General features: G+C 38.9%; 10 protein-coding genes and 1 non-coding gene across 21 annotated transcripts; 6 read left to right on the top strand and 5 right to left on the bottom strand.

Moving 5' to 3' along the window:
- The first annotated feature begins 43596 nt into the window (after positions 1–43596).
- On the top strand, positions 43597–56162 carry THUMPD3 (THUMP domain containing 3). The gene is made up of 10 exons (XM_032210632.1): positions 43597–43778; positions 46666–46945; positions 47692–47769; positions 49357–49854; positions 50626–50756; positions 51406–51475; positions 52402–52517; positions 52680–52787; positions 54028–54151; positions 55132–56162. The coding sequence occupies exons 2-10, from the start codon at positions 46694–46696 to the stop codon at positions 55180–55182; spliced, it is 1428 nt and encodes a 475-aa protein (XP_032066523.1). The 5' UTR covers positions 43597–43778; positions 46666–46693; the 3' UTR covers positions 55183–56162.
- A 2641-nt stretch (positions 56163–58803) lies between these two features.
- Positions 58804–65834, top strand: VHL (von Hippel-Lindau tumor suppressor). Its single transcript, XM_032210504.1, has 3 exons — positions 58804–59420; positions 60708–60830; positions 61805–65834. Exons 1-3 carry the CDS (start codon positions 59204–59206, stop codon positions 62002–62004), a joined length of 540 nt encoding a protein of 179 aa, XP_032066395.1. The 5' UTR covers positions 58804–59203; the 3' UTR covers positions 62005–65834.
- A 3978-nt stretch (positions 65835–69812) lies between these two features.
- Positions 69813–91452, top strand: IRAK2 (interleukin 1 receptor associated kinase 2). 4 transcript variants are annotated; one of them, XM_032211250.1, is made up of 14 exons: positions 69815–70502; positions 70671–70889; positions 73560–73739; positions 74778–74942; positions 76047–76156; positions 80480–80650; positions 81780–81826; positions 84885–84999; positions 86192–86301; positions 87337–87532; positions 88084–88146; positions 88946–89146; positions 89315–89768; positions 90880–91452. In XM_032211250.1, exons 2-14 carry the CDS (start codon positions 70697–70699, stop codon positions 90990–90992), a joined length of 2118 nt encoding a protein of 705 aa, XP_032067141.1. In that variant the 5' UTR covers positions 69815–70502; positions 70671–70696; the 3' UTR covers positions 90993–91452. The 4 variants fall into 4 exon arrangements, with proteins under 4 accessions (XP_032067142.1, XP_032067141.1, XP_032067139.1 ...); XM_032211248.1 differs by having other exon boundaries at positions 69815–70546; XM_032211251.1 differs by lacking the exon at positions 88084–88146 and having other exon boundaries at positions 69813–70546.
- Positions 91453–96794: 5342 nt separating this feature from the next.
- Positions 96795–109824, top strand: LOC116503246. Of its 4 annotated transcripts, none has more exons than XM_032209516.1 (7): positions 96796–97351; positions 97601–97974; positions 98748–100310; positions 101703–102572; positions 103237–103364; positions 104178–104361; positions 107732–109824. In XM_032209516.1, the coding sequence occupies exons 1-7, from the start codon at positions 97306–97308 to the stop codon at positions 107870–107872; spliced, it is 3306 nt and encodes a 1101-aa protein (XP_032065407.1). In that variant the 5' UTR covers positions 96796–97305; the 3' UTR covers positions 107873–109824. The 4 variants fall into 4 exon arrangements, with proteins under 4 accessions (XP_032065409.1, XP_032065407.1, XP_032065410.1 ...); XM_032209517.1 differs by having other exon boundaries at positions 96797–97064; XM_032209518.1 differs by lacking the exons at positions 104178–104361; positions 107732–109824 and having other exon boundaries at positions 96795–97351; positions 103212–103320.
- A 2617-nt stretch (positions 109825–112441) lies between these two features.
- SEC13 (SEC13 homolog, nuclear pore and COPII coat complex component) lies at positions 112442–123213 on the bottom strand. The gene is made up of 9 exons (XM_032210188.1): positions 123136–123213; positions 121467–121511; positions 119909–120024; positions 119160–119311; positions 118561–118694; positions 118083–118216; positions 116618–116738; positions 115538–115684; positions 112442–113346 (listed from the first exon to the last, which is right to left on the bottom strand). The coding sequence occupies exons 1-9, from the start codon at positions 123136–123138 to the stop codon at positions 113236–113238; spliced, it is 963 nt and encodes a 320-aa protein (XP_032066079.1). The 5' UTR covers positions 123139–123213; the 3' UTR covers positions 112442–113235.
- Positions 123214–123271: 58 nt separating this feature from the next.
- On the top strand, positions 123272–160594 carry LOC116503635 (cullin-associated NEDD8-dissociated protein 1-like). Of its 3 annotated transcripts, XM_032210186.1 has the most exons (17): positions 123283–123355; positions 125182–125263; positions 125517–125703; positions 132524–132667; positions 136417–136571; positions 141520–141643; positions 144737–144993; positions 145900–146005; positions 147004–147152; positions 148866–149158; positions 150313–150454; positions 152267–153772; positions 154359–154454; positions 155189–155358; positions 155871–156035; positions 156961–157068; positions 159040–160594. In XM_032210186.1, exons 3-17 carry the CDS (start codon positions 125636–125638, stop codon positions 159265–159267), a joined length of 3711 nt encoding a protein of 1236 aa, XP_032066077.1. In that variant the 5' UTR covers positions 123283–123355; positions 125182–125263; positions 125517–125635; the 3' UTR covers positions 159268–160594. The 3 variants fall into 3 exon arrangements, with proteins under 3 accessions (XP_032066078.1, XP_032066076.1, XP_032066077.1); XM_032210185.1 differs by lacking the exon at positions 125182–125263 and having other exon boundaries at positions 123275–123355; XM_032210187.1 differs by lacking the exons at positions 125182–125263; positions 154359–154454; positions 155189–155358; ... (1 more) ...; positions 156961–157068; positions 159040–160594 and adding an exon at positions 153969–154183 and having other exon boundaries at positions 123272–123355.
- Positions 160595–161531: 937 nt separating this feature from the next.
- Positions 161532–166075, bottom strand: RPL32 (ribosomal protein L32). The gene is made up of 4 exons (XM_032212054.1): positions 165971–166075; positions 163933–164033; positions 163614–163795; positions 161532–161706 (listed from the first exon to the last, which is right to left on the bottom strand). The coding sequence occupies exons 2-4, from the start codon at positions 164026–164028 to the stop codon at positions 161577–161579; spliced, it is 408 nt and encodes a 135-aa protein (XP_032067945.1). The 5' UTR covers positions 164029–164033; positions 165971–166075; the 3' UTR covers positions 161532–161576.
- Positions 164090–164226, bottom strand: LOC116505129. The gene has a single exon (XR_004254911.1). It is a non-coding gene; the product is annotated as a small nucleolar RNA SNORA7 (small nucleolar RNA).
- Positions 166076–169875: 3800 nt separating the features above from the next.
- Positions 169876–192163, bottom strand: EFCAB12 (EF-hand calcium binding domain 12). The gene is made up of 10 exons (XM_032238882.1): positions 191752–192163; positions 189794–190301; positions 187191–187376; positions 186444–186597; positions 184365–184579; positions 181048–181261; positions 178196–178331; positions 175378–175461; positions 172969–173076; positions 169876–170630 (listed from the first exon to the last, which is right to left on the bottom strand). Exons 1-10 carry the CDS (start codon positions 191850–191852, stop codon positions 170372–170374), a joined length of 1965 nt encoding a protein of 654 aa, XP_032094773.1. The 5' UTR covers positions 191853–192163; the 3' UTR covers positions 169876–170371.
- Positions 192164–193296: 1133 nt separating this feature from the next.
- On the bottom strand, positions 193297–202294 carry MBD4 (methyl-CpG binding domain 4, DNA glycosylase). Of its 3 annotated transcripts, none has more exons than XM_032209460.1 (7): positions 201996–202294; positions 198878–199705; positions 196796–196870; positions 195854–195988; positions 194747–194896; positions 194016–194119; positions 193297–193481 (listed from the first exon to the last, which is right to left on the bottom strand). In XM_032209460.1, the coding sequence occupies exons 2-7, from the start codon at positions 199614–199616 to the stop codon at positions 193401–193403; spliced, it is 1284 nt and encodes a 427-aa protein (XP_032065351.1). In that variant the 5' UTR covers positions 199617–199705; positions 201996–202294; the 3' UTR covers positions 193297–193400. The 3 variants fall into 3 exon arrangements, with proteins under 3 accessions (XP_032065351.1, XP_032065352.1, XP_032065353.1); XM_032209461.1 differs by lacking the exon at positions 201996–202294 and adding an exon at positions 201613–201988; XM_032209462.1 differs by lacking the exon at positions 194747–194896.
- A 90-nt stretch (positions 202295–202384) lies between these two features.
- IFT122 (intraflagellar transport 122) lies at positions 202385–280503 on the top strand. The gene is made up of 29 exons (XM_032209459.1): positions 202385–202581; positions 204247–204313; positions 206137–206221; positions 207103–207181; positions 209582–209658; positions 210406–210472; positions 210769–210915; positions 213992–214067; positions 214713–214904; positions 217894–218032; positions 219422–219624; positions 220494–220631; positions 223560–223724; positions 227550–227747; positions 231192–231332; positions 232679–232732; positions 237667–237828; positions 241609–241775; positions 245876–246047; positions 247895–247997; positions 250397–250537; positions 251482–251579; positions 251829–251929; positions 269322–269487; positions 274624–274735; positions 275030–275158; positions 276343–276422; positions 278225–278389; positions 280133–280503. Exons 1-29 carry the CDS (start codon positions 202541–202543, stop codon positions 280217–280219), a joined length of 3552 nt encoding a protein of 1183 aa, XP_032065350.1. The 5' UTR covers positions 202385–202540; the 3' UTR covers positions 280220–280503.
- Positions 280504–288358: the final 7855 nt, after the last annotated feature.

The raw sequence follows: 288358 nt of genomic DNA, 5'->3' as shown, positions 1-288358 counted from the left end.
ATAAGAAGAGACTTTGGGAGGAGGGTGTTTGCAGGACACAACTATTATACTAAAGCTGGAGAAGATCTCGTGTGTATTTCTTATCTGTGGAAGTCTGGGCTGCTGCCAAAGTCTTGCCGGTGTGTTAATTTACTGTGAATAAATTGTCTAGCAGTAATCTTGTGTCAGTGTGACTCACCGTACGGAGGGGGATCAGAACAGGTTACTATGTGAATTATTGCTGTTGTTAAGTGAATCATGTGGTTGTTAAAGAAATCTGGCTTCCTCCATTGACTTTGTTTGTTGGAAGCTGGCTGGGAAGGTTGGTGATCACGGGACACTGCAGCTGCTGTGCCAGTTGTCAAGTGCCTGAATTTTGATGCTGTGACAGGTGTAAGTGTGAGGTCATAAGTCACTTTTTTCAGTGTTGTTGTAACTAAGTATTTATTAAATAAATCAGAGTAAATTGAAGACTATCTGTACATACGTATGTGAATGCTACCATGCATCTTACAAATTTATTTCTGTCTTTATTGTGATACAAGATCTCAAAAATTCTGATTTTCTTTCCTGGATAAACTGCATCATTTCTTGAAAGTGCCAGTCTTCCACTCCCTGAAGTCCAACACTTCACCATCTTTCTGTGATTCATCTAAATGTGCTACTCTCTGAACTTGCCTTTCTATCAAGGAATTAGGCAATGTGCAAAATCCTCACTGCTTCTTATTTGATTACCTCAAATATTATTTTTTTGCTCGGTTCTCACATATACTGTATTACCAACTGCTTATTATTGGATTTCCTCAAATATAATTAGTCTTAAAGATAGATAGATAGATAGATAGATAGATAGATAGATAGATAATAGACTGATTAGTCTCATTACTATACCAAAGAAAATACAATAACAGTTAAAATATAAGGTCTATCTCCAGGATAAAATAGATAATACAATGTAAAATGCATAATAAAATAATGCTAAATGCGAAGAATCTACTGTCAGGTTCCAAATAGCATCCAAAAGTAAATCAGAGTCTGAGGCAAACGCTTCCTCAAGGTTCCAATTTATTAAGAGAGCCATGTTGGCACATCTGGGAAAACCCGAATCTGAAGGCTTCCCGGTTTTTCTACCCCATTCAAGATCTTTTCCCCACACCCACAAGTCCATCACATAGTCCAATCTTCCACTGCCATGCTGGCAGTTTCCATCCATCCAGTCCCAGTCAGATGCAGAGGTGCAAAGACAAAGGATGACCTTGGCTTTCTAGAAAGAATTTTGTTATGGCTACAAATCATCTAACTCCATACAATCCCCACTCCCATTTTCCCACAATAGAAAATGCATAGTAGAATAATAGAAAGTGTGGCATGTCAAAGATCCAAAAGAAAAGATGGCTACAGGCCTGACATTGACATTCAGATAAATACATTGCCTTTATATGTATTGATCCTGATCTGTTCAATATAATGAATTCCTACTGAACTGCCTTGTCTATGAACTTAGCAGTTCTTATACTAACAATGTATATGTTAGAACCCATTTGGTAATAAAACAATCAGGGTCTTATTGAGGATCCAGTAAGCTGTTCTTCAGTAGGATTTTAAATAACTAAGCCTAAAGGGCAGACAGTTGACAGACAAACCTTCAGAGCTGAAGAAGCTTCTTGGATAAGAAGTGAAACATCTTCAAAGAAAAACCAGAAAGTCCAGTTGCCTCTTGAAAAAGCTCCTTTGGGACTACCAGATTGAAAAAAGTCAATATTCTTTCTATCTTGCTTCTTCAAAGTCCAACATTCACCTCCACTGATGTCACACAGAAAACCATTGCCTGCATGATACTGATACCAATAGATATATAGTCTAGATACATCATGAAAATTGAATATCTTTTCTAAAGCCTTCATTACTACATTACCAAGTGCTAGTCTGCCTTATATTTCTTGATTGTATTTTCTTTACTTGTGAATTTAAACTTTTGAGGATTAGAAATTGTGGGGATTTTGAGATATATTCCTGAGATTGATTAAATTTTGTTAATAAATTGGCTTTATTAGTAGTCCTAGACATTTGGGATATTGAAATTATGGTGGAACTAAACTTTTCTAAAATATTAAATATTAATAATTTAGTAGGGGACAACAAATACAAGGCACAAAGAAATGTTATTTATGTTTAAATGAATTAATATTAAAAATGATAAAGAATTATAAAGAAAGAATGGTATTGTAGGAGTTGGAAAACTACGATTATGCATACTTATTTGTATTATTACTGTTAGCATTGTTTAAAAAAGATTTGACCCAGTCAATACACTGTCCACAAAATATGTATGGTGTGAAAAGAAAATTGCAAATAAAACATGAATTAAAGAAAAAGCACCTTTGGAACAACTATGACTTGGATGACTGAGTATCTCCATAGACACTTTTAATAATCTACACTGCTACAATCCTGGCAGAATTAGTGCTAGAGCCGTGATGGCGAACCTATGGCACGCGTGCCACAGGTGGCACGCGGAGCCATTTGTCAGGGCACGTGAGACATTGCCCTGTCAGCTGACCAATGCGCATGTGCACGCTGGCCAGCTGACTTCAGTCTTCTTTTCAGGCCATTTTTCGCCCTCTGTAGGCTTTCTTGAAGCCTCTGGAGCACAAAGTTCCCAAGTTCGGGAACTTACTTCCGGTTTGCTCGTAGGGTTGGTTTTAGCCCACCGGAGCTTTCAGGGGCCTTCAGGAAGCTTCCCTAAAGCCTCCGGAGGGCAAAAAACGATCCTACGAGCAAACTGGAAGCCACTTCGAGTTTGTCCATTCCCAAACTTCTGGTTTTCCCATAGGGCCGGTTTTTCATGTTCCGGAGGCTTCAGGGAAGCTCCTCAAGCCTCCAGAGAACCTTGGGTGGGGGGAGGTTGTTTTCACTCTCCCCAGGCTCCTATAAAGCCTCTGGAGCCTGGGGAGGGAGAAAAAAGCACATGAAAAATGGGGGGAGCTGGTCATGTGTGCATGCACGCTGGGATTGTGCGCATAGCATTATGGGTATGGCACACCCGCACACGACCCCCCTTTGCTCCCCCCACTTTTGGCATGTGAGCCAAAAAAGGTTCACCATCACTGTGCTAGAGGTATTGTCGCAGGATGTAAGCTGCCTTTTGCAATTGACTAATGGTGAATTTGTCAATGCCAATGATGTTCACAAATAGTTGCTTTGGGTTTGCCTCCAAGGCGCCTATTACTATTGGTACTATATTTTGCCATAGTCCACCTATTTTTATTTATAGGTCTTTTTGTGATCTTCTCCAAATCTTTCTCTTCTCTTCTGCTGTCTCCAGGTATATCCATGTCCACTATCCAGACTTTTTTTCTTTTTCTTATCAACCACTTTATTCCATATTTATTTTTTGCTGAAGTCAAGACAAGTCATACTTATCTAATGCTCTGATCCTTATTTTACACACAATAACTCTGTGAACTGGGTTGGGCTAAGGCAGGCATGTCCAAGTCTGGCCCAGGGGCCAATTGCGGCCCATTTTCAAATTTTGAGTGGCCTGCAGCTCTTCTCCCCACCGGCTCGGCCTGTCACTCATCCCTGCCAGCCGGCGTTTTTTCCTTCACCACACATTGATGTTAATGGTTCAAAGAATGTCAGGCTGAATGGTCAGCCCCACACCTCACCAAATCTGGCCCTCCTTCCAAAAAGTTTGGACACCCCTGGGCTAAGGAGACAGTCATCCAATGTAAAAGGCTGTGAGAATAACATGATAGACAAGAGGAAGAACTGCAAACTGAACAATGGTCTGATAAAATCAGAGTTTGAAACAGAAAAGTATTTGAGTAAGTATCTCAAAACTGACTCACCCTAGTTTTCTGAAACATAAAGGCAGGATTTTGTTATTATAATTTTACAATAGAGATAATATTACTATTCTTGGAGTGCCCTGAAGTGCTGATTTCCAGGACCTAGGAATGGAGTAGAACCCACCAGTATATTAGCCGCTACACTAAACCAGATCTCTAGGTTAGGAAGAACAACAAGATTCCGGAATAAAATGTGATAACAGACTGAATTAGGTTGCCTAGGACTTTCCTTACTGATTGCAAACCTTGGATGCCAAGGCATATAAGTAATTTTAAAAAGAAAACATTTGGAAAACTGCAATATATTGAGTTATTGTTGTTAGCAATTTAAATTTGTTATAGCTTCTCACTCCAGTAGACTCTGGTGGCCTACAAATACAAAAGCAAACATTTAAAGATATAAAGCAACATGGGCAATCCAGCATAAAATAATCATAACAATAACAAACCACAATACCGACACCTTAACCCCAGGCTTAAGATCAAAACGAGGTCTCAAGAGCCTTTACCAAGGAGAAAAGGCACCATCATATTTTAAGGAGAGGAGGAGGAATGCTTTTCAGAGGCTGGGGGCATAATAGAGAAGACCCACTCCACAGTCCTTGCAGAATGACCTCAGACATTACTACTCTACCAGAAACTACTTGGTGGCATGAGCTGTAGTGTGTTGTTTTATCTAGGTCAAGAATTATCTTTTACAAGCTAGTAGCAGTTTTCTTATGGTTCAGATGGATGACCTTGACATTACTGGGAATTTTCAAGGTAACTTTATTTTTAAAAGGTCTGTTGTTGACAAACTCAATTATGTGAAATTGCAATAAGTTGTTGTGGTCCACCGGTTGCCAGTGGAGCTGGTGGTAGATGAGAAGATGGCAGATGATGAGAAGGTTGGGGAGGAACTTGGACCAGTTCTGGAGTCTGGGGAAGGTTCTGATGGATGCTCTGAATTGGACACAGAGATAAAGCCAGGGCCATCTGACATTTCCCAACCACTGGAGAGGCAGCTGCCTTTGGAGGCTGATATGAGTGAGGAGGAAGAACAGCTGGGGCCTGTTCCAGATGCACATATGTGCAGAGCAATTAGGAGAGATGACAAGAAGGACAAGAAGTCGACTCGGGAAGCAAAGCACACGTGGATGCTGAATGGCCCCTCCTTGGTTGGGGAATAAATAGAAGGAAAGGGGAGTAGTTGTCGTAGGAGACAACAGTTTATATTTCTGAAGATTTTGCCCATTGTGTTTCTTGCCACAAAGACTGCTTGTCAGAACTTAGTTTGCAGCCTTTTGGCTTGGAGCTCAAGGCCTTGCAATTACCGCAAGGAACTGGTAGGGTCTGTTACTGCATTTAACTCCTTAAAGGACTATTGCTGGACTTTTTCGGTGGGTGAATGCAATTAATTCACAAGAGATAAATAAAGAGGGTTTTTTCATGACAAGGAGTCTGTTCTTGCTTCTGCTAAGGCTGGATCAGAACATAAGTTAACATCTGCTAGTGTACAGTTGATATGGTTGGTGACATATTTAACCTAAATATGGGAAATCTGTAGTTTACCCGATGCAGCTGATCTAAAATTCTCACCATCTATTTCCATGATCCGTGTTGCCTGAGGCTGCTGAGAGTTGCAATACAGCAACATCTAGAAGATCAGACTTTTCTCCCATTCATCTAAAGCCAATAAAACCTCATTTCGTATTCTGTTTTCTTCAGAGATCCTTCTGGTTTTCCAAAGGCAGAACATTCTCAGCTAACATCCAAGGGCTTGAAGGATCTCTGCACAGGATGTTCTTTTAACATCTACTTAGACAATACTTTAGAAAAACTAAAATATTCAGGTTAGAATATATTCTAGGTTTTTGTTACACAACGACTATTCTGTCTGTTATTTCTTTCGTTAATTTAGATCCTTCTCAACTGTAGTTAAGTATTTTTTTTAAAAAAATCTCCTTCATATCGGTGTGTGAAAAGCAGTAGATTGATAAGCCGGCAAATCATTTATTTTAAATTAAAGCTGCTGGGTTTTTGTTTTTTTTCATCCCTCACAGCTCCCTCACAAAAGAAGGTTCCAAAGGGCACATAACTGTGTTTGGGACCATCTGGCTTCTGTGAGGTTACTTTGTACATCTGCTTGAGTACAAAACCTGCAGTAAATTATCCAGATGTTACACACACTTATATGTCTTCTTGGCCATTATCTCAATGAAAAATTGCAAGGGCTTTGTAAGAGAATTGCTGCAATTAGGAAATTAAAATTATGGTATAAATACTAGTGTTGTCATAATCAGAATCGTATGTGCTATATAAAAAAAAAAACCAATAGTACGCTTTAAAGTATACAATTCTGAAAAATGAAGACAAATATTTTTCTCAGGAAAATTTCTCAGGCTCAGAAAAATAGCCAAACAAAAGGGAGATCTTGTATTCAAAGGGAAAGCTTTAGTAGTCATACAATCTTACTAGCAATTATACAAAGAAGAGCTTTTGACCTGATGAAAGAAATGTCCTTCTGGGTTCGGCTCCAAGTGGGGAAAAAGACCCTGGAGACATGGAGGCTGCTTGGAAAGATGGTTTATTGGTGGACAGGACCACATGGCTTGAGTCCTGAACAGAAAAGGGGATCACATGCTTCAATGTTGGTGGAGAAGAAGAGAAGGGCTGAGGAAGGGGCTTGCTAGGCTTTTTATAACCTGTTCAGTCCCACCTCTCTGTTTCCTGTTCCTGTGTAAGAAAGTTTCTGGAAAACCAAATAAACAGAGACCTTCTTTCCTTGCAGCTAGACTCCATTTTATTTCCAGAGTCTTCCTCCTGGCTTCGAATCGGACAGGATTTTTTTCTTCCAACAAAAATAAGAAAATGGAAGCAAATATATTGCAAAGAACTTCCTTAACAGTTCAGAAAGCTTTCCAACAATGCATTTCAGGCATCTTCCATTTGCTCCAAAAAATTTGGTGATAAATTTGGTGAAAGATAAGGAGAAGGGATAACTTTGTTATAAGGGGAGAGAGAGGTGTGTTCTCAGCTACAGGGTTTGACTCCAAATCTTATTTCTCATCCCAGATGCCTCTATAAAGCAGGCTATAGGAATGTTGCACCTATTTTTGAAATGTTGAGGGAGCCACATTTCCATCTGTCAATTACAAAAGGCCATATTGCTTGGATCTACACATATACTATGCCAATACATTACATCATCCTAGATTCCTGGGAAGAACTCAATGATTATGATGGCCAATGCCAGTCAAAGAACTGGCACTGTGACTTCACATTGTTGCGAACAGATAATTATAATAAATATATTGTTTACCAACTGTGTGTGTGTGTGTGTAGATGATAGATAGGTATGTATGTATGTATGTATGTATGTATGTATGTATGTAGGTAGGTAGGTAGGTAGGTAGGTAGAGGTAGAGTAGAGGTAGAGGTAGAGGTAGAGGGAGAGGGAGAGGGAGAGGGAGAGAGAGAGAGAGAGAGAGAGAGAGAGAGAGAGAGATTGATGTTTAAATGGGCAACAGGCTACAGCAGGGGTGTCAAACTGGCGGCCCACAGGCCGGACATGTCACACACAGACCAGGCCCACCCCAGCTCCGCAAAGGGGGAAAATGTCACGATACGTCACGTGACGGCAATATGATGCCACGAGTTTGACACCTGTGGGCTGGATGATATGTTATGCCTTAGAAATGTATATAATGGAAATATATTACCTTGATTTAAAAACTAAAGACAATTTTTGGCTGGGAGATAAAAGATGCAACTCCTGTAATTAAGCTATCACATTCCATTTTAAATATTCATGCAAGTGCTTGTCTCCTCATCCTAATGATAGGAGGTGAGTTTAGGACTTAAGGATTTAGCTTTCAAGAGGATTTGATCCCCACTAAAGTTTGTAAAACTGCATAAAATGTATAAATACTATTCATGCAAACTATTTTAAGTATTGTTTGGTTGTTTCAAAGGTGCTTTTTCAAAAGGCAACTGAACTTTCTGGTTTTTCTTTGAAGAAGTTTCGCTTCTCATCCAAGCAGCTTCTTCAGCTCTTGGATGAGCTTCTTGGATGAGAAGCAAAACATCCAGTTGCCTCTTGAAAAAGCACGGAGACAACCGTGACCTGGATGGCTGAGAATCTCCATAGATATTGTTTGGCTGCTTATTATTAAAATCTTGATAAAGATATACCTCTCAGATTAGAAAAAAAAAGTATAATCACATTGACTTTTCTGAGATACAAATATTTTCTATTTTGTATATTTATTTATTTATTTATTTATTTATTTATTTAAGTTTAAATGATTTGTTAACAAATGATGTATCAGCTTTACTAATTTCTGAAATGCATAAGCCTCTTGCCAACATTTAAGTTGCTCAAGATCAAATCTGAAAAGAAATTTGTGATATGGTCTTCCTTTTATTGTCTGTACAAAACCACTTCAATGTGCATCTTTCATGCTGATCACTCAGTTTATATTCAATGCACATTCATTCAATAGCCATTCGTTCTCAACTTTATCTCTTCTTAGTTTACCACACATGCTTAATTACTTCATTTCCACTGCATTAAACTTGCTGTTATAGTTCTCCTGACACATAAACCTCTCGCCTCTGTATAACAAAGTGGAGAGAAGCATATCCTCACACACAGCTATTTTTTGTTCCTTTCCACAAACACTCATACCTCACAACAGACCACATAACAGCCACTATCTTTCTATTAGTATTTACATTTTGTCTATTCAACTTTAGTAAATATCAACATGCATTCTTTTACTTGGATTTCTTTTCATTTGTTATGTTATGTTAAATGTGCAATTATGCTCTTTGAGCATAATTACTTGGGTATTTAATACATATATTTTTATATCTACAGTTCCAGGGCCCCCTACCCTCCCCCCTCACAATCAGGTGTTGCAATCAGGAAGGTTTAAAGCTGTCAGAAATCTGACTGCCCGCATGGAACACCAACTCATCTTCTCCCCAAAATGGTACCTATCTACTTGCATAGAACCTACTTTTGAGCTGCAAGGTGGATGGAAGCTGAGGCAAGTGACGGGAGCTCACCCCAACATACAGTGGTAGGACTCGAACCACTGGAGCAAAAACCATCTCAGGTATCATTAAGCCATTAAGCCACCATGCCTTTTCAGGCACAGATGCAGTCTTCAGAAAACATAAGAGAGGTTTCACAGCCGCTCCGTTTCTCTATCTAAATCTGCATTCTAATTTTTTTTTTAATAACTTCACACAATTTTGTCTGTCTTTTCAGCTATATTCTTTTTCTTGGAAATCAATATTTAAAGCATTAGTTTCAATTCCTCTCTTCGGCATCCCCTGTCAGAATTGCCTCTGAAACCCACAATAATTCTCTGCCAGGAGCTCGCTTACAGGAAGTTGACATAATTGTGAGAGTGAATTTGCACACTGATAAGGAAGATGGCAACCATATGGTAAACTTGGCAAGTTGTCACCCCTTCCCAGAAGCGAAACGCTGTATCTTACCTCCACAATACACATACACGTGCGTACATCCCGTATGTACATATCTCCCAAGGTTCAAATCCTGATCTTCTTTTATAATAAATTCTTTGTAGCCTGTTTCTCATGCTGGTTGATTGTTAGCATCTGTGTTGACATGGTAGTTGGCAGGCACCAATCTCCAGGAGAATATTACTCCTGTGAGACTTGTATTTTTGTGCTGGTATGTTTCTGGATGCAATTAAACATGTTGATTTTTAACTAAAAGGGTCTATGTGGACTGGTACCTAGTATATCTATATTTAGCCAGAGTCAACTTGTCCAGTGTGTTCATCTTAGGAAAAGCTGGTGCTTGTTCCTCATTTTTATGAAATGTGTGAAGTGTGAGGAGGGGCTGATTCCAGACATATGAAATGGCTAATTTCCCCATCCTTATCAGAGATTAAATCCAGCAGGTTCTGACAGGTTCTGGAGAACCGGTAGAAGAAATTTTGAGTAGTTCGGAGAACTGGTAGTGGAAATTTTGAGTAGTTCGGAGAACCGCCAAATGCCACCTCTGGCTGACCCCAGAGTGGGGTGGGAATGGAGATTTTGCAATATCCTTCCCCCAGGAGTGGGGAAGGAATGGAGATTTTACAGTATCCTTCTCCTGCCACTCCCACCAAGCCACACCATGCTCACCAAGCCATGCCCACAGAACTGATAGTAAAAAAAAAAAGAATTTCACCACTGATCCTTATATGTTCCAAAAGATATTAAATACAGAACTTGTAAAGTTTTTAAGTGACCATGTGAGCATTAGCTATTATTTATTATAGAGATTGTTAATTTCCAATGTATTTTTATTTAGAATTATGATTGTTTCATTACATCAATATTTATATTATGTTAATGGCTATAGACATTTTAATTTTGATTGACTTATATAATCTATTGTGCTAAATGGCCAAGAGTCCTTGCTAGATTCCACAGTTTACAAATTGAACAAATGAATAGATAAAGGAGTTCTTTCCATTCCCAGTGTTTTGTGATCTATCTTGCCACTTCCAATACTCATAACTGTTAAGGTGCTGAAGTAGAAATTAGGTAACTACGAGTTTAAGAGCCTTCTTTAGGCATGAAAAATCGCTGCACAATTTTGGACCAGTCACTCTCTCTCTCCGCTCAATCCACCTCATAGAGTTGTTAGTTATAGAGAAAATAGTTATGCTTCCTTGAGTCAACCAAAATAAATGCAGGAAATAAATATAATAATAAAATTAATTGCTAACATTGCATGCAAGTTCTAAACCAACTTCTTTCAGCATTCATTCACTTCGGTTACATCTCAAATCATTTCATCGCTTTTATTTTAAATCTCTTTTTTTCTACTGAAGAATCCTTAGCTAGTCCTCTTTACCCACTTCCAAAACAAATGTTTATTTCTATCAAAATCACTGTGCATTTGTCTGCCTCTCTTAATTTCAACTTTTCCCTGCTTTACTTTATAGTCAATAAATATATTGCAATTTTTTTCTTAATATACACTGCAATATGCAATTCTCATTTGCTACATTAATCATTTCCTTGTATTTTTTCCTCAGTCCCTGCCTGTTAATTACTCTACCAATCATCATTTTTCATTTTTCCCATTAGTGATGTTCTATGAACCTCCATGTTATTCTATAATTATTTTCAGTATTCCAAGCAGTGTTGATGTTCTTGTAAAAGTGCACATGCACACACATCAGCACACACAAAGAATGCTATTCTTTCCCTTTCCTCCTCCTCCTCCTCCTCCTCCTCCTCCTCCTCCTCCTCCTCCTCCTCCTCCTCCTCCTCCTCCTCCTCCTCCTCCTTTTTCTTCTTTGTCCATTTTTTCCCAAGTATCTCTTTGAAACCATCAAAAATGGTCTGTTCAACATTCAGAACTTAACATCACCCTTAATTATCTAAACCTTAATTACAATCAAATGAATCATAATTATATTCATTCCTTTGACATATACTGAATGTATATAAATAAACATGAACCAATGCAGACATTTTTCTCCTGATAATTGCCTGGACAAGTCCCTGCAGGTTTGTTTGTTTTTTAAGATTTCAGATTTGGATGTCATTCCCTGCTTCCTAGGACTGAAAATGAATGACTGGCCCACAATGGCTTAGCTACTTAGTTACATGCAGTTATACAGCAAGAACTATATTGGTCAGTTTAGTGACATTTTAGATAGTATGGTGTGTTATAAGTATAAACAAAACCCCACAGGAGAGCAAAGAAGCAGAGGCTGTAACTTACAGTTTAGCAAGCCAACTTAGGGTTGTCTACACCTCACCAAGCAGAAAAAACACTGTATAACAATGAAGATATCATGCTAGCTTCTTTATCTGACTCTACTCTTGTGGAATATTACCTCAGCACTAGTGCAATTGTTCCCATATACAGTGTGTAGTTCTTCTGATTAGTCCACTGTGTCTAAATTCAGACACGTATCCTTAGTCTAAGCTCCAAGACTTACATATTACATGCCAATGGGTAACAGCATTAACTGGGTTCTCCAGTATCTGCTTCCCAAAAGTTTGAAAGAACAGACAAATTAGGCATTTTGGGGTTTGGAATGCTGACAGAGCTGATCTGATTTACTCTGGGCCTTCTACATGGAAGTAGATGCCATTGCTCTACCGCTCTGCAGAGGGGTGGCTCTTTCATATGAGTAACTAAGTATTGCCCAAGGCACCAAGTTAACTATGGGGATAAATTCTGAGGAAGAGAAAAAAACCAAACTGAAAATATTTTCATGGGCATGAAAATGTGGATTACACAGTTTTTCTTGGAGTCCAATTGTTGCCAACTGGTTTAGGTCGATCACTGGCTTATTATAGGATCTCTTAATGCAAAACTTGCTAAGATGAAAGAGAAGAGAAGCAGGCTAAAAGTTTACTTCTATGTCAAAATTGGTAACAAGACCACCACACCAGAGGGCAGTAGCTTACCTTAAGCTCCAACAGCTGTTGGGACTCAGAAGGATCAACCAGGAGATCTCCTCCCTAAATGTCACATTTTTCTCTGGTGACTTCAGTTATTCTGCTAAAATGATTACTAATCTTACCAGTCAGAACAGTGCATTTGACCATCACTAAATTTGCTGGACAGATTTGCTGGAATACTAGTTCTCTGTGATTAAATACAACAATCATCTTTTTATATATCCAACTGAAAGGCAGCTTTCCCTCTGTATAAAGTCACTTTATTTTTGTCTGAAAAAGTGCTTTCTTCCAGACATGACTGAAAATGGTTGTACAGTTATAATATCCCTGTTTTATTATGTGTATGCAGGATTATCAAATATGATTCTGGCACTTAAATTAAGAGTCAGAACTTTTTCTGGAGTGTTTTAATAGGCTTTGAGAGCTGCTCTTGTGGTCTGCTGATCTCATTTTGTCTTCAATCAGCATTCATAATGCACTTACCCCACAGTCATTTTTCTGCACTATGTGTAGGCAATTTTCACCAAAGGTGTATATGTTTGATTACTTAGCAAAGCTTACAGCCACATGAATAATAATAGAACTGTTTATTAGCAGACAGTGAACTCAGAATCTTCCTCAACACAGAAGTGTTAATTCAGCCAGTCTGTTATCACATTGAAGGTATCACTTTGTAAATTGAAAATAATTTCATCCAGAAAAAAATATTTGTACTAGGACCATGTGCATGCTAGGCTGAATTATAAGCCTGGTTTAATAATGATTGTTCCATGTGTACCTCCTGGCTCCAGACATGATTGGGTATAACTAGTTAATCAACCTATGGAATAATCAGACTTAATATCCATATCTGGAGCTGTGTTTTCATCTGTTTGGGAGATGTCAGAAAATAAAGCTACCCTTATATCTGCATCAAATAATGGCTTTGTTCACTTGTTTTTCCCAAGCAAATAAAGCCAGAACAGCTTATTTTGATATGTCACAGACTTCGTTGGTTAGCTGGCTAATTTCTTGCACACATTCACATATATCAGTGGGGTGACACGGTGGCATTCACTGCTAAAGAAGATTAAGCCTTAGGTGGGACATATGAATGTTATTGATGAATCATACAAATGCATTATTCATAACGTAATTTCCTCCTATTTGCATGGGAGGCCATCTTCCTTTATTGAAAAACCATCACGGTGGATTTTAACAGCTGCTGTGCTCTTTGGTTTTCTGCAAGCCTAGATTTAAAAACTGTGGAAATAAGATCCAGACTTCGTTACGTGAACAGCCTTTGAGTATATTTTTACTATTCCTCTACTGGAAGATATGCCTCTGAAAAAATAACATGATTCAAATGAGGTCTGCAAATAATAATCCATAGGCTGGACAACCCACTCAATTGCTGGGGATTGCAATAGCAGCTGGGAAGGGCTGCCATTTTGAATTACCACTTTCTTCCAAACATCCTCAGCCTAATGTATTGAGTGATATTAAAACTGGGTGGCTTCTCAGATTAAAAGAAGCCCATCACTTAGAGCAGGGGTGTCAAACATGGGACGTCGCGTTGTCATCACATGATGTATCACAACTTTTCCCCCCTTCGCTAAAACTGGGGTGGGCGTGGCCAGTATTGTATCTTAAGAATGAAGACAGAGGCTCTGGTTCGGTAACACTGTAACCAATTTAATATAACAGTAACTATTAACAAAGTATCTAAGGAAGACCGGCTGTGAGCACGGTAGAAACAATTGTAACAAAGATTAGACCGGTAGTCTGTGGAGAAGAAGCAGCGAAGCAGTTCCAGGTAGACTGGTATGTTCGGCTGCCAGTTGAAGAATCAGTTGACAGTTGGAAGAGCCTGCCTTTTATAAACCAGCAGCTCGGCAACTGACAGGCGCGTCTGATTGGCTAAGACGCGCCTGGCTGCTACCGAGCTGTCATTTGTAACTGCGAGGACTTTCTTTCAGTATACAACAGCCAGTGCATGATGCATCTGGCCCGCGGGTTGCAAGTTTGACACCCCTGATTTAGAGAGTGAGCAAGGCCAACGCACAAATCTGACACTGAGCCTGCAAGTGTATTTAACATATTTGTAAATTATATCTTTTGTTTATGAAATGAACCTGCACCAATGTAATTTCAAATGATATGACATTCTACTTTTTCCCTTTTCACAATCAGGCATCTTTGTAACAGTCTAGTAGTTGATACAGCACTCTTGCCAAGTTTGCTTTGTTGGCATGATCACTTACCCTCCAACATGCAATCCTGAGCCTCAGCAAAATCATCATCCTTGATGGTGAATGCTCCCAAGCTTAGCAACTTTAAAGGTTAAGAGAAAGTAAAGTCATAATTATTTACGTAAGTACTGCTTTATAGAAAAAGAACTATCTTTCTCTCACCATCTAAAAATCTTTCCCTAGACAGTTTTAATTAGCAATAGGCTTTTGTAATGTTACAATTCATGACTAATCAGCTATAATGGTTTCAACAAGTACTTTAAAAGTAAAGATCTGAGCCATCTGAGAGCACAGGCAACAGGTGTTTATTTCCGAGGTGGCGCAGCGGTTAGAGTGCAGCACTGCAGGCTACTTCAGCTGATTGCTAGCTGTAATTCAGCAGTTCAAATCTCACCGGCTCAAGGTTGACTCAGCCTTCCATCCTTCCGAGGTGGGTAAAATGAGGACCCAAGTTGATGGGAGCAATATGCAGATTCTGCAAACTGCTTAGAGAGGGCTGTAAAAGCACTATGAAGCAGTATATAAATCTAAATGCTATTGCTATTTCCCAGGAACCATAAAAAATATCTTAGGAAGAGGTAGAAAGATGAAAAGTTAAGAGTTTTCTATTAATAAAGGGGGGAGGGGTAGAAATAGCACTTAGCACTTAGATGTATATATCACGTTATGGTGTTTCACAGCCCTAAGCTGTTTGCAGTCAGCATATTTTCCCCCAACAATCAGGATCCTCATTTTACCAACCTCAGAAGGATGGAAGGCTGAGTCAACCTTGAACCAGTGAGGCATATAATATGAACATATGCATCATTCATTAAGTGTTTAATGTGTTGAAAACAGATTATTTATCATCCACAAATATAAATTATAAATTATATAATTTATGTTTGTGAGAAAAGGTTCATGTGGTAAGTTCAAGTAATGATTAGCATATGAGTCCCCTCAGGGAAAAGGGCGGCATATAAATCCTCAATAAAATCCTAAAAATCCTAAATAACACTCACACATTCCTATACAGAAATATATGTCACAGACGAATTGTCACAGTCAGAGGAAACCTGCCTTGCAGAGGGCATTATGGCAATAGCACTCAGACTTATATACCGCTTCACAGTGTTTTACAACCCTCTGTAAGTGGTTTATAGAGTCAAAATATTGCCCTCAGCCAGTGGTGGGACTTGAATAACTTAATAACTGGTTCTCTGGCTGGGTAGGCATGGCCGATTGGTCATGTGACTGGGTGGGTGATGTCACTCATCACACCCAACCCCCACCTCCTGGCCACTCGCCTCAAAGACAGGTAGGATTCAGACAGTTTGGGCTAATCCCACCACTGGCTGGCCCTGCCCCCGTTCATTTTTCAGTCTAGTTTTTGGCCAGGTTTTTTGGAGGGGAGCTGTTTTCAGGCTGGGTTTTTTGAGCCATTTTTGACCATTTTTCGGGTCTGGAAAACAGTCTGGAAAATAGGCCGAAAACTGAGTGGGGACGGGGCCAGCCAGTGGTGTCTCACCACTATATGCTTTAATTACAAGCTGTCTCATTTTTAAAAAATCTGTCTGCTGATTTCTTGAAATAAAAAATATGGCCATTCCAACAGTATTGAAAACTATTTCCTTAAGCTTAATTTAAACGTTCCTTACCATCTTGTTCCAAAAACTACTCACGTTTCATATATATATATATATATGAACACATACACATTCATACATATTTGTTCTTCCATCACTTGGAAAGGCAAGCCTGAAAAATGTTTCCATCCCCCCATCACTGAAGTAACATATATTTCAAAATTATATCAATGTACTATTGTGGCCAAAATTTAGTGGCTAAAGCCACAAATCACATTGAAGATACAACATAATTTTATTATGTATTTTATTAGTATGCAAACAATAAAACAGTATATATTGTTGTCTTTGCAAAACATTAGCAGTTTGCTGCTGAGCAAAGACACAACCATAACTTATACAGTACCATTACTATACCGATATATTTATTGTATGCAGCAGCACTTATGGTGTAATCAGGGGTAGTGTTGCGTCCTCCCGACGCGGCCGACAGCCGACGCCAGAGCAGGAAGAAGAGCTGATTGGCTCTGGAGCGGCTGCCGGCCGGCGGGAGAATTGTTCTTCCCTGATTGGTTCCCCGCCTGACAGCTGTCAAGTATAAATAGCTGTCAGGCAGGCATTGCGTTGTTCTTGTTCTTGTTGAAGAGTTTTCTGTTACAATAAAGCCTGTTGAAAGAACCCTCTCCTCAGTGCCTGAGTATTTTAAAGGTAGAATTGCCAAAAAAGGAGTGAAAAGCTAACTTCTACTATTTAAAAGGACAATAGCAAGGAAACTTACATTTTAGACCTTGTGTATTTCTACATACACGTGGATATGGAATAGGCGCCAGTGGTGCATTTATTTAAATGTTAGTAAATTGCTCTCATTAATACAGCTGTCTATGCAGAACTCCTATTTCTAAGGTTGTACAGGAGGATTAATGGATGTTAAAGATCCTGCTAAAATTGTATAGAAGGATTAATGGATGTACTGATGCAATTATGTTGTTCCAGAAATAATACTTTTTAATATAACAGTAGCTCATAATGAGGATGAAAGGCAGCTCACACCAGGGGTAAAATCTACTTACCTTCGCTACCGGTTCGCAAATGTGAGCGCATGCTCTACCTATGCACATGCACAGGACCTTCCGTGCATGCGCAGAGCATCAAAAACGGGACATGATGATGTCTGCGTGGGTGGGTGGAGTCTCCTGCTGCCACTGCTACTGCTTAACTTGAAACCGATAGAATAGCTGAATAGCACCCCTGGCTCAGATGTTAAAAAACAGTTACTGTATTGAGTACTTTTGGCCACACCCTCTCAATTTAAATCGGAAGGGCTTAATCAGAAATGACCACCCAAAAGGTAAATGCTAGAACCATGCTGGCGAATCTATGGCACACGTGCCACAGGTGGCACGCGGGGCCATTTGTTAGGGCACGCGAGACTTTGCCTTGTTAGCTAGCCGGCCAGCTGACTTTGGCCTTCTTTTGAGGCCATTTTTTGCCCTCCGGAGGCTTCAGGGAAGGTTCCATGAAGCCTCTGGAGCACAAAAAACGGCCCTACAGGCAAACCGGAAGTTCGCAAATGGATTTCCAGTTTGCTCATAGGACCGTTTTTCACCCTCCAAGAGCCTTCAGGGAAGCCTCCTGAAGGCCCCTGAAGGCTCCAGAGAGCAAAAAAATGGACCTATGGACAAACCGGAAGTCACTTCCGGTTTGCTTGTAGGTCCATTTTTCGCCTTCCGGAGGCTTCCTGAAAGCTTCGGAAGTCAAAAATTAGCCCTATGGGGAATCCAAAAGTCACCATTCCCAAACCTCCGGGTTCCCCATAGGTCCATTTTTCACCCTCCGGAGGCTGCAGGGAAGCTCCTGAAGCATCTGGAGTGCCCCTGGAGGGGTTGGGGGCAGCTGTTTTCGCCCTCCCCAAGCTCCTAGAAAGCCTCTAGAGCCTGGGGAAGGCAAAAAAAACCATGCCAAAAGTGTCAGGGGGGTTTCTGGTCGCGCGTGCATGCGCGTGCGGTTGTGTGTGTGTTGCGAGCATTGCATTATGGGTATGGCACACCTGCGCACGACCCCCCTGCGCTCCCCCCGCTTTTGGCACAGGAGCCAAAAAAGGTTAGCCACACTGTGCTAGAACATCATGTGAGCCCAGTCATCTTTTCATATTTTTACCCCCCGGTCTCTTTCTATTCAGCCAGAATGCAAAAATGCATTGAGTGATGCCACTGCTCTAGATGGTTTAGGGCTCAGCAGAATATAGGCAGTCCTCACCAAAATGGAGCCCAGAATTTCTGTTTCTTCATCTCGCCATGTTTCTTCATCTTTTCAGCCTTGCGCAAATACAACCCTCACTGCTGTCAAGACATGCAATATTAAACACATACTTTTCTTATCAAGTTTACCTGATATTATACCTAGTAAAAATAGTTCAGGTTTAAAATCTACATGCTTTCCAATCATCTTTTCTAGCCATTTATGTATTTTTTCCCGAACATTTTTTTTGCTCAACCAAAAGCAAAAACCAGTTTGCTGTTTTGTGGTGGGGGACTTAACCCCAACTGTGTCTGTTCAGACTGGTCACAGTACTGTAGCACCAACAACCATCCTTCCTCCAACTCTTTTTTCAAATCCAGTGTTGGTCACTGTCCACTGTCTATCAGTGGAAACATTCAGCACCATTTTTTCTCTCACACACACAGAAGCATGGACGTGCAATCAGGGGAGGCAGGGGAGGCGGGGCCTCACCAGTGTCATGAGGAAAAGACAAGAATTTTTAAAATAATTAAAAAGGCTAAGGTAGTTGCTGCCAGACTCCAGAGTCACAGTGACTCTGAATCTGCTTAGTGCTAACTGTAGGGGGACTACTGTAACGCGCTCTACATTCGGCTGCCCTTGAAGAGTATTTGGAGACTTCAGCTTGTCCAGAATGCAGTCGCGCGAGCGATAGTGGGTGCACCTAGGTACACCCACGTTACACCTATCCTCCGCGAGCTGCACTGGCTGCCCATTGGCCTCTGGACACGCTTCAAGGTGCTAATCGTTACTTTTAAAGCCCTAAATGGTATTGGACCTGGGTACTTGAGAGACCACCTCCTGCCAATTACCTCCCTATGACCTATTAGATCCCACAGACTAGGCCTCCTCCGAATTCCATCTGCCAGCCAGTGTTGGCTGGTAACTCCCTGGGGGAGGGCCTTCTCTGTGGCTGCTCCGGCCCTCTGGAACGATCTCCCCATTGAGATCCAGACCCTCACCACCCTCCCAGCTTTCCGCAAAGCCACGAAGACCTGGTTGTTCCGGCAGGCCTGGGGCTGATGAATTTCCGGCCCTCTTGAATGTTGTGACTGTTGTGTATTTTAATTTGTTTGTCGTTTAATTTGTTTGTTTTTATTTTCCTATTTGTATCCCCTTCCCCCATTGGTTGTTAGCCGCCCTGAGTCCCTCGGGAATTTATTCAATACAAATTGAATAAACTACAACTACAACTAGGGGGAGGCGAGAGAACCATGGGCCTCCTTTGCATAAGGAATTTTTCACTTTTTAACACTTGCTCAGAGTTAAGCAAGGGTTAAAAGGTGAAAAATTCCTTATACAAAGGAGGCAGGTGATTCTCCCGCCTCCTGATCTAGGAGCAGCAAATCATGCCTTGGCAGCCTTGCCTAAGTAAGTTGATTTTTTATTTAATTTTTTACATTTTCATCATGGCGGGCGGACAAGAGGAAATCCACAGCTGGAAAAGGTATGTGGATCGGACGGAGGGAGGGGGTATTCAAAATGATAATTTAATTTGTAATTTTTTGTGAGGAATTTGTGTGGGGGGGCATGTGTTTCTTTCGGGGGACGTTCTCGCCGCTGTGTCCAACAGGCCAGGCATCTCATGTTTATGTCCACCATAAACGTGAGACACCTGGCCTGTTGGACACAGTGGTGGCAGGGGGAGGAATTGGCTGGGTGGGCTGGCTGGCTGGGGAGGGGGGAATCATGGCCACTCAGGCCCCAGCAGCAAGGCTTTAAAGTGGCAGCAGGCACCAGCGGCAGGACTTTAAAGTCCCGGCACCGTGTCCGCTATAAAGCGGGACCTGGTCCCGCTCTATGGCGGATGGCGCCAGGACTTTAAAGCCCTACCGCCGGGGCTCTGCCTTGGCAGCAGGGCTTTAAAGTGGCAGCAGGCACCGGTGGCAGGACTTTAAAGTCCCGGCGCCGCGTCCACCATAGTGCGTGTTCCGGTCCTGCTCTATCGCAGATGTGGCACTGGGGCTTCGGCGGGGCTTTTGCGCTTGCTTCATTGGCCATGAACCTCACCGCACATCACTGCACAGAAGAGTCTAGCTTCTGAAAAGATAGTGGACTCTCTACTACCAAGTTATGCCAACACATCTCCATTTTGTCAAAGTAAAAGCTGGACGCTTCTTTAGGCCTTGAGGGAGAGGAAATCAAAGAGGAAGAGGAAAGCAGTGAAAAGCTGCAGTGCTTTTAAAAGCACTTTTGTGAGGCAGATCAGAGCACAGTGGTTGCTCAAGTGGTCGCAGTGATGGATATGAAGCAGTGATTTTCAAGCACGAGATGGCGTGAGGGGTGGGTGAAGTAACCACTTTGTGGTAAAAACAAAACAAAAGATTTTTTTTCTCCCATCTCAACCCATTTTCCTTCGCTTTGAAATTAGTGGGAGTTTTACCACTTGCTTTCCATGTGCAGCTTGGTTCCCCCATGCAGCTCCAAAATGGATGTTGAGTGAACATTACAAAAAGCTATTTGACAGGGCCAAAAAAACAGAGGAGAGAAAGAGGGTAGAAGAGAGGCAGCCTGCCTTTATCACATTCAAAGCCAAACAAGCTCCTTCCTTCAGGCTGTCTGGCCATGTCACCATCCTTCCAACTCCTCGGTGCTCATTCATTTTTCCTATCTAGTGAGTGTGAACAATTCCACACTGCAGCCAGTCTGCATTTTATTCCTTAAATCCATCGGCAGCTTCTTCACAAAGGGAAAGCTCCGTAAATGGATTTTTAGAATGAGCTTTCTTGCCAAACATTGCAAAGATGTTTTATTCCTATGTGGAGCCTATAAAGGCTTTAAAGTTGTCATAGAAAGAAACAGAAGGAGGGAGAGAGGGGGGGGGTATATAATTGTTCTCCATTACCACCAATCTTATAACCATTTTCTCTCTGTTGTAATTGACAGTGAATGGTTGTATATGTTGCATTGTAATGGTAAAGTTGGTTTGCTTTGGGGTTATTATGTGATTTGAACCCAGCCAAGTGTGATTTCGACAACAAATCACAGTTAAAATAAACCAGAATTCAGCAGAGATTGCAGATTGGCCATTATCTTGGTATTACATAACTGAGATGGACAGTTATATAAATTGAAATAAAGAAAATTATTTCTGCTCCTTGATATACAATACAATAGCAGAGTTGGAAGGGACCTTGGAAGTCTTCTAGGCCAACCCCCTGCCTAGGCAGGAAACCCTATACCATTTCAGACAAATGGCTATCCAACATCATCTTTTTTAAAAAAAGAATTCTTTTTATTTTAATTAAACAAAAACACAAAAAAAGAATCATCCTTCATTACATCTTGTAGAAAGCGTGTCGATTGGTTACAGATAACTTTCGTGCATTTCTTCCACAGCCATTACTTATAGTTCATATTAGATTATACACTTTAAGTCAAAAATCTTTGTATATCTTACTATCAATGTACCACAATTCTAATTTGACTACAATTATTTTAACATGCTTTTACCTCAAATCATTCATAGTTAAAGACGCAACCACATAATGGCATTCATTAGCTATTTCAAAAAAATCCTCCAATAACATTACACCTTTATAGCATCTTTTAAGTAAAAGTCAATAGATAACATTTTAAACCTCCCCCCCCTTTTTTTCCAACTCACTGACTAACATTTATATCTAAGTTACTTTAGCCAATACCTTAGCATGTATATATTGTTAAACAATTACCATTAACATTTCCTTGTTGTTATTATAATTGGCTAAAAATCATTTACTATTTATGCCCCATCTCCTCTCATCAGGGCTCCCACCCACCCACCCCCAAAAAACTTACACCTTTACATTGTAACACCTTTATAACAAGATCTAAATGAAAATTTGTTAATAAAATATATAGGTCTTTTTCCCAAGTCACAATTTACAATTTATATCCAAATTTCTTTTACTAAATTGTCAATACATGTATATATCATTACGCTGTATCTATTATCATTTCATTATTATTATTTATGGTTAATTAATTGTTAGTGAGTAAACATTTAATATCAATCTAAAACAATCTAAAAGTTACAAAGTTCCTACTTATTAATCACCAATAATAAAAAACTACTTTTTTATTACCAACTTTCATTGTCAACCTGTAGCTTTCCAGTAACAAAACTTATCTCTCTTGCCAATTGTGGAGTCAGTCTTCTTTTTATCTCCTTAATAAGGTTTTTATAGGCTTCTCTCCACACTTTGTTGCTTGAAGGGTCTCTCAGATAATCTCCTTGCCCACCAGTTGCTACTAAAGTTAACTTATCTTTGTTCATCAATCTTGCTTCTGAAAAAAATTCTCTTCTTATGTCTATCATCATTAGTACTTTTTTCTCTTCTGTGTCCTGGAATCTGGGGTAGAGCTCCAATTCATCGAATTCCCTTTTCCACATTCCCTTTCCATTTTCACCCACATTTGCTCCATTATTAAATTCATCTATTTTCTTATCTTTATCTTCTATATTTTCAATCTCCCCTTTAATTTTGGGGACTCCAACCCCATCATCTTTTGCTGTGAGGAAGACTAGTCTTTCCAGCTTCTTCTCAATTCTCCCATATCCTTCCAATAGATTTTGAATTCCAGCCAAGATATTTTGGAATGTTAAAGTTTCCTCATCTAAGTAAGTTTCCAAAACAGAAGAGAGAAAGAAAAAGAAAAAAAACCAATAATGACTGCCAGTCTAGTCTTCCAGGCTTCTCTTAGCTTTTATTTTATTTAAGTTGACTTAAACACAAGTTCTTTTATGCTCTTCAAAAGGGAAGGATTCTGTTCCCTCCTCTTTTGTTCTTTCTTTCTTTCTTTCTTTCTTTCTCTGCCAAAATAGTTCTCAGAGGCACCTGTGAAAACAGTTGGTGCCCTTCGTTTTTTATCAGTTTCTGTAAACAAGTTGCAAACCCTTCAGCTGCAGAGTTAGTGAAGTCAAATAAAGAAAGAGATACATTGTTTCAAAAAAACTCCAACTGGCAGTTAATTTTCACCTTCTGTAGGAAACAAAGTTCTTTGGATTTCTTTTAGTGTGATTTAATAACAAGTAGCAGGAAGAACTGTTAAAATCAAAAGGAAGGTTTTAATCCAGAAGTCAAAAAATAAAGCAACAAGAAGCAGAAGAAAAAAAATCAATCCGTTCACTTTAAGAGGAGAAATGGAGAACGTGATGAACATTTCAATCCACAAAAAATAGTTACAATAACCAAGGGGAAAAAAACTTTCTACAGCGATCCCATTAGGATTATTTTTGCAGCTTAGTTCTTTTGTTTAAGGATCAATTTGGCTTTAAGGAAACATTTCTTTGGGCAGCCTTTAGCAAAATAGAAAAAATACCTCACCAGATGGACTCACTTTCTCTTTTCACTTCCTTCCTTCCAGAGTGTCCCGACTTCACCAGCTTAGGGGCTGCCTGTTCACTGCGGGCTTGAAGCACTTCCCTTGGGTCTAACAGGGATTTTCTGATATCCCTGAGACCAGCAAGGCTTTGTCTTCCTGATCACTGTCTCTACGGGACGGTTTAGGTCTCAAGGGATCCCCCAGTGGCAAAAGTGTCAACGGCAGTCTCAGAGTGTTGAGACCGCACGTTGTAACATCACAACGTGGCTCCTTCTATCCCAACATCTTCTTAAAGACCTCCAGTGTTGGTGCATTCACATCTTCTGGAGGCAAGCTGTTCCACAGATTAATTGTTGTAACTGTCAAGAAATTTCTCCTCGGTTCTAAGTTGCTTCTCTCCTTGATTAGTTTCCACCCATTGCTTCTTGTTCTGCCATCAGGGGGCCTATCTTTGTTGCAGGTGCTCTGGCTCTTGATATTTGGACTGACTTTAGGTTTTCTCTTGGCATCGGACTCCATCTACTCTTCCCTGATCTGTCTGAAATTCATGCTGAAGTCCAGGATTGCCAGTCGGTGCTGCTATACAGTAAATTATTCAGTACTCCAGATAGCCAGCCTGGCAATCCACACGTTGAAATGCTGATCACTTTTTCTTTTTTTTCCCCTTTCTTGGCCTAATGAACAGCAATGGTCCCCAACCTTTTCAGCTCGGCGGATTGGCAGCAGTGGCAGCAATGATGGGGGGGGGGAGGAGATGGTTTCAGGCATATGCCCACCTTATGCAGAAATGGAGCTTTGTATGCTCGCCTGCAGCTTGCGCAGCCTGGTTCCCAAAGGGCCGCGGACAGGTGCGGGTCTGTGGACTGAGAATTTGGGACCCCTGCTGTATAGGAAGCATATTGATCCTCTATCCAGGAAAGGAGGAGAAGGGAGAAATTTAAATCTTAAATCTCTCCGCCTATGTGTACCTACAAATATTTTTCTTTCCCAAAAAGCAATTTGACAATAAATGGAAGAGGGAAGATTTTCATTGGTGCTGATCTTTTTTTCCTTTTTTCAAAGAAAGTGCCTTGGGGGATTGGAAGTAAGTGGAAGCATTAATGTTTCCCCTATTTCATGCTGTCATGTGACAGTATATGAAACTTGTATGTCTACTTTTAGGGAAAAGAGGGAGGGAGGGAGGGAGGGAGGGAGGGAGGGAGGGAGGGAGGGAGGAAGGAAGGAAGGAAGGAAGGAAGGAAGGAAGGGACCTCCTGTATGCTATATATTTAACACAGTAAGTAGTTTCAATCGCATTTATTGGTTTTAGAATTCATTCTCAGGGCATCTTATGCAAAAAGCACCTTGGGATAACCATGACCTGGATGACTGAGAATCTACAGATTTTTAACTATACAATTTGGGATGAACGCCCTTTGAATGGTGTATGTGGGAGTAGAAATGGATTTCCAGAGAAGAAGAAAAAATCATTCATTCATTCTTAGGGTTTTTTTTTTACATCTGTTCACTTTATCATTGTTTTACAATACTTGTTTCTCTTTGTATTGCTATATTACACTACTAATTTCTTTTTATTGTAATGACTGGCTGCCTAAGGCTCCTGGTGGGTGGATTCCCCAGCTCTTGTTTCCCTCTACGGTATTAGCAAGAAGGGTGCAAATAGAAAAGAAACCTGTTCTCTCTTCACTCCCCACCTCCCTTCTCTGCCATTATGAGTTGATAGGAGACATGAGAGAGGTGACATCTCTTACAGTGGAAGAGCCCTGACATTCCTTCTGTCAAAGGTCCAGTTGCTCATAAAATGAGTGACTTGGGACTGTGCCCCCAGCAGCCATAAGTGCCAGTGCCACCCATATACTGCATGCCATCAGTTATTCCCCAATAGCTTCTGGGGAGGAAGATCATCTCCTAGTATCACATCCATAGTATCTAAGACATGAATATCCATTTGGAGATTTTACCAAAATACTAGAGTACATTACTATTTTATCTTCTATTGAATAGTGTTAATTCTGGTTCTTTTTTATGATCTGACAATCGAGTGTGATCTGGGAGTGTTCCAGCAGTGGGATTCACAATACCACCTCTGGAATATTCCACTTCATCCCTGGTGGTATAGCTGATAGCAGTATCGAATTGCATAAGTTTCTTTACCACTGCAAACTAACAATCTAGGAATGGAACGTAAGATTAGATCAGTGGTAGTCAACCTGGTCCCTACTGCCCACTTGTGGGCGTTCCAGCTTTAATGTTGGGCGGTAGGGGTTTTGTCCGATACTGAAGCACTTTCCTTTTTTTAATTTAATTGACTTTCCTACTTTATAAATCACCATTACTGTGGAACCGTGGGCGGTTAGAAAATTTTACTACTAACAGAGATACAAAAGTGGGCAGTAGGTATAAAAAGGTTGACTACCCCTGGATTAGATGATTATAAGCCATCCCTTTTTCTGCTTTGCCTGAATCACTGGCTTTCATGTTGACTCTCTATCAGCTTTTTGGTGTTTTGATTGATTATGCACCATCAAGTTGATAGTGATTACATAGATAATTCCATTTCCAAATTAATCTGTCTCCACTTTTGGTCTTTCAGGTCTCCCAACAATGGGCCCATCACTGCTGTAATCAAGTTAATTTTACTGTATTTCCTTTTCTGCTGATCATTCTCTTCTCTTTCCATCCATCCTCTCCAGTTTTACAGACTTCTCAGGGGAGCTGGGTCTTTGCATGATCTGACCAAAATGCAATAATTTGAACCCAGATATATATGTCTTCAGTGATAACTCCAGTGAGAATTGATTGGTTCTATGATCTCCTTGTTTTCTTGGTTGTCCATAGTATTATCAGAAGTCTATTCAAATACCAAGTTGCAAGTCTATAGATATTCTCAGTTATCCTGGTCATGGTTGTCCCAAAGGTGCTTTTTCAAGAGGCAACTGGACTTTCTGGTTTTTTTTTTTTTAAGACTGAAGCTTCTTGGATGAGAAGCAAAATCCCTTCAAAGAAAAGCCAGAAAGTCCAGTTGCCTCTTTAAAAAGCTCCTTTGGGACTACCAGGTTGAAAAAAGTCAATATTCTTTCTATCTTGCTTCTTCAAAGTCCAACTTTCGCCTCCACTGATGTCACAGAGAAAACCACTGCCTGCATGATACTGATACCAATAGATATATAGTCTAGATTCATCATGAAAATTGAATATCTTTTCTAAGGCCTTCATTACTACATTACCAAGTGCTAGTCTGCTTTATATTTCTTGATTGTATTTTCTTTACTGTAGACAGACAATCCAAACAGCAAAAATGATCTACAACTTCAATATCTTCTCAGTTCTAACACTAAGACTGTATCTATTGTCATTAATTTGGTCTTCTTTCTTTTTTTTTCATTGTGCTTCTTGATTTTTTTAGAGCTTCCATATAATCTGCATTTTCAGCTATCAGTGTCTTCAGCATAGTTCAAATTAATGTTTCTTCCTTGATTTTAAAACTATACCCATCTTCTTCCAATTCAATTTCCCCGCATATATGTTCCACACATATATTTTTCTTCCTTGGAAATATGTCAGTCTTTAAAATGAAATTAGGAAAACTCACATGGAATACTGTAATGTACAGACTGCATAACTTCCCCGACTCTTTTTTGAAAAATAGAAATTGCATGAAAATCATAAAACTGGGAACTGTACCCCTGTTTCCAATCTTTAGGGAGTTACTAAAGATAACAAAATATTTGTACTGTTATACATAATTGCCAAATTTTAAAAAAAGTTAAATAAACCTGTCTTGCTCACAGAAAGTATCTACTTTTTCAAGTTGCATATTGGAAAAGCAGTGCAAATTTTATCACTAAATTATATTTATTTCGTACAATTTATAAACAAGCCTTATTTGTTTATAGCTGTTTTTATGAATGCCTAAAGTTGTTCATACAGGGGCACCATTCACATATAAAAATTGAGTTTTCCACATACTGTTGCATGAAAGTATCAATAGAAAACGTTTAAGGAACATTTGCCATAATTGGATAATTGCCATTTTTTCCTAATTGCTTCATTTGAAGCATGTGTTGTTCTTCTCCCCAAATTTCAGGGTATACATGTCTTTAGAAATCTAAATACATAGTCTTAAAATATACAGAGTATGAATAGGAACTCAAAGCGATGGGCTGAATATTCCAAAAAAAGAATTAACTGGACATATGTTTATGATTACTATTCTAGTAAGAAATCTGCACCCACAAGCTTTCTTTCATAAACGGGTATCTTTTGTCACATAGTTGTTAGATTTTTTTTAAAATACAACTTTCAAATTAAAAAATATATACATATTTTCACCCACATATTGTTGGCTGTTCTGCCTTTATTAGAACATGTAAATAAACAGAAGAACATTCATACATGATTTCTTCCCTATAACTTTTCAGATAATAGTCCCAACTATGGTAAATAAAGGCAATCAGAGTCTCAGATAAATGCATAATAGCTGAAATGGAAAAGACAAATGTTCCAGAACATTTGAAAAGAGAAAAATATTTACTTTTACTTTAAGCTGACTGCTGCTTTTTCTATCTGGCATTAATACAAAAAGTGTCCATTTGAAAACATTTCTCCCTTGGGACATTCAAGAAGAAATATAAAGCTGAAAGAACATATACTGTAGGTTCAATATAGTTTTATCTTACATCTTGTGTTACATGAAATATAATCTCATTTGTGTTGGAAAATTGTGGGTAATTTTCAGTTTGGTTTGTATTCTCATATCAATCCTTGTATCCAGAGTAAGCACATCGGCACCACACAGTGCAGTTAGTAAAAAATAAAACTTGATGTTTTCTATCAAATGTCAACAAACAACAAAGATAATTGGGATGAAATGCAGGAAGAGAGAGAAACATGAATAGTCCACTACCATTTGCATTACCTATATATCTGCATCTATATCAATATCAAAATGGACACAATTTTCCTGAGCCACTAGAAACAATAAATAATTAGTATGGACCATTGTTTCTCAACCTATGTGGACCTTAATTCCCAGAATTCCCCAGTCAGCAGTCCACACATCTTGAAGTTGCCGAGATTGAGAAACACTCAAGCTAGACCAGGCCTGTCAAACTGGTGGGCCATGGGGCAGATGCATCACATGTAGGTCACACCCATCCTGTCTCCGCAAAGGCAAAAAACGTTATGATACATCATATGTGACGCGATCAAGTTTGACACCCATAGCATAGACAATCCCAACTGCAGCAGAATTGAGATGGAAATTAGGACACCAGGTGACCCCTCTTCCATTCTGCCCAAGGAAGGAAACAATTTGATGAATGTGTATGATGTATCCAACAACGTATTAATAAAATTAAACCAGGAATGCTGCTGAATCCTCACCACAAATAAACAAAAAAACTGCCTATTTCAGAGGCATCTACATATAGCATCCTGGTTTTGTTCTGATTCAAGCTACTATCTGCACATCAGCAACAAACATGGATGTAGAAGGAAGCTGACTACTCCTCGGATGATTCCAAGATTGACGATTTGGGAGAGACAATGAATGAGGAATGTAACGAGGAAAACAACATTCTCCAAGACAGATGAAATATGAGTTTGTGGCTCCCTCCTCTACTATTTGCTTCTGCCTCCCAGTATCAAAAAGCAATCATAATAATGCTCCAAACTGTAGAGTGGGAGGGGGGAGGGTTTTATTCCTTAAATGCAGTAGTTCTCATCTTCAAAGCAAGAAACAATCTCAGTGTGTTGCCTCTATTTCTGCTTCAGAGGTCAGAAAATATTCTCAAGCTGTGATTAGCCTAATTGTGATGCAGCCTGGAGGTTCTTAGGGAAAGTGGATGTCTTATTAGGCCCTGATTGGACTTCCTTCCCCTGTGTTCAATTGCACAGCAGAGCTCAGCACTATAAATCTGTGATTCATGCCAGGGCTCAAACACTGAGCTAGGAAATCAATGCACAGCCAGGGGGTGGGGGGATAGAGATGGAAACCTGACAAGAAAGAGGAGAAAGCAATGAGATCAATTCTCTGCTTTTAGATATTGTGCAATCAATATGACTATGCGAATCAATTAGAACAGCTTATATACTAGTCTGGCAGCTCCAAGCTATCTTGAGCCATTAAAGTCCTCCTTACTTCCGAACTGGTACTTCAAAAGGGTCTTGGTGCACTTCCCCACATTACAACCAAGGAGTAGTACCCAGACAACTTTGGCTGATCCAACCTAGTACGTGGAAGAAAGTGAACAAGGAAACCCTAAGACAGCGAATGAGTTTGGGACATTGCAAAACACTTCCAGAAAGTAGAAGTGAAGCAAACCACCATTGTTGCCAAGAAAACAACCTGGACATGTCCAGGGTTGTTGTCATCAGAAGCAGAGATGGGTTACTACCGGTTCGGGCCAGTTTGGCCGAACCGGTAGTAACTTGGCGGCCTGGATCGCTGGAACTGGCAGCAACCCAGGCCTGCCACACACCCGAACCACTTCTCTCGGTGGTGCCATAGATGGCGCCATCTTGTTTTTTGCTTCTGCGCATGCACAGAACAATTTTTTTGTACTGCACATGTGCGCACAGCGCACTTTAAGCGCACACATGTGGTGCATCCCTGAGTGAAGCAGCAGTAGCAGCAACATGAACCCATCCCTGATCAGAAGTATAAGGTTAATTGAAGGCTATTGTAAATTGAAGGGGTCATATTAATCCATGACACAAGCTGCTTTGGAAACTTGGGAAGAGGACTTGGCAATTAAATGCTCTCCTATAAAGTTTCCTGTTCAGAGTTCCAGGGCAGGTTGCCTTTTTTCTGGCTATACTATCCCAAGCCTCTTCCTCCTTGGTCATGTACAACCAGAGCCCCTCAAAACATTGTTTATCCTTAACATTGTGGAAGCTGTGCTGTTTCTTTGTTCTAGGTTGCTAGCTCTTCTCCCATCTATCCAGTTCCAAATACATGTTTACTTCTGTCTTCACAAGGGCTTAAGGGTGTTTGCAGGAAAAGTAAAAAACAAAAAAAACTTCTCAAGATGGAGACTGTTCTGACCCCCCCCCCTCCATCCAGTAACGAATGCAGAGACAAGCTTAGCTGGAATGCCACAACACTTTATTAGCAGGACTATAAAGTTGAATCCTGCAAACAGCCGCCTCCCAAAGTCTCTCCTTATATACTATTTTGAGAGGAGTCTAATTACAACCACCTGAGTCCAATTATCTTTTGTATCTGTGTAGTTGTTCTCTGTGTCTCTCTTCCCGCCATTGCCAGGCGTCCAGAACCAACTCCCTTGTCTCCTCCCCACTGCTCCAAGGCCTGATGTCAGGAGCACACTCCCTTTGGCTTTCACCGCTGCTCCATGCCTCAGGTGCCTCCTGGTAGCCAACCAGCCTCTCTGGTCGCTGCTCGGAGTTGGAACCCTGTCCAGGGTCCTCCACATCTTCCAGAGCCATCTCATAGGGCCCCTCACTGTCGGAGTCTGTTTGCAGCTCCAACAGCTCCTGCTGGGCCACAACAGATAGTCTGATTGAAGTTTTGGTTGTTTTGATGTGCAACAGCATAGCTTCACTTGCACTATCAGGATGTCACCCTGCCTTGTATTTACCATGTCTATGGACACTCTTGCATGGGGTCTATGACAATTCACCACAGCCATCTTGCCATGGCCAACTTGCCACACGACCAGAGGTGGATTGCTGCCAGTTCGGTCCGGATCGGCCGAACAGGTAATGGAGGCGGCAGGAGGCTTCACCAGTGGTGGGTTGCTCCTAATTCAGCCTGGATTGGTGAACCAGTAGTGGTCCGCCCATCTGCCTGATTGCTTCTACGCATCTGTGTGCACGTGCATGAGCAAACCGGTAATAAACAAAATTGAAACCCACCACTTGCCCACTCCGCCCACCTTCCCAGATGCTTCTGGACATGCGCAGAAGCTTCTGCATATGCACAGAAGCATCACGTGTGCGGGGCAGTGCACCCGAACCGGTAGTAACAAAATTGGCAACCGACCACTGCACAGCACAACTTCCTATGGGACAAGAGTTACACTAATATCAAAGAAATGGTTGAATAGAATCATTAAATAAAGGAGGGAAAAGGAGGGAAAGGAGAATGAAATGTAAATGGCAAAAAGTAAAATATATTTTATTTATTTTAAATAATTAAATAGAATTGTTACATTGTCTCGCAGAGAGTTGGCTATGGCGTGTTGGCTGTGTTAAGTTGGCCATGGTGAGTGGGCCACAGCCAGTTGGCTGTGGCAAGTTGTCCCATTCCCCTTGCATGGGTCTGTCCACCATCAGACATATACAGATAGTCCTTGACTTACAATAGTTCATTTAGTAACTGTTAGGGGTATCTCCGTTGGGAGACAGAAAGTAGTGCAGCGGAATGTACAGCTAGAGAGAAAGAATGATGCTAGTAGAAACACACGAATAGAGTTTCAGACACTGCTAGTAAAAACAAGTAGCTTTACTACTGATAATTGCTTCATAAGCAGTGATAGTAGATAGTAGATGTTAGTCCAAACATAATTCAAAGAACAAACAATAGCTTACAGTCGCAGTTCACATTCCAGTCATCAAGTCATCAAGCATAGGACAAGCAGAGAGAGAGTGAGTCTCTTGACTCCTTCTTATAGTAAAGTTCATTACAGTTGTTAAGTACATCCTCTCATTTAAAGCAACAACAACCATTTGTTGTATGTATGTGTGTGTGTGTGTGTGTGTGTGTGTGTGTGTGTGTGTGTGTGTGTGTGTATATATATATATATATATATATATATATATATATATATATATATATATATATATATATATATATATATTTTCTGAGGTTTTCGCGGGTGTTAGTATGTAGGTCTCTAGTTGTTCGGGTTTTCTCCCGCGTAGAATTGGAGATGTCTTGGCGACATTTCAACGAAGTCACATTCGTCATCTTCAGGCTGCTGCTGACTACTTCAGGTTTGGTGTTTCCAGGAGTAGTGTACTACAGGCTCTTATCCGTTTATCAGCGAAGCCAGGGTGAAAGGTATCTATTAGATTTTTTTACAACCCCTGGTAAGCCCCAATTATGGGAGGAAGCTAACTGCTTCCATCATCTGTCCTTCGGCTCGTCACAAGAGTCCATCACGACAGAAACCCAATATTTTTACTGTTGCCTTTGTTATATTTGTGTTTTTTTATTTGTGCTGATAAATAAATAAAGGGAGACCAGGGTGGCTTCGCTGATAAACGGATAAGAGCCTGTGGCCTAATGGCTAAGATCTCTGCCTAGTATGCCTAGTGTGCAATATAGCCCAGGTTCAAATCCCAGTAAGGGTATGGCTAGCTGATGAGAGCTAAATAGCTTGAAATAGATCTATACTAGTCTCCCTTTATTTATTTATCAGCACAAATAAAAAAACACAAATATAACAAAGGCAACAGTAAAAATATTGGGTTTCTGTCGTGATGGACTCTTGTGACGAGCCGAAGGACAGATGATGGAAGCAGTTAGCTTCCTCCCATAATTGGGGCTTACCAGGGGTTGTAAAAAAAAAATCTAATAGATACCTTTCACCCTGGCTTCGCTGATAAACGGATAAGAGCCTGTGGCCTAATGGCTAAGATCTCTGCCTAGTATGCCTAGTGTGCAATATAGCCCAGGTTCAAATCCCAGTAAGGGTATGGCTAGCTGATGAGAGCTAAATAGCTTGAAATAGATCTATACTAGTCTCCCTTTATTTATTTATCAGCACAAATAAAACACACACACACACACACACACACACACACACACACACACACACACACACACACACACACACACACACATATATATATATATATATATATATATATATATATATATATATATATATATATATATCCTATAGCCTACCCAACACTAGGAGTATACTCCCAACAGTAACCATTCAAAATTACAACAGCACTGAAAATAATGACTTATGACCATTTTTCACACTTATAACCATTGCAACATCCCCAGGGTCATGTGATTTACATCCAGATGTTTGACAACGGATTCATATTTATGACGGTTACAGTGTCCCGGAGTCATTTGATCCTATTTTGAGACCTTCTAACAAGCAAAGTCAATGTGGAAGCCAGATTCACTTAACAGCCATGTTACTAATTTAACTACAGTGATTCACTTAACGAATCTGCCAAGAAAAGTCATAAAAATGAGGCGAAACTCATTTTAAAAAGTTGTCAATTAGCAACATAAATTCTGGGCTGAATTGTGATCGTAAGTTGAGGACTGCCTGTAGTTACAGGAGAAAGATGTACTGTTATAAAAAGCAACATAATAATAATGCCATATCGCTTACAGAATGAATCAAACATCCATGTTCTTAGATCGGAGGCTGAGACTATTCTTACTTTGGGGTTATCAAAATGAACAAGCCAGAGATGTGATGTTGGACGATCAAATCCTTCTGAAAAAGAGACCCTATGGCACTTCACAGTTGCTAGTGTTTTATGATCCAAACTGAAAAATGGGTTAGTTCGAGCAGTTCTGTTCTTACTAACACAATAGATGTATGGATAAATGTGCCCCCCCACCCCAACCAAGTTCCCACAAGTACAGATGAAAAGAACAGAAGAACTATTCATATTATAACATCAATGTTTGAATTCATTTTGTGCAAAATTTGTAATCGGATAGCTAACCTTTCATATGGCATGGCTTTTTGACCGCTGTACCATTTCTTTGGTTCTACATCAATTATTTTCAGCCTAAACTATGCACTGGCTTATTTATCTACAGATTTCCCAACCAATTTTCTAAACAGTAGACACTCAAAGGTTTGTGAAACAGTTCTAGAGAGAGAGACAAAATTACCCAGATAAAAGCAGTTCTTCATATAATCTGATTCCATGTCTAGATAAGAAAACTATTTTATTTCTCAGTGAATATAAATACAGATGGATGAGACATTTGTGATGAAGTTCATGGGCAAGGAGTGAAGATAATCATACCATGTTGTATCCTCTTACTCTTCCATGAAAATTCTTTCTAACAATTAATTTTCAGATACCTATTAAACTCATGGATTAATCCAGGGATGTCAAACTCAAGTCCTATGGGCCGGATCCGGCTCACATGGTGCTTAGATCTGGCCCATGCGGCCACCCTGGAAACAGTGAAGGACTGGTCCGCAGTGCCTCTGCCAGCGAAAACAGAGTTCCCATGGCCTTCCCGAGCTCTATTTTTGCTGGTAGAGGGTTGCAGGAGGCAGTCCCAGCTAAAAACAGAGCTTGGGAGCCTGGTTTTGCTAGCACAGTACTCAGGCCACCGCAGGCGCCCCAATACGAGTGATGTCAAGCTGGCTACACCCACCATGGCCACGCCCACCCACCCACCCCGCGTTCAAACACAACCCTGATGCAGCCCTCAATTAAATCGAGTTTGACATCTCTAGATTAATCAAATAAATATTGGGGATAATGGAAAACTGGCAGTGAATTAAGGGTTACATTCAGCTCTCTTATTCATCATCAACATGGCCCAAACACACCCTTCATCCTTAGATGCAATCTCAGAAGGTCCTCCTCATATCATGGCAGCCCTCCTTTCTATTTTTGCTTCATCTCAACTGCTTTGGAGGCCATTTCTCAAAGGCAGAGCCGGCCTTTTGGCTCTGTTTTGGAATCTGGGAGAGAAACAATGCAGTGGTGCTAGAGAAGATCTGCAGCTGCTGAGAGAGAAGGAGGAAGAGTGGAATTAGCTGAGGAGGCTACTCACCAATAAGCTTCAAGGATAAGAAATATTGACCATGTCAGCATGGGCATTAAGGGGGTGGGAGAATTTGATGAACATACCTGAGGAATATAAACTAAGTCTAACTTGCAGAACATAATTTTGTTTAATTAGATAAGACTAAGTGCTAGGTAGCCAAAAGTACATAAAGACAACAGATTGGTTGCAGATAAATTAAGAAATTTAATTGGGTCAAATAAACATATAACCTCTTTGGATAACAGGTTAGTAGTATAGAGAACTAAAATGTCATTTGAAATAGAAAACCTAGCAGGATTTCCCCAGAAATGAAGTGAAAACCCTGGAACAATATTAGCCAAGATCACTTACCATTGTGCATATCTAAAGCCAATAAACTACTTTATGTTTTATCATAATGCCTGAATTCAATATGACAATATTCATAAACACATAATTCTACTTCACTTAAAATAATTTGAAGTGATTGTGCTAATTAATAATTATGGTCCACTAGTATTAGACAAGGTCTGGCAAGATCAGAAGCTACCTGAGATCAGACTATGGCATTATAATAACAAGAGACATAACAGTAAGTCTCGATTCCAAGCTATGGAATAAGAAACAGTAAGCCTTGATTCCAAGCTTTGACACTAAAATGTACATCATGGCACAAGTTCCATCTTTTTCTACTTAGAGTAGAATGTTGCTGTTCTGACCTAGGCTTCACAAAATCACAAAGCAGAATCCTTGTCCCGACAAAACCCCTTTTTATTAAGCTAATGTAAATTCCTCTCATTCACATCCAGCATCCAGTCCCGGCAAACGGTCTATCACTGGTGAATTTACATCACAGACTTTATCGGAGAACTACCAGGCCGACATCTCCTAAATGCAATGCCGTACAAGAAAATACTCTGATAGCAAGGAGTCTCTGAGAGTCACAAACAAATCTTCACACTAATTAAATGAACAAATTGTGTCCTGCAAACTCCACTCCCCTTTTGCTCCTCTTTATTCCTTATGGGAGGGGCCATTCACCATCTACCTGTGCCTGTACTCCGGAGTTGGCCCTTTTTCCTTAACTGATCTCCAACTCAGAAGGGAGCTGATAACTGTTGGACGGCCCTAGCCCCATCTCTGCCTCCAACACAGAGCACTCATCAGAGCCTTCCCCAGACTCTAGGACTGGCCCATGTTCCTCCCCAACTTCCTCACTGTCCAAGTCTGCCATCAGCTCCGCTAGCCGCTGATGGGCCACAACAGTTGCACCCCTACAAGAGCATAAGGAGCAATTTTTGCATTATGATATCTCAGGGCACAGTTCATTATTTGCTACCCTGTATAGCTTCCATAGACGCCCATGGTGCCAACTGCACTTCCTGTCCAAAACCAAGGAACTCTCAGCTTGGAACATAACATGGGTTCAGAGAAGGAGGCACAAAAATTGACTCTTTCTTCTATTATAAAATATGGCTTAGCCTGCATTTCATTCTTGGCACTTGCCAGCTTCTTCTTAATGGATTTTTGTTAGTTCCTGCAATGAACAGTGCTTATCAATGTGTTTGTCCTTGAATTACTGCCAATGAGATTTCGAGTTCCAATATAAGCTGAGGGAAGCCTGACAACCAGATGAGGAAGGATGGTCCAGATCAATCAAGAGATACACAGAGGCTATTATGGGAAAGCTTTCAAAGCGCTTCTCTACCTTCATAGCAATTGATCATGTTTCCAGAATTTGAGCCATTTCACACTTCACTGTTTTGTATGGGTTTTTTTTTAATGGAAGTGGAAATAAAAAGAAAGTTCATTCTCTAATTATATGGGGCAAAAAGTAACTGGTGAAAACCTTTAAATGGTCCCATTTGTCACTGTCAAAAGACAGAAGACACAACCTGATCAATGTCAACAAACTCAGAAATGGACCCATTTTAAAATTGGAACTTTTGACACCAGATTGTTCTGTGTGTAGATGTTTTATAAATCCTCAGACTCAGGATGAAATCCTCCCAGTTCAGCTCAGTTTGGCCAAACCAGTAGGGACTATTGTTGCTGGTTCTGCAAACAGGTAGTAAAAAAAAAGCTTCTGATCATCGGAAGCTTTTTTTCTGCTTTTTGAAGCATTTTTCCTACCAATTTGGGTGAATAGACAGGATAAAAATGCTTTAAAAAGTGGGGGGGGGGAGCTTCCGACAATTGAGCGGATCAGCTGTGAGCCACACAATTGTCAGAAGCTCTTTTTTCACTTTTTAAAGCATTTTTTTCCTGCCTATTCACCCGAACGGGCAGGAAAAAATGCTTTAAAAAGTGAAAAAGTTGGCCACGCCCACCCAGTCACACAACACCCCCCACCACCAAGCCACACCCACAGAACCGGTGGCAAAAAAAATAGATTTCACCACTGTTCAGACTCCATAGGATCTTGGACACATGCTATGTTAGAAATGTTGATTTCTTGACCCATCAAGTTTGCCAGACAGGAATCATATCAGGGAATTCAAGTGTTGAAACATGAAACATTTGGTGTGGGGGGAAGTCTTTACAATTATGAAATGTTATTCATGGAAGTTGCATACATATTTCTAACTATTCAAGGCAGGATTTAGAAAACACATAGATTTTTCTAAGAAATAGCTCTAGCCACAACCTGTCGTCATGGAAACAATCCTTCACCTTAAAGTGCTTGATATTTGTCTTTCTGTTTAATGACACAGCTTCACAATTTTCATTCCCGTTTGTTCTTTAACTCCAACAGAGATTCCTTAAGCTGGTTGCCAATTGCCAAATTTTATTTCTTAATGATGGCCTTCCTTTTTGTCAACCATCAAACACTTCATTCTTTATACTGTTTCACAACAGTAAAAATTTTTATTCTGCCCTGATAATAATTCAAAAGTGTCAAATGCCCAATTTCCAAAATAAGGCAAGACTCACTTAAAAGTTTACGGAAAGATGCCCCATCATAAAAAAAAATGGGCAGATTGAAGCAGAATAGCATTATATTATAGCAGCCTTCCTGAACTTGATGTTATCCCCACCCCCTCCCAGGTGTGTCCATTCAATTTCCATAATCCTGTGGGCTATTCTGGCTGAGAATTGTGAAGTATAAGTCCTTTGTAGGCCTGATGGAATGTTGTGCTGTGTGAAGTCAAATTGCAGCAATCTATATCATTACTGATATAACATCTGTTACTGATCTCCTTCTAGCAAAATTGGTATTTTGTTGTAAATGTCAAGCCCCTCATCCATGGCTCACAGAGAAAGCCGTCACACAAACTGTTTGATTAACAATGCTCCCAAACCATCTGAAAACCACTGCATTAGAGAATAATTTTCATTAATATTTGGCTTTAGGCAGTTCCTCCTGACCCAGCATAGATATTTGCATTATTTCAAAGTCAGAACATGCAGCACTTTCTCTATATCAGTATTTCTCAAACTTTAAGATGTACATAGCTGGGGAATTCTAGGAGCTGAAGTCCACCTATCTGGAAGTTGCCATATTTGAGAAATATATTCTATACTGCCTTAACATTAGCAGTAAGACATTTAAAGGCTCAAAAACCTTTGCATTTACAGCCGGGGTGTCAAATTTGCGGCCCGTGAGCCAAAGGCATCACATGTCCGCCTCTGTTTTAGGGAAGCGGGGCAAAGTCATGATATGTCATGTGATGACAAAGTGACGTCACAAGTTTGACACCCCTGATTTAAAGGTTTTAACAAGCCAGTGAGAATAATGCTTGAGAAGATCATGGAAGGAGAAATATTAAACAGATTGAAATTAAACATTGTCCAGCCTTGGAGTTCAATTCCTGGCGACTGCATGGTCATAACTATAGAGTTTTCTTAGCCACAATACAGTATTTGTCACTGCCTTTTTCCAAGTCTTTCCAGTATAACGTCCATCCCTGGAATTACAGATAGTCCTCATTTAGTGACCGTTCAAAGTTACAATGACACTGAAAAAGTGACATGACCAGTTTTCACACTTAACGACTGTTGCAGCATCCCCATGGTCATGCCATCCAAATTCAGATGCTTAGCAACTGGCATATAGTTATGATGTTTGCAGTGTTGCAAGATCATGGAATCACCTTTTCTTACCTTCTGTCAAGCAGTCAATGGGGAAGCCAGATTCACTCAACAACTGTGTTACTAATTTAACAACTGCAGTGATTCACTTAACAACTGTGGCAAGCAAGGTCATAAAGTGGGGCAAAACTCACCTAACAACTGTCTCGCTTAGCAACTGACATTTTGGGTTCAGTTGTGGTTGTAAATCGAGGACTATATATATATCTGATGATCTCCCAGTTAAGTGCTAATCTAGACCAACCTTGCTTAGTTCCAGGCCCAGAGAAGTACTGCTCTCTGTTAAGACATTACATAGGTAAGATTTCCAATGTGACTCTTTTGGCAATAATGAGAAATGACTCTAATCTCAAGCTTTGTTTTTCATTTTAAAATTAAGGTAAGATTAGTGGAAGTAGAATACAAAAATCTGCATTCAATATGAAACGCAAACTGATGTTAAAAGACCAAATGCTATTAAATTTGAAAATCATACTAGGCTGCTTGCACTAAAGTGTAATTAGAAACAGATTATCTACTTGTGCTGGAGGTTTTCTTTTTCAGCTTTTGTTATTTAATTTATGATATTGATCTGAAGGAAAGGACACAACAGGAGATGGAGATATCTTGCAGAGGTGAAGGAAATTCATATTCTGCTTCAGGCAGCAAAATATTGTAGGACTAATATAGATAATCATGCAAAGTTAACTTCTAGAAAAATAATTTGAAACAAGATATTTTGGTGGAAAATCTCACGCATGATCTAAATATATTTATTGCTGGAATCTTCATGGAGGACACATAAATTATTGTCATCTATCTCAACAAAATGCCATCGAATCATATTTTCATAATATGGAAGGCTATATAGGCTATTAACTCCAAGGTTGATTTGTCCTGCTTATTTTATAGGCAATGTACGTACATTTCCAGTAGTATCCCTTAGATGAAATTGCATATATCTCAACTTTGAGACACACTGCTTGGCAAAACTGCACAATCCCTGCATTTTCTTAACAAGGTTTCTCAGAAGTGGTTTGTCCTTGCTTCCTTCCTAGGGAGAAAAAGTGACTGACTCAAGGCCACACAGCTGGATTTGTGCTTAAGGCAGGACTAGAATTTATGGTCTCCTTGTGTGATGACTCCCCTGAACGCTTCCCCAGATACTTCTCCAGATGTCAGCTCAGAGGAGGATGAAGCAGTTCCAGGCACATCTGGAGGAGAGTTGGTCAATGGCTCGGAGCAGCCACCTGAAAGGGATTTGGCTCCAAGCAGCCATCTGAAAGGGATTCCTGCTGCAGCAGGATACCCCTGAGTCTTCAGGTGGGGAAAAGCAATAGCAATAGCAGTTAAACTTATATACCGCTTCATAGGGCTTTCAGTCCTCTCTAAGCGGTTTACAGAGTCAGCATATTGCCCCCACAGTCTGGGTCCTCATTTCACCCACCTCGGAAGGATGGAAGGCTGAGTCAACCTTGAGCCGGTGAGATTAGAACCGCTGAACTGCAGATAACAGCATGCAGCTGTGGCCAATTATTAATGAGGAAGGGGAACTGTCTTCTGCACTTGATCCAAAAATACATAGGGCAGAGAAAAGGCAGCATCAGAGAAGGTCAGCCAGGTTACTTGTGAGGAGGCAGCCTCACCCTTCTTGATAGGCTGCAAGCTAAAATTTCTTCAATTGCAACTGCTGTTTTCATGGAGTTTATCACTGTTATACAATATGTCTATGCAAGACTGCCCTCTAGTGAACCGTTCAAAGTTTTCCATAAAATAAACACCATCAATAAGAGTATCAAATTGAAATAGTTGTTAGTCCTTATTAAGGGGTTCAAGGCTATTTCAGATTTAGAACTAAATTGCAAATGATTAATTCTATAGGAATTTCAAATTCTATTTTTAACAGAAGCTAGTAAAAGCATGAAAGCCAGTATGATGTGGTGATTAGAGCACCAGGCTAAAAACTAGGAGACACTGTGTTCTATTTTTATCTTAAAAATGGAAGGCAGATGGGAGACTTTGGGCCAGTCACTTTCTTTCAGCCCTAGGCAATAGCAAACAACTTCTCAAAATGCTGCCAAGATTCAAGACTAACTTAAACGCACCAAAAAAAAAAACACAATAGAAATATATATTTTCTATGGATCCGAACACACTGAACCTACATTGAGCTGTGGTTAGAAGGCAGTAATGCAAGCTAACTCTGCCCACAGCTAGGAGTTCAGTCCTGACCGGCACAGGGTTGGTTCATCCTTTCATCCTTCCAAGGTTGGTAAAATGAGGAGCCAGATTATATGATGACATTACAAAAACCTCAGAGTATTATAAAGCACTATGGAGTAGTATATAAGTAAAAGTGCTATTGATATTCTTCTAATTGTTTATTCAGATTGTAATTCCCCTCACATCTATTTCATCAAAAGTACAAAAAAATGTAATATGTGGCAACTCTACTTAACTCTACATTTTTTATCAGATACATAGACATCCAAAATTAATAACCCAAATCTGGAGGTATCATTATTGAAGAGTAGTGGAATTCACCACTACTCAAACTGCCAAACTTTCCCCAGAAATAAGTTATTTTCTAAATACTCTGTAGCGCAAATCTGAACATTTTATGGCTCATGGGCCACATCCAACCTTTTGGCTGTCTCTGTTTAGTCTGCAGTATTGGTGGTGGTGGCAGGAGGGGGGAGTGTCAGTGGGGGAGGGGGGAGATGACGGCCCTCCACAACAGTTTCTCATATGATTGTTGCAAGAAATGTCCATCTGGGTTCAATTTCAGGTGGGAAGAAAGACATTGGAGTCATGGAGACTGCTTGGAAAGCTGTTTTAATGGTGGACAGGACCACATGGTTTGAGATCATGGGCAAAAAACAGCACATGGGTGAGAGAGCGAGAGAGATTTATACCCTTTCTTGGGCCCTGCCTTGGAGCTTCCTATTCCTGTGTAAGAAATGTACTCTGGCTGGTTGTCAGACTCCCATGACGCCATGCAGGGTACCTTTGTAGGTTGTCTTGAGTCCCAGGCCTGGTTGAATCTTGCTGGGTGATGTTGTAATGAAGGGGCTTTGGGCAATTCCTATTATGGTTCAATGGCTTTGTCCTGGTTTGGATCTTGAGTGAGGGCTAATCCTATCATGTCCTGAGGGTGAAGGTCTTTTGTGTTGTAGATAAGCCGGCCCAGCCTTTGTCTTGTAGATAGTTGGCACCAAAATATCTGCTGGGGGGGGGGGCAGGGAGCTGAGGCTCTGAGTTTATGTCTTTAGAAACATGTTTCTCCTTTAGGAAAAATATAATACTCTGTCTTTTTTAATATTTCCTAGAATATTTCATTTTTCTAGAAGTGTGGGTGCTAACTTCGTAATGGTCCCTTGGGAAAATTAATTGTCCACTCCTGTAGATAAAAAAACTACTTTAGTAAAATGCTATATTTTTTAAAACCTGGTGTTACAATGTAAAAATCTGCTTGTATATTTAACTAGAATACATTGTTTGTCTGAAGGTTGCAAAAGCTAATCGCATGACCCCAAGACACTGTAGCGGGACATTGTAGCCGTCATAAATAGGAACCCGTTTGGGCCAAGCACCTGAATTTTCATCATGTGACCACAGGGATGGTGCAACATTCGTAAGTGTGAAAAATGGTCAGAAATAACTTTTTTCAGAACCGCTGTAATTTTGAATGGTCAATAAATGGACTGTTGTAAATCGAGGACTACCTGTATTTGCTGCCACCTACTGTCATCCCGATTCTTTCAACCCAGAAACTCTAAGCCTGGACCATTTCACCTAACCATGCTTCCATTTAAGAAAACGTTCTCATTTTCTTTTAAAACCGCCACTAGGTTTCCTTGCAAAGGGGCCAACGCCCTAACAAAAATAGCGCGGATGCTGATGCAGCTGCAACCTAAGGAAACAGCCCAGTCCTCCTTTAGGTCCGCAGCAAGGAACCAAGCCCAGCTGCAAAAGGCGCCCTACCCCTCCCCTTGTGAAATCCTCGCGCGGCGATGCTATGGCAACTCGGGCGGGGAGTCACGGAGTCCAATCATGGAGTAGAACCTCCCGCTAAGCGGCGCTCGCGCTCCCTCCGCTAGTCAACGTCCGCTCGTCTCGGGGACTCTTTCTCCCGGAAGCCTCCGTGCACCGCTCGTCACCTTTTTCCGGAAGAGAGTTTGGGGATTCCTCGTGCCAGAGGCGCGGGGGGAGAAGGAGGATATTGAAAGCTGAGGAGGGCGCCGCGCACAGGCCTCGGTGTCGCCCGGTGTGTCTGCGATTCATTCTTCCCGCTCCGTCGCAGCTCCTCACTTTATACAGGGGACGAGGGCAGCGGGCAGACTGGGTGAGGAAGGAGAGCTTCCTTTTCTTTTCAAAAGCAACCCACGTGTAGTATTTGGGAGGGGTGTGTGTGTGTGTATTTATATTTGGCTGAAGAACCCAAAGCAGGCCGATCAGCTTACCGAGGTACATGCCAATCACGGAATTGCCGGTTGGGGTAAACACTTGATTCCAAGTCCAGAACAGGGATATGAAATGGCGAATCAAAGAAATAAGGATAGCTAAGAAAATGAATATGACAGATCAATGTCTTTCATCCTTGTATCTCCCTGCCCTTGCAGACTGATGAATAGGAATAGAATAGGAATAGAGTAAAATAGAATAAGCGAGTAAGAGAATAGATAGCAGGAAGGGAACCTTGTAGGTCTTTTGTCCAACCCACTGTTTAGGTAGGAAACTCTACACTATTTCTGACAGATGGCAGTCCAGTCTATTCTTGAAAGCTTCCAGTGATGAAGCTCCCACAACTTCTGAAGGCAAAGCTGTTCCATTGGTTGGTTGCTCTCTCACTGTCAGAAAATTTCTCCTTATTTCCAGGTTGAATCTCTTGTTCAGTTTCCATCCATTATTCCTTGTCTGGCCTTCAGGTGCTTTGGAAAATAGCTTGACCTCTTCCTCTCTGTGACAGCCCCTCAAATATTGGAACACTGCTATCATGTCTCCCCTGGTCCTTCTGTTCACTAGACTAGCCATGCCCAGTTCCTGCAGTCTTTCTTCATATGTTTTAGCCTCTAGTCCCTAATAATCTTTGTTTCACCTTTTTAAAACAATGGCTCTCTGAGGAATTTGTCAGTTTCCTCCATCTGGACTGTCTTGATCTTTCATCTGTACCCACCCAATTTTTTCATATACCTGCTTTGCAGTTGGATGTCTATGAAGATTCTCAGTCATCCAAGTCATGGTTATCCCAAAGGTGCTTTTTCAAGAGACAACTGGACTTTGTTTTTTCTTTGAAGATTTTTCACGCTCAGAACTGAAGAAGCTTCTTGGATGAGAAGTGAAACATTTTCAAAAAACCAGAAAGTCCAGTTGTCTCTTGAAAAAGCAATTTGGGATTTGCAGTTGGATCTTCAATGTTTTTTTTAAATAGTATGACAGAAGCACCACTGGATGCTCCTTTTGTATAGTCGTGCTTTTATACTTAGTCCATATTTGAATTCCACTCCTAGCCCTAATTTTTTTTTAGAACATAACTAACCCACTCCCGTTGCATCCAGATTTTATCTTTCTTCTGAGATACCAGATTCTCATTTTTTAAAATAACAATGTGGGCAAAGGCACACTTTTATATGTAGGTACAAGAATTTATTCCTTACAACAGACTACCGGATACCTAATACCCTGTTTTTTTAATACATTAATTTTCAGATCCATGGTCCCCATTGTATTGTACAATTTAACATTTACCGGAAATCAATTCTTTTCTGCAACAGCCATCACTTTGGGCATGGGTCACAAGTCCATTTTTTCACCATCTTCCTAAATTCGGAAGTCACTCAATGAATGGTCATAAGTTGAGAACTCCCTATACTTAATAGCATCAGTTCCATAAAATCAGTCCATCTTCATTTAGGTTTATTAGCACCTTCTCTTTTTCTCTTCACAGATATGTATCTGTTTTTCACTTCATTTGTTTTCTCCCCCTTCTGAAAGTTCATCTCACCATCTAGATATGCTATGTATTAATAAGCACATTATTTTTATATTCTTCTTATATAGAAATATAAGCACTTTTTTTAAAAAACCTTTATTGAAAATTTGAAACATTAAAATACAAATACCTTTAAAAATAATTTTATATAATTTACAATCCTTGTTGACAGTACTAGCATAACCATTTGTTATTCAAATACATTTTATACATTCCTAATTATTCCTATATCTACATGTTTCTAAGCTATACATTTCATGTTCCTATTCTTTATCCATTGATACCAGTTTTCCCAAACTCTATGATATTCTGAGCCTTCCTTTTCCCTTAACTCCAATGTGAGTTTATCCATCTCTGCACAATCAAAGATCTTTTGGATTATCAAATAGTCTGTCGGCATGATATCACTTTTCCAACATTGTGTGAGTGCTATTCTTGCTGCAGTAATTATGTGCAAAATTAAATATTTTATCTCTTTCGTATACTGTCCCTTAATAATCCCCAGAAACAACAATTCTGCTTTGAGCTCTGGGTGTTTGTAATTTCCTGTTACCATTTTTGTATTTTAGTCCAATATTTTTTAGCCATTGGGCATAACTACCATGCATAAAAGAAGATACTCTGCACCTGCTTACATTTCCAACAGTTTGGTTTTAAGTTTGGACCCATTTTTGCCAATCTCATGTGGGCTAAATACCAGCGATAAAACATTTTGTATTGGTTTTCTTTATACATGAGAGATTTTGTTATTGGTAATTTTTATTTTTATTCCAAATTCTTTCCCAATCTTCCAGATGAATATTGTGACTAATATTTTTAACCCAGGCTATCATTGGTCCTTTTATTATTTCCTCTGCCATGTCAAAATTTAGTAAATAATTGTATGTCCTCGTTATTAATTTCTCTTCCGTACCTAACAGCAGTTTGTCTAATTGCTTTGGTTCTATATCAATTCCAAATTCCTCTGGACCTTTTTTATCTCTTGATTGTAGTTGGAGATATGGCCACCAGTCTATAATCACTCCCTGATCTCTTAATTCCTGATTAGTTTTTAGTGTTCTTTGGGTGTCTAAAATTTCGTAGTATTTGGCCATTCTACTTATGCCTAGTGCCTTTAAGTGGAGAAATATAAGCACTTTTATTGCTTTGTATTTTACTCTATTCTGTTTTCAAAATCTGTAGCAATTATTTTAATTGTTATTTTATGTTTCTTTATTTATTTGTATTTTCTTTCTGGAAGGTCTTTAAAAGCTACCAGAACTGACAGAATGTCTGAAGTTGCAAATGCTGCCGATGTGTTATCTGAAGTGGACCTCAGTGACGCAAGTACACCAATAGATGAGAATAAAGAAGACCTAAAGAATCCTGAAGATATTGTGATTACTATTGGAGCTACTATACCAACTGGATTTGAGCTGACTGCAGCAGATGAAGTACAAGAAAAATTAGGATCAACATCTAGGATTAGCAAGGGCCGTGGGAAGATCTACTTTGAAATTCCAGCTATAAGTCTTCCAAAGGTTTGAAAATTTTATTTCTGCAATTTGCTATTTGAATATTGGTCTGAGGCTGCAGTATTCCTTGAGGTTACCCACAGGTACTTATTTCTGATGGCTATAAATTTCAGATTTATAGCCTAGCAGGCAAGATATTCTATAATATTTCATTGATTATATTGGATGATCTTGAATCCACATGCTGGGACTTGATTCATACTCTTTACTAAACCATATGTTTTATCATAATTTGAGGTAAAAGCTATTTGTTGGATAGCTGCAAATCTCAGGGAGTGGATTAAGAACATAGACTATAAACACAAGGTGGATCAGACCACCAATCCATGTAGTCCAGCAGTCTGTCCTCATAGCAGCCAACCAACTGCACGAGGAAGCCCATTAATTTCTCAGCCGATGGCCTTCACAGGCAATCACACTGCTATCAAAGGTAATCTGCACCAGTCCCCATGACTTCCCTGAACTGATCCAAAGATTTTTGAAACTAGGCAAGCTGGTATTGATATAGTACAACACATTGTATTAAACACATTGTACCAAATTTTATAAGGTTGCAATACATCTATTCTACCTAGTATTTTTCAATATATTTGGTAGATTCATGTTCTACTTTTTAAATAGAACCTTTCATTTTTTAAAAAGTACTATGGAATGCAGCAGTTTTAGTTTGTATACTTCTGAAACTAAAAACTAAAATTGTACAGTGTACTATACATATCTGTCATGTAAGATAAAAATCTAATTTCATCCAGGTTCACCAGTTAAGATCAGTTGATAATTTATTTGTCGTTGTTCAAGAATTCAAAGATTATCAGTTCAAAGAAACTAAGGTAAGTTATTTTTTTATTCCACAATTCTAAGCAAATTCAAATTTTAAATTACAGAAGTACTTCAATAATTATTAGGATTTGAGAATATTTATTTATTCTCTTATTTAGGGGTGGTGTTGATACTTTACCATTCTCCAAAGCTTCTGAAATTTACCAAATCTCATTTCTATTTTTCAGCTTTTAGTTTAATAAATACTGTGCAAGTAGAGGGGGAAGAGAAAAATAAACAACTTAGGCAGTTTTTCAAAACTCTTGATTTTATAAAAATGAAGACTTAAAGGGCATTGATCTGAACTGCAAAATAGAGCCTCTTCTTTAAAATATAGCTCATCCCCTAAAAGCTGAAAAATCAATGGTACTTAGTGCACAATATCAAAACAATATATAAAGAAAAAACATAAAAATGAGAAGAATAACCATACGAAACTGAAAAAAGACAAACACAAAGCTAAAGTTAAAGAAAGACTCCAAACAATGCAATTTAACTCATATTTTAAGAATTACTTGAAACAACATGGTCATTCCTCAAGAGAGGCAGTCTTCTTTGCATCCAATTACAAAGACTCTGCCCCTAATACAGATAGTCCTTGAGGTGCAAACCTAATGGAGCCTGCCCATTAGGTGCATGTCAAAAAATTCATCAAATGAATCAGACTCAATTTTATAAATTTTTACAATCAAATTCATTAATTGAATCAAATGGCTCATTAAATGAATGAAGATCTGACTTACTTTCCGCTCAGCCTGGAACTTGAGGTCATCTAGTCTAACCCACTGCTCTCACAAGAGTATTATGATAAATGCCTATCCAGTCTTTTCTTAAAGTCTCCAGTGATGGGGCACCCACAACTTCTGAAGGCAATTTAGATTTAAAACCGCTTTTAAAAAACTGCCCTGATCAACACAAGCATTTCTACAAGCAGTTCCAAAACAAATGCAAACAAACTTTATCTTTCCAAAGAACTGTACTTACAAACAAAATACTGTAATTTGCAAAGTATAGTACTTAAAAAGAAGCACAGCAGTTCCCAAAGTGCTTACAAACAGTACCATACCGTAGAGTAACAAAAAAGAATATTTTAAAATATTTACAAAGCAGTTCCAGCACCCCAGTTCTCAAGCCCAGGCAGCACAGGGAGATCCTACACACAGCATAAAAAAACCAAAAACTCGTTGCCGGGCTGGCTGCAGAAATCACCAGATCTAGTTTGGCCACATGACCAGGGACAAACAAGTTCAGGAAATTGCATCGTAATCCCGAAAGGCCCAGGCAAGACACAGAATTAAAAATGGCAGCCGCTGCAGCAGTGCCTAAATCTAAGTCATATGGCTACAGAGGCCTGTTTTTGATTGCAGTTTTGAATTTCTAATATAAGTACCCTTTCTGAATAAATTTGTCTGGTGAAAATTCGCTAAAGGAACCCTCGTATCCAGGGGATTACCTATAGGTAACAGCTAAACGTTATTTAGAGAACGTTCCAGAAGATATTAGCAGGCCATCCATTGCTTTCCAAAAATGAATTTATTTTCTGAAATATGGAAAATATGCAATGTGTTTGTCTTCAAAATTTTATTGAATTGTTACAGGAAGAAGCTTTAAAGGATTTAGAAGATTTGGTTAAGGATCTCCCTTGGACCAACTCTTTGGAAGTATGGAAGTTAAACACAAGTCTTAAGAAAAGAAAAACTAGAAAAAATAAGGGCAACCATCAGAGTCATGCAAAGAAGGAGAAGCTAGATAAGAACAAGAATCAAGAAGGAAATGAAGAATTGCAAAAACCTGTTGAAAATGATTTGAAATCTGCTGAAGTCCCAGATCCAGAAAATACTGATGAAATAGTACCATCAGATGACGACAAGAAGTCTGAACCCAGAGAAGAGACAACATCTAATGGTGACAACAGAGAGGAATCAGGTGATGGTAAGAAACAAGAAATGGAAGCTGAAATACTCAAGTTCCGGGTAACTTGCAATAGAGCTGGTGATAACCACAACTTTAAATCAGATGAAGCAGCAAGAGATTTTGGAGGAGCTGTACAAGACTACTTTCAATGGAAAGCAGATATGACCAATTTCGATGTAGAGGTAACATTCATTCTTTGAAAGTCTCCTCTTATATGTTCAGTGGGAAGAATGGTTTAAAACACAATGTATATAGTCTTCACCTTACGACTGATCGCTTAGTGACCGTTCAAAGTTACAATGGACTTCAACCCAGATTTGAGTTTCTGACTGCCGGTCCTGTTCATTCCCCGTCACATAATTGCATTTTGTTTTCCCAGCAATTGGCCCACATGTTCAGCCATTTGCAGCATCCTGCAGTCACATGACCATGATTTATAATGGTTTTTTCATGGAAACTGGCATTTACTTTTCCCAGACACCCCCCCCCCAAAAAAAAACACTTTATTGGCAATAGATTCACTTAACCATGATGTTTATGTAACAATCTCTACAGAAAAGGTCATGCAATTGAGCACAGTCACGTGACCTTCTTAACTAGTGGCTTGAATTACAACTAATTCCAGGCTCAATTGGGGTCCTTAATATTATGATTATTATATGGTTAATCTTTGGTGAGATTCATAGCCTTTGGGGCTGGTTGGTAGCTCAATAGCTCGGGTCCTAACCAAGGACCTAGGAACTGTTAAGGTAACGTCGGAGGATATAAGTTGTTCCAAGTAGGGTGGTTTTTTGTAGAGTCAGAATGGTCAAGTCAGGTAAATTTAGAATTTTAAAATAGCGAGGTAGCCCTTTAGGTATTGCTCAAAGGCACAAAATACAATTAGGACAACACATTTATTATTATTGTTGTTATTGTTATTAACTACCAAATATTAATCTACTTTATTCAAGGTTCTTCTCAATATCCACAATAATGAAGTGATCGTAGGGATTGCATTAACAGAAGAGAGTCTTCATAGAAGAAATATTACACATTTTGGGCCCACAACTCTTCGTTCCACTCTTGCGTATGGAATGCTGAGGTATGTGTGAACATTTATTTCTAATTTCGACCAAAATCATATAGTCAATCAATCAGTCAATTAAAAATCATATGTGTATTACCCTAAACTGCAGTATGCCATACCTTCTAACCTGATGTGTATATGTTTTACTATACTATTCATCATGATATTTAAAACTATTCTACCAGATGTTTACTGTAGTTCTCTTTTGTTATTGCTTTTGTTTTGTTTTGCTTCATTTAAAAAATAAACTTCATACAAAAAAAGCTTATTTCTTTTTTATATGACTTGGAAGGCTTCTGAATGATCATGAGAAAGATTGCATTCCCTAAGTTAAAAGGCCAGAAAGCTATTGAATGCAATTATTCTTAGGGTCATTTGGAAGGCCCTTTCTCCAAATTGCCCACTTGCAGGATGGTATTGTACGTAAATGTTCTTGATGGTATCAACTATTGATATGGGGGAAGAGAGGAATGAAAGAACTAATATTAATTTTTAAAATATTTGTTAGCTTTTTGTTAGCTAAATGTTTGTTTGATATCATTTTTTGTTCGCTGCTTTGTTGTTTTATTTTTTTGTTCGTCACACACTACAGGATGTGGTCAGTTAGTGTTTCCTTTGTGTCTTAATAATGTACTCCGTTTCTTTTTATCCTGGTTTTGTTTAGATTGTGTGATCCTCAGCCAGCCGATGTAATTATTGATCCCATGTGTGGGACAGGTGCTATACCAATAGAGGTACTGCTCTCTCCCTGCTTCCCTGTCCTCAAGCATATTGGGTCTTTGTTATTTCTGAGTAGATATGTATATCCATTGGCAACTTCAGTTTCTGGTATTGAAGTCGAGATTACGACACCATATTAATTGTATCAGCATGCAGAGGTACTCTGGTATTTTGGCAAAGCAGTGACTGTTCTGAAATATGCTTATTATGAAATCGGGAGGGGCATATAGCCATTTAAAACCTACTGATAGGGGTAATTTGCATATCTTGGATTTTGTCTGAGCTTTGGATATACTTATAACTTAAAAGGGTGAGTGCAGTCTCGGGAAGAAAGAATGGTGCAGCCAGTAGCAGCCTCACAAAAGATGGCAAAGATTCAGCTAGGGATGGCAAGACTGGGAAGGCTACCAAGCACAAGACAACAGGGGCCACCAGGAACAGCAGGCCGAAATAAGGCGCCAGCATACAAGACAGTCAATAGGGAAAAGATGGAGAGACAAGTCCAGTGTGGGGAGTTGAAGACTCTGTTATATTACCAAGGCTCAAGGATGGGCGGGACCAAGCCAAGAGTGGTTTGGAGTGGAGTGAGTGCTTGATTAACACCAGTGGGATTTAATTAACAATGGCAACTAGGGTTTCCAGAATTGCCATTGCTAAGAAATGCTGTCACATGACATCCCACTTTAAAATGCTTTACTTAGCAATAGACCCAAATTGCCATTCTTACTTAAGGATGATACTGTGTAACCAAAAGGTCTGGAACATACAGAAGAAACTCTTAATCTTGATCTCAAAAACTCAAGAAATCTAACCAGGTCGGTTTATATTGAAAGTGAGTGTGAGTGAGTGAGTGAGTATGTGTGTCTATATATCAGTTATGGGCAGATTCTTAGGTACGCAGCAAAGAAATTACCAAGTTCACTATATTTCTCATTAACAGGGGGTTACTGTCTGGCCAAATTGTTTTCATATTGCTGGGGATAACCATTCACAGGCGGTGAAGAAAACAGCAAGTAATATCTCCTCTTTACTGAAGCAAACTGAAAGTAAAGAAAGGTAAGAATTAAGAATTTAAAAATAGCATAATCTCATATTTGTTTTTTTAAACATCCAAATAATAGAAAGTGTTTATCAGTTCATAACTGTGAATATGTGGTCTAAACAATTCTTTCTCTTTGAAATAATTTACTGCTGATGGGAATTTTTAATTTATAACAGCACTTCTACAGGACTACCCATAGATAGCATCCAATGGGATAGCTGCAATCTCCCCCTGAAAACTGGCTCTGTGGATATCATTGTAACAGATCTTCCATTTGGAAAAAGGTAAAGATCCATATGTTGGGATGGTTCTGTTCCTTCTTCATGAGTGGGGAGATTACTGATCAGTGAATTACTATCCAAATATATTTTATCTTTCTTTAGTTTCTTCCTCTGCCCTATTGATAAGAAATATGTTGATCCTCATCATTATTGTGAGATTCAAAAATGGCTTTTCGAGCAAAAAAATTACTGTCCATTGTATGGACTTGTGTATCAGAAATACTTCTGAATGTCATAAACTAATCAGTAGTTTAGTAATTAGGCAAAGTATGTGCAATTTATAGAAATTATTCTCTTTATGTAGTTATACCTTGTTCCCCTTTGAGCTAAGAAGTGACTATCATTATTAATAATTGGGGATTAAAAAGTCTGAATAGTGGACTTCGAGTATGTGGAGACAGCACAACAGAAGAGAAAAAACTGGAGAAAATAACATGCAAGTACCTGCCAATAGAAACAGAACAACTCTGGCAAAAGAAAGCAAAGGTAGTACCAATAGTAATAGGCATCATTGGTCCAATCCCTAAACAACTGCACCAATACTCAAACATGATTGCCATCAACAAATTCAACAAAGTCAATTGCAACAGCTGTTGACAGGATTACACCCTGCGAAGATCCCTTGACACTATTAAACCTCAGCATCTGCCTATTTCCAGATCCTTGGAAAGGACACAATAGATGGATAAAAATTGGTAAGATGCAGGGAAATTATTTTTTTAACAATTTGTGTGACTGAGCAATGAGAAGGATTAAAAAACACAGTTTAACAACAATCATAATATCCAAGGTCATAAATCCAGCTCACAAAAAACTGTATTAACTCTTCTACTCAAGATATGTAGAACTTTGTATGGGTCCAAATGCAAAAAGCTTCTAATATGAAAAATAGATAATTTATTATACACAATCTTAAACTCAGATTTATCATTTTCAAAACATCAAGGTAGTTCTTGATTTGGTAGTTCTGGTTGTACATGATTAAAAATCATTGGAAGTGTAGCCCATTACTGTACAAATATGTAATAGCATGAAAGTGGCTATTTATATCATAATTAGCTTAAGTGAATAAAAACTGGAGAAATAGTACAGCTTTCTGGCTTCTTAGAGTTTCTCAGTCTAATTTAAATTGTTATAATATTCATGACTTATCATTGCTGGATAGCTATTAATAGAGACACAAAATTAAAATCGAATACTTCTAAAGTTACTCACTTTCTACTGATAATCAATTTCACTGTAGGATGGGGTCCAAGAAGAAGAATTGGAATCTCTATCCCTCTAGCCTTATGGAGATGGCCCGAATTTGTAGACCGAAGACTGGGAGAGCTGTGCTGTTGACTGAAGATAGGAAATGCTTTGCCAAGGTAGGCATGGATTGCTAGCCTATCGTAGCAGTATGTTATCTTCAAAGCAATCCTTACACAGAACATGGTAGAGCATACAAAGGGCGTAGGTTAGTCCTGGTGGACAGTGGTTAAGTGCAGTATTGCAGGCAAATTCTCCCATAGTCTGGAGTTAGATCCTGATAGGATTCAGGGTTGACTCAAGCCTTCCATCCTTCCAAGATTGATAAAGTGAAGACCCAAATTGTTGCAGGCAATATGCAAATAATGTTTACATTGTAAAGTGACCAGTAAGTGCTGTAAAGCACTATGGGAAGTATATAAACTTAAATGTTATTGCTGTATTGCAGTAATTTTTGGTGTCTGTCTATCCCACATTCTGGGAACAAGCCCAATTCTACATTAGTAAAGGTAAATAAGAGGTCACATTTATTTGCCCAATTGCAGCTTGTATGTGAGGAACTGTAAACTGGATAAATTTTTCAAGGGGAACTTAAAAGACACCTCCAATTATATTTGTTTAATTAGAATTCTTCTCATTTCTTTCTTCAGTATGCATTAGCCAAGTTAAGATATAAGTTAATAACTGTAAATCTGATATTACTAACTTGGTTAACAAAAGAGTACTAATAGGTTGTATAGATGAAAAGAATAACATAATTTTATGCAGGTTACCCTCTAATGAGTATCTTTGCTTCTATACTAAATGGCACCTTCAAAGAATGCTTATTCCATTATTTCTCCATTCCCACTCCCTTTTTTCCTTAGAAAATTGTAATCTGTATAATTCTAGATTTTGAAAATGTTCCTCAAAATTAGGAAACAAGCAGGGTTTTTAACCTTTAACTGCTTTCCTGTTATATATCTATTTGGTGATTGAAAATAATGGAAATTTCAGCTCAGAATTGCAATAAGTCTTTGCCTTTAGGTATTTATTTACCAAGTGAAGATAATTTGCTAATCTTTTTTTTTAAACAACCTTTGAATTGTTTGTATTTCAGGCATTGTCAAAATGGGGCACCTGTGGCAAAAGTCTCACACAATCTGGGTGAATGTTGGAGGCCTCTGTGCTGCTGTATATCTCCTGAAACGCACCTCAGAAATAATTGAGCAGAGAAAATCATATTGGTAACGTTTTAAACAGACTTAACACTCTTCCATAATCCAATAGTTTTACTTGAGATTTCAAATTGGCCAGTGTTTCAAAATTAAATTGGTTCAGCAAAATGAACTACCGAGTAAACATACTGTGCCAAATCCAACTTGAAGCTCTTGGAGGCAATTATGTAGGAAAATGTAGTAAGTTGATAAAGCTTGCAGTTTTACTATCAGCCTGAAAATGACAGTTACTGTGCAAAGTGCAAATGCTTTCATATTCATAAGGCAAGCTACCCAGTTTGGTGAAAAGGTTAATAATAGGAGTTTCAGAAGAGATACTTCAAATATAGTGTTAACAGGATTGTTTTCTTTAATATTGTTCAGTTTAGAGTTTCTTAGGTAAGAGAGTATATAATATTTTGCCACTGGAGAATTGCCTTCATTTATTTTGTTTGACATCCAAAATAAGGGCAACAAAGTTAGGACAGTTTTACAAACTTTATTGTCCAAAATATGGACAATAATGTTAGTACAGTTTTACTAACTTTTATAAGCTCTGAATTACACTCTGGATCTCACTAATGTTGTTTCCTTATCTACTGTCTAAATGTAAGAGTTAAATCTTTTGTTTATGTCATATGCTTGTTATAGTTTTAACTGAGAAGGTGTTGTATGAGTCTTTATATTCTCCTTGTCATTGTTTTAATTCAGATTTCAGGCTAAAAATGCCAGTAATAAATTTTATATGTATTGTTGATTGGAACTTGTAGGATACATGAGAATATTTATAATAAGTTAACTTTAACCTGAAAATAATAGTTAAAGAATGTGCTTAGTAGCTGAATTGACAAAACTTGTAATAATTCTCAAACATGATCCAAACTAACAAGATCTATACAATAAATATACATCCTACAATCAGTTTGTTATTCCATACTCTTGCAAAGCTTTCTTTTCTTCTCATATTAGTTGTGATATTCACTAGCTTCTAACATTTTTTTTCCTTTATATAATAAAGTTTTTACCAGGATCATCTCTCCTCATTTTCCTGGTGTTTATTTTCATTACATATCAAACAACCCAAGCATTTTTTTTGTAAGGCAGGTTATTAGGTATACTTGTTCATATTTAACACATAATTCAGAGAAAATCAGAAACTGTTATTCATATTTACAATTATATTCTTCCTTTTAATGTATAACTAAGAGTTTAAAGCAGGTATATTCAGTTAAAAATTAAATAAATACTTGAATAATAAATATGTCTAATGAAGCATTTTTGAGAAAAGCAAACGTTAGAATCAGTTTTGATTCTTGCTCTGCCCCGTTGTAAACCAACCTTTTATAAATGAAGAACATGTAATTAAACATCTGTTTTGTAAGTGAAGGGTTTGAAACTAGATGTGATTGGGCCCTTTTTAATTAGTGATACCTCAATTGCTTGATACATATAACTTTAAACCTAATCCTCCAACCAGATTCATTAAGGGATATTCTTAGTTTTGAATACAATAAAGACATCTGCAATTCCTATAGAAAGAAGAGACGAAACGTGTCTCATTTTATTAGAGGCAGGTAGCAAAGAAAGTATTTTTAGGATCTAACTGCACATGTAAGAGCTAAGTCCCAAGAGCTAATATGTGCTATATCTTGAGTTTTGCTGGATATTTATATATTTATTAGATTTATATCCCTTTATTTTGCCCCCTCAAGAACAACCTTAAAGTAGTCTGGGCTGGCAGTCAGTGGCATCTGGAGCTGCTCTATTGCACTCAGGAAGCTTCCATAGCTAAAAGTAACTTGAATCTGGGACTCAATGTCACAAGCACATACTAAAAAGTTGTCTTGAATGCATTTTCGTATGAAGTATTATGCTTCATACTCAACAAAGAAAGGTGGCTGTTAATATTATATAACCTTGGTGTTGTAAAACAGGCTTCTGTCTGCATAAGCAAGGTAGAATTTCCTTGTAATGGTATTTCAAATTGTAAAAGAAATGAGATTTTTCTTTTGATGTGGCTTTAGTTAAACTTTTCTAAAAGTAAACTGATCCAACTCACTTTCTTGATGTTAAATTTTCAGAACATTTAAGAATGTTCTTGAATAATAAAAATGTTTCAAGAACTCACAGCTTGGGAGAAAAAGACATTGAAAACTCCCCTATTTTGTTCAGCTCTCCTCAGCCCCATGATCATTTTTCTTTGGAAAGAAATGAGTTATTTTTTATTTTTTTAAAAAGAAATAAACGGACTTATATCCTACCTTTCTTCCAGGAGTTCAAGGGAGGAGAAATAGCTCTCCCTCCTCCATCAAAATTTAAAGCTGCATATTCCTGTTGCAATCAACTATTAACCAATTTTAAAACACTATATCATTATTTGGCCAATTCACAATCATAATTTTATATCACACAATCCATGTAGTATTAAGAAATGCATATGTTTTAACTATTAGCAAGGACAGTGACTGTGTGTGGTATAAAAGAAGGGAAAGATGGCTGAAGAGAAAGGTTGAATTTACTTCTGGCCTAGAACCCCAACAGATTTTTCATGTGGGAATGGGATTCTCAAAGTTGCAACAGTGACAGCACAGAAGTTGTCACTGGTTTTCTTCTGCAATTAGCTCTTTACATGGAAAAACCTATTCTGTACTGAAGGCTACTTTTGAAGCCCCTCACTTCAGTTGCTTATATTATGGCTTTGACTTTATTTGAAGAAGGGAAGGGGAGGGGAATACAGTACCATTTTTACTCTGCCATACAACCTAAAATACCATGTGGTCGTTGGAGGATATTTTGATCCCAGAGTGGAAAGAGTACTTTTCCCCCCAAAAAAATATATGTGGTTAACTAGACAACTGTGATATAATAGGTGCAAACAATTCTGGTGTTGGGATATACCAGTAGATGAAGATTCCATTGTCTTTCATGACCTCTGTGCTCACATTCTCATTTTTGTATATTGGAATTACACGTAATTTGACACAATCAAATGTATCTCTGTATCTGGCATCAAGATTAATCTATTATGAATTGTCAAAAATGTTTTATGCACTTTTGTAACTCACCTGGAAAACACTACTTGTGAGATGGATTTTAAAAATTTGAAGATGCGAACAAGGTAATGAATTTATTTTCATCAAAGGAGAATATAGTAATAGCCACCAGTAAATTTTCAGAGCAGTTTAAAATATGTGATTTAAAATACTTTTTAGGGTGGCTAAGATGCTTAGCTTGTCGATCAGAAGGTTGGTAGTTTGAATCCCTAGTACTACGTAATGGAGTGAGCTCCCGTTACTTGTCCCAATTTCTGCTGCCAACTTAACAGTTCAAAAGCATGCAAAAATGCAAGTAGAAAAAATAGGAACCACCTTTGGTGGAAAGGTAACAGCATTCCATGTGTTTAGTCATGACCACAGAGGTCTTCCCACAGTGCTTGGCTGTTTGGCTTTGAAACAGAGATGAGCACCGCCCCCTAGAGTCAGGAACGATTAACACATATGTGCGAGGGGAACCTTTACCTTTACCTAAAATACTTTTTGGAACTAACCAGATGGTCAATAACACGTGCTGGGATTTTTTTTAAAAAACCGTTTCTGATAGTTGCTTCCCAGTTTATTAATTCAAATCTCAGCCAAAATGATATTCCCTTACTAGAAACCATTTTACTATAGGATTATAATGTATCTTTCAAGCAATTGTTGCAAAGCAGCCATACGCTGTTTCCGCCACCCCCTAAAGCGAACATGAGCCTACCACACGTCCCTCCAAAACATCCGAACTGCGCAAGCGCTTACGGGCCCTCGCGTCTAAGGCACGCGATTTCCGCAAAACAATGGCTGCCGGGGGTGCGCATGCGTGGAACGGCGGGGGGTTGTTTCTCCGCAAAATAATGGCTGCTTGCGTGCGCTGCCGTCCGCGCGCGTAAGTCTTCCCCGGTTTGGATCGCGGGAGGTACCGGGACCGGAGGCGCTCAGAATGCCGCAGAAACCTGGGGAGGAAGAGGAGGAGGAGCGAGAACGGGAAGACGCTGCTCGGCGTCTGTGCTCGGTAAACAGCCGGGAGCCTAGCCAAGTTATTTTCTGCAACCGCACCCCCCGCTTGGTGAGACCCGTCTGGCTGGACTTCGACGGGAAGCCGCGCCCCTATCCCACCCTGAAGCCAGGCACCGGCCGCCGGATGTACAGCTACCTGGGTGGGTAGTTTGCGGAGGGGGCGCTTCGGGCGTTTAGCACTTTTCGGTCGTCTTAACAGACGCGGCGCGACGTGCGGATCGCCGCCTTTCCGCCGTCGGGTTGTTAATCCCTTTGCAAAAAGGGGACTAATGTTGCAAAATGTTTATTAAGGAAATCCTTCCACTTCCCGGAGCCCCCGAGAGGCAACTAAAAAGACGGAGATGCCCGATTCTCTGCACAGGAGGCGACGGGTTTTGCAAGAAGCCGTGGGGTGCCGCTGAAGTCATGAGGTCTGCAGGGTTAGCCTTTGAACAAGCTGGCCTTTCGGTGACTTCAACTGCACATAAATGTGCGGGGTGGGGACGGGGAACAATGCGTTGTCTCTGCTGAAAAGCTTAGAAAAAGTGGCTTTTGTAATGGTACTGGATGTGCCTTGACAGTGATTGCAACAGCCCTGATTTGTGTGGATTCCCCCCCCCCTTTTTTTTAAAAAAATTCTTTCCCGTCTGCGTGGTGAAGAAAATGCCACTTTTTCCCTCCTTAGCTTTGCTTTTGAGTAGATTATGTTTCTCCAATTAAGAGGAAGCTGGCAGAACTCCCCTCAATTGTACCTTTAAAAAAGTCAGGAAAACTATACAAATGCAGACTTCATTTGTAGTTGCCAGGGCAAATTGAGAATGCCAGTGTACATTTTCTGAGCCCCAGAAAGGGGTGGTGGTTCCTGCACTGGGTAAGCAGGAAAACCCTATGAATGCATATTCAAGGGACTGATTCTGTAAAATATCTTCATTATAAAGGTGTGTGGGTGGGTGTCTTCTTATATTTCAGTGTAAATATAAACATTGCTAATTGCAGCATCAAAACCTGTAGAAATAATAACTGAATGGAGTAAAAAACAGAAATAGCATGTAGTATTTTTTTAAAATGGAAAGATCTAGGAAATTAAAGAAACAAACCAGGATACTAATAGATAATGGCCAGATTAGCTGCCAAATGAATCACAGCCTGTGAAGAAGGCAAGCACAAACCATTCTGAAAATGCTGCCAAGAAATTTGGGATTTGTCTAGTCAGAGTGACTCAAAACACACTCACAAATACTAACTGTATCTGCATAGTTACTTGTGTGTCATTCTAGTTCTTATAATCCTCATTATACTGGTAATGTCTTCCATTCCGTATAAGTCTTAATCTTTGCTTAACCCTATAAATTACATCCCCTTCCAGCAATCTTTATAGCTACAAGAATATGTGACTTTTCAGTATATGTATATGACTTGCTAGCAGATACTTTATTTTTCTTTTCTAGAACATCTTTGGTTGTTCAGAGATGCCAGGTCAGATGATAGTCTCCTTGTCAACCAGACAGAGTTGTTCGTAGCTACTCGCAACATAAATGAACAACCCATATTCGCAAATATTACATTGCCAGGTAAAGTTAGCACTGAATATCTGAAATAAGATTACATATAGTTTTTTTCTATTGTATGATGAAAAACAATGCAATTACTAAATAGCAGTTTGGTTCTCTTCTTTTTGTCTGAAAAAAGCAACAACTGAAATTCTCTGAATTTCTGATGTCTCTCATTTTGAGGATAATATCAACTGCACCAAATCTTTTTAGTTTTCCTTTCCCTCTCATCTTTCTTTCTTCCTTCATATATTTCTTATTCAGTCTTTATTTATTCTCGCTGTATGACAAAACCACCCCAGTGTGCTACTTTAGATTCAGTAAACCCAGCATTATTTTTACTCCATCTTTCTTGTTTTATTAGATAAAGTTCTTAAGCATCTCATTCCCACTTCATACTACATTTATATTTTCTCCTGACATACTCAGCTTTCACTTCCATATAACAAAGTGGCCATAACTACCCTTTTAAAAATAGCCTTTTCATTTCTTTCAACAAACATCCATTCTTTCAATATATCACCCATTACCTATCAGCACATGCATATCTTAAAATTTGTTGATCTGTGTTTCCAACTTTAATAAGAAATTCTACTGACACAAATGCATCAAGTTGCACATATATATATATATATATATATATATATATATATATATATATATACATACATACATACATACATACATACATACATACCATACATATACATATGTCATATATAACTAGCAATTATTTGGTCTGTTTTCTCAATCACAACTGCCTTGATTTGTAATACATTATCTCCAGAACTAATCCTCTGTTGAAAATTCACTGCAAATCTAGTAGATAAATACTGTTTTCTCAAGCAGTTTCTATAATTGTTGCTGTTTCTCTTTTTAAAAGACTAATTAGCTAGTTTTAAAAGCTAATAAGAATATTTGATCTTTAAACTTGTTTCACATTAGTTTTTGAGTATCTTAAGCCAAACATTAAAAGTCCATTCTTCTCTCGATAGTATTCACTCTGAAGGAAAGATGTCTACAAGTTATCCGCACATTAGTGAAACCAGGAAACTACAGGGAATTAGACATTGTTCGTTCATTATATGAAGATCTAGAAGATTATCCAGACATTAGGAAAGATCTTCAGCGGCTTTCTGTGGAAAGGCATAACGGGCTGAGGAATAGAATCTCTGATCGACGTGAGGAGTCTTAAATGAAAAAGCTACTTGGACTAATAAACTACTGTGTACAAGATGTAATAACTATATTTTATGAATGGAAAAGATGGCATCGACTTTCCATTGTGTATTACTTCGCTTTTGTTTGGTTTAGCCTATGTAGGTTATATGTTGATAGGCAAAGGACAACGAGTCAAAATGCCACCAGGCCATAGCTAAAAACACTTCAGTAAAACAAAACATTAGGGAAGGTATGGAACTTTATTTAGATATACAGGAAAAGGTGAAGTGTTTCCAAAACTGCTTCCTGGTGGTTCTCCACATATTCCAACTACTGTCTTATTATTTTATTGTAAAAACTGAACTGTGAACAAAATAATCCTCATATTTAAGAGTAAATTACTATTAAATGTTTCGCCCCTCTATATTTATCTTACAAATTGATTTTGAGGGACAAGAACATTAGGTTGCCTTTTATTATTATTATGTTTCCTGTAGATTATTGTTATTGCTGCAGATATCTGACATAAATAGAAAAAGATGGAAATTCTGTGAATGAATGTCATGAAGTAATGAATGTTACTTCCGTTAAAGCAAGGAGTAAGCGTTTTCTTAGCTAGCATTTTTTCCATTGCCACTAAACCGAAAATCTAACAACTATATGGCAGACATAGTTTTATGATAAACAACAATTTAACTTTGGTTTAAGTCTCACTATAGAAGTAAAAGTGGATGAAATAAATATGAAAATAATAACTTCCACTTCTTTGATGTTCCAGCCAGAAGATCATGACCAGATCTAAACAATACGAAGAAAACTTCCTGAATTTCCTATGCTTCCTCAGTTCATTGCACTACAGGTTGCCCTTGATTTATAACTTCATTTAATAACAGTCCGGAATTACAATGTCTTTGGAAAAATGCTTTGCAGCCCATAAAGCAATTCTGACCATTAAAAAACATTGCCTCACCACCCTGCAGTAATGTAATCCTGATCTGGATGCTTGGCAACCTGTTTGCATTTATGACCAGGTTATCGCCAAGTGCCTTGCGATCATATGATTGGCATTTGCAATCTTCTGTGCCAGCTTTTCTAGAAAATCTGTGGGAAAGCCAGCAGGAAAGGTTTGCAAGCTGCTGCCATTCTCATCTCCAAGGGCTGTCTGAAAGAGCCGCCTCCCAAGGGAAGCTGAACCCCTTTAGCAGGATGCAGAAATGGAGCTAAAAATCCTCAGTGGAGTTCAGCTCCATTCCTACACCCTGTTGAAAGAATTCCCTTTCATGTACAGAGGGGAGCTGAACTCCTTTCAGCCAGCCTCCAGAGACGGTAAGGAACCGAAATCCAAGCAGGGAATAAAGCGTCAAAGTAGCAAGGAAAGAAGTGGGGGATGACATATGGGGGAAACCCACTGCAGGCTGTGCATGAGTGTCTCTACTCAGTCTGCAAATTTTGCTTGGATTTTGCAAGGGTGATTTTCAGCTCCTGACTGGAGCCTGCCTGGGTTTCTTCTGTCCTCCTGAGGCACCCTGCACTCCTTATCTGTGACTCCGCTTAACAACCCACACATTTATTTAACAACTATAATCAGTTGTGGCAGGATTGAGCAAAACATCTTGTTTAACAACCACTGCTCAATTACTCCTATCCAAATTGTGGTCATAAGTCAAGACTACTATATACCACACATCCCCAAAACTCTCCATTTTAATAACTTTCTAGAGCATGCTAATGTTCAGCTGCTTTATAAAATATTTTTGTTTTGAGGTTTAGCAGGTGATACATGGAATCACTGTTGTTCAATTTTCCAGTCTCTTTTCTATGTAGCTACTGAAAACTAATTTTACAAATATTTTTACGTTACTTGGTGTCAGCAAAGAGTGCTTTCACTATTTAATCTTAAACTTTCAAGATGGAATAATTGAGGTGAGGGACCAATGTTTGGATATCATTTTTTCAAGTAAGGCATGTTTGTTAAATAATTTCATGTCCAAAATAGTTTTTAAAGTGCATAATTTGTGTACACATGAACGTTGGGGGCTAGAACTTGTTGTAAATAAGATACTCCTGTTTTAAATCAGACAGCAAAAATAGCAACATAAAACAGGAAGGAGGTCTTTATAAAAATGAAGTACATAGCAGCTCAGTTTTAGTACCTTAAATATTTAGTTCTGTATCTGAGTTCTTACAATAAAACATGTTGTTAATGTGAAATTGGGCACATCATTACTTTTGTGTAATTCTATGTTTGATATAGAGTGATAATAGTTGTCCAGGCTGGCCTATTTGACTTCTATTTCTGAGTTGTTAAGAATTGCTTTTAATGTATATCTGATTATTTCTCAGCATTCCATATAATGCAGTTTATCTTTTTTTTAAAATCCTTGAAGATATTAAAGCAGCTTGTTAGTTGGATCTGTTTTTTCTTTTCTCTCCTGCCCCTTCAGTTTGTATAAATATGTAAAATATAGACTATGTTAATGCACACTAAGCCATTGTTTATAAAATTCATTATCTGGATACGTATCAAATGGTAAGCCACAAACAGACAAGTCATGTTTTGTCTTTCCAGATTATATGAAGTCAAGCATATTGTTACTTTTGCTAGTTTCCTGCTAGATTCTTAAGCAATGCAAGAAAGCACTTGTAAGAAACAATGCCCCCACACTAGGAAGCACAATGAGCTAATTGGCATTCTTCCTTTTAATGCCTACAGGTGTCTCAGGGCAATGCTTACTTTTCTTGACAAAGTACATTTCTTAGCAGTGTTTGGCTAGAGATTTGCATTTCTCTATTTTTAAAATGGGATTAACTTCTGCTTTTTAAACTACTCTTTTAAAGCAATGCAGATGAATAGATCCAGATATCACAATGGTTACTCTTAAGTAGCACTACTTACATGAAACAAATAACTTTTTAGATATATATTTAATTGGTAATGCTTTACAATAAGGATGGGCAATATGTGATGAAGCTGAAGTGATCACATTTTGCTTTGATGTCCGGTTCCTGTCTTCTTTTAAAAGAGTGGCTCCAAAAGCTCTCTCAGAGTTCACTGTTATCATCTTAAAAGATCCGTTAAATGTGGAGCTATTTATCAAAAACACTTGGTTTTAGGTGGCAACTTTAAGACTTGTGGACTTCAACTCTCAGAATTCCTCAGCCGGCCATGAAGTCCTCAGGTCTTGGCCAAGGTTGGACACCCCTGCATTTAGGCCCTGCATCTACCAAAGTTACACTGTTATGTCAGAGGTATACAGGATTTTTGGGGAGTTGGGGGGCAGTGCACAACTTTGGAACTTGGAGAGCATGTTATGGGCATCTTAAAATGCTCATGACCAACATGGCCACCAGTAAACTAAACCACCCAATTAATAGAAGCCCAAGGAAAATCTATTCCTTCTCATGCTCCCTAATCGCTTTCTCTCCACTTTGTCATTAAAGGAGTGCTAAAAAGAAAAACCAAGGAGAGCAAGGGAGCCTTATGTACTGACAGGCATGGGGGTACATTGGCACCCATCCTTTGTAATGACATTATATCCAGAGGCGTGCATCTAAAATAATATCACACTGACTTTTCACCTAGGACATACATGGATTGGAACTAATTTTATTGATTAGTATGAAAATGAAAGGCAGAAGCAATGTGTAGAGTTTTATCAATTGTTTTAAAGTTTTAAAATGTTTAATTGTTATAAATAATTTGTAATCTTATGAGTTACACAAATGAGAACAAGCTTATATTATATTCCAATGGACATATTTTTTGTTTTTTATGTATGTGCTTGTTTTACCATTGCTCCTGGAAATCAGCTTTGGACATTGCACTTGAGAAATTGTTACACTAATAAAAAATTTCCTAGAGTTTGTTACACATTCTTGCTGCGTGTGTGGGATGGGGAGGACAGATGTTCTGCTATATTAGTGAATGACATCAAAAAAGGAACAACTCAGCTAGCAGATACATTTCCTAAGGCTGTGTTCTGACTCAACTCCCCAAACACAACAAATCCTCTGCAGTCAAAGCAATGATTCCTTTATTAGGAGCACCAGCAGCCCCTGCAAAAAGTTTCTCTTTCACCTCGGGTTAACAAGTCCGTCCTTCAGGGGAGATGAATAGTTGTCTGCCACATCTATTCATCTCCGTCCCCTGCCTTTTATCCCCAGAGCTAGGGTGGGGCTTCATTAACAGCGGTGGCTCTTCCTTCCCAAGGATCGACCCACGGATTTCCACTGCTCTCCTCTCCTCTGCCTTCTGTGCATCCACGCATCAGGCACTGGACCCGCCTGTTCCTCTTCTTCATCAGCCACATCCAGACCTGGGGGCTGTTGACTCCCAGTTGAGGGCTGACGGATGGCCCAGATTCCGCCTCTGTCTCTATCTCTCTGCTAACTCCATTCCCTCTGAGCCCTCAGGTTGCCTTGATGCTGACCCTGATTCCCATGTCTCCTCATCTATTTGGCCCCACAGGCTGTTCCCTCCCCTGGATGGGTCTCTGCAGCTGGTATAAAAGGTATGATGGATTCTTTATTTTCCACAGAAGTGTTGTTGGAACCGAATACTATTTTACATGTTCTATGTCCCAGGGTGCATGCAGAAATTTTGGCATTCTCTAAAGATTTCAGGATCCTAGGAATCCCAGGATTTCCACCCAAACTTCTTGTTGGGTTTCAAAACATTTTGGATTACCAGTTCAGGCTCTCCTATCTCCTTGTGACTTAATAATTGAGAACAATTGTGGGTTGTGTAGTCTAATACTTCTTGCAAATGTTGCTCAAGCATGAACACTTAACTGATTCCTGTTGGCCCTACCTCCTCTATTGCCAAGCATTTAAAATAAAATATGTGCAGTAGAAGTTCTAAGCTATAAAGTGGTGGCCATTAGTCACCATTGGCTTTCAAAAAGAACTTGATTTTCAAGAATTTCTGGAAAGCCAGCACATTTTTTGCAGTGCAGTATGGCAAATGCAAGATGGATGCTATTCTGTGAAAATTCCTTGGAGGGACTGTCCAAAAGGAACTTTTGGAATTCGTCAATAGACCATTGCTTGTATTTTTAGGGTGTAGTGGAAATGGAGATGTATTTTGTGTCCTTCTACGAGGCAAAAATACCACCAGATGTTCTGATTACCATTGACTGCAATGAAACAAATACCATTGGTTCCTGTAATACCAGCCAAGAAGCAAAGGCAATTCCTGGGGCTGAGAAATATATTTTTTAAATGTACAGCTGGAAGAATTTGCAATCTAGGGGATTGGCTGCTAATATCGTACCTACTGAGTTCTCCTTCTCTTTAAGAGTGCTGGTACTTCACGTGTCACTATCAACCATCCATAACCTTTAGGGCAGTGTTTCTCAACCTTGGCAACTTGAAGATGTCTGGACTTCAACTCCCAGAATTCCCCAGCCAGCATTCGCATGGCTGGGGAATTCTGGGAGTTGAAGTCCAGACATCTTCAAGTTGCCAAGGTTGAGAAACACTGCTTTAGGGTAAACAACTGGTGGCTTCTCATTGTGCTCCTCCAACAGCTTGCAGAACACTGAACTTGTCCTGGTCCTGGTTATGCATCCCAGGAAAGTTCTACTCTGTAGCTTCCATGCTACCTCAGGTAGCTGAGGTAAGGCAGGTGCTATTGTTCAACATCTCTACCATCTTAAAACGCTTAGACCAGGCTTAGCATGACTTCCACCTTATCTTGATTCACTTGAACAAGGGCAGCCATGCTTGCTTGGATGTGAGCATAATGAGAGACTATGGGCATAAAGTCATTCCATGTCAGAGATCAAGGCTCACTATAGCTCATTTACCAGAGAACAGGGCATCCCTGCAACCAGAGGCACAGCAACACCCAACAGAAAGAAAATATATTTAGACTATCCAGGAAGATTTTTTTCTATGCCCCCCAAAAACCACTGTCCCCACTCCTGCACACTGCAATTTCACCTGACTCTGCTGAACTTTGTAGCTGGATTTCTTACTGCTATCACAGGGGAGATCGTTGTCAGTAATCCCGCCATTTTAAAAAAACATGGCAGAATACCAAGTCACCAAGCAACGACCTACTGAGCAATGATACATCTAGAGTTACTTGTTGAAATGGGCAGTTATAGAAATCAAATAAAATTTTGAATAGTAATTGGTGAGTGTTTTTATGGGCAGGAGAAAAATTTTTATGGGCAGGAGCCATGAAGGTCACCAGTTGCTGCCTAGAGAATGCTAAAAGAGGCAGTAGTCATGAATGGGAGAACAACAGTCCTAGTCCAATTCCAGATCAAAATAAGGACACTGCATGAGGGCAGCAGAATTAAGATGAAGGTAAAAGTTCCCCTCACACATATGTGCTAGTTTCTACCAACTCTACGCGGCAGCTCTCATCTCTGTTTCAAAACCGAAAAGCCAGTGCTGTCCAAAGACATCTCCATGGTCATGTGGCTGGCATGACTAAGTGCCAAAGGCGCACGGAACACTTATCTTCCCACCAAGGTGGTCCCTATTTTTCTACTTGCATTTTTACATGCTTTCAAACTGCTAGATTGGCAGAGGCTGGGACAAGTAACAGGAGCTCACTCTAATACGCAGTGCTAGGGATTTGAACAGCTGAACCGCTGACCTTTCTGATAAACAAGCTCAGCGTCTTAGCCACTGAGCCACTGCGTCCTTCGCAGCAGAATTTAGGTTGACACAATTTCCTCTTGGAGGAAGGAACAGCTCGTTCCCTTTTTTTTGTCCACCACTAGCGTTAAGATCTTACATCTGAAAAGTTTTTGCCTGCCATAGACAGAATCGAGTGGTGCAATATCCTTGTTGTGAACATAGCAGGGCTACAAAAATTTGCATAGGTAGTTGTCAACCATCAATGTTTAAACTTAACCCTAATCCATGGAGGGGAAAGGAAGCATGACACACAATAAGCAGATGTGGTTGATCAATGTGCAAAACTAACTGATATAAGAGCCAAAGCCTCATTAAAATACACGTAGGTGAGCTCTAAATCTGTCTTGTGATATTTCTCCATCTGAAAATTCTTGGTCTGTTCTGAGCTGGGTCAATGAGTACAGGACGCCTTCTTGAAGTGGAGGTAGAATTTATTCCACAGCTATGCAAACGCTCAGCAGTTGAAGGTGGCCACATTTTGAAAAGCAAGGTTTGGAAATATTGATAGACAAATTCAGGGTTTGTTAGTACAGAATGCAAATATAATTTGCTTGGATGAAGGGCTGAGCTGAGTCTGGTGAGAAGGAAGTGCCATTTCCTCAACCTTTGGAGTGAGATAATCTTCATGCTTGTTGTGTGAGTTGGCTATGGGCCCAGATCTCTTTTAGTGTTTACGTAAAGGATTTTGGTATCTTAAGGGGCTTTTGCGTTTTGTTTTGTCTCAGCTTATTTCCTTGTGTAAGAGGCTCTTAATAAATTTCAGCCTAAGTATCAATATGGTCTGAAAAACGTTTAAGGATCTTTTTGTCTTTTTAAAAAATTGTTTATTTTGTCAAACGTGTACAAGATAAATGGTATAAGTATAAATATGGACATGAACAAAGGAAATGAATATAAATAAATGTGGACAGTAGGACAGGGGCAGTAGGCACGCTGGTGCGTTTATGCACAGCCCCTTTATGGACCTCTTAGGAATGGGGTAAGGTCCATGGTAGACAGTTTAAGGTTGAAGCTGTGGGGGTTTGAGGATGTAACAATAGAGTCAGGTAGAGCATTCCAGGCATTGACCACTGTTACTGAAGTTGTATTTGCTGCAAAGAAGTTTGGAGCGGTTTACTTTGAGTTTGTATCTGTTGTTTCCCGTGTATTATTGAGGTTGAAGCTGAAGTAGTCATTGGCAGGTAGGATGTTGTAGCAGTCTTACTGGTTTAAGTTTCACTGTTAGCTCCAGGGATAGCTCAGATCAATCTGTGGCCTAGCTAGCAACAATGTCCTAGAGGCTGTCACCTTCTCACACCTCTATTTGTATAATTCAAAGAATTAGCTCCTTGGACGTCTATTAAAAAGAAACCTGGAGTGACTCATCCTTACTGCCCTTGTTTCTCTATTATCCAAGTGGCATGTAAGTGATGTTCAAGGCAGGGAGAATTTTATTTAGAAATGTTAGGCGCCGGCCTTTTTCCTGGGGCCAAAAATAGCCCTTTGCTCGGATCTACTAAAAACAAATATTGTACGGTCCTTTCCTGTAAGCGAAGCGTCCGTCTCCCGTCCCCACAAAATTCTGGCCGCCCGAAAGTGTTTACCCCTGCCCGCTGCGCTGCCTCCTTTCCTTTCAGGGCCTCGTTCCTTTCCCCCCAGAAGTGACCTAGAAACGGGGCGATCGAGGCTTCCCTTGACGTTTTGAAATGCCCCACTTTGTTAAAAGTCAAAGGCTCTCACGATCCGCGGCGATCAGGTACAGCCCCGGAGAGACAGAGCGCGAAAAAACCCCGCGTTGCGTCATGTGTAGAAATTGACGTCAGGAAGGGTGGAACCCGGGGAGCTCGGGGTGGAGCCGAGTCCCTTCAGACAACAGGTCTGAAAGCCGAGCTCCGCGCGGTGAGCAGAGAAGCAGCACCTCGTCCTAGGACGCCGCTCTCGGGGTGCGGCAAGTTAGGGAAAGCGGGCTCGACTTTTTTAACCTGCCGCCCTGAAAGGAAGGCGAGCCCGGCGCTGTTGCGGGGCCTCGCTCTCCAGGAAGAAAATTCACCTTCTCTTTCTCATTAGGACATCTGGACGGGCAGCTCCTGCGAATGGCTAAAGGTAAAGAGACGGGAATTCCCAAGCCTGTGACGCAAGTGGAGAGCGAAATGGCTCAGCCGCCGTCCTGTTCCTTGGAAGGGTCCAGCCCCCCGTCTCCTTACCTCCACAATTTGCCCTCCTGGGTGCTGGAGGACTTTTGCCAGAAGATGGATTGCCTCAACGAGTACGACTGGATGCGCTTTGGTGAGAAAACCGAGTGGGTGGGAGAGAAGGGAGAGGATGTTGCTGTTTGGGTCTTCTGCTTCGGCAGCTGAATGAAGGTGAATGAATAGAATTAGAATTCTTTATTGGCTAAGTGTACTTGGAGAAACAAGGAATTTGGCTTCGGTGCTGAAGCTCACAATGTACATAAAAGCTATAAGTGATAAATCATGATCATAGTCATCATAAAAATACATTCAACCCTAAATCATAAGACACAACACTTAGCGGTAGTCTTAGGATACTAAATAAGCAATCAACATAAATAATACTAGTAAACTAAATAAAACAATATAAATCATAAAGATACAAGTAACAAAGTCATAGTCATAAATAGAAAAGGAGATAGGTACCATAATAGGAAATATGATAATAATAATAGTAATACAATAATACACTTAGTAAATAATTTGACAGTGTTGTGGGAATTAGTTGTTTAACAAAGTGATGGCATGGGGGGAAACTGTTCTTGTGTCTAGTTGTTCTGATGAATACACAAAACACACACACATACACACACACACACTTTAAAACCTCACAAAAGTATATTATACTATATTGTATATATTTGCTCTAATGAACTGAAATGTTAGAACTTGCAAATTCTGGCAGTGTGCCTACCCACCCACCCCCACTGCCAGAAAGAATTTAAACTGTATTGGTAAAATAATGATATAATCTCTTAAAGTTTTAGAAATCTACTAAAATAAATGTCCCTGGGCATTTCTCAAGAACATATGGCATCTATGTGAAAGATTGGAATCATTTTGGAGCTGCATTTCTTATTTCTGCTTCTGTTCTGTTTTGTAATAAAAGAACTATCTCTTTTTTAAAATGGAGATGATGAAATGATGATGATGAAAATTAATCTCATCTGTCAATGGAAGTGCCTTAACAGTAAAATGATTTTGATTCCTTTAAGAGGCTTTGGTAGTTTTAACAAAAGACATTTCCTGTAAAAGTTATTCACTTATTGTGATCTGTCCTTATTGCTTAACCTGTCTGATAAAATGCTTTTTGTTAGAGCTGTGCCTCTTCTTCATTATCTTGAAATAAAAAAGAGCTTAGTGAAAATGTGATCTTTATGTCTCCATCTGTATGTTCTGGCTATGAGGGTCCTCTTGGAATCTTTGGGTGTAAATTGTTCTTTTGATTTTCCCACTTTTTTAAAAATTAACAGAGGTATTTCAAGAAATACGTCATACATAAGAAAGCCTGTGTAATCATTGGCTTTTTAGTTCACAAACAATTATGAATCAAGATGTATGAATTGCTGGATTGCATTCTTGAAGAATGAGGGATTAATAGTCTGCTGTGGAGTGATTTCCCATCAATGAGGAGAGGGGCAGCTCTTCTGTGTATGGTATTGCTTGTACAGGGGAAAAATACCTCTTAAAGATATTTCTACCCCCACACTTATGCATGTTGAATTCCAATGTGTAAGCAGTTACTTTCCTGATCACTTATGGGAAGAATTACCTCTAGATAAACAGCAGAATTTGATAGTTACTTGCATAATAGGAATAAAATTTACCTATTTCTTTCAATACTCACTGGTGGGGCAAGACATATGACTGGATAGCTGGTCATTTGATGCACCACTGATGTTCATAAATGATAGCAGAAAAAAATGAGGAAATGTAGAAAATACTTCCCAACCTTTTGACAAAGCTGTTGTGATCACAAAATGCCATTAAAAAAAATGAATGCAGTGCTGCACTTGAGGTCCACCCATGAAAAAGCTTTTCTCTCTTCCAAGTTCTAGGGCATGCACAATTTATATCTTTTTCATAGAACAATAAAATAGGCTGTTATATGGGCAATCAAGCGACTTGCAGAGAACTTTGGCCAAACGCTGTTTCCTTATAGTTGCCAGTCATCTGCTAAAAACACAAGGAACTGTGGTGAGACCTCCCTAGCCACTACTACCTATAACCATTCTGTTACACAATATTTAGAATAATGTTAGTCAGAAGTAGGATAATTTATACATTCCCAAATTATATAATCCTCCAGTTCCCACCAATTTTAGCCAGCATTACCAGAATTCAGGGAAGATGGATATTCAAGTCCTACAAAATCTGAATAGCTGCATGATTCTTTTCTAGATACCCATAGCATTAGCTGGCAACTGTCCTCTTGCATAGCTTAAAGCACTATTATTCTGTTTTGTGTTGTATCTTCTGAATTGTTAAGGTGCAGATCTGTGTCATCATGCAGACAACATTGGTAATTGAATAAGGTAAAAATAAATTCAGATACGTAAGCTATGCTATATGAAACTTTTCAATCTAAGGAGCATCACTAAATCCAAAGTAGATCTTAGGGCTTGAGAATGTAGAACATTATCACAGTCAAAACTATTCTCTGTGATCATAGTATTGAGGAACTTGATCCATGTCAGATGCTGTTAAGCTACACATCTCAGATTTCCTCATGATCTGCCATCCTGGTTTGAATTGAGATTTGTAGTACAGCAACATCTGAAGAGGTTCCCCACGCACCATTCAATAATATAAAGCTCTGGATTAAATTCTGAGGTAAAACCATGAGAATTTTCATGCCTTTCAGATTCAACAAGTTCAATTGGATGGTAAATACGTGTGAAAGGAAAGTGGCCTGTTAATCAAAATTGTCTGGTTTTGCTTTCAGCATCTCATGTGATAACTGACCAGACTGAGCTGAGAAAAATCAAATGCATGGAAAAAGCAGGAATTAGTATAACAAGAGAACTGATGTGGTGGTGGGGAGTGCGGCTTGCGACGGTCCAACAATTGTTGGAACTTCTGCAGGAATTGGAGTTTTACAGAGCAGCACAAGTGATTTCAGATTGTAAGTACCATCTGTCTTTTCTTGAGCTCGGTAAGTGAAAATATGCAAAGAGCAGAAAAAATCATAAGTACAAAGCTTAAATAAGGACATCAGATGAGGTTTATACTAGTTTATACTAACATATTTCTGGTTGTTTCTGCGTCATCCATATACCTTTGATACCTTGCCTTTTGTTCTTTAACCTTCGCATTTCTCCACTGCATTACAGACTGGCAGATTCCAGTAGTATGAAATTTTATTCTACTGCATTGTTTTCAATAAAAGGCTGAACAGGAACGTTGAAGAAAAGATGGGAATTTCTGAAATATAATAGCATCATATAATAGCATGAGGTCACTGAATTCCTGTTATTTGCTTCAGAGAATTCAGATATTTATCTCAATGCAGCTTATACTCATTGTAGAAGATGGGTGTTCATTTGCACCCAATGCCCCACCCAGAAACAAATGAAATACAGGTAGTCCTCAACTTATGACCACAATTGATTTTGTTAAGTGAGTTTTGCCCCCCTTTACTACAACTTTTTTGCTACATTTGTTAAATGAATCACAGCACTTGTTAAGTTAGTAACATGGTTGTTAAATGAATCTGGTTTCCCCACTGACTTTGCTTGTCAGAAAGTTTCAAAAGGGGATCACATGACTTCAGGATATTGCAACCATCATAAATGTGAGTCAGTTGTCAAGCATCTGAATGTAAATCACATGACCATGCTGCAATGGTCATAAGTGTAAAAATGGTCATAAGTCGTTTTTTTCAGTGCCGTTGTATCTTGAACAAACTGTTGTAAGTCAAGGACTACCTGTATAACTGAAAAATTTAAAAGTTTATTATAGAGAAGGAATAGATTTTGAAATCTACATATTGTTATAGATTGTTCTTCGTCAAGAACAATCACTTGTATCTGTACAAGTGTAAATTCAAGTATTTTGAGCAGAAAACCCCTCTGAATTGAATTTACAGGTCTCGATATCCTACTGTTCTGGCTCTACATGTGTACAATTAGGAATTCTCTACCAATGTATTTTATATTTACAGGGAAGTCACAAAATCATGATTCTGCCAGGACTCTTTTGAAGTCCCCTGAACAGGAGAAGGACTTGGCACATGAAAATGGGAAGGAAAATAAAGAGAAAATAGGAAATGGGATGGAAGTATCATCATCATTGCCATACTTGACACAGATGCATAAAAGACAGAATGGTATGGGTCAAAAAGCATTTAGATTTTTTTAAATCCTTAAGTTTTGTTTAGTTAACGAAGGGAAGAAGCTGCCAGCCACTGCTGATTGTGCACATGCAACATCTTATTTCTTAAATGTGCTATCAAATGCAATACTTTGTTTTCTTGATTCATTCAAAGCAAATTAAACTCTTTTCCACACTAGAGGTTGATAGATGTCGGGCTCATCTTGCATAACCATCATCACACAAATTCATCTGTTTCCTAGGGTGCAGAAGAGTGATTAGACTCATGCATCACATCACCCTATGACTAATTCCACATAATTTGTTGAACTATTCATAATGGCCTGGCTTATGCATCATACTAAGCAGTGAGTCACACTTAGGGAAATTTTCCTCATATTGGTATATGATAAATATATTGAATTTCAATTCCCATAAATTCTAGCCTGACATGCTGTCTTTGGATTTATTTATTGATTTATTTTATTTGTTTGCTGCCGATCTTGCCATAAGATAAGGTGGCTTACAACATTAAATGGATAATTGAAATTTGAACTCCATACATCTGAAAAGCTCCAGGATGAGTGGATCTGCTTTCTGGCACAAAGAAGTAAAGTCACCATTGAGTTGAATTCAATCTCTAAGGTCTATGTAAAGAGATCCACATAGTTTTCTTTACAATAGTCTAAACATGATTTTGCTATTTCTCTCTTCCAGGATGTTTCATCAAATTCACAGTATAGTATACGGGCCAGAATTACTTAGTAGCCTCCTGTCTAAAAAGTAACTAGATGTAGTCTTGCATAGCTTTGTCAAGATCAGCCACAATTGACTAGCGTCTGCAACTCAATTTTAAAATGCTAGAACATGGATGTCAAACTCACGCCGTCATGTTGTCGTCACATGATGTAGCGTGACTTTCCCTCTCTTCACTAAACCCAGGTGGGCATGGCAGCGCGTGATGCATCAACTGCCCGTGGTTGACACCCCTGTGCTAGAGGATTTTTGACTGTTTTAATTTTTACTGAGTACAGATATTTGAAATGAAACAAATCTTCCTCACCTCTGACTCCAAAACTGCAGAAGTAGCCTCTAATGTATTTCATTTTATTACTTTCAGATCCTCTTTTAAAAGTAGATTCAGACGTGCCTCCTTTATCTCTACCGCCAACTTCCATGGACCTTCCACATTCTTTACATTCAAATTTCTCAGATTTCTCAAATGGAAAGGTAAAGACCAGGAAAACTTACTCTATTTTAAACTTTTTTCTATGGGTCATATTTATTGCATTTAACTAAAATACTCCGCAGTCAGTAAAATATATTACTTAAGCATATTGATAGTAAAACATATTAAACTAATAAGATATTAATTGTTTAAACAATTTTTATTTGTTTTTGAATAAGGACAAACAAACATAAATAATAAAAAAAACCCATCTTCCATTACAAATTGTAGAAAGTGTGTCAGTTGGTTACAGTATTTCCATGCATCTCTTCTATAGTCACCACCTGCTTTTCATATCAAATCACATATTTTAAATTCACCTATATTCATGTATATCACAATTATTATATCTCGACCTTAATTTGACTATAATTGTTTTTACGTCCTTTTATATATAATATTCAAAATCTAGAATAAGATTATATAACATTCCATTAAATCAACCTAAGTTCATCCAATCACAATACATCTTTATCATATTCTAGATAAGCTTTTAAACCTCCTCTCATAATCTCCATGTGTTGTTTATATAAAATTTTATATTATCAAACTAATATATCTATATGAATTGTTATCATTATTAATCATTATTTAACTATAGCTATTGTCGCTTCATTTTATACATACTAGTAGTAAACTAAATTTAGCTTAATTTTTATTATAAATTTTCATTGCATCAACCTGTATCCCTCCAGCAATAGTATGGTCTTATATCTCTTGCCATTTGTAACATTAATGTTCTAGTTACTTTCTTAATAAATCTTGTATAAACCTCCCTTGGCAACATGCTGTTCCTTTCGTATCTCACAAAAGCTTGAAACCCAACATCTGCTCCCTCCATTAGCTTATCTTTGGTTATCGCTAGTGCTTCTATCAAGATTTCTCTCCTTATATCCATCAATTTTTGTCTCTTTTCTTCTTCTATGCTTTGAAGTCTGGGGTAGTTCCAATCCATCTATCTCCCCTTTCCATATTCTGCCCTTGTCATTACCAACCACGCTCACTTTGTTGTCAGTATCCAGTTTTCTTATCTCTTTGCTGATTTTTTTCTTCCAACTTTTGAACTCTGTCTCCACTTTCTTCATTTGATTGATTTATTGATTGATTGATTACATTTATATGCCGCCCTTTTCCCCGAAGGCTCGCGGAGGATAGGTGTTACGTGGGTGAACCGAGGTGCACCCACAATCGCTCACGCGGCTGCATTCTGGACAAGCTGAAGTCTCCGAATGCTCTTCAAGGGCTGCCCCATGTAGAGCACGTTGCAGTAGTCCAGTCTAGAGGTTACAAGGGCACGAGTGACTGTTGTGAGGGCCTCCCGGTTCAGGTAGGGACGCAACTGGTGCACCTGGCGAACCTGGGCAAATGCCCCCCTGGTCACAGCCGACAAGTGGTGTTCGAAAGTCAGCTGTGGGTCCAGGAGGACTCCCAAATTGCGAACCCTGTCTGAGGGGCGTACTGTTTGACCCCCCAGCCTGAGAGATGGAAAACTCCCCAATTAGTGGGAGGGAAACACACCAGCCACTCGGTCTTATCCGGATTGAGTGCAAGCTTGTTATCCCCCATCCAGACCCTAACAGCCTCAAGGCACTGGCACATCATGTCAACCGCTTCACTGAGTTGGCACGGGGCGGACAGATACAACTGTGTATCGTCCGCATACTGATAAACATCCTCAGTAAACATCCTCAGTTTCTCCATCAGATGGTTCTGTTTTATATTCCATATTCTCCAATCTCTTCTCAATTCGCTCTGTCACAACTAATAGATTTTGAATTTCAAACATAATCATTTGCAATGTTACAATTTCTTTTTCCTGCTCAGCCATTCTTTCAATTTTGCAGACATTGCCACTATAGATTTCAAGGCTATTTTAATCAACTTCAAACAGGTTCCTTTATTATCTTTCAAGTCAAAATGTTGTCTTCCCTTCAATAGCTAGTGATAGAACTTCCAAAAGCCACCTGTATAAACAACTTGTGCTCTTCCTACTATCACTGTCAATAAACAAACTGAAAGAACTTGAATCTCAAGTGATCAAAGAGAAAGAAGAAAAAACAATGTATCCAGCCTCCAACCTCTAAGTGGCAGTGTAACTGCTTTTCCTCCTGTTGTTACAACCCTCTTTATAATGCTTCTTATTTTCTTCTTTATATTCCAAGCTTAAGAAAGAAAAAACTCTTAAATGGAGATCAAAAACAATCCAATCAATCAAATCAAGCATTATAAAAAAAAGGAGAATTTTAATCCATAGGTATAAGCGAATGTGAAAAAAGAAGAAAGAATTAATCCATTCAGTTTAAAAAATAGGGAGCCCCTGCAAAAGTTCCATCCGTGAAAAAAAATTAGAAACTGGATAACACACTAAGTTCAATGCAGATCAATCTCACCGCCTACAGTCTTCTGTCTTCAATCTTAACTTAACTTAATTTTTTTCCTTGGGTAGTCTCTTCCTCTAATAATAAATTTTCCTCACCAATTCGACACACTTTTTCTTTCCGCTTTCTTCTCGTTCCGGAGCTGTCCCAACTTCAGCAGCTTCATTAGCTGCGTTTCTGTTGCCGGAAAAAAAAGGCTATTTCCTGGATCTTTCAGGGACTTTGCGGTGTCCCTGAGATCAGCAGGAGGTGCCCTTCTCAATCACCGTCTCTGCGGGACGGTTTAGGTCCAAATGGACCGTCCAGCAGCAGAAATTCGACTGCGATGTCAGAACACCAAGATCGTATGTCATGCTGTCGTGACGTCAGCTCTCTTCCAATAAGATATTAATTTGAAATATACAGTAAGGGTTTTAAAAACTCTATTATCGGTATTATCAGCTATATTTTTATCAGTAAAAATAATTCTATGCATAGTTAGCAACTATCTCTGTAAACTCTTTTGTTCAAATAAGAGAAATGTTTCATTAGAGATGACTTGTTTGAAAAGGTTATTATGCAAGAGGCAAAGTAAAGCATAACAGTTAAGATGTTGTCGTTTAAGGCAGCTGTCAAAACAAAATCCTGGATCCCAGCTTTTTTCAAAAGAAGCTAAGCAACAATATAACACCCCTTCCAAAAACTTGCAGTTCAGCTAAATTATCCTTTATTTGAGGCAGTAAATCCTACAAACATCTTGGATTCGAATCTGGTATTAAAATGCAATTAATAAATTAAATACTTATAAATTTGACACTTGTACACTAAACTAAGCCAATTATTGCCCAGTCTAATGTTATGAAAAACTATCCATATATTCAAGGTTGAATATATTTATCCCATTCCAGGAAGTAGCATCCAAATATGCTGCATTCATATGATATATGAAACAATGCATATTAGTACCTGGCAGTTAAAATAGAAAAAAGACCAAAGAAGGTATAAGAAAATATAAATAAGAAAGTATTATATTAGTTTTTAGTAACATTCCATGTCATATCTTCAAACTTCTAAGATTTTATATCACAAAAAAAACACCACCCAACTTTCAAAATAAGGTGGCAACAAAACTGAGTATACCCAGTCAAAATAAAAATTAAGCTTCTACAGTGGTTAAAATGGCCATGAAACCTGCTCCCCTAAACCACCTGGAAGACATTGCAAATGTAGAGAATTATAACGAAGAACCTATTCTATTGATTCCCTAACATAATTGATACCACTAATCAAATCAAATTGAAATGTACACTTTTAGATAGGCAATTCTAGTGGTAACCAGAATTACCGTATTTTTGGAGTATAAGACGCACCAGAGTATAAGACTCACCAAGGATTTGAAAAGGCAAATAAAAAAAGTTATTGCACTTCCCAAAAACAGCCCGTTTTTTTCCCCAAAAGAAGGCATGAATAGCCTCTAGGAAGCTTGCAGAGTGCTCCTGCAGGGGAGGGGGCAAAAATGAGCAAAAAACAGCCCATTTTTTGCAAAAACGGGCCCGTTTTTCATTAAAAAACGGGCATGGATAGCCTTTAGGAAGCTTATAGAGTGTTTCTGGGGGCTGGGGGTAAAATTGAGCAAAAAACGGGCCGTTGTTTGCTCATTTCTGCCCTCCCCAGCCCCAGGAGCTCTCCAAAAGCTTCCCAGAGGCAATACATGGCCATTTTAGTGAAGGGGCGTGGTTTCAGGAGGCAAAATATGCTGTATTCAGTGTATAAGATGCACCCAGATTTTCAGCCTCTTTTTTGAGGGGGAAAAAGGTACGTCTTATACTCCAAAAAATATGGTAGGTGTAGTTATTTTGGAATGACACCCTGTGATGTGGCTTGAAAGTAATTTTTCTGATGTTTACCAAAATATCAGTCATATCTTTTCTCTTAAATGTATAACTCTATAGTTCTTCCATTCCTCAGGAGAAAGCTTCTCCTAATCGTGACACTGCAAGCCTTTTGTGGATGCCAAGGGAAGTAGAAATTGTCACCAGCGGCTTCAATGAAAAAAACCGAATTAGTGAAGGCCTCTTTGCTACTACTTACAGAGGTCAGAGAGATAATGCTCACTATGTTGTTAAAAAACTAAAAGAGGTAGGTGTCTGTCTTCATTTATTTCATGAATTGAACAAAATTAGAAAGGCATGTGCAAAGCTGGTTAACTTTAGAGGGAGGTCTCTATATAGCTATATTGGATTCCTGGCACTGCCATTCCCATCCCTAGCACTGTGTTTTTGAAAGAAGACTCTTGGCGGTTATCTCCACCACTTTAGTGGAGAAGAGCCGAGGTGTTGCAGTGGTTAGAGTGCAGTACTGCAGGCTACTTCAACTAACTGCTAGCTGCAATTCTGCAGTTCAAATCTCACCGGCTCAAGGTTGACTCAGCCTTCCATCCTCCCGAGGTGGGAAAATGAGGACCCAGATTGTAAGGGGAAACAGGCTGACTCTGTAAACTGCTTAGAGAGGGCTGTAAAAGCACTATGAAGCAGTATATAAGTGCTATTGCTATATAGAAATGGTCTGCAATAATTTCAAAGGGCATCTTTTGTTTATAAGTATTAAACCCAGACTGGCTTATCAGAGCCAAATCGAGCAAGAGAGAACAAATTCAAAAATCCAGATCCTCTGTTATTGTTAGGAGTTGAGATACATAATTTTGGATTATTATAATGGGGTTAATTTTATTGAGTTAGAACCAAATAGCATTAAATGTTGAACCTATTTATGTTGATGAGAGAAAGATGTGAAAGTCTTGTCACTTTTGAGTCATCTTTTCTACAAAGCTGTATACATTACTTATACAAATGTAATACAATATAAATACAGATTTCAATTAACCTCCCAGTTAAATCAGTAAATCAGCCTGGTTTAAAATAGTAGAATTTAAAAAACAAGCAAAAAATGACTTCCCTTTTAAAATTGTAGTGTTGAAAATACAGATATAATAATACAATGTGATTTCATTCTATACCGATATATATATAGTGTTAGTGAAATGCAATGTATGAGCATGTTGGCAGAGAACTCTTGGATCTTGAATTACTGATGAAATTGGTTGCAGCAGAATAAACATACTAGCCTCTCCTTCTCCAATTCCGATTGTCACTTCGAGTTTAATAGATTCAAACAAGTTATAGAAAATGGCTAGTATATACTGTATATAATAATATATGTAAGTATGAACTTACTGTTCCGAAAAATAATAGAATTCTCTTTATTCCAGAATGAGGCCCAAGTATTTTTTCGTACAGAAGTGCAAATCTGCTTTCGGTAAGTAGCTAGACAACATTTTAGTGGGGAAAAGCAGCAGATGACAATGTTAGTTTACCTTGTGAACCAGACTTATTCAGGATAGCGACATGGATGGTATAAAAATTTAATAAATAAATGAAATAAACAGACGTACATTTCAAAGGTCAGTTATAAGTCCATGTCTTCAGCACCATGACAACTTTGAACAGTTGCTGAATAAATGGGTGTTATGTGAGGATTGTATGTGTGTGTCTTTTAGTCTGTCAATGTTTTTACATTTTATTTTTGCTATTTTAGCTTTAATAAGAAAATTGTTCTCTTTGAGAAACGTTTGAGCTCGGGTGGGCATTGTAACAATCTCATTCATTTTTTCTTTTCTAGTTCAGTCTAGTAAAATAAACCTTTTATCTTCAAAAAGTATTAATTTAGGATTTGCATCAGAGAGGCCCAGAATATGGGTGGCTTGCATTACAAATGACCTCAAAAAAATGATTTTAGACACAGAAAAATAAACACATAATTTCCTTAGTTACATTTTACCTTTTTCCAGAGTCAAGCTCACCCACCGGGAATTTCTTGAGCCTAAATTCAAGCTCTTGAAATTTTCTGGTTCCTGTGACTAAGCCTGTTAAATATGTATATTGCATAATAATAATTATTCTTCAAATTTACCAGGGAGAATTGCCTGGAATCCTTGTGAAATGCAGCTCCGTTACTGGAAAAGGAAAATAGATCTCCCTTTAATTAACTGGCTATGTAGGAGTAGAAAATTGCTAGAAACAATACAATTTCTTTTTTGTATAACGTGCAGTAAATAAGTTAATATAAGTAGCAAAGCAATGAAAGGAGAACAAATGAAATAAGAAATGAGTTTTCTTTCTTAAAGCTACAGTAACAAAATATAGTCAATAAAAGATATAAATAACTTCCACAACAGAAGCACTTCCTGATGAAAATTACTTCACCCTGAAGAATTAGGAAGTGAATGTTTAATCCAGGGAAGATTTCTTAATTTAGTTGTGGATTTATAATGGAATGTCTAACAGACTCTGATAACATGTAGGAGGGAACAAAGACTGTTACAGAGGAAAGGAGAGCTATTACAGAAGAGAATTTGAGTCTAGGAAGTGAGGGAACACAAGAGACTCAGGCTAATTCTGCTTTAAACCATCTTAAGGTTTAAGTTGATCTGGAGAAGTACTGTGGCAGGCTGGCTAGATTCTGTTACAACACTCAACTTTTTATTTCTATTGTTTAAATCAGAGGTATGGGCAAAGCTGAGTAAAAAAAATCAAGATGGCAGCCTTCACTGCAATTGAAGCCATGCTTTTTGTTTATATGTATAACATGTACAATACATGAGAGAAGGGACAGGATCAGCTATCATCTTGACTCTCTTAACCATTCCCCTCCACCTGCAGAATCCCTGGGTTAAAATAAAATTTAAAAAGTTCTCATTAAATAGTGTTAACAGTGAAAAAAGCTAAATATGTTTAGCCTAACCAAAAAAGCAACAATAAAAATCTCTATGAGAACCATGAACATCTATAGAATGAATTCAGTTATTGGATTTATCAATAAAGGGGACCACATAGGAACATAATGCATCATCTAATGTTTTAGAGCACAAAGTCTTTTAAAAACCAATAAACTCATAGCAGGAATCCATTCCTTAAAATTACAATACTTTTTTCCCAGTATCATAGGCTTATCCTCTTTATGGTGCCCCAAGACCGATAGCCAAAGTTCTCCATAAGGAGACCGTTCCATACTTTAGGGATATAATTCAATATTGTATTTGTCATGGTATGAAATACAAATATATTACATTAATAAAAACATATAACTATTAGAAATGAAGAGCTACTTTAATTTCCTTTTACATCTTTCTTCAGTGGCTGGGGGAGAATTTACAAAGGAAAGCTTATTCCCCCCCCAAATTATAAATATTAAATGCCTTCAACTATTTCAGAAACTAGTATCTTATTACTAAAACTACAGTATATGCTATTTTAATTATTATTATGCCACGCCTACCAAGCCATGCCCACAGAACCGGTAGTAAAAAAAATGAATTTCACTGCTGCTTTACACTATATTGTTTAAAGTTCAATATCATGTCTTAGTTTTATATCTGTAATATATTTATTGCTGACCTCTATATTTCTTTTGTCTTAAAGCCTATGTATATATATGCATTGCTACTCTTTATAGACCTATACTCCTTTTGTAAGCACAACAGACCCTCTGTAGTTGAAGTAATGATGCCTGTATTAGGAGTGCCAGCAGCCCTGGCAAAAAGTTTCTCTCTCACTGTAGGCTAACAAGTCCGTCCTACAGGGGAGATGAATAGTTGTCTGCTGCATCTATTCATCTCCGTCCCCTGCCTTTTATCTCCAGAGCTAGGATGAGGCTTCGCTAACAGCTATGGCTCTTCCTTCCCAAGGATCAGCCGACGGATTTCCACTGCTTTCCTCTCCTCTGCCTTCTGCACATCAGGCACTGGACCCAGCTGTTCCTCCTCTTCCTCACCAGCCACCTCCAGACCTGGGAGTTGTTGACTCTCCATTTGAGGGCTTACAGCTGGCCCAAACTCCGCCTCTGTCTCTCTCTTTCTCTGCCAGCTCCATTCCCTATTCCCCCTCGGTACCCTCAAGTTGCCTTGATGCTGACCCTGACTCCCATGCCTCCTCCTCATGTGATTCGCTTGTTGGAGGGGCTGGCGGCCAATAATAGGGTTTGATCTCCGTGTTATCTTTTTTTGTTTCAATTTTCTATTCTTGTTCTATCAAAATCATTGCTTATTTTTTGCCTTTTATGCCTGTTTGCTTCTAGATAGGCTTTGTAGCTCTTCTCCTCTTTTGACCCTCAGCTCCATCTGAAGGAAAGGGTCGGAGGAACCTTTCCCTCAAACAAGGTCTTGTGAGATTTTGGATTTGTGTGTCTTATGTTTCTTAGATCTTGTTGTATTGGGTATGTTATAATGTTTGAATTCTTGGGAAATGTCCTATGGGATTGTGATGGGATATATAATTGCAATAAGTGGATAAATACAATTTCTTCAAATGCCTTTTAGATGTTGCCATCCTAATATTCTACAGTTGTTGGGTTTCTGTGTAGAAAGTGGGCTTCACTCCTTGATTTATCCCTACATGGAAAATGGATCATTACTGGACAGGCTACAATGTCAGGTAAGCAACAGCATGCATTTTTGCGAACATTTTTGCGTACAGTGATAACCCAGTGGATACTGTAGGATTGAAAATCTGGTTGTGTTTAGGCAGTAGGCTGTGCTTGATCATTTATTTTATTTTATTTATTTATGATGAAATTTATTTGCTAGTCATCTTGTTTCAAAGCAACTCTGGGTAGCATTCAAAATTTTAAAAAAATTAAAATAATCAAATATAAATAGAGCCAATAAAATCACAATACAAGCAGAATACAATTATTGACATACAATGGAGAAGGAGGCAGCCCAATTCACAGGGAATGGGGAGGTGGGTTTAGCTCTTACTTAATCAACCAGCTGCAGTTTGAAACAGTTGACCATATGATCCTGTTACGTATTGCTCTTTGGCTTACTTAGTTATCGGAATTCAGAATGACTGTTAATAACAGGTGGTCCTTGCTTAACAACCACTCTTTCAGTGACTGAACTTAAAATGGTACCTATGACTGGTCCCCAAATGTTTGGCTGTTGCAATGACCCCACAGCCATGTGATTACTTTTTCTGACCTTCAATACCAGCTTCTGTTGCAGTATGTTTAGCTGTTGCTATGCAGCAGGGGTGTCAAACTCAAGGCCTGTGGGCCAAATCCAGCCCACGGGGTGCTTAGATCTGGCCTGTGGGATCTCCCTGGAAACAGCAAAGGACAGTGACGTGCAGCCCTCCTCCGCTCTGTTTTTGGGTGTGATGGCCTCCTGCAGCTCTCTGCCAGTGAAAATGGAGCTCAATTTTCGCTGGCAGAAGACTGCAGGACATCGAACTGGCCATGCCCCCTGCCCCCGCCAAGGTAAAACACAACCCTGATGTGGTCCTTAATGAATTCAAGTTTGACACTCCTACTATACAGTTAGGGTTTTTTGGGGAGGGTGCTCCTAGGAGCACAACATATTCCATATTCTGTAATTCTATTTTGGAAGGAAGTATAGGTGCTTTTCCAGAGCTTGGTGTCCCCCAAATAGACTGAACTACAATTTCCATCTCCAATCCTCATGGAAATGATGGTATTGCAATCCAATACAGTATCAGGTTCAAGAGGCTGAAATATGTGGCAGTAGAGCAGTACGTGAAAACTATTCCCAATGTGTTATTCATTTTGTGTCATTCATTGCAAAACACTCATGTTTTTAAAGATCCATTGTTCTTTCTGTTGTAGGATAGTTCTGAAGCATTATCATGGGAGAAACGCACCAGCATATCTTTGGGATTAATTAAAGCCATTCAACATTTACATCAGTTTGGAATTATTCATGGAAATATAAAAAGGTGGGAATGTGCATTTAAAATAGCATTTACTTCTTTATGCATCCTATTATATATTACTTAATGAACTACTTAAACTTCTATCTGATTAAAAATGTTGTGTTTTCATAAGAAAGGAGTATAGCTAAACAACATCAGCTCAGTGCTGGATCCTCCCTAGCAACTTTGTCTTCAATAAATTTTAAGTAACACAGGATGTAACTGACTCATAAAGTACTTCCTCCTACATAGATGTACCCTCACACATGCATACACATAGACACAGACACACACACAGCTGGCTTGGCTTTCATGACTAAAAAAGGGGAAATAAAAACACCCCTTCAGTACTTCAAGGCAAACTTAAATTTAGAAGTAATACAATGTGTCAGACAAATCCTTAAGAGTCACAAAATTAGTTAATTAAAAATGTACTGTAATCATTTCTTACCTGCTGAATCTACAGTGCACATCTGCAGCTGCCCCCTCAGCTGATTTTGGCTTTCTTTCCCTTGTCATAAGTAGGGCAGAACAACTAGAAGAGAGTACTTGAAGGGAAAAATTAGAATGCACCCTCTGTTCTTTTATTCATTTATTCTGCCTAATACATTGCCTAATTATTTTATCGCCAGATGTATAGAGTTGCCTTCAGGGAGAGGGGAAACATACAAGTTTCATAATTTTTTTTAAAAAATATGAATACTTATTATCTTAAGAAAGTCATTTGTTTTCCTAATTAAGAAATTGTCATGTAAATAAAATATTGTTGGCTGATAATGGCATAATTTATATTTTACAGTACCTTCTTCACGTTACACTTTATTAGAATTCAAATGCATGTAGTATTAATGACATGAATTAACTGCCATTTCTTATAGTTTTAAAACCAGGTTTTGGTCTCACGTTTGTTTAACTGATGTTTATCAGATAATAATGGTGTTTTGATAATAATGCTGTTTATCAGTTAATAATGCTGTTTAGGGTTAATTTCTAATTCACATTCAAAGATCAATGTTGTAACTAATCTTTTATTTGTATTTTTATCTCCTATACAAACAGTTCCAATGTTTTGCTGGATGCAAACTTTGTACCACAACTTGGACATTCTGGTCTTAGACTGCATCCTGTGGAAAAGAAATCGGAATATACTGTGATAAAAACCAAGGTCTTGAAAGCTTCACTAGCTTACTTCCCAGAAGATTTTGTCAGGCATGGGCAGCTAACTGAAAAAGTGGATATATTTGCTTGTGGAATTGTAAGTTTTTGTTCTTCATGAATAATCTTACATACTTCTCATGCCAAGAATTGGACATGTTTTCCTTTATTTAAGCATGATAACTTACTTTCAGTGCATAAATTAGTAAAATGTCAAGATGTTATTTCATAAAATTATGCTTGGAGATTGAAAATTTATAAATAAGCTCATTTTTCCATTCCAAGGACATTGGTAAGCACCATTTGTGCTATGTTGTGTCTTGGTGTCTTAAGGGAAAAAAGGGTTTTGGATTGTAAGACTAGGGAAGACTTCTGCCTAAGACTGAAGAGAGAAGCTGCCCATTAGCATAGGCAATAGTGATCTCTATAGGCTTGGTTTGTTTTATTTATATATATATATATATATATATATATATATATATATATATTTGTGTGTGTGTGTGTGTGTGTGTGTGTGTATGTATGTATGTATGTATGTATGTATATATATATATATATATATACATATATATATATATATATATATATATATATATATATATATATATATATATATATATATGTAAAGTCTAATTGTAATCATTTTTCTAGGTTTTAGCAGAAATACTGACTGGCATGAAAGCAGTAGATGAAAGAAGAAATCCTATTTTTCTGGTATGTAAAAAATTTATTTTGGAAGATTTAATCATTTGAAGAAAGACCCTGAGAGTGAGCAGTTAGAGCCAAGGTGGCGCAGTGGTTAAATGCAGCACTGCAGGCTACTGCTAGATCAGCAGGTCAGCGGTTCAAATCTCACCGGCTCAGGGTTGACTCAGCCTTCCATCCTTCCGAGGTGGGTAAAATGAGGACCCAGATTGTTGGGGGCAATATGCTGACTCTCTGTAAACCGCTTAGAGAGGCCTGAAAGGCCTATGAAGCGGTATATAAGTCTACTGCTATTGCTATAATAAAAAGTTCTCAAACTGGAGAATGTAGTTTTTGAATCATTGTTATTTTATGCAGTTCACTTGTTCCACGTCTATATGAGAAGGTGCATGGGGTTCCTTCCTGTTCCCTTCCCTCCCCGCCCCCAAATAAGCAGATGTTGCTGGGGGAATGAGAAAAAAACAGGATTGCAAGAGTAGCTGAGCATCTGTCATAGAATGTTTAAAAATTACCATAGCAGCAGCCTGGCAATATTGAAGCAGCCACAACTTCCCAAAATTCCATTCCTCAGAGTCATGGATTTGGGCCACATTCTATAATTTAGCTCCTTTGAGGTACCTTTGCTCAAAAATTGTTGCCCTATAATACACCATTTTGCCCTGTTAAAATTTGAGGAACTATTTAGTAATATGTAGAAAACAGAATTATTACTTTCAATTTCATTATGTAAGTGAACAAAAAACAGAAGAATTCTTTAAAGGACAGAGAAATAATATCATCCGCATTCTTCCAACTCTTTCTTTAACAGAAAGATGCTTTGCTTGAAGAACTCAGAATGGCAAAAGAATTGTCTTGTATTAAGGAGAAAAACTTTGAAAATCTTGCTGCCATACAAATATGTTACAAATATCAAGATAAGCAAACTGTTTGTTTGCCAGAAACAGTTTCTTTATGCTTGGCCACTTCTGTCTGCATTTGCCTGCGGAAAAAGAATGCAAACACAAAAGAGGTAAATATAATCAGCTTGTTAGTGGAGATGCTCTTACTATGTAGTGCCTTTATTTTCTTTATTTTATTGGATTTAAGAGTAAGTAAACTCTTAAGTAAAAATAGGGAAATTGTTTTATTTCAATGAGGAAAATAGAAACAATCTATTTAACATTCTTGTCAAAAACAGGTGAATGAAATGATAGAAATTGCAGATCATCAAACAAGATCTCAGGACATGTCAGAAAGCAGAAATCTTGGACTCCTCACCAATATTCCAGAAGAAACCAACGATGAACCAGCTAGTCCCTTCAATGTTGATTTCTATGGTCATAACCACCAGGCCTCTGCCAATTCTGGATCTCTAAACTGTGTCACTACATTACCACCTTGCATAAAAGTTTTGCCTCCTGAAACATATTCTGAGCAGATTTTGCGGGAACCTTGTGAGTCAGATGAATCCTGTAACTTTTCATGGGATACTGGAGAACATGCTTCCTGCTGTGCACCCCCCGAACACAATCTGGAGCCAGAAAATCTTTCTTTCACTAAACCTGTGATGTTCACAGCAAAAAATACAGACTCTGACAGAAAAACAAATCAACAGCAGAGAAAAAATGATGGCGCTGCTTGTTCCTCCCAAGGTAAAAGATAATATTTAAATATTTTCTTGAGATTGATAGAAATTAATAATGTCAAAGGTTCTGTGGAAAGTTTGATACAGCATCACAGAAATAACAATGACATACAACAGTTACTCCTCAGGCCCAAGTGAGGAGAGATTGAAACAATGCCTGAAGTCAGCAGTAAATCAGAAAGGGTAAACAAGGTGAAGTAAATCAAATTACAGTACTGTTTTCTGGGAAAATATTCACTCCAATATATATTTATTCTTGTGCTGATTGGATAGCACTCATATTTAAAAACCTACATGGTGCTGGAAGCTCATATGCCAGATATAGTAAAGAATGTATTTTACCAATTTGGCTAGTTTGTCAGCTGCATGCTTGTTTGTCAGATGATCCTTGCACCGGTGACCTCTAGATTAAATTTTGGAAGTAGTTGGAAATACTGGAGTATGCCTGATAGAGTTTTGATTAAGCTGTCTGTACAAAACATATACTGCTAATTCTATTAACTGTTTAGCTAATTGGTTGGTTTCCAGGTCCGTTCATTGGGATTATATTCTTTCTCTCCTATAAATTGAGAGATTTGACTCATTTTCTGTCTACACTAGTAATCCAACAGGTCAGGTTGAATTAAGAGAAAGAGACTAGAGTAAAGTCACTCAAGTCAATTTCCATAGCTGAAAGTAACTTAACTTAGGTCTCACCAGTCCTAATTTTGATTTTACTATTCTAAGTAGTATGACTCCCAAATGCTCAGGATTTGCACCTACATAGTCCATAAGATTTCTGTGGAGTCTTTGATTTGGTGGTTTGTTTCCCTGGTGATACTCAAGCACCAGAATTCTTCTCAAAGAGGGTTCCCTTTGCTTTTTTCAGGATTTGGCTTTCAAAAGCAAACCAGAAGTCTTGGACTGCTCTTTTGTGACAACTTTTGGATTCTTTTAACTGTTATGTTTGCATTTTTTTAAAATCTTTTTCTTTACATGGTATTTAGCTTTCTGATTAATTGTTTATTTGTTTTAGACGTTGTGTTGAAATGCATTCCATTAAAGTTCTCAATGAAATGGAGACAAAACTTGTATATTAATTATTTTGATCACTGATATTACTTTCTCTTTTATTTCAGCTTTAATGAAAGAAATAAAAATAAATGATAAAAAGAAGCAGCTAATGGAAAAAATAACATTATATGATGAAAATAAGATAAACAGTTATGACCTTTTTGAATCTTCAATATAAATATATTTCTATCAGTTATGACTTCAGAAGATGGAGCATTTCTTCACCAGCAAAATGCATTTCTTAATGTACTGTTATACTTATATATACAAGAAAGCTATACTGATGTTACATAATAAAAAAGCATTCCTTTTCAAATCCATTTATATATGGATTTCTCTTATTTTCCTGTTCTGGTTGAAATTATTTTGTTGAATCCAGCAAAAATAAGCTGAAGCTTATTTTGCAAAAATAAGCAAAAAAAAGATATAAAAGAGTAGCATTCTTCAATTGCAACTGATTACTAGTTGGTATATTCTCTGAAAACAAATGTATTTTTCTTATTTTGTACATGGCATTGAATTAGATAATCTCCCTACAATTTGCCTATAACTTGTGACTCAAAACCTGGGGTATATATATGTCAGTGACATGCGCTGAGGTTTATGGCTGGTGAGGCAAAAAGAAAGAAAGCGGCTTTTGGCCGCCCTGCCGCTATGTCAGACATAGCGGCAGGGCGGCTTTTGGTCACTTTCAAGAAAGCTTTCTTGAAGAGGACATGTAGGAGGACACTTTTTGAGGGAGGACAGAACTTACAAAAGAAGGACTGTCCTCCCTAAAGGAGGATGATTGGTCACCTTAATCATTTAGAACAATCAAGCACACCACCACCAAGCCTACCACCATGATTTCATATAATTTAGCTTTAGTAATTTCAGAATTCAGCTCCTACTATTCTGTACCCTGGTTATTATCCTAGCAGAGTTTTCCAATCTTTCTGGTTTTGCAGACTGGCTGGGGGGGGAGGGGATGGCAAGCATGCACATGTGTGTGCAGCTCCGTTTGGCACAAGTGCCATGCATGTGCGTTTGCTGCTCATGCAAATGGGGATGGGTGTGCAATTTCACCCAAAGTTTCTATGGTCTGGTTGCAAACTAGTGGGTCGCAGCCCAGAGATTGGGCATATATTGAAAATTAAACAGGCCTTAATTTGACCTTAAGCAGACCAATTTTGTTGCAGACAAAACTGGATGGCTGTTTCACACACTTTTGAGGTTTTTGCAGAATATAAAATGCTACAACATCACTTCTATATTTGGAGAATGTAGGGATGACTGAGTGGTAAGATGGACTCTCCTGACACTGACTTGAATAATTTTGTGTTATGAATAAATTCACAAATTCTATGGATATTGGAACTTTTTGGTGGGCTGGGAATGGGAGTATATAATAGTGACATCTAGTCTCATCAGTCTAGTTTTAGGTCCTTCAGAACCTGATTTATCTCTTTCATTCATTTGGTAACACAAAGCAAGAAGAAATACTATTGTTTATGCCCAGCCATGGTGGGGCGCCTCCTGGAGGAGGACCTGGCTGGAATTACTCAGGGACTTGTTACAAACTGATACTCTGAAATGGTTTCCCTCTACAAGGTAGGCTGATCCTTTGGGTGGTGACCTTCTCAAAATTAGTAAGGTGATAGTTCAATGCTAAACCTTCTGTAGGATTGTGGTGTGTAATCTGGAACTGGTATTTACTTAGGATTATTTATTGTATCTCTTGTTTTTATTTAAGACATTTTTAAAGAGTTGCTTCACAGTGAGATGGACAGTATATAAATTTAATAACAATAAATGTTATATTTATTGATGTAATAATCATTATCAGAGGTTTTTAAAACTAATTGCAAGAAGCATGAAGAACATACTACTAATGTACTATTACTTATTCTTCTATATCAAGAGTTTCTTGAAGCGTTGTCTGAGGACACTGGGGAATCCCCCTGAGACCTTCGCTGGGATCCATGAAATCAAAATTTGCCAGATATTAAAAATATTTGGAAAAAGAATGTCATATTTTACTTATTTTTGTTAAAAATATTTTCCAGAAAAATATTTGTTACTATATAATGGCATTATTATTTTTACATGATTCAATAAATAAATATTCTATAAATTTGTCCAGTTTTAATTTTTAATACAGCAAATGGTGATAAATATGACCCATATAAACAAAAGGTCTTTTGGAGTCCTCCATAATTTTTTTAAAATTGGGAGAGATTCTGAGAGAAAAACGTCTCAAAACCTATTCTACAGGTGAAACTCGAAAAATTAGAATATTGTGCAGAAGTTCATTTATTCCAGTATTGCAACTTAAAAGGTGAAACTAATATGAGACAGACTCATTACCATATTTTTCAGAGTATAAGATGAACCTTTTTTCCTCAAAAAAGAGGGTGAAAATCTGGGTGCGTCTTATACATCGAATACAGCATATTTTTGCCTCCTGAAGACTTGCCCCCTTGACCAAAATGGCCTTGCATAGCCTTATGAAGGCTTTCAGAGAGCTCCTGGGGGCTGGGGAGGGCAGAAATGAGCAAACCATGGGCCATTTTTGCCCCCACCCCCACCCCCAGCAGCACTCTATAAGCCTCCATAAGGCTATGCATGCAATTTTTTTGACAAAAAAGGGGTCTGTTTTGGTGAAAAATGGGCCAGTATTTGCTCATTTTTGGCCCTTCACCTCCGCCAGGAGCACTGCAAGCCCCCCCAAGGCTATTCATGCCTTTTATTTGAAAAAAATGGGCCCGTTTTTGCGAAAAACGAGTCATTTTGGGGAGGTTTGCATAGTGCAAAATCTTTTTTCTTTTCTTTTTGGAAAGCTCTTTAACTGATTGATGAGAATTACGTTGATCAAGGGCTGTGCCAACAGGAACAAAGTTAGGTGCTGTAGATTGTCAGCTATTTCCTTCTCCAGTACATGGATAAATACACCTGGAAACATCTACCTACCTACCTACCCTCTCCCTACCTACCTACTGTATTTCTCCCTCCCCCCACTCTCTTATCCCTCTATCTACCTACCTACATACTCTCCCTACCTACCTACTGTATTTCTCTCTCTTTCTCTCTATCCCTCTACCTACCTACAATCTCTATCTCCATACCTACTATATTCCTCCCTCCCTCTCTTTATCCCTCTTATCTACCTACCTACCTACACTTTCTCTCTACCTATCTACTGTATTTCTCTATTTCTCTCTATCCCTCTACCTACCTACTCTCTCTCCCACCTACCTACTGTATTCCACTTTCTATTTCTCTCTCTATCCCTCTCCCTACCTACCTATAATCTCTCTCTCCCTCCCTCCCTCCCTATTATATTTCTCCCTCCCTGTCTCTATCCCTCTACCTACCTACCTACCTACTCTCTCTCTCCCTATCTACTGTATTTCTCTATTTCTCTCTCTCTATCCCTCTACCTACCTACCTACCTACCTACCTACTCTCTCTCCCTACCTACCTACCTACTGTATTTCTCTTTCTTTCTCTCCCTCTCTATCCCTCTATCTACCTACCTACTTTTTTTAAATTTGTCTCTTCAAAACCTTGGTGCGTCTTATACTCCGAAAAATACGGTACATGCAAAGCAAGATAGTTCAAGCCATGATTTGTCATAATTGTGATGATTATGGCTTACAGCTCAAGAAAACCCAAATCCACAATCTCAGAAAATTAGAATATTGCGAAAAGGTGCAATATTCTAGGCTCAAAGTGTCCCACTCTAATCAGCTATTAAGCCATAACACGTGCAAAGGGTTCCTTTAAATGGTCTCTCTGTCTGGTTTGGTAGGAATCACATTCATGGGAAAGACTGCTGACCTAACAGTTGTGCAGAAAACCATCATTGACTCCCTCCATAAGGAGGTAAAGCCTCAAAAGGTAATTGCAAAAGAAGTTGGATGTTCCCAAAGTGCTGTATCAAAGCACATTAATAGAAAGTTATGTGGAAGGGAAAAGTGTGGAAGAAAAAGGTGCCTTGTGCAGCAGGGATGACCGCAGCCTGGAGAGGATTGTCAGGAAAAGCCATTCAAAAGTGTTGGGGACTTTTACAAGGAGTGGACTGAGGCTGGAGTCAGTGCATCAAGAGCCACCACATACAGACGGATCCTGGACATGGGCTTCAATTCCTCTTGTCAAACTGCTCCTGAACAACATCAGAAGCATCTTACCTGGGCTAAAGAAAAACAGACCTGGTTTGTTGCTCAGTGTCCAAAGTTCTCTTTTCTGATGAGAGCAACTTTTGCATCTCATTTGGAAACCAAGGACCGGGAGTATGGAGGAAGAATGGAGGCACACACTGCAAGATGCTTGAAGTCCAGTGTGAAATTTCCACAGTCTGTGTTGATTTGGAGAGCCATGTCATCTGCTGATGTTGGTCCACTGTGCTTCATTAAGTCCAGGGTCAACTCAGCCATCTACAGGAGATTTTGGAGCACTTCATGCTTCCTTCCACAGGAGAGCTTTATGGGGATGTTGACTTCATTTTCCAGCAGGACCTGGCACCTGCCCACACTGCCAAAAGCACCAAAACCTGGTTCAATGATTGTTGGGATTACTGTGCTTGATTGGCCAGCAAACTTGTCTGACCTGAGCCCCATAGAGAATCTATGGGGCATTGCCAAGAGAAAGATGAGAGACATGAGACCGAACAATGCAGAAAAGCTGAAGGCTGCTATTGAAGCATCCTGGTCTTCCATAACACCTCAGCAGTGCCACAGGCTGATAGCTTCCATGCCATGCTGCATTGAGGCAGTAATTGCTGCAAAAGGGGCCCAAACTATGTACTGAGTACATATGCATGCTTATATTTTTCAGAGGTCCAATATTGTTCTATGTACAATCCTTGTTTTATTGATTGCATATAATATTCTAATTTTCTGAAATTGTGGATTTGGGGTTTTCATGAGCTGTAAGCCATAATCATTACAATTATGACAAATCACAGCTTGAACTATCTTGCTTTGCATGTAATGAGTCTATTTCATATATTAGTTTTACCTTTTAAGTTGCATTACTGAAATAAATGAACTTTTGCAGATATTCTAATTTTTCGAGTTTCACCTGTATATAGCTTCCACTTACTCCATAAATGACTACACTCAAATATCTAGCACAATGGTATTCCTAGCTGTTTCTTGCAAGATAATCTGCCATAGCTTCTTCTGTCCCCTTTTATCCTGAAATAGACACTGTGGAAATTTCTCTTATCTCAGTACCAGCTGGAGGCATCATTAGTCCTATTTCACTGAGGGAGAGGCAGAGGAGCTCTCCTTAGAGCAGTGGTTCCCAAACTTGGCAACTTTAAGACTTGTGGACTTCAACTCCCAGAGTTCTCCAGCCAGAAGAGCTAGCTGGAAATTCTGGGAGTTGAAGTCCACAAGTCTTAAAGTTGCCAAGTTTGGGAACCACTGCCTTAGAGGAGGACATTTCATAAGTAGATAAATAGTGCTTGGAAGAAGAGGAAAAATAATTCTCCCTTTTCTCCAAATTTGGCAAATGCTGTTCTTTCCATTGGCCCACAGCAGGTGTATCCAAACTGAACCTCTATAAGACCTGTGTACTGGGAATTCACAAGTCTAAAATGTTTTCACAAATTGGATATCCCTGATCTACATTTGGTGGTAATGAGGACCCAGAGGCAGCAACAGGATTGAGGAAAAATGCATTTAGAAACATAATAAATTGATGACAGAAAAACAGCGAGCGAGCCATTGAGTTTTTTGTTTGTTCTGTCTGCAAAGAAACATAAATCCTTCCATTCACCCACCATGAAGCCAAAGCTGAATAAGTTTCTCGGGTGAGAAGCGAAACGTTTTCAAAGAAAAACCAGGAAGTCCAGTTGCCTCTTCAAAAAAAAAAAAAAAAAAAAAGCACCTTTGGGACAAAACTACCACTACTTTCACTTTCCCAGAAGCGGCCGTTCAAACGGCTCACACCTATTGCCATCCGAGCACCCACGTGACCTGAAACTAAAGCCCCGCCCTTCCAGGCTCAGGCCTCCAAGTCAAGGCAGCTTTTCCAGCTTCGAAGGCTTCCGAGCCCCCCCCCCCTTCGCAATCCCGGACGCTTTTGGGGAGGTGTCTCTCGGAGTGGGGGGGGGAGTGGCGCGCGGCGGGAGGAGGCCGCCAGAAGGTATCGGGAAGCGGATTCAGCCGGGCGACTCGTCAAAGGGCGGGCTCGCGAGCGGAGGTGGCCGGAATCGACCAATGAGCGGACGGCGGCGGCGGCCGTGGCCAAGGCCTGGAAGAAGGTTATGCGCGATCCTCTTCTTCTCCTTTCGGGCTCGTCGCGAAGTAGCCTTCTGGGCATTGCCAGGGTGGCCCTCCGCCTGTCTTCCCCGCGACCCCACTTCCCGGGTGTTGCTTCTCTCGCAGAAGGAGGCTGGAGGAGGGTGGGTGCGCCTGGCGCCCCTGAGATGGGCCCGGGAAAGGGCCGTGGCGCTCTGCTGCTGAGCGGATCCGCGCCCCCTCTCCTATACTTTGGCGTTAAAGATGGCTTTTGTTGACGGTCGTTTTATCCGAGATCGCGCGTATAAAGGTGGGAGACCCTTTTTAGCGTTCTCTAATGGTCCTTTATTTGCATTTTCGGTTGATGCGAGGTTTAAATATATATATAATTAAATAATTATTTAAATATATATATTTAAACCATATATATGTGTGTGTGTGTGTGTGTGTATGTATATATATAATATTTTTAAATAAAGCGACTGCACCAGTCAAGCGGAAATGTGTTTAAAGATTCCCTTTTCTAACCCACCCCTCTCCTCCCCGTTTTAATATCCAGATAATTTAGCCCCGATGCAGCCGAGCAGGAGACGCAAAATCGAGTGGGACGGCTTCGCTGCAAGCTCACCTGCGAAATTCAGCAAGATCGCCGAAGCACCGGCCCAGCCTGCTCGCGGAAGTCCCGGCGTCAGCGGGCCGGCCGCGTTTGGGAACACCCGCGTTTTCTCCCCGGTCTTTTCCTGCAGGGAGTTCTCCCGAACTTCGTTCGCTGCCGCGGATTCTTCCTCTGATGAATTTGAAGTAGATGATGATATCAGCGGCGGTGGGCAAGAGCCTCCTGTCCTCAGCAAAACCTTCCTCACAAAGCCCACTGCTTCCGACATGGAGACGAAAAATGTGGCATTTTCCCCTCGGGAATCCCTGAAACTAAAGGTGTGTTAAGTGGCAACCGAAATTGCTGAGTAAAAGTAGTTGCAGAGGAAATTAGAATATAGATGTTGCTGTTGATTTTTAGATGTTTTTATTACTCTGCAGTTATTTGTTATACAGTGCTGTTTTGTAAGGCTTTAGTGATGAACGCCCTCAAAAATCCCATAGTTGACTAAATACATTATGCTGTATTTTGATAACCTTCGATTCCTTTGGAGGATAATTCCACTTTTATCATTAGGCTTTCATTTTGTAATTTTTTGAAGTATTTAGACTTCAAAAATATTTTTAAATTATATATCCTAGATATATTTTTTGTTTTCTGACAGTCTTTAATAAATATTAGATTATTTTTTTTATGAGTTTACTTCTCTAGCAATTTTGTTCCTACTAGCAGAAACATTTAACTTAACTAGAATTTGATAAGTTTATGTTATCATCTAAATTATTTTGTCTGGTTACAGCCATTGTAGTAAGTAACTGTAAACAAAAGAACAAATGTTGACTTGCAGTTTTGTATTTAAGAGTAGATTGACAGGAGCCCTGGTGACATGGCAAGTTTCGGATTCTGGCAGGGTTAGGAGCCAAGTAAGAGGAAAGAGCATTTCTGTAGCAACATATAATGTACAGCCAATAAACAATAATTACTTCAAATCTCAGTATTGTTATTACTGATGAACATGGCCATTGCTCCCTAACCTAGTGTGAGCTAAATAGTTTTGTGAGTTGGCTTTTACTTACAATTTATGAAGCTTACCTTACTCTTTACTATTTAGATCAAGCAAGAAGATTGCAGTGATGCAAGAATAAATATTGCAGCAGTCCCTGAAAGAAAAAATGATTTAAAAGAAAAGTGGCTGGCTGAATGTGGCCGGAAAAGAATAAAAGGCCAAGATCAGGATGAGGGATCTCGATTAATATATCGTAAAGCTCTGCTCGGTATATTAGGGGGACAATTGCAAGCCCGAAGAAAACCATCTTTAAATGGAATTCATAAGGAAAGCCCTTCTAAAGAAGAGGAACTTGGTTCAATTAACAGCATGAGACAATTTTCGGTTGTATCAGAAATTAAAGAGCAACAAACTGGAAACAAATCACATTGCTTGAAAACTGCACCAAAGGAACGTATTAATATTTCTGTTAAGCAAGGCAATAAAGAATCATGTTGGTCAGATGGCAGTTCAAGACGTGTATCTCTAATGTCAAGTTCAGAAGAAAAAGACCAAGAATCCAACATTCAGAAGGTTTTATTGAAATCAGAAAGCTCTGCAGAATTGCGATTTGAAAAAAAAACAGAGCTTCAGCAGGACTCCAACTTCAAAAAAGCTACTCCACAAAAAGAAAATAAAACTTTGAAGTACAGTACAAAAGAGATTTCTAAACCAGGAACTGGATTGACACAAATTTCCACAATATCAAGACCAGAGCATGAAACAGATTTTCAACTGGATCCCAACACTGAGAAAGCAATTACAAAAACAGATAATAAAATTGGGCATAGTGTTAAAGTTTCCAAACCAAGGCATGGTTCAAAACATAGACATAAACGATCAAAATCTGAATATGATTTGGAACTTCAACAGACTTCCAGCTTTAAGAAGACTCTGAAAGACACAGAAGACAAAAGTTCTAAATATAGCGTAAGAGAACTTGCCAAACCTTTGGTTAGGTCAAAGGAAAGTCATCGATTGTCAAGACTTGAGAATGAACTTGATGTGCAAGAAGATTCCAATGTTGAAAAAGCTTCTACAAAAAGAGAAAATAAAACTAAGTGTAACACAAGAGAACTTTCCAAACCAGTGGTTACTTCCAAATACGTTCACATACGATCAAGTTATGAAGATGAAGTAGAAGTTTATCAGGGATCAGATGACTCGCAAGTTTCAGTAAAAGAAAAAATAGATGTTGGGCAGAGTAAAACGAAGAAAGAAAATAGCCGCTCAGAGCACAAATTTAAAAGCAAGTCTAGCTGTTCACAAATTGGAGGGCAAAAAGATGAACAAGTCTCTCCTAAACAGCTAAGTAAAATCTCTGATGGGAATATTTTTGTTAGCCAAAGTAAAAAAAAATGGGGGAAATCAGAAACCAACTTGAGAAGCATAGTTGAAAATTCAAAATGTGAAGCCGAAGAGACCAAGCAGAATAGTAACAATCAGAAAGCTCTTATAAAAGGCATTAGTGCTTCTGCAAAACAAAAAAACATAACAAAAGACCAATGTATTTCCTCCATTTCATCCAGTGCACAAAGTGATGCCACAGAGAAGTTTGTGAATTTCCAGACAACTGTTGAATCCTCTCAAGAATCAGTGTTAATGGATGATTCAGAAACAGATCGAAAGGTAAAACATTAACCTATTAGAAGGCTATTTCTAAAAAACATAATTATTAAATAATATTAATGTCGCTATTTTAACCAAATCTAAAAAAACCTAAATTGAATGAAAACACATTTACAACTTAGTCTGGAAATGTTCTAAAATGCCCTCAGCTTTTCATTATTCTTTACATAGATAGTGCAAGAATTATAGCAGACTTAAGTATCAAGAGAGTCACTTTAATTGATAAAATATTTAAGGGTTCTAATTATGTAGACTTTTAGAAGTGGCACAATTGTGGGAGATTTAAGTGGTAGATAGAAATGTGATTCCACATACACAGAAGATCTATATTTTTTACTGAAATGTTATTTCTATGACAAACATACATTCACAAATTAGCTTCAGTTTGAGACTATGTTAGCTTTTCTGGGAGGTTTCAAGTTGCATGATTTTTAAGACTTTCTGATAACAAGTTATTAATACACATATTTTAGTCAGACGTCCTTAGTAGACCCTAAATTATTCAGAATGAGTTACACTTAATGAATCATATTACTTCCAACTATTTGCCTTAATGACATAAATAATCTGGTTCCACCACAAAACCGCGCTTGACTAAACCGCGTAGCTGACGTCATCAACAGCGCGGAGACAGAAGCACGCTGTAAACACTAAACCTAAAATTAACCCCTAAACCTAAACCTAACCCCCCTAAACCTAACCCTAACCCTTAACCTAACCCTAAACCTAACCCTTAACCTATTCCTAACCCTTAAACTAACCCTAAACCTAACCCTAACCCTTAACCTAACCCTAAACCTAACCCTAACCCTTACCTTAAGTTGAATCGGCTTGCTTTCAAAGTGCTATTTAAAGTGCCCTTCTTTCTCCGCACTCGCTGTTGTCGCCCTGTTGATGACGTCAGCGACGCGGTTTAATCGGGCGCGGCTTAGTCGAGCGCGGTTTTGTCGTGCCACGAAATAATCTAGCTTTAGATGTTATTTTTTTATTTCTTTACTACAGCAATTTTCTCTCTTTTTTTTTTTTTTACTATGAGAATAGTTATATCTTCCTTGTAGAACTGTGGCATGCCCAATAAGAGTAGTGTTCAAAGTAAACTCTTAGAACAACTGGTTTTAGATGCTTAGTAAGTCTATCAGCAGTTCAGGTTAGAGAGGGAAGGGAGGTCAGTGGGAAGATTGTATTGACCTGCTGGAAAATTGTATTGCACTGGAACATTTTGGAAAGGTTAGGGACAGTCCGGTCATTGGATATACTGCATGGGAAGCTGCTGAGGGTAGGGATCACATGGCTGTCATTTTAAATATTGTTATAGAAAAAAATAGATTTTTGAATAATTTTCATCATTATTTTCATGCTCATCTTAAATGGATCCCCCTCCTTTTTTTTCAGTTTATGGAGCCCAAGAAAGAGCTTTCAGCTGAAAATATTTGGTCCGACACAGAAGATGGAGAATCACTGGTTACTTTTTCACAAGAAGATTCCATCCCTAACCACAATCTTTCAGAACCAAAGGAAATGTCATTGTCAACGACAGAATTTGTGATGTATCCTCCTCATTTATACAGTCAGAAAATGAGTGATTATACAAAATACTGGACAAGCAGTCCAAAGCCAACACATTCTTTTTCAAGCCCCACTGAAAACACCTCATATTCCAATAATCTCTGTGATATTTCTTTAGAACGCTCAGTGAATACAACGAAGGATAAAAAACCTTCAGTGGAAAGTATGCAAGAGAGAGAGTGGTTATATGGTTCGTTATTGGACTATAAAGAGAAAAAAAGACGTCATAGTATGGAAATAGGATCATATGTTCCCATCTTCTCATCACGCAAGTCACATTCTTTCACTAATAATTTTGTAAACCAGGATTTTCCTAGAAGTTTGCCCAAATATTTAGAAGAAGGGTTTATTGACACGCACTGTCATTTGGACATGTTATATTCAAAAACAGATTTCAGAGGTTCTTTTTCTGAATTTAGGAAAATATATAGTGGCACTTTTCCTAAAGAATTTCAGGGCTGCATAGCTGATTTTTGTGACCCTCGTACTTTAAAAAACAACTTGTGGGAAGATTTATTAAAAGAAGACATGGTTTGGGGGGCATTTGGCTGCCATCCGCATTTTGCTCGTTATTACACAGAACTTCATGAAAGAAATATCTTGCAGGCAATGAGACACCCCAAAGCGATTGCCTTTGGCGAAATAGGACTGGATTACTCTCATAAATGTAGTACAGAAATTTCAACGCAGCATAAGGTAAATTTTTATACTAAACTGTGTTAAGATGTTTTATAATTGCGTAATACTTAACAGTAATTGCATTGATTTAACTGGTTTTAGACAAAATACCTTGTCAGACCACTGAAGGTGATAATAGTTTTAATAAACAATGAGTGGTGGATTGCAGAAGTAACCAAAAAGTTTTGAACCCAAATGCCAAATTTTGAAATCAAATTGCTCTGTTTCAAATTCAAAGCAACTATTATGGTCTTGCTGGAAGTATCCAACCATATTCTGAGCTTAAATGGCCCCAGTTACTGCTCAAAGTACCAGTTTCAAACCTAAGGTCAGAACATTACAAATTCAGAATCTTTTTTTTTACTCCGGAGTGGATTGTTGAATCATTGTGACAAATTCAGAGCCTTTTTTTTTTTTTTACTTCAGAATGAGTTCTTGAATCATTGTGAAGTGCTATTTCCAGAGAAATACTGTGTATGCAATGCTGTCCTAAAATGGTAAACGTGATAAATAACTGAAAACAGTCCAATATTTCTTGAATTTAAGTATTCATAATATGCTTTGGTTTGGTTACATTATAAAAGGCTGTGCTTAATGCTAGCATATTTCCCCCATGTCTTACTTTTGTTCTCAGGGCAGTTGTAATGGCATTTGAAGGTGTGCTGCTTTTTACTTGCTTCAGGTTTTTGAGAGGCAACTGAATCTAGCTGTTTCCTTAAAGAAGCCTTTGGTTATACACTGCAGAGATGCTGATGGTGATCTATTAGAAATCATGAAAAAATGTGTACCAAAAGACTACAAAATACACAGGTAATTGTACTGTGTTCTTAAGTTGTATCATTCCTGTTATTATTATTTTTTTAAAAAACAGTAATTGAATCTTGAGGGGAATAACAGTCTGCCTGATTAGAATACTACCATGAGATGTAGATAACACCTTTGAAAAATTCTAAAAAAATAAGAAATTTCAGTTGCCAAGATCTTACAGTTTATGGACAGCTAAGCATCAATGATGGCTCAGTGGCTAAGACACTGAGTTTGTTGATCAGAAAGGTCTGTGGTTCGAATCCCCAGCGCTGCGTAACGGAGTGAGCTTCTGTTACTTGTACCAGCTTCTGTTAACCTAGCATGTAAAAATGCAAGTAGAAAAATAGGAACCATCTTTGGTGGGAAGGTAACGGTTCCGTGCGCCTTCGCCGTTTAGTCATGCCGGCCACATGACCACGGAGACATCTTCGGACAGCGCTGGCTCTTCAGCTTTGAAAGATGAGCACCGCCCCCTAGAGTCGGGAACGACTAGCACATATGTGCAAGGTGAATCTTTATCTTATGCATCAAATACTTTTTTCCCCATGGAGTCTTCTAACTCACAAATCAAAGCTGAAAATGAAACCATAATCTGAATGAAAGAATTTAATTGAAATAAGATTCCATAAATAATTGCTTCCATTCAAGATAATTTTGATTAAAGGTTTTCATACCAAAAAAGAATTACTGAAATGGCAGCTACCATGCTGCATAACTATTTTGTCAAGTCTTTAGTATGACCTTCATTAGTGTTTATTTGTTACTGGTTATTCGTTTGACATAGTGGGATGACCATTCTTTTTGATCCCTTCATAGGCATTGCTTCACTGGCAGGTATAATGTCATTGAACCACTTTTAGACTACTTTCCAAATCTAACTGTTGGATTCACCGCGTTGCTGTCTTACCCATCAGCAATTGAGGCTAGAGAATCTGTTCGAAAAATCCCATTAAGTAGAATAGTGGTAGAAACAGATGCACCTTATTTTCTTCCTCGGCAGGTAAGATTGGTTTTAAAAATACATCCACTATCACTGTTTATACTGAATTAAGATTTTGTTTGTTTTTGAGAGGGAAAGACCTCAGATAGAAAATGAGATTTTGAAATGTGAAAAGGCTGACATTACTTTTTCTCTTAATTTGTAATAAAATAGTTGATGCAAGTGATATCTCAGAAAACTGTAACATAAGATTGATAACAAAGATATTACAATATTACAGGCACCAAAAGATTCCATTAGTTCAAAGCTTTCCATATCCAGTAAAAACTGAAATCAGTGTATTTGTAGAAATAGAATTAAAAGTAGATCTAAATTTAATTCTGCCTTCATTGCTGAATTTTTATGATATGCAAAGAAATAAAGCAGAGGCAAAATGGTCCTTAACAACTACATAGTTTATGTATTAAATGAAATTATTTCTAATCCATGGTATATTATATATTCATTTGTGCTAATGTTACATAATTTACTTAGTATGAAAAAATGTAATACCTCAACCAGTATTGATAGTTCAAATTTCTGAACAGTTAATGCAAATGGAACAGGTAGAATGTAAGCCTCATAGGTAGTCCTCAGTGAAACAGAAATATTTACTGGAATTTCTGTCGATAATTGATGGCATAAAGTGCAATGTCACCTGACTGCATTGCTTAATGACAGCAATATCAGCAGTTTCTGTTGCTGTCATTAACTAAATACCACCAGTAGTTAGGTGAGAAGCCACCATGATCCAAGCAATTCCCAGTTTGGTCCATCTCCGACTGAAGCCTTGATAAGGTCAGGGACTGTCTTAATTCCTCCCCCATGTCCCTCCTATCTCTGTCTTTTTTTCCGCCCTGCAGTTCAGGATGGTAGTACCAGTAATGCTGCAGCACTGCTGGCACCATTGAAGGGTGCCAGACCTCAAGCCCTGCACCACAACCCGCCCCACAGCACAAACCCCAGCCGTCCCCACCAATCTGTGCTTCACAGGCCCTGTTGCTCCCAGCAAGATATGCAAGATAGCTCTGGCCATGTCAAGCCTTTCCGACGCTACATATACAGTTCTCCAAACTGCATGCTGCCTCCTCAAGATGCTTTAAGAGATTTTTGAGACCTTCCAAAAGCTCAGAGAAAGCTGCGCCCACACTTCCCCCAAATGCCCATGGCCTCATTATTTTTCAGAAGGCCTCAAGAGTCTTTCTGAAGCATAATAACGAGGCAGCACATAGTTTGGAGACACATGCACATGGCCTTGAGAAGAAGTTCTGGAAAGGCCAGCAGCTGCCTTGAATAGCACATGGTTGGGTGTGCCTTGTGACCAGCAGAAGAAAGGTGGCAAAGATCAAGTGGGCACGCACGTCCTGTGGAGCATGCAATGGCTGGGACTAAGCTCTGACTGGCTGCGGCATGGGGCTTGAGGTAACACTCTTCAGCAATAAAGGATAGCAGTACTGGGCTGAAGTAGAAGCCCTGGGGTGATAATAGTTGGTTGAGACTGCTGAAAGCCCTGTGCTTCTATTTCATTTCCAGCAATGCCACCACTGCTGAGGAATGATGCTGTGCAGGGCATTTAAAAGGGCAGAGATGTTGGGGGGAAAATAGGTGTATGAGAGAAGTGCCCCTCTGGTTTTAAGTCCAAATAAGCTGCCTAGCACCCAAATTTTGGCTATGTAGTCATGGAAGCTCTGTAACAACCATAACTTTAGGGAATCAGTCAAGTTACATTGGTTCATCTTCACTGTAACTAAACGATTGCTGAATGAATTGTTAACTGAGAACTGCCTGCAAATGTTTCCTAAAACTAATGAGTCTTGAAGAACAAAAGTAGTATAGCAATAGCACTTAGACTTATACACCACCCCATGGTGCTTTACAGCACTCTCTGAGTGGTTTACAAATGTCAGCATATTGCCCCCAACAATCTGGATCCTCATTTTACCGACCTCAGAAGGATGAAAGGTTGCGTGAATCTATTTTAACTTAATACATTGCCACTGCACCTAGTAGCACATTGCGGCTATACAGCAGCTCCTTAAACAGCATGCTACATGAAGGCAACATTTCAGTTGGAATAAGGTGAGGTTAATAGCTTGGAAATAATAGTGGTTCACATGAGATGACAAGAAGTTGTTTTGGGGTGGTAACTGTTTTAGCCATACTGTGCTGTATATAGGAGGATAGAAATTGAAAAATTTCATAGGCGGGGAACTTGAGGGTAACTGAATGCTGTAAGACAGAGTTCCCTAACCTTTCTGGCTTCGTGGCCCGGCGGATGGGGTATTGGACGGTGGGCAAGTATATATGTGGGCACAACTCCATTTACACAAGTGGTGGACTTGCTCATTGCTGCTCGCACAAGTGAGGATGCCCACTGTCTCGCCTGCCACTTCAGGCAGCCCAGTTCCGAACAGTTCACGGCCCAGTAGTGGGCCGTGGCTCTGAGGCTGGGGACCCCTGTTGTAAGAGAAGTGAAACTTGAGGCTGAAATTGCTATCAGTTGCACATTAATATATTGATAACCAAACGTTTTTGGAGGAGATGTCAGTTTCTGCCAGTAAAAGGAAATAGGTAGATAAGTCTGTTAGCAGTTGCATGATTTTTTACATGTTGCTATACACATTTTTAATCAAAACAATTGTTTGTTTGCAACAGTAGAAAGACAGGACTTATAGAAAGGACTACATCTAATACAAGATATACCATATTTTTTGCACTATAAGACACACTTTTTTGCCCCCCAAAAGTGGGTGGAAATGTCTATGCATCTTATAGAACGAATGTTGCCAAAGTCCCGCCCACCTGCAGCCCCCCCCCCCCCCCCACGGCCATTTTTGGCCTCCACGCATCCCATTTTGGTCTCCGTGTGCCCCGTTGTTAGGCTCCGTGCATCCCATTTTTGGCCCATTCCAGGCAGTGGGGATCACCACCACTCACCACCAGGGTTCGCCTTCATTCGCAAATGGCAATCGGCAGTGATAGGTGGCAGCAATCCCTGCCACCTAAAACAGTCCAAAAATGGGACACATGGAGGCAGCAATGGGTGGCAGAGATCCCCACAGCCTGGAACCGTTGATCGGCATTATTCCGGGAGGCTGATCCAACTGCCAATTAACTGCTCGTGCTAAATCGCACTGCGATAATGTGCTGAAGCTGACCAAGCTGTTTGCTGTAAGAACACTAGCCAGATGAATACCAATGAATGCTGGTAGGCAGAGGCAGAATTTTTTTCTTGTTTTCATCCACAAAACCTAGGTGTGTCTTATGGTCCAGAGTGTCATAGTGCAAAAAATACAGTAATAATTTGTTACGTGTTAAACCTACTTTCTGATTAGTACTTATATCTAGAGTTGAAATCTGTTCTTTGTCTAAAGCTCCCTTTTTTTCCTAGGTGCCAAAAAGTGTTAGCCGGTTTTCTCATCCTGGTGTAGCTCTGCACACAGTGAAAGAGATTGCCTGTCTCAAAGAGGTGTCATTACCTGTCATGTTAGCTGTTCTAAGGCGAAACACCAACAAAATTTATAACTTGTAAGAAGGTGCAAAGAGAAGAGGGAAGAACTGAAGAGGAAATGCTTTTGTAAAGTTGGTTTGATCCTTTTAAATTTATTTCGTAATGTAAATATAGACCTAAATTTGGAATATCCTTTAATAACTTTTTTAATTTGTTCAATTCTGTTACTTGTTTCTGCTCTTTAATGTGCCTCGCTGTTGATTTTAATTCTAAGAGTTTTGGGTTTTTAGTTGTTAAACCTTGGGGGCACAAACTGTCAGTATTTTAATTTTTCAGAAAGAAAACAGAAACAAACCTGAAGTGCTCTTAAAATTATCAAGCTAAATTTAAGTATTTCTTCTGAGCAGCAAATCACCTAACTGCTGCAATAAAAACATTACCCACTTATCTAACATACATGTAGAAATAACCTCAAAGAAGTAATGAAGTGTATTTTCTGTTTCTGAACATTTTTTTCCAACACACTAACCCATTCACTCTTTTCACAGAATAAAAGTAAATGCTAAATCATTTTTAAAGAGACACAAATATTGTTTACATACATTTACTGAAAGTCACAGAAATTCCCTAGCTGAATTATGCTGAAGTGAAAAATACCTGCATGCATGCAGGCTAATGAAACAAAGTTAAGGGAGTAAAATAGTGTATCAAGATTATTCATAAAAGGCTTTTAATTTCTATTTGAATTTATTCATTTTTAATTTCTTCAGAGAGTTTTTAACTAGGAAAGTGATTATACAGTATATCACATAAGTAAGTACACTCCCTCACATTTTGTAAATATTTAAGTATATCTTTTCATGGGACTGAAGAAATGACAATTGGCTACAATGTAAAAGTAGTGAGTGTACAGCTTGTATAGCTGTAAATGTGCTGTCCGCTCACAATAACGCAACACACAGCCATTAATGTTTAAACTGCTGGCAACAAAAGTGAGTACACCCCTAAGTGATAATGTCCAAATGGGCCCAAAGTGTCATTATTTTGTGTGGCCACCATTATTTTTCAGCACTGCCTTAGCTCTCTTGGGCATAGAGTTCACCAGAACTTCACAGGTTGCCACTGGAGTCCTCTTCAACTCCTCCATGACGACATCACGGAGCTGGTGGATGTTAGAGACCTTGCGCACCTCCACCTTCCGTTTCAGGATGCCCCACAGATGCTCAGTGGGTTTAGGTCTGGAGACACGCTTGGCCAGTCCATCATCTTTACCCTCAGCTTCTTTAGCAAGGCAGAGGTCGTTTTGGAGGTGTGTTTGGGGTTATCAGGTTGGAATACTGCCCTGCAGCCCAGTCTCCGAAGAGAGGGGATCATGCTCTGCTTCATTAATGGCTGTGTGTTGCGTTACTTTGAGGGAACAGCACATTTACAGTTATACAAGCTATATATGCACTACTTTACATTGTAGCCAAGTGTCATTTCTTCAGTGTCGTCACATGTAAAGTTATACTTAAATATTTACAAAATGTGAGGGGGGTGTACTGTATGTTTCTATAATTTTATGAATTACTTTGACTTTAAACAATTTATTTGTCAATAAATTATTTTTGTACCAGTGTTCTTATAATTAATCATCTTGGCAACAGAAATTAATCTTGTAGTCAATAACACTGAAAAGAAACATTCCTTTGTCTTCAAAGCAGCTGTGTGTTTTATCTTTAAATTTTATTTCTGTAGATACTTTTGGTCATGTTATTAAATATGTTTCACAGTGTTTGTGAAAGTAGTTTTTTAAATAATCCCCCCCCTTTTGCACGTCTGTTCAAGGTGTACACATTAAGAAGGAATGACAATATGATACTATCATCCTGCAAATATGCTAAAGGAATGCCACAAGATTAAGAACAAAAATGTCTTTTCCTTCAAGATCATACTTGCCCCTTTAATTTTGGAATTTTGTAATAAACTAATACTTGCTTTTTGGCTCCAAAGCATGAGGCAACTCTGTACAGCTTACATTATTAAATAGTGAAAATAGAAAGAAAAAATGGACTTCTAGTGAGGATGCATGGTGACGTAAATGTCCTTGAAGGAGCAGTGACTCTGGATAGCTGCTCCTTGTGAGTAGACTACAGGATCTGAATTTTTTGTGGTCTACTTGTGAGTTGAGCAACTGGGAGTCAAGAGGGTTCAACCAAACTTACAGCCATAATGTCTAGAATATACATAAGGTTCACTGAGCCTCATTTCTTAATCACTTTCTTAAATTACTTATTGCTTTTCAACTATTAGGAACCTCTGAATCAACAAGTTTTATAGCATTTAGTGTGTGAGTTTCCTTCAATCTTCAGCAAAAGAATTTTGAAATAAAAATATAAGAACTTTTAAAAATTGTCTTTTTGGAATAAATAGCAAACTGGTAATTAGAATATTGGCAGGAAAGTTACAAGTGGACTAAGGATCCAGATGAATTTGAAATAAGTTTTCAAATTAATCACAAAAATCCAAATGATCATAAATTCTTTACTCCCCGTCCCCCCAAAAAACCTGGATGGGGTTTTGAAGGTTGGGCACCAGAGGGAACCAGAAGGAACTAAAGGTTACAATTAAAGGAGAAGAGCACTTAAATTTGATTTACTAATACAGAATTGAAGCAAAATACTCCAACATTGGGCATATTTATTTATTTAATTTGTATGCAATTCATTCTACCAAGTTACTGGCAGCTAGTTATAGAGGAATATATGTGAATAATGGATTCAGAAGTTAAGAATGTGCCATTTTAGATGGTATTTAAAATGTGTTACAGAAGAGAAACAAGTTTTATTGGACAAGACAAAGTCTGATTAGATTTTAAAGTGACAGGCTACAAGAATGATACAGAAAAAGATGCCACACTGGATACACAAATGAAACTGGCGGATGTCTTAACAATTAAAAAAGATGTACTAATAAAAACAAAGTGACTTGAATAACTTTCCAATATTGGATTTACAAATGGGACCTGTTTAAAGTTTTGAAGAATTTTGTGAGACGGGACGAAGAAAAAATGAAAAGAAACCGGTACCTAGGACATGACTTCGGGTCAGTCATATTGTTTCAGCCTAACTCATCTCAAGGGTTGTTGTAGGGAATGAGAAGGAAGGTGTGTTGGATATATTCACCTCTTGTTATTTATTACTCATACTCAAGGTAGGATAAAAATATTATTTGAAAGGATTAAAAAAATCAAATTACAGGGTCTTAAAAGGGAGTTTGATTGTTAAAAGCAAAGAATCTAAAGTTGGTTTATTTGATCAAGATTAAAATATGTATGTTGTTATCTCTGGTAATCGTCAATGGACTTTCACTGACCGGGACTGAAGAAGGCTTTAAGGATTTGTTTATAGATAAGAGATACGGAAAGAATATATAATTAGTTGTATTTTAAGATAAAGTGATTTAAGTTACTAAAATTGTTTATACTTGTGATGAAGAAGGAAGTCATCTCTTTATATATTTTTCTTTTTCCTTTTTTAAACTTATTTTAGTATTTATCTTTTTAATCGTAATGTATAATAAAATTATTTTTAAAAACAAAAAATCATGAAAAATCCTAAGCATCTGAAAGGACAAAACCAGAAAGAAAAACTGTTAAGTTAAGGCCTAAGCAGCCACTGTACTCCCAAACCCCATAACAAAGCCAGGTTTTCGCGATTTTCAGAACATCATTAGGTATCTCTGGAGGCATACTATTGCACAGGGATGTGCTTTCTACGCAGTCTCATCTGATTTTTTTCTACTTTGTAGATGAAAAATAATAGAAATGTGACTAAAGCAAATTCTAAGCAAATCATGGAAGCTGTGGACAAAAATATGAAAGATACATGCTATACAAAAAGCCTTAGAAAAAACCATACTCACTCATCCTAGCTTATGCTTTCTTAAAACTGCAGACTTCTCACACTTCCCAGGGAATAACTCATAATGAGTAAAATAGGACTTCTGTATCAATTTAATGCAGGTTTACTTTGTTCTCATAGCTCTTGATAATTGCTGAAATTCTAGTTCTGAAATTCGTAAGTTTAAACATGTCACTGGTTGTGTTGCTTCATACTGGAGGTGTTTGTGTAAATAATAAGACAGCCTTGAGGGAGGAATGCAAGCTCCATCATAGCATCCATGTTGCCTACCATAGCAACAAATAACACAGTATTTCAAGTCCACAACAGGCAGATAATGTTCACAAACGGTTTGTAAGGATTTGTTATTTTAGCTAATCTTAAGTAGTTTTAACCTTCCTGTAAAATTGATTTCTCAGTATAGTCTACCTAACAATTTTGCAAGCCTCATTGTGCTGTACATCCTCCCCTACTTATACTTCAGTGGATTAGAGAGATTTTTGACTAAGCTGCTATGGGCTCTAATTTAATTTTTATATACAACATCTCACATAATTAGTGTAAGAAAAACAATATGCTTTTGACCTCTGTTCTTTATTCTGCTACTACTTAAAAGCTGCCTCATTCCTCCTTACACTTATTGTGTCTATTACTTGAATTATGTTGTGTCATAAACCAGAAGCACGCAAATACGCATAATGGACAAAGCAGTTCAATAATTTCTTCCTGTTCTGTTAAGACAGGAGTGAAATAATCCTATGAGTCCAACTTAAACAACCTTCTGAATTTATTACAATTTACTATGAAAAATGTACAAAATAATTACAACATAGAGCAATTTTCTTTCTGAAACAATTCAGTGGATTTTAATTGGACTTTCTCTTTTTAAAGCAAAAGAACAAAACATTAGTTATGCAGTATTTTAGAGATCAAATTTACATTTTCAGTTAAACATGTAAGGCAAACTACAAAGCAAAGGTGACTGTATTGGATCATAGTGTGTATAAATTCGGCTCCCATCTCTTCCTCTTATGTTCAAATTATATACCACGTACTTCTTGACAGAAGAGAAAATACTAAGTTTTTAAAAAGTAATTACTAAAACATTACTCTGAGGAACTCTTAAGACTCTTTTAACAGAGAAATACTAGCTGAAAGGATGCCAAAATTTTCAAGTAAAATGATGAAAAATACTGGTATATTTCTTTTTTTTTAAAAAAAAATCACACTAAAAGGAACAGTATTTTTTCATGTCCATTTTGCCTTGAATTTTAAAAGTGTCAATTAAGGCAGATTGTTACGGGGGCTTTCCCTAACCTGGTACCTTCTAAATGTGTTAGTTCATCCTCCTAATTCCTAGACTGCTGCAAGGAATTAGGAAAGTTATAGTCCACCAAATTATTAAAAACCAGATTGATGAAGGCATTCCACAGTTTATTTTTTTTTATCAAGAGAATATTCATAACAAATTAAATTTTACATGGCCCGTATTCAATAAACCTGGATTACTAAGAAAAGTAGAAAAAAACTGCTTCTTTCAACTGGAAATCTTCATCATAGTCATCACTGTTCATTCTGTTGTCCTTCTGTAATGGCAGATACTGCTCCTTGGCCCTTATTGACATCACTAATGCATGCCCACTGTCCATCTACTGATTCTTTCCATAGAGTTACCTAGAAAAGACCATGTTTATTTTAGAACTCAATTTACAAACATGAACCTTGCTTTGAAAAATTTTCTTCATTAAAGGTTAGATTTGATTTGATTAGCTGTCAAGTAGCCTTCATGTGTTTGCTTTTAAATTTAATTAGGTATTATTTGGTCAAGGGAAGCTATTCTTGCTAGCAGAACACAGGCAAGGCAGCTTGCAGCTTCTTCTTACTTCCCAGCAATCTCAAAACTTTGCTTTGGGGAGTTTCCAAAATTAGTAGAATCTATTTTGAGAGAATAGTGCAAGAAGGAAGAAGAGCAGTTGCTAGACTGATAAATATTACATATTTTAAAACGCTTGGATTTGTTAGTATATGTGGTTAGTTATATTTATCTGCATCTATTTACATGTGGTCTCTTAGTATAGTACAACTATAAAAGCTGCACTGGGAAGAGGGAGAAGAGATGTATACTAGATAATGCTGAGGCAGATAGAGATTACAGTACTATACTGTCTGTCAGTAAATCCTTGTGAAAAAAGGAATTAACTAATAGGCATGTAATAGAAGTGATGACATTTATGAATGATATGGAAAGAGTGGGTAACAACATCTTTATTGAATGAAGATGAGTTAGGTTAGGTTTAATTATCCCAGTGTAATAAACCAGGAACATACTTTACACAAGCCCCTACTTTCTCACAGCCTCTTCAGAAGTTCTGACAGAAATTGATTTACTTCAAATATGAAGCAGGTTATAACTGAGCCCCTTGCTTCAGCTAATACCTTTGGAACACATACCGTGTTTCCCCGAAAATACAACCTGTCCCGAAACTAACGCCTGGACACATTTTTCGTGTGGGCAAAAATATAAGCCCACCCCTGAAAATAACCCCCCTGGACAACCCCCCCTCTAGTCAGGCAGAGCAGCACTCACCGACCTAGCGGTATCCCAAAGGCGCCAAGCGACGGGAGCCGGGAGGAGGAAAGGCGCTCACGTTGCTTGCTGCCTTTGGGATACCGCTAAGTTGGGGAGTGGCGTTCTGCCTGGCCGGAGGGGGGAGTTGCCGGGCGGCTTGTCCCTTGCGAGCAGGCTCCCGAAGAGCCGGGCACAGCCTCAGGGGCAAAGCAGCCATGAGGTGACCACAGTCACAAGCAGCCGCCCGGCAAATCCCCTCTCCAGCCAGGCAGAGCGCCATTCACTGACCTAGGGGGTATCAATAAGGTGCCAAGCCACGTGGCACTCTGCCCGCACCCCAACTTCCGCAGCTTGGCACATTCGGGATATCCCCTAGGTCAGTGCATGGAGTTCTGCCTGGCTGGAGAGGGGGGTTGCGTGAGCGCCTGTTCTGCCCCCAGCAAGCATGCCTCCTAGCCCCACCAAGCCCTTGCGCAGCTCTCCCAGAGCACCGCCGCCGCTGCTGCACACACGCTTCAGGCATAACTTCCAAACTCCAAAACTCGTCTGCGGAGTCTTCCAGCATCGGCCACTCTAGGAGTACTCTCTATGGTGGGCCGGCTGCTGGAAGACTCTCTGTCCGGAAGATTCTCTGTCTGGAAGACACTCTGTCTGGCAGCTGTCCCACCATAGAGAGCACTCCTAGAGCGGCCAATGCTGGAAGACTCAGACTTAGCAGCCGAGTTTTGGAGTTTGGAAGTTATGCTCAGAGCGGTGGCTGGTGGCGGTGCCCTGGGAGAGCTGCGCAAGGGCTTGGTGAGGCTGGGAGGCATGCTTGCTGGGGGTGAAACAGGCGCTTGCGCCACTCCCCTCTCCAGCCGGGCAGAGCTCAATGCACTGACCTAGGGGGTATCCCAAATGTGCCAAGCCGCGGGAGCTGGGGGGCGGGCAGAGTGCCATGTGGCTTGGCGCCTTAGTGATACCCCCTAGGTCAGTGAATGGTACTCTGCCCGGCTGGAGAGGGGATTTGCCCGGTGGCTGCTCGTGAGCGTGGTTACCTCATGGCTGCTTTGCCCCTGAGGCTGTGCCCAGCTCTTTGGGAGTCTGCTCGCAAAGGAGCAGCCGCCCAGCAACCCCAAAACAATAAGCCCTCCCTGATAATAAGCCCGAGGCCATATTTTGTGGGGCAAAAAAAAATAAGACCCTGTCGTATTTTGGGGGAAACACGGTAAGTAAGTGAATCTAGGAAACAAGTAATAGCAAAAGGCCACTTGGGACTGACTAAATAATTTAGGTACAAGATGCTTTAATACTTACTTTATTATCTCCTCCAGACACAGCTAGAATATTTGCAGTAATGGACCAGCTAACATGCCAGACTACATCACTGAATTTATGGAGTAATTTTGGTGACCATGAGTTTCCAGAGGCATCATCACACATCCAGATAAACACTCTGCCATCCTAGAAGAAGGCAAATAGAGCTGTCAAGAAATGGACATTCAATATCTCCTATAGCAGAATGATGCTGACATTTTAACAAGGACATCCTTTCTCCAGAGCCACAGCTACAACTCCATGACCATGGAATTCATTCAAATTGTGCTTCAAGTTGGCAATTATCAATCCGTAAGGGTATTTTATTTGTAGTGCTAGTAGTTAAAAACACATTGATACAGGTCTTAACTGGAGGTACTACTGCTTCAGATTACAAAGCGGGAACTGGAATTCTAAATGACTCTATCCACTCAAAGAAATAATACCACATTTTTCGGAGTATAAGACACAGGAGTATAAGACGCACCAAGATTTTGAAGAGGCAAATTAAAAAAAAGTTTTTGCACTCTGCAGACCTCCCAAAAATGGCCTGTTTTTCACAAAGGGCCCATTTTTTGTTAAAAGGGGGGGGGGGCATGCATAGCCTTTAGGAGGCTTATAGAGTGCTCCTGGGGGGCTGAAGGGGCAAAAACGAGCAGCAAAAATGAGCAAAAACCAGCTCATTTTTCTCTCATTTTTGCCCTCCCCAGCCCCAGGAGCACTGGAAGCCTCCTAAAGACTATGCACAGCCATTTTTGGAAAGGGGGTGGGGTTTCGGGAGGCCAAAAATGCTGCATTCAGTGTATAAGACGCACCCAGATTTTTACCCCCTTTTTTGAGGGAAAAGGGTACGTCTTAAACTCAAAAAAATACAATACCTCTCAGCTTATTTTATTAAAGGCTGATTAACAATAACTTTACTAAAAACCAATATGCCAAAAAAGCTTACGGTTAAAACTTTCTCAATAAGCTATTTTTTCATAACATTTTAATTTTATTTATGAAACTTTATTTATGCCATCTCATAGAAGGCAATAACAGATCTCTATCTTCATTGGGTAAACATTAAAGTAAAATTACCTGGGAGCAACTGGCAATAGTACTTGTTGGCAAACCTATGGAAGGAGCCCAGGCTACATCTCTGACCCAATCACTGTGAGCTTCCAATTTTTGTTCTTCTTTCCACTGGCCATCTTCTTCTCTGGAAATATTGGGAGGGGGAAGATGAAGATTCAGAAAAAAAGTGTAAAAACCAAGATGAATATATTGTGATAAAGGAAATGGCTATTTTAACAAATATTAGCAATATTAATACAGATTGTGACCTGTCAAAACCGCGCTCGACTAAGCCGCGCCCGATTAAACCACGTCGCTGACATCATCAACAGGGCGACAACAGCCAGCGTGGAGAAAGAAGGGTGCTTTAAATAGTGCTTTGAAAGCAAGCCGATTCAACTTAAGGTAAGGGTTAGGTTTAGGGTTAGGTTAAGGGTTAGGGTTAGGTTAAGGGTTAGGGTTAGGTTTAGGGTTAGGTTAAGGGTTAGGATTAGGTTTAGGGTTAGGTTAAGGGTTAGGTTTAGGGTTAGGTTTAGGGGGGTTAGGTTTAGGTGTTAATTTTAGGTTTAGGGTTTACAGCGTGCTTCTGTCTCCGCGCTGTTGTCGCCCTGTTGATGACGTCAGCTACGCGGTTTAGTCGGACGCGGTTTAGTCAAGCGCGGTTTTGTGGTGGAACCAATACAGATAAATGTTGCAGTGTAGGATTGGTCTGTTTACTTTCTGATCAAAGTATAGAATGGACAAGACTTTCAAACAGTTCTGCTCCAAAACCCAACCGATACATTTTGCACCTTTTGCAATGTAATTAGTTTATGTCTGCTTTGAATAACAATTCACAGATTCTTAACAATTACAAGATGTCCTTTAGGAAATTAACTTTAATTTCCAGTGAAGTATGGGAATCAAACAGAAATTCCCCTAATAGAAAGCGGTCAAGCTTTTATTTGAACATATCCAAGGAAAGCAAAGTTACCACTACTCTGGATATCTGACCCTACAATTCAAAATTTGTACTGTTCGAAGTTTTTCTAAAATTCATTTGGAATCTGCCTCCCCGTGTCACACTTTTGGATATTTCAAAACAACTATCATATCACACCTTGTTCCTTTTTTCTGAAGCCAAAAATGTCCAATTCAATTTGAAGCTATTTGTGACTTTCAAGAGAGTTTTTATTAAGTGTCCTTGAAAAAAGACCCAGAAGAACTGGTATCTGAATCACCAAAGGAAAATCACTTCTGTTTTATACTCATAGTTTTCTTCATTGTGGCACTGAATCATAACTACCCTAGCCCAACAAATGAATGCAGAAAAACCAAGCAAAAATATAAAATAACTGTTGGAGAGAAACTAGGAAAGGTTTAATCTTTTGGCAGATGGAAGAAGTAAAGAAGGTAGCTTTGTAACAAGCACAAGCAATTTTTTTGAAAAAATCTCTACCTCTTTCCCCCCACCCAAAAAACTATTAGATAATTTTTGAGGCTAACTTACCTCCAAATTTTGATGAGATTATCACAGCCACCTGATGCAAATCGTTTGATGTAGTTTGGTTTTTGGTTTGAAGGCTGATCTATGAGGCTTCCTGGTACAACAGCAGGTGCCCAGCTAACAGCATTGCAACCAATCTATGCAAAAATAAATCAATGTAATTTCACCTAATTTATAGCAAAACTAAAGACAATTTTTAACAACTATTTGTTTCATTTACAAACACTTCCTAAGAAAACATTTTAACGTAATCTTTCTATTCTTATGTGTTGAACAATAAATATATTTCCTCTGTTTAATAGTGCATGGATGTTTATCCAATTAAAGAAACATTGCCTTTCCTTCCTTACCCACACAGTTTATTTTGACTAAGGTTATCTGAACTTCAGATTCTAGTAAAAGAATAAAAAGATTTTACATGCTTTAAATATTCCACCTTTTTTGCCACATAAAATGTTTAATAAAAGGACTCTATACTCACTGTATGTGCATTGCTGATTTTTTTCACTTCCCACTGTCCATCACCAGTATAACTCAACAAAGAGATAGCCCCATCAGAGCTGCCACAAGCCAGGATCAACCCATAGTCTTGTGGGGCCCAACATACAGAATTGACTGTTAGAAAACGTAGAAACAGATTGCATTATTATATGAATCACTCAACTACAAGAGGAAAATATAGAAATCTTGACTTTTTAGTCTACACTACTTAAATGGGATGAAAGGCTAAAATGCTATGGCAACAGCCTCTTTTTAAAAAATCTGCAGCTTTAAGTATTAAAAAAATTATAATGGCAACAACAGCACAAATGCCTCCAAGCTGGTATTTAGTTTGCAGATCACTAGGCTACTTTATCCCACAAGCAATAAGATATTGCTATACAAGTGTTACATCTGCAGATACTGGTGATAGCAACAAAATTGGCTTCAACGGGGATGCACTTAAAAGTTGGAAGTGCCTGCACCACCAAAAAAGATGGAAAAGCAAGTAATAAGCATAATTAAAATAAGTAAATTTCTACCAAAAGATTAAATCAATCTGTTCCTATCCCCACATAGTTTGCAGAAGAATATCTCTACCTGAGGAATCATGTCCTGTGTATTCATATGTCTTCTCCCATGTACCATTCTCTTCTTTCCAGATAATAACCTTTCTGTCATAGGAACACGAAGCTAGGATGTTTCCATACATGGGGTGAGCCCAGGCAACCTGCCACACAGGACCTTCATGCCTATTGGGGGGAAAAGAAATAATTACTGCATCAAGGCCTTGCTTTTAGTTATGACGTATGGAGAGCATTTTGAAACCACTTTAAAATCATGCATCCTGTCAAGTGATTTATATCCTGAAATATTACACAAAGAGCCACTTCAATTTTTATTCAGACATATCAGCCTAATCAAGGGCTTCAAAGCAGGTGTCATATTTTTTTAAAAAAACAAAAATGTTGTAACATTTCCATTTGTAAAGAAGATTCATTTCTAAAGTTTAGCACAACCTATCTGGAGAGTCCTTTTAAAAACAACAGGACATAATCAAATATATTATTTCCTAATTGTACAGAACTCAAAGTTTATTTCTTAGTGTTTGTGAGTCCAATCAATTATGTTTAGTTAGATCATTTTTTAAATGAGATGAAGCCTAAGAAATTGGATATATTGTATATAGGTTGTAAGACAGGCAAGATAAAGGTTGACTTACAAAAGCTGTCAAGTTGAATATTAGATATGCAAAAAAAAAATATTCTGGACAAAAGCCAGCAATTTTGTCTATAACCAAAATAGAAAAATGGGTCATGCGACAAAGAATTATCTAGTCTTCAGCTCACCCTCTTAAGTCAGCTATGAGAATTTGTCCTCCATTCCGGACATCAAATATTTTCACAGATCTGTCTGAAGAGCAGGTTGCCAATCGAGTGCCATAGTAATCCATTTGAGCATCATGCTAGGAAGTAATGTAATAAGCTTTTTAAAACCTCACATTTCTGTTTCTATAACAATTTTTAAATCTTTGAAAATGTAATATTTATTTATTCATTATAATTTGTATAGCCAGTTGTCTCAGAAGTGACTAGGAACAGCAAAAAAAAAATCTTAAAATAAATTAAAAACAAATTATCATCAAATAGAGAAATATAAAATACACAGCATAAGAAGATGTTACAATCAATGGTTGTGCTGGATACGTCACATGCTGGCCATGCCCATGCCCGGTTTAGCCAGAAAAAAGGAGGGGAGAGTTGTATTACATCATGTGATGTTGCTGTGATGATGTGAGCTTAACACCCCTGCCTTAGATACTTGCCTAGTATCACAACTACCATAACATTTTTCAAAACCTAATAATATTCCAATAAAAATGTTGCAGAGGGTGATTTTTGAAAAACCATTTTGTTTCAGTGCAAATTCCCAGATATTTATAAGGCTACTCAAGTCATAATTTATGACTATAAACAGCATACCTCAATTTTGAAGAAAAAATATATGAAAAACTAATAGTATAAATGAAGCACAATCATGGAGATCGCGGAGTCTGGATTGAGCCAAAATTTTCTCTCAAGCAGAATGCTCAATTATGACTATATATTGTCACCATATTATTAAGATTGGCATCTACCATTTTTATGCATATTTCAAAGTAGCAAATGCTACTCATTGTTACATTCCAAAAATATAACAAGACAATGTGTCTCTTGCTCCACTCACTCTACATCTCTATATGGTACAGTGTATGCTAACCTTTTTGTAAAGGCATGCCAAAATTGTGTGTGCGCGTGCTATTGCGCATGGGTGTGCGCCCACAATCACAATCCAATGCATCCAACCCACCTGTGCGTGCGACCCACCCCGCACATACACGCCCGACTCTCCCACACGGAGGGGGAGTTTTCGCCCTCCCCAGGTTCCTGAGGCTTTCCTGAAGCCCGGGGAAGGCCGCGGCCCTCCAGAAGGCTAAAAATCAGCTGCCAGCACACGCATGCGTCCCGGAACTGACGGCTCATGTGCCAGCAAATATGGCTCCATGTGCCACCTGTGTCATACGTGCGATAGGTTCACCATCACGGGTATATGCTATAATATGGTATATTAACATGCAAATATATTAAAATGAACAGCTACCTTACTTTGAGCATGTTCATCATCTAATGCCACATTTTCTGGATTCAACTACTGTATCCCATTATATCTCTCCAAAGAAAGGGGAGAATTCTTAGCCTTACCATAATTTTATTTTCCCTTCTATGTAAAAAGTGGCTTTAGCATAAAGGTGTTCCTTTGAAGTTTTCTATAGTACAACAGAAAAATATTCATTCCTTGCATTATCTTTCTAAAATGAATCTTACTGTATTTATTTTGGAATAGAAATGAAAGAGACAAAATACTTACTATCATATCCTCATGGGAAGTGTCCACTGTATTAATTACAGACACCTAATAGGAAAATACAAAGAAGCTGTAATGACACTAATAGATCTCTAACCTTATATTTATAGTGAAGAATTAAAATATATAGGACTTGGCCATACTGTTTACAGTAGTTTACGTACATTAACACAATTAATTTTCAAATAATTTTATAGCATTCCACATGCATTTTGACTTCTTTGTCCTTAGTTAATTTTTAGAATTTCCATGACATATTGAAACTGATCTGGTATAAGGTAACACAGGGAGCTAATCTTTGTGCCTGCTTTAGCTGACAGGACAGGAAAAAAATGATGGCAGAACATCTAGTTTTGAAAACTTGATTCTCATTCTCGTACTGACCACCCTGACCACAAAACTATGCCTATCCTAGGATGTAAAAATATCTTAGACTCAGAACAAAGGTGTTTCTTAACAGCAAGTCTAATTTCAACAGTTTTATGGACTGTTTAAACACATCTACTAGTATTACAATTCGTCCTGATCTCCAGCAAGGTCAATATGGCTAACTGTCCAGAAAGCTAGTACAACTAGTCCTCAACTTGTAACCATGAATTTAGTGACCATTCAAAGTTACAACAGCACTGAGAAAAGTGACTTATGACCAGTTTCCACATTTCTGGCCGTTGCAGCAACCTCATGGTCACGTGATCAAAATTCATGCTCTTGGCAACTGGTATATATTTATGACAGTTGCACTGTCCCAAGGTTGTGTGAGCACCATTTGTAACCTTCCGAGCCAACAAGCAAATTCAATGGGAGAAACCAGATTCCCTTAACAACCTCATGATACACTTAAGAACTGCAGTGATTTGTTTTAACAAATCTGGCAAGAAGTTTGCAAAATGGGGCACCATTGGATTAACAACCCAGCAATGGAAATATTGAGACCAACCATAGCAATAAGGACTATTTGTACAGCATTCAGCATAAGTATACCTTGATGAAAAAAAAATGCTTTCCTTTTTCCTGGCTGCTACCAAGCTTTTCAACTGTCATCCACAATATCAAATTAGGTCCATCACCAAACCATAGTAACTGGTCTGGATTTCTTGAAAAAAAGCACCTTTGTGACAACCATGACCTGGATGAGTGAGAATCTCCATAGACATTTGGTCTGGATCAGAAACATTTAAAACCAGTAGATCTTTAATGTAGCCTTTTGGGGGGGGAAATACCTGCTTCCGTTTTCAGTTCAGTGCAAGACAATACCACACTACCCTCAAGAATTAAAAAGAAAATGAATGAAAAACAGGCGCTTGGATGAATGGGGCAGATGCATCTCCTGCAAAGCGTCCAGCAATACAGGACGGGCGCTTTCAGGATCCCAAACGAATGGCTTGGGAAGGAGTCTTAGACGTGGCCGGGATCAGAGAAGAGCTGGAGTCGGGGAATGGGCCTTGATCCTTGGCCCTCGCCTCGCTCGACCTTCGCCGTTTCCCGGGAGAAGCTCGGCGACAAGCCAGCTCAGCCCTGCGGGAACTGGCAAAATGACCACCCGCTAACCCCGCGCTCTTCATACTCTCAAGTCCTGGAGAGGAACACGCCGGGGCGCCAACCTGACTATCCTAAGCGAAGGGAGCCCAAGCTTGAGCGCCAATCCCGGCTCCCCCCACACCCTCAATCTCACCATGGCGGCGACGAGAGAGGAATCTTCACGGGACCAGCCCGGCTCCGCGATATGATTGCCCGGTCGGACGCTCTCAGACGTGGCAAGCAAGCGCAGCCCGGTTGTGCGTAACCAAAACCTTCCGGCTGGGAAAAAAAACCCCTCTTCCTCAGATCCGCACGAAAGTTCCTCCTCCTGCTGCCGAGGCCGCCTTCTTTACCTTCTTTCTGCCAGGCGAGAGGTGTGTTTCTCCCACACCCTCCCTTTTGTAACCTTTGCCGCTTTTATCCCTCGCTGCTTTGGGAATGGGGGCAGACTGGTTATTTTTTTTTCCTAACGGGGTTGAATCATAGCCAGTTTGGCTTGAACTGAGCGGGTGTAAATCGCGGTTTATGCGTGATGTGCTAGGGCTTGATGCAGTATGTTATCCCAGCCAGAAAACAATTTGATTTCCTGCCCTCGGTATCAGTTCCCGAATTTGATGCCATGATATTGGATCATCAGTTGCTCCACTGACTGGGAATGGTGAGATTATGGCCTGACACATTTGGAGATCCCAAGGTGGATAATGATGCACTCCTACATACCTAGTAGTATGGGAAAAGTATAATTTCATAGGACTGTTGAAAGGCTGGGCAGGCTAAGTCATGTTTTCACTACGAGTAAAATGCTTTCTATCCCCAATATTAAAAATGAGTATGCATTTGTAGTAAAGTGTGTTGTGGTTTAGAGTATGTTATAGGTATCAACATTGACTACCAGTTTCCTTCAATGCTGTCAACATTTAGATAAGCAATTGGAAATGGGACAAAAGCTGAAAAATATTTTCATTTCCTGAGTTATAAGGTGAAAATATGTCTGGAGTAGAGAAGAATTTGAACACAATCATTATAGATCCAATTCTCATATCAATGGTGCTGTTGTTTTCTTTTCCTTTCCAATATCTTGGTATAATCAGTATTGAAATTCAGTAAATCTGAATTTGTAAGTCTTTTTTTAAAAAAAATAAAATAAAATGATTAACTCTTTCATGTGGAAGAATAAAGTTATAGATGAGTAATCAGTAGCTGTTATTTTACACTTGTTGCATTCAATGTATTGATGTTGCCAATCATTAAATGTTTCCTATTTGGTAACAATAAACAGTAACAATAAACTGGGACAAAAGATTCTGAAAGTGCTATAAAAGTACATTCTTGTACAGGAATTATATACAGTACCTGACACCAGTAAAGAAAAATCTAGATATATCTAAAATTTATGTCAGAGAGGTGGGTGCATCTTTACTTAAAAAATAATCAAACTGGTTGCAATTTTGTGACATTATCTAACAGTAATTGTAAACAGAACTCAAGCAAATTAACATTTTCAGTAGATATCCATTGATTTGTCCTGTAGTTCTTTATCTGCCCTAGACTCATTGCTTATGTTCTCAAGACACACGGAAACATAAACCACATTTCAATTTAGTAAATTGGATGAATCCAGCCTGGATGGTTCAATGTATTGTACAAGTAGCTCAATTAATCAGAAGTAAATGTCACACAATTATGCAGTAATAGGAATTCTTTTCATTGTTAATTTAAATTTGTGAAAAGAAATGGTTAATTTCTTTGTTAATTGGAAATACTGTAAAGTTACAAATAAAAGCAAACTGACCTACCCGTAGTTAGCTTTCTGTAGCCAGAACAAATTTATTGTATCAATTTGAGCTCCTGGGAATGAAAAATTATAGCTTTTGTAATGAGCCATTTCCCCAAAAAATGAATGAATGCTTATCCAGCATCTCTTTTAGATTTATGGTGCTGCATAGACCTCAAATTAATTTATATGCCATTATTCAGAATTTAAAAAGTACTTGGCAAAGTAGGAACATCAGCTCTTAATACTGGAAGAATGGGTAGAGTGATGAATGTAGAGAACTTCCTAAAGGCAAACTAATTGACCTCCTTCTGCGCTGAGTGTCAACATCAGCTGTCCCTAGCCAGATAGAGGTGATTCATTGCTTCTCTTTCTCTCTCTCTCTCTCCCCTCTCCCTCCCCCTCTCTCCCCCCCTCTCATTTCAGGATGATTTGCCATTTGATTGCAGTCTGTCAGTAAACACCTGCAGTTCTGCTGCAGCACTGGCCAAATAGCCACTGAGATGGGGTGAGAAAAGAAGCAGCTGCTGCCTCCTTTCCTCCACTTTTCTCTCCCGGAAAACTTGAGAGGCTGCAGATGTCTGCCGGGAGGGGGTGCCATTAGCTCAACTACAGCTCCAACTACAGGCTATATATATCCTGTGATAACAGTCCAGGGGCTTAGCTTTTCCAGTGACTTCTAACCAAGGGGGGGGGGAGAGAAAGGAAAAACACTACCCCAGTCTCACTGTGCCCCTTCTGTCGCCATATTCTCCATGCAGATTTCACGCCCGGCAGAGCTCCCTGATTAGGACAGCGAGAAACTTGTACTCTTGCTTGAAATCTCTATATTAAAGCAAGCCGTGTAGAAGATATCATCTTCCCGGACCAGCTGTTCAAGATGACCAACATATCCTATCATATCTCCAACCTCTTGGAGAAGATGAAATCCACAGATAAAGATTTCAGGTAGGATTTAGGGTTTTTTGGAGGTGGGGGTAGTGTGTGTGTGTGTGTGTGTGTGTGTGTGTGTGTGTGTGTGAGAGAGAGAGAGAGAGAGAGAGAGAGAGAGAGAGAGAGATGCAGTGCTCTGGAGGTGTGTGTTGCTTTTGTGAACTGTTTGGTGAATTGCCCACATGTGTCTGTATTTGCAAAGGAGAGGTGGGAGGGAGGCAGTTCTGGAAGAAGGGGTGATATTTTTAATAAGGGCAGCTAAAAAAAGGGTACCTTTACCATGAAAAAGATACTTCTGTTTAGCTAGAATTGATAGCGTACAGGAGGCAGGGCAATGCTGTAGGCTGTGTTTTTAGATAAGACAGATAGGAAATTTACTGCAGGGAGAAAGGGGAAAGATTACAGTCTCCAATTTCTCATGCAGCTAATATTATGGCAACCTTTTATATCCTTCCTCCGAGTGGGAACACTTTCCATCAGCTGTTATTGGCTAGTTATCTTCACTAGTTGGATTAAAGAAAAACAAAAGTAATCTTGGCTAATAAACTGGAAAGCTAGAGAGAGTGTTGGTCACCAGGCACTGCTGTTTTGCTGCATTGCTGAAAGAATTTCTGTTGAAGTTTAATCCACTTTAAAAGATGCTTTATTTAATTGGAAATATTTATTTCTAAATAAGTAAAAGTATGCTGTATATTAGATGTACTGGCATATATTGCACATTTGGAAGGTTTTGAAAGAAACAGTGATAAAAGCAAAGAAGGTGAAGTAGTGCTATCAAATGTATTAAAGGGAATAAATTCAGAATAATTGAATATTCCTCAAGCTACTATTTTCCAGATGTTGAGGGCAGGGGAGTGTAAATCCTAGAATTGGCAGCTAAGAATGCTGGGAATTGTAGTCCCAACACATCTGGACAGCAGCAAGAGAAGGTTGAATTAAATCATAGTACAGAAACTGATAGTTCATTGTTTCAAGATGCTAAAAGAAATTCCGTTTTATTTCACAGCGTAATGGGCTTTACACTGGCTTAAATATATAGTACATTTAGTTTAGTTTACTCTGCTTGTAGATTGAAGTGTAACAAGATCGTTGACTTGACAGGCATAATTGGAGGGGAGGGAGGTTATCCCTTATGTCACTGGAAAGATAGTCAAATTCTTTTTCTTTTTTGGTGAACTTTTAAATTAAGTTTATTAGGATATAAAACACAAAAGAAAATGAAAATAGTAGAAAAAAGGGAAGGGGGAAAAGTGTAGGGTAAAGTGGGGGGACAACAAAAGCATTGATTTCCAATTCTTTTTTGTGCAATAGAATTGAATAACATTAGAGCCTTAACTTTTTTACTTTTACATGCTAATATATACTAGCCATTTCTGTACCAACAAACCTCATCTAACTAGCAAAAAACAAAGTCAGTGTTTCCTCATCTCTAGCACAAAATCCAGAAGCAGAAAAACAGTCAAATTCTTATCAGAGAATATAAAGCTCACCGAAGTCAAAAGATTACGAGATCAGGCAGATATTACTGAGGTACTTAAAATATGTCCCATATTTCTTATGTTTGTTGAACTCAGAACCTTTTTTGTGTCTCAAACCAGAAATAATTGCTTTGAAAGGCAGCAAATGCAATTGAAGTAAGTTATTATCTATCATGATCTAATATACTGCAAATTGGCTGTGACAAAGCTCAGAAGCATCTATATTTTTTAAGAATATGCTTCACATTTTTAAAATCATGTTCTTATTTTATAGCTCAGTCTTTATAAAATCTTGTCCCTAGTCAGATGCTTAATAACTACTCTATATTTTCTGAATATTGTTTTAATTATATGCTAAAACAGAAGGCAAATAGAAAAAATTAAGGAATAAGTAGCTAAGAAAGGATTTTAACCATATTTTATTGATGAACCCACAAAGGTAAGATAAAGGTATGCTTATAGACCACACTAAACTGAAAGCAAAGAGTCTGGAGTTATATAGGGATCAGCATGAATCATAGTGGCACAAGCCAAATATTAGGAATAAACAAGCCAGATATATCTTATGATTACTAGTCTGAGCACGATCTACTTCATTGTAAATCCTTAATTAGTGTCTGTCTTCATAGCTAATGCTATGTTTTTAACCATAGATTACTGAACAAGACATAGTTAACTCATTCACACATATAATTTGTATTAAGCTACAAATCATGATTTAAAAATCATAATGGTTGGTTTCATGTATCACTGAGTTAAAACGAAGGAAATCACATTATGGCTTATTGATATTTTGAACCAAGGAAATATAGCAGGCAATGATGCAGTTATAAAAGTTGTGTTTACTTATCCCTGCTGCTATATATCTTAATTCCTTTTTTGCAGTGCAAACTTTTACTGGAATCTGAAGAACTGTTCCCCATTTCATACATGTAGAGAATCTTGTCCCAGTGCTCAAGGCTGATCTTTGACATGTTTATGTTTCCCAAGTATTAATAGGTAGCTTTGCCCCCAGCTTCATCCTATTGGGATCCAAGACAAGATAGAGCTGCATTCAAAGTTGCCTTTTATGTGCACAACAGTTATACTAAACATTTTAGGGCAGCAATTGTGGAATGTTGTAATCTGCAGCCTCTGCAGTTTGAAATGTGTTTGTAGGAAAATAATATTTTGAATTCAGTAGAGCCAAGTCTAGGGTAGTCATCCCCACCATTCCAGAATTGTTGAACTACAGTTTCTTTTCTGCCCAGTTAATATATTTAATAACCAAGCAGTCTGGAAACGTTTGGGTGTTTGGATTCAATTTATCTGTAAGGGCAGCAAGCTGAAGAAGGATTATTTATAAGAATGTCAATTTTAAATTCCGAGAATGTATTTAAGCAAGTTTCTGCTTTGATGTTTCGCTCAGAAGATTAGAAGGCCTTAGAAACAGAATAGTAAAAATGTTCTGGGCTTGGATGCCACAACCTGAGCATGTCAGTTGGCTAATTAGTGTTTGCTGTTGTACGTGGTTAATACAAAAATATGGCATGCCAAAGATGGTTATGGAGGATTGTGGGACATACCTGCTTAGCATGTGGAAAGTTTTCTCATCCTGAATAATAGTAAGATTGCTACTGTTATTTAGTTAATTAAGAAATAAATTATAATATATTGTTAATTGTAGAAAAAGTGAAAGAAATACTCTCTATGTTTAAATTGAATTAGAAGATATATGTTGTGTTGTAAGATATACAAATGGAGAAAATAAGAAATGAAAATTTGGTGTAACTTTGAAGGGGCAATTCAAGATAATATTTATGTATTAAGAAAAATAAGTTTAAAGATAAAAATAATAGAAGAGAATAATTTGGCTGAAAGTGAAAACAAAACTATGATGTAAAATGGATTTTGTAAATGAGAGGGTGTAAAACAGTGGTTCCCAAACTTTCAGTCCACCGCCCCCTTGGTGCTACAAACTGATCCTCAGTGCCCCCCACCCAGTGGTGGAATTCATTTTTTTTTCTACCGCTTCTGTGGGCATGGCTTGGTGAGTGTGGCTGGGGGGGGTGTCATGTGACTGGGCTGTTTGCAGGACGGAAGGATTAACAATTAATTGCACATTTATTCAAAATCCAATTTAAAAACTTTTTTAGTTAATGTTAATTCAACAAAATTGTTAACATGGTCCAGTGATACCAGGTTTTCAAAGTCTGATAGTCATTTATCAAGAACCTTAGTGACTAGCAACTTAGTAAACTCAGTAAAATTTAGTAACTACTTCACTGTTCAGTAAATGTTTAATGTGGTGGATGGGCTTGATGAAGTGATACCAGTTTCCCAATGTCTGGTTTTAAGTCACTTAGCAGGAGTCTTAAATCACCATGTTCAATAATCTGTAGTCAATTGCTTGGAGAGAAGTTGGATGACCACACTGAAGCTATGTTCCACCAAATATGATGTTGGAAATGCAACAAGGAACTTCTTAAACACTGTCCATAGTGCAGGATTTCTTTCTGTAACCAAAACTCTTGGTACCATTTCTTAAACTTTGGCTTCAGCTCAATGTCATTTTGCAGCTCTATGAATTATTCCTCCACTCCTCCATCTTCCTCAGTATCTGAAAATGGATTTATCACCCAATCTGGAATTTCCATCAAAAGAAGATCCTGATATTGCTCAGACATATCTTTATGTAGCATGTCCAAATGGTCACAAAAAACTTGAAGATCATCACCTTGTATCCCACCTTTCTCTTCTAGCTCAGAGAAGCTCGGAAATTGGTATAGCTCGCAACGGCCTATATTGCACTTGAATAGAGTTAACTTTGAAATAAACGTAGAGATGACAGATTTGGCCTTAATAAGAATTGACCTAATTTCCTTGCAACTGCAAATTCACTTCATTGAACTTTGCAAGTAGTTCTGTTAAATAAGCAATGTTATGCGTGATCTCTTTGAGTTCACCACTAAGACAGGCATTCTTGTTTTCAAAAAACTCCACAACAGTGTCAAAAAGATTGTAAAAGCATCTCACACAGTTGCCTTTTGATAGCCAACAAACTTCTGTATGAAGCAGCAAACGATCAAAATCTTCATCATTGAAAAGGTATTGAAAAAGTGACTTATGACCATTTTTGACAGTTATGACCATTGTAGCATCCCCATGGTCGTAAGATCAAAATTTGGATGCTTGGCAACTGACTCATACTGTATTTATGATGGTTGCAGTGTCCCGAGGTCATATGATCATCTTTTGCAACCTTCTGACAAGGCAAAGTCAATGGAGAAGCCAGATTCACTTAACAATGTTAGTAACAAGTGCAGTGATTCATTTAACAAGTGGCAAGAAAGATAATAAAATAGGGCAAAATTCACTTAACAAAAGAAATTTTGGGCTCAATTATAGTCATAATCTGAGGACTACCTGTAGTCTGCAGCAGGAGGAAAAGGACTTTTCAGAGAGCAAAGAGATAGCAGAGTTTGGAATGTAGGCAGGAAGAGAGCAAGTTTGTATCTTCCCTAGCAATTTGTGAAATGCAGGTGGTCCTTATCTTACAACTATTAGTTTAGTGACAGTATGAAGTTACAATGACACTGAAAGAATTGAGTTATGACTGTTTTTCACACATAACCGTTGCATCATTCCCATGCCCATGTGATGAAAATTCAGACACTTGGCAATTTACTCATATTTATGATGGTTGCAGTGTCCCGGGGTCATGTTGATCACTTTTGTGACCTTCTGACAAGCAAAGTCAATAGGAAAGGAGGAAAAATGCCACTTTATAGCTAGTACAACTAATAATTAAAGATATTTCACTCATTACTGGGAATGAGATCAGGGCAATGACAATTCATTTTGGCGGGAAACACAAGGATGTAGTCAGCACATGATGTTAAACTGCACTGTAAGCTACTTTTATTAGGTGTGTCAATGCTTGAGAACCACTTGTCTCAATTCCACAAACTATTCTGAACAAAACGTGCCTCCCTCTTTCAGCAGATCAGCCAGCCAGCCAGCTAACGCTATAAAAATTATTACTAATTTAAAACACATTTTCTGGAATATTTCCAGCAGTGGGCAAGATTAAGATTGTTTATTAATCCAGATGATTTTTAAAAAATCCTATTAACAATACTATAGAAAAAAAGTGCATCTATGAAGTAGGGGCAAAATCACGCCCTGCCCCAGCATGAAAGGATTACAATCCACAACCTCTTTTGTATGCTGTTCAATCCTTATTTACATAATAAAGTAGCTCAAGCGGAGTAGCTACTCTTCCTCTTAGAATCACATTCCAAAATTTCACCTTCCCCCGCAATTTTTTACGGAGGTAGCAGCTCAGTTAATACACAGCATGACAGACCGGCCGAGGGTCTCCGTGTGCTCATGTCGGGTGGGACAGGACCTTTGGCTCTTGTGAAGTTGTTCACCCACATGCCCATTCGTTAAATAACAGCGGGAGAAGAAAGGTGGCAAAGCCAGCGAGAAGCAGAGAAGACAACTCCATCGCTACGCTTAGGGGTTCACGGCTGCCCACCCGCAGCTGGAGGAGCAGTTTTAACTGCCAGTCTCGCGTGGTGAAGAAGAACCCAACCCTTCCACCCACTGAAGGCGCACGAGAGACCCAAGCCTTCCCTAAGGCGCGGGGTTGCCGGTTCCTGGTGAGGCAAGACTGAGCTGTAACCTCCACACAAGCTGCGCAGGGAGGGACTCTCGCTTTCGGTCTCATCGCATTCCCTTCCACGCCTGCGCACTAAGCTAGGCGAGTTGGGAGTACAGTACAGCACTCCTCTGCCACCTCCCTTGCCTCTTAACGCCCCCTGCCTCTTAGCGCCTCCCCTGCTGCCCCCTTGCCTCTTAGCGCCCCCCTAAGTCATCCCACCGCCCTCCAGGGGGCGGTACTGCTCACTTTGGGAACCACTGGTGTAAAAGAAAAGACCTGAACAACGCTTTGTTTCTACAATATGTATAATTTGTATTTAAAAAAAAAATCTTGGGAAAAAAACTTTCCTCATCCCCAGCTATATAATGCACAAAGCACTTCTTTGGATCAGAGCTAAGAATTTTCCTGGCAAAGCATTGCTGGGAGTGTAATATATTCTTCACTTTCAAATCAGATGATTTGCAGGGCCTTTCAAAAGCAAGGTGTTCCTGGAGCAAGCAAAAATCGAGTGACACTGTTTGGATAGTTCAATATTTCTGTATTATATTACTTTTAATTAATTCTTGTTCCACATTTAATAAATTCTTGATTACTAGTGAAGAATCCGTTTTACTTACCTTTTGGATCGATAGATGTTGATCTTTCTATCATGGAATATGGATTTATGATTCCCCACTGACCAACCTATGACTGATACTCTTTCTTCCAGATTTATGGCTACCAATGATTTGATGATGGAATTGCAGAAAGATTCCATAAAGCTAGATGAAGACAGTGAGAAAAAGGTTGTGAAAATGCTCCTAAAATTGCTTGAGGATAAAAATGGAGAAGTGCAAAACCTGGCTGTCAAATGGTAAGAGGTTTTGTTTTTTGTTTATTTTTTGCATTACCGTATTTTTCAGAATATAAGACGCACCAAGATTTTGAAGAGGTAAATTTAAAAAAAAAAGGTTTTTGCACTCTGCAGGCCTCCCAAACCCTCTGAATGCCGCACTTTTTGTGAAAAATGGGGCATGCAGAGAGTTTGAGAGGCCTGCAACATGCTCCTCGGGGCTGGGGGGACAAAAATGAGCAAAAAGCACACTCTTTTTTGTGAAAACGGGCCCAGTTTTTTGCAAAAAACAGGGCATGCATAGCCTTTAGAAGGCTTGTAGAGTGCTGCTGGGGGATTGGGGCAAAAACAAACACAAAATGGGCCATTTTTTGCTCATTTTTGCCTTCCCCAGCCCCCAGGAGCACTTTGCAGGTCTCCCAAGCCCTCTGCACGTCCATTTTTGCGGAGCGGGGCGGGATTTCCAGAGGCCAAAAATGCTGTATTCAGTGTATAAGACACACCCAGATTTTCTCCCTCTTTTTTGGGGGAAAAATATCCGTCTTATACTCCAAAAAATATGGTAGCTATAAGAAAACACTACATTGCTCTGGTTGGACCCAATTGAAATATTCTTGTCAAGTTCTGGGCAGTTAAAATAAAGGATAGTGATAAATCTCTACCATGGCCCCCTACTTTCTGAAACAATGTTCCCTTTGAGATACAACACCTTTTCTCTGATTTCAGATCATGTTTGAGTCCAGGCCTGTGGTGAATGTAATTGTGGGACATCTGGTCTAATTTATTATCATTGTAATTGTTTTAGTCTAAACTATCTGTGGTGGTTTATATTTTTAATGTTTTGTATTTGTAAACCATCCAGAATTTACTGCAGTGGGGTAGCTGAAATAAAGTTTAAATAATAATTTAAGGAAATAAGTAATAATTGGAGTAAGTCGAGAGGAAGACTACAGAGATGATCAAGAGTTTGGAATCCAAGCTTTGTGAGGAACAATTATTTTGGAAAAAGCAGTGGATCTAACATACATACTGTATCTTACTGAATCTCTACCAATGGTAGGATTCAATTTTTTTTACTACCGGTTCTGTGGTTGTGGCTTGGTGGGTGTTGCATGGCTTGGTGGGTGTGGCTTAGTGGGTGTGGCAGGGGAAGGATATTGTAAAATCTCCATTCCCTCCCCATTCCAGGGGAAGGTTACTGTAAAATCTCCATTCCCTCCCCACTCCAGGGGAAGGATACTGTAAAATCCCCATTCCCTCCCCACTCCAGGGGAAGGATACTACAAAATCCCCATTTCTTTCCAATCAGCTGGGGCTCGGGAAGCAGAGAATAGATGGGGGCGGGGCGAGACAGAGGTGGTATTTACTAGTTCTTCACACAACCCAAAGTTTTTGCTACGGGTTCTCCAGAATTGGTCAGAACCTGCTGAATACCACCTGTGCTCTCTACTAGTTCAGTATTTGCTGGTGATTGCTAGCAGTCCAATTCTTACCAGGCTCAAGGTAGACTCAGCCTTCTATCCTTCTGAGGTGGGTAAAATGAGGATCCAGATTGCTGGGGGCAATATGCTGACTCTCTGTAAACTGCTTAGAGAAGGCTGTAAAGCAGTGTGAAGTGGTATATAAGTCTAAGTGCTGTTGCTATTTGGTAGGCTTACATATGGGTGGAATTTTGAATTTTTTTTTTTTTAGGTATTTTATTAAAATTTATAGGCCGCTCTTTTCCCTGAGGGGACTCAGGGCGGCTTACAACCATTAGGGAGGGGGAACAATACACAATAAACGATATGAAAACAAGATAAGTAGTAAAAACACAACATGCATTCTACATTCAACACTCGGGTGGGGCAAATTAAGGACTTATCCCCAGGCCTGTTGGGAGAGCCAGGTCTTGAGGGCTGCGTGGAAGGCCTGGACGGTGGTGAGGGTGCGTATCTCGACGGGGAGATCGTTCCACAGGGTCGGAGCTGCAACAGAAAAGGCTCTCCTCCGTGTAGTCGCCAGTCGACATTGACTGGCGGATGGAATTCGGAGGAGGCCCAGTCTGTGCGATCTAATCGGTCGGAGGGAGGTAATCGGCAGAAGGCGGTCTCTCAAGTACCCAGATCCACTACCATGGAGTGCTTTAAAGGTGGTCATCAGTACCCTGAAGCGCACCCGGAGATCGACAGGTAGCCAGTGCAGCTCGCGGAGGATGGGTGTAACGTGGGCGAACCGCGGTGCGCCCACTATCACTCGCGCGGCTGCATTCTGGACTAACTGCAGTTGCCGGATGCACTTCAGGGGCAACCCCATGTAGAGCACATTGCAGTAGGTACAAAACCATTTTGAAATGGTACAAAACCGAGGTGGCGCAGTGGTTAAATGCAGCACTGCAGGCTACTTCAGCTGACTGCAGTTCAGCAGTTCAGCTGTTCAAATCCCACTAGGCTCAAGGTTGACTCAGCCTTCCATCCTTCCGAGGTGGGTAAAATGAAGACCCGGATTGTTGTTGGGGGCAATATGCTGACTCTGTAAATCGCTTAGAGAGGGCTGAAAGCCCTATGAAGCGGTATATAAGTCTAACTATTGCTATTGTTACTATTGCTATAAATGCTTTCCTAGCTTGTTTCAAAACTTGGTACCTCCCTAAGAATAATAGACGGCTGTTCAGCAGGCTTGTTGAAATTGTGGAGAAGACTTTGGAAAGGGGAGAAGGCAAAACCAGTTGACTGGTCAGTCACTTTGTATAGCACAACCTGCACATGAAAAATCCAGATGCCCACCATTTAGGAGCAAAGCAAAACTCAGTGCTAGATGCAGAAACATTGACTGGACATTGAACAATGAGTGTTATGCTGCTACAATTTTCTGCTTACTTACAGATGGGTGCTTAACCCTTAAAACTGAACAATGGGGAAAGGTCCTTAGTAAAGTGTTGATATAAACTGTTGGATAAAGATTGGGGGCCCAGAATTAGGATCTGTGAAAGGCTAAGATATGAAATTGTTTTGAAAGGACTTCTAAATATGGTGTCTTCTGTCTCCTTCTACAAGACCTTCAATTTCATACCATGAAGGTCTGGTTTCTCTTCTGTGACTTTGCTGCTGATTAGCCAACAGACTCATAGCAGGGAAGAAAGCAACCAGGTTATTGGAGAACAAGGGTTTTGCATGATTGGCATGGCAGGGTATCTTTCATCTTGACTCTAAAGGCAGCAGACCAGCTTTAAGGGCCAGGAGAGAAGGATATATTTTCAATATTTTCAATAGACCAGCTTTGATGTTGAAATCTTTCCAGTGGTGTAGGCTTCCATAGCAAAGGATAATTCCTATCCAGGGGTGGGTTCCTGCTGGCATTACTGCCGGTTAAGTGCGCAAAATGTTTTGCATACACGCACGGCGAACACACCCTCCGCATGTGTGCGCATTTGCACCTAAAAAGGTCTGCGCATGCGCACGTTAGAAAAGGAAAAAAAATATGTTTTTGCAATGAAGATTGTTCTGCGCATGCGCAGAACTGAACATCAAGATGGCAGCGCCGACAATAGAACCGGTTTGGGGGCGTGGCAGGCCGAGTTACTACCTACTCAGCCGAACTGGTCCAAACTGGTAGGAACCCACCTCTGCTCCTGTCCCTTGATCATTACTTGCATTGTGAAAAGTATCTGTTGGCTGAGAGACATCTGTGCAAGACCGGAAGGGGCAGGATGGATGTATTGCATTACAACTCCCTATCTTCTATGAGGAAGGTCGTTTTTTTTAATATGGGATTTCTTTCTTTCTCCCCAGTTTGGGTCCTTTGGTGAGCAAAGTGAAAGAATATCAGGTGGAAACGATTGTTGATACACTGTGTAAGAACATGCTGTCTGATAAGGAACAGCTTCGGGATATTTCTAGCATTGGATTGAAGACTGTCATTTCCGAGCTGCCTGCCCCATCTACAGGTAAAAGCCTTGACCCTCTCTTTGAACAATGAGGCTGGTTCTCCCTTTGCAGTCAGTCTGTAGCCTATAAGATCGAATGAATCAGCCTGCCAGCCTCCAAATGTGATTGGGAAGCGATGCTGGGTGGAGTTTGTTTTGTGGGATTTATTTTCCAAATACTGTGATTACTAAAGAGAAAAATGTGCATATCTGGACTGTATCGGGTGTTTCTGTCTTTCTTTTTTAAAAAAAGTTTCATGCTGAGAATGACAGTGAATATCATTAAAAACATAAGAGAGGAAGTGTAAATGAAATAAAAGTCACAGTTTGCAAATTAATACTAACCTTGGTCTGAAGAAAATGCCAAGGTGAAATTATTTATAAAAGATACAAATGATGATCTGGTGATTTATCTGGGCTGATGCAAATATAGATTTAATGAGATAGTCACTGTCTGGTAGGTTCCTTTCATCAGAACAATGGCCTGTCAATGTATACATGCAAGCAGTGGTCTTAACAATACAAATAATCTGTTGTTTGTCATTGTGATTGAAAGAATGCTACATGTGCATTCCTGGCGGAAGGCCTTTCCTTTCTCATCATAGACAAAGAAGTTGTTTTACTACAGTAGTGATGGGAGGATTCTGGAAAACAATCTATTTTCTAAGCAAGCAAGCAAGCAAGCAAGCAAAGATGTTTGTTTCAATGGCCTCTTCCCATAGTCATTTTTAGGTAGTTCTTCCACAAATGGACTTCATGCTGAGTTAGCTTTTCACTTGATGAACATTGGAACCAAATTCATCAAATAAGGTCATCACATCAGAACTTTTTTTTAATTTACTATTATTATTATTTTGAAGGGATTTGTTTCATTTTATTTTTGTTGCTGCTTAAATTTAGCAATGCTAAGAAAGTAACTAGCTCTGGCAATCATGAGTACGAAATCTAAAATTGCAAATTTACAAAGGAGAATATTTTTTTTCCCAAAGTGGCAAAAAGGTCTGCATAAACGGTCTGACCAACTCTTTAGTGGCATAGAGCTAACAGTGTGCGTGATGTACAATAACAAGAATTACAGTTTAGAGTAATATGTTAAATATCAACCTCCAATATAGCATTTCTGTTCATTATCTCATTCAGGCAGTAAATCATGTAAGTAGTTTTTGATGCCTTCTGAAATAACCAGATCTTGACAATATTTTAGAGGATAATGAAGAAAAGGGTCACCGCAAGGAGAAATTGTTCCATAGGAGAGGAGAATCCTATTCTTTTTCTTTCTTCTTCTTGTGCTATATCCGTCATTGGATGTTGACGATCATGTTGGCAATCCTATTTTTGTCAACAGCCACATTAAAAAGTGCTGCTGAGTTTTGTCCAAACCAGTCCCTTAGATTTTGAAGCCGTGATATTCTTCTTCTGCCTGGACCTCATTTGCCTTCAATCTTTCCCTGGAAGATTAAGTGAAGGATGCCATATTTTTCTGGGTATCATATCATATGTCCAAAATATTCTAACTTTCTCTGCTTAATGGCTTTGATGATTTCCCTTGGCTTTCCCAGGCAGCTTATCACCTCCTCATTTGTGATTTTGTTAAGCTAGCTTATACATAACAGCAGTAAATCCAACAACAGTAAATCCACGTTTCAAATGCTTCTACTTTCTTCAAGTGGCTTTCTGTCAGAGACCAACTCTCTACTCCATAGAGCAGGATAGAAAAGATGTAATATCCGACAAACCTGATTTTTAGACTTAGGCTTATGTCATGACTGCAGAAGACCTTTTTCATTTTGAAGAATGCTGTTTGAGCTTTCTCTATCCTTGTCTTTACTTCACTGATCATGTCCCAGCTTTCATGTAAATTAAAATCTTTCAACTTTTTCTACTGGTATTGCTTCCAAATTTATCAATGGTAAATTAATGGATGGTTTGCTGACGACCATGATCTTGGTTTTTGATGTGTTAAGCTTCAAGCCATATTTTTCATATATTTCTAAGACTCGGTTGATGAGGAGCTGAAGGTCTTCATGCTTACTGGCAAGCAGAACTGTATCATCAGCATATTTTAAATTGTTGATCTGAACACCGTTTACTATGAGGCCAGGATCAATGCTTTCCAGTGCTTTGTTGAAAATTGAGAGCACCCTATAGATAATTCCAATTTTCAGGCATCTCCAGCTTGATTCCCCAGTAGGAGGAAAAGTTCATTAGATGCTTTCTGTTCATGTAGGTGCACTTTACCTAAAATAGGCAGTTTTAAAGTTACCCAGATTCCAATTCATATAAGGTTCTGTAAGTGTTATCAAGGACCTTGAATTGGTTGGAAACAAACCAGTAACAAATGCAATGCTCAAGACAGAGCTATAGTAATGGCTCTGATCTGTTATGACAGCTGCAATCTGAACCAGTAGAAGTTTCCAATTAATCTTTAAGGGCAGCCCTCACATGAAGTGAATTATAATAATTTACTTAACAGGTAGAAACGGGCATGGGAGGCTGTACTATAGAACCCACTGTAGTCTAGTGTTCCCAGAAAGTTTGCAACTGGTCTACCAGCTACACAAGGGCATAGACCTTCCTGGTCATGACCGTTACCTGTTCTTTGAGCTGGAGTCATGAATTCAGGAAAATGTCAAGATTGTGAACTTGCTCTTTCTAGGAAAGAACAACGAAGTTAAAACTGCTGGATTTAGCTGGCTTCTTGGATTAAGTCGGAGGCTGACTATCTCAAAATATTGAGTCAGGATTTTAGCTACATTTCCAACTCAGCTCCATGTAGACATGTAGATATAGCTAAACATCACTTGCAGATTGATGCTACCTCAACCTATGGCCAATAGATGATCTCCTCCAGTGATGTTATGCAGATATTAAAGACAAGTGGGGATAGAATTGAACCCTAGACTAGATTGCTTGATGGTTCAGTCTCTAAGGAAGCCTGGGTCAGAATAGGTACCCCGACTGCCATGGTGCCTACAGACAACAAGGTTGTTATTGCACCTGACTTTCTGTGTGTTCAGAAAATGGGAAGCTGTGATACTGCAAAAAAGAAATGCCTTGGCCTCTGACAGCATCATCCTTTCCAATCAATTCCTGTGAGTCATATGGATCTTGTAATTTTCTCAACAGACCAAAATGATGATTGGCTGCAGTTCAGGGTGGTTTAGAACTGTGCCCACCTCTCCTGAGCATAGACTAGAAAGAAGCTTCCTGGGAGGGAAGTGGAATTGTTTGAAGCACGAAGCAGTAATAGGCAGCATAGGAACATTTGATCCATCCACATTTGGTAACTGATCATGTCCCCATGTTATCTGTTTTACGAGTAAAAATTCACGAAGCAGAAACCACTGGAATATAAGCAGATCTTTTTTGAGAATACTGGCAGAAGGTATGCCAAACTCCAAATATTAGTGGCCCTGGAGTAAAATCTATGCAATATATACTAATAGTAATGTTTAGATCACTGAAGTCCTGTGCAAAATGCCTGGCAAATTTTTCTCTGTAATTTTAAAGAATAAAATTGTAATAATTACATGCAATGCTCCCTTCTTCAATTCCTATGTACTTTTAGAATAGAATAGAGGGGATTCTGGAATCCCCTCTATTCTGGAAGAGACCTTGGAGGTCTTCTAGTCCATCCCTCTGCTCAAGCAGGAGAGCCTATACCAGCGATGGCAAACCTTTTTTGGCTCGCATGCCATAAGGGAGGGGAGTGCAGGGGGGTCATGCACAGGAGTGCTGGACCCATAATACAATGCATGACCCCCCAGTGCGCATGCACGTATGAGAGGCGCTACTCCCATTTTTCATGCTTTTTTCACCCTCCCCAGGCTCCAGAGGCTTTATAGAAGCCTGGGGAGGGCGAAAACAGCCTCCCCCGCACCCCCGGAGGCCCTCCGGAGGCTTCAGGGACCTCCAGGAGGCTTCCCTGAAGCCTCCGGAGGACTAAAAAAGACCCTATGACTTCCTGTTTGCTAGTAAGGTGGTTTTTAGTCCTCCGGAGGCTTCAGAGAAGCCTCTTGAAGGTCCCTGAAGCCTCCAGAGGGCCTCCGGGGGCAGGCAGGGAGGCTTTTTTCGCCCTTCCCAGGCTCCTATAAAGCCTCTGGAGCCTGGGGAGGGCGAAAAATGGCTTTAAAAAAGGCTGAACTCAACTGGCATGCGCGCGGTGGCCAGCTGACAGGGCAACGCCTTGTGTGCCCTGACAAATGGCTCTGCGTGCCACCTATGGCATGCATCCTATGGTTCGCCAACCCGGGCCTATACTATTTCTGATGTGAAAGTCTAGTCTCTTCTTAAAAACCTCCAGTGATGAAGCAACCATGATTTCTGGAGGCAAGCTGTTCCACTGGTTATTTCTCCTCACTATTAGGAAGTTTCTACTTAATTCCAGGTTGTTTCTCATTTTGATTAGTTTCCAACCATTGTTTCTTGTCCTGCCCTCTGGTGCTTTGTAGAATAGTTTGCCCCCCCTCTTCTTTGCTGCAACCCCTCAAATACTGGAACTGCTATCATGTTGCCCCTAATTCTTCTTTTCTTTAGACTAGCTAGCCAAACCCAAATCTTGCAGCCTTTATTCATATGTTTTAGTTTCCAGGCCTTTGATCATCTTAGTTGCTCTTCTCTGAACTTTTCCCAAAGTCTCAACATCTTTTTTGAAATATGGTCACCAAAATTTGTTGCAGTATTCCAGGTTTAGAATACTTTAGGACTGAACTTCCACAGTTCTTAAATAGCATAGTTCTTGGTTGTATTTAGTGAGGAATTTGGGAATGTAATCCTCACCCATCTGGAGGCTGTCATTTTGCAGAAGACTGGTATGATGATCCCCATTGCCTGTGAACAGCTTATGACTTGAAAACTTGTTAATTTAATTTGCTTGATCTGAGCTGATTGTTTGATAAAAGCATTGCAAAACAGGAACAATTTTGTTGAAACCATCATTCTTTTTCTCTTCAAATTCCCAACTTCACAGGTTCTACCATGACAGCCAACGTTTGCAAAAATATCACCGCTCAGCTGACTGGAGCTATTGGAAAGCAAGAAGATGTGTCGGTACAACTTGAGGCCCTTGACATTTTGTCAGACATTTTGAGCAGGTACAGTTATTTTTCAACAATGTTGTTTCAAAAAGCTTTACAATGTTCTTTCCTAGTAGCATTTTAGAACCAGAATTCCCCAACCAGCAATTTTGAGAATTGAAGTCCACACAACTTAAAGATACTAAGGTGGAGAAACAATGCTTTAGATAAACTCAACTCTAACAGCAAGGCAAACTAACAAATGTCAGAGTTTGTTGTATAAATTCAAATTAAGAAGCACACACAGATAACTGATGCAGCAGGATTCATTAACTTCTTATATACCTAAGAATAGATGAATAAATGTACAATACCAACAGGTAGTTCTTCCAAGTAAACACAAGGCAGGAGAGTTAGGGGCAAACACAAGCAGTTAAATTCATTTCAGCAGACAAGGCCAACCAACTGCTTGTTTACTTCTCAGAGCAACAGATTGATCAAGTTTCTTTTTCAATTCTCTGCACAGACTCAGATCTGTTTAAGCTCCCATTGGCCGACTTAGTTGCGATGCCTATTCCAGAGATGGTATTCAGCAGGTTCTGACCAGTTCTGGAAAACCGTAGCGGAAATTTTGAGTAGTTCGGAGAACTAGTAAATACCACCTATGACTGGCCCCGCCCCCATCTATTCTCTGCTTCCCAAGTCCTAGCTGATCAGGAGGGAATGGGGATTTTGCAGTATCCTTCCCCTGCCATGCCCACCAAGCCATGCCCCCCAAGCTACACCACACCCACCAAGCCACACCCAGAGAACCAGTAGTAAAAATGTTTGAATCCTACCACTGGCTTATTCATTGGCTGACCTTGTTCCCATGTCTCTCCCATTCATGAATATTTTAACAACAATGATCCCTGAACTACTGGAAAGCAGCATACACAAATGACAAATTTATCCCTTTTGCTCCTAAGACAAAAAGCCCAAGAGAGCCAAGTCGCTAAATCATTGAGCCAAGGTAGCTTTCCCCATCACTGGTCCTTTGAAATTAAATAACTAGGAGTTTGTTAGAGCTTCTGTTCTTAGATTCATCCTGAGAAGGCAGCATCTTAACAGGAAGAGGAGGGAAGAAGAGAATTTGAGCTGCCCTGCCTTATCAAGTAGATCCTTCCAGGATTCAGGAAGTAAAATTTAAGAAACAATAAGTAATCAGAGAAAGTATGTTAGAGATTTTAACTTTATTTTAGATATGCACACAATCTTGCCTCTTTCTTTAAATATTGAGGGTTGGTTTCCATTTTTGATGAGCCTATCTATTGTGCCTTTACTTGACCTTGGTCTTAAATTGTAATTCCTTTTTCTGTAAGATCTTCTCCCACCCCTCCCCGCTAAGCTAATATCTTCTTTGCTGCTTCATTCTGTAATAAACTAAATATTCTTCTAAACAGGCATCTCAGTGCCAGCTTATATTTTGGGAGTCTGTGAACTGGTAACATAAGATTTAGGCCTGTACATATTAATTATCAGAACAGTGAACGTATTTTCTTGGAAAAAAATAAAGGACAAACCTGAAAAAGGGACAAATCTGAAAGAGGTTGACAAAGATTTTTTAAAAAATGTTTATGATTTTGTTTTATAAAGGAGAATTCAGAAGCAAAACCAAGAAAATAAAAAATTAAATCTAAAGGATAGTTTTCTGAAATAAAGAACTCTCTTTTATAAGAAATGACATATGGTCACTATCAGTTAGGGTCTTAAATGACCCTGGGGCCCATTCAGTGAAGAGGAACGGAAACATTTTTTTCCTTCTTACGGTCTTGCTTATATCCCTGAATGGAGAGATGAAAGAAAGGAAGAAAGGAAAAGAAATACAGTAAATGCCACTTATAGGCAATAATTGTCAGTAGGCTATTCTGGTTGAATAGAACTGGCCTTGTCCACATGGCCAAAAGCCATAATTGCTAAAGTGAAAGTGCAACACATCTGGAAATCGTTAAATTGGGGAAGATTGTGTTAATGAACTCTTGACAATTCCGGGTTCAGCTTCTAAAAAATGAGTGTCATTCAGTCAGCTTTTCTGCTGTCCACATTGAAACACTAGATTATAGCCGAACATGCGGATTGACAGCATAATGCTAAATGTACAATTCAAAACAAATGCCTTGATATTTAGTGTGTAAATATTCTGAAATTGTTTTCTTTTTTAAAAAATGGTTTAGATCTGCAAAAGAAGCTTTACTTGCACTGAATAGAGAATTGCATATTGAGGAAAAGTCATACTTCAGATTTCTCTTTTTGCATTACAAAATGTATTGAGTTCTCATTGTTGCGTTTTAGTTGGATATATTAGATGGCGGACTTCATATGTGTTTTTATTACCTTCCTAAGTCCTTATAGGGACTGTTGGGAAAACAGCATTAGTATAAACTGTTGCTTTTGTTAATTTGGATTACACTTTGCTGTATAAATATATTATTTCTTGCAGCATCCTCTCTCATATACACCCCTCATGGTCTGCAAAGGCTTATTCTTGCAAACAACAGAACGTATTTTCATCATTATTTATTTATAAAAAATTATTGGCCACCTATCTTACCATAGGGTAACTCTAGGTGGCTTATAGTTACATCTAATCTAGATGTAAAAAGAAGAACGGTTGCAGGAACTGGGTATATCTAGTTTAATGAAAAGAAGGACTAGGGGAGACATGATAGCAGTGTTCCAATATCTCAGGGGCTGCCACAAAGAAAAAGGAGTCAAACTATTCTCCAAAGCACCTTAGGGTAGAACAAGAAGCAATGGATGGAAACTAATCAAGGAGAGAAGGAACTTAGAACTGAGAATTTTCCTGACAGTTAGAACAATTAATCAGTGGAACAACTGATTGTTGTCCAGAAATTGTGAATGCCCCAACACTGGAAGTCTTTAAGAAGATGTTGGATAGCCATTTGTCTGATGTGGTGCAGGGTTTCCTCCCTAGGCAGGAGGTTGGACTAGAAGACCTCCAAGGTCCCTTCCAACTCTGTTATTCTATTCTATTCTAATCTAATCTAAAACATAAATCATGGAAGAAAAGTGAAAAAATGAATTGAAATGGCTGTCTTCAGGAAATTAACAGTTAAGTCCAACTCTGTTTGGAGAACATTTGGTTGATGTGAGCTTTGTCTGTGGTTTCAGGCTAGGGGGAACTCTGTACTCCTTCCATTCTTCCATCCTGAACTGCCTCCTTCCTCAGCTCATCAGTCCCAGGTTGGCCGTTCGGAAGAGAGCCATCATTGCCCTAGGTCACCTGGTCTTGACATGCAATGGGAACATCTTTGCAGAGCTTATGGAACATCTCTTGTCAGAGCTGAAGAGGAATAATTCCACTTCGACTACGAGAACATACATCCAGTGCATTGCTGGTATCAGCAAGCAGGCTGGACACCGCATAGGTAAGCCTTGTGATTTGGATTTTTAGCTTGTTTCTGACCACTGTTGTTTCATGCCCATTGCGTATCCCAAGAAACTCCCTCCAGTCCTGCCTTGCATTGTTAGTGAGATGTTCACCTTATTCTTTCCTTCTTGCCTATTTTGCTCTGAACATCTACTGTTGTAAAAATGTTTGGCGTTCCTTAGAGGGCAAGCTCAGTTTGGAATTGTGCCCTAAGTAAGGGATCTCCTCCATAATTTATATACATGCTTATTCTAATAGGCTACCAGCTAAGAATAGAAGCAACGAAGGTATTCCCTTTGAAAGGCATCTCCAGAATAGATCCATCCAGATGGTTCATGGCTTTGAGCCCAACCTGGGGTGATAGGGGAAATCTCCATTTGGAAAATGGTAGGGTCTAAGAACATTAATGGGTGATTTCACTAAGGGGAGGCTAAAAGTAGTTTTCTTTCTCTGCTGTTGACACTATTTTCTTGGGTGCCTTGGGTCTTGTGCTTTTACTGTCCAAGATACAAATTCAGACTGCACATATGGATATGGGCTTTTATGTCAGAGAAATGAAATCATGTTTCTGATACACGAGATGTTCCTTCCAGTGCTGTTTTGTGAAGGAACAGAAGAACACTGTGGTGGATTTGCTGTGCCACCACAACTTCCACATTTTGATTGAAACGCAAAGCTATTGAGTTCATCAAGCAGCTCTAAGTGAGAAGGACATCTCTTGAACAGAGCAGAACCTGAACAGACCTTCTTTTCCTTTGTGATACTCCTTGTGATACCTTTCCTGTGAGATAGATGGGCCCATGTCCACCATTGCTTCAAAAGGCTATGTTCTCAGTGGGCCCCGATTGTTCAGTGGATCTGGGAAAGAATTGTGTGGATCACTTACTCTGTCTCTGTCTTTTAGGGGACTACCTAGAGAAGATGATCCCATTGATAATTCAGTACTGCAATGTAGAAGATGATGAGCTGAGGGAATACTGTTTCCAAGCCTTTGAGTCTTTTGTAAGAAGGTTGGTACCTTTTACTCAAATGTTGTATGCAACTGACTTGGCTCCCATGTTCTTTTGTTCTAACTTTTAGAAGGAAATCCTTTTTTTTGGTCACCTGTTGTTTGCAACCGAAATCAGGGCTGTCTGCTCCAACTATCTATGACTGATTAGTTACCAGAAAAGTACAGTTTTATCTGTAGGTGTCATGGTTTACATGGGTGATTGACCTGTATCTGCTAGAAGAATGACATATCTCTAAGCGAGGGCCTGTCAGGATTAGGAAGATTCACAGGGAGTTTGGGCAAGTCTGTAGCATCTCTTATCACTTTCTTGAATCAACAACAATTTGTCATAGGGTCACATGGGTTCAACTGAAAACTCCAGGAAAATTTGCAATAGGTTTATGGAGTAGTCCAGCATGCTCCATATCTCTCTTTTCTTCCAAATCTGAATTGCCATAGACTCCTGATAAAGAGGTCTCAGTTAGTGGTTCTGGAGAATTGAAATGATCATTTTCTGCAACTGAGTTTGTTACTTTTTAAAATAGGATTTTAACTTTTTAAAAAGGCTGGTAATGAATAAACAAAGGGGATATTTCTCTTAGGATGAATAAGTGTAAATTGGATAATAAAGGATGAAGTATGGCTGTTGCCGGGAAGAGCAATATGATTAGATTAGCTACTTGTGGGCTCTTGTCCTGAATCTTCCCTGGATCATGATTTTATAGGAGCCCCAGGTTTCAGATATATTTTGGTAGAATTATCCCAATTGCCTGCATAGTTTTTTAAAATAACTTTGATAAGAAGTTTAAACAAAAATAAGGGAAAGATTACCTGGAGATGGTTATATGTGCAAAGCATTGGGAAGTATGCTGATTGTTAAAAATGATGTGTTGCTGTGTGCTGAACCCAGGGATTATCTTTAGAGATGAAATGCCAGTTAACTGTTTGAAAAACATGATCAATAGAATTAAACATTATATTCTATGCTAATCTATGATTACCTTGCTGTTTCTAAAGGTGTCCAAAAGAAATTGGCCCTCACCTTCCTAATGTGACTGGACTGTGCCTCAAGTACATCACATACGATCCAAATTACAACTATGATAATGAAGAGGAGGATGAAGACGAAATAATGGAAACTGAAAATGGAAAGGATGAGGAGCAAGGTGCTGCACAATTCGGATTACGATGGTCATTGATAAAGATGGAATGCCTCCACCACCAGTTCAGGAAGTTCTTTCAAACCATTCTGTTTTTTCCCCAAATCAATATTTCAAGGCTCAAAAGAGCATGTAAATTATACAACCATCCCTGCTTTAAACCGATTAGTGAAAAGTCTAAAAATATGGCCAGATAGAAGTCTGGTGCATCTAAAGGAAGGGTTTAAATGAGGAGGTAAGAGTAGGTGGTTTCCATATGTTCTGTTTGTTGATAAAGGTTTCTGAAGGTACTGTTTATGACTGTTTTGTTATCATTCTCTGCTATGAATCTTAAATTGGAAGAGCACCGTGGCCTGACCTGAGTAGGATCATTGCTACTGCCCATTTCTCCTCTCCCTGACCTGAGGTTTTCATGGCTATTGTTGCTTGCATGTGAAAAAAAGAAAAAGCAAGAAGGCCTGTTCTGGTATATAGTAGATCAACTATCAGTTATCCTGCCCCTTCTGTACTTGATGTTGCCAGCAATTGGCCTGTGCAACCTAATGAAGACTTCAGGCAATTTCCTCTTACCAGTCTAAATTTGTAAAATTAAATACTTCAGCATAGTTCTTTGCTCTTGTCATTCTAAGGTGAAAATGCAGCTCTCACATGAGCCAAGGGTTACATTTAATGTTGGACTGGCATGGTGGGAATAGATTTAAGCTACACTTCCAAAATTAAAAGAATCCAGGACAAAATCAAGATGGGATTAATTTACCATTTATTTGAAACCGTCGTGGTTGCTCCCCTCTCTCAGACTTTCCCACCAGAAGTACTTACGGGTCCCCACTTTGTTAATGTTTCAGAAACATAGTATTTCTATTTCTATATGAACATTTTGCTGGCTATGAAGTATCTACCTTGAGTTTGCTTTTGATAATGTTTTAGTGGAATGCGAGTTCTCTTTGCCATTTAATGCTGTCAAGAGTCCTTCATAATGTGGGCAGGTTATGAATTCATAAATCCTATTAATATGGCTTCCTGTCATACTCAAAGCTTTGGAGGTGAGTTGAATGAGGTCCGTGACAGTGTTATGTGAGAATTGACCCATGGTCAACTATTTTTCAGAGTATAAGACGCACCAGAGTATAAGAAGCACCAAGGTTTTGAAGAGGCAAATTAAAAAAACCTCCCCCAAACAGCCCGTTTTTCATGAAAATGAGCCTGTTTTTTCTTCTTCAAAAAAGGGCATGAATAGCCTTTAGGAGGCTTGTAGAGTGCTCTTGGGGATTGGGATGGGGGCAAAAACGAGCAAAAAACGGCCTGTTAATTTCTGCTCTCAGCCCCCATAAGCTCTCTGAAAGCCTCCTAAAAGCTATGCACGGCCATTTTGGTGAAGGGGTGGGGTTTCGAGAGGCCAAAAATTCTGTATTCAGTGTATAAGACACACCCAGATTTTCAGCCTTTTTTTTTTTGAGGGAAAAAGGTGTGGCTTATACTCTGAAAAATGTGATAATCTTTCTTCTGAAAGACTGAAAGAAAAAAAACCGAGTTCTATCTCCAGCAGCGGTATCAAACTCACGTCGTCATTTGGTAACGTGACGTATCGCAACTTTTTCCCCTTTCGCTAAAATGAGGTGGGCGTGGCCAGTGCATGACGCATCCAGCCTGCGGGCCATGAGTTTGACACCCCTGATCTACAGTGTCTGTCAATAACAACTCTCTTTCATTCCACCTCAGAAAGTGACGATGAATATAGTGATGATGATGACATCAGCTGGAAAGTTCGTAGGTCTGCTGCAAAGTGCCTTGAGGCCATTGTCAGCACCAGACACGACCTTCTGCAGGATTTCTACAAAACTCTCTCTCCGGCTTTAATAAGCAGGTTCAAGGAAAGGGAAGAGAACGTTAAGGCAGACATCTTCTCAGCCTATATATCTTTACTGAAGCAAACTCTGCCCATTCAGAGTTGGCTGCAAGCGTCGGATGAAGCAGGCAAAGAGGACATACCTCTTACCATGCTTCAGAACCAGGTGAGTTGACCTTAATCACATGTTGCTGTGTGGCATGATATAAATTCAGCTAACTGTGTTTCAAAACAGTTTCAACTGCTCAAATTTGAATTATTCTGTAAGGCAGGGTTTTAAAACTCAAAGCTCGTGGGCTGGATCCAGTCCGCGGGGTGCTTAGTTCTAGACCACAGGCCTGCCTTGGAAACAGTGAAGGACCAGCCCGTGGTGCCTCCGCCAGCAAAAACAGAGCTCGGGAAGGCTATACGCATCCCTCCCGAGCTCTGTTTTTGCTGGCAGAGGGTTGCATGAGGGTGTTGCTATGCCCCTTCAGCCCCCAAGGTCAAACACAACCCTGATGCTGCCCTCAATGAAATTGAATTTGACACTGTAAGGTATCTGGGGGTCTTTCATGATGTCTCGTGAGGTTTTAATCCTTGGATCGTTCTTTGATGGACTCAATATTATGCAGCTACTTGAAAAAGTTACTGCCTCTTATCCTATTTGGTATTCTGAAAGATAAAAGTAGCTTTAATCTTCCTATGGAGTTGATTTTATGGTCTGCTCCACCTAGTAACATTGTAAGCAGCAGCCTAGCAGATCTGAGTGGCAATATTTGTAGCCCTCGTGATCTGCCCAGAGTTGTTTTTGTTGCTTATTTGTCGTGGCTTTCACGGTGATTCTCTGGGTTGCTGAAAGACTTTCTGGACCGGTTCTAAATACGTAGCCATCCAAAAATATTAGGTAAGGTGTAAGCTTATGTACCTAAACCCAGCTATGTAGTAGTGATCTACTTAGTGATTTGACCACTCTGTCCTGATTTTGGAGACTACGGTGACTTGCCTACCCATTAAACACAATGATTGCTTAAGTAGAGATCCAATTAATTGTTAGAAATAGCTACAGAGTTGGAGTAGGGTGACGGGCAGTATATTTAAATAAAACGATGAGCTATTGAAGATTATTTTTTTGCCTAAAGGGGAAAATATAGTGTTTATTGCGCCACTTTTAAAAACTCTTCATGATTTTGTACATCTCCAATTCTTCATTTATACCTGAAAGCGTTTTCCACATGGATCAAGTTTCTTTTTTGTACTAAAATAACTAATGTTTGCTTGGATTTTGAGTTATTTTGGCTTTTAATCAGATTACCGATGAGCTGCTTTCTAATCGCCTAGGTTCCAAATATTATCAAAGCTTTGCACAAGCAACTCAAAGAGAAGAGCGTCAGATCAAGACAAGGGTGCTTTGCTCTTTTGACGGAACTGGCGAACGTCCTCCCCGGTTGCCTTGCGGATCACATACCTGCATTAGTGCCAGGTAAAGCTTGTCTGTTGACTAAACAAATCACGGGGCAGTTTTCACCAAGGGTCACTTTTCATTTTCATTCCTTCTTCACTTTTGATATTAAGAGCCGTGGTGGCGCAGTGGTTAGAATATACTATTATAGGCAAACTCTCCCACAGCCTGGAGTTTGATCCAGTTGGGGCTCAAGGCTTGACTATACCTTCCATCCTTCCGAGGAGGGTAAAATGAGGACCCAGATTGTTGGGGGCAATATGCTGACTCTGTAAACCTCTTAGAGAGGGCTGTAAAAACACTGTGAAGTGGTATATAAGTCTTAAGTGTCAGGGTTCCAAGTAATAGTCCCATAGCAAGCAAAACTCTGGGGCAGGTGAATTCCTCAAAGAATAGCTTTATTGGAAATATCATATTGGCACAGATCTGATGAAAGCCGACTCTGAAGACTCCCGTGGTTTTCACCTAATTAAAAGTAAAAGATTTTCACTTTCCCCAAATAATCAATCACATGGTCCAAACATAGTGCGGTCTGGCATCTGGGTGACATTACCCCTCCTTCCTCTGACCAGGTGTGAGAATGTCCTTGGTTCCCAGGAGAAAATATTTTGTTTTGGCTACAGAATCCCAACTATCTGGAATCCCCGCCCCGCTCCCTATCCTTCAGCTCCAGTGTGGCAACACTGAAGTGGTCAAAAATGGCTTCGGTCAAGTCAGCTTCAGGGTTGAAACTAAGTGCTATTGCTATTCTACAAAGATAAGCAGTAAATAATAAAGCAACTTCTCTTTTACTTGTATTTTATCTTTATAGTCAAGGCTATCATCCGGTTGCTCTATATACACAGAAGATGTTATGCCACTAGTTTAACTGAGGCCAGTGGCTGCAGATACTGGATCTTTTTCTTCTTTAAAAAAAATCCATGTGAGCAGCCAAAGACTGTTTAATTTCCATATATCATCGTACTTTGCTTCTGTACTGGAATACGTAACTTTTACTGCAGAATATCTTTTCTTAATTTATGGTCTCATATTGGTCTTAGTTGAAATGAATGGGAAAGTGATTAACTGGGGTTTATTCCTCCATCTGCATTTTCTCAAAATATGAACAAAAAATTATACTGCCCTGTTTCCCAGAAAATAAAACCTCCCCGGATAATAAGCCCAGTCATGCTTTTGAGCGCATGTGCTAAAATAAGCCCTCCCCTGAAAATAAGCCCTCCCTGAAAATATTGTAACCCAGCAGCAGCCATGAGGTGACCACGCTCGGCGCCTCCTGCACCTCAAAAATAATAAGTTCTCCACCAAACTGATTTTATCTTCATCTAGGAGTAAACTCTTACATGCAAATTTACAACACAAACTATTTGAGAATATATTTTCCAAATAGATTTAATTAATCATTGCTTTCTGAAGTCAGTAAAGTCTTTTGAATCCTAGCAGCCGTGTGTAAGATCTGAGTTTTTTTAAAATAAATCTGAATCACCCAATAATCAGTTTGAAGATGCTGTGAATTGCAACCAATGGCATCAGTCTACCAGGTTAATAGATACCCACGAGGAAATAGATCCCTATTCACAGTGTAACCTCATGCACTTAACCTAATCTTTTATTGATTTATTAGATATTTTTTTTAAAAAAAAATAAGGTGACCACAAAGGTTTATGGACCGCCTACCATGCTGCAGAAGTTTGGGGAGATCCCCTGCAGCAGATTTCAGGATAACATGGGAGGTGCAGAGTGTAGAGATAGGGAATTTTCTATTGTGAAAAAAGTCTGTTTTGAGGGATGGGGTCAACTATAAATCAAGCTGACCAATGTTTCCTTGGCACACAGGAATTGTCTTCTCCTTGACGGATAAATCCAGCTCCTCCAATATGAAGATAGATACTCTGACTTTCCTTCATGTTGTTCTCTGCAACCACCCCAGAGAAGTGTTCCATCCCCATGTTAAAGCCTTGCTACCCCCAGTGGTCATTTGCATTGGGGATCCTTTTTACAAGATAACGTCCGAAGCTTTGCTGGTGACTCTACAGCTTGTGAAAGTAATTCGTCCCTTGGATGCGCCTTGTACATTTGACGCCAAACCTTATGTAACAGACTTGTTTTCGGCAACGTTGAAGAGGCTGAAAGCAGCTGACATCGATCAGGAGGTGAAGGAACGGGCGATCTCTTGCATGGGGCAAATTGTTTCTAATCTGGGGGACTACTTAAGCAGTGAACTCCAGCCAACCCTGAAGATTTTCCTTGAGAGACTGAAAAATGAAATAACTAGACTGACCACGGTCAAAGCACTGACTCTGATTGCAAATTCTTCACTCAAGATAGACCTGAGGCCCATTCTAGCAGAAGGCTTCCCCATCTTGGCTTCCTTCTTGCGTAAGAATCAGCGTGCCTTGAAACTGAGTACTTTGACGGCTCTGGATGTCTTGATCAGAAACTATAGTGATAGCCTCAAGCCAGCCATGATTGAATGTGTCCTAATGGAGCTTCCAGATTTAATTAGCGAGAACGATATGCATGTTTCTCAGGTGGCCATTGTGTTCCTTACCACTTTGGCTAAGGTTTATCCTTCATCCTTGTCCAGGATCAGTGGTACAGTTCTGTCAGAGCTTTTCCAGCTGGTTTACTCGCCTTTGATGCAAGGAGGGGCTCTAAATGCCATTGTAGACTTCTTCCAAGCATTGGTTGTGATCAAGGCGGTCAACATGAGCTACGCTGACCTGATGAAGCAGCTAACTAGTCCTGTATACTCATCGACCTCTAGCGGAGTCTCCACCACTTTGCACAAGCAGGCTTTTCACTCTGTTGCCAAATGTGTGGCGGCCCTTTCTTCTGTGTGTCCAAAAGAAATCCCTGGCCTAGTAAACCTGTTCATTCAGGATGTGAAGAACCCAAAGTCTACCACTGCCGTCAGAATGCTGGCGTTCCTCTCGCTCGCAGAAATAGGCCGCACCACCAACCTGAGCACTCAGAAGGAACTCAAAGCCGTGATCCTGGATGCGTTTGCCTCGCCCAGCGAAGAAGTGAAATCGGCGGCTTCCTACGCTTTGGGCAACATCAGCGTGGGCAACCTGAAAGAATACCTTCCCTTCATGCTGAAGGAGATTGGTGGTCAGCCTAAGCGGCAGTACCTACTACTTCATTCGCTGAAAGAAGTCATTAGCTCCTCCCCAGCGGAGAGCCTGAAACCTTACGGGGAGGACATATGGGCCCTGCTTTTCAAGCATTGTGAATACACAGAGGAAGGAACCCGCAATGTTGTTGCTGAATGCTTGGGGAAATTGACTGTAGTAAACCCTTCTCAGTTGCTGCCCAGGCTGAAAAAACAGCTGTTCTCAGGTAAGGGAAGGGAAAGGATAGGGCTGAAGCAATTGCTCTGCTGAGAGGAGGGTTGTACTTTTCTCTGCTGTAGACCTGTGGATTCTTGTAGCGCATATTTACTGTCTAGTGTCCATCCTTAACAAGCTGTTTTGGGGAGATTGTTTTATTCCGCTCAGGCTCCTTTCAAGAAGATTCTGTCCCGTTTGTGTTGTAGGCACTTCCTGGTTGAAAGGATTAACCGGTGACATCACTGTTGCCCAGGGGATGCCTGTGGAGGCTCCTTTCATGTCTCTTGTCAAGGAGCTGGAGCGAATGATGGGAGCTCACCCTGCCACACACAGCAGCACTCGGGTCTCGAACACGGGCTTTCTAACCTCCAACCAAGCATCCTAAACTTGCGAGCCACTGCGGCCCTTCAAGAGGATGAGCGCTATAAAAAAGAGAATAATTTCCACACAGTGTGCGCTGGGGTTGTTTGTGCTGTTTCATTGTTATCTGTGTTCTGGAAACGATGAAGAAAAAGCGCTCTTAAGAGGAGAAAAGGTGGTAGAAATGATGTGTTCTTTTCAAGATAAATACTTTCCCCCCTCACTTCTCATTGCAGGCTCCCCCTATGCTCGGAGTACAGTGGTGACTGCAATAAAATTCACCATCTCGGATCACCCTCAACCCATTGATCCCCTTCTTAAAGGATGCATAGGTAATTTTGAGTTTTGATCAAGGACTTCCTTTGGAAGTCAGAATAGCAGGCCTTGTTAAATTTAAAAAAAAAAGAATATAGAGTGGAATGAATGGTAAAGAGAAATGACCCAAAGAATTAATTGCTATAAGAATGTAATCTTTAACTTTGCCTGAAAGTGCTTGGCTTTCATTGTTGCGCCCATATCCCAACCCTCTTCTGTTTGAATCAGAGAAGTTGTTCAAATTCTAGATGTTATCTGATGTCAAAATGAATTAGGTGGGGAGCAAACAAATGGAAAGTTGAATCCAAAGAAAGAGATACTTCTGACCAGTTAAAACACGAAATATATTATGGAGGATGTTACTCTCTTTTTTAATCAAGAAACAAAATCCAAGCAGATCTTTAATTGATTCCATTCTCGTTAAGCGTATTGATGTGACATTTCCACAGTGAACTTGAATACACAATTGTTATCTAAAATACAGAATCGTTTTGTTGAATATGCTTAAGTCATCTGAATCGTTTCTACATTGTTAATCTTTAAAGAACCTGATTCTATGATTGAGTCTAGATGTTAATGCAACTTGAATATTGATGCAGATAACTAGGGACTAAATGACAGAGTGGGCTGTCCATTTGATCTCCCCTGCCTGGTTTGAAAATATGATTTTTTTTCTCCTTTTTTGAAGATTATGTGCATGCCAGAATGTATTTAAAGCTAGTGTTGCTGCCTTTTAAACTCTTTGTTATAGGTGACTTCTTGAAAACTCTTCAGGACCCTGACTTGAATGTTCGTCGTGTTGCTTTAGCCATGTTTAATTCTGCTGCTCACAACAAACCTTCCCTAATCCGAGATCAGCTCAGTACGGTCCTACCCCACCTATACAATGAAACCAAAGTTAGAAGGGAGCTCATACGAGAGGTATGGATCATATTCCATTTCAGCATTATCCTGTTTCTGATATTGGGTCAGGTGTGGGCATCTATGGCCCCTTTACGACCTGTGAATGTCAACTCTCATGCTCTCAGGAATTCTGAGAGTTCACATCCACAGGTCATAAAAGGACCATAGTTGTTGATCCCTGAGTTGGGTGGTTCCCCCAGTACTCCTAACTTCTTGTTTTTATGAATGATGGACAGGGATCTGCATGACCAAATCAAATGGGAATGATAAGCAACATAGATATATTGATTTGTGTTAATATAATTCAGCCAATGTTCTTATGAGACCTGAAAGTAAACTAATCCCACAGGTATATGGAAATGATTACTGATCCTGTAATTTAAAGCTTTAAATTGGAATACCTTCAGCTGAATTTCAATTGGAAATGAACTAAGCAATTCTGTGGCCTCACGCTGGGCCAGATAAAGTTGGCATGTGAAAGTTTTCCTTTTTTTTTAGAACTTCCAGCTACTTTGAATTTCCCCCTTTAGGTAGAAATGGGGCCTTTCAAACACACAGTAGATGATGGGCTCGATGTGAGGAAAGCTGCCTTTGAATGCATGTACACACTTTTGGAAAGCTGCCTTGATCGACTGGACATCTATGAATACTTAAATCATGTGGAAGATGGCTTGAAAGATCATTATGATATTAGGGTAATGTTTCTTTTAAAAAAATTAATTTTGGAGCTTCTAATTTTATTATTTCATGAATTGTAGGGCTGTTTTAGGGATGCAGTGGCTCAGTGGCTAAGACGCTGAGCTTGTCAATCAGAAAAGTCGGCAGTTCTGTGATTCGAATCCCTAGCACCACGTAACTGAGTGAGCTCCCGTTACTTGTCCCAGCTTCTGCCAACCTAACAGTTTGAAAGCATGTTAAAAAAATACAAGTAGGAAAATAGGAACCACCTTTGGTGGGATGGTAACAGCGTTCCGTGTGCCTTCGGCATTTAGTCATGCCGGCCACATGATAATGGAGATGTCTTCGGACAGTGGTGGCTCTTCAGCTTTGAAATGGAGATGAGCACCGCCCCCTAGAGTTGGGAACAACTAGCACATATGTGCAAGGGAAACCTTTACCTTTAGGCCGGTTTTGGATGAATCAGTTACCCCCATGCAACAAATCCTGACTTGTCTTCTTCCTCAAAGAGAATGCCCAAACTGAGGGATCCTATAAGAGCTAAATATCCACTTCCATGTTATTTTCTTCTGCCTTGTAACCTAGAAGGAAGAGCAACTTAAGTAGGAGGGAAACCTCGTTGCAGTGTTGGTAAAGCAGTGACCCCCAACCTTTTGGGCACCAGGGATCAGTTCTGTGGAGAAAGGTTTTTTCTGTGGACTGGAGGGGGCATGGTTCCGTGTGCTGCCTGCATCCCATGGATGGGGCTTCACTTGTTTGTGTGGCCCAGTTTCTGGCATGCCGCGCCCCGGTGTCGGTCCAGAAACTGGGGATGGGGGACCCCTGTTGTAAAGATTCTGTTTTAAACGCAAAAGTGACCACGAGTTGTTGTAAGTTATTACTGGAATGCCTGCTTGAAAAAAACAGTGCTAATGTAAGCTTTTTCCTTTCTTCATTATGAAGATGCTGACTTTCATTATGTTGGCTCGCCTGTCAACACTCTGCCCTAATGCTGTCCTGCAAAGATTAGAGCGGCTTGTTGAACCACTACGAGTGACATGTTCAACTAAGGTAATGTCCTGGGAAGCTTGAATGTATTTATAGCTTGATAGTTCTACTTCTCTTTCTTTCCTGAGGTACCTACCATAGTTGTCAGACTATAAGACACACCTAGATTTCAAAGAGGAAAACAAGAAAAAAAAGTTTTTGGCCTCCGTGCATTCGTTTTTTGCCCTCCCCGGCCCCCAGGAACACTCTGCAGGCCTCCCAAACCCTTCACGCATCCCGTTTTCACCAAAAATGGGCATGTTTTTGGCAAAAATGGGGCACGGGGTGGTGGTGGTGGTGTTGAGAGGCCAAAAATGCCCATATTCGGTCTATAAGACACACCAAAATTTTCACCCACTTTTTTTTGGGGGGGGGGGGGGAGTGTTTTATACTCCAAAAAATACGGTAATTGTTCATGTCCTGAGAAACAAGGGATTACTGTTGCAATAGAATCACAATTGCAATCCTCCACTTCCAACTATTCGTTTAATGACCGCTCAAAGTTACTACACTGAAAAGTAACTTACAACTAGTAAGTTACACTTACAACCATCACAGCGTCCTGTCGCCATGCGATTGCCATTTGTGATCATCTCAGTCGGCTTCTGACAAGCAAATTTAATGGGGGAAGCCCAATTCATTTAATGACTGCATGATTTATTTATCAACTGCAGTGATTTGCTTAACATTCGTACAAAAAAAAATGTCGCAAAATCAGGCACAATGTACTTAACAACTGCCTGGCTTACCAGTGGAAATTTTGGTGCCGATTATAGTTGTGAAAGTGGAAGTGACGGAAGCAATCTTAGCTTGATTATCTGGGATGAGTTTCCCCCGATTGGCACAGAGGAAGTGGACTGAGTTCCCAAAAACTCTGAACTCTGCAGTCTTGTGTGTTCAAATAATGGCTCCCCTGGGTAGTCAGAAGGAGCAATGGTTTGTGCCATATAATCTGGTTCAAGTAGTAGTGAACACTTCTTTGAGAGCAGGTTTGGTCCATGTGTTTCGAAGCAGTTGGTTCATCCCTCCTTAAGGAGCCATACTTGGATTCAATAGTGTTGGACAATTTTGCTTCTTCTCCAACCTTCCCTTTTAAGTGAGGATTGTTGAAAAAGTGGTAGATGTGGGGCTTCAGGACTTTTTGAGGTTTTCAAAGCCATTTTCAGGCTGGGTTGAAGTATCAAGACAGTATCGGTTATGGTTATGATGCCCTTTGGAGGTGATATATCCTTCCTTGCTCTCCTCCAACTCTCAGTAGGTTACAATATCATTGAACATGATATCCTTCCTGACCACTTTTGGGGACTCAGATGTGGGGGGTTTTGTTTTGCAGTTTTCCTTCCTCCAAGGTTGATTCCATTCCACTTGGACCTCTCGTGTGGGACATCCCAGGGCTTAATTATCCCTCTGTTCCCATTAAATTTTACATGACTTCACCTAGCAGTTTTATCATCACTGGGTAAAAAAACATCAATATGGTGGCAATACTATGCATCTTCATCTCTTGCTATACAAACGATGCCCTTGAGGCTTTTACCCAGGCCTGTGGGAGGGTTTTTGCCCCCCTTGGATCTAATGGTTTTTCATCGTCAACTCTCGATGGGTTGCATTTCCTTGATCTCAGGTCCTCCCGATCTCAGCTTCTGCCTGGAGAGTAGGTGGTAACATGGCTAGGAATGGTCTTTGCAGATTTGTCTTGTGCACTACTTATGGACCAGGAATCTCTGCAATTACTCTTGCCTTTATTGGACTCCTATAACTGGATTCCTACAATGTGCTGTATATTGGGCTGTTCTTGAGGAGGTTTCAGCTGGTCAAGAATATGCAGAGATTAATGAATGTGGCTATTGTATTTTAGACTTATTTAACATCTCCGAATTCATGGGCAGGTATGGAGTCAGATTTTCTTTTCTTGACCATGCAAAAAGCCACTGAACACAGACGTATCAATGTGATTAAGACTGGTAATATTTTAATTTTGTCTTTTTTTTCTAGGTAAAGGCTGGTTCTGTAAAACAGGAATTTGAGAAGCAAGATGAACTGAAACGTTCAGCAATGAGGGCAGTAGCTGCTCTACTGACCATCCCAGATGCCGATAAAAGCCCTGTAATGGCCGAATTTTCTTCCCAAATCCGAGCCAACCCAGAAATGTCTTCCCTCTTTGAAAGCATTCAGAAGGATCCCACTTCATTATCAGCATCAGAATCAATGGAACTGAGTTAGAACTCTTGGACTATTTTGTCTGCTTCTTACAATCAATCCACTGTTTCCAGCGCAGGAGCTAGAAATGATTTTAGAGACAGGCGTCATTTTAAAAATGAAAATTATATTTCTATTGAAACAAGGTCAGATTTCAGATATGTTAAAGGAATGGCAATCTTATTTTCCAATTACCACTTATTCCAAAATGCAATCATGCCAAAAGAAGAGTCAATCTAATTGCAGCATTGACAAGTGTATTTACCGCCCCTTCTATTAATATTAAAGTGAAAACACCACAAAGAATTCTGATGACAGACTATACCCTCCAAATGAATCAACAAATGTGGCAAATACATAAGTTAAATCCTGGTGTTCCATGTTTACAGATATTACAATTAAGTGATTTTTCAGTGTTACAAGATTTTATATCCATTGCCCTGCCTCCCTCCTTTGAGATTAATATTAAACTACAGAAGTATCTCGACTGTCTTCCAAGATCGAATGCCTTATGCTTCATTAATGTGGTTTGTCTGCCACTGTGTAATTTTTTTTTCTTGCTACAATTGTTTTTTTAAAGAAGCTAATACCAAAGCATTATTTCAACGTATATAAAATTAGCATGTTATTATCAAGAGATGTTCATCTGGTATAAAGTATGCAGTAATGAATTAGCACCGTTCATTTATCAAAATGGAAATACAACTGTAGTATTCTATTTTTTTTTTCATTCAGCAAGGATCATATTGCTGCCTTGCAGCTTCTGATTACATTTCATTGGGGAAGTGGGGAGGGGGAAGTCATATGCCACTTAATATGTGAATCACTTAAGTGCTCTATTTATAAAACAGGGTGTCATCTTTTGCTGTACATGCATCAGAATAAAGTCATATAACTGACAGAATTTGGTTAATTATTGGTTTTCTACCCAATTAACTTTTGTATGGACACTTATATGAATTTGAACTTGCTATTCTTCACAAAATAATTTTAAAATCTCTGATTTTAAGCACACTTAAATGTTAATGAAACAAAATTGGGAATCTATTTTGAGAAGACAGAATCTTAATCAGCAGATGACATATAAGTAATTGGGTTTGAAGTACAGATCCATCTTCACAAGTACCATTTCCAAGCCAGCTATCCCCTAGGCTACACTGTATGCATTTCATTTTTGTTCCCTAAATTAAGGATTTTTCATCCATATATATTCATTTTATTTATTAAAATTCTCAGGACAACTATCTAAATCAGGAGTATCAAACTCAAGGCCTGCCAGCTGGTGCTTCCATCTACCCACGGGGCCACCCTGGAATCAGCGGACCATCCCACAGTGCCTCTGCCAGCAAAAATGGAGCCTACATGCCCTCCCCCCCATTCCCTGTCAGAGTTGCAAGAGGCTGTCACAGCCGAAAATGGAGCAAGTGACATTGAGCTGAACCCCAGACCTGGCAAACACAACCCTGATGCAGCCCTCAATGAAATTGAGTTTGACAATCTGATCTAAAGTATAAAAAACTTACTAAATTTTATTTCTGCCTTCTAGGGTTAGGGTCAGCTACACTCCCGATTTGTGTCACTTGCAAATTGAATCAAAATTTATTTCAAATCTTTATCCATATAAGTACAATGTTGAACAGAGGACCCAGATCTGAACCCCATGTTACTCCTCAGTAACTCTACATTGCTTGCAGTAGTTTTCAAGTCAGCTATGGTAAAGATTCCCCTCACACATATGTGCTACTCGTTCCCGACTCTAAGGGGGCGATGCTCATCTCGGTTTTAAAGCTGAACAGCCATCTCTGTGGTCATGTGGCCAGCATGACTAAACGCCGAAGGCACATAGAACGCTGTTACCTTCCCATCAAAGGTGGTTCCTATTTTTCTACTTGCATTTTTACATGCCTTCAAACTGCTAGGTTGGTAGAAGCTGGGGCAGGTAACCAGAGCTCACTCTGTTACACGATAATGGTACATCTATTGTAATCAAATTCAGCCCACACTGAATTAGCTTGCTAATCAAAATGTAGTATGTCATATATCTGGAAATTAAATATATTATGTACAGCATTCCCACAATCGTTGGAACTTGTTCAATGAAAAATGTAGGTGGTTAGTCTGGGAAGGTTTTCTGTTGAGATTCATTCTGACATTCTTTTGCATTACAACAAATTATATTTGTGCAAATATTTATTAGCAATCTCACTAATTTTAGAGCTGCCTCTAAATCCTAAGGATTTCTTTCATGGGGGTGCCCCACCTAATTCAATTCATGCCAAGGACACACATTTTCCAAATGTTATACTTTATTAAATATAGTTGTTCAAGACAAACTATTCATTTTCTTCGCTGCGCAGTCTGGCATTTGGATTGGTAACCTTGATAGCAAGCTGAGCTGCTCGCTCCACAATTACCTTCCGGTTCTTGGATGAAACGTTATGAGCAATTTCTGCACAAAATGACCTGAAAACAACCACAAAAGAATGTTACAAGCTCTTTGTTAACATATTGAATGTTTCTTAAGAAATTTTCTTCAAAATGAGCTTTATGAATTCCAGACAGTGAAAATCCATCTATTCTGAACTGAACATAAAACTAATCTAGATATGCAATACAACTTCCTCCTTTCCCCACAACCACCACCCTGTGAGATGAGTTGAGCAGAATGGGTGACTAGTTCAAAGCTACCCAGCTAACTTTCATGACCATCTCTACCTTTCTAGCCTGGTGCCTTAACCATTAGACCAGTGATGACAAACCTTTTTTGCCCTCGGGCCAAAAGCACACACATGTGCCCACACACAATTTAACACCCCCCCCCCCGTGCCATGCCCCCTGCTGCATAACTTAATCCACCCCCCACGCAAACGGTTTTCTTGGAGCCTGGGGAGGGCAAAAATGGCCTCCTCTACCCCCCGGGATGTCCTCCGGAGGCTGCAAATGCCCCATTTCCCGACTTCAGGTGGGCCCAGTAGGCCTGTTTTTCGCCCTCCCCCCGGCTCCAGAGGCTTTCTAGGAGCCCGGGGAGGGTGAAAACATCCTCCCACGTCCCCCTGGAGGCCCTCAGGGGGCTTAAAACACCCTCCAAGAGCCTCTGCATGAGCCCTGTACTTAACTGGCATCACATGGAGACTCCTGGTAAGGGAAGGGCAATGTGGGTGGGCCAGCCAAAATCAGCTGGCCAGCGCACACATGCGCACTGGAGCCAAGGTAGGGCAAAGGCTCACATGCTCACTGATATGGCTCCGCATGCCACCTGTGGCACACATGCCATACGTTCGTCATCATGGCACTAGACCAAACTAGTCCTCCTTATTGTCCTACCTCTTAGGGAGGAAGGCACTATTTTGGTACTATAGCTTAGGTTCTCCAGGCTTGGTTGCAAACTCCCTTCTTTCTCCTTAGTTTTACTTTGATCATTAGATGTGTAAAATGAGTCTACTGCTTGAATTCAGTAGATAGTGCTCGACTTAAAACAGTTCATTTAATAACTGTTCGAAGTTACAACAGCATTGAAAAAAGTGACCTATGACCATTCTTCACACTTATGACAGTTGCAGCATCCCCATGGTTATGTGATCAAAAATCAGACACCTGGCAATTGACTCATATTTATGATGGATGCAGTGTCCCAGGATCACGTGACCAACTTTTGTGACCTTTTGTCAAGCATAATCAAAGGAGAAGCTAGATTCATTTAATAACTGTGTTACTAATTTAACAACCGCAATGATTCATTTAACAACTGTGGCAAGAAATGTCGTAAAATGGACAAAAATTCACTTAACTGCCTCGGTTACCAACATAAATTTTGGGCTCAATTGTGGTCGTAAGTCGAGGACTACCTGTATGCCCACAACACAACTGACCGCTGGAGTCAATCCTATGCTATGGCTTATTCGATCTGTTTGGGATAATGTCCACCACCACCCTGGGATTAATGTTCAAGATGATGTGGTATATATTAAGATAGTGATGAGGGCTGGAGGAAAAAATGAGAGCAAAACGCAGTCACAGTCCAAGATTTCTAGTTCTCATTAGTATTTTTTCCAATTTTTAAATAATTTCCATAATGGCAATATAAAAATTTTCATTTTTCTCAGCCATCTATTTTTATGTTATGATCTTTCGGCAACACTAAAGAATTTTGTAAAGGCAATGAAGTAACAGAAAAATGACTTGTCTTAGGCAGGAAGTACAAGACATTCTGAGGAAGAGAAGAACAAAAAAGATACCTAGAAAAGATGCCTAAACCAAAAGGCCTGGTTTAATGGATTCTATCTTCATTTCAGAATGACTTAATTTTACCATATAGCAATGCAACATGGCAGTTCCTAAAGAATAATTACAAAACACTGTTTCCAACTTACTTGTTGCTCATCATTAGCACCTCCAGCTCTTTGACATTATGAACAAGAAATTTCCGGAATCCTGAGGGAAGCATGTGTTTTGTTTTCTTATTGCTCCCGTAGCCAATGTTGGGCATCAAGATCTGGCCCTTAAATCTTCTGCGAACTCTGTTGTCAATACCTCTTGGCTTACGCCAGTTACGCTACAAAAATTCAAAAGCAATTGGAAGAACTTCAACATGATGTTTTCATTTTAAAGTCTTGAAGACCCACAATAAACCACCAACCAGAGTATCTTAATGTTAACTGAGGGTTTAACATTCACAAAAAGAACATCTACCTTGATTTTGACATAGCGATCAGACTGATGACGGATGAACTTCTTGGTCCTCTTTTTGACAATATTAGGTTTGATGAGAGGCCTCAGAGCTGGCATTGTAACTACAAAAAAACCATATGTAAAGAATTATAGCCTGTAGGTTATAAATGAAGCATAAAATTGTTGCAGAATATCTTCCGTTTGCTAGCGTGTTTCAGAGCCAGAAACAGAATGGGTGTTTTCTGCAATTTTTATCCCTCCTGTGTCCAAAGCTGGAAGAGTACAAAAACTCTCCAGATGCGATCCTGGGAGGTTATTGGTTTAAAATCTGAGTTTCTGATTTCTCATTTTCCAATATTTCTTTAGTATACTGCATGATACAAAAATGATACAAATTCTATATTACTTAAAGCAACTAACAGCAAAACCAATGGGTTATCTATTACAAGTGAAAGCTTTGTCAGAAATCAGATTAACTATTCCCAATTGTTATTCAGATTTTTTTTAATTTGTAAGTATTGAACAAGACTGCAAGGCAATCTACATATACCATTGTAAAAATACATTGCAGCATGATGGATGAGCAAGATAATAGTTTTCTGTGCCTGACCACTGTTCTTCCAACAGTCTCACAACTTTAAATTTTCATCTGAAAAAAGAGACCAGGTTGGACTTGCCCTTGGGAATTCTAAGGCTTTTAATTGCACAAAACATATACCTTATTTTTCAGAGTATAAGATGCACCCCCCTGCAAAAGTGGATGGAAAAGTCTGTGCGTCTTATACAGCAAATATTGCAGCAGGATGTGAGGTGTGTGGTTGGTGGTGCTGATCAGCTGTTCTATAATGGGCAAAGGCAAATGGGCTGTGGTGAACAGGCCAGATGACTAGGGATGGATGTTTGGAGGCAATTTTTTTTTCTTATTTTCCTTCCTAAAAGCTAGGGGCCTCTTATAGTCTGAAAAATATAGTTTATCCCTGTACTTCATTTTCAAATCATGCCAAGTATGCAGACGCTGGGAAGATTAGCAAAATCATAACTCTACCTTCTTTCATTGCTAACTGAAAGGCTTGTATATGAAAATAAATATTTATATATAGCACATGTATATATAGAAGGAACAAGCTCTACAAAGTTAGTATTTCATAGAAAGGACCAAATGGCTTCTATAAGCTAAGGCTATGCATACAATGATTGCTACCGCTATGAAACAACTGGGTCTTGGTAATTTAATAAAAATATCATACACGCTTCTTCATCACTGAAGCTTTATCAGATGAAAGAGCAGGTGTATGTATCATTCCCACAACATGCACAATTGGATAAATGAGGGGATCAATGCTCTGGGGTAGTTGTCAACTGATTTATGTCTTAAAAACAATGGCCTGCATTACAGTACCGGTAGTCCACGAATTACAATCACAACTGAGCCCAAAATTTACGTTGCTAATGAAACACTTGTTAATTGAGTTTTGCCCCATTTTGCGTATTTTCCTGCCACCGCTGCTAAGGGAATCATTGCATTTGTTAAGGTTGTTAAGTGAATCTGGATCCCCCCCCCCCATTGACTATGCTGGTCAGAAGGTCGCAAAATCGGACCGCATGTCTGAATTCTGATCCTATGGCCGCGGGGATGCTGCCAACGGTCGTTAAGTGCGAAAAATGGTCACAAGTCACTTTTATTTCAGCGCCGTTGTAACTTAGAACGGTCACTAAGCGAACAGTAAGGCGAGGACTTCCTGGACTTCCATAATTCCCAACCCGCATGCAGACTCAAAACTCTCCTGCCGCCTCTGAAAACAGCAGATCCAAAATATCGCCTTCTGAGCGGGGAAGAATGCGGGCCTGCCAGCTTTTGCGCTTGTCGCCTGCCCCACCCGAAGAAACCGAAGCCTGCAACCGCCTCCCGTTAACAACGTGTGAGAAAACCCGCCGTTTCTTCTCGCCTCGGAAAAGAGCGGCAGGAGCTGACGGAAAGCATGTCCAAACAGCCCCGAAAAGGAAGGAAAGTTCGCTGCAATGTCTCCTCGGCCGGGATGGCAACGGATTCCCGACTTACCGACTATCTTACTTGGCGGCACGGAAGGAACGAGAGAAAGAGAGGGGGGGGGAGCCGGAAGCCGCAAAGGTTGATGGGACGCTCGGTCGAGAGTGGAATAAAGTCCTGGAAGGTCGGGTGAGAGCCTTTCGAGTCGGACGAAGAACCAGTGGAAAGCTGTGCCTCCTACCTGGTCAATATCGTTAACGGACGATCAAATGAAAAGGCATTTGTTTAAATTTTATTGAATTTCATTGAATTCTATTTAAATAAAGTCCATATTTCAACCCAATCGCGGCTGGCAATGAGCAAGGACCTGTGTACGTCACTTCTGCCAGCAGTGGCAAATTGCAGACGAGGAAAGTAGCCCTCGGAAGTAAGAAAGTGTAGAGAGGGAGCCACGCTTGCTGTTCAATTGAGACCTCCTTGGAAGATTAAATAGAGCAGGGCCTCCAACCTTGGCAAATTTAAGACTTGTGGATTTCAATTCCCAGAATTCTACAAGTCTTAAAGTCTACAAGTCTTCAAGTCGGAGACTCCTGAAATAGAGGACCCTGGACAGGGCAGCGGCAGAATCGTCTGAAAAGATAGTATGCGCGCCCACAAACTCTTGTGCCTCGCAATTTCTCAATGCTTTTTACAGATTTTTGCATTTGCATTAATTATACATTTTAATTCAATGTAATATTTAATTTTTTTAAAAAATATCTGCCGTCTGATCTCTGATCTTAATATCTACGGGGCAGGAGAAAATGAATGATCATAGAATGAATTCCACCATAGAAAAAGCCTTTCCTGGTGTTCCGATTATCACGTCCTCCTTTGCCTGTTTAGCTATTGGGTAGCCCTAGACACCAACAGATTAAGATTTGTGAATAACATCACTTCTTTAGTTGAAAGTAAAAAAAGATTTCGGAGAACCCCCCCCCCCTTATGAAAGTAAAAAAAAATAGTGAAAATATGGCTCAAGATTAAATATCAGGAAGATAAATTTGTCAGTCTGCATCTGCATGCTAAATGACTACAATTGGTGGCAAACAGGCTTGAAGGAAGATGAAAGGTAGCAGATGAGGTGGGTGGATGTAGGACCTATAGTAAATGGTCAAGATGATGCTTGCTTCAGCAATTTCCAGAAGCCAAGAATGTGATTAAAATTCTGCATTTTGCCTCTCCACTTTTCAAAAGATGTCTCCAATTTTGAGTGGAAAGAGGGGGAAAAGTATAGAACTTCAACTATAGAGGTGGATCCATCTATAAAATAACTGCAGCTGTGCACCAAGTTGAAGAATTTGGAGATTTTGCAAGTATGTTTCAGTATGAAAGCCCCAAATCTTTGTTTCATACCTGATATGCAAAGTTTTGGGTGGGCACTTGAGTTGGTTGTGCTACTTACATGAACCATTATGACAAGGGAGGTAAAAATTCCTGTCAAATATACACAGCCTAAATTACATGTAACTGAAGTTCACTCTTGCTATGTGATATAAAATAATCATTTCTGAAAAAGTTGAGATTGAAATATAAGAACCTGGTTTTCATTTAATGATTGTCTTGTGAATATCACAGTAGCAGCAGGTTCTGACCAGTTCTGGAAAACCAGTAGTGGAAATTTTGAGTAGTTCGGAGAACCAGTAAATATTACCTCTGATTGGCCCCACCTCCATCTATTCTCTGCCTCCAGAGTCCCAGCTGATTGGGAGGAAATGGGGATTTTGCAGTAACCTTCCCCTGGAGTGGAGAGGGAATGGAGATTTAACAGATTTTATTCTAACCCTTCCCCTACCACGCCCACCAAGCCCTGCTACACCCACAGAATCGGTAGTAAAAAAAAAATTGAATCCCACCACTGAGTAGCAATACCTAATAATCCTACTTGATCTGGAAGAAGATAAGCATCATCAGACCTGCTTAATAATTGAATGAAATATATCACCAGGAAACCCAGTATCTGCATTGGAAAGTTGAAAAAAAAATCTCATGGAATACCAAGACTTTTGTACTGTCACCAAGAAAACTACAGGGATGTATCCATACAGCTAGCATAAGCTAAGCTTTATTCAAGGGAGAGTAAAAAAAAGATTTTGTTTGTGGATACTTATTCACTAACTAACTATGAAACAGAAAGACACCATTTACAAATCAGGCTGGTTTTGAGAACTGGTTTATTATGCTTTCAAATCCCCACTCCTGTGCCATGTATCGTAGGGAGCTGGTCAGGTAGTGGCACCAACAGTTGTGCCTAGACTTTTTTCATCTGGAAGAGGGGAAAGAATTGTGGCAGAAGACACGGCCAGGGCTTGTTCACACCACAGTTAATGTAAGTGACCCTAACATTGCATAGGGTTAATTTGATTGCAAGAAAACCAAAATCTTCACTTTGCCCACCTATCCTCCAAGAAAAAAAAGCTACAGGGAAAGAATGGCTGAAAAGCCCTTCTATTACATTAAATCTTTCCTAGTTTGGCTGCAGAAGTCAAGCCAGGCTTATTGAAGTTTACCAATCCAGCAAGATAGGTGGGGCCATTGAAGTAATAAAGCTGAATCAATTAGGACATTTTTAGGAAACCCGACAAAAGCCTTGCTAGTGGTCTCTTAGTATAAGGGCTCAAAGAATATCAGGCACTTCCTAAATGGAATTTTGTAATCCTCCAAATGGTAGCTTTTAATCAGTATACGAAATTGTGTGCAGCTACAATCATAGGTAAGGTTTGACTGAATTTGTTTGATTTCATGAAGTGTGTTGTGATAACGGGCTCACCATGAATATCAACAGGAAACACAACTGATCTCTTTAATGAAATAATGCTGGGCTTTTAAAGTTAGATACTGATCTTATGCTTCAATGATTCTAGCAATGCAAGACTGATCTTTATCCTATTTGAGGAGTACAGAGTTATACCTTAAAATTTGTGTATAACAATATAGAAACTCTTCAGTCATCTGGATCGAGAAAGCCCTGTACACTGTACAGGCTTTCCATTTCTACAGTGGAGCATATTGTATGTAGATACTAAAGGATGAGACAAAAACTGACCATCTTCCATCTCTATTGGGAAAGATTATGACGGGAGGTGTCCATATTAGAGGGGGTGGAAGAGAGGACATAGGTTGATAAAACTATCTGCAGTATAGAAAGATTATAAACAAGGGAATTTCTTCCTTGTAAAGGGGGAGATCAGGGCAGCTTAGGGTTTTTCCAGATGTGATGTGTTGATCACACTGGAAATGCAATGCTTAGGCAAAGTCTTGTGGCTTGATCCAATACATTCATTTTGCCTGAAGATGCCAGGGCACAAAATTGGGACATTCTGCCAACCAAATATGTCTTCTTCCACACAACCCTTGCATGTGAGAGGGATCTCAGGGTCCTAGTGGACAACCACTTAAATATGAGCCAGCAGTGTGCTGCCAAAAAAACCAACACAGTTCTAGACTGCATAAACAGAGGGATAGAATCAAGATCACGTGAAGTGTTAATACCACTTTATAATGCATTGGTAAGGCTACACTTGGAATACTGCATCATTTTGGCCACCACGATGTCAAAAAAGATGTTGAGACGCTAGAAAGACTGCAGAGAAGTGCAACAAAGATGATTAGGGGACTGGAGGATAAATAAAACATATAAAGAACACTTGCTGGAACTGATGAAAAGAAGGACTAGGGGAGACATGATAGCAGTCTTCCAATATCTCAGGGGTTGCCACAAAGAAGAGGGAGTCAAACTATTCTCCAAAGCACCTGAGGGTAGGACAAGAAGCAAGGGATGGAGACTAATCAAAGAGAGAAGCAGTTTAGAACTAAAAAGAAATTTCCTGCAGAACAATTAATCAATGGAACAACTTGCCTCCAGAAGTTGTAAATGCTCCAGCACTAGAGGTATTCAAGATGTTGGATAACCATTTGTCTGAAGTGGTATAGTGTTTCCTGCCTAAGCAGGGGGTTGGACTAGAAGACCTCCAAGGTCCCTTCCAACTCTGTTATTCTACTGTAGAATTCTCCTTCAACCTACTCAGTATTATTATAACAGTGTTTATACGTCTCCTGCAATAACAGTGGATAATGTGCAACCAAACTAGAAGAGTCTGTTTGACTGTCAAAGCTAATGGGAACCATACTCCCATTTTACCAATTTCCCACCCATTGAAAAATGTGTATACTGTATCTCCTGTTTTGTGTACCTCTCTCTGTTTCTAAGGAGGGAATAGAAGCAAAGCTGTTTCCAAAAAACCCAGGTTTTCAAACCTTTCATTAAAAATCTGTAGCATGATCATTCACGCAACATGCTTAAAGTACATAGAAATTGATTGATTGAAAACCCCTTTCATCAGGCCATAATTTTGTCATATTGTACATATGGGATTATGAACCTCTATTAGTCCAGTGCAGCAGATTTCTTGGTCAAGTTCTTCAAAAATGCCATCAAATGTAATAGTTATGTTTGCGAGATTCTGGATCCCCTAAGGTCATGTATCCCTTGTCGTTGACCGGCCAGTTGCGGCGTGGAACGTTAATACCAGGATTGACCGGAGCCGTGTGAGAAGCACGACTGAACAGAACTTCACTTCTATCCAGTCTTAATTCAGGTAGATACAAGTACAGCTTATCAAGAAGATGCCCCGGCCAGAAATTATTAGGGTTGGTCAATGGATTCAGGCAGTGATACATTCTCCTCAGTTCTCTGCAAGCAAATAATATGATCATGAAACAATATACAGAAATAACGAGGTGGAGATTTAATAAAATGAAGATTTGTCATTTTGCCAAAAAAAGAAAGAAATATTTAGGGTTTGAACGTAAGCTGCGCTGTGGCTGCTTTGATTCCAAATTTGGCAGAATGCCACTATGCAGTGCAAGCAATTTTTAGGTTTAAGTTTAATTTAGGTTTAATATGCTGAGCCAATGCAATTAATATGAAATTCCTGTACATGCACAAATAAAAAATTAAAGGGGAACTGACATTTTATTGTTGTCACCTTAATGAGAATGAATCCCGAGTCTAAATAAAAATAAAGTACTGTAACTTAAATCCTAGGTGCAAACTAAAAGGCTTGGGCCCAACTGATCTGCAACACTGCCTCCTGCTGGAACTCACTTGCATCTGCATTTATTATGTGTCCTGAGAAATTTGATTGCTAAAACAGAAACGACGTGAAACTGACTTGAACAAATAAGTATATTTTAAAGTCAGATACATTTTAATTTAAAAATAAAAACTAATAAAACTAACAAAAATATTTTCCTTTTATGAACTGTAACAATAGGCAGTTCTTTGCATGTATGGGTTGATTGGGACAGGGACGCAACGTCTAATAAACAGATTTACATTTGCTTTTACTATCGTATTTCTATTTAGGTGCTGCATTTGAATTTTTTACAATTATTTTTTATGTGTATGATTCTTAATAACTGGATTTAAATAAATTTCCCCAAACCTGGGCATTATCTAGAGGTATACACATCATTTTCCAGAATTCTCCTGCTGGAGTGACCATTGCTGAAAATTCTGGGAATTTAAAGGCATTTATGTTGAGAAAAGGTAGGTTAAAAACATCAGATTTAATTACTGTATGAATGACATTAAAATACATTGGAAAAAAATTGTCTACCTCTTTCTCCATTTCAAGCTCTACAGCTCAGAAATGATTGTCAGTTGAATCTGACTTCTTTGGAGCTGATTTATAGATACAGTGTTAAAGATGAAATGAAACTAATCAAGCTTGTGAGCTTATGAAGATATTAGACAAAGAAGATAAATTTATCAATGGCCAGCACTGTGTTTCCCCGAAAATATGAGAGACTTATTTTCTTTTGACCCCCCCAAAATAAGCGCTTGACCTTATTTTCGGGGAGGTCTTACTATTTTTGAGGTGCAAGAGGCGGCGAGTGTAGTCACCTCATGGCTGCTGCTGTGTTGCAATATTTTCAGGGAGACTTATTTTCGAGGGAGGGCTTATTTTAGTGCATGCACTCAAAATCCCGATTGGGCTTATTATCTGGGGAGGTCTGATTTTCAAAAAATTATAAAAATTGAATGGGACCTTTTCTGTGTATTTGGGGTGGTGTAAGGGCAAAACACCTTACCTTAAAAGGGAGAGGAAATTGGCATTTTTGGATGTTTATTGTTTTGAAATGGCACTGTAAGTGCCCGTGACACTAAGTCAGCTATTCTGCCCCTTAAAATCCACCCCAAATGCCACAACACAGGGAGGGAAGAAACAAGTCTAGGATTCCCACTGCAACTATCAAAGGATTCCAGGGTGTGCAAGCAGTCATTATATACTTGACTTTTAGCATTGCCCACTATGGTTTATGTAATATTAAAAATCTAAACACAATGCTGAAGTCCTCATGCTCATAATCTTTTCTTTAAAATATTATTTTAAAAGGGAAGGGTGTTGAAAGAAAGGAGCTTAGAAACTGAAACTGGGGGCTGGTTTGCTCAAACCAGTAGTAAAAAATGCTTAACAGAGTAAAAAAAAAAAAAAAATTCCAACGATCAGCTGTGCTGCGTGATGGTAGGAACATTATTTTTAGCATTTGGGGTCTGTTTTTGTTCCCAGGAGGCCTTCCTGAGGGGCAGGGTTGGTTGCTCCCAGAAAGAAAGAGAGAGAGGGGGAGGGAAGGGAGGAAGACCACAAACCTGGCACTAGACACAACTTCAGAGGATACCTTGAAAGACCACAGCAATCCAGGGCTGGAAGGGACCTAGAGATCATCTAGTCTAACCCCCTGCTCCAGCAGGACATTGTTAAATTGAGTTTCTGTCTTTTGCCCCCCCCAGTCACATGACTACATAGCCAAGTCCATGCAGTCACATGACTCCCCCCCCCAACCATACCCAGAGAATCAGTAGGAAAAATGGGGGGGGGGAGATTTTAAAATGTTATGAATGAAGAACGGGAAGGAAGCAAATTATCAGATGATCAAGTAGAATCAAGAATTTATAATAATCTCTATGCCAACTTCTAGACAGATATAGATATGCCGAGTTCAACAAAAGAAATGTAACGTCATACCTTTCCATGTATTTTTTTGCAAACGCATCTGGACCCTCAAACAAATTTTCATCAAAAAATTGCTCATTCCAAATATCTGACGGAGGTTGTAGTCTTTTGGAGTGTTTACTGCAAAGCATAAAGAATTTCAATTTAGAATCAATTGGTATTGTAAAAAAAAAAGTTGGACAGCTGGATCGCAAAAAAAAGAAGGAAAAAAAGAAATGCCACAATGTGGAGTGTATATTGGTGAATGAAAATAACAGGCCAGCCCAGCGCTCAGCAACTTTAAGATGTGTGGACTTCAATTCTAATCTGCCTGGGGAATTCGATAGTTGAAGTTCAACATTAAAATTGCTGAGGTCAAAGAACACTGGACTAGAATCATAGCCTCTGCTCTCAACATAAAGTCTCTGCTAAGCTACCATTATGGTCAGTTATTTGCTATCCCCCAGAAAAAAACTACCCCTAATTTTCTCTCCATCTGTAAGAGAAGAGATGAAGAAGGGCACCTTTGTATGGCCAGCTATCAAGGTAGGACAGCATCAAAATAAGACTTCCTTTAGCTTTATACCGTTTTCCTTTTTTTACTATTACACTCATGATCACATATGGCTGGACAGCCCAATGCTGAAATAATCCAAATTTCCTTCATAAAGTAAAGCTAGGAAGAGAGATCTTACATTCACATGCATTCCCAAATTGCTAGTACATACCGTGTTTCCCCGAAAATAAGACAGGATCTTATTTTTTTTTACTCCTGAAATAAGCACTTGGCCTTATTTTCGGGGAGGTCTTATTATTTTTGAGGTGCAGAAGGTGACGAACATGGTCACCTCATGGCTGCTGCTGTGCTGCAATATTTTCAGGGGAAGGCTTATATGCATGTACTCAAAAGCCCGATTGAACTTATTATCCGAGGAGGTCTTATTTTCAGGGTAGTAATCTAAATAGCTACATCCTAAAGAATCAGTTATATCTTTGCAATGATAACTTTGCCTAATCTACAAATAAATTGCATTTTATTGTTTTTAGCCTCATACCACACATCCCTCAATTTGAGATTATTAATCCAACATAGATTTCAAGTAATTCTATTGGAAGTTTAAGAAATTCCCAGTATAATATTTGTAAAAGTTTGCCAACATTGCAAGTCTCTTAGCAAACTACCCAACGCTGTTAGCATAAAAACCGCTGGAAACTGAAAACAAAATTTTACGATAATTGGCTAATACCAGAGTACATTCATGATTCTGTGTTTTGCCCACTGAAAACAATACACAGTTCAATCCTATTGCAGAAATTTTGCTGATCTCATGGCAAAGAAATAGTTTATAAGATGTTTGCATCTATTATTCCCATAGCAAAATACTTTTTCCAATAGTATGCAGGATTATATAGAATAATATTGATTAACAACAAAAAACAATGTTATGTGGCAGGCGAGCCACATGTCCAGGAAAAAAATAGTAATTTCTACAAAGAACAAAACAAAAAAAATCAGTTATGCAGAATGGCTAAGTCAAATCGAATACAGATAGTCTTTGATTTACAACTGTAATTGAGCCCTGAATTATGATTGTAAATTGTTGCAGATGTAAATCTAGGCATCATGTGACCAGATTTGAAATTACAACCATTCTTACCACAGTTGTTAAGTGAACACAGTGGTTGTTAAGCAAATCTATTTTTTCAAAAGGGTGTTTTTTTTGTTGGAAACCAGAGCATTAGAAACTGGCAAAAAAATATGTTGTGAATTATGTTCATGTGACTCTGGGATCCTTCATCCAGCCCACGGGTGGGCTAATGGGGGCTCACAGGGGTTCGGGAGAATCTCTACCTAAGATTCTGTGCAATTTGGAGAACCCCCAAATCCCACTCCTGGCTGGCCCCGCCCATCCCTCCCAGGACTCCCCACACAGCCCGTTTTGGATGCAGGTAAGTGCAAGGTCCATGCGGAGGCTTGGGGAGGTCAAAAAACAAGCCCCCCCCGGAGCCTGGGGAGGTCGTTTTCGCCCTCCTAGCAGCTCAGGGAAAGCCTCTGGAGCCTGGGGAAGGCAAAAACACCCTCCCCCCGCTGTGGTGCAGGAGGCTGTCTAGACCATGCCCAACATGGCTATGCCCACCCAGCAACCAGGCAGAGATCCCCTTACTAAAATTTTTGAAGCCCACCCCTGAGCCAGCCATAATGGTGAATCAATTGCCGAGTGCCCAAAATGTGATTGTGTGACCAGAGGGTGTGTATGTAGCCCCTGTAACTCCAAAAATGGGTTGTAGGGGAGATTTCTTGTAATTTCAAATGGACATTAAGCAAATCCTTGTAAATCGTGGCCTACCTGTAGGGAAGGGAAATGAAAGTGCTTGTGGATACTGAAGCTCCATCATTCCAAGAGCTTTTCAGATAATAACTCCATTCTACTGAATACGTACCACGTCAGTTTCTTAAATTCCCTAAATGATTTCCAGCGGTGGGCCAGAGACGGCCTTTGGACCAGTTTAATTGGTTTTGGTTTTCTAGAAGAAGTAAACAGAAAAAGTGAACAGAAATTGAGGGATTAGGATCAGACCGGTCCTCTCCAAGCTGATGTTTTTTAGATGTGTTAGAGTATAATTCATAATTTTTTTTTTATCCCAAAGGTGCTTTTTCAAGAGACAGCTAGATTTTCTTGTTTTTCTTTGAAGGTGTTTCGCTTCTCATTGAAGAATCCAAGGAGCTGAAGAAGCTTTTTGGATGAGAAGTGAAACGTCTTCAAAGAAAAACAAGAAAATCCAATTGCCTCTTGAAAAAGCATCTTTGGGACAAACACAACCATGGATGACTGAGACTCTCCATTGACATTTCCAAATTTTTAGATACTAATGGGGAAGAAGGCATTATAGTGTGTTTATGAAAACTGGGGATGGGGATCACTTATTCATGTGTCTCTATCGTTTATACTAAAGTAGATCAGATAAGAAAAAGCAAAAAGATATACATACGTAGTCCTTTAAAAAGAAAAAAGAAACTGCACAGAATATTCCGGGTTATGAAAAATTATCACCAGATGCAAGAATTCACCTGTAAAGGTGAATGTTCTGCACGTTCTCTTAAGCAGATCTAGTCACATGTTATGTTTCTATAGAGGCCAGCCAGATGTCTCTGGGGAAACATACCTACAAGGCATAACATGTGGCAGCTAGTCCTGATTGGTTCCCACTATATTTTTTGGGAATTAATGCTGGGAATGATTGAGGACAAAAGAAGGGGACAACAGAGAATGAGATGGCTGGATGGAGTAACAGAAAAAGTAGGCATGAGCTTAAATGGACTCCAGGGGATGGTAGAGGACAGGAAGGCCTGGAGGAATGTTGTCCATGGGGTTGCGATGGGTTGGATATGACTTCGCAACTAACAACAACAACAAATATTGTTTTCAGAAGAACTCTGCCTCTGAACATTGTGGTTTATTCGATTATCTACCTTCATCTATAAAGTTTTTCTCATGTCACAGCTGGAACACTGAGAGAACGTGAACTTAGCTGGATCAAAGGTTGATTAATGGAAGTTGAGGGAGCAACCAATTAAGTATTAATGTGTTGGCAATTTGGGAATTGGCATTGATGTATTAGCAGGACTGCTTTGTCTACACAGAATTATGCATGCCCAATTCAAGCATCCTGGGAGAAATTACTTAAGGTCCTTACAATTGCCACATGGGGAGGACCAAGAGTTGCAGAAGCTGGGTTTTTTTTAAGGCTGTGCCAATGTTGGGGGAAGTACTTCCCAACTGACATCAGATCGGCGTTCTGAAACAATGATCCATTGTTTCAGAGGGCCTATGGTGACAGATTATGCCAATGTGAGATTGGAGGTCCTTAGTGTTATTTCATAGTGGTGTTGATTTATGGTCTATTTTTATAGTGGATTTTTTGTGGCATTAATATGCTTGCTATGAATTTTCTACAGTTCAGCAGATAGTGATGGTTACATAAATTAACATCCCTTCTGCTCAGTTTTTATTAATTGCAGTGTCAGAAAAGAACAGCAATTGTTTTACACAGGTGAGGTAGCTGAAGTCCTCGAGGTATTGCTGGACTATAATCCCCAACATCTTTTACCACTGTCAAAACTGGGGGAAATTCCTGGGAGTTGTAGTTAAAACCAGGAGAGAACTTGTTCTCTCTGCCAATGAGAGTGCATATCTTTTTTTATTTGGGCGGAGGGCTGCATTTGGTTTTTAAAAAGCGTGTGTTCTTCTGTCCTATTGAAGTTATAATTTTATGAGAAATTCTGCTTTCTGAGGATCATATCCAAAGCTTCTGGAAAGCCTGTTAAAGCTTTGGAGGAACCACATAACACCTCAGATTCTCTGTACCTATCTTCAGAGACATTTGCTCTAAGTTAGGTTTGCATGAAACTTAAATAAATGAGGATTTGGAGGTTTTAGAATAAAAAAAGCACTAATGAAGAGGAAAAAATGCTGTTGGGGTTTGCTATTATAGAGTAAGTTTGCGCCTAAGTAAAAGCAAACCCTATCATGCTTCTAGCGCTGTATCCTGCTAATTTATGGCAGTGTAGAATGTTCTCAGTGGTAACATGTATACCAAATATACTTGTGATACCTTAGTTTTAGATTATCCAAAAATTAGTTATTGATTAGTCCACAAAAAGCATATTTGTTTGCCTACGTATATGTACCCAACTGGAAGATAATTACTGTAATAGGAGAATAATCCAGGGTATATTTCTGCAAAATAGCAGATAAAAACAAACAAAAAATCTCTGGTTTTAACAGTGATATGCTAAACCTATGATGGCGAACCTATGGCACCTGTGCCAGAGGTGGCAGGCAGAGCCGTCTCTGTGGGCACACAAGCCATCGCCAGCTGTTCTTCTGGTTTCTGGTGAATGTGCACTGGCCAGCTGGTCTTCATGCGTGCCAGAGCACTGAAGACCAACTGGCCGGTGCGCATGCCGGAAACCCGAATACTAGCTGGTCTTTGGGTTTCTGGTGCTCTGGCGGATGCAAAGACCAGCTGGCCAGCACACAAGCGTGCTCCGGAAACCCGACGACCAGTTGGCCGGTGTGCGCATGTGCATTGGCTAGCTGGTCTTCGGGTTTCTGGTGCTCCGGTGTGCGCATGCATGCACATGCACATTGCAGTTTGGTGCCGAAAAGGTTTGCCATCACTGTGCTAGACCAAGAATTTGTGTGAACACGTAGGCTGGTTAATTCATCTCTGTGTGTGCATGACAAATTAAACAAACCTTTCCACGACTTTGGAAGAGCTTTCTCCTTCAGATTCCCCCAGGTAAACAGAATTATCAATATATCCTCCTGGCTGCCTCAACTTCCGGATGTCTTTTCCGAGTCTCAGGAACCTGTCTCCTGGGTACAGCAGACCTATTGTACACAACATATTTTTTTAAGAACATATGTAACATACTACACAGACTAGTAGTTGTGGACCTCGATCTTTTATGAGAGTCACAGAGAATTAAAAATTAAAACATTAAAATAAAACAGAACAAGATATAATGCTATATTATAGTAGCGATGAGATCATTGATGGGTGGCCAAAGTCTGCCTAATTTTACAGAAAGTGTAGCAGACTTTTACTATGTTCTAGGTGACTGTATCATACTGATTCAATAGTAACACCTATTTGTATACGAGATCAGAATTCCCCAGTATTTTATCAGGTGCCAATAACTCATGTCTATGAATCTTCATAGAGGGTACAACGTAAGAAGACATGAGCTGTCAAATTAATGGGTCCTTGCCTGCAGGGGCACAATATCAGCTCATATAGTGCATATAGGGAGAAAGAAAGAAAAAAAGAAAAGAAAAGAAATCAAGTTTTAGGTCACTATTTGAAGTGACTAAAAATTGAGATTGTTAGCAGTAAAAGGAAGGAATATAAAGTTAGTTTATTGATCAAGGTTAAAATAGATGTGTTGTTTTCTCTGATAACCATTAATGTACTTTTGCTGCCCCAGGACTGAAATGATGAGGCTTTAATGATTTGTTTATAAATAAGAGATGGGATATGGGTAGAAGAAACTATTTGTTGCTTTTTAAGAGGAGATTGGTTACTAAAATTATTTATATGAAGAGGCTTTCTCTTTTCTTTTTAATTTGTATTAGTTTTACTGTTTTAATTAAGTTTAATAAAATTACTATTAAAAAAGTAAATAATACCTTATTCTCCTACTATGTTGCATTACCTGTTACAGCTACATTACAATTTTAAGTTATTCAGTTGTTTTCTAAGAGCACCAATCACTGTTTCTGAACAACAGACCAGCAGCTGGATTCAAAATGGCCCAGGAAAATCAACTGTGCAGACTCAAGGGGCATTTTAAACCTTACAGGTAGCATCAATTGAAAACCATAAATTTTATCCATGATTTTATCAGTTAGCACTATTTATGGCAGGAAGTTTCTTCAAAAATGATGGAGCAATGTCTATATGTAATTGACAATCTGCAGTATGGATCACACAGTTATTCTTTTTTATTTGAAAGTTGGGAAGTTGGGTAATTTCGCCTGGTCCGCCAGTTACGACCCTACCTGAATCGGGAGGCTCTCACAACAGTCACTCAAGCCCTTGTGATCTCTAGGCTGGAATACTGCAATGTGCTCTACATGGGGCTGCCCTTGAAGTGCATCCGGCGGCTGCAGTTAGTTCAGAATGCGGCCGCGCGAGTGATAGTGGGTGCACCGCGGTTCGCCCACATAACACCCATCCTCCGCGAGCTGCACTGGCTACCTGTTGATCTCCGGGTGCGCTTCAGGGTCCTGTTGACCATCTTTAAAGCCCTTCATGGTAGTGGATCTGAGTACTTGAGAGACCGCCTTCTGCCGATTACCTCCCTCCAACCGATAAGATCGCACAGACTGGGCCTCCTCCGAATCCCATCCGCCAGACAATGTCGACTGGCGACTACACGGAGGAGAGCCTTTTCTGTTGCAGCTCCGACCCTGTGGAACGATCTCCCCGTCGAGATACGCACCCTCACCACCGTCCAGGCCTTTCGCGCAGCCCTTAAGACCTGGCTATCCCAACAGGCCTGGGGATAAGTCTCTAATTTGCCCCACCCGAGTGTTGAATGTTGAATGCAAGTTATGTTTTTATTACTTTATTTATTTTGTTCACATATTGTTTGTATTGAATTGCACCCCCTCCCTAATGATTGTAAGCCGCCCTGAGTTCCCTCAGGGAAAAGGGCGGCCTATAAATCCAAATAAAATACCAAAAAAAAAAAAATATTTATTGGGCCTCAATAAGGAAACAAGCCTGGGACAGCAACTTTAACTCAGGGTTTGAGACAAGCTCACAAAACAAACCTGATATAGTGTTGTATACAAGCCAAGGTGGAGCTATAGAAATCTAATGAAATGCATAAATATCTGATGGATCCCAACATGTGCTATAGTATTTTCTTATCAGTGTCCTTTGAATTTACAAGCCTTTCCCTCTGTTTAGATCAGGGGTAGTCAACCTTTTTATACCTACCGCCCATTTTTGTATCTCTGTTAGTAGTAAAATTTTCTAACCGCCCACCGGTTCCACAGTAATGGTGATTTATAAAGTAGGAAAGTAACTTTACTTTATAAAATTTATAAAGCAGAGTTACAGCAAACCCCTACCGCCTACCATGAAAGCTGGAACGCCCACTAGTGGGCAGTGGGGACCAGGTTGACTACCACTGGTTTAGATGGATGATGATTATGCAACTTTAGAGGAGAATAACATTTTAGTTTTTCTCAGCTATTAGACTAGTAGGCACTTCAGGAACCTGCCTTTGAAATCGTAAGGATTAAAAAAATATTTTTATTTTAATTCACAGTGCTGCACTGAGCTATTCAACACAATCTTTAGCATCCTTGTTTAGAAACGGCATGAAACTTCATGAGACCTGATTTCTAAGCGCTATCACAACACTACTAAACTCATTTCCCCAAATTTAGAAATACAAAATATCCTTCCACATAACATTTTTGTCTGCTAGTGGTTTCCCTCTTGAATCTATAAAGCTGGAACACAAAATTGAATTATTTGTATTGGGCTGCTTGATATAAGGCACTCATTCCAATTCCGTGGGTCTTTTCATACCTCTTTTTAGCGCTCTTTCTGAAATTGGAATTCCATATTTTTCGCAAAGCTTGACACACTGAACGTAGACATAGTAGCATGCCAGTCGATGCTGGTCCACCAATTCTCCCATTTCACCCTTTAGGCAACTTGGCAAGCAGTGACTATCGATAACTGGGTCGCCAGACCTCACTAGTCTGCACTGTTCCGCAAAGTGTAATGGATTTGTCTTCCTCTGTAAAAAAAAAGACAGTGTCTGTCGTAAAACAATAAAGGTAAAGGTTCCTCTCGCACATATGTGCTAGTCGCTCCTGCCTCTAGGGGGCAGTGCTCATCTCTGTTTCAAAGCCTAAAAGCCTGTGGCTGCCATGACTAAACGCCAAAGGTGCACAGAACTCTGTTATCTTCCAACCAAGGTGGTCCCTATTTTTCTACTTGCATTTTTACATGCTTTCGAACTGCTAGGTTGGGAGAAGCTGGGACAAGTAACGGGAGCTCACTCTGTTACGTGGCGCTAGTGATTTGAACCGCCGACCTTTCTGATCAACAAGCTCAGCGTTTTAGCCACTGAGCCACCGTGTCCCTATAAAACAATAGTGTTATGCAATAAATTTTACTATACTGCTAAAGTTGTAACAAAGTGAGGAATGAATTAAAAGGACAGAGACTTTTTTTTATCCTATTGCAAGAAAAAAACCCAGCTCTCTAGGCAGACCTTTACTGAAAATGGATTGAAAAAATGTGTTTGTAAGATGTGAACTGGGGACACTTGCTACATAGAAATAATAACGACTTTGCAGCAACTGCTCTAAGCAGCCAATTCTTAATGTCAAAGTCACATTCCAGTTTATAAAATCTCTGCCTTACTGCTAAGGGAAACTTTAGAGCAGACCTGTCAAACTGGCGCCCCACAGGCCACGCCCATCCTGGCTCCGTAAAGGCAAAAAAAAAAAAGTCACAATCCGGCCATTGGTGCGATCAAGTTTGACGCTCATGCTTTAGAGGGCATACCCACTATCACAAACAAATATTTTAGTTCAGAGGAAATCGGTACTCCATGGGATCTTCCCATTTGCATCTGCCATTTCTGCATTTTATACTGAACAGGTGTTGTGTTCTTACCATTATCCCAGGGGAGGAGGAAGAAGTTGTGTTAGATATGTTTGCTGCCTTGAGTTATTTGTAATAATGATAAATAAGTAAAAATAAATAAATGTCACCCATTATTCGGGAGATAAGTCAGGTTGCCTGTTAGCAGTGCGGGGTTTCTACTGGTTCAGCCGAACCAGTAGGAGTTTGGCGGCCTGGGTCGCTGGAATCGGCAGCGACCCAGGCCTGCTATGCCCCCGAACCTATAGCACCGCCATCTTGTTTTTGGCTTCTGCACATGCGCAGAACAATTTTTATTGTACTGTGCATGCGGCAAAGTGCGTGCTGCGCACCCATAAGCAAACTGGCAGTAGTGGCTGCCAGAACCCACCTCTGCCCGTTAGCATCAGGGAAAAGTGGCAATAAACAGCATAGAGATGGGCAACAGGGAGAGCAAGTTCCTAAGTGTATACTTTTTAACCAACTCAACCAGCTTTAACTCAGCAATGGTGAAACTCATTACATCATCTAACCCAGTGTTTTTCAACCTTTTTTGTGCAAAGGCACACTTTTTTCATGAAAAAAATCACGAGGCACACCACCATTAGAAAATGTTAAAAAAATTTAACTCTGTGCCTATACTGACTATATATAAAGTAATTCTCTTGAATAGGACTATAGTTAAAAAAAACTATGAACAAATTCCTATGCACACTGCATATATCTTATCTTGCATATATCTTATTTTCCCCCACATTAGGTTGGCAGTATAGTTACCCCCACATTAGGTTGTAGTTCCCCAACATTAGGTTATAATTCCCCCACATTAGGTCCAGTATAGTCCCCCACATTAGGTCCAGTATAGTTCCCCCACAGACATACAGCCTTCAGCCATACAGTGTATTACTGAAGGCTGTATGCCTGTGTACTGCCCCACTTCGGTGCTCGGAACACCGAAGGAGACGCGCCGCTGGTAACACTTACCAAGTTGACAGCGCGCGTTCTCCTCGCTGCTCCGGTCCTCCGTGATTGTTGCTATGGGCGCACGCATGGGACGTCAGTGACGTCCCTGCGTGCGCTACCTCCTGGCGGCCCCCGCGTTTTTAAAGTAAACGCGGGGCCGCAGGGACTTAATAGAGGCATCCCTGTGTCCCAAAAGCAACTTTCGGGATACAGAGATGTCCCGAGGCAAAAACACCCGGCGGGTGTTTTTCCCACGGCACACCTTACAGTATGTCACGGCACACTAGTGTGCCGCGGCACAGTGGTTGAAAAACACTGATCTAACCTGATTGAAAATAGGAAAACTGCTGTTCAAGATCCAGAGAAGGTACTACTCCCTTAATAGAAAGATGATGGGATTGGTCAGCAATTATACATGCTAGGCTCTTCCAGAGTGATAGAGTGACCTCTGTTGCCAAGTGAACACTAATAGGGAACTACTTTGGCAGACATCTTCAGGAATGCTGCCTCATTGGGCTTTTTCACTTTTTCACTCTTCTCTGTTGCTGTTTCTTTCCCCTACATTTCAAAGAGCCCTGGTGGCACAGTGGTGGAACATTGTAGGCTAACTCTGCCCACTGCTAGTTCGATCCTGGCTGGCTCAAAGTTATTCAGCCTTCTATCCTTCCAAGTTTGGAAAAATGAGGACCCAGATTGTTGGGGGAGAGGGGCAATATGCTGATGCTGTAAAGCACTATGAAGTGGTATAGTCCGTATTTTTCAGAGTATAAGACTCATCGGAGTATAAGACACACCAAGATTTTGAAGAGGCAAACTAAAAAAAAAAATTGCACTGTGCAGACCTCCCGAAAATGGACCGTTTTTTGTCAAAAAAGGGGCTTGCATAGCTTTTAGGTGGCTTCCAGAGTGGTCCTGGGGAGCAAAACCGGACCATTTTTCCCTCATTTTTGCCCTCCCCAGCCCCCAGGAGCTCTCTGGAAGCCTCCTAAAGTCTATGCACGGCCCTTTTTGCAAAGGGGGTGGGGTTTCAGGAGGCCAAAAATGCTGTATTCAGTGTATAAGACGCACTCAGATTTACACCCTCTTTTTTGAGGGGAAAAAGGTGCATCTTATGCTGTAAAAATATGGTAAGTCTAAGTGCTATTGCTATTTATTGAAATATTACTATAAAATGAAATGGCCTTCTGCCTATAATTCATCCTTACTTTGTGAAACCAGCTAGTAGTCCCTTCGCATGATCCAAACAAATGATTTGAGGGTAGAGTCAGGCCACAAAAATACAGTACCTTTAGTCGCCGTCTGGTTTCCTTGTATCTCTTCCCAACTATTTCCATTTCACTATAAGTTAAGTGCCTGCGATCTGGGTTGGTGTTGATGGGAGGAACTTTCAAATGGTTTGACTTAGGTTGACAAGCTACCTGAGAAGTTATACTGGACTTGGCATGAGCAAATATATCTGCTTTTGAAGAGATGGATGCAGATTTTGCCATAGGCAATGGCTCTTTAACATTGTTATTAAAACAAAGGAAAGAAAACAGAAAATAGATTATAAAGGCATCAATATTTCTTTCTCATCTATTCCCACCCCCCCTCCAGCAATTATTGAGCTGTTTTATCATGCTGGCTTCGTCTTAGTTCAGGAAATACTTTCTCAGAAATTAGAAAAATGTCCTATCTTACTTTGATATTCAACAGTTAGCATTCACAATAATTACTAGATATTCAACAGTTAGCATTCACAATAATTACTAATCTGCAATGTTTTAGATCTCTATTAACATAACTAAAATAACTAATACATACTGTATGGATATATATGACTGTTGCTTATTTCCTTTCATATATTAAATTGCCAAACTACAAGCCAACCTAGTATAGCCGATACCCATACAATATTATGTCACTAACTGGCACGTCAATTTTTCTTAAGTTATTTATATATTCCCCAACTTGCTAGCCTTCAAATATTTTGGAATTATAGTCTAGAAATTCCAAATACAGTAACTTAAAAAAACACCTTCGATATTTGTTTATGATGCCATCAGCAACTAACTCAGTAAGTTAGAACTACAGGATCAAAGTTATCAGGAACTGAAAACTACCGTATTTTTCAGAGCATAAGACGTACCTTTCCCCCTACCCCCAAAAGAGGGTGAAAATCTTGGCACGTCTTATACTCCAAATGCAAAAACAGGATGTGCGTTCCTCCTGGCCAGATCCATTTCCCGGGCCAGGAGCAGAAGCCGACAGCTCTCCGCCTAGGTTGTCTGGAGAAGCGGGAGGCTGAGCAGCGAGCCACCTTGCCTTACGCCTCCTGTGCAGTGCCTGCTTCACCTGCCCCTTCTCCAGACGACCCAGGCGAAGCAGCCGGCAGTGGGGGAGAGGGCAGGAAAGGCATGGGGTGGGGGCATGCAGCTCCTCTCAACCTGCTGGAGCCCACTGGTGGCAGCTTCCCCATCCAGGTGCAGCATGATCAGAAGCGGAGGCAGTTCACCATCCGCTCGAACAGCTGTCACGATAAAGCTGTCCTGCTGTATGAATATGTAGGAAAGAGGGTGGTGTATCTTCAACCGGACTAGCGGAAGGCAGATCTGAAACGAAGGCGTTCCAGGCGGCGGAGATCACAGTAACTGCCTTATGCCTCCTGCGCAGTGCCCACTTCCCGAGTTCTGACCCCCGCGCTTCCCAGGGCTGCTTCGGGAATCAGGCTCTGACTGAAGCAGCAAAGGTGCAAGAGGCTTTCTGGGAAATCCCTGTTTATGAGATGGCAGTGTCCAGAAGGACTGAAGTGCTGAGTCTCTATCGAGCCTTGCTGCAAGAAAGCCTACAGTTATAGGCCTACGGTTCGATGCCTACGGTTATAGATAGGAAGACGGGGTGTCTCGGAAGCCTTTGGTACTAAGTCTCTCTTCTGCCCCCCTGAAAACCATACCCAATCTTCCCCCTCCCCCTCCAGTTAAATACGCATATGGTGAAAGGGTTTGTTTGAAATGGATAAAAAGCTTCTTATCAAAATCCGAGTGGAAGTGAGGATCCCCGCTGTCTGGAATCACCCGAAAATGCGAGGCACAGGGGGGCGATGGTCTGTGGCAATCTCTGCAGCCTGGAACAGCTGATTGGGGGTATTCCACTTGGCATTCAGCTGCTCCTGCTGAATCAGGCTGCAATAACGTGCTGAAGCTGACCAGGCTGTTTGCTGCAATGACACTAGCCAGATTAATACCGATGAATGCTCATAGGCAGAGGCAGAAACTTTTTTTCCTGTTTTCCTCCCCCCAAAATAGGGTGTGTCTTATACTCTGATGTGTCTTATACTCTGAAAAATATGGTATTCAATCATCGGTTTTGATTTGGTTCCTTGTTACCTTGCTTTGGCTGTTTCCAGTTATCCTTTACATTTTCCAGCCATAATCTTTGACATTCAGCTAAGTCAGCACCAGTTATAGTATGTCCTTTCTTTGAAACGGTGAGAAAGACAATGATATCTTCTAACTCACTTTTACTGATAGGCACCTTGGTCTAGAAACAAATAGAGAATAATAATTGCAGTGAGGACTGGGACTTGACATGGTATAAAAATCCAAGGGGAAACAGCTATTTCAAACAGAACAATTTCTTACATTGGTATCTTCTCAGTATAGCAAGATACAAAGAAACTTTTCACTTTCAATTATTACTATGTGCACAAGCCTTGATTTAATGAGAAATATGTGCATGGAAACAGAATGTGCGGTCTTTCATGAGAAATCATGCAGTCCAATGATTGCAATACAAGCAATGCACACTTTGACACCAGCAAATTGCAAACTGATGATGCTCATGTGATTCCCTTCACTAAAAAATGCTATAAAGCAGTTGAAATTCTTTCTTTTTACTAGGACCTCCGTGCTATATTTTCACACACAGATACTCTCATTCAGGTACGGATATGTGAATGGAAACTATTTTCATATAACATGCTTCTAAAGAATTAGGGTATGTAAATATGATATTAAGCTAGGTGAGCTTGGCCAATCACTCTCTTTCGCTCAACCCTAGAAAGAAGCAGTGGCAAACCATCTCTAAAATCTTGCCAATAAAAATTCAGGGAGTATAAGTGTTTTCCCACATACCTCCTGGATAATTCTAAGGAAATCCACTCTTTTGAATTTCATTGTCTTACTCCTGTCAGCTTTTTTGAAGAGATCCACAAGCTTGAGTTTTTGCTTATGCAGAAGGTTTTGTAGTGTAATAATAGATTGCGGATACGGAGCCCGAATAAAAGGTGTAGTTTTCACTGGTTCAATCTTCGGTACGGCCTGCAGAAGAGATATCCAAACATTTTTAAAGGATTATATTCCACTTTGTTTTAATGAAGCAGAAATGCAAAGACTTGGCTACCGTATTTTTCGGAGTATAAGATGCACCTTTTTCCCTCAACAAAGAGGCTGAAAATCTGGCTGTGTCTTATACATTGAACACAGCATTTTTGGCCTTCCGAAACCCCGTCCCTTCACCGTCAGATTCTTTAGGAGGCTTGCAGAGTGCTCCTGGTGGCTGGGGAGGGTAGAAATGAGCGAAAAACGGGCTATTTTTTTGCTCAATTTTGCCCCCGCCCCGACCCCAGGAGCATTCTGTAAGCCTCCTAAAGGCTATGCATGCCCTTTTCTTGATAAAAAACGGGCCCATTTTTGTGAAAAACAGGTGGTTTTTTGCTTGTCCCGCCCCCCCGAAGCGTGACACGACAAAACCGCGCTCGACTAAGCCGTGTCCGATTAAACCGCGTCGCTGATGTCATCAACAGGGCGACAACAGCGAGCGCGTAGAAAGAAGGGCGCTTTAAATAGCGCTTTGAAAGCAAGCCGATTCAACTTAAGGTAAGGGTTAGGTTTAGGGTTAGGTTTAGGGTTAGCTTAAGGGTTACGGTTAGGTTTAGGTTAAGGGTTAGGGTTAGGTTTAGGGTTAGGTTAAGGGTTAGGATTAGGTTTAGGGTTAGGTTAAGGGTTAGGTTTAGGGTTAGGTTAAGGGTTAGGTTTAGGGTTAGGATTAGGTTTAGGGGGGTTAGGTTTAGGGGTTAATTTTAGGTTTAGGGTTTACAGCGTGCTTCTGTCTCCGCGCTGTTGTCGCACTGTTGATGACGTCAGCTACACGGTTTAGTCGAGCGCAGTTTAGTCGAATGTGGTTTTGTGGTGGAACCCCCCGAAGTACTTTACAAACATCCTAAAGGCTATTCATGCCTTTAAAAAAAAAAGACTCATTTTTGAGAAAAACTGCATTTTTGGGAGGTCTGCAGAGTGCAAAAACTTTTTTTTTATTTGCCTCTTCAAAATCTTGGTGAGTTATATACTCCGAAAAATACGGCAGTTTTTCAGTCAGTCAAGCAATCATCAGCTGTATTGCAAAACACAAGCAGATTGGTGGACATATTACGGAAGGCAAAAAACAAACAGACAAGTGGTCTGACATATGTCCTATTTTTATCTCATTTTGTGACTTTACTGATTGCATTTACCAGTCAAATTTATTAATCCAAGGGCTTTGGTAATAATAGAGTAAGAGCTAATGTTATCATTGTATTTGTTTTTGCTACAAAGGAAATCAGAAACAAGACAGGCTCCAATATACTACAATATGGTAGTCCTCGCTTAATGATGTTTGCTTAGCAATCATTTAAAATTATGATGCCCTCCTTCCCCAAATGGTACATACTACCAAGTTCCAGAGTTTTGATGCAGCACCCCCTCTCCCCACAGTTCCATGACTGCATTTTGGGCACTTGGCAACAGCCAGTTGCAGTGTTTCTCAGTCACGTAACAACAATTTACTTTTTTTTTGCTGGTTTCTGGCAAAAAAAAAGCAAAAAAGAACAAATAGACTCATTTTAATACTGTGGCATTCATTTTACAACCACTGCAAAAAAAAAAGGCCACAAAATCAGGTTGGTCATGTGGGCACTTCGACTTATGATTGTCCTGATTTAGAAATTTTGGGCTCCTTTACAATCATTAACTCAAGGACTACCTGTATATAAACACCAAGTCTATACAAATATATTATATTCTCATTCAAGACTAGGGATGAAATGTTCCAAAGTCTTCTGACTCATAAAAAATAGAAGGAAAAGGCTTTAAATCTGGAAAAGGCATAGATGGCCAGGGCTTCATCTCTGGATTCTGCAATAGGCAGATATTCTCTGCATACATGGCTTCTTTCTTCTCTCCAATAATTCATATAGTCATGCTTTTGCACCTACTGCTGTAAGCAAGTTCCTTAATACAAAAATTAGTGCCCATAGTGCTAAAGATTTATTGGTAGGCTTGGTATGAAGCCTGTCTGAAACGTGAGGTATAATTTTGACTGAGTTCCTCGGACATTGCAATTATCTATTAGATTTTTTTATGCTGCCCTTCCTCTAAAAATATGAGACACACTCCATATTCTTCTTGCCTTGCCCTCAATACAACTCTCAGACATAGGCTGGACTGAGAAAGGAGACTGGTTGTACAGCTGGCTAGTCATGAACATCATGGATAACAAGGACTTTTAAATTACGCTCCCCCATTATAGTCCCAAACTCTAATCCACAAGTGGAGCCTTCCAGATGTGGTTGAGGAACAACTTACGCCATTCTTCCTGCTGGGTGGGTTAGTTTAGCAAATGCAGTTCGGAAACACCTGGACGATCAAGTCATCAGTTCAGCACCATGACACCATGCTGACTTCCTACTGCGGCTTACCTTACAACGTTGGAATGCCAGCAACTCGGCTTGAATTTTAGCCTCCTTCTCTTGCTTTTCTTCTTTTAATTTCCTCAGGGTGTTTTCTTCTTGTTGAGTGAGAGGCTTCTTTCGAATTAACCATTCCTCCAGATTTACGCAGTTCTCCAACAGTTTATGCAGTTGTTTTCTCTCCTTAATCCAAGCTTCCATACTTATCAGGTCACTCTCCTCAATGAAGGTGCTGGCCTGAGGTTCCGGAGGTGCTCTGAACTCCTGAACTTTCTCCACTTCACTGGGGACAGGTGGCCGAGGTTTGTGAATACTAGGAGCCACACTGTCCATGGGTGGTGCAATAATAATACGCCGTCTTGATTTAGGCGGCCCAAATCTATTTGGTCTCAATTTAAGGGAATAATAAGGATGTTCATTTCTGAGTTTATATGCTTTAAAGCAATGGCTGAAAATCCTATCTGAGGTCGATTCTTTAGGCGGTTCTTCAATTAAGGTGGAGTCACTATCACTTTCACTGAAAAGAAGGAATTTGGGTAGAGTCAAAATCATTAATACCACCCATCCAACCTTTAAGAAAAATAAACTACAATAAAACTAAAATACCTAATGGTACATCTGGCAATATTAATTTCTGTAAATATTATTTTCTTGGGGACAGAAATTAAAAAAAATAACCTAAGATTTCAATAGATATTTTTGGAATTGTATATTTTCAGAAATTATAGAGATGGGATAAAATCTATCTATGTGCTTTCATTTTTTAGGGGAAAGTGAGGCAACAATGCAAAAGTGATTTTCTGCATATTCTTCCCAAACTTCAGATGAGAAAGACAAAGCTTAAGTGTGTCAACAAAATTACATTAAAAATTGTCCAAGTAGAATCCAAAGTGTCTCTCCAGGCAGGGCTGGGACAGAATTCTCTGAAAGTTCCTGCTCTTGCATTGAGCTTGATGGGTCCAAGCACATGAACTGTGGCTAACAGAATGCTTCCAATCTTGATTGGCAGGACCTGAAAATTACAATCTCCCACATATGGAAGGCATCTGGTTGGGGACACCGCTGTGTAAAAAATTACTAGTAGATAAGAGAAAGGTGGCTTTATTTGTACCCCTTTTATTATTTTCTACAAATAACTCAAGGTGGCTAAACATATCTAAAACACACGTTCCCCCTCCTATTTTCCCCACAACCACCACTTTGTGGGTCAGGCTGGGCTGAGAGTGACTGGCCCAAAGTTACCCAGCTGGGTATCATGGTTAAGGCAGGACTAGAACTCACTGTCTCAACTTTCTAGCCTAATGCCCTAACCACTAGACCAAACTGGTTCCCTAAAGAAATTCCCTGGCTCTTAAATCTATTCATTCTATCATTTAATGCTAAAGAAATAGAGGCAGAGCATTGTCCCAAAGGGGCTTTTCCAAAAGGCAACTGGAATTTCTTGGGTTTTCTCCTTGAAAACATTTCATTTCTCATCCCAGAAACTTCTTCAGAACTTGGATGAGAAGCAAAACGTTTTCAAGTGCAGAAAATACAACTTCAGCAACAGAGTGGTCAATGCCTGGAATGCTCAACCTGACTCCATTGTTACATCCTCAAACCCCCACAGCTTCAACCTTAAACTGTCTACCGTAAACCTCACCCCATTCCTAAGAGGTCTGTAAAGGGGACGTGCATAAGCACACCAGGGTGCCTACCGTCCCTATCCTACTGTCCTCATTTATTTGTATTCATTTCTTTCGTTTATGTCCATGTTTATATTTACATCTGCTATCTTGTACATGTTTGACAAACTAATAAATACAAATACAAATAAAAGTCAGCGACTGTTCCGATTTCTGCAATCACATCGCACAACCCTACTGATTAACCCCTGAGAAAACAAATAGAAAAATCTCCCCGTTGCCTATTTTTCTACAAAGAGAGAGCTTTATAAATCGGGAGCCCTCTTGCTACATTCTACCAACCCGAGCAATGTAGAAATGGAGTCGTAAAAAGATTGCGATATGTAACTGGTCCCTGAAACATCACTCCGGTTATCTCGAAAAATCCAGCTAAACTGGTCCATTTTGCCCGACGTTGCGACGTGCTAAAGCAGAAACTTCACCGTCGGCTCTTCGGACCCTGGGGGGGAAACAAACAAACAAAAAACTCCGCCGTTTTACTGGGCTGTGCAGAAGACAGGAAAAGCCCGCCGTTCTCTACAATTCTGGAGTCGAGGTGGAAAAAAGCAGGGGGAAAGAATCCTCGTTCCCTTCGCCAAGCTTTCTCTCTCAGCTGCGAGGCAAAATGACCTGACAACGGTGCCCCCTCCCCTCCCTTAACGCACCACCATTAGGGCATAAGGCAAAAATGAGTTTTGGCGGGCACCAAGGCAACGGGCGGGCGGGCGGGCTTGCCTTGCAGTTGATTGGCGCAGCGGGAGAAGATCGAACGTTGTGTTGCAAAGCCGCGAGGACGCCCGTGTCAATTTCGTGCCAGCCTTTCCCGCCTCGGCGCTCCCGCCCCTTCCATCCCTTTTTTCTAAGGGCTGGGACGGGGAATTAATAACAGCACAACAGGAACAGAGAGTAAATCCTAGCTGGCGTCACGCGTTGACGACCCCCTCCATTCATGACATACGCAGCTGGATCTTGAGAGAGAATAGGATGGCTGTCTTTTACAGCGCTAATCAAGGTTCACCTACTAAACCAAGTTCCAGCGACGAGAATAGCTTTCCATGCTGTCTTAAATCATGGTTTGCAAGCCAATAATGTATATTTTGACCCAGTGTATGTGAACTAGGGACTGGATCAAGATTTATCATGAACTAAGTAAGCCTTTTCCTAGTTACTGCCAAACCGTTACACTAAACCGCTGAAATGATAAATCACACCTAAAAAAATCAGATACAGCATGAGGTTAGAGATTTAAATTACTTTGCCGTTCAAAATGGTAGCAAATATGAAAAAAATACTTGATTTGATACCAAGTAGGAGATTAAAATGACAAAGCTAATTTGGCATTTTATCAGTCCTTCCACCTCTTCAGAAAGATACAGTACTGAATTGTGATGCTTTCTTTCACAAGCCATATATTCTAACTAATTAAAAACCCTGTTTTAAATTCATCAGTATGCTTCCTATCTTTAACATGATTTGCTGTCAGAAGGCCCATGAGATACAGTCCTATATAAAGAATAACAGATTTGGATGGGAGTTATCACAATAGTAGATTCACACTTTCTCATTGGTTTCTTGATTTTCACTGATTTTATCACCATCTTCCTGATCCAATCTGAATGAGAAACAGCAACCAGGAATCAGTAGAAGTGCCTCTTTCAGAGGGGTGGTTAGGTAACCTGAAGTGGAATCTCTAGAATGCTTGCTAAATTGTAAAGAGCCCTGAATTATTATATTCTGATGCATTACACTAAACAAACTTTGGTATTTAAAATTTACATGATCAAACAAGTGAAAGTAAGAAATGTCAATTTTGAGCAAAATTGTATAGAACATTGGAATTTAATAAATTATTTACAGTCATATAAAAGAAGCATTTATATTTATAGTTAATAAAGTGGGGTAGCAGAAAAAGCAGTTTAAAACATGAGAAAGGACCAAGAGATTATAAAGAGCTAATAATTAAGATTTAATTTCTCATGGTTTTCCGACAGCCAGGAATGATAAATGTTCAATTTGTGGTCTTGTGGCTGTACCTGAAAGAGAAATGAACATGTTTTTACCTCATCGGTACATAAGTGATATAATGTCAATCCATAAGCCATTTTGCACTTTTATTGTAATTTCATATTTTTTTGCTGAAGTATAAAAATTTCCTCTCTTATCATATAGCGAAAGTGATTATTAGCGTAAGACCTCTCAGATAAATATGAAAAGTATGGTCCTGTTTTATTTCTTAGCTTGTAAGACAACCCAGGTGGATATTAAAAATACTTTGCAGAGTTAATGATTGTTGTTTTTTAAAACACATTAAGGATAAAATGCAAAAAGAATATTCAAGTCTTAGTTTAAAAAATTCTATCTAGGAGAACATAATATTCTATTATTTTCTGCAGTTCTAAATCATATGTATGTAGCTGTAAGTATAACTCTTGTATTATTTCTAGGTTACAGATTGCTGTAATTAATATTAGTATATTAATTATATTAGTATATTATATTAGTATCGCTGAAATTAATAAGGCTTCCCCTGATTTTCATTAAATTAAGAACACACAAGCATTTATTACCTCTTTCCATTCATTCACACAGAAAATTCTGTAAGAATCATTTCCATATTTTCCAATCCCATGTAATTCAATTGGATATTTCCACTGCTTAACCAAATATTCATCTAAGGATCAAAAGATAAAGTTATAAAAAGCTGGACTAAATTATATTGGTTTTAAGTTTATGAAAAATAACATAAGACTTTAAGAGTAATTGCTCATTTATAAAATGCAAACTACAAGAAATCAAAACCTTGATAAATTAAAGTTAGGAGCTTGTTTTACTATCAGTAGCTAAACAAAAATAGAATACTCATAAATAACACAAATGGCACTTCACTTCTATATTCAAATAATTTATCAGTAAATCCAAAAAGGACGTATTACTATAATATTCCAATGCCAAATTTTCCAAATGGTTTTAAGAATGGCAAAAAAAACCCCAACAATTTAAAAAGTATCAATACATAAACAAAAAAACATGAAAAAGTTCATGAATAGAGATTATAGAAATTGTGTATATGTGTTATTTTGGATTACAATTTACAAGTTCGAAATGGCAATGACTTTAAATATATGGAACAAATTTCCACTTCATGTCTCAATCATGAATGTATTAAGAGGTCTTTGGCAAACTATCATTCCTCAGTTTTTGTCTTCCAACCAAAATAAGAAATACAAATACTGCTATATAACTGTATCAAGGTTTTATGAGATAATATACATAAAACATGGAATATTATAGATATTACCTGAAAATTTGACGATGGTCTTTGCTCTGAGTTCATATAGGCCAAGAGGTTTAAGCAATTCTGACATTTCTTTCCAGTTGGTAGTTCTTGCTACATTTGGTGAAGGATATTTCTTAAAAAATTCCCACAGCACAGGGATAGCCATCTTTCCTAAGCAAAAATAAGAAACTGTGAACAACAACATGTGCGCTGAATTTGAAAAGCTGGCTGCAACTTCTCAAGACAGATTTTTCTGCACAAAAGTAACTTGGCACAAACCTGTTGACAGATTTTAGCTTTACTTATATCTTACAACTTACATACAGGATTCACAATTTCCTACATGTAAGTAATTTCACTGACAGAAAATCTGTGTGGTGTGAAGCAGCCCTATAGTTTATATTGTCAGTATGGTCATAACTTCTTCAGCTGATTTTTAATCTATATATGCATATGATCCAACCAAACTTACATAATACATTGAGCAAATGTCACTACTGAATCGCTACCATTTTAGTACTCTATTTCTCTGAAAATAAGACCTCCCAAATGGTAGCGATTCAGTACCAACTGGAAAGAAATGTCAGAATTGCTTAAACCTCTTGGCCTATATGAACTCAGAGCAAAGACCATCGGGCTTTTGAGCACATGCACTAAAATAAGCCCTCCCACCCAAATAAGCTGTCCCCCGAAAATATTGCAACACAGCAGCAACCATGAGGTGACCATGCTTGCCGCCTCCTGCACCTCAAAAATAATAAGACCTTCCTGAAAATAAGGCCAAGTGCTTATTTCGGGGGGGGGGGGGGGAAAATAAGACCCTGTCTTATTTTCAGGGAAATGAGGGTAGCATTAATTCACTTTGCATAATTTAAATTCAATACTGTCCTCTTTCTGGTTTTCCTTATCAGCCGGATGACAGCCTTTTTCTTAAGGAGAAAATCCATATTCACTAGCAATACATCAAATCACAATTTGGATAGAGCCACTTACATAGCACTTTATAGCCTGGGAACTTTATGCTTTACCTTGTTTGCAAAATGAATTGCACATGTTCTAACAGCCCCAGAGGAAAGCAATTCCATGCATGGAAATTCGAGAAGTGGCCATGATTGCTCTCTTATTTACCTGATGTTTTGTTCAGAAATATAGTTGCAATCAGAAGTTTCCATGGATCGTGAAACAATGTTTCCTGAACCAGATTAAAAGGAGAACGAGGTGGAGTCCATTTCCTAAAAGCTTTCCTTCTTGGTGGACTTGGAGCTAATACAAAAAAAGTGACCATAATTTACTTTTATTGTCTACAATTACTCCTACAGATACAAAGACAGTCTGGGTTGCTTTTTCAGGTTCTAAACAGAGATCGGTTGCATCAAAAATCTGCTTCCTTCGGACGGTGTTAGATGCTTCTGTTAGACCGGCAATACATGAAGCAAAATACGCCAACAGTGTTATAACTTCCCTTTTCTCTTGTAAAGGCTGAAATTATTAAGAACTATAGTTAAGTTTGTTTTAATGAGAGTAATCAGAAGCTATGTTCTAATCCTCAATCAAATTCAGTAGCTAGAATTTTACATAAATTAGTTCCCAATTTTTTTTTAATAGTAGAGAATAATTGTTTGTTTAAAATTTAAATAAAACCTTCTGTTCTCACTATTCATGAATAAAACAATGGTTTTGCATTACATCTGAATTCAATCAATGTAACTGACCAAATCTCTTTAGAAGGGATGATTTAATGCACAATAGTTTATTCCCTTTATTGTATTTTCATTGGAAACCAAAGCCCATTGATATAGTTAGTGTAATATATTTGAAATTATTCTGTTGTTTATAAGTCATCCATCCAAATATTATCCATATTAATTTACCGGTACTCATAAAGACAACTATTTTATACTTATTTCAGAACATCTCTGCTTACATTTTACTAGGCAGGTATAAAAACATTTTAATTTGCTTCCACATAAATATGACTAATGTAAGGCCACAAATCCTATTAAAATTATTTATTTTTAAAAAATAAGATAGCTAATTTTCCACAAAGCATTTCCACATAATTTTTTTTACCTTCTTTGATTAATTTTCTAGAAAAATATGGACTGGTTTTCCGCCTTTCCACTTGGGTTCTTTGAGTACGTCTCTCTAATTATAGAAAAGCAAATAAAAAATACAAAAGCAATAAATAATGTAAAACTTTTAATTGTGCTCTTTGACGACAGAAGATACACACAGAACAATAATCCCTTTCTGCAATACAGATAGTCTTCGACTTATGACCTCAATTGAGGCCAAACTTTCTGTTGTTAAGTGAGACATTTGTTAAATGAGGTTTGCCCCATTTTACGACCTTGCTTGCCACAGTTGTTACGTGAATCACTGCAATTGGTAAGTTAGTAACCTGGCTGTTAAGTGAATCTGGCTTCTCCATTGACTTTGCTTGTCAGGTGGTTGCAAAAATTGCATGATCTTGGGACACAGCCACAGTCATAAATATGAACTAATTGCCAAGCATCTAAACTTTGAGGGCCTGAACATGGGGATCCTGCAAAGGTTTTAAGTGTGAAAACCGGTCATGTTACTTTTTTCAGTGCTGTTATAATTCTGAACGGTCACTAAATAAAACTGTTGTAAGTTAAGGACTACCTGCACTAGCTTTGCCTCTTTGATTATCCAGATCTGGGTTTCAAGAAGAAGTTGTTTGTGTGTGTGTGTGTGATTGTTTTCCTTTTCTTCACTCCATGCAAGTATACCCAACCTCTAAGGGATACAGATAGTCCTTAACATATAACCGTCATTGAGTCCACAGTTACAATTATAAGTCCTGCTGGTCATCACATGACTAACTTGATTTTACAATTTTTTTTGTGACAGTCATTAAGCAAATATCCTTCATTATTAAACAAACACCATTAAGTGAACTCAGTGTCTGAATGGGCATTTTTTGCCAGAAAATGGAAGTAAACAGTTGTTTCTGGCAAAAAGTATTTTAAATACGAATGGTTGCCGAACACCTAAAATGTGATCATTTGACTACAGGGGGGGTGGGGGGTGGCTTCAAAATCCAAGTGATAAATATTTTTGGGGTTCATTATAACTAAGTGACTGGTTGTAAGTGGAGGACTTACATGTATTAAAGCCAAGAACTACCAAGATCCTTTTTCTTTCATTACAATAATTGTATTATTATAAAAGAACCTGCCTTTGGAATGAGCTCCCCGTGGAGATTTGAACCCTCGCCACCCTTCAGGCCTTCCGGACAGCCGTTAAGATCTGGCTGTCCCAGCAAGCCTGGGGTTGAGTTTTCCCCCCCCCCCTACTCGAACTGTTGTGCTTGTGTTTTTTAAATTGTATTACTGTCTCGTTTGTCTTACTTTTCTGTATTTGTTCCCCTTCCCTTGGTTTTTTGTTCAGCCGCCCTGAGTCCCTTCGGGGAATAGGGCGGCCTACAAATCGAATAAATACCAAATACCTATAAAATACTAATAAAACTCCACATGGTTGGTTCTTAGATTACCTTACAGATCATCTCCTAAGGTGGAATCTCCACGGTCCATATGTTCTGAAGGATGAGTGATTGTTTAGGGTCCCATCCTCGCTAGGAATCAAAGGGACATGAACCTAAATTTAACCCTTTTCTGAACTCTCCATCCTTTGGAACAACTTCTGCTTTTTCCCCAAGCAGTACCTTTACTGGCTTTTTCAAAATTTGTAAAATCAATCCTCTTAGAGCAGAAGTGTCAAACTCGACTTCATTGAGAGTCGCATCAGGGATGTATTTGACCTCGGGGGGGGGGGGAGAGTGGGCATGGCCAGCTCAACATCCCTTGTGTCGCGGTCACCTATGGTGACCCAAGTGCTCTGCCAGTGAAAATGGGCTTCTGAGTTCCATTTTTGGCTGCGACAGCCTCCTGCAGCCCTCTGCCAGTGAAAATGGAGCTCAGGAGGGCCGCAGGCGGTCCTCCCGAGCTCCGTTTTCACTGATAGAGGCACTGCAGGCCGGTCTTTTGCTGTTTCCAGTGGAGTCCTGTGAGTCAGATCTAAGCACACCGTGGGCTGGATCTGGCCCCTGGGCCTTCAGTTTGACACCCCTGTTTTACAGGGTGGGTAATCTAAACATTCTGGAAAATAAATAAATACATAAACACATACCTTTGATTGATGTACAAGGTTTCTCTCGGCACATCTGGGAAACAGTAACATCCATAGTGGAAGCCCTCTGTTCACTTGCACTCTCTGAAGTCAACACGTTTCTTTGCATTTCTACTACTGAAAGGTTTTTATTAGCAGCTGTAGGGATTTTGCTGCAAGAACTCTCAGTACATTTTACTATTTCCATGCTTGTTTGGAAAGGTTCAATCTGTTTATCATTCTGCTCTGTTTTTGGTTGAGACAACAGTTCATCCTTAAAACATATTTTTCTTTTCCTTGAACTTCTTCGGCATACTTTGTTTTCATTGGAATCACTATTAAGTACACATATTTTGTTCTTACATATGGCACGTTTATTGCTTTGCACCTGTTTTTTACATGCTGATAGACTCTGTCTTTTGTTTTGGCCACCAGTGACATTACTTATTTCAGAAGATTTTTTAGATTTTCTAATTTGAATCTTCCTTCGAATAGTACTATTTCCATCATTTTTGAAAAAACAGTCCTTAGAAGTATCTCCGGTATTAGGCACATCCTGCAAACAGGTACCAGGAATTTCTGGTTCTCTATTATCGGATCGAAGTTCCAAGTTACTTTCTAGAGAAGATTTACAATCTCCGTCACCGTTTCCTAATCCAGGGAGTGAAAGTGGACTAGAAATGCAACTCTCAATGTCTATGCCTGCATTTCTGGTAGAAAATCTTTTGGTTCTTAACCGTGTATTCCTCTGAACAGCCATAGTAAAATCAAAATCCTCTACTGTAAGAATTATGTCTTTATCTTCTTTAAAATAATTGAAAAGAGCACACGTTTAGATCTGAATGAGTCCTGGAGTATTGAGAGAAAAACAGTGCGATCAATAAATTAAGTTCATAATTGTTGTTTGGGGGGGGGGAGAGAAAATATATTTGTAAACAAAAACTATCTAAGCGATCTAAACATTTGCCATCTTTTATCTTTTGTTGTATTGATTTTATTGCAATTTCTTTGATTGTTGTGAGAGGTGGTGAGTCAGGAGGCATACAAATTGAATAAATTATTAATAATCATAGTCATGGAAAAATAATATAAACAACAAACTACCATTTTGGAAAGAAAAATTGAAACAGTAATACTAGAACAATTTATAGACACAAATAGTAGAGATGCCAGGGAATTGCCTTGGGAACCACATTTAAAAGATAAATTGTGCAATGTATAATTATACATTTTATAATAATTATTTATAATAATACTACATAGTATAATGGTCTCTTGCTTGAGCAGGGGTTGGACTAGAAGATCTTCAAGGTCCCTTTCAACGCTAATGATGATGATACAAACAGTTTATGAAATAGACTGAACTTCACCAGAACTTCACAGTATGGTGCAGACATATTAAGCATATTTTGTAAACAATCACAGGAGATGGTGTATTTGAGAGTATTATATTTGTGAGTATATTATGAGCAGAGTGGAACATCTTAATATTCCTGAAACACAAACGCTTTAAGCATTAAATTTTTTTACATATAAAGTACATGGTAGTTTTTGTCAAAAAGTAAAGTGTCGTATCATTGAATGCTTTCCCTACACTGCAACAGGCTGTATCAGAAGTAGAAATTCAAGAGAGGCAACTGAGATTACCTAACAGAGCAAACAATATATTTTCCTGCAATTCTACCAGTTTATCTTTGCTTTATTGTATTCTCCCATTCTTTTGGAAGTGTCTGATGATAAGACTGGAAATTCTAAAGATACTGCTCCTTACTTCCCATTACACTTCACTGGACTTTCAGGCTGTTCTTTCCTGGGGCCAAAGCTTTCTTCTACTACCTTTAGAAGTAATTATTTCTCTTTGCTGTATCTTTGGTCATGTGTGTTTCACTTTTAGCACTGTCAATAAATACAACAGGACCAATTTTTTGTAAGCCACTCTTTTGTATGGGATCTTTTTTTAACCTTTTCATAATTTAAAATGTTTTTTTCTGCATTTCTTTCAACCATCCTCTTCTACCTTACTTCCCCCCCCCCCATTCCAAATTAAAGCACTCACTGATATAAAATAAGCTTTTGCATTGTCACTTATACATATCTTTAGTTCCAAATTTGTCAGTGTTTTGGTTTGGGTATGGAAGTCATAAAAAAATCAATACGATTTCTAATAAGAGATTCTGATTTAGTTTCATGAACTCATTCTGTGACAGTTTTTCTCATCCTGGATGGCTCAATATTGGATGGACTTCAGCTCCTAAAATTCCTCTGCCAATGTGTCCTTTGCTGAAAATTCTACGACTTGAAATTCAGATATGGAAGTTGCCAGGGTGGAGAAACATTGTTCTAAGAAAATCAAGGTCTTGTTATAAGGTCTTTCCTATCATTTTAACAATCCTGCTAAGGTTGGACTGAGAGCAAATTAGTAGCTTAAAGTTGCACCATGAGCTTCATGGCCAAGCAGACACTTGAATTTGTATTCTCTACTCCTGTACAACATTTTAACTAACTGTCTTACTGACTTTCTGCTTAGTGCTGACTGATTATGAGTTTTGGTCGGATCCATCTAATTAAACTAGAAATTGCTAGTAATGCAATTTCTACTTTCATAAAGCAAGCAACTTTGCTTCCTCTATATTCTAGAAAATTGCATCTTCAAATACAAATATCGAAATGCAGCTCAATTCTGCTGGCAGAAAACAATATTTTGTTATATGGGTCTTGTACAAAAATAATTGCTAATTTTACACTTGCTGCCATACCAGAGCACTTTTCCCATGCTGCAGTTTCAGTTTTCTTCTCGCCCTTCGGGAAATCGAGGGAGATACTTTGCAGAACAAACAGGCTGTCTTTTCTAGGTGCTTCCTGTTATCAATGCAAGACTGAGCACCGCAGACCAACAAGTGATCTATTAAATAAGAGTTTTTAATCCCAAAACGACCTGAGAAAACGGAGACCACCATCCTACCGTGCATGGTACACTGGGAAACGTAGCATGCATCATTGTCAAACAAACGAGTTCCACTTCTATTATGACATCACTGAGACCAAACCAATAGAATAAGCCGATTTGCACAATCTAATAGCTATAATAAAAAAAATCCATCTCTCCTTGGTTTCCTCTAGTGGAAAAAAAAATCCTTACCTGGTCTCATAGAGCTCCTTCTCTTCCTATTTTAACACCACGACTGACTTCCCACACAAGACGCCAATCCTTACTAGTCTTCATCGAACGCATGCACACTTTAAACTCTAATAACCAGGTCCCGATGAATAGAAGAGTCTAACGATCTTTTCCTAAGAAGGGGATAGATAGGGAGGAAAAAAAACACCCCCACACAACACAGCTTCGATGGATCAGCCCCCCCCCCCCCGGTGACGCAAGCGCACTTTTGATATCGTCTCCGCCTCTTTTCGCGGCACTAATTTTCCCCTCTCTTCGGCGGGCTATTGGAAACAGTAAAGGCTAAAGACATGCGCGGACGACGCTGCCAGGGGCTGATCGCGCTTGCGCACGGGGCATTTTTTGGACCTTCGCGGGCGTTTAAAGAGGAGTGCGCATGCGTGTTGCCTTGGGAGGCCGGCTGGCGTCCTGCGTCAATAAATACAAACAAACAAACACAAAAAAGCCACCCCAAAAGAGTGAGAGAGTTGGGCGCCGGCGAGGGCGATGCACCTGAAGGGGACGACATGCGAGCTGCGTTGACTTGGAGGGATAAGGTCGAGCAGTGGTAAGAGGCGGTCCTCTCTCCGAAACGGGGCTGGGGAGGATAACGGGGAAGAGCAGCAGGAGGAGGAGGACTCTTGAGAAGGAAGAGTCGCTACTACTGAGTGCTCTTTTCATCTTTCCATTCTGCTATGGATTATTTTAAATAACTCCAATATAAATGCATTTATTAATTTTACATAACATATAAATTAATGAAATAAGAGAATATTGGGGTTGAACTGTGGAGTCCTTAGTGCTATCTGAGCTCAGTTGATTGCTTGCGGATGTTTCGTGACCCAACTAGGTAACTTCATCAGTGCGTGTGAATGTTGGACTTGCTCCCTCTTTATATAAAGTAGTTTAAATAATAAGGTATGCCTCTCCCACTTTTCTCTTATGTAATCCCAAATATTTACATAAATGGCTGGGAGTTGCAAGGTTTTTGTGGGGTAAAAATGGAAGAAATACCTAAATAAATGAAAAAATACAGGCAGTCCTTGAGTTACAACAGTTCATTTAGTGACCATTCAAAGTCACACAGCGCTGAAAAAAATGACTTATGACCGCTTTTCAGAGTTATGACCTTTGAAGCATCCCCATGGATCATGGGGTAAAAACTCAGATGCTTGTCCACTGGTTCATACTTTTGACCGTTTCTCTGTCCCAAGGTTGGGTGATAACTTTTGTGACCTTCTGATGAGTAAAGTCAATGGGGAAGCCAGATTCATTTAACCAGTTTACTAACTTATCAACTACAGTGATTCACTTAACAACAAGAAAGGTCATAAAATAGGGCAAAACTCACTTAACAAATGTCTCACTTACCAAATTTTGGGCTCAATTGTGGTCGTACGATGAGGACTTCCTGTATACTAATCCACAATTTTCTTAAAACAGAATTAATAAAGAATAAGTTAGTTGTATAACACTAAAGTATGTATAATAATTTGGCCATGAGAATGATATTTTGTTGTTGATAAATAATTTTAATAAGGGAACAATTAAAAATTGGTATATATATATATATATATATATATATATAGCGACTATTTAGAATATTTTGTTGAAAAATGAATGAATAAGATCTGTTTGAATGTATGATGTACAAGGATAATAATAAACATAAGCATATCTAATAATTGATTAGTGGAATTATGCATAATTGAAAATAGTGATATACAAATATAAATGGTTGGTAATTTTTTTCTTTCTTTCACATGGGGATTATATAAAGGTATACTGTTATCAAATAGACAATCAAGAATGTAAGGGAATTATGATTTATTGGAAAAAATAATACTAATTGTAATTGAACATATACTGTACAATGAAAGTGAGGTATTTAGTTATACTAGATGAAAAATCTGTGATGGTAAATGTTATTCAAGAATATGGATGTTAAAACAGCTGTAACCAAATGACATGCTGTATGTGATGATGCTTTTTTTGTCTTTTTTTCTGTTTTTTTATTGTTGTGTGTATGTGTTGTCTGTTAATAAAAATACAAATTAAAAAATAATAATAATTTGGCCATGACAATTGTTGGGTCCACACAGTATCCTAAATTAAAACTAACTATGCAACATTGATACCTTATGCATCTGTTTTGTAGATGACCTATCTGATGAAAATAACAAATAAGTAGATAAGAGAACTTGCCTTTTAATAGCATTCTTTGTTTTTACAGTATCTACGACCTTGCCTTTAAACCAGATGGAACACAACTAATAATTGCATCTGGAAACAGATTATTGGTAAGAGGTTTTTAAAAATACAATGTGTGACCTAAAAGAGATTTGAATTAGAAAAAATATTTTAAATAGTGTTAATACTTAAACAGAATATTACTAAGAAATCCCAGGATTATAAACTTGTTAGGTGGGGATGGGGAGGTGGTTTACTTGAGAGTGGAGAGACATTAGAAAATACCCTAGAAAAGGTGGATTATCTGGATACTGAATTCAGTCATTAATAAAGGAGAATATTTGAGGCTTAGGGTTGACATGACAGGTCCTTGGTGCTTTCTGAGTTGTCTTGTTTTCTTGCAGATGTTTCATTACCCAAACTAGGTAACATTAGTTCTAGTCCACTAGCACCGATGATGTTACCTAGATTGGGTTATGAAATATCTCTTAAGAAAACAAGAAGCTGAGAGAGCACCAAAGACTCCTCAAGCAATCAGAATTCAGGCCTAGGCATGCAATGAAGATGGCATTGATTGTGCCGGTGGGTTACCTCTGAAGTGATTTGATAAGGGGCTTGCCCCTTTTTCAGTTTGCCATGGTTGGAGATTGGAGCCATTGTTCTACAGTAGTAGTCCTTTTTAGCAGGTGGTTTCAGTTAGTAGTTATAGATGAGATCAACCCAGTGAACATTTGGTGATGAGGTGCTACAGGGCTTCATTATCTTTCTGTTTGTTGATCAACTATATCAGGAGTGTCAAACTCAAGCCTGCGGGTGCTTAAATCTGGCCTGTGGGGCCAGCCTGGAAAAAGCAAAGGACTGGCCCGAGGTACTTCTGGCAGCCAAAATGGGGTGCGAGGAGCTATACGCAGCCCCCCCCTCGCACATCCTGTTTACAGCCTGGACAGCCTCCTGCAGCTCTTTGCTAGCCAAAACACCCCCCATTTTGGCCAGCAGAATGCTGCAGGAGGTGTCTGTCCTGTCTCCACCCCCCGCTGGGCAACCCGTGAGGAGAACTACAATGCTGATCCAGCCCTCAAAGAAATGCAGTTTGACACCCCCGATCTATGTGCAGCCATTGAGACAAGTGATCAGTCAGTTCAGGATGTAGTGTTCTCAACATGCTGATGACTTTTCCATTGCTACCCCGGGCTACCCCAGGTCATGATATGGAAGTCTTGTCCTAATGTCTAAAGGCTATTAGGATCTGAATGAGACAAAATGGACTGATGAAAAAGCCAGGCAAGAAGATTTTGTTGGTTTGTTCAGGTTTCTTATTGTTTGTGTCTCAGAGTGGGAGATGCTATACCTCAAGAAGTAAGCCTGTAAAGTGGGAAGCCTCCTGGTATATGATAACTGCTAGGTGGGCAAATGGATGTCTGTAATGTGCTTTGCATGGGGCTGTTTTTGAAGCTTTCCAGAAGCTAGAAATGGTATTTTGATTCTGTTTGCTGGCAGTTCTTAACCACCAGAGCATATTATACTTGTGCTTAACGTTTTGTATTGTTATCCAATAGAATTTTAAGTACAATTCAAAATACTGGAAAATAAAAGAGAATAATGTGGAATTATGAATTGTGCAGTTTTAGCATATGATTATTCTGATTAATGATTGAATTATTGATTAATATGTTATTTATACTCTTACTATGGGGTTTATTGTTCCATATACTTTAGGTGCCATTGTTTATAATATTCATGGTGGATGTTTTGGTATATTATGTTGTTATGGTACCTTTGCTATCATGCTGGATCATCTGGAATTTTGCAATATAGAGTTGGAGATCTAAGAACATTTTTCTTCAGATTATCTTTGTTTTAAAATAGTTTGGCTTCAAGTATTATTCTTATACATCTGTACTATTATACTTTCTGTGTTATTTTATCTGTACAGGTGTATGATACATCTGATGGAACATTAATCCAGCCTTTGAAAGCCCATAAGGATACAGTATATTGTGTAGCATATGCAAAAGATGGTAATATGAAATCCACCTGTTTACAATTTTTACAATTACAATTGCCTTTTTTTTGTCATCAATATAGGATCTATATAGCATCTCTTGCTAACTGAGGCAAAGAATTGATCAACTCCTGATCAAAATTTCTTAAGAAGTTGTTATGTTTTTTGGGATGTTCAAAACATTGCTAATAATTTCACTTCCAAGTAGTACAATATTGAATTATTGTGATTAGCATATTTCAGCACAGTGTCTGCTTTTGACAGTTGGGAATTTGTGCACAAGAAACTCAGAACTTCTCAGATTTATTTTTTTAGCACATAGCCAAGATTTTTCACAGCTAAGTTGCTTACTGCTAATACAAAAGAAACAAAGTATGTATTAATAGTCATTGTATGTTTTTCATAATTATATAAATGTTGCTTTCTAAACCAGAATTAAGATGCAGGGTATTTCCACTAACAAAAATATAGTTATCAACAACACATTTTAAAGTTCTTTCAATGAACTGAGAAAAAGATTGACTTAATAAATCTTTTTTGAGAAGTCTTTAGTTCTAGTAGTCTGCTAAATAGGTAGCAGACACTTGCCAACATTTGAAAGTCCCTTTGAGATCATATTATTAATACATTTGTACAAATTGTACTGCAATTAATTTTTTAAATTAAAAATACAATTAATCTAATTAAAAACATTTGGTGTTTTACAAAATTATGTAAATTAAAGTTATACCATAAATACATATATAAAATATGGTTATGTACTGGTAATACCTTCTCCCATTTATAGCAAGATTGAGAAAATGATAGACTTAACATTATTTCATTTCTGTGTTTTAATTTAATAATTCATTCTAAAGTTACTTCATAATTTATATTGGTTACTACAAATTTTCTTAGGAAAACGCTTTGCATCAGGAGCTGCAGACAAAACTGTCATAATCTGGACTTCAAAGTTAGAAGGTATCCTGAAGTACACGTAAGTGATTATGACTTTGATGTATGAGTCTATAAGGATTACCCTTAATATAAACAGAAGAAATATTAACACATAGAAGAAAACAATTTTACAGGGACTGAATCTATTTGAAAAAGACTTAGTATAGTAAGGGCTGCAAATGAGGATGATGGAGACCATACCAGTAGCCAATGTAGAATATGGGTCAGCAATCCTGCCCTCTTCCCATAAATGTTTACACCTCTAGGATGATTGAGTAAATATCTGAAGAAGTTTAAACATTGAATATGGGATGTGTTTCTATGTGAAGCAATTTTTTCAGAAGGCGATTAGTTCAATAGTACCATGAAATAGGATTCAACTGTTTAATGTTTCCATTTCATTTTTAAAACAATAAACTCCTGAGCTTGGTTAGTATGCACAGCACAAGCTTGAGCATAAGAATATAACCCCAACACCTTTTTTGCTTGAGAGTTGCCTCTCTTTTTTTCTATCTCCATTAGTAGCAAATGACTCCCTACTTGCCAGTTGACTGACAGGAACAGCACCTGGTTTACTTATTTTACTACTAGCTAATCAACCTAATAATCCTGCTGATGGGAGAAATAGATAGTTAATTTCCTGGTGAAAGTAGAGATCGAGAATGATGATCCCAAACAAAAATAGTGGAAGAAAGAAGTACAAAGCTATACTCTCTAAATTCTTTGTAAGAGGGAAGAAGTTGAGTTACTTCCTTCTTCCTCCCAAAAACCCTGACTAAGATCATTGAGGATATGGATACAGTGACTGTGCAAGTAGGTCTCTTGGAAAACATTGTGAATTACTGTCCTAACTAAAACGTGAGTGTATACTACATTACGCATATTAAGACCACATGAAGGGCCATGGGATTCCACAAAATAAACAGATCATAAATGGATCATAAACATTGATAGTAATGGAAGTTTTGAAGTTTTGTTGATTGACAACTCAACTCAATTGTTTCATCTCAGAAGTATCCCATTATTTTTCAGAGAAAAGGAATATCTTCCAATTACTTGTTAATGAATTGAACATATTTATTATCCTGTACTATTACCCTCCATTTAGCCTGAATATCAGTATTCATAATTCTTAGTCAACAAAGCCGTGTTTCAGTATATCTGAAAGACATCTGTGTTGTGAATGCCTGAAACAGATTCTCAGCATAACATTTATGAACAGAGCTAGCTAGAGCCTTTTTATAAGTACAGTAAAACTTCAAACTAACAAACATTTGTTTAATGACTTCTGGATCCATCCAGCCAAATTTGAGGCAATTACTTCAAGTAACAGACAAGTCCAAACTAGTTGGATGAGGCAGATAAATTTACATAAATGTTTTATTTGCAGCAATTATACAAATTATGTGCATTGCTGAGAAGAACATGGTTTGCAATTTAACATAAGCTTGATTGATCTGTTAAATTGATATTTCACTCACTGTTCACTGATGCAGTGTAGAGCAGGGGTTCCCAACCTTTTTGGTTCTGTGGACTGGTAGTTGTGGCTTTGGTGGTTTCTGCGGTTGGGGGGGAGAATGGTTTCATATGTGCATCTTGTGCACGCGCAAATGAAGCTTCACATGCTTGCCTGCCTCTTCAGGAGCCCAGTTTCCAATGGTTCAAGTCCCAGTAGTGGGATGCGGCCCGGGAATGAGGAACCCCTAATATATAGGGTCAAAATGTACAAAATATTTAAAATATTTCACAAATCCTTTAGAAGCATGTGAGTAGTTTCATGTTGGATTGGATCCCTGATCCACCTAGTCCAACAGTCTGTTTTCCCAAAGGCCAAGCAACTGCACAAGGAAGTCTACTGGTCTCCACAGGCAGTTACATTGCCATCAATAGTCACTTAAAAGTTTAAATAGAAGCCAGGTGAATCCTTTCAGTAATGTAACTTTTTTTAATGAATTAGATAAGGGATATTATTCAGGGGTGGGTTCCGGCAGATACTACTGCCGGTTAGCTCGTGGGATGAGCACTGTGCGTGTGTGCGCAGTGCAATAAAAATTGTTCTGTGCATGCACAGAAGCAAAATACAAGTTGGCGGCATCTATGGTGGTGCCTGGAGAACCGGTTCAGGGGCGTGGCAGGCCTGGGTCACTGTTGTTCCAGCAACCCAGACCGCCAAATTATCAGTCCGAACTGGTAGGAACCCACCACTGATATTATCCCCCCCCCTTTCTTTCTTCAGCCTACAACAGGAATCAAAATCTAGATCTATGGCAGTAAAGAGAAATAGAAAACTTTTACTGCTATAATACGGAGGTTATCCAGACGACTACAGCCTATATTTGATAGCTTTACTTATAAAAAGCTAGCATAGCTTTTCCATATTGATTTAGTTTGCCATTCTTCCAATGCCTCTCTTTCACTGTTGTTTATTAATTTGTTTTAGGCACAATGATTCTATACAATGTGTGTCTTATAATCCTGTTACACATCAACTTGCATCCTGCTCTTCAAGTGATTTTGGTATGGATTCCCCATTGCCGAATTCTTAAGATCAAATTCTAATGCTTCATGTAGCAAAGGAGGAAACCCAGCAAGAGTTGCAGACATTACTTTAATATTGGTTTAGGTAGCCCAAAGTTGAAATGTAATATGTGAGTAAAGCCACTCCTCCCCCCACCCTCCTTTCTCTTGTTTTCCCTCTACACATTAGAATCTGCTTGGATATTTCCCAAACCTCAGGGCAGATTTTGAAAACAAAGGTGAAGCTATTCCCCTCCTTGTTTTTTCTGACAGGAATTGTTCATTAGTATGAAGGGCAGATTGTATAAAATTCCAAGATACTATAATATTTTATTTATTAGAAATGTGGGAGCTTGGTTTTCAGCATGTCAAATTACTGATCTAGCTGGTCTAGTTTTGTTGTTTAGCATCAGCTTTTAGGTTCTCACTTAACTGGTAATGCTAGAGGTTGAACCTATATTTAATGTACTTAAGGAACTACCATTGAGCTGCAGTCCTCCCAGACCATTGTAGTCCTTTCTTTATAGACAATGGGTAATGACATTATGAAATGCTACTATACAGCGCAGAAATGGGTACCAATATTAGAGGGGACAGTCAGGTTGAAAGGAATCTTATTAAGATGAATAACACATATGATGAACATTAATGTCATTATTTTTAGCAGTTATTGCATAACTGCTTTTGAATGCTCTTACAATTATAATCATTTTTTAATGTCTGCATTTTGATTCTGTTGTTTTTAAGGACTATGGTCTCCTGAACAGAAGTCAGTCAACAAACATAAAGTTAGCAATAAGATCACTTGTTGTAGGTATGTAACTATTTGGCTCAAAGATTATAATTTGGGCTTTCAAATGATACATGGTTATGTTTATGAATTGCTGCTCCATATAAAACATGATGCATTTAAAATAAGAATGGGGCATTGTTTCTGGTCTTGGTGCCAAAACCATTCCTTCCTGACTAAGTGACCAGATAGTATCAGTGGTAGGGTGACCTTTCTCCCTCAGCAAACTCTCCATTTCCCAAATATCCTCCATTTCATATTCTTGATTCCCTTTAGCTCTGAGAAACATTTACCCTACTATATTGTGTTTTTTTCCCCAGTTGGACGAATGATGGACAATATCTTGCTTTGGGGTTGTACAATGGTATTGTCAGCATTAGGAATAAAAATGGTGAAGAGAAAGTCAAAATTGAACGACCAGGAGGATCTTTATCTCCAGTTTGGTCTATTTCTTGGAATCCATCAAGGTAACATGTTTGTGTCTTGGGTGAAAACATAAAGCTTCATACATTCAGTGTGTTCTTGGTATCTTTAATAAATATCATAGCAACCTAGCCTGTAGATTTTAGGAGTTGGCATATTACTACAGATCTGTTATTGTGGGAATAAATACAGTTTTTTTTAATGTAAGAAACAAGATATTTCCATATTACTTTTGTGCATAGAAAATATCATAGTCTCTTTCACTTGGTTTGCTTAATATACAAATTTTCTGTTCCTCAGAGCTCAATGGTTAAGTTGCTCATATTTGCTCCAGATTTCACTCTGGCATTTTCTCATTTTGTTTAATAAAAATAGAGAAATGTAGGGGGCATCACAATAATTAATATTCATTAATTATTAATTTCTACTTTTTCATCATTTATGTGCTGTATGAATGTCCTCCAAAAGTGTTTATAATTAACTACAAACTCCTTATCACTTGTATAGTAAAACCATTAAAAACAAGCATAAAAGAATTGGGGGGTCCTTGTTAAAAGAATTTGACTGCAGGGATGGGTATTACATAAACATAAGAAACTTTTGCAGAGAAAGCTGTATCCTGTTTTCTCATTCCTCATACCCCAAGGAGGATATGATAAATATTTAAGGAGCTAGATCTGTTTTGCATAGTATATGGTAGCAAATTCATCTAATTATATAGTGGTGCTATGTATATATGCTGACAATGTCTTTAAACATTAAAATGAATATCTGATTGAGCTTCTTAAAAAGAATATTATTTTTAAGAACGAACCTTCACCTTCATCCAACACCCGAGTTACAGATATTTGGTACTATTGCAAAGAATAATATTTTTAGAGACAAGCTGCTTAAGAGTCTTAAGAGGCTAGGAGGCAGCATGTTGATTTGAACTTTTCCCCCATTCTTTTCACTGTATCCTATACCAATACATTTATTTTGTCCATTGATTTCAGTGGCTCAATACAACTCTATGGAGAAACTTTGTGAGAAAGTATTGAAGTAATAATGTTGAAATTCTATATTGATTGATTGGTTTTACTATTGTGACTGAGAAGTATTAAGACACCCAATCATTTCAAATTATGTATATGTATGAGTCCAGATGGTGATTTTCATTACCTTTCTCCCTAAAGTCTCTGTTTTAAAGTGCTGTATTTTCTACAGCCTGATTAAAAAAAATTATCTGGAACAATACATTCTGTATATTCTAGAACATTTAAGGGAGACTGCAAAGTCTTGTCTGGGAAAAATTATTTAATTCCAAGGCACTGACCTTTGAACTAACATATTTTGAAAGTTGAATTATGTGTCAGTAGTTCATGTGAACAAACAATTGGTATTTGCAGTCGCTGGGAGAATCTCTGGAGTGCTAGAGACAGCGAAGAAGATGACGAGGCAGGTCACACCTGTTTAGAGGATATACCAGTTCTGAAGTCCATCACATGCAGTAGTCAGGGTAGTGAGGCAGAGGAAGAAGAACGTGAGGAAGATGAGAGTCCTAGGAATGCCAGCTCGTGAGTGAAATATCAAGGAAATAAAGCTATACAATTTTAGGCTCAATATAGATATGTATGGAATCCTACTGATTCACATTTCATTATCACAAGTAATTATTTCATAATGTAAAAGCAGTATAATGAGTTTCACAAAATTTCCCATACTGACTTTTGCCAACTTGTCTTCCTTCTCTAATTTGGCCCGGTATACTAAAAGTTGAGTTTAGCACAAACTCCTGCATGAGGCAGATGTTTCCCCATATTCAAGACATTTGACACCACAAACTCTCAGAGCTGAGGGAAATTGGAAAAATATTCACAGTGTATCATTAATTCCTTCTAGGGAACTGCAATCTATCACTTTGTGTTGCTTTAAAAGCTCACTGAAGTACCCAAAAGCAGTTCAGTGGGAAAAGTTCATATAGGTCAAATCCAACTTTTAACTATTAATAGGAAGATACTGCCTTCTCTTAAAAAGACTAGAATAATATACAAGCTAAAATGTTATTATAACTCAGTGGTAAAGCCCATGGTTCAAAGCGGTTCTTCATATAGGGTAGGGAATACTTATTTAGAAACTCTAAAAATCTATTGCAAACAATTATAGACAATGCTGAATTAGATTTCACAAATGCCAGGTCAAGTTATCAAGACCAGCATCTTAACAAAATAACAAAAACAAAATCTGTCCCTAAAAGTGTTTTGTGTTTTTACTCTCTGAGGGAACAAGATGTATTACTTTAGCACATACAAATATTTGATGCAATTATGAAACTTAAATTTATTTATGAAAGAAAAATACAAAAAAGTTACATGAATATTTATCCCTGATGAACTGTTCAGTTAATCTTATAGATATGTTCCTATACAGTACATTTAAATCAGTTTACTTAATATTAAAAGAGGGTGGGGACTTTTTAGCCACACGCTCATATATTTAAATGCAGACCAAATTTCTAAACAGGCCTCCACTCCTGATATGAAAAGTAATCAGTTCTTCAGGGTGTTGTATAACTGACAGAATGACTGTCCTTCCACTTTTATAATATTAATCTCTTCCCAATCATAAGAGCATGTGATGTATGCTTCTTCTGACATCTTGTTAGTTTCCACACCATTGGGTATACAGCTGAAAAATGCATTATAACCTACAAAAACATTGAGGCTTCCATGAAAAAAATATATAATTTCTCTGTGTGGCATAAAATCAAACTGTAAGAGCCAAAACCATATTTTGAACACGTTTCTAGTTATTGGCTAAATCTCTCAACTTTTTTCCCAAAGCATGCATCCAATATACATGAAATAATAATCTGTGTTCAGTTAGTTGACTCAAGAATTAGTTTTCCATTGACAAGAATATGTCAAGAGTATAGGGAAGATTAATACTAGGAAATTTTCTAGTATTAATCTTCTGTAATCTACTGTACACTCTTACAATGGCGCTAATGCCGTTAGAGTTGCTGGCCCATATCTAGATTTCAGAAGGTCTTTTAACTACGGTAGTGATATTGCCACTGACAAACAATATCTGCTTGTTGCACTGTTGCTACATAATTGCTTTTCTTTTTATATCCAATAGAGATGAGCATAATGATATTTTAGCTGTGGCAGATTGGGGACAACGGCTTTCCTTTTATCAACTAAGTGGCAAGCAAGTAAGTTACTTCTTAACTGGAGTGTGTGTGTGTGTGTGTGTGTGTATTCTTTCTGTGTATATATTTCCTCCCAAATACTGTTTCTTTTACTGAATTTTTTAAAGCTAGCAGTCTATTCTACAAAATCAGAGACCCATTTATTTGCCTTTTTGTAGAAAAGTAGGCATGTTTGTCTATATATGTCCATATATATACATATGTAAATTAAATCTGTATGCTGTCCACTTCTCAATGATTGGGTAGCTCACAGTCATGAAAGAAATTACAGTAAAATCAGTAAAATAAGAAAGAGAAAAGATGGCAAGCACAGCAGACCAGATGGAATTAACCGAGGGCTCTGTATCAGTATGACAGTCTATTTCTGAGCCAAAAACTATTAAACAGAATTATTCTGGCTGAGTTTCCTCCTCATCCTTGAATAACAGAAATGGGCTAATATGCATATGTCATATATTGTTGGACCTAATACTTACCATATTATTTCATTATTAAGGCAGTTTTTGAAAATGAAGAGGTTGTAGCAACCTCAAATGGAAGATCTGTGACAAATCAAACACAAAAATATGTGTAATTACATTCCTGTCTGCAGATGAGATTTCTTATTGCAAAACCAAATGTTAAACATCTTTGTCTATATTGTTATAGATTGGAAAAGACAGAGTCCTGAACTTTGATCCGTGTTGTGTTAGCTATTTTTCGAAAGGAGAATACATCTTAATGGGAGGCTCTGACAAGCAAGTATCCCTTTATACGAAGGATGGAGTGCGTCTTGGGACCATAGGCGAACAGAGCACTTGGGTGTGGACTTGTAAAGCTAAGCCAGATTCCAATTATGTGGTAAGGGTGAATTTCTAAAAGCCTTTCAAATATGTATACCAGGTGTTTTCAGACACTTTTTCTCTCACAAGTAACTATTTCTGGCTTCAATCCTTTCCATATGGCAAATGTATCCAAATCGGCTGTTGTTTTGCTAGGAAATTACTTTTTATGGTCTTATAACTGTGACTCTACCAGGTTGTATTTTATACATTACAGAGGCGATTCTACATCTATTGGTGGAACTTACAATTATATTGTTAGGAATACTACTACTACTACTACTACTACTACTACTACTACTACTAATAATAATAATAATAATAATAATAATAATAATTGAAACTCTATGGAAAGTCAGAAATAGAAATCCAATCATTGACAAATACAGTCCGAGTATTCAGCACCGATATTTCAATGCAGTTTGGCATGGAAAAATGCGCCACTGTATCCATAAAAAGGGGCAAAATCACTGCATCTGAGGGAATTGAAATGCCCAATGGCCAACTAATTAAATGCAAAGAAAATGAAGCCTACAAATACTTAGGCATTCTGCAGTTGGATAACATCAAGCATGGAGAAGTAAAAACTATTGTCAGGCGAGAGTACACCAACAGAGTTAGGAAAATTTTAAAATCTAAATTGAATGGTGGAAATACAATCAAGGCCATAAATACCTGGGCAATACCAGTTATAAGATACACAGCTGGCATAGTTAACTGGACACAAGCTGATTTGGACCTTTTGGACCGAAAAACCAGGAAACTAATGACAATACACTACAGTTTACATCCACGTGGTGATACTGATAGACTATATCTGCCCCGAAAATCAGGTGGCAGAGGATTATTACAAGTGAAGCAAACAGTTGAAGAAGAAAAACATGCACTGGCTGATTATTTAAAAGACACTCAAGAACATCTATTAATCGAAGTAAAGAACAAAAATCTACTGAAGGCCCAACAGACAAAACAAGAATACAGAAAAGATGTGATAAAATCAAGAATGGAGAGTTGGCAGAACAAAGCACTGCATGGTCAATTTCTGGAAAAAATAAAAGATAAAGTGGACAGTGAACAAACTTGGTTATGGTTAAAAACAGGTACATTAAAGAAAGAAACAGAGTCACTAATCCTGGCTGCGCAAGAACAAGCTATCCGCACAAATGCCATTAAGGCCAAAATCGAAAAATCCTCTGATGATGCCAAATGCAGACTTTGCAAAGAAGCTGATGAAACTGTTGATCACATACTCAGCTGCTGTAAAAAAATCATGCAGACTGATTATAAATTGCGGCACAATTCAGTAGCACAAATGATCCATTGGAATTTGTGCAAAAATTATAATATTAAAACAGCAACAAACTGGTGGGAACATCAGCCTGAAAAAGTCACCGAAAATCAGATGGTCAAGATCTTGTGGGATTTCCGTATACAAACCGACAAAATACTGGCGCATAATACACCAGACATCACACTGGTTGAGAAAAATAAGGTCACAATCATAGACATCGCAATACCAGGTGATAGCAGGGTCGCCGAGAAGGAACATGAAAAAATCGCAAGATACCAGGACTTAAAAATCGAAATTCAACGACTATGGCACAAACCAGCAGTGGTAATTCCAGTGGTAATTGGCACACTGGGTGCTATTCCAAAAGCACTGGAATTACATTTAAAACAGTTAAAAATTGACAAAATCACCATCAGTCAAATGCAAAAAGCCGCACTGCTTGGATCTGCACGCATATTACGAAAATACGTTACGACGTCCTAGGCCCCTGGGTGGGGCCCGACTAGTAACCAATGCCAAATCCGGCGAAACAACTGGCCGCTGTGATACAATTGTACAATAATAATAATAATAATAATCCACCCTACTTGGAACAACTTATATCCTCCGACGTTACCTTAGCAGTTCCTAGGTCCTTGGTTAGGACTCGAGCTGTTGAGCTACCAACCGGCCCCAAAGGCTGTGAATCTCACCAAAGATTAACCACATAATAATTTATATAAAATAAAGTTGATGAATGTCCTTGAGTTGAATTGTGGCTTAAATCTCTCTGTTTCATTATTTGTCAGTGAATTAAACAATATTTGTCAACCCATTATTACCCTGTTCTTCCTTCATTTGTTCTTGTCTCTTTATCTTCTTTTCCCTTCGTTTACTGTTACTGATTCACATGCTTTTTCTCGTTTTGATTTCCCCATATTTCCTTGCAATATTGTAATATCTGTGATTGAGTCATGTAAAGTCCTTTGTATTGAGATAATCAAAATCAATTTACTTCATCAAATCATTGCAAAGTGTGTTATATGTGAATTACAATTTCACAGGGCTGGTTGTGCATAGTTAATAACAAAGCACATTTTTTCAAGTATAGCTGCAATCATAATCTGTAGTATTTGCTAAGAAAAATCACTGATTTCTGGAGCCATTTTCTTTATTAATATTGATTCAAAGCTTATTTCTCAAGTTTGTAAGAGTAAATAATATACCACGGAGACGTCTTCGGACAGTGCTGGCTCTTGGGCTTTGAAACAGTGATGAACACCATCCCTAGAGTTGGGAATGACTAGCACATATGTGCGAGGGGAACTTTTACCTTTACCTAATGTTTTAAACACTCTTTTTGTTACTGTATATTTAAAAATATTCTTTTAGAGAACCGGTATTGTGACCTTTTAATAAAAGCCAAGTAATCTTATTGTTGTCATCTGTTAAAAACAATTGTAAACAATGAAATGATTTCTAGCATAAGTGTAAATAACTATTCCCTACCATGACATTTGTGAATTTTGATTTATATGGCTTTGCTGTGGGAAAAGAGACAGGCCAAAATCTTATGCATGTAAAGTGAAAATTTCCCTCACTACACATTTTCTAAGTGTAGAAATTAGAATAATTTAAAATTCCAGCAAAACTTTGATCCCTTTTTAATCTACATGTCTAATTCATGATCATTCAGGTGGATAGACACCCTGAATTTAATTAATTATTTTCTCTTCAGGCAGTAGGAACCCAGGATGGAACCATTTCACTGTATCAGCTGATTTTCAGCACAGTCCATGGTCTTTATAAGGATCGCTATGCTTACAGAGACAGCATGACAGATGTTATTGTCCAACATCTTATCACTGAACAAAAAGGTAGTATTGAATTATGTTTTCAGATAACCCAGGGGCCATCTCTTCCCTGCTCCAGTAAATAATATTTGTCTGTAAATTGAACTAGGCAATATATCTTTACAGTGGAAAGGTAGCTGTGCCTTTTTACCATGTACACTAATTGTGTCTTCCGAAGTGCTTTGTGTGGAATTTTTGGTATTAGGGATGTTGTAAGTCAAAAATATATTATAGCTGGTATTTTGACTTTTTGTTATTGCCCTTGGTGATTGTTCATTAATTGTTTTATTAAGTTAATTGTATAAATATAAATGGTTGTGTAAATTTCTATGAACATCATGAGAGGTGTAGCCATGTTGTAGAATAGGATTTATTCATATGTTTTTCATTTGATTTATATCTTGGCAGAAATTGCAGTATATATGGCACTCTTTCTTCCCATTTTATCCCCATACTTAGTGTAGGATAGCTTGGGATGAAAGGGGGAGAGATTTTTTTTATTATTTAAATTTTTTTTTAATTTTTAATTTAAAACAAGTACAACATCTTTCTTTACATGCTATAGAAAGTGTATCAGTCGGTCACAAATAAACTTTCGTACATCTCCTCCACAGTCAACAAACATAACTCATGTTAACTCAAGCATTTTAACTCAAATATTCATACATATCACCATCATCATATATCCATTTTCATTTGACTGTAATTGTTATTTAAAAATATTGATAATAATAATAATAATCTTAAACAATACATGCCCACACCAGTGGGAAATAAAGGGGGAGAGATTTTTGATTAATGACTGCTGCATTTGATTAATGACTGCACAAAAAATCTGTAAAATCATTTCCAGTTGTATGAGTGCCTTGACTTATGACTGCAACAACTTAACCAGAGGTGGATTGCTCCCAGTTCGGTCCGGATCGGGTGAACCGGTAGTAGCAGCGACAGGAAGCTCTGTCCCCTGCCCACTTACGCGCATGCGCAGTAGCATCATGCAAACCCGAACTGGTAGTAAAAAAAATGGCAACCCACCTCTGAACTTAACGACCATAATTCTGGGTTCTGTTATGGTCATACAATGAAGATTACATGCAGTCCTCAGAATCCAATTCAGGTAATAAAGATGTTTACCCTTAATTAAATATTAGGATGATTATGGAGCTCTTGTTGTTTTACATCTTTGGAAGTGCTGTTTTGGTCCAGGTAATTAAATGGTTTTTAATGTGTTTTTAAACTATGTATTGGATTTAATGTATGTTACCCAGTGTCTTCTTGGAGTTCAGTGGCCTTAATAAATCCAATAAATATGGATGTTTGGAATAATATGGCCACCTATCTCATATAATGACTCTAGGTGGTTTTCAATAATACAAAAGAAACACAGTTTAATTTAAACTTGTTTTTCCACAGTTAGAATAAAAAACCGAGAGCTTGTAAAGAAAATAGCAATCTACAAGAACAGATTAGCAATCCAATTACCAGAGAAAATCCAAATTTTTGAACTGTATTCCGATGATTCATCAGACATGCACTACCGAGTGAAGGAAAAGATAGCAAAAAAATTTGAATGTAACTTACTAGTTGTGTGTTCTGAACACATTATCTTATGTCAGGTAGGTAACTGATCATTACATCTAAAAATAAAATAATGTCTAAAAATAAAATTATGTTTTCTAGTACTACACTAAGAAAGATTAAGAAAAAGGTTCCTTGTTGAAGGTGTTTCATATAACAAGGGTGGGTCAGCAGAGGTAAATGCTACATCAGATGTAGATTCATTTTGAGCAGAATCTTCTCCAATTCTGTAGACAGCATGATTCTGGTTGTGAATTCTGGGCACTGAACTGTATGTCTCTTAGGTTGGGAAGGGCTATTTTAGAGGTTTGCATTCCTCATTATCATTCCTGTCACAGTAATGTGAGCATAATTCTCAACTCTACCAGCATTAGCTAAAGATTGAATTTAGAAATTCCTAGAAATAACACCATTTTCTCCATGGGGAATGGATTTCCTGAGTTCTTATAACATATAACCTACTCACTTTCATATGATAATTGGAATAAATTGCCTCCAATAAATCCCTATCCTTGTTTTGGCATAGAATTACCTAATAATGTGGTTGGCATTTTAGAAAGAAGTTACTGAAAGTCTGAAATGTTAAGTAAAATATTCTAGAAAGTATAATAAAAAGTAATTGATAGCAGTCTTATTTAGATTTCTTAGTAGTTGATGACTTTTCTCAGCAGCTACATTTCATTAATGCATTCTTCGCTATTAACCTGTAAAGAGTGGTTATAAACAATAGGCATGAATGTTGGTAGGAAATTAGACTTGTTTGGTATTATAAAATATGTTCCATTTGTTTATGTCTGTGCATGGAAACATAATAAAAAAGTTCTGGTAAATATACATCCTTGTCAAGATAAGATATATGAAAACTTTCTAGCAGAATATATATAACCCTCCCCTCCTTTTTTTTTAGGAGAAGAGACTCCAGTGTCTTTCTTTTAGCGGTACAAAAGAACGGGAATGGGTGATGGAATCTCTCATTCGATATATAAAAGTAATTGGAGGACCTCCAGGCAGAGAAGGCCTTTTAGTGGGTTTAAAGAATGGTCAGGTGAGGATTTTTTTTTTGTAATGATGATTCAGATATTGCTAGATTATAGAAAATAACGGAATTTGGGGAAAAAATAGATAAAGTTATTTTTGTAGACATTTTCTTTCATGAAAATTGGGTTGATAGTTGTTATTCTGCACAGATACACATATCCATCATATTATTCTCTTTTGCAATAAGCAACATTATGCACATCATAGAAAATTAATAAAAACATAGTAAGCCAAAGAAATTCAAGGCAATAGGTAAGTTAGTTCAGAATGCGGCCACGTGGGTGATAGTGGATGCGCCGAGGTACACCCACGTTACACCTATCCTCTGTGAGCTGCGCTGGCTGCCTATTGGTATCCAGACTCAATTCAAGGTGTTGGTTATCACCTTTAAAGCCTTACATGGCTTAGGGCCAGGATACCTTCGAGACGACCAGTAAGATCCCATAGATTGGGCCTCCTTTGGATGCCGTCGGCCATACAATGTCGGCTGGCGGGCCCTCAGAGGAGAGCCTTCTCGGTGGCTGCTCTGATTCTTTGGAACCAGCTCCCCCCGGAAATCCGGACCATACCCACTCTGATGGCCTTCAGGAAAGCTGTAAAAACTTGGCTGTTCCGGCAGGCCTGGGGCTGTTGACCTCACTATTGAGGTCCGGACCCGACTAAAATGAATTTGATGGATGATTGTTGTTTTAAATTGTATTGCTTCTATGTTTTTTATATTTCGTTTGTAAGCCGCCCGGAGTCCTTTGGGATTGGGCGGCATATAAAAGTTTTAAATAAAATAAATAAATAAAATAAATAAAAATAAAAGAAATAGAGATAAATCACTTCCAAACGATTCTATTATACACACACACACACACACACACACACACACACACCACACACACCCTGCTTTATAGTTGCATGTATATTCAGGTTCATTCATTCATTTTCATATACCTTTTACTTCCATTCTTATAACAGTCATTAACCACCCTTCATATTTGGACAAAACAATTCCAACTTTCTATTCATTTTACCATATGCTTCTCTAAAGCAACAAATATTCAGTCTTTTTTTTCTCATAGTCATATATTTCTCATTGATCTACTGAAGAGCAAAAATACAGTGCACATTACAATGCTCTGTGCCTGGCATAACGCCGCATTGTACTTCTGATTTTTTTTCTAATTGTAACCTTTTTAAAATTTCCATCAAAATTGTTCTGCATTTTCTTTGTCTCTTTTAATATTAACTATTCTTTGCTCTCTTAGAGCGCCCTTAAGCCACCAGTCAGCCCCAGGGTTGCATCACACTGTTAGATCCCCCTTGCTAATTGGCAGAGCCAAGTCTTAATATTCTTCCAGAAAAAACAGAAAAGTAGGGGCTGGCCTCAATTCTGAGGTGATACATTATGCATACACACAGATAGACATCATTTACTCATTGCATTCTCTAACATGTATTTTCCTCATTCACAATCTTGTTCACCCCGTTCTTTTAACCTTAGTGTAATTTCACGCACTACACGCTCATTCTGTATTATATTTTAAATTCTATTCCAAGGAGTTTCCACTTTCTCTTTCCCTATATGTGTTTTTCAATTCTGTTTGGGAGGAGATTAATACTTTTTCATACAGAAGTTCAGCATTCTTTTTTTGCAGCACACAAAAAGTGCTGCAGGGATCAGGGAGGATGTGTGGCAGGTGATGTTTAGGTTGAGAAAGATGTGTGAGAAGTGCTACAAGGGTTGCGAAGGACTCACAAGGGTGCACCATGTGTCAGGGAGGGTGTACAAAGATGTCAGTGGCCGTCATGGAAGCACTGAGGAAATATGGTGGTTGTGTAGGTGGGGAAGACCTACCTGAGCAACTTGCAATTTTCCCTGTCAGCTTACTCATTGCCTTGTGGGGACATTGGAAATGACATCACATGACCACAGCCATGGAAGTACAAAATGGCTACAACTTCTCCAAATTTCATTCTCACAGGAATCATGGGTCCCAGATTTTGGGCACATTCTCTAAGTTAGTCCATTTGAAGTATGTTGATTCAAAAATTGTTGGCCTCTGATGCATCACTTTGCCCAATTGATGGTTATAAAAAGACCAATAGTTTTTTTTTTTAGTAGTATAAAGATTTTCTTTTCAGGGTAGATTAGGTTTCTAGCTTTAGTCATGCCTGTGCCACATGCAGCATACTTTCCAACAGCAAAAGCAATGCTGGTTGATTTTGGTACATTTTCACCACAGCCAAAATCCAGACCTAAAGATGACAACACAACACAAGGTATTTTTGCTACATCCTCTCAAAACTGGGATAGATACTGAATATACACTCGGTATGATTATATAAACTGGGAAATTCACAGAAAGTGTAGTGGAAGCTTGGAAACAACTTGGAACCTGTGGGGTTAGTGGGTCAAACATCAGTAACTGAGTTTAAACCTACTTGGGATAAACACATGGCCCTCATCTGACCAAAATAAAATTAAAAATAAATTAAAAATAATAAATACATAAATTAAAACAAAAAACACTCAAAAGGCAGATCACTAGGTTTTATTCTGCCATCAGTTTTCTGTGTTTCTGATGAACAGGATATAACTTGAGGATTATTTATGAATTTAACACAATTAATCAGAAGAACAGTATATTTTCTGGACTTTATAGGGTCTATATTTTTAAATTCTGGTTTAATATATTTGAAAAAGACCATAGAGTTAAATGTTTTTTTTTTTTACAGAATATGCTCTATGATTGTCCTCTCAATCAACCGTTATTTGTCTCCATGTCTTTTACATATAATGCAGAAGCAGTCAATTTGTCTAATTTGTCTGAATGATTATTCCCAGGGCTCTGGATTCCATAAAATCATTTCATCTGACTAGCAGATGAGAACTTCAGTTTTCCAATATGGGCTTTATTAACTCTCAGGATGTAATTATATCCAGATTCTCAAGATCTTTGTGGACAATCCTTTTGCAATTGTTTTGCTAAAACAATCGACAGCCGTGCGTTGCCTGGATATGAGTGCATCTCGAAACAAACTGGCAGTAGTTGATGAAAATGATACCTGTCTGGTCTATGATATTAACACCAAAGAATTACTGTTTCAGGTAAATGTTTTTATATATTCATACGTCACCTTGAATTTCAAAGAATTTTTTCCCTAAAACAGTGAGAAAGGAGCCATTTGGCTCTTGTTTCTTTTTTGCTTGCCAAAACATTTTTACCCACCAGTGAGTTTCACACACCATTGACGATATTTGATCTTGGATGTCTTCCCCCCACCCTGCTCAATTGGGTTAGGAGTAGGGCTATTGATTGATAGTTTAACAGTTACCTCCGCTAATTTATGTATTCACACCAAAAGATATTGCACCAATTGATTATGTCCATAGGAGGCAAAAACTGTAGGAGATTTTATACTAGCAAGAGGCAAAAAAGGAAGAAGAGCTGAAGTATCTTACAGTTGTCTGGCAGTTTCACTCTGAATGGGATTATCTATTTATAAACCAGACTTTTTCCAGAAAACAACAATTTAAATATTTAAGGATATAAATCTGAACCAAATTCCAATATTGAAAAACCCAAAACCTGGAAAATTACTTTTTGTGGGGAGAAAAGTAAAGCAAGAAAGACACATTCTGGTGAGAGAGAAGTTTGCTAAAGATGGGTTATAGCATGAACCTGAAAATTCAGAAGGCTAAACTTCTGGTCTTGGTGACTGGCCAAGATTGGATCCTTCAAAAACTGTGTAAGAGATGTTGCATCACTTGAACAGAGGGAGAAAAATGGAACCTTATACATTCAGATCATTTGTGTGCATGTTTGATTATAATGATTAGGATTTTGAATACACATTTTAAACATATTTTCCGATTGTTGTAGGGAGCATACCATGGTGGTTTACCTTTTTTTGTCATGCAGATAAAGCTGGAATTGTGGGCTGCTTTTGCAGAGCTGGTTCTTTAGCTATCATTCTGTGTCTTTTTCCAGGTCAGAATTTGTCCTGCCTCACCTGCTCCTTACTTGATTGAACTAAATTTTCTTGCCCTGATATCTTGCTATTAAGTCTCACTTTTTAAAATAGCCTTCTTTTCCCAGTGAAAAGGTTTGTTTCGGATGTTTGCTGTTTTCTGCTTTTAAACCCCACCCCCCACCTTATCCCACTTCTTTCACTAGGCTTAATAATGGTTTCACAGGAGAAGCAGCTTGATTTGAAGCCTGAAGGCAGAAAGAAAGCTAGATTACATGGTACAACAGAATACTCATCCTCCACCCCAAAAACAAGATTTTATATAGTAGCAACTAAACCTCCAGCCATAATGTGCCCATTGCTATTGTTCAGCATCAGGTGTTTTGGCTGTGCTGCAGTGACAATTCTCTGAACCAAATTTAGCATCAATAAATGGAGACTTTTCTGCCATTTATTTGTTCAGGCAGGTGCTGCCACTAAGAATAACTTCATATGTGCAGCAGTTGTTAGGTAGACCTTCTGAGACTATTCAGGATGACCGTTTGAATTGGAATGCAAAACAGGGCTGCTTAGTCTGGCACTTTTTGTATTAAATACAATTTGGAGGCGAGGAGGTTCTTTGTGATGCAATATGTGGCCAGAAGGTGGTGCTATTTAGCAGGAAATAATGGACACAATTTAAGATCTACTAAAGAAAACTTTGTCTTTTCTCATTCTTACTTGTGACTGATCTCCCAAGGCTTCCTTCTAGGCTTCAGATGATTAAACAGGCAGCTTTCATTGAATTAGCCAATCCATTGTTAAAGCAGAACAAAGCAGACACTACCATAATAGACCGAAGTCTCCTTTCGTTAGACAAAGAAGTTAAAATAAGAGGTCATTGCTTCTTAGGTAAAATATACTAAGCAGTACAGGACAATTCCTGTCAATTCTTTTGGATGAATCTGTCACCGAATTCTTTCAACCAGCAGCATATGCAAAAAAGAAAAAAAAACTCAACAAGATGAGACAACAATAGCTTTTTCGATTCTTCACAGGCTCTCAGGCACTTTCCAAGAATGCCTGTCCTCAGAAAACCTCTCACATGGAGTTGTGATTCAAATAAAACTAAAAGCAGGCATTTGGGAGACTCCTTTTTCTTTGTTCATATCTAAGTGACAAACTTCCAAATACCTGCAGGAAATAGGGTCATAAAAACTGAGAGTCAGATTCCTACAATCCCATCCTCCAGATTCTGGGCAAAAGAAAACCTCAGCAAATAAGCCTTAACCCATCTTTTAGAAATTAGTTGTAAAACCAGCTTCTTCCTAGAAAGTATGCAGTCTGCCAATTTTTTTCTGTCAAGCTGAAGAAAGAAATTACATTCTAAAGCTGAATCGTTGAATTGAAACTTTCCTCTCAGAGATCTATTTCCATGTATCTATAGTGGGTCCTTAGAAGAGTTAACTGATATATGGTTACTAATAAATCTGATATAACACCATCCCAGGTCTTCTTTATGACTTCCTTTATTCTCTACAGTTCTAAGGAACATCAAAATGCCCGTAGACATTCTTATTGCTGTTGCTGAGGCTCTGGTTTTTGAAGGTCCTGCATGCACTACAAACATTTCTCTGTGGAATGGGTTAATTATCCAGAGCTGCATTGACTGTCTAGTTATCAGACATTTAAATAAAATTGTATATCAGAGTCAAGTAAAGATAATGACATTATTCCTTTCTTCAAAAACAATCCATGCCAAAGATGTACAAAAGAGTTGGAAGATTAGCATACCCAAGGGTGCTTTTCTAAGAGGCAACTGGACTTTCTGAAGAACCTTTCTGAAGAAGCTTGGAAAAATATACTTCTTGGATGAGAAGCAAAACATCTTCAAAGAAAAACCGAAAAATCAAGTTGTCTCTTGACAAAGCACCTTTGAGCTAACCATGACCTGGATGACCGAGAAGCTCCATAGACATGAAGACTGTACTGTTACCTGGTTTGGGTAATGAAACATCTGCAAGAAAACAACCAACTTCAAAGAGCCCCAAGGACCCTTCAGTTTGGATGACATTTATGTAAAATAGTAGATTTCTAGAGGGTAAGCAGAATGGAACTCCTGCCTTTCCAAACAGGCCATAACAACCTTCACTCCAATGCTCTGTATTGTGCATTGCCTTTCAAGAAGTTTCTCAGTATTGCCTCATTATACATTTACTCCCTACACTATATGTCTTCAAGGCCTTCATAATTTCACTCAGGATGCTTTCACTTGAAAGTGGACTTTCTAGTGGCAAATACAACTGCTGAAGAATCTTCAAACTAAATTGCAGTTTCTAAAGAATTATTTCTATATGTTCCCCAAAGATTCTAGTATTCTCAGTTTGGTCAGCGGATATTGACACATAATAATACAAATATCTGGGTCTCGTATTCCTGCTTTTACTGAGCAATGGGCGGAATTGATCATAATTGGATTGCCTTCATGGCAGATGTTCAGGTTCCATTTTTAAATGATCACTTATGCAGAATATATGTCTTTTAAAAATGATATAATCAAACATCATGCAGTTCTAATTTTGAAGCGGTGTATTTTTCTGACAAGTCAATACAATTGATAACACAATAAAGACAGCTTCTATATCAATCCCCTTGAAATGGGGATTTTTAGCCCTATTCTTCATTTCATTGGTGTTTTAGCCAAGTAAATTTTATTACTGCAAATAGTTATTTTTTTGTCCTTTTAGAATCTAATTGACCAAAAATATTTTGTTCTGCAATACAAAGCTAAAAAAATACTCTGAAATATTAAAAACTCTAAAATATTTTAGGCTCTGTTGCATATGCTAATCATATTTGCTAACACTGATCCGCTAGATATATTGGTGTAGCAAATTGGGGGGAATTGCTTTAAATTAATGCTGTCTGTTTTTTAAAAATATGTTTATTGCTTAATTAATATTTTGTTTAACGGTCTCATTAGGAACCCAATGCTAACAGTGTGGCTTGGAACACACAGTGTGAGGACATGCTTTGTTTCTCTGGAGGGGGATATCTCAATATCAAAGCTAGCAATTTTCCTGTCCATCAGCAGAAACTTCAGGGATTTGTAGTAGGATACAATGGCTCCAAAATTTTTTGCCTTCATGTTTTTTCTATGACTGCTGTTGAAGTTCCCCAGGTAATGTTACCTCATTCATTTCATCTTTGCACTAACATGAACGTTAACATGAACGTTATTTTGTCTAACATTCCTAAAACATTTCTAAGTTATAATTAATGTTTTACTCATTTATTTGCTTTTTTTTCTCATATGACTCATGCCTATAGTAGTATGTTTGGGGGAGAAAGTAGAATGTGATGTGTTCAATTTTCCTGCCATAGAGTTAAAAAAAATTATACAAGACTACCAAGTAGGCAAAAACTTTTCATTATATTCCTTATTTGATAATCCAATGCTGTTCTTTCTATTTACCACTTTCCCCTCCTCTATTTTATGTTTTAAAAATCGAGCCCGAGAAAATTATTTAATTTTTTATTGTTTCTAATCATGTTTTTGTCCTGGTGAAACGCCAGTCAAGTACTGATTCTCTGCACGTTCTTGCTTAGTGATTTGTTTGGATAATAGGCGTTAAAACGTTTTAGGGCAGCAATAAATGCTATTTGTTTCCAAGAAACTTATATTGTGAACAAAACAATTCTTTAGGCATGACTGGAAATATGAGAATCAGTTAATCATCTAATAGGAACAGTAATGATTTGTTGCCCAGTTCAATGAGCATCTTAGAGCTTAATAAGGATTTTCATTCATAATTAAAATTGTTTTTGAGATTCTGGCTTGTCCAGATTATTTCAGGAAACTATGTTAACTTAAGAGTTCCATTTGTTTTGACTTGTTGAATAAATAAGAACTAGCTGGTACAGTAAGCACAGAGGGCTTTGTACAGGTAGTCCTCAACTTACAACAGTTCATTTAGTGACTGTTCAAAGCTACAACAGAACTGAAAAAAGGACTTATGTCTGTTTTTAATACTTATGACCGTTGCAGAATCCCCATGATCACGTGATCAAAATTCAGACACTTGGCAGCTGACTCATTTATGACCGTTGCAGTGTCCTGGAGTCACATGATTTCCTTTTGCGACTTTCTGACAAGCAAAGTCAATGGGGAAACCAGATTCACTTAACAACCATGTTACTAACTTAACAATGGCAGTGATTCACTTAACAACTGTGACAAGAAATGTCACAAACTTGAGCAAAGTTCTCTGTTTCACTTAGCAACATAAATTTTGGGCTCTATTGTGGTCGTAAGATGAGGACTACCTGCATTATGCCTAGTTATGAATATTTCAACCAGACATCTTACTTACTCCATGAAACTATGAATTCATGTGAAATGATTAATACTCATATTTAGTATTCTTTGTTAAAAGGATACTAAACCTTTCTGCTGAACCTTTCGCTTTACATATGAAAGCATATTTTGTGTCCATAAACAACTGACAAGAACTAACAGAAGATATTTCAAACGTAACTGCTTTGAACATACAAGGATGTTATTCTTAGAATTTGGATTTTACTTATTCTCTACTTGTCTTTTATTTAAAAGAAAAGAAACCGAGGAGATATTGCAGGCCTTAAGAAAGGTTTGGATTGAATCTGGATTAAATTGGTTTGGCTTAAATATAGTTCAGTTAGGAACAAGATACTGCTTTGCAAAAATTACTGATGACTCAGAAGTAAAGGTTTAGAAACATTTTAAAGTGTATGAAGATACCTGCTGTAAGACTGCACAGCATTTTACATTCAAAGACCGATAGGTGCTATGGAACATACAGGTGATGTAACATTAATCTGCAACTCTATAAAAGAAATGCATCTTTTCCTGGAATTGCATTGCAATCCTAGAAAGCAGCACAATTCTGGAAAAAGGCATAGCTGCTTTAAAGGGTCACAGACCACCACTATACAAATGTCCCTATGTATTCCAAAAACCCTGTCTTTAAATTCCAAAAACTGCATTATATTTATTACTGCCATTTGTTAATAGAATATTTTTCTCCTTTTTGCATAAGCTGTTTGAAAAAGTTGGGAAATCTTCTATAAAAGCTTTGATAGAAAGGTGGAAATATATGAGTATGATGCCTCCTGTTGTATAAACAGAATTCTATTCACTCATTTTGGGATGTAACTTAATCTTGATAAATTTGATAAAATTTAGCAACCCTCAATAATTTGTAGACAAGGAAAAGTATGTACAGTGATGCTTTAAAAGTTTATGACCCCTTTTAAATTTTCAATATTTCTGCATAAATACGACCTAAAAGATAATCTGTTTTCTACAGATCATAACACATAAAGCAATCCAATTTACAAAATGAGTCAAAAACATTGTGCAGTACTTGTTCATTTATTTATTGAAGAAAATGACCCCAAATACTAGGTGCATGTTAAGTTTTGCAAATCATAGATAAAAGCATCACACAGAAGATAGTAAAATTCAGTACAGATGAAATAAGAGAAGGCAGGAAGCAAGAAAAAAATGTTGACTCAATGGACTGCATTTATATCTTCCCATTCCACCAATTTGCTGTTTCTTTCTACCATCCTATATTATAAACACCAGGAACAGATTCTGGGCATGTGGAAGAGGAACAAAGATTTCATTCCATTAACAGATGCCATTTTATCATTGAAACATATACTTAGTCTCTATTAGATTAGATAATAGTCAGACTTTATAAAATTAATTCCCTGTTATTGCCTAAATAATGGACTTGATATAGCACAAGAATGATAGGGTGTTTGATAAGAGCAGTAAGGCAGTAAGTGCAAAAAATATGGATATAATTATGGGTTGGTACCATCATGACCGTAAGGGAAGAGAAGATTAAAATGGATAATTATGTGGGAATCATTTTTAAACATTAAAAGACTGCCGTAAATGAGGATAGAGTAATTACATTCTGTTGCTTGTATGAAGAAGAAAACAAACTGCCATCTGTAAGAACAGTTTGGCAAAAGAACAAAATCGCCAAGGGATAACGTTGTGGAATAAATTCAGTTTTTTTTCTATAAAACTCAGTTTGTAAGAAACGGCTGTCAGAAATATGTTTTCAGTGACAATTGTTACCAGAAAAAAAATATCCTGATCCAATGAGGCACATAAAACAATGTGATTTACTATTCCTAAATCTTGGCAGAAATGGATAGTCAAATATGCATCCAGGATTTCAACGATGTACAAACTACATCAAATGTTGTAAGCTGCCTGGAGTCACCTATTAGCAAGTTGGGCAGCTACATATATTTGTTTAATAAAGAAATAAATCTTTGCATTCTAATATGTTTCAAGTTTATATCTGTAATCATTGATCTAGCTAGTGCGACTGATTTCCTTAAGTTGATTGAAGGCTTTGGTTGAGTTACATAATTTTACATGCAAAAGAAATGATTGTCATATGATTTAAGTTTATTTACTTCACTTCTGATGGGAAGGGCAAAAAATCATTTCGCATTTATACTCATATAATCTGATATGAATGTGATATTTTGCCTCTTAATATTTGAAAACAGAAGTAACATCTCAATATTTTATTTTGGTTTAAACGAATATTTGCAGTCAGCACCTATGTATCAATACTTGGAAAGAAAACTGTTCAAAGAAGCCTATAAGATTGCTTGTTTAGGTGTAACTGATACGGATTGGAAAGAACTGGCTATGGAGGCTTTAGAAGGACTTGAATTTGAAACAGCTAAAAAGGTAAAATTTTGTCTGAGCATTTGGATCTTCATTAATTTCTGTTAATTGATAAGTACTATTGTGTCATTATGAAGTACGCATTGTACTTGAATGACAAATTATTTTTTCTAAATTTAATTTTACATGTTTACTCCTCCATTCAGCTTCCCTCCGCAGCACTCATTCTGAACATTCACAAATGCCTTTGCCACAACCTTGATGCAAAAGAAGAGGATAATTCTTCCTCCTTTTTTATATTGCAGGGAACATTGCTATATGGAAACACAGCCCCTCCTTTCCCTTGGTCATTTTCCTGCTTCCCATCCCTCTCCTATATTCTCTGGAATCTTGCCAGTCTTTTGTCCAGGTGCTCTGACCAAGACAAAAGATTATCTGTTTGTATGTTTGTGAATGTGTTTATATATACATGTGGGTTTCCCACCCTTGTCACAGAAGCAGTGATTGTGAAACCCCCAAATTTCTTTCTCCTTTTTTGAAAAAAATTCATGGCGTTCTATGTAAACTGGCTGATTGGGATGAAAGGGGGGGGGGGGGTGGACCACACTTCCATCCTTCATTACATCAATTCTGATTGCAAGATGTCAAGTTTCCAACACTATATGAGCAGTGCCAAGTGATGGTGGTGGTGCTGGAAGTAGCAGGGAGGAGGGATTCAATATTTGAGGAGGAAATCAGTCTATTTGAATAAGTTTAATAAACTTTTTTTCCTTGCTTCCAGGCCATGCCTTGTCCCAAAGGTGCTTTTTGTCAAGAGGCAACTGCTTTTTCTTTGAAGAAATTTCGCTTGTCATCCAAGAAGCTCTTCAGCTCTGGCTGGATAGTGGGGAATGAAAGGATTTATACTCCTTGCAGACAGCTGGTCATTTGCATTCTTTTAGCAGGTCATTAAGGTCACCTGGAGGTTTATCTGTGTCATCAGGGTCACCTGAGTGGTGCAAATGGGTGCGGAGCCTTCTTGGAACTGTTGAAAGGACTGTGTTGTAGACTGGAGATAGATGATGTCAGTTCCCTCTCCCTCTGTTGAGAGAGGGTTGACATAGATGGCCTCTTTTACCTCTCTTTCTAAAAGAATGCAAATGGCAGGCTGTCTGTAAGACTGCAAATCTGCATAATTCATCTCTCATGTAGTGGGCTCAGGCAGATATTTGGTTAAAAACTACATCTTGTCTTTTTTCTTTTTAAAAGGCGAAGAACATTGAACATATAGTAAATCTTAGCGATTACCAACTGCCTCTAACATAATTTTTGTTTAGTATTCGTAATAGTTGCAAGATGTAGGGAACTGATTGATTATTTACTATGCATGATATTATATTGCTGATATATTTCTTCCTGTGTTTCAGTAGGCGTTTACCAGAATGCGAGATCTTCAGTATTTAGAACTCATAAGCAGCATTGAGGTAAAAAAATTTTTTGACAATGTAAAGATGAGTACAGAATTGACCTAGTAGAATGTTGAAGGGGGAATAGGTATGTTCAAGAGGTTTTTTTTTTTTTTAAAAAAAGGGAGGAGTGTAAGAAAGTTCTGATCTGTAGTAATGAGGGATACATACAAATAAAACAATAAAAAGAAGAGGCTTTGAAGGATTTTCTGAAAGCAGACAACTGACCACCTCTAATCTGTCTGCCATTTTTCTCCCGGGGAAAGGATTGCTTTTCATTCCCATGAATGATTATTTCTGCGTAGCTGGAATTTTTTTTTCTTCTTGTAGAGGGTAAAAGAAGGAGGAGAAAGGAGGAATTTGACAGTTTTCTGAATTAAGTACTGTAGTTTTTGATACAGAAAACACACATAAGAAAAGAATATAGGAGTTGTTATGCTGGGTGGATAATTGTGGTAAAAGAGGATCTCTGTTTCCATCTTCAAAGTCAAGAAAAAATTATGTGTGGGACAAATTCTGAATGGGGAGCTGATTGTTAGTGACGATATTAAGTATGCTTTAAATCACTTTCACTAAGTCATTTGACTAATGTCTTACGTATTGCAGTTTTTGGCAGCTTCAGGATAAGAGTTGTAAAATACCCAAATAATTGAGGATAAAGGCTTACAAGTTGGATTCACTGGTTTTTTTTTAATGAAATATTCTTAGTTCTCAGTGCCTTTCAAAGGACTGAAAGATACAGGCATACTTAACAGTGAACAAATTAACCTAGGTGCTCCACAGATCTATTTTCCTGATTCTTAATGGCAAAAAAACAACAATCAGGTGAGATTGTTGAGGCCATTGCTTTTAGAAGACTGTGATTGTCCTTAAAGTAGCAGTCCACATCACTTGGTTCTGATAATGCTTATGCATACTAACATGGTATATATGCATAAAAATTGTAGATGATTTTATGTTATGATAAAAACCTACCTGTGGATCATTCATTTCACAGCAGGTCACAACAGATCAAGATTTCCATTTCTTTCACTGGGGAGAATGCTGGTGTTTGAGGGATTTTGTAAAGTTCCTTCAGTTTAGAGGAGCGTATAATCCAACAGTATGATTCTTAATTCTTTTAGCAATAACACTTAGACATATGCTGCTTTGCAGTGCTTTACAGCCCTCTCTAAGTGGTTTACAGCATCAGCACGTTGCCTCCAACAATCTGGGTCATTTTACCGACCTCGGAAGGATAGAAGGCTGAGTCAACCTTGAGCCTGGTGAGATTTGAACTTCCGGCAGCTGGCAGTTAGTAGAAATACCCTGCAGTACTGCATTCTAACTACTGCGCCACCATGACTGTTTTATATTCCCAGTTGCCTCCAGTCTCTGAACTGAAGCCCCTCCTAATTTCTAATTCAAATTTTCAGTGTGGATGTGGAAGTTCTAGGGTGAAGAAAAAAACAAAACCCAAATAGTTATAAGTGGAACTCTGCCCATCCAATGTTGCATTTTTCTTGTTTTGCCATGCGTTTGAACAAGAAACTAATTTATAATGTTCTCAATTAAAAATGATGAAAATTTCTATGGGGTTGATTGCCATAATCACAAACAAACAATACAGTATCAGACAGTAACTGTCAAATTTAACATACACTATAGTGTTTCTAGGGGTGCGGTGGCTCAGTGGCTAAGACACAGCTTTTTGATAAGAAAGGTCAGCAGTTTGGCGGTTCGAATCCCTAGCGCCACATAATAGAGTGAGATCCCGTTACTTGTCCCAGCTTCTGCCAACCTAGCAGTCTGAAAGCATGTAAAAATGCAAGTAGAAAAATAGGAACCACCTTGGTGGGAAGGTAACAGCATTCCGTGCACCTTCAGAGTTTAGTCATGCTGGCCACATGACCACAGAGGCATCTTCAGACAGTGCTGACTCTTCAAAATCTCTTTTCATCTCTTTGAAATGAAGATCAGCATCGCCCCTTAGAGTCGGGAACAACTAGCACATATATGCGAGGGGAACCTTTGCCTATAGTGTTTCTAATCTTGATATAGAGAAAGCAAAGCCTCTTTTGATTTTGATCTTGACTCCTGATGCCTTTATGGACACGTCAATGAAGTTTTCTTTGAAACAGCATAGAAGTGGTTTGTCTGTCATGGTTGTTTCTCGGTCATTTGTTTCTCAACAGTTCTGTTTTGTTTTTCCATGTCCTGCCAGAAAACCCATTATACTTTACATGGTTGAAGGATATTTTAAAAAGAATTCTTATTGATATCTGACAAATCAAATACATAAATCAGCCCTTCCCCCCCCCCCCCCTAAAAGTTCCTGAATGTCTTAGATCCTAGAGGAAAATGGAAATTATTGCTAATTTTACTTTAGTGGCTACCCAACTCTAGTGGACTCTGAATGTGCACGGTGAAAGTAGTTGTTTTTAGGATTGGGTTTTCTTTTCTTTTTTTGGACAACTAAAATTGGCTGACATAAGAGGGCAATGAGGATACAAGCCTGGTGGATCATCATTTTTATCTTAATGGTTATTTTGGCATTCGTCCAGGAACACTGTTTGACTGTGTCAAACTAAGCCATGGTCACTTTCAAGCATGAGTATTTATTTTCTGTTCAGAGTTCAAGTTATCAGCCACAGTTGATCTTAGGAAATAGTTGTTAAACTCCTGGAGTCTTGCAGTCCAGTTTTCCACTTGGCTATTGGGTGGCATGTGAGATTAAATGAGAAGGATTGGGATCAGGGATGTTGTTCCACCAAATACTCCATAAACTTCTGTTTATTGCTGTTCCAGTCCCCATGAAGCGCTTTCAAGGAATTGAAACTGAACGTTGTTTTATATCTATCATTTAAATCATACAGACCATTTATGTTTCATAGTACATGGTGTTGATCTGCAAAGCATCAAATCTTCTTTTGTATTATACTCTCCACTGATGAATGTGTCAAGTGTTTCTGATATATAGCTGCTCCCTCCCATGGCTGTTTTTTTTTTAAAAAAAACTTTAAAATATGTGTGCTCTGGTTCTTTTTAAAAAAAGTTTTTAATTGTTTTTGTTCTCTTAGATATTTCCATTTTAATGGATTTATTTTAAAATGGTCTAAACATGATTTTGTGATTTGGCATTCATTTTAACACGTTTGTATTATAACTCACCAGGGAAAGATCATAGTCAGGAACATGATGGTAAATAAATAAAAACATCAAGTGTATTAAATAGAATGTCAAACTAGTTTTTGTGTCTTTAAAAAAATTGGATGGCTTAAACTCTTTAAATCCTAGTTTGTGAAAAAGGCTTTCTTAGTTAGTCAATAATTTTGAATATTTTTCAGTCCTTCATGCTCAGTCGATTAATACATGGCATCACATATCCGTGTGGAGTGTATTTCTTTTCAGATTTCCCCTTGGACTTTGTTGTAGATAGAATCAGCATTTCACAAGGGCAAATTGGCTGGAAGAGTTATATTTGTCATTACTGCGAATATTGCATTGATGTTATTTCTTAAGAGTTTAGGTTTAAGGGCCTGATCACCTATTGTTCTGCATATCATTTATATGAATACTTTGTGTGTGTGCGCACGTACACACATACATGTGCTGGGCTACAGTCCATTAATCATATGGAATGGACTATAGACCAGCACTTGTGCATGTGTTTGTGCATGCACACACACATGCACAATGTATTAATATAAATGATGTGCAAAGCTATTGGTGATCAGGCCCTTATACCCTAAGAATGAAACTGTAATGAAACTGTTAATCTCAAAGGAACAGAGATTTAGACAATCTCTGAATTCTTTTCTTGAATCAGTATATTTATTGCAATTTAATACCTGAAAATGCATGTTTTGGGTAACAATTCTATTTATATATTGCATACCCCTTTTTAAAAAGGCAATATATTTGTGCTCCATTATTTTTTGCCCTTTAAATTTTATCTATAAAGAAATGAAAAATGTTTTCAAAATGAAATTAAGATGTTATAATAGGATATCAAATATTCCTCTAGTCCGTGAAATGTTTGATTTCTGCTCTCTTTTTGCCTTCATTCATGTTTAATTTCTACTCTTAGTTCAGGTGAACCTGTGGCTATATTAATGGAAGATTTTTTTTATCCATAGTATTCAGATGTGATGCAAGTTAATATTTAATAGGATTGTGACTTGAAATGAGTGGATTTTAAGGAGATATATAGGGTTCTAATAATACTAAATGTCAACTCCCATCAATCAGCCTTAGTAGCATGGCTAGCAGAGAGAAAAGCTGGAAGTTATGTGAGCAATTTCTGGATGGCAACAGATTTTCAGCAGCCCTGACTTAAAGAAGTTCACAAAAGGACATTTTCCATTCACTCTCTCCACTGCAGTCTTCCAACAGCTTCCTAAAATTATTAGGTCTAGTAGGTTATAGAAGACTTCTGGGAGAAGGGAATCACTAAATGCATAATATTTATTCATTTTGTTAAAGAAATAATGTTATGGATGAAATCCTTTGAAATACACAAACACACACACATACACAAACATAAATATACATACGTATATTTGTGTGTGTGTGTAAATATACATACATAAATATACACTGTGATGTGTGTGTTGAAAGTATTGTTATCTTATTAATAATATGTTAATTAAAGGTGATTTGAATTTTCTTATAAAACAGACAGATGTTTTAAATAAGATTTTTTTTTGCATTTTCCTTATTTTTATAGTGGGGTGTTTTGCGGGTTTTTCTGGAATGTTACGGGTAGGTGAAAAGAGCTGGAAGACTTAGTATGAAAAGCTTTCAAGCAGTGCTGTTCATGTCAAAAGGTCTAAGTTGGTTTATATGCAAGTAATCAGTTTAAAAGCTCTGTGAAACATAGCTTAATATTTTCAGATGCTCTAGCCTGTCATGTTTCCTGCCTGATTATGTTCACTAAACTATTTCTGTCCTTTATTGTTTTATTTTTTAAGGAAAGGAAGAAGCGTGGTGAAAGCAACAATGAACTGTTTCTAGCAGAGATTTATGCCTACCAAGGAAAGTTCCATGAGGCAGCCAAGTTGTACAAAAGAAGTAGCCATGAAAACCTAGCCCTTGATATGTACACAGACTTGCGCATGTTTGACTATGCAAAGGTATGTGTGCGTTTTTCCCTGGGTGTTTATACTTCCTTGGACTTGGTGTCCCTGAATCAAGCTGTTCGGTTCTGTTACACACATCCTCTTTTTCAGAAATCTCAAGGAATAACATCAACCCCCAAGGATCAATTTGATGGTGTTATTGTTTCTTACGCATCATGTAATATTTGCCTCATGTTATAGCATGTATATGTTGCAGTCTATTGCCTAGGACCACACATATCAGAGCAGCATTGTCATTTTAAACTTCAGTTTAATAAGGTTTTTCCTTAGGAAGGCTAGAAGCCACACTCTTTTATTTTTGCTGCCAAAGACTAATTATTGTGGTCAGACCAGGATATTGGGTGTATTTGAAAGAGAATTATCAAGAATTATGTAGCACACATTTCCACCAAAAGCATGCAGCCTTTTCCTCCTAAAGAATTCAGTGGTATATATGTCTTTTAATTATTGTATATGAAGGATAAATTTTATTATTTTAAGGGAGCATTTATTTTACAACCAGGAACTTAAGAAAAAAAATGAGACCTGAAATATTATTATGCTCCCCCCCTTTTTTCTTCTTCCATTCAATCGTGTCCAATTCTCAGAGGCTGCCAAACAAGTTGCTGCAGTTTTTTTGGCAAGGTTTTTCAGAAGTAGTTTACCGTTGCCTCCTTCCTGGGGCTGAGAGAAAGTGACCAGTCCAAGGTCACCTAACTGGCTTTGGACCTAAAGCAGAACTAGAACTCATAGTCTCCTAGTTTCGAGTTTGATGCCTTAATCACTACACCAAACATATACTTTATACACCACACAATTGCTTTTTTCAAGACAATAGGTACATTTTGTCCATTTAGGATACTATAATCCAAGCCCATCCATCTTGAAGCCTTCCATATATGTCAGCATAATCATAGCTCTCAAAATTCTCATAAAGCAGATAAGAAAAATAAATCTCTGCATTGCTTAATTTTTGTTCACTTTCATCTTATCTTGGTATGTATAAACAAGATTCGTCACCAATCATAATTCTTAAATCTGCTGGACTTTGTAAACTACTTGAAAGTACAACAATCTATACCACTGTAAGCCTAACTAAAAATACTGTACAAACAGGAATTACTCTGTGGTCCTCTGCATTGAAGTTTGTGCTAAACAGGCATTTTTATTTCATTTGAAGCAGTTAAGTGAATAAAGTCCTAGATCTGCATACAACTGTATGTATGTAACAGACTTAGATAAACTGACTTTGTTTTTCCTGAAGTATGCATAAACCAAGATGGAATTATGCCCCATTTCAGTAAACTCTTTGGGGCAATGAAAAGTATTGTATTTTAAGAAAAGAATGGATCAAACATGTATCCTTTTTCAAAAAGTATATAAAATATATTAGATAGATGATAGATAGATAGATAGATAGATAGATAGATAGATAGATAGATAGATAGATAGATAGATAGATAGATAGATGATAGATAGATAGATAGATAGATAGATAGATAGATAGATGATAGATAGATAGATAGATAGATAGATGATAGATAGATAGAAAGAAAACTTTTGGTAAAAAAAAATGTGAGGAAAGTATTGATGAAAATGCATGATTACACAAAAGTATAGCTAAACATACAAGAGTACTTAAAATCCTAATATATCTCATATAGTATTGCAATAACAATTTTGAATAAACAGTCTCTGCAATGATATTTATTTCCTGTAAATAAGATCTGAAGTTGTTTTTATGTATGTCTGAAAACTGAATTCCCAGGGACAAATAAAATTGGATGGTATTTGAAAAATGTGACAGTTTTATGTGCGGTTGAGGGGACTTTGGAAGTTTTCCATGATATTTTTCTTATCAGAATAAGTAAAAAAGCTGTCTACTGGATAGTATCACTCATTAAAGATTAAACTTATCCATTACTGAACAAAAGCATTTCCATGTACACACATAGATTACTGAATTTTGTTCTTAGGGGAAAAGAAAACTCTCATTTGAAATGCAAATTGCATTTATATATTGGAATAACATTTACTTCTTACAAATTCCTCTTAAATTAAATATTTGGCTTAAAATTGGCAGGACTATGTATGGTGATACATAAATTTAACTCATGAACTAGAAATCTGCCATTATGCTAATATTTGAATGTTAGCATTTCTAATGTCCACTGAAATTTTCCACACATGGGTAAGCTTCCTTCAGCTCAGAAAACTTGTGGCAGATATGTTTAGGATGTAAAATGAAATATTTTTGGATGCAAATAAAGTTTCCATATAGGAATGATTGATATTCCTATTCCACTATTGATGCACTTTATGTATGCAAAACTGAGTAGTGAATTGGGGATATTATTTATTACGTATTAAGGAAAAAGACAGTTTGACCATTCTTAGTATTTTTCATTCTGCAGCTTTAATCAGAGCTGCAATTACTGCTGGATAATTATATCAAAATTTACCTGTTCTTTCAATTTTTGTATCTTTATTTATTATTACACCAGCTAGTCTTAGACTGCTGGAGTTCTAAAATCTATCTCTTGAGATGTAGTAATTATAAATATCTCTGATCAGTGGGATATTCTTTAATCTAGATACAGTTCGAGAAACTACATATGCATGTGACGTTATTTATTTAGCAATATTAATCACATATTATTTTCAACTCACAAATAATTGCAATCCATGAAAGTGACATTTCTCCTTATAATTCAGTTACCAAATCCAATTATACAAGTAAATATTGTGTCTCATTTCTTTATTTAGCTTCCTGACAGCCAAAGAAAGGCGAATGCCCTTTTTAAGTGAACCACTTAGAATATCAGATTCTTCTAAGCCAGCGGTGTCAAAGTCGCGTTGTCATGGCATCGTCACATGACATATCGTAATTTTCCCCCTTTCACTAAACCGGGTATGGGCGTGGTCAGCATGTGACACATCCGGCACATGACGCATCCAATCCACGAGGCATGAGTTTGACAGCCCTGTTCTAAGCAAAAATATTTTCCCCCCAAAAAAGTTTCTAGAAATACTTGGATTAGAGGTACTCCATAAGGTCATACATGGTTAAGTAACAGGGTTCGCTCCAATGTTTTAGCAAGCAGTGCTTCCCATCTCATGCCTGGTTATGGTAGAGACAGCATTTGAGTCTTTAGCATGCTCTAGTTTTTGAGCTACTACCTTTTGAGGAAAAAATATTTCTCCCCACCATCCAGGACTCTTCAGAACCACTGTCAAAGGAGCTTCAGTAAAACATTACGTTACCCTGAAATTCATGGGTCAGATACAACATTCCAGCCTTCCTAGTTTGCTAATTCTTTCCATAAGTTGTGTTGAATATGCTGTTAAATACGCAACCTGTTTTTATTCAGACTCATGATAAATCCATGGGCATATTGTGAGAGAGAGCATTTTAAAGAATAATAACACTAAGTCTTAACTTTACTCAGAAAAGTCATCTTTGGCAAATTACCGAAAGCAATCAAAAACTGATGTTTCATTTGCATTTTCCCCTCTAGCATCAAAATGAAATTCTGCTTTTTTACAGATGATTTTTTTTTCCTGTCTCAACTTTGAAAGGTTTCCCCCTTCCATCCCCTTTCTTTGTGATAAAAATCATGATTAAATCAACAGTAATCAAGTTATTTAGACATTTCGGCTTGTCCTGTTTGCCCTTATTAGTATAGTACATTGTAAATTCCAGTTGAATTAATCCACCCCACCCCAGTTGAAACTGAATTGCAACTGCTAATTGAGGCAAATGCTTAATTAAGAATATTTCATTTACTTCCTCAGGAATTCCTTGGGTCTGGGGACCCCAAAGATACAAAGATGCTAATCACAAAGCAAGCAGACTGGGCCAAGAACATCAATGAACCAAAAGCAGCAGTAGAGATGTACATGACTGCAGGGGAGCATTTGAAGGCCATAGAAATCAGCGGAGATCAAGGCTGGGTTGATGTGTATGTTTTGCTGCCTTTTAGAGAAATATGCTATTATGTTTTCAAGAGAAATATTGATATTTGTTTCCACTGTTTACTACAGGTAGTCCTTGACTTATGACCACAGTTGAGCCTAACATTTTTGTTGCTAAGTGAGACTTTTTTAACTGAGTTCTGCCCCATTTTATGACCTTTCTTGTCACAGTTGGTAAGTGAATCACTGCAGTTGTTAAGTTAGTAACATAATTGTTAAGTGAATCTGGCTTCCCCATTGACTTTGCTTGTCGGGATGTGGCAAAAGGCGATCACATGACTGTAGGGCACTGCAACCATCAGAAATATGAGTCAGTTGCCAGGCATCTGAATTTTAATCACGTGATCATGGCAATGCAGCAGCGGTCATAAGTGTGAGAAATGGTCATAATGATGACTATTTTTCAGTGACATTATAACTTTGAACAGTCACCAAATGAATTGTTGTAAGTTGAGGGCTGCCTGTACCTTATATTGAAAGAGAGGGGAGAACTACCATATTTTTCAGAGTAAAAGGCGCATCTTCTGCCCCCCCACAAAAAGGGTGAAAATTTGGTGCGTCTTATACACTGAATGTAGCCCCATCCACCCACCGACCCCCACCCTTTGGCCTCTGCCTCCCAGCAATTTACCTCCTTGCAGCAAGGGGAAAATGGGGCATGTGGAGGCTGCAATAGATTATAGCAATCCCTGTGGCCTGAAACAGCTAATGATCGGAAGGTACACTTAAACTGAAAGTGAAATTTGCTGTTTGCTCCACGAGGCAATTTGCTGGGAGGCAGAAGCAGATATTTTTTTCTTGTGCTAATCAGGCTGTTTGCTGCAAGAAGGTAAGTCAATAACTATAAATGCCTATAGAATGTTCAAATTATTAGACATTTTTTAAAGACTGCTTTATTATTGTTCTAGACAGCTTGACAAAATGAAGCTTTTTAAAATAAATGCTTGATCTGAAGAAGCCCCAGTACTATTGTATCTTCTTTTAAATAGTAGAGAATAATTATACTTTCGGAAAGCACATCAATTTTAACAGCATCTGTACAAATATAGTCTGAAATGTAACACTACAAACAGTGTATATTGTCTGTGCTATTTGCTGCAAGGAGGCAAATTTCTGGGAGGCAGAAGCAGATTTTTCTCCCTTGTTTTCCTCCCCAAAAGCTAGGTGCATCTTATACTTTGGAGCGTCTTATACTCTGAAAAATATGGTATGTGGTAGAGACTCGTATTTTAGCCTTTGTGAAAAAGTTCAGTAGTCTTTGAATTAGAACTCAGCCAAATGTGTTACATGCTATACAAATTAACAATATAAAACTATTGAAATAACTGCCCCATATCCTGATTTCAGGAAGAGACTTTTCAGCCAAAAAATAAATTATGAAAAGGCATGAAATTTTGTGAGCTACAACATACTTCATCAGATGGCATGGCTACAGATTGATACAGGAATTACATTTCAATGGCAAGAGGAGGGGAAGAAAGACAAGATGGTTATGCAATTGCAAGCTACATGTGAAACAGATTATAAATACCAATTAGCAATCGTAAAGCCATTATGCTGGTTGAGATCTTCTGAAACAGCTGAAACCTTTTGATGTATATGAGTTTAGCAATCTCTTCTTAATTGTGCTGTTAAAGCTTTCTTTTTTTCTAAAATAGCTGCCTTGAGATCTATAATGAAGTGTCCTGGGAGGTTGAAATGCTTCAATATTACTTTGTTCTTGTTTTGACTCCTGGTATTAATTATTTTGTGCAAAGATTGTTTTGTTTGTCCTATGTAGAGACCAGAGGGGGGTGCTGCTGTCAGATGAAGGCACCTCACATTTTCTGTATGTAGATCTTGTGGGGCTCTATGGAAGCTGGGATAGCTGACCTGGGACAATGCTTTCTCAACATTTACCCCTCCCTCTGCCAACCTTTTCTTTACTTGAGATTCATTGATGATATTTTCATCAATTATTTATCAAATTCTATCAAATTCAACAACTTTTACCTCATCATTAACCTTAGCCTTGAGATTACAGCAGCAGTGTCAAACTGGCAGCCCATGGGCCGAATACATCACGTGCAGGCTACGCCCATCCCAGCTCCATGAAGGGAAAAAAAATCATGATACATCACATGATGGCAACGTGACGCCACGAGTTTGACACCCGTGATCTACAGAATAGGTTCACCTCCTTGATACACTGTAAAGCCACATAATAGAATACAAATGTTACAACACAATGTTATAAAGGAAACCGCATATCACAAGGCACATCTCACTGCTTTCCGTTTCCATCCTGAATACGTAATCAAGCCTGTCAGCCACATAATCAAGCTTCCTGTATGCTTCAGTTGCTTTGTTCTGATGTACTTGACAAAGACAGTCAACTGAGGGAATTAAAACAGGAACTCAGGAAATTGAACTACCCACTCAACTAGATCAGTAGACAGATCAGAAGAGGAACTGGATTCCCAGGGAGGAAAGTCTATTAAAAGACACAATAGTAACAGAATACCACATGTCACCACTAGTTTTCACCTACAGCTCATGACTCAAACCACTCAAAACACATTATTAATATGCTATAGCCCATACTGGATAATGATATTTATATTTTCTCATATGTGAGGTGGCAAGAGGTCTATGCTTTCAAACAGACAACCACCCAACCTGAAATACATTCTCACAAGCAACGAGAAACAACAGGACAATGATGCTCACATGGGAATGAGACCCTGCAACAAAGCCAGATGTCCGCTTTGCTTTCATGCAGTGATGAAATGCTACCGGTTCGGATGGGTTCGCCCGAACCAGTAGTAAAAATGCAAACCTGTTTTTCCGATGATCAGCTGTGACGCATGGTTTATATTAGCTAGAAAGCAGGATTTCCTGCTTTCTAGCTATTCTAAATTGCGTTGCACAGCGGATTTCCCCCCTCTTGCTGTTCACTTACCTTTTTGATGCTCTGCACATGTGCAGGAGGTCCTGCGCATGCGCAGAGGTGGCACGTGTGAGAGGGTGCGCTCACATTGCTACCGCACCTGTAGCAAAGATAAGTGGATTTCACCCCTGCTTTCATGTATAAATCACCATCGCAGGTTATCTCAGGAATAGTTTTTAAAAAGGTATTGATTGTTAATTGATCAGATATTTGGAATCTGTTTCTTATATAACCTACATCTGCATAACCACCTTGTTTCCCTTCTCTTCTGCCCACTCAGTCTATAGTCCCCACCTTGTATCTGATGAAATGTTATAGCTCAGAAAAACCTATGCCTTTCAATAAAGTGTACTGTAGTCTGGAAAAACTGCTACTAGACTTATCCTGATTTTTTGATTATTTTAAAATAAAGTACTAAAAATAAACACTAAAATCCTGATTTTGGGCTACCACAGACGATCACAGGTCTCCTGCAAGGCCTGTATCTTGCTGTGATTGAAATGCTCATGATGTCTCTTTCAGAACATTCTTTTGTTTGTTTAGTTGCATGCTTCTTTTCTAAAAGCATAAGTTCAGAGATGCTCTCCGCATTTACACAGCTGGTGCCTAGGACAAGCAAGTAGAACTTTTCAGAAACATCATAGAACAGTTGCAATCTTAGAAACAAATTGTACTATTCAAGGTCAGGCATAGTTGTAGAGTATCAGTTATACAACAGATAAAAATGCCGATTTGCTTAATGTTGATTTCAGAGGCTTCAGAACACATTTTTGAAAATGTGGCACATTTTGACTGTAAGATGTAGTCCTTAAAATTTTAATAAGATTCCATTGAGTCCTTTAAAAAGACTCGGAGGCTTCATTGAGCCTGCAAATTGTAGAATCTAAATAAAGGGTCTCTGCTACAGACATTAGAATGTGAATTTATTTAGTTAAGAGCTTTTGTCTTCCAGCAGTTCCAGGTTTGTGGCTTGGCAAAGAACTGCTGGACTATAAATGTAAACAACCATTCAGCTGTTTGCTTGCATCTCTGGCAGCATCCTGCGTGTTTTGTGTATGTGCATGTGTGTTTGTGTATGTGTGCATCTGTATAGTAAGAATTAGGAAGACTTATAGAAAATAACGAGGCTAGATTTCTTCTTCTTTTTTAAAAATTAAGATTGATTGATATTGCTCGAAAGCTGGATAAAGCAGAACGAGAACCTTTGACGAAGTGTGCCTATTATTTTAAAAAGTTATTGAACCATGGATATGCTGCAGAAACCTATATCAAGATTGGTGATCTGAAGGCCTTGACACAGCTCTATGTTGAAACTCAGCAGTGGGATGAGGTAAATGCAGCTCGCCAAGAGAATCATTTATCATGTCTGCGTATTGATGCCTATGTAGTCTTAAATCTTTACATTGTATAAACAAAATTTCCCTTTCTATTTAAATTGCACATGCATTTTAATGTATTTCAGTTTGCAGACAGATACTTCACTGCAGAATCCTTGTTCAGGATTCTGGCCAATCTACATGCTCTCATACAAAATGCTCCATTATGTTCTCATCCTTCTGATTTTCTATTCTATTTCCTCAAGAGGTACACAATATTTATTGGAATTTTTAACATAAATATTGTGTTGAGGATCATGCAATATTAGACTTTTATGTAAATTAAGCCAAGAAGACAACATTTAAATATTGAAATAGAATAGCCAACAACCCTTTAAACATGAAATGAAGATGTTTCAATACTCATTCCTGAGAGTGAAAGGGAAATCTACTTCCATGCATCTTCCTTTAGCTAGAATTAAATGTAGTAAACTCCAAGCAATTTGTAAGCATCAGGATAGGTAATCTTTTAGAGGTGTGAAAAATCATATTAGCATAGTAGTAGGAGCTGCAAGAAGCCTTTGCAGTACAAAGTTGCAGTGTCCCAGGAAGTTCCAGTTGCCCCAGCATGCAGCCCAAAGCCATATTGCCCTGAGAAACCCTAGCTGCCTCAGCAGCAAGGCCACAACTACAACCAAGTGTGGAGCCCTTAGCTGTCCCAGTTCAGCTCCAACCACACTTGCCCTCTTCACCCTGCAACATCCCTACTGCCCTGCGCCTGCTCTAGCTGCCCTTTGCTATCTTCTTGCTCCTGGTCCTGATGAAGTGTACCTGCCTTGGCCCCTTGCAAGGCGATCCTGGTCACATGAGGCCATCTTCCGCAGGTTTTGCCAGGAAATACCTATGCCTGACCTTGAGAAGAAAGCTTCCTGGGGCCAGCAGTTTCCTTGAAAAGGACCAGGGCAGGCAAGTCTCAGCAGTGGGAGCAAAAAGACAGGGAAGATCAGCTGGGCAGCAGTGGCCATGGAGTGCAGGGGGCCAAAAATACAGAGATGGTGGGAGATAGGCAGAAGGAGGGAGTTGAGTTGCCCCTGCAATCATAAATCTGGGAAGGCTGCCAAGCATTCCAATTTTGATCAAGTGACTGACAGTGCTGTCATGGTCATAACTTCAGGACCAGTTGTAAGTCCCTACATGTTGTGCCACCATAAATTTGAACAGTCACTGCACAAATGGTTGTAACTCAAGGACTACTGGTACCTGTATTTGCAAAAAGAAGCTGGCAGGAGTGCCTGAAGGAGATGGGAAATAGTCTACTTATCACAGGCAGTACAAAAATGCTAAGCCGAGCAAACTGGTCCTCATGTTTTGTTTGGACTCCCTTCCTTAGGGAGTGTTTTAGGGAGATTTTTTGTTGTGTTGTGTTGTGTTGTTAGTCTGTTGATAAGTCCTCCTCTTTACATGGAGAGGAAAGCCATTGGATTAGATAAGAATCAGCAATCAAAGAATCAATTCGCTATCCGCATATTTAGTAGCGCAATTAAGATCCATTTTGCTATAATAATGTTTTAAGAATAAATCAACCAGTTGCATAGAAAATTTGTCATTTGACAATTTCTTTAATTGTGAAGGATATAGGTAACCTACCGAGCTGTGACATCAGCATGTTAGATGCCAAGTATGGCTGTTCAGGGATTGATTAATAAGGCATTAATACTGGCTGTCACTAAGCCGCACTGCATACTTATTTAAATATCTTCGTGTCTACTACAAATAAATCCTGAAATCTGTGAATTTGAAAACAATAATATTCAGTTGCATTTTTAGACTGTAATAAGTATGAACTTATTCTGTACTTCAGGCTTTTGCTTTGTGTGAAAAGCACCTTGAATTTAAAGATGATGTCTATGTTCCATATGCTCAGTGGCTGGCAGAAAACGATAGATTTGAAGAAGCTCAAAAAGGTAAGACTATATTGCTACTGCTACTGTCAATACTGCTATTATTAAGTTGATTTAATCAAACTTTACTAGGTAGTTCCTTGAAATTAAAAACAAGCACAATGTTCATTTGGGAAACATGCTAATATTTAATTTCTGTAGAAGAGAGAATATCTGTAGCTCAGAGTTGAAGTGACAATCATTTAGGAGAGAGAGTGATATAGTAATTTGATAAACAAAAATAAATAAAATGTTTAGTTCTTGGTACTCTCTGAGCATGACTGCAGAAGTTGCATTGCCCACCTGGGTAATATAATCAGTGTGAGTGAGTGTGGAGTTTGCTACCAATTTACATAAAAGTAGTTTTCCTGCTAGTTTTGGTCGGTTTGTGGTTTTCTCTGTGGAGGTACTTTGCTTAGGATATTGTTTTCTGTCTAATCCCTACTTATCTGAGTGTTGGATGCTGATGGGAATGCGTCCTTGTTGTTGTCAGGGTTCCAAATAGCATCCAAAAGTAAATCAGAGTCCAAGGCAAAGTATTGCTCAAAGTTCCAATTTATGCTGGCACATCTGAGAAAACCCGAATCCGAAGGCTTCCCGGTTTTCCCACCCAGTTGAAAGTTCAAGATCTTTCCCCCACACCCTCAAGTCCATATGGTCCAATCTTCCACTGCCATGCTGGCAGCTTCCACCCAACCAGTTCCGGCCAGGTGCAGGTGCAAAGACAAAGGATGACCTTGGCCTTCTAGAAAGAATTTTGTTATGGCTACCTATCATGTAACTCGGTACAAACCCCCCCCCCCCATTTTCCCACAATATAAATTGTATAGTAGAATAATAGAAAGTGTGGCAGGCCTAAAATCCAGAAGAAAAAATGGCCATAGGCCTGGCAGTTTTGTTTCTTTCCTAGATTTTTTATTGTCTTTTTGAATAGTATATAATTGTGGTTTATCTCTATGTGTCTGTTGATGACTGATTTAACATTTTAATTAAAAGACAGAAATCATCTAAATGATCTAATTGATATATTAATATTCATGTAGAAGTTTTTATTTTAATTTATTTCAATAAATCAGTTAAGAACAATTTGTTTAAAATAATTTATTACAGTACTACATTTATATCTAGCAAAGTGTTTCTATGCATTCACATAGCATGGTACCTCTTATTAAATGAACTAAAGTCAGTGTTTGCTCATACTTTTTGTGATTAAAGGGTATCATAAATATGAATATTCATATTCTATCTTATCAAGAGACTAGTGTGCTTGGGAATAGCTTCCATGTTTTCTGAGGTACATTTCAGAATCCTATTTTATGTACTTTATATAGAGCAGAAATTTCCATGATATACATTGGATGTATTCATTATAAATATGCCATATGTTTCTGGAAGAACTTGAGAAATATAAGTTAGGATTTGAAAATTGCATGGTTTTCCTCTTTTTTAAAAGAGATTTTTGTTTTCCTTTTCAGTTTAAGGTTCTCCGAGTTTACATCAAAGGGCTAGTGCCTTTGTATTCCTTCAGTTTTCAGATAATTTTGTGTGGAAATGCTGCTGATATATAGCACTTCACTGCTAATTCATAGCACTGTCATCCTAAGGGGCATGAAAGCAATCCTACAGCTCATAAAGCTATCTGCATTTGTATGGGATACTGTGACAGAGTTTAAATTGCAAAGGGACTCTTATTTTTGTAGCAGTTTGACTGTGAATACAAGGCATAATATTTAAGGGAAAATGAGTCACCGCTGGTGTGGAATGGTGTGTGTCCTGAATTCCTGGGTTTATACTGGTGAAAGGATCAGACCTAATTTTTATTCTTTTTTGCTGGAAAGCTGACCTGTGAAACATAGTCTGCCATTCTGTAATTGCCAGGGAGGCCTAATAGATTTAGTCATTTTGCTTTTAGTTGTGAAGTCAGTACAGGCTAAGCTTAAGTATGTGCCCCTTTTCACATCAAGGTGACTTTAGATTTCACAGATTACCTATAATATTGCTCTGTGAGAAGACATTAATACTGATTTTATTAGCCACTTAGCTTGAAATATCCAATCGTTGTTGTCCTGGCTTTTACTATTACCGTAATAGCAAGTACAATTCATACTAATATTCGCCCGTCATTTCTTTCAGTGATACTTATTGGGAGCCAGGAAGAGAACCTTGCAAATGATTAGAAATTGTGCAGCTTTTTTGCTTGATAAATTATGCATTTAGGAAGCTTGGGGTACCACAAAATCCACAAGACTTCTATTTAATACATGTGGCACTATATTAAACTTCCCTGCATAGTGTAGAAAAACACAAGAACAGAATCCCTTTGGATGCTTTGTTGTTGATGTTTAGATTTGGTGCCTTTTCTTAATTTTAGTCAAGCTCATTAGCTTAATCACAGTTTTCTTTATTTTGACTCCCCTTTGTAGCATTCCATAAAGCTGGCAGACAGACTGAAGCTGTTAAAGTATTGGAACAATTAACTCACAATGCTGTGGTAGAAAGCCGATTCAATGACGCAGGATATTATTACTGGATGTTATCCATGCAGTGTTTAGATATAGCTCAAGGTAAGGAAATGCTAGTAAGTTTACTTTATTCACACATGAAAATAGAATATCTAACATACTCTTTAGGTCTTCAATAAATGTTCTTTGGGAATTACACTATATAGGACCTCTGAGGTGGGGGAGGGGAAGTTGGGAGAGGTTCTTATCAGGGCCCAGTATTCTGCTATGTTCCCACATTTTCTGTCGTTCCATAGGGGACACAAGCTTGTGTGAGATATTGCTTTTTGTTATTCGTCTAACAGTTTTCTGAAAAAGACAGTAGTCATTTCTATAGTTTTTATATCGCAAAACTGGTCCTGAGCCAGAAGAAAATAACTTGTCCCTTATATCTTAACTAACCTGTGGCTGAAGTTTAGTATAGAATTAGGTCCAAGTAAGTTTTTTTTATAATACGGTAGATTGAAGCATTGTCTTTTATTATGTGACACTATGCAACATTTCTTTATTTTGCAAGTACACATAAGATACAGATCAGTCGTCTCTAGTACACTGAGCTGAGATTACAGCTGTTCTTCTGTTCACTTAACTAGAAATATCTCCCTCTGAACTCAGCAGGATTAGCTTCTGAGTAAACATGTCTGCCAGTGTGCTAGAGGATAGCAGATAATTCCAAAGTGCTTTTTAAATCCAAATGTTGAGTTGGAAGATGCTGTTCTCTTCGCTTGTAACTTCTGCGGTTTGATTTTTTAAGAACTGGAAGGCAAATGTATTCCATTGTTAGCCATAGTACCCAGCTATGTTCAAATGATGTTTCAGTGCCATTTGCGTCTTGATTTTCCTGTTTTTAAAGTAGAATATTTCATGCAAAGTTAACTACAAAAGCTATGGTTGGAGGCACATTTATTTAGGAGTGTTAATGCAAGGTTCTTTCAACATAAGTCTTTCATTATTGGGTTGGCAAATGTTCAGAGGTTTTATGCTGATATTGCCTTTCCCTCCTTCAGACAACGAGGAGCAGAAGACCGAAATGTTAAAGAAGTTTCACCACTTCCAGCACTTGGCAGAACTGTATCATGCCTATCACTTCATCCACAAATGCACTGTAAGATATTTACATAGTTGCAATTCACTCTTTGACCCTCAAAGGTTCATGAGTTAATTAACTGATGTCATATTTGCTTTTAGAAGCCTGCTATCATGGGGAGACTGTTGTGAGATTGTCAATACAGCTAATTTCTTCTATGTACTTTATTTATTTATTATCTGTCTGTTAAGACTCTTGCCTTGATATTGTGGCACCTCAGTGTATCAGATAGAAATCTGGGAATAAATTTTTATTTTTTCACTGCAGGAAGAACCCTTCAATCACTACTTACCCGAAACACTCTTCAATGTGTCTAGGTTTTTACTTCATAGCCTTACCAAGGAAACTCCTCTGGGAATTTCTAAAGTGTATCCTTTGAAAGGGAGAGGCAAAGGTATATGTCAAATCCAAAACTTATTTGGTGAGCAGAATAGAAGGCTCAATGGTGGATTGTATCCTGCATCCTGCAACAATATAGGGTTATTGTATTGTGTGATTATTTCTTCTCCAATGTTGGTGGAGACAGCGGTCATGCATGGGTTAACTCAGTTAGTAACCAATAGAACTGAGTCTACCAAAGTGATGTCATTGCCTCGGGGGAGTGTCCTCCCGCTTTTTTAGACTCAGCTCGATCGAACTGGCTGTGCTAACTGCTTTCTCCTCAACTTTAAAAGTTATTTAAATCATATCTAATTGGAGTTTGTTCTAAATTTCATCTAAATTGGAAGCAATCAGGATAGCTCTTTAAAGCTAAGTCTCTCAACTAGCCTGAGGCTATGGGAAGAGATTTTTGAGGCTTTTGTCTCTGGAGATTGCCGGCAGAGAGCTCTCCGGCAAACAGCACCTTGTGGCAACGGCCGTTGGAGGCCCTGTTCTGTGCTACTACCTCCTTTGGCTATGGACCCCTCGTGCTGCAGCCGCTCCAGCCGCCTCCAAAAGCCGCTAAGGACCTCCAGCAGCCCGGAGCAGACATCAAAAGCGCCGCTGCACGTTGCTGCCATTCCTCAGCGCTCCTGCCCCATTGGAATGCTGCCGCTGCTCCTCTTAAGCTCTGCAGCCCCCCCCCCCCCACGGCCTTCATCACCTTCACTTGCCTTGCGGTCTCGGCTACCTCGTGGCGCCTGGCCCATAGCCTCTTTAGCTTCAGTGGCCATTTTGCTTTGGCGCAAAAATCTTCTGCGGCCAATTGGAAGTTCAACAAGTCGTGAGTACAGGCGATGGGCTCTTCTCCTACCCCTGAGCCACAATTGCCTCTACCCGAGACCCCTTCTGCTGGGACCCGCAAACTCAAACCAGCCCCAGAAGCAACCCCCATGGAACCTTCCCCCAAGGCCCCCAGGGAGTCACAGAGGAGTAATACCAAGCCACAGGCCAGGGATAGTACCACCCAGGCTTCTCCCTGCAAGGTTAGGGCAAGGCTAATCACACTGAATCCCATCTTTTTCAGCCCCAGTGGGTTTCTCAGACCAGTCCTCCACCTGACTTGTCTTCCGAGTCAGAGGATGATCTCTCTCCTGCAGCTTCCATCATTCAGCCGGAGGAGGCCAGACGCCCAGGCGACTTCGCCTGCAGTGGGGATGAATCTGGGGGAGGCAGGAACATCACTCTGGATGAAGATCCCCTCTATCGGGGGAGAATCCCCCACCGCCGCTGCTCTTACTCTCCTGGTATGGCAGACATAATTTCTGAGGCCATTAAATGCGGCATGGCAGCGGCCCTTAAACACAGATCTTCTAACCACTCTACCCCTCACAGGTCTGCTGCTTCCTATGGTTCCAGGCGCAGGGATGGGGATCTCTTGGCTTCATCATCGCATGAGCTCCCTGGCACTTCCAACCAGCCTTCGGTTTTTGGTGAAGAAGAATGCCCGGCAAGGGATTCAGATCTCTCAGAAGACGAGGGACTTCTGCCTGACCTCCCTGCATTTGTCAGCTTGTTCAAACCTGCTGTCTCTCGTAAGGCCAGAAGAATTGCTGGCATCCCTTCTCCTAAAGCACCTCAAAGGACAGAGACTGACAAGACGGACACTACTGATCCTCTCTTCATCCAGCCTAAGGTTGAAAAGGAGGTGATTCTGTCACACAGACTATTCATAGACGTGGTCCAGAACCAGTGAGCATTGCCAGGTACAGGTCCCCTCCCCAATACCTTGGATAAGCGCCTGTATAATGTGGGACCAGAGCTCACCAAGGCCTTGGAGGTACCTTCTGTCGACTTACCTATAATTGGCCTTTCTTCCCCTAACGCTGGCTCAGCAGCTCCTGAGGAGGCTCTTTGCCCTGAGGACAAGAGAATAGAGCAAACGCTAGTCAAGAGTCACCAGGCCTCGGCTTGAGCTGTTAGGGCGGGTACCTCTGCCTCTTTTTTTAGTCGCTCTGTCCTCTTATGGCTGAGGCAACTCTAGGCTAGGCTCCCAGCCAGGGATTCCAGGGCTCGCAAGGACATTAACAAAATAAAAGCGGCCCTAGAATACACAGCAGATGCTTCCTTGGACATGGCTAAGTTTGCGTCCAAGGCCATAGCATCCTCCATTTCCACCCATCGTCTGCTTTGGCTAATGCAGTGGCAGGTGGAAGCCCGAGCCAAGTGGCGGCTTGCCTCTTCTCCCTATTCTTCATCCCTTCTCTTCGGAGCCCCATTGGACCCCCTTTTGGTGGAGTCCAAAGATAAGCGGAAGGTCTTGCGGCCGGCCACTAAGAAGCAGGAGGGCCAAAGCCAATCCTTTTATCACAGAGAGCCCTTTCGAGGTCAGGACGGGAGTTCCTCCAACTCCTGTCCACAGCATCAGGCTCCTCCCAGACAGGGCTCCTCCTTTAATAACAGGTCAAGCAGAAACAGCCAGAGATTCCAGCCCAGAAAGTCATTCAGGTACAATACCAACCGATCCTTCAAGAGGCAGTAGTGACTGCCTGAAAGATCTCCCCATAGGGGATCGGCTGTCGAACTTTGCAGATTGTTGAGACGACGTGTGGGTCAGGGTTACAATCAGATTTGCCTTCTCTTGGATTTACGCTCCAGCTCTCCGAACCACTTTGTCCCTTGCCCCATTTCCAGGGATCCTCAAAAGAGGCTCCTAGTGGAGCAGGCCATCCATCACCTGCTCCTCATATGTGCCATTCAACCTGTGCCTCCAGGCCAGGTGGGACAGGGGTCTCGTCTCTTTATCGTGCCAAAGTCTTCGGAGCGCTGGAGAGCAATCCTCAATCTCAAATTCTGGAATCAGTTCATCAGGTACAGGAAGTTCAAAATGCACTCTCTCTTGTCAATTCTAGAGAGTGTGCACAGACACGATCTCCTAACCTCAGTGGACCTCACGGAGGCTTACCTCCATGTACCAATTCACAAGGAACACAGACAATTTCTCTGATTCGTCTATGCGGGCCGTCACTTCCAGTATCGGGCTCTTCCCTTCGGGCTATCATCAGCCCCAAGGGTCTTCACCAAGATCCTGTCAGTTGTAGCAGCTCACCTCCTTGCCAGACCCATTCAGATCTTTTGTTACCTGGATGATATCCTCTTGTTGTCCAGATCACGCACCCAGGCCCTGCGGGATCTACAAGACACCTTGCAGGTACTTCAGGAGGTGGGGTTCTCCATTAATCAGGAGAAAAGCCACTTGACCCCCACCTCTCATCTAGTCCACTTGGGGGTTCTCATCGACTCCGCCCAGGGGAAGGTCTTCCTGTCTCAGGAGAGACAGCTCAGCCTCAGGGAATTAGCCTTAGAGATGTGAAGGAAGCGGCAGGCCCCCCTTCTCCAGCTGTCTCAACTGCTGGGGAAGATGGTCTCTTGTTTCTCCATCGTTCCTTGGGCACGGCTTCACAACTGTTGCCTCCAATGGTTTCTTCTGCCATTCCAAAAGACCAACAGCAGCTGTTCCCCAGCAACAGTCAGATTGACTCCAGAGGTCCTTCTCTCTCTGGATTGTGGATCTCCCCAGCCATCTCTCAGGGGTCCCTTTTCAGGAAACCTCCTCACCTCGTCATGACGGACGCGAGCCTGACGGGTTGGGGTGCTCATCTGGAGGATCAGAAAGCTCAGGACCTCTCCCACAGTATGAATTGGCTAGAATTGAGGGCCATCTATCTAGCTCTCCTTCAGTTCCAATCTTCAGTTCGCAACACACGTGCTCATTCGGACAGACAACACGACAGCCAAGGCGCATGTCAACCACCAGGGGGGGGACAAGAGCTGTTTCTCTCATGGAGTCCGCCTTTCACTTAGGGATCTGGGCGGAAGCCAACCTTTTCTCTCTCCACGCCAAACACATCCCGGGCTCCAACAACTCCAGGGTGGACTGGTTGAGCCATACAACAATTGACCCTGCGGAGTGGACCCTCAACTATAGCATCTTCAAACAGCTGTTGACCAGGTACGGGGACCCGATCCTAGATCTCTTCGCAGTGGCATCCAACAAACAGCTGCCTATCTGTCTCACTACACGACACCAGGCACAGAAGGGACAGACACCTTGAGGTGCAGGTGGCCCCGCGGTCTCCTGTACGCCTTCCCTCCCTTCTGCCTTTTACAGAGGGTCATTCGAAAAATGATAGAGGAGGAGGCTGAGCTCATTCTGCTCCCCCCCCCCCCCAGTGGCCGTGCCAGGCATGGACCTTATCAACCTCTCAGTGGGGCCAGAGTGGTGTCTTCCCCTGATACCGTCCCTTCTTCATCAGGGTTCCATCCAACACCCTGACCCATCTTGGCTCCGCCTAATCACATGGAGGCTGAGCGGGAGGTTTTGAGGATGGCTAACCTTTCTGAGACTGTAATCCAAACCATTCAGGCTTCCCGACGCCCAGCCACTAATAGAATCTACGAATCAACGTGGCAGACTTTCAGCACGTGATGCATCTCTAAAGTTGTCTCTCCCCTGGAGGCTTCGGTTTCCCAGGTTTTGGAGTTCCTGCAACAGGGATTAAACAAAGGGTTTATGCCTAACACCTTGCGGAGGCAAGTTTCAGCTCTGTCCTCGGTGCTCTCTCTTCACCGAAATGAGCCTCTCTCCTTGCACCCTCATGTACGACGCTTCATTAAGGGCGCGTCTAACCTCTGCCCTCCTGTCATCCACCACTTCCCCTCGTGGGATCTCACCAGGGTCTTTGACTCCCTCACTAGACCACCCTTCGAGCCTCTCAGGTCAGCCTCCCTGCATCACTTCACATTGAAGACAACCTTCCTGGCGGCTATCACGTCAGCACGATGCGTCTCAGAATTAGCAGCTCTTTCCATTTGTTCCAACCTGTGTACCTTTCACCCAGACCGTGTGGTCCTTCGGATTGATCCCACCTTTGTCCCAAAGGTCAATTCGGCCTTTCATTGGTCCCTGGACCTCCCCCTACCGAACTTTTGCCCTAATCCCTCTCATAGGCTTGAGTGCAAATGGCACAAGTTAAACATCAGAAGGGCTTTTAAGATCTATATTGCCAAGACGGCCGTCTTCAGACGCACTGAGGCGCTCTTTGTCTCTTTCCATCCCATAAATAAGGGGCTAAAGGCTTTGCCATCTATGGTGAGGCACTGAATCCGATCGGCTATAACCAGGGCTTAGTGGCAAACCACCTCTCCTCTCCATCTAACATCACGGCGCATTCCACACGAAGCGCGGCTACATCTGCAGCGTGGACAAGGCAGGCCTCGGTGGAGGAGATCTGCAAGGTGGCCACCTGGGTGACCCCTAATTCTTTTATCCGCCATTATAAAATGGACAGATACGCATTGGCGGATGCGGCATTCGGACAGCAAGCCCTCCAGCAAGTTCTCCATTCTTCAAGCTCCTAGCCCAGTCTCAATCCCACCCGGGGACAAGCCCAGCTCATGGGTACGTCCCATGCATGACTGCTGTCTCCACCAACGTTGGAGAATGGGGCGTTGGTTCTTACCTGATATGCCCCTTCTCTAGGCAGGTGGAGACAGCGGTCATCCCCACCCTTGGTTCCTGGCCTAGTGACAGTGGGCATTATGGAGCTAAGGGGGAATTTTTTTTTTTTTCAGAGGATTGAAAGCAGTCAACTAACACACAGTAGTCTACTTATCTCCTTCGTCACAAAAGCGGGAGGACACTCCCCCGAGGCTATGACATCACTTTGGTAGACTCAGTTCTATTGGTTACTGACTGAGTTAACCCATGCATGACTGCTGTCTCCACCTGCCTAGAGAAGGGGCGTATCAGGTAAGAACCAATGCCCCATTTTCTACAGTTCACAGCCTACAAATCTTTTAATACTATGTTTTATGTTGGATATCATAAAACAGTTCCTAAATAATTTTGAAACACTTATAAATCATGAAAACATGCAGTTTAGAAAATAGGTCTTTCAGTTGGTCAGAACTTGATAAAATGAGCTTTAGCCCAGGAAAACCTATGCCCCCATAAATATCTTCGATCTGTCATGAGATTCTCAACTGCTTTTGCTGCAGTAGATTAGTATGGCTACTTCTTTTGAGTTTCATTCTTGGGAAAAATGGGAAGACATGCTGCATCTTTTAAAATAGCATTATGCTCCTTTTTTTAAAAAAAAAAAAAGAAGGAAAATTACACATATAAACAGAGCAATAAAATACTATAATTTATCACTTCCATCCTAAAAAAAAGGAAAGAAAAAGACTGGAAATCTATCTCATGAGCAAAACAACTCCCAAATACTTTGAACAGATTATTTGAAAGTCTTCTTCTTTGCCTTTTGTTAGATAAATCATGTGTTGACTGATCATATGCTGATGAGAATTGATTGCTGCAAATCAGGTATAGATTTGTCCTTCTAGTATTGTGTAATAGTAATTTTTGGACATCCTCGCTGCATGAAAAATCCATTTATTTTTACGTTGATTGATTCCAAATGCTGGGGATATAGCCAAGTGGAGCATACACTCTCTTAACTAGCAAATTGATTTCAACTTGACTCTTTAATCAATTTAAAGTCATGTTAACCTTTCTGTGAATTTCAAGCCCAAATGTGACAATAATAGGGCAAATGTGTGAGTTAATCTTTCAATTTCTAAATTACATTTCCAGCAGCAAGGTGATTGCTTCCAGTCCTTATTAATCACTTGTTGAGGTATCCAGTACCTGAAATAGACTTATCTGCTATCTTAACCACATTTTAAATTAATCTCACATTCTTTAAAGCAGTCTTCCTCTGGTTCACAAGCAGAGAGTGTTCATTATTCCGCAATTCTCTCAAATAAGAGGAAATTGTAATTAGTTCCAGTAATCTCAGTCCCATAAACTATTTTAATAAAATAAATTCCAGTATTCTCCTAAAGGAATATAATCCTGATTCTAAAGCATCCACCCACTCCAGTCAACCACTCCAGGAAGATCAGATAGAGAAAGTATTAGGTACACAGACAGACAGACACACACACACACACACAAGCCTGCTAAATATGGTTCTAGAGATTGGCCTTCCCCACTGCCCCAAAAATGTGTGAATGGGATTGATTGATATTTATTTGCTAAATTTATATAATCCCCCATCACATGTACATGACAATGGGTATCATATAAAGTTAAAAATGCAAAATAGTACAGCAAAGTAAAAAAATAGTTAAAACAATAACCATTAAAAATACATTATCTGCAGGAGAGAACTCTCCGTTTCCCTAACAGTATGCCATGTGGTAGGCTCCATAATCATATTACTGGATTCCCAAGGCAAATGCAAAGCCATGTTTTCAGGCCCTTCCCAAAGGCCAGAAATATATAAGCACTTGTTTGTGGGAATACATAAACACAATTATATAAAGTATATGTGTGTATGTATGAGACAGAGCAGTGGTGGGATTCAAATATTTTTACTACCATTTCTGTGGGCGTGGGAGTGGCGTGGCAGGGGAAGGATACTGTAAAATCTTGCTTCCTTCCCCACTCCAGGGGAAAGTTACTGCAAAATCCCCATTTCCTCCCGATCAGCTGGGACTCGGGAGACAGAGAATAGATGGGGGCAGAGCCAGTCAGAGGTAGTTCTCCGAACTACTCAAAATTTCTGCTACCGATTCTCCAGAACTGGTCAGAATCTGCTGAATACCACCTCTAGGACAGAGGCCATACTCCTTGTCACACACACACACCCCCCCCCCCCAAAAAAAGTAGAGCTAGAGAAACTTTCACAATTAATTGATAAAGATTAATTAAAATTAATTGGTTGTAAAGTTGAGTACTTCATTTTACAAGATTCATTCTTCAATCCATTCTGTCCCACATGGAAATACAATGTACTTACGGACATTTCTCTCCTTCCTTCCTTCCAGCAGAAGTAGTTAGAATAAAAAAAGAAGCATGATGGAAAGAGGGTGAGAGTAAACATTAACTATATATACTATTACCAGTGAATATTATCTATACAAGTGTGCAGTGACGTGCAGTCAGGGGAGGCAGAGCCTCACCACTGTCATCATGAAAAGAAAAAAAAAATGTAAAAGGAAAAAGGCAAGAGCTGAGGTCAGGCTGAGCTAGTTGCTGCCAGAGTCACTGTGGATGACTCTGCTTAGTGCTTAACTGTTTAAAAAAGCCTCTAAAAAGTGCCCTCTACAGGAGAAGGCAGGAGAATGACGTGCCTCATCTAGTCTGACTTTAGGCGTTTTATGATCACTCGAGCAGAGTTAAGCAAGGGTTGAAAGCTGAAAAATTCCTGACATAGATGAGGCACATCGTTCTCCTGTTTCCTCCTGTAGAGGTGCTTTTTTAGAGTTTTTTTTAAACAGTTAAGCAGAGTCATCCACGGTGACTCTGGCAGCAACTAGCTCAGCCTGACCTCAGCTCTTGCCTTTTTCCTTTTACATTTTTTTTTCTTTTCATGATGGCAGGCAAGAGCAGAGTTGAAATCCTCTCTGAAACAGCTGGAAAAGTTACGTGTGGGTCGGAGGGAGGGGGAGGAATTCAAACTTCATCCTCCTGCTGCGGGGCTTTGGGCAAAGGCTGGAGGAAGTGCTCTCCCTCCCCAAGTGTAGTTTGATTGCAGGCAGAGCCATGTTGTCTTTCAAACCTGTAATCAGTGAAGCTGGGCTGGATCCTTCCGGGGCTGGGAGAAAGTGTGCGTGCTCCAGTATGGCTTTTTGACTGGCTTCCTGCCTCCTCCTGTGGTCTCCCTGACTCCCTCCAATCCACCTTTGTGTGTGTGTGTGTGTGTGTGTGTGTGTGTTTGAGAGGGGGGAGAGAGGGAGGAAGGAGGGGAAGGGAGAAGAAAAAGAAAGAAGGAAACTTATTTCGAAAAGGAGAAAAACAAATGCTGTCACTTTAAATCGGAACTGAGCGTGCCTGGCTGTGGAATTCTGGGAGTTGAAGTCCACAAGTCTAAAAAAAATTGTGTCAGTGCCTCACCAGCCATAAACCTCACTGCACGTCACTGCACTGTGTATACCTATACCATTTGTCTCAAATGGTATAGAGTTTCTTGCTTGAGTAGTGGGGTGGACTAAAAGAACTCCAAGGTCCAAGAACAGTATCTGGATAGGGAAGAAAGGACAGAAAATTATTTATGTATTTCATTCACCAAGCACAATTTCCCCCTAGGGGCATCTAATCTGGGACTAATTTTTGTAGACATTTGCTAATTACCTTGGTTTTAAAAGCTCCTTCTCTTGTTATAACAATATAAGATGGCCCTGCAGCAATCTACAGGTAGGGGAAAACTCTTCTCTTGAATAATGGCATGGGAACCTGTCTTCAACGTTTCCAACAATTCTGGAGCTTCAAAAGCAATCATGGCCGGAGGATTAAGACATGTTAATTTTAATCTTAAAAACACTGTAAGATAGAAGTATTGACATTGAGTAAAATGCTAAGAACAATCTTCCATAATCCAAACTGTTTTTCCCCCCAGCTATGCAAAGGTTTTGAAAATAGCTACTAGTAAATTGATCCAAATAATAGCATCCAGTTCATTGACAGAGTGAGTAGAGCTAAAAGGAATTTAACATTTATTAAATAACATAAAAATTGTACTTTGGCTAAGGTTCCCTTTGAGAAAGGAGCAAGGAGAAATAAAAACTTTTCAGTAAGTAGGGATCTAAGAAGCAAAAAAAAATGAAGTCGAATAGTAAGATGCTGCAGTGCTGACCTGCATTGTATATGACACGTTTGTGTTCCTTTTGGAAACAACTTGGCATACATTTGAAGCAAATGCAAGCTTGTGGAAAAAATCTAGGACTCAAGTTGTTCTGCAGCAGCTGATGACAAAGGCAAAGGTGTATCCCTTCAAATTAAAGGAGTTCTACAGCCTGCTAGTGGAAGCAGCCTACTATAAGGATGATAGAATAATCAATTATCAAGGGTGAAAATAATAACCAAAAGCAAGAGATACAACAACACTCTATACTCCTGGAATTTTGAAACTGCCCTTAGGCCCTTACAGATGAAGCATATAGAGGAAAAGGAAGAGACATCACAGAATAGGAATTAATATGCTGGATCCCTCAAAGACAGAAGATGCAATTGCTGTATGCTTTCTAAGAAAACAAAACAAAAAAGGCGTTTTGTGAACTAGTTTGTGAATCAATACTACAGAGAACTGAAATAATTGTACACCAAATGGACCCACAAAACCACTGTCAACTCAGGAAGTGTGCTATCAGCCAGGGTCAAGGATCAAAGACTTGACAGACCAATTTTAACATTTTATCAAAACCACCGACAGCTTCTTCTTCCCAGTAATACATGTTGGGACAAATGACACTGCATTCCAGCATTTCACCAAAGGAATGTGACAAGTTCAAAAGCCTGGGATATTTTTATTACACTTTCTGTCTATGGAAGATGACTGGAAACGAAAAGAAGACTACTATAAATTAATAACTGGCTATGCAAATTAGATTTGGTTTTGCAGATCATGGTCTAAGTTATCTAGATAATGGATTGCTGGCACAAGGAAAGGTAAAAATGTATTTGGCCAAAGCATAGGAAGTTTGATTAAGGTTTTTTTTTAATTAAATGCCATCTGTGAAAGCATTTCGGAGAAAGGCTAAAGTGAAGACGTCAGGTAAAGAGTTGTGCACTGTTAAAAATTGAGTGTTGCTGAAATGGGGCCTCTTAAACCACTGAAGAGAAGTTGGAAAAAATTGCTCATAATCTTCATGGCTTTCATTATCTAAAGATTAATGCTGAGAATATGGGAAATAATCATGATAAGATTAAAAGGAAAATGGAAAAGGGGAAATATGATTTAATGGGTATAACAGAGGCTTGGTGTAATGCTTCAAGAGTGGAATATATTAACTGAAGGATGAATTGATTGAAAGGCAAGAGAGGTTGCCCGTTATGCTAAATATATCCATTCTTGTTCAGAAAGCCAAATAAATGTATTTGGCAATGATATAGAGAGCATCTGAGCTAAAATTACTGGAGCAAAACAAAAACAAAGAAAAAGTAATACTGTTGCTAATGTCTCCTATTACCCATCCAACCAAGCAGAAGATATAGACGATGTCTTCCAAAACAAAGTGAATTTCTCAAAGAGGCATGCAATTATAGTTAAAAATTATAGTTTTTAATTGCCCTGACATTTTTGGAGAGAGATATCTAGGCTCTTTCAGGCATCGTGCTTTCAGGAAATTCCTGACTTGCCTTGCTGATGGAAAAGAAAGGAGTATGGTGTATGTATACTTTACTTCAGACTAGATTCCAACACATTTTGAGCAAAAACCTTTTTGTCAGGGGAAAAGTGCTGTAGAACAACATTTATAAATAGCAGTCATAAATAAGATCTCCTGGCAGGAGAACCCAATAGGAAAAGGAATAAAAATAGGTTGGGGTTTCTAAAGAAGCAGATATTATAAGCACAGTTCCAGACTGTTCTGATGAGAAAAAATGGAAGAGAGCAAAAGTCCATGTAGCTAACACGGAGGGAGAATCTGAAAATCAAAAAGGAAACATAGAGGAAAAGGTCATATGCAGTCAGGTTACAGAAAAAGTGTACAGACAAGTATTCACAACTGAACTGAAAAAAAGAATCACACTGTCTCCTGCCCAGTGAAGATGGCAGCATACAAACTGGTGACAAAGAACTACTCAATTCCTCTTTTAGTTCCTTCTTCTCCAACCAATAGAATGGTATGTTTTATCTGGAATGTATGAAGATGGGATGATCACCAAGGATTGGATCTTGGGATTCATCGAAACATAGTCAGGAATACATCTTTACTTGGAATTTAAAGGCCAGATGAACTGAAGTTTTTGCAAAAAGCACAAGTGTATTTGATTTGGAAATTATGATTTCCAAATTACAGGAAATATGTCTACTTTATTCTGCTAGGATAAGACTGAATTGTGAGTATTATATACCGTTCTAAGCTCTTTTGGAAGTGTTCATAAGAAGTGGAATAGATTCAGAGAAGAGCAGTGAGGATACTTAGAAGTCCAAAAAGTATGTCAAATAAAGGAAGATTGAATGATCTGAATATGTTCTACACCAAGTAAAGGTGACTGAGTAGAGATATGATAGTACTCTGAGAGGAAGATGCTACATAGTAGAATATTAAACCTGTTCTCTTTCAGAGTGCAAGATACAGAATTAATTATGCGGCATTTAAGTCAATGCCAGCTCTTAGTAACCATGTCCCCAACCTGATCCATCAGATCTTCTAACAGTTCATCTATCACCTCTGTAGATGATAGCATCTACTTTGCTGCTTATTGTGCCTTTTTTCTTTCCTTTCAGCTTTCCCAGCATTATAGATTTCTCCAGAGAGCTAGGTTTTCTTTTATTTGTTTTTTTATTTGAAAGAGTTATGTAACTGCCCCATCTTATAGACCATAATCCTTAGTGACGTAAAATGTGTCCAAAATGCAACAATATGAGACTGGTCGTTTGAAAACTTTTGAGTTAATTCATTTGATGATTCATTTGTTTGCTTTCTTAGATGTCCATGGTATTCTCAGAACTTGTCAGCCTTGCAAAATAGTCCAGATAGGAAGCATGATCAATTCTACTTTATTGTAAGGTTACAATAGCAGAAACTTGCAAGTTTTGAAAATATAATTCTCCCCTATCACTTTTACAGCTAAAGAAATTAGGGAGGATTCCATGTGAGACGGTTGCTAAGCCCACATTCTTTTTGCAGTCTAAGCTGCCTCTTGTCTGACCACTACTTTGGTTGTGTAGTGGTTTCCCCTTTTCTCCCAAGGCCACTTCCACATATCATCATAGGACTCCTCAACACCAAATTTCAAAAACTATAAAGTAGAACATAGAATGTTGAATATTAAGAGAATTCATCTAATTGCAGTTTTAACAGTATTCTAGAATCAAAAGGGACACGGTGGCTCAGTGGCTAAGATGCTGAGCTTGTCGATCAGAAAGGTTGGTAGTTCAGTGGTTTGAATCCCTAGCACCACGTAACAGAATGAGCTCCCGTTACTTGTCCCAGCTTCTGCCAACCAAGCAGTTTGAAAGCATGTAAAAAAGCAAGTAGAAAAATAGGAACTATCTTTGGTGGGAAGGTAATAGCGTTCCGTGCGCCTTTGGCATTTAGTCATGCCGGTCACATGACCACGGAGATTTCTTCGGACAGTGCTGGCTCTTCAGCTTTGAAACAGAGATGAGCACCGCCCCCTAGTGTCAGGAATGACTAGTACATAAGTGCAAGGGAACCTTTATCTTTACCTTAGAACTAAATATCCAGTGAAGTAATAGCTTTCCCTTCAAGGAACATTTTAAAAAAGAATCTAAATACACATCTCTCTGGGTTGTATTAATTTGAATTTCTGGACTAGACTGTAGATTTGGGTCAGTGGCATAAATGTCTTTTAGCACTGTGATTCTAAATTATAAAAAGCCTAGTTTATCCCTCCCCCTCCCAATTCTGAATTAGCCTCTATTTTTAAACTGGAGTTGACCCATAATGTAAGGTTTCATGTTAAATGTTAATGATTAAAATTATATCTGTGACCCAATACTCTTCATCTTGCAGGAATGAAAATTGATCCAAGAACAGTGGTGGTGTTGCATAATAGCATTCAATTGAGTCTGAAGAGGAGTTTCAATTCAGAGGTTTCTCATTCCAACCAATAACCAGAGCTAAAATAAACATCTCATAATAAATCTGAAAGAGTAGAAAATTAAATCTACGTTTCCCAGCAGGTTGCCTATGGAATGAAAATGGCCCAGCCAGACAATGTTATTTAATATCTTATAAATGTGTTGAAATAGAAAGAAAAAATATAGAAAGACCTATCAAAATTTTTATCAACATTTGAGTTAACTTCATCCAAATCACATTTATCTTATTCCCAACATATCAAAGAATATCAAGCCATCCATCTTTATCTTCTTTACCTATCAAAATTGGTGATATACTCAAATGTGTATGTTGAAAAAGATTCCTAGTTTCCCATGACGGACTACATATATATATATTATATATAGTCAGTCAGTCAGTCTGTCTGTTTCTTTCTTTCTTTCTTTCTTTCTTTCTTTCTTTCTTTCTTTCTTTCTTTCTTTCTTTCTTTCTATCTATCTATCTACCTACCTACCTACCTACCTACCTACCTACCTACCTATCATCTATTTATCATGTCTGTCATTTCCAGAACAGCTTAAAAAGATTCCTATCTAAATACAACAAGAACTCATAGAAAACAATTTGTCTGTTTGGACCAAGAATAATTAACATCATAGTTATTACATAAGAAAATCTAGATGAACCAAGGATCTAAGGCAGTTATATACTGATTTTCAGCAATGTACCTTCCAGATAATATGGTTTCAATACGTATTGTTGTTAGTTGCGAAGTCATGTCCGATCCATCACGACTCCATGGACAACATTCCTCCAAGTCTTCCTGTCCTCTACCAACCTCTGGAGTCCATTCAAGCTCAAGTCTACTGCTTCAGTGACTCCATCCAGCCACCTCATTCTCTGTCGTACCCTTCTTGTTTTGCCCTCAATCCTTCCCAGCATTAGGCTCTTCTCCAGTGAGTCCTTCCTTCTCATTAGGTGGCCAAAGTATTTGAGTTTCATCTTCAGGCTCTGGCCTTCTAAAGAGCAGTCAGGGTTGATCTCCTCTAGGACTGACCGGTTTGATTGTCTTGCAGTCCAAGGGACTCGCAAGAGTCTTCTCCATCACCATAGTTCAAAGGCCTCAATTCTTTTGCGCTCAGCCTTGCTTATGGTCCAATATGATACATCTAAATGCCCTCTGGAGAGCGATATAAGTTGATTATATGCTATTAAGCTGTGTCAACTCAGTGTCTATACAGAAAAACCTGTTGGCGCATGATCTCTTCCTAACCTGACTCTTCAGGTGTAATCAACTCTTTCTCTTTGCTGCTGGTTGTCTTTTCTCCTCTTTCTTCCACCTTTCAGGCATAAGGATCTCTCAAAAGAGCGGAGTCTTTGTATGTGTCCAGATGATGTCAATTTGATCATTTGTCCCTGAGTGTTCTGCTGTTAGCATTTTTCTTTGTTCATGGTATTCTCAAGAATGATGTTTGGAGAAGTTCAAAAGTATCACTCATTCAATTCCGCTTCTTCAAAGTGTATGCTTTGCTTCTATAGATTATCCCAGGTAAAATAATTGCCTACCTAATTCTCATCCTTGTAGGTATAGACACATTCTGGCACCTGAATATCATTTCCAAGATTTATCATTTCTACCCTACAAATTGCTAATCTACAAATCGTTGATTCCTTTACAGTTGATTATCATACCTACAAAAGCAGAATCTATCTCTTTTAAGACTGGTTGTTGTACCAGTTGTCATTGCTTTTGTGTTATTTATTTAGTTAATTTATATGCTGCATATCTCAGTATTTGAGGCAAATTTTGGTGACTCTAAACTCTTTATGTTCAGTCGTAATTCTTTTTTTAAAAAAATCCTTTGGCTTTCTCAATCGACTCTGTTAGAAGTTTCAAGTAAAAAATTAAAGTCTTCAAGTAAACAAATGTTCTCCAGCTAAAGTGGAAAAGAACTCTGCAAATCTTCCTGAACAAAAGGCTTCAGGAGTTTTTGAAAAGCTGTTGTCCCTTTCTGCTTCCACCCGGGTTGAATCATCACCAAATATGGAAAGCTACAGGTAGTCTTCAATTTAAGATCGTAATGGCGCCTGCCCTTATGATCATAAGTCATGACAGTTGTAAAGTGGGCCAACATGTGACCAAACTGTTTTTACGGCATTTTTTTGTGTGTGGTCATCATTTAGTGAGCCCATTGTTTGCTACGTGGCATTTTTATAGAAATCTGGAAACAAATACAAGTCATGTGATTGCGGGACGCTGCAAGCAGCCATACATGTGGAATGGTCAGCAAACACCCAAAATGTGATCACATATGACTGCAAGGTGAGAAGTCATCACAACTTCAAAACAGGTCATAAGATCTATTGTAACTTTGAATGGTTGCTAAATGACCAGTCTTAAATTAATCACTCAATCAATCAGAATAGAGCTGGAAGTCTTCTAGTCCAACCCACTGCTCAAGCAGGAGACCCTATGTCATTTCAGACAGGTGATATAGTCTTTTCTTAAAAACCTCTAGGGATGAAGCATCCATAACTTCTGAAGACAAGCTGTTCCGCTGGTTAATTGTCCTCACCGTTAGGAAGTTTCTCCTTAATTCCAGGTTGCTTGTCTCCTTGATTAGTTTCCATCCATTGTTTTTTGCCTTCCCTTGCCTTGCCTTCTGGTGCTTTGGAAAATAAATTGACCCTCCTCTTCTTTGTGGAAAAGTGAAAGACTAATACTGCTTTAGGCAACTGTCCTGTGTTCTCTCAAAGCTGCCTTGGAACAGACCTAATTTTCTTCTTAATAGCTTGATTTGGCCTCCTGCACAATAGTCTCCAGTCATCACTAAAATGATCACCTACCTCCAGCATTTTTCTGTATCATAGCTGTCTAGTAAGTGCTTTTTTGCTTTAGCTGGGCAACTGGGATGACCTTCACACTTCAGGTGATTCTTCTGGGGAAGGCACTCTTGAAGTATACTCTTGCTTTTCTTTAATCATTCTTCCCCAAAATAATCCTCCTTCTCCTTTAATCACAATGAATCAGCATAGCAGGACTTAGGAGTAAAAGCAGGCCATAAATAAGTAATAATAAATAGAAAATTGAATCCAGGATAGTCTTTATCAGGCTTACGCTAAAGTGTAAGTGATCTACTGTATATTAATGTGTCTGGTGAAGAGGTCAGTGAAGATTGCAGATAATAATTTGGTCTTTTGGAAACGAGAATAGGAGAGATGCAAAAGTGATTCTTGATCATTTGCCCCCTACTATTTTCTTTCCTGATATTGGGTGAAAGGTTTAGAATCCAATTAAGCAAGCTCAATTTAAGCCCGTGAAGCTGAATTTATATGATCAGATTTATCTCGACAGCACTTTTATCCTCTCGATGATTGTCTGGTCACCTGTCAATTGAACATAGTGTGTTTGTTTTACCCTGCACATTGGAGCATGCATTTGAAAAACAGGTCTGCCTGTTTGCTGCTTTTTGCAAGTAATGGTTTTGGCAGCGGGACAGCAGCCTTTTTGTCCCCAGAGATGTACGGTGTTTTCCTTTAAAAAGGAAAAAAAAAATCATCATTGTCTTTTCTGTGCAGATACTGCTAAGCCTGACATTAAATAAGTTCATGTCTGAATCGTTCCGTTTTCCTTGTTCATTCAAAAAGTCATCATTATTCAATTGCTTTGTATTTTGTTTGTATAAACAACCTTCAAATCGAGGCTTTGGTTATGCTTTAGAGCACGACTCCCCTGACTTAAAACAATGGTGTGGCTTTCTCCTGCTTGCCATATGTATGTTTTGTTCCTTAATTTGATTACAGCAATACATTATTTGCCCTGGCAAAGCAGAGCAAAGCTCTGGGTGCCTATAAATTGGCTCGTCATGCCTACGACAAGTTGCAAGGACTACAGATTCCAGCCAGATTTCAAAAATCTGTTGAACTGGGAAGCCTGACAATCCGATCCAAGCCTTTCCACGACAGCGAAGTAAGTCCTCTTCTTAGTGCAACCATACTTTAATATCTGACATGACACAAGAGACCATGTTGGAACATGGCATAAAATCTTGAGAAGCCTCCTTTGTGAAATCTCACAAAAGTTCGGAACTTGGTTACCTTTTGAAGGTCTTTTTTTTTTAAAGTCTGCCTTTCTTTGAGTAGTTGTCATGTCTTCTAAAATTCTGCCTTTTTATCAGAAGGGAAAGCTGGGTGAAACTACTTTGAGCTAGATTCTAAAGTAACGTTAGCATAAATTTGATAGTGGTTAAAAGAATGCGGAATGATTTATGTTGTTTAAACTTTGTTAGATGGGATTATTCTAAAATAGAAGGTTAACTGACTCTTGCTGAAAGTATTATTTGAATATGATCCATGCTATTTAACTTTTATTTGAAGGGAAAGTTGGTTGTAATAGTTCTGAGTCACTTTTTAAATAAACGCTAGTATAAATTTGATAGTGGTAAATATCAGACAAGCAAGAGATGAGGGTAAAATGCATGTGGAATGAACTACGTTATTTGTGGTAAATATCAGACAAGCAAGGGAAGAGGGCAAAATCTACGTTGTTTAAAGCTTATTAGAACAGGAAGCCGCTTGGGAAGATAACTGTAAAAAGAATGCAGAATGACTTATGTTGTTTAAACTCTGTTAGAAGGGACTACCTTAAAATAGAAGGTTAACTGACTCTTGCTGAAAGTATTATTGGAATATGTGGAATGATTCATGCTACAAATCATTCTGAGTTATATTTTAAACAAATGCTAGTATAAATTTGATAGTGGTAAATATCAGACAAGTGAGGGATGAAGGTAAAATGAATGTGGAATGAACTAAGTTATTTATTATTTTGAATTACTGTTTGAAAAAGGGGTAAAGAAAGATTATTTACGTTGTTTAAATTTTACTAGAAGGGAAAGTTTGATTACTTGTCTGTAAAGTTATATTTGAATATATGGCATGAACCACGCTGCTTAAATTTTATTGGAAGGGATCATGAGGTTTAGGAAGGGAACGGGAGAGTCTACAGAAGGTTGGGGTAAATAGCAAAGAAGTAAGAGACGAGAATAAAATATAGATAGAATGATTTATACTATTTAAGCATAGATAAAGATGGGGGGCTGAGATCAATACATGAGTGGTTTCTTTTTTTTTTTTTTCTTTTTTCTCTTTTCTCTTTTCTTTTTTTCCTTTTTTTTTTTTTTCTTTTTTCTTTCTCTGCTTTTCTTTTCTTTTGATATATACTTTTATTTTTTAATTCATATGTATACAAGATATTTTAGACAGAAGGTAGTGCCAGGTGTGGGCCCTGGGAAGTCGGGAGGATTAGGGATGGGGATTGTGGGGGGTGGGGTGGGGGGGTGTTAACATAGTTTTAATAAGAACAAGAATGTATTTATATACGGTGGTTCTTTTTTTTTTATCATTATTATTATTATTTTTTCCTTGGTTCATTTTACTTTTATCAGATCAAACAACACTCGAATAAAGGCATACACCAAGGAGGGAGGTAGAGGGAAAGAAGAGGGAGGAGTAAGGAAGGAGTAAGGGGAAGGTAAGGAGGGTGTCCGGGGAGTAAGGGGAGAAGGAAGGATTGAGGGGAAAGGGAAGTAGGAGGGGAGTGTTAGAGGGAGAAAGGAAAGTTGGAGGGGGTAGATGGGGTGTATGGAGGATGCAAGGGTTAGGTGGGGTTGTGAATGATGAGTTGTGTTTTCTCTTTACTTGTTCGTTTTATTCCCTTTTTCTTTTTTTTTCTTTTTTTCCCTTTTTTTTTATAGTAAATACCCTGTATATAAATGATTGCAAATGGAATGTGAAAATTGAATAAAATATTTTATGAATAAAATTCTGCCTAAAGGGGTTGGCAAGTCAAAATAAGTGGGATATTATACATGCTTAGCCTTAATTGAACAGGACAAAATTCGTTCCATCTGGACACCTGAAATAATATCAATACGATACTAAGGGCCTAGAGGACTTCAAAGTTGCCTGAGGTAATCATGCAGTCTAAAACAAGTTTAAGTTAATGAATCAAAGGCCCCGTTTCTTTGGACCTCTGAGCCAAACCTTCCTTTGCTTTACTAACCTTTGTTCACTCTTTCTGACAAATGAATATATTGCATCGGATTCATTTGATGCTACAGGGATTGGAAACAGACTATGCAATAATTCAGACAGTCCTGTTCTAAAGGATGATGGAAAGTTGACAGTCCCTATTTCCCATTTTTATTACATCTGTCCTGATGTAATTACACTGCTGTAAAATAAAAGTTGGAAGAAGAACGTAATGTTTATTTGTATTTGCTTTGTACCCTGCCTTTCAGCTCTAGGGAGCACTTGATTTTTGTTTAACAAAATTTAAACAAAAACAGGATACAAAAAGTTAAAAAGGGAAGTTCACAATAACATTTAACACTAAAGCCATTTTACAGTTGAGAAAGTGGAGTTTTTACAATTTTGTAAGCACAGAGAGAGTGAGGCCAAGTGCAATTCCTGAGGGAGGTATATCCCATCGACTCATAACAATGCAAGCTTTTTCCCTGAGGCCCAGAACCCTGAACCATGGCCCAAACCTTGAAAAGCATTTTCAAGAAAGTCAATTTAACAATTGAACTGGTTCCTAATGGGACAGTCAGTTATTAAAATATTTGGGCCCTAAAACATTTAGTTCTTTAAAGGTCAATACCTACAATTTAAATGGTGCCTATGTAAGCAAGTTGGCTTTGTAAGCACCTGAGGAGGACTAGGTGCTACAGCTACTATAGACCTATCCAGTGACACCTGAGAATCTAAGACTTCTCCAATCTATAAACCTCACTGCTTTGTTGTAATCTTAAATACTATTTACCAGCAACACTTCTGTCTTATCTGGATTTATTTTCAGCTTGTTATCTCTCATTTGTTCCTTAGCTATGCTGGTTATCAGTACAGTTTTGAATTTAGTTCAAAGTGCTCCTTTTAGATTATAAAGCTCTACACTGCTTGGCCCAGAATGCCTTACAGACTAACTTTTCCAAACAAAACCTCTTTCAACTATTCATGTATGAAAGGAAGGGATGCTTTCTGTCTCATCCCTACAAGAATTCAAGGGCATCAGCATAGGCAGGCTCTCTTATGGTGGAACATCTTGCTCAAAAGACACATCTGAGGTTCTCCTTTTTGAAGGTGTGTATATAGGTTTAGTTCAAAGCGATGTTTGGAGTTTGATTTTTAGTCCTATAGAATCTATGAGGCTTTCTAGTGACTAAGCTACTGTATTTTATACGTTGGTTAAAAAATAAGGATCTTTCAGTTTTGGCTGTTTTGGTTGACTGTTGTTATATTCTTTATTTTTGTAAGGTGCTCAGTCTGTTGGACTGGTTGATATATAAAATGACATAAACAAATAGAGATAGTCTTCATTTAGTGACCATAATTGGGACCAGCAACTGGATAATTAAGAAAAATCAGTTGCTAAGTGAAACCAACACTGCTTTATGATCTTACTTTCACTTTCCTTTGTTTTAAAGAGTTGCAAAGATTGTAAAGGCAAGGATTGGTCATAAAATTACTTTTTTATCATAGTTGCAATTACAAATGGTTGTTAAATGACACAATCACTAAAACACTAAAATCACTAAGGACTGTCTATAACTTATTAAACAGATTTAATGGTCAATCCAATTTAGCTAAGAGTTTTCACTATTAATTTTGGCCAAGCAGGTTGCGCCCTGGATTGCATATGAAGTTTTTTATTTTTGAAAATTAAAGATGATTATCACTTCCCAAAATTATCACTTAATTATTATCACTTCCCAAAATTATCACTAAAGATAGTTATCACTTCCCAAAATTATCACTTCCCCAAATCCTTTCTACTATTTGTTATTACATGACCTATTTACAGAAAATGAGAAGGGTTTTTTTCCCTCTGTTCTGAGTCTTCACTTCAGTAAAGACTATCCCCCACCCCCAATAACTTTAAAATGCCACTTTAAACATTGAAGCTAAACTAATTGTGACTCAAACAGCTTGGGGCTGCAGTAGCAAGAGGATGAATGATTGGTCTGCTGTGTTTTTCACAATTCTGTTGAGTCAGAAAATCCTTGTATATAATGTGACAAATAAAAAATGTACACATTTCTAAGCTTGTATTTGTAGTTGCTATCTGGATCCGGAAAACTCTTCTAGAGGTCATCAGAATGTAAGACTTGTCATGCTTTATAGAATCCAAATAAGACACTTGTAATTTTAAAAGTCATTTTTAAAGCAACAGGTATGTGTTACTTCAGGTTCTTTCTTCCATTTTGTAAGTTTTGATGTGCTTGGTTCAGCCAAACAAATAGTGACTTAACTGTACATTTACCATATTTTTCGGAGTATAAGACGTACCAAGATTTTGAAGAGACAAATAAAAAAAAAAGGTTTTTGCACTCTGTAGACTTCCCCAAAACGGCCCATTTTTCGTGAAAACGGGCCCTTTTTTGTCAAAAAAGGGGAATGAATAGCCTTTAGGAGGCTTATGGAGTGTTCCTGCAGGGTAGCCCTCCCCAAATGAACAAAAACCGGCCCTTTTTTGAAAAAATGGGCCCATTTTTGTCAAAAAAAGGGCATGTGTAGCCTTTAGGAAGCTTATAGAGTGCTCCTGGGGGTGGATGGTGGGGGGAAAAATTGAACAAAAAATTGCCTGTTTTTCACTCATTTCTGCCCTCCCAAGCCCCCAGCACTACTATGGAAACCTCCTAAAGGCTATGCACGGCCTTTTTGGTGAAGGGGGCAGGGTTTTGGGAGACCAAAAATGCTGCATACAGTATATAAGATGCACCCAGATTTTCACCCTCTTTTTTGAGGGAAAAAGGTGTGTCTTATTCTCCGAAAAATACGGTATTTCTATATTTATCATATGTCTTGACTGATTGCTTTCTACTTGCATCAGGTTTGTTGGATATCTTCCTTAGAGGTCTTGCATTACCAGCCAGTATTGGAAAACACTTGACACTGGCATCTAAGAAATGAGACAAGGGGATGGAAGCCAAGGAGTGTTTTAAGAATAGCCATTCACCATTCCTTGGGTCTTAATTCAGATGTTTAGATTAGGGTTGTGGCTGACTAGCTAGCAGTGACTTTGCCTCTCTGTGTTTCTTTGCAGGAGCTGGTGCCTTTATGTTACAGGTGCTCCACCCACAATCCTTTATTGAACAACCTGGGGAATGTCTGCATTAATTGCAGACAACCTTTTGTTTTTGCTGCTTCCTCTTATGGTGCGTTGGAATATTACATTTTCTCTACAATATTACATCTCTGTACTTTTTTCAATGAGACTTTTACCAAAATGTATCCAAAAACCAGAACTAGAGTGGCCTTTGGTACCCCTATACACGAGAGGAGTGTATAGATGATATTAAAATAGTTGGATTGTGTTTTGTTTCCATTTTGTGTGTGTAAGTGTATGTGCAGAAGTGTTCTGTTTATTTCTAGAACAGATGTCAATGGCTTTGCAGCTGTTCTGAGAATTAACCATTCCCCTCTTTTTTTTCCTCCTGCGACCATTTCAGATGTCTTGCATCTGGTTGAATTCTACTTAGAAGATGGAATAACTGATGAAGAAGCTGTTGCTCTGATTGATCTAGAAGTACCCAGACTAAACAAAATAGGCAGTGAATGGCAAGAGCAGATGAGTAATGGTATCCTTCCTAGCAGTTACTTAGGAAAAGCATGTTATTCTGGCAAATATTTAGTATTGCTATTTGGGGGGGGGGGGGGGTAAACATATAAAAATGTTAAGGTTAACAATTATTTGAGAACAGTTTTTTTTAAAGCTCCATTCTACAGCCTAGGAACACCAGCTTAGATTTACTTTGACATAGCTTCGGTGGCAATTGTACCATTCTAAATTATTACAAGTTAAGTCCTGCCTTCTCTATTGATGTCTGGCTGCATTATAAAGGCATGGAGCCAAAGATGTAGAGATCTGTTTTTAGAGGACTCATTGTTTAACTGTAACACCACCACCCCCAACAGAAACCACTAGGGTGCAAAGAAAAATATATATGGTAATATTATATAGCAGGGATGTCAAACTGGATTTCTTTTAGGGCCAGATCAGCATTGTAGTTCTCTGCAGGCTAGTGGGGGGGGGGGAGAGACGGGATGGATGCCTCCTGCAGCACCCTGCCACCCAAAACAGGGTGGGGGGCTGTGCACACCCTCCCCGTTTTCGGCCTGGATGACTTCCTGCAGCACTTTGCTGGCAAAAACGGCATGGGGGGCCTGCACCCCCCACACCCCGTTTTTGGCCTGGATGGCCTCCAGCATTTTGCAGGTCAAAACTGGGGGGGGGCACATGGCCCCCTCATGCCCCATTTCTTGCTAGCAGACACACTGCGGGCCAGGCATTTGCTATTTCCAAGCCGATCCCACAGGCCATTTTTAAGCACCCTGTGGGCCGAATTCAGCCTGCAGGCCTTGAGTTTGACATCCCTGTTATATAGTAACATAATTGGAATTTTTGGATTTTTTTTCAGAAGTCATGAAGTATTGGGTTTCTCCAGTACTGGAACTGGGAATGGAATTTTCCTCATTCACAAAACATTAGCTGCCAATCCTTCCAGCTATCTTCTCTCTTTCAGGGTCCCCTGCTTATTTGGTAATCTTTGTGTTTCATCCAAAGATGTTTCATATTTTAAACAAATCACTATATTAGGAATTATGAAAATAAAATGTACATTCATACTTTTTCTCATTGGAGATAAGGAAAAGTTGAAACTAGTGTTGGAAATCAGTTAGTTTCCCCACTGGCTGCTCTTGTTCCTAGTCCAATTGTGTAATGTCTTTTAGAACTTATTTTCTCCCTAACACATGCTTCTAGGTGTGCAAACAATGAGACTTCTTTATAAAGTGGACGAGATTGAGGAAGATGATCCATTTACAGCAAAATTGAGTTTTGAGGTTGTAAGCAATTTCTTGTTTTCTTTTCAATTTCTTGTTTTCCTGAACTGTCTCTTCATTCAATTGTTTTCTTCAAACTGCTGATTAGTTATAGAAAGGTAGCCATAAGGAAATATATACAGCAAACATGCTTTTCATAGCATCATTCCCTTCCATTAATAAATATTTTATACTTTTCAGATCTCTCCTATAGAAAACAAATGTTGCTTGATTTGTCTGACCTTTTTAAAATTCCCTTGGTATATCTGACAGGAATGGCTTATGTAGTTGCTGGTTTGGCTGAATCACAGTTCTCATGCCAAGCAGCTCAAATAGGTTGTGCACCACACTGCAAAAGTGCCTAAAATTCATTAGTGAGGAGAAGGTAGTGACATCTTTCGTGACGATCACATTTACCTAGTGACTTATTTATGAAGTACTTATCCTATCTCTCCTTAAAATTAAATTAAATTTGAACATGAATAAAGAACTGGAGAAACAGCTGGATATCCTGCAGGCAAATATATATATTGCTGTTTGCAGAAACAGAAGAGTCGCCTAAGAAGTCATTATACTAAGAAGGAATGCATTTTTAACATTTGTAGAACATGCATATTTAACAATTTTAATTGTAACTTTGGAAAACTATTACAATTTATTTTGCTTTTGTTTACACTGGCTAGATGACTCGGGCATAACCTGCCATCTCCATAAATGGGCAGTTTTCATTTGGGATATTTCATGGGGACTTGACCAGTGGTGGTATTCAGCTGGTTCGGGTGAACCAGTAATGGCGTTCTGTGGGTGGCCGCCCTGGCTCTATGCCTTCCTATTTAGCCATATTTTCTAAGCCGCACGCATGCATGCAAGCCGCACCTGCGCAAGCAAAGTACATGCATGGAAGGCCACACGCATGTGCGGAAGGAGTGTCCTCACATTTTCGGTGAGCGGTGAAATGGTAGAAAAATTATGTGAAACCCACCTCTGAACCTGACCCCAACTTTACATTTGTTTGTTTACTATCACCTTTTGTCTACATCAAGATTTAGTTGCAGTTGAACCTTAAGCAAAGGGATCTCTGAATAGCACTTAGAGAGAATAATAACATTTTCAAGTTCTAAATGATGGGTAATAGTGATTACAAGGCTTCTGTTTCTAATTAGAAAATGAATGTCAGTCACTTTCAAAATGAAGTGTGGTCCATCAAAGGCAACCCCAGAGCTGCATGAAAGCCTGGGAGGGAGGGAAGAACTTTCGGAGGAATAGAAAAATACTATCTAAAAATGGTGGCATCATGGAGCACTAGCGGAATAACACTAGTGCTCTAGTGTAATAACTTTGGGGCTGCATGATGTGCATGTGCAGTACTTTGTGGCGTTCCAGTCATCACCCATCTCCTAAAGGACACAAGAATAATTGTGGTGTTTTTCTTCTATTATAACAACCATAACCCTTAGAAGATGTGTCATAATAAACTTAGTGAGCATATTGCAGTCATTTATCTGTACCTTACATGACAGAACAGATTTCTTCTAGGTAGAAGATGACTAAATTAAAAGGGACTCCAACACGCCATCTTCAGCGTTTTCCAGATTTCATTGCAATAGGACATGTGCAGGCTTTTAAAACTAGGAATAGTTCCAGGGCTAAATACAGAACTGAATAGGAACTGATAGCTCAGTGTAAATACAGCCTCAGTATATGCAAATTAAAATGAAAAACAATAATCTGTACATATTTTCTCAAATGATCTTTATCATCCCAATGGCCTCAAACCAAACTCAAGCATTTATTTTCTTTCTGTAATTATTCTTTTCCTGCAGCAAGGGGGCTCTGAATTTGTCCCTGTCGTAGTGAACCGTGCAATTCTCAAATCCATGAGCAGGAGAGATGTGCTGATTAAACGCTGGTCAAAGCCATTACAATGGCAGTACTTCCGGTCTCTCCTTCCAGACAATCCCATTACCATGTGTTCTTTCTGCTTTCAGGTATGAGAAAGATTTGGAGGATGGGGGTGGGTGGTGGGTAAGGAAGAACAAGCACCTATAAAAAAAAATCATGAATATAAATGCTGGATAAAGGGTAGATTTGCTGGCTAAAAACAAAATATTTCCTTGAAATGGGAAAAATGTAATGTTTTTAGATAAATATTCTGCTGCATATAAGAAAAAAAATGACAGGCATGATCACTGAAGAGCATTTTGCAAAATGAAGTAAAACAGCTGCTAAAAGGCAGTTGATGAGTCGGTTATTTGAGCAAAAGAAGAGAAGAATAATTACACTTCTTGACTATTTCTTTCCTCGTCGTCTGATTATTTGGTGCACGACTCTAACCAGCCAGTCAAGTTATCTATATATATATAAAATATGTGTGTGTTCCAGCTAACTCTGGAACGCCTCAAACAAACCGACCAAACTTGGTACACAGATAACTTACTCTCTGGAAACAAATACTGTGGGGTTAAGACACTCCTAACGCCCTCGTAATATGTGTTCTGTTACAATACAGTCTGTTGTGCCTTAAAATGGCTTCTAGTGCCGTAAAATGACTTCCACTGTAGAGTGCAGTGGAATTGCCATGGTAACAGCTTCACAGTACTCCACAAGGGGGCTCCCTCTGGGAAAATCCAACATTAGAAATTACGTTTGGTCCGGACATTTCCTCCCTATAAATACCCGGGCAATGCTGGGTTATCAGCTAGTATAAAATAAGAAGCAGAAGGACACAGGATACTTAATGGTTAAAAGGCAACTAGTTTGTATTCAACAACTTGTAAATATGTGGGGCTATGTTTTTTAGTATGCATGACCTGCAAAGGTTTAATCTTTTAAGGGGAAGTTTTGAGATATGGCTGAGAATTTGTGCTTAAGATGACTCAAGTACTGCCATTTATTCATGGAGAATAGAAACTGTCCATTAATATTTTAAAAATCAATGCTTCTGTACAAAGGCAAGTCATTCATGAAATTATGGATGTATTGTTTCAAGATGGATGATTGTGTTAATCTGCTTACAGCAGAAGCAGTGCAAAAATGCCATAATGCCTTAAAGAATAATAGATGTATTGCAATATACATTTTCTGGTCTAAAGCCTGTTTCATTAGATGTACCAGCCACTGTAACTTCAGCTGTATATATGCACTCATATACAGAGGGTTTTTTTTTAAATGGAAGGATCAAAGGCTCTGACATATAAAGAAGTTCTGTCACATTCCTTGGCAGAGATTTAATCTTTACAGCATAAAAGTAGAATGACCCGTTCGGAATCAATAGTTCAAGAAAGATTATTCCTTCCATAGTAGGAATCGTATCCCAGTTGTCATAAAATCCAAAAGTATTAGAGTTAAATTTGCAAGTAGCTCCACATTGTACTCATTCTACATTCTAAATTCACTCTTTTTTTTCTTTTTTGAAATCTTAATCATTCTAAAATTGGCAATGTAATATCCCGAGATATTGACGTGTTCTTTTTCATGGGTTGCAGTATGTTGCTATTTTTATTTCATCTTCATTTATCCTCTGGCCTAGAAGATATTTATCCCGTGGAAAGAACAGAAGGGCTGTGCTGGCAAAGGAATAAGCCTGCAATCATCTGCGTGCAGAATGGTATATGTAGGGGGATAATGCACTGGAAGGAAACACCAGAAATTGTCTTTAGATAATCCCATCCACTCACTTTCTCACTACCCTGTTCCATCTATTGAGTCCATCTTGCAACTCTCATTTACAGATGTTTCATTCAGAAGATTATGAGCTCCTGGTGCTCCAGCATAATTGTTGCCCATATTGTCGGAGAAAAATAGATGAATCCAGCTAACAGAGGAAACAACAAGACTGTTTGGCAGAGAGCAGTTCTGCTGCTGGGACTCCAAAGCATTTCTAAGTTCATTAGAATTTCTTAGTAGTCTGTTATTGTTGTTTTTAAGAATGGGTGGATGTGCAGAAAGAAAATTATACATGAAGATAAAATATATATTTTCCTATTCATTGTGAATGAGAATCTAAATATCAAGTTTTGTTTTGCTCCTCAAAAGAAATATATGTATATATGTTAGTATATACTTACAGTAAAATTTATATGATGCTGTATACCCTGTTGATTTATAAAATAAGAAAGAAGGGCTACCTGGAAATATTTTTTTAACAATCTCTTCCACATATTCTTGACATTTGGATAAAAGTCTGCCAGTTTGTTACAAATGGAACAATAACTTCTGGGGTGAAATGCTGCTTGAAGAAAAAGAAGCTGAATTTTAGTGGATGGAGTTAGTTCTAAATTGGCCTCTAGTATTAGATTTTTATTACCATTCCCAATAAAATATGTGGGTTGTTTTTAAAAGTGTCCTTATTTTCTTTTGAACATTTCTCATCTGCCTTAATCGCTGTTCTGGAAATTGGCACCCCAATTTTGAGTAAATTGTTATAATCAAAGAACATTACTTTTGCAAAGTTTTGTTTTTTTTTAAAAAAAACTGACTAAATTTCTTTAAAGCTTAGCATTATTAAAGTGCTATTGTAATAAGCACATAAAATATAAGAATACAGGGCATTGATGGATAAGTCAGCATATCAACACTGCTAGGCATTGTCTACAAGACCACAAAATTTGACATAAACACATGGGTTTAAGCACATTAATTACTACAATAATCTATACTTAAATGCTTCAACATTATGAACTTTGGTTTCAATGTAATTTTAAAATATTCAGAAAATTAGAAACACACGTTATTTGAAATTTTTCTTTGTGACATAAAAAGATGTGAGGGGTCCTTGGTGCGCTCTGAGCTTGCTTGTTTTCTTGTAGACATTTCATTACCCAAACTAGATAATATCATCATTTCTAGCAAGGAATGCTGTTTACAGTTTATATTCTAGTGTAGGTCTGTAAAATTGGTGGGCCGTGGGCCGGATACATCCTGTGCGGGCCACGCCCATCCCAGCTCCACAAAGGCATAAAACATCATCAATACGGCCCACGATGCGAGCGGGTTTGACACCCATGTTCTAGTGGCTTGCCTGCCAATTTTGGTTGGGGTGGTTTAGTCTTAGAGATTGTTCTATTGGACCGTTTGCTGTTGGCTTCCTCGGTGATTTGTTGATTGGGGTATTGTTCACTTGATTGTTGGTCTGATGTTAACCTTGGGAGTTAATCTATGTTGATCTGTGTGCTGATTGCTGGTGGAGAGGTGCTTGAGTCTTTTTGTTCTTTTACAACATGAAAATTCTTTATTTTCACAATATATACACAGATTTCACCATAATTTCAAGCCAAGTTAAAAAAATCCAAAACCACCATGGAATTTCTAGAAGCCTAGCACTCTGACAAATCAGCCATCAATAGACACATATACATTAACAACATAGGCAAAACAAGCAAGCTCAGAGAGCTCCAAGGACCCCTCATGTCAATCCTGAGCTACAAATATTTTCCTTTATTAGTATAAAAATATGTGTTGCATTCCTTCTTAATTATTATCTAGAAAGCTTGAAGTCTGATGTATACAGTTTAAAAGGAACACTGATTTCTACACATGTATAGTACTTCTCTCTGAAAAAGTGAAGTTTAGTTCCATGGCAATTGCAGAGTTAAGTAGGCTAAAATTGGAAAATTATCCAAGCATATACTAAAAAATGGCAGATGAAATGTGTCAATTACTGAATGACTTCAGTAGAGGTAGTCCTCAACTTACAACTACATTTGTTAAATGAATTTTGTCCCATTTTACGACTTTTGAGAATCACTGAATTTGTTAACTAACAGGGTTAGTTAAGTGAATCTGGCTTCCCCATTGACTTTGCTTGTCAAAAAGTTGCAAAAATTGATTATATGACCCCAGGATACTGCAACCATCATAAATTTGAGTCAGTTGCCAAGTGTTTGAATTTTCATCACGTGACCAAGGGGATACTGCAACAGTCGTGTGAAAAACAGTAATAAGTCATTTTTTTCAGTGTCGTCGTAACTTTGAATGAATGAGCTGTTGTAAGTCGAGGACTACCTGTAATGCAATGTTTTTATTTAAAGAAAATTCTGAAAAAAGGAGTCTATAGCCATATGTGGTAAATTAAAGTCTAAAACAGTTCAGAAAAGACAGGGGGGTGGGGATGTGAAAGCAAATAGATAACGAACGATAAAAAAAGCAAAGCAATACAGGAAACCAGATTTATCTCTGCTTCATTGGTTATTGCAAGCCTTTGACTGTATAGATCTTGCAGAATAGGGAACATTTTAAAACTAATGGGCATTTCAGAATCCCTGATTAAAGTAAGAAACAAATTTGGAGAAAAAGAATTGTTCCGAATAGGGAAGGCGTGAGACAAAGATGCATATTATCTCTGCATCTGTTTAGTTTGCACAGCGAATATATTATACAAATGGTAGGAGTAGTAGAGATGACAGCTGGAATCAAAATTGGAGGAGAAAACTCCACGCAAACAATACCACATCATTAACTGAAAGTAGAGTTGGACAGGCTCATTGTAAGAGGTAAAACTGAAAAAGAAAAATTAATGCAAACTATTAGAATAAAATTTATTTTATCTTGCATGTTTAGTGAAGGTAATATATTTGCTTTCGGGGACTCAAATATACAGGTGGATAATGTACTAGAGACAAAGAGGAGGAAGGCAATGACGAACCTAGACAAGATCATGAAAAATAAGGACATTTCAATGAGAACAAAGATAATAGTTAAGGCGATTAGCTTTCCAATGGTATACAGCTTTAAAAGCTGCATATTGACAGAGCGAAGAGAAGAAAAAAGATTCCTTCGAATTATTGATTTTAGAGGCAAAAAAAGCACCATGTATCGCAAGAGAAAGCTGTCAATCTTGCATCAGATAAATACTGCTCCCTCAAGGTGAAGATCAGCACACTGGAACTAAATAATAGAGCATGTGATGTGAGTGGATAATGGGCTGGTATGATTATGCCTGGCAAGGTTGAGGGAAGTGGAAGACAACAGATAAGGTGGATTGATGGGATCAAACAGATTTAGTGGATTGTCTTTGGAAGAGCTGTAGGTTATTGGAGACAGGTCAAGGTAGTGAGCATTTGTTCATGCAGTCACAAAGAACTGAACCCAACACAATGACACCTTAACTAGCCAACCAATCAACCACCTCAATCTCTACCTGATCAATAGAGATTTATTTATATGCCATTCACCCATAGAGCCATAGTGGAGCAATGGTTAGAATGCAGTATTGCAGGCTAACTCTACCAACTGCCAACAGTTCAATTCTGATTGTGTCAAGGTTGACTCATCCTTCCAAGATCTGTAAAATGAGGACCAGATTGTTGGGAGCATTATACTGACTCTCTTAACTGCTTAGAAAGGGCTATAAAGCCCTAGGAAGTGGCATATATGTCTAAGTGCTATTGCTGTTGCTATCTCACTACTGAAGTGAATTTGTAGTAGCTTGTTCGCAACCAAAATTCTATGAGCGGATGAGAATTAAGAAATAGAAGTTCCACTGTTGATCATTTTTCAGATTTTCACTTATCCGTTTTCTCATCGCATCGTGTGCAGGGGATAACAGCTTAATGCTATAAAAACAGGGCACTCTCTTACCTTCACTCACCCTTTCATGATATAATCCAGTTTCAGTCAGGATGTTGTCTTAGATTGAAAGAGGTCTGCACTTCATCCATTTTTTGGCCCTCAATCTCTAGAGAGAGAAGCTTCCAGGCAATCTTTCCAGGAAAGTGAAACAAATTAAATATCTACCTGGTCACATCAATGTGATAAAATATCTGTATCTACACATATGTCCCCTCAGGTCTTGATATGCTGTGTGTGTGTTTGAGTGAGTGTGTGGGTGGGTGTTTGTGTTCCTGAGGGGAAAGTCTCTGGCAGTATGTGTCAAGCATATATACACCTACCAGAATCACTCAAGGCGTGAAGGCCATCTCAGCTGCCCAGCAAAAGCAAACAGCCACTTATATTAGTCAGCAACCATATTGAAAGATGCTGGAAGCAGATGATCACTTCAGTGACAATGGCAAAAGCATTAATTCATAATGCACAGGAGAAGGTAATGGTAAATCACGCCTGTGTTTTATTTAAAAAGAAACCACACACAGGGACAGACAAGATAAAATGATTGATGATACAGTGTCAGATGATGGGCCTCTGAACTCCGCTCTCGCATAACATGCTACTGAGAAAAAGCTGAGGACCTTTCAGAGTATTAATAATGTTCATGGTTAGATACATTAAATCCTTCTGGAGGTGTAGCTGCTGTTATTACACAAAAAATATTGGAAGCTAGAAATTGAGAATAACATCATGAACGTGGAACTTAAGTACATGAACTTGAGAATCCTCAACAGTGTGAAAAAGGAAATGAACTGATTAAACATTGCCGTCTTAGACATCACATAATTAAAATGGATTGAAATTGAACACTTTTAGTCAGAAGATCATACTGTTTATTACCCACCACATGAAAAACAAAAACACGGCACTGCTTTTATTTTTACAGAAGGACATAGCAAAGACAGTACTTGGGTCCAATGCTGCCAACTACAGAGTAATATCAGTTAGACTTAGCAGGCAAGTCTAACACAATGATGTTCCAAGTTTATGCTACAAATTCAGGTGCAGAAGAAAAGGTAGTTGATGATGGAAGTTTACAGTCAAATTCCATCTGAAATTAATAGAACACTCAGGCAAGAGGTGATTAGGAGATTACCAGGATGAGCCTGAGGGAGGAGTCAAAAGTATCATCAGTCACAAGTTCCTTCACACCCACAAGAAACTAAGTCCAGCCCATCTTGAATGCCTTTGACTTTTCTTACCTACCACCAAATTGCTTTGTCCATTAGTAGTTCAGATTCTTGTAGAGAACTGAATGTTGCAATAAATCTTTGTATTCATTTGAACTGCTGGGATCTTCTGATTTGCCCAGCACTTGACAGGTGCTGCTTGAATTGGAGAATTGAATGGCAAAGTTGAAAATAATGAGACCCATGAATTGCTCATGTGTGTGCTCCAAATCGTACTAAAACAGAAGAACAATGCAAATCAGTTTTCACAATACCGATCGTGAACATACACAATCTTTTTCAAGGAGATCATCTGCAATTGCTTTGAAGTCTTGAATCTCGTTGATAGGAACCAGAGGGACTATGGAATGAAATCGAAGATATCATTAAGGATGACTATGAAAATAGACCGCCAGCATTTAAAAACGGAAAAAAAGCAAACCAGATGTCAGTACACATGTTGACAATTGCCAAAAGAAGGAAAGCCAAAGCCAAGAAAAACAAAGGCCTCAGAAAGGATTAACAAATAATTTCAGAGAGTTGTCAGAAGAGACAAGAAGCAGCATTACAATGACACTTGCAAAGACATTAAATATGAAAGAATGAAAACATTTTTCAAAAGATTTCCAAATCCAGACTGAGGTTTCATCCTGAAATTGAAAGATTGAATGACACCAGTGGACAGATAATGACTGATTCAAAAAAGATCAAACACAATTGGAAGGAGTATAATGAAATTCTATAAAGATGGGACATCCGTATCCAAGATATCCTGGAATATATTCCCTATTTACAAGAATCTAGTTCTAGAAGATGACACTAGATCCAGATATCACTAAGTCTAAAACCTATAGGAATTGATAGAATTTCTACAGAAATATGGGAGCAACTGAAGAAGAATCAGTTAAGATTCTAACCAAACTATAATACCAAATAGGATGATTTGAAAGTGGTTCAGTCTACGTACCAGTATCAAATAAAAGAGACATATCAGAGTGTGCAAATTATTACACAGTATTCTTAATTTCACTTATTGGTGAACTATTGCTTGAGATGCTACAATATACATAGATTGGAGGCTTAGAGTATATAGCAAGGGAGATTCCAGGTGTTTAAGATGGTTCTACAAAAGGCTAAAGAACATCTGGCATTACCATTAATGCTCACTAAATAACCGAGAAAGCCAAGGAGTACCAGAAAGAAGTCAGTATATGCTTCTTTGATGGTAGAAATACCTTTCATTGTGTCAACCATATCAAGCAGTGGATTGTCCTTCAGAAAATGGGAATCCCAAAACATCCAATTCATGAAAAACCCATATATAGGACAAGAAGCCTCAGTCTGGGCAGAATGTGGCAAAATAGCCTGACTGACTGGTCAGCAAAGGATTAATTCAAGGCTGTGTACTCTCTCCTTAGCTATTGAACCTCTATCCTGAATTGAGAGATACAGGATTGGAAGAAGATTATCATTATTTTTAAATTGTAATGCATTACCTGCATTTCAAAACTCTGATTGTAGAAAATGCACATGATCTGCAAGTTTTAGTACTAAAAGTCGAGGAGCACAATGGAAGAAAATGACTGATTAAATACAAAGAAAACCAAGCTAATCATAACAGACTCAGCAACTTAGGAGAAAGTTTGGTGTAGTGGTTAAGGTGTCAGGCTAGAAACCAGAACACTGTGAGTTCTAGCCCTGCCTTAGGTACAAAACCAGCTGAGAGAGCTTGAGCCAATCACTCTTTCTCATCTCTAGGAAGGAGGCAATGGCAAGTCATTCCTGAAAAACCTAGTCCAAGCAGTTGCCAGGAGTTAAAAACTGGCCTGAAGGAACCAAGAAATCCCCAACAACAGTAAAAGTATACCAATTGAGAAATATGCTGCAGACCACTAGCAATTTGTACAGCAGCAGTGAAGACTTTGGAAAACTTATTGAGATGCAAGAATGTGTCTATATCTACAAAGAAAACAGCAGTGCCAAGTATAGTATGTGATACTCTCTGGATGTGAAAATCAGATTTTAAAGAAGCAGTATAGAAAAAATATTGATGCCTTTAAATTTTGGGTTGGAGAAGGCTGCTGACAATACCAGGAAGAATACCAGGGAGCGGGGGGGAGGGGGAGGGAGAGAGGGAGAGGGGGAGAGAGAAAGCACAATGATGGTTGCATGGCCAGTTCCGTTCCATTTCATTCTTTGGGGTTATGTGGTTGTGGCTGCTATCTAGATTGTTTTTCTTTTACACCTCTTGTGGATGCCACTGGACACAATTGGTGCAATAGTTATAAATGTCCATATTTGGGCAGAATGATGGGACATGAATAGGAGAGATTCCTGATGCCCCAAAATGTCCCACCTTCTTAATATGTTCAGGAAAACATTCACATTCCTGTCTGCTGCAATTTTAGATTCTACATCAATAAAAGCACATTTGACATGGCAAGGTCTTGCAACAACCTGGCGAGAGGCCTTCCAAGGAACAGCTACATTAGCATTGCCTTGTTTACAGTATGATGCTTTTGTCAGGGTGAAGTTTAAATGATCTCTGTTTAGCCTCAGGGCTACGTGTACGAGGTAACCACTAAAAGCAAACCCAAACATGATTTTGTCACGGTCAAGACAGCCCTCCTGATAGCTACAGTCACCTAAGCAGGCCCCTCAATTCCCCTGTGAATGTCTGCAGCAGCCATGCAGCTGTACCAGTGATTCATAGTTATGCTTTACGGTTATTTGGAAGGGCATTTTAAATGCAATCACTGTTGCCCCAACTAAACAGCTACTTTAAAGTTTTGCTTTGCAGAGAGAGATGGGTGGCATCTAAAATATCTATCTATCTATCTATCTATCTATCTATCTATCTATCTATCTATCTATCTATCTATCTATCTATCTACCTACCTACCTACCTACCTACCTACCTACCTACCTACCTACCTACCTACCTATCTATCTATCTATCTACTCTATTCCATTCCATTCCATTCTATTCTATCATCCCTCCCACAGCCTCTCTCCCCCTCCTCTCCTATCTATTTATCTAACATCTGTCTATTATCAACAAACAACCACAAAACTTTGACACGGGGAAGACTCCTGGGCTTAAGATCTCATGTGCAAACATGGTCAGAGTGTGCCCTTGGATTCTTGCTAGAATTCTTGCTGTTCTACAGAGGTGCTCTTCCA

The sequence above is a fragment of the Thamnophis elegans genome, chromosome 2 (assembly GCF_009769535.1).
Source record: "Thamnophis elegans isolate rThaEle1 chromosome 2, rThaEle1.pri, whole genome shotgun sequence".
Classification (NCBI taxonomy): domain Eukaryota; kingdom Metazoa; phylum Chordata; class Lepidosauria; order Squamata; family Colubridae; genus Thamnophis; species Thamnophis elegans.
The sequence above is the reverse complement of the archived record's forward strand: the minus strand, read 5'-3'. Positions and strand labels throughout refer to the sequence as shown.

Coding starts and splice junctions, on each gene's coding strand:
- MBD4 (XM_032209460.1), bottom strand. CDS start 199,616: ATGGCTGTTCAGAGGAATACACGGTTAAGAACCAAAAGATTTTCTACC. Junction 195,989..196,795: donor TAGAAAATTAATCAAAGAAG/GTAAAAAAAATT, acceptor TTTTTGTATTAG/CTCCAAGTCCACCAAGAAGG. Junction 194,897..195,853: donor ATTTCTGAACAAAACATCAG/GTAAATAAGAGA, acceptor ATTTTTGCTTAG/GAAAGATGGCTATCCCTGTG.
- LOC116503635 (XM_032210185.1), top strand. CDS start 125,636: ATGACCAACATATCCTATCATATCTCCAACCTCTTGGAGAAGATGAAA. Junction 146,006..147,003: donor TTTGAGTCTTTTGTAAGAAG/GTTGGTACCTTT, acceptor CTGTTTCTAAAG/GTGTCCAAAAGAAATTGGCC. Junction 157,069..159,039: donor GAGTGACATGTTCAACTAAG/GTAATGTCCTGG, acceptor TTTTTTTTCTAG/GTAAAGGCTGGTTCTGTAAA.
- SEC13 (XM_032210188.1), bottom strand. Junction 118,217..118,560: donor AAATCAGCAATGCACATACA/GTGAGTATAGAG, acceptor ATTTTTGCATAG/ATTGGTTGCAATGCTGTTAG. Junction 113,347..115,537: donor TGTCTGGAGGAGATAATAAA/GTAAGTATTAAA, acceptor GGTCTTTTCTAG/GTAACTCTATGGAAAGAATC.
- EFCAB12 (XM_032238882.1), bottom strand. CDS start 191,852: ATGGACCAGTTTAGCTGGATTTTTCGAGATAACCGGAGTGATGTTTCA. Junction 187,377..189,793: donor TGGCATTCCAACGTTGTAAG/GTAAGCCGCAGT, acceptor TCTCTTCTGCAG/GCCGTACCGAAGATTGAACC. Junction 184,580..186,443: donor CTGGAAACAGCCAAAGCAAG/GTAACAAGGAAC, acceptor ACAATGTTAAAG/AGCCATTGCCTATGGCAAAA.
- IRAK2 (XM_032211250.1), top strand. CDS start 70,697: ATGGCTAAAGGTAAAGAGACGGGAATTCCCAAGCCTGTGACGCAAGTG. Junction 80,651..81,779: donor TTGTTAAAAAACTAAAAGAG/GTAGGTGTCTGT, acceptor TCTTTATTCCAG/AATGAGGCCCAAGTATTTTT. Junction 88,147..88,945: donor GAAGAAATCCTATTTTTCTG/GTATGTAAAAAA, acceptor TTTCTTTAACAG/AAAGATGCTTTGCTTGAAGA.
- LOC116503246 (XM_032209516.1), top strand. CDS start 97,306: ATGGCTTTTGTTGACGGTCGTTTTATCCGAGATCGCGCGTATAAAG. Junction 97,352..97,600: donor CCGAGATCGCGCGTATAAAG/GTGGGAGACCCT, acceptor TTTAATATCCAG/ATAATTTAGCCCCGATGCAG. Junction 102,573..103,236: donor AAATTTCAACGCAGCATAAG/GTAAATTTTTAT, acceptor TACTTGCTTCAG/GTTTTTGAGAGGCAACTGAA.
- THUMPD3 (XM_032210632.1), top strand. CDS start 46,694: ATGTCTGAAGTTGCAAATGCTGCCGATGTGTTATCTGAAGTGGACCTC. Junction 46,946..47,691: donor CAGCTATAAGTCTTCCAAAG/GTTTGAAAATTT, acceptor AATTTCATCCAG/GTTCACCAGTTAAGATCAGT. Junction 49,855..50,625: donor TGACCAATTTCGATGTAGAG/GTAACATTCATT, acceptor ACTTTATTCAAG/GTTCTTCTCAATATCCACAA.
- IFT122 (XM_032209459.1), top strand. CDS start 202,541: ATGCGAGCTGCGTTGACTTGGAGGGATAAGGTCGAGCAGTG. Junction 204,314..206,136: donor CATCTGGAAACAGATTATTG/GTAAGAGGTTTT, acceptor TTATCTGTACAG/GTGTATGATACATCTGATGG. Junction 223,725..227,549: donor CCAAAGAATTACTGTTTCAG/GTAAATGTTTTT, acceptor CGGTCTCATTAG/GAACCCAATGCTAACAGTGT.
- VHL (XM_032210504.1), top strand. CDS start 59,204: ATGCCGCAGAAACCTGGGGAGGAAGAGGAGGAGGAGCGAGAACGGGAA. Junction 59,421..60,707: donor CCGGATGTACAGCTACCTGG/GTGGGTAGTTTG, acceptor TTTCTTTTCTAG/AACATCTTTGGTTGTTCAGA. Junction 60,831..61,804: donor CGCAAATATTACATTGCCAG/GTAAAGTTAGCA, acceptor TTCTCTCGATAG/TATTCACTCTGAAGGAAAGA.
- RPL32 (XM_032212054.1), bottom strand. CDS start 164,028: ATGCCAGCTCTGAGGCCTCTCATCAAACCTAATATTGTCAAAAAGAGG. Junction 163,796..163,932: donor ATCGCTATGTCAAAATCAAG/GTAGATGTTCTT, acceptor GAATTTTTGTAG/CGTAACTGGCGTAAGCCAAG. Junction 161,707..163,613: donor GTGCTAATGATGAGCAACAA/GTAAGTTGGAAA, acceptor GGTTGTTTTCAG/GTCATTTTGTGCAGAAATTG.